The sequence below is a fragment of the Lissotriton helveticus genome, chromosome 9, assembly GCF_964261635.1.
Source record: "Lissotriton helveticus chromosome 9, aLisHel1.1, whole genome shotgun sequence".
Classification (NCBI taxonomy): Eukaryota; Metazoa; Chordata; class Amphibia; order Caudata; family Salamandridae; genus Lissotriton; species Lissotriton helveticus.
In genome coordinates this window covers 230,515,053-230,803,410 of record NC_136070.1, presented here as the reverse complement: position 1 = coordinate 230,803,410, position 288,358 = coordinate 230,515,053, and the positions used below count along the sequence as shown (strand labels likewise).

Genomic DNA, 288,358 nt, shown 5'->3' with positions numbered 1-288,358 from the left:
TCTGTGACTGCTTTGCCACTCAATTCGGAGCTTATTCTACTCCTTTTCTCTGTTTTCGGCGTTTTGCCTGTTTCTAAGATGGCCGCCCGTTATTCTAGCCTTCCCATTGGCCCGGGCGCCTGATTTCAAGATGGCCGCCAAGTCTCGCGATCTTTCTCGCCTGCTGCAACGTTGCCTGGCTTCAAAATGGCCGCTCCGCCGTGCAGCGTTTCTATTGGCCCTGGCCGCCTGACCCCAAGATGGCCGCCGAGACTCTCGCGAGAGCTCGCGCCTATTTTCTTTCTTCGCGCTCTTTTCAGCAGCGCTTACCCGATCAGACGGGGGTCCCAGCCGGCAGTCTTTCCCGCAGTCCGTTTCAGTCGGGGTGGGCTCCCGCTTCAGTGATGAGCCCCTCTTCCCCAGACAGCGATGCAGGGTGGCCTCCTGTATTCCTGTTGTCTTTTGTTGCGAGGGACGCACACGCGTGGATTTCCAAACCGCCTCGTCGCCAGTTGTCGTATAGTGGTGCCTCAGCGCGGCAATGACTACGCAGGAGCCAGGTACCGGTTTACATATCTTTATTCATACATGTGCTCTGGGCGCCTCTTGCGTCCGTCCTCTTCCTCGTCCTGATGGTGAGTGTCCGCTTCCTGCCTGCCCACAGGAAGTCATGTCCAGTGACCTGGACGCTGCCCCGTTGCCCACAGGGTCCTAGTGCCCTGGGATGGTGGTCAAGTCACCACACTGTTCACCTTAAGAGACAGGGTCCTGACAACATTGAGTTTCTTTGCGATAAGTATGTTATACTATATCTTCATTTCGGCCCCTTTACTGCCCCCTGGAGGTAATCTTGAGGGGTGATAATCACTAACCTTCCTGAGTTAAGTGTACAAAGTAAGTGCCTTAGTTATCAATTGGAATTTGAAGTATATTTATCCACTAATGCTAGACAACAGTCTCCTCCACGAGTGATGCCCAATATGCACCTACTGCCCAACAATACAGGCCTTGCAATATCCTGCTGCCTTTATATTCCATACCTGAAAACACAAAAAGATGAGCACATACAAGAGACTAAAAGGACTGTACACCAGGAAAAGTAAACACGTAGGAATATACGATTGCAGGAAACAACAAAAGTGAGTGCATACTTTTATGGATAAATAGGGCTTATTTGGTAGGTTATGGTTACCACAGCCCAAGATTAATGAATCTCCATAGCACACAATTTAGCAGCAAAATGGCTCAGGGAGGTGAAAATTATTTGCTGACGAAAGTTGGGATAAGGTGGTCATGAGTTTGAATCCGAACAAGTCACACTTCTGAGCTGAATAATTGTCATACATTAGTTAATAGTAAAAAAAAAAACCAATAATTAAAGTGCCTTGAAACTGCATTAACCCCTCAATGGCGCCCAATGCCTGCACTCCCTCCCCAATGCAATGCTGGGGAGGGGTATAAAAGATCCTCTGGGGCTTTGCCACAGGGGAGCAATTGCCAAGCAGAGATCCACCCACTAGACACCAGTGATATGGAGGAGCGGCCCCTTAGGCAAGGGTTTGTGCTCCACCACCTCCTGAAATTACAAGCTTTTCTGCTCTCCCTCGGGGGGAGGGTGCGGGCAACTACCCGCAATCTGCCCTCTAAGGGGGCCTAACGCTCACTAGGCACCAGGGAAATATAGGAGAAAAACATCAAGTATTAAAAAAAACAAAAAAAACCCATAGTGGTTGGGACTGCCACTGTGAGCATGGTCATTCCCCTACCCCAGAAAGGGGTGAAACAGTCTTTCTGCCCTATTAGGGGCAGATACGGGGTTCTCTTCAATTGGCCTTTCCAAGGAGCGGAGGGCAGCCACAAAGTCCACTAGACACCAAGGTAATACAAAATGGATCCAAAACAAACAAAAGGAAGGGACATTGAGTGATAGCTCCGCCCAGAAGAGGCAATAGTGTCTTTCTGCCCTCGCGGATGCACGTAGGAGCTTTATCTGAATTGTGGAGGCTGCCCCACATCTGCCCCCGCGAGTGGTTTAGGAAGCCCACTAGACACCCAGGGCCATATTTATGAACTGGTTTGCTTGGCTCTTGCACCACACAATGTGGTGCAAGAACGAAACAAACTTTAAATCCGATTTTTGAAGCCACGCAAAGCCACTTTGCTTGATTTTGAGTGGCTCACATAGAAAGAGGAAGATGCCTCTCAGGATTGTTTCTGTGCAGGAAGGAGTACCTTCCTGCACAAAAACAATCTTGCATGCAATACAGCCATGGTACAAGGTTGCCTGCATTGGAGCTAGGCTGCCAAAAGGGCACCAGAACAGGGGGGGAAAGTCTGGAATGCTCCGTATTCCTCAAATACGGCACATTTCCACCGTTTCCCAGTGGCGCAGTGCAGCAAGGTGACTTGCTGTGCTGCTATGCACCACTATTCCATAACTCTGCCACAAGGATTTTGTATTTGGGGAAAAATAAAGGAGTTCAGTTGTTGCACCTTGACAATGGCAACAGCCCACACCAAAAAAGAAAACTCAACCAGCTATTTTGCCCCACCCCCAATGATTCCCTCTGGCGTCTAGTTTTCAAACATAAAGAGCAATGGGTTGTGGGGAGTGAGACATTACGCACAAAGCAACAGTACAACAAAGTTAGCTTTTGTTATACAAAGTTGTATTTGAAAAGGTAAACCAATAGTTCTCAGATACATAACATGTCTATCGTATAGATTCATGTAATATGAAGTGATATCAATATATAAACAATAAAGTTGCCACAAGGAACATAATTTAAACAAAGGCCTTGAAATCACACGGACACTGAGATTGCCAAAAATAAGCCTTGAAATCATACAGACACTGAAGTTACCAACACAAGTTTTGCAGACTTGTATCTGCTTTTTCAGGGCATGAAAATCTCTATAGGTGTATCATTAATTAAAAAGTCTACTATTACAAACGAATATCTTATTCTTTCAAATCTTGTCAGGCAATGGTATTTGGTGAGAGCAGCTCACAAAAGATCCCACCATGGTTGCGGCTGGGGGGGCAGATTTACAAGCCCCTTGCGCCTCTTTTGTGCCACAGTTGCGTCACTTTTGTGACGCAGATGCGGCGCAAAAGATGCGCCATGGTGCAGGGTATTTACAACCTGATGCATCTGGGAGATGAGTCACGCTGTAAAGCCTTGTTCCAGAAGTAGGCGTTCCATCGCGCGGGGGGGGGGGCGTTCTGGCACAGGAACACCTCCTAAAAGTGGCTGAGTGAAATCCACAAGATTTCACTCAGTCACTTTTGAGCCCATGCTGCGTCAAAACCATGAGCATTGCTGGAGCTGTGTCGCGCTTGCGATGCAACTCCAGCAATGCGCCGCCTTTACAGCACAGATGCGCGACACATCTGTGCCGTTTTTGCCCCAGGGTGCACCGCATTGTAAATACGGCGCACCCAGGGTGGCGGAGCTGCAGCGCACAATAACTGGTGCATCCCTGCTGATATGTAGAGATGCGCCAGTTATTGTAAATATGCCCCTGGGTGTTGAATTTTCAAAAATTTCTAAGTTTGCTAGGTTTCCGTAGGTGTTGGCTTAACTAGGGCTCAAATCCTCAGCTGCCCAATTTGCAAAAAAGGGTACGTTTTCAGTGGAGAAATGTGATGTGTCCATGTTGCGTTTTGGGACCTTTCCTGGCACGGGCATAGACCTGCCCACACGTGAGGTACTATTTTTATCTGGAGACTTGAGGAAATGCTGGGTGGTAGGAAATTTGTGGCTCCACTTAAAGTAAAGAGTTACTCCACCTTGGATTACCCCGGGTGTCTAATTTTCACAAATGTGAAGGTTTGCTTGGTTTCCGTGGGTGTTCGCTGAGATAGGGCCCAAAATCCACAGCTACCAACTTTGCCAAAAAAGGGTCCGTTTTCTGTGGAAAAATGTGATGTGCCCATGTTGCGTTTTGGGCCCTTTCCTGTCACAGACACTAGGCCTAGCCACACAAGTGAATCACCATTTGCATCCGGAGATTTGGGGGAAATGCTGGGTGAATGAATTGCTCTATACTCAATACAAAATGAAAAACCATTGTAAGGTGCAGCTCAGTTATTGGCTTTGGGAACCTCAGTTCTTGGCCAACCTAGAAACCCTGGGGAAGATTTACAAGCCCCTTGTGCCCCTTTTACGCTGCCGTTGCGTCACTTTTTTGGCACAGCGGTGGCGCAAAAGAAGCACCATAGTGCGGGGTACTTGCAACGTGATGCATCTGGGAGATGCGTCACGTTGTAAAGCCCTGCGCCAGAAGGAGGCGTTCCTGCGCAGGGGGGGGGGGCGTTCAGGCGCAGGAACGCCTCCTAAAAGTGGCTGAGTGACATCTACAAGATTTCACTCAGTCACTTTGGGGCCCATGCTGCATCAAAACCCTGCGCCTACTTGAAGCAGGCGTAAGGATTGACGCAGCATTAACAAGATAGGGCCCCCCAGAGACTTGCTGGAGCTGCATCTCGCTTGCGACGCAACTCCAGCAATGCGCCGCTTTTACGGCATAGATGCGTCACGCATCTGTGCCGTTTTTGCCCATTGGTGCGCCGCTTTGTAAATGCGGCGCATCAATGGTGGCGGAGGCATGGCGCACAATAAGTGGCGCATCCCTGCTGATATGCAGGGGTGCGCCACTTATTGTAAATCTGCCCCCCCATATATCCCCTCAACCAAAGAGCCTAACAAACAAAATTGTACATTGCTTTTGTAAGTTAACCACCATGAGAGGAAGTCACAGATGAAAATGTTGTAACAAATGTCAGTTTTTTCCTACTCATGTTCAATATTTTTTTAACTTCAATAGTTGAAAACCTTGAATGATTTACAGAAATTAACCCATTTCAAAAGTTGGTCTACTTCTCAGAAATGTATAGCTTTCCTGGATCAGCCATGGGTTTCACAACGGTTTCCACAGGTTGAAATCCCAAAATTAGGAAAATGACAAATGCCAAACTGTGGTAAAAAAACAAATAGGCTTTTTCATTCAGCTTTGCATGTTCCTGAAAGCTGGGAAGATGGTGACGTTAGCACAACAAGCCTTTCTGTTAACGTCCTTCGTAGGAAAAAAAGAAACAGACACTTTTTGGCAGAACACTTTTTTCTTATGTTTCCCAAAAAGAAACACTTGTTTTTTTTTTTTTTTTAAGACCTTTATTGATATGGCAAAGTAACAATACACAGCTTGGTCGCCTACAACCTGAGGAGGCAGGCCGGCAGCTCCAACCACGAGCGATTGTCCGGTCAGACGCTCATTCCTGTAGGAATATTGGATTAACACAGCATGTCGCCTACAACCCCACAGGGCCGGCCGCGATGTAAAGTGCCTGTAGCTGTCAAAGGATACGTCGTTAACCAGGAAAATAACAGATCTTTAGCATACATTGGACGATTGAGTTCTCATTTTGTCATTTTTTCAGAACTATAACTGTTCGTAGTACATTATGAAAGCCAAAGGTGGATGTTCCCCACCCACAATAAGTCCACCATGCATAGTATGTGGCGCAAAGGACAGTCCAGCGCAGAGCAAGTTCATAGTGTGGCCCGCAACTTGAGGCCACTCATGTCAGCATCGAGAGTGCTCTGCAGTGTAGTGATCCAGAAGCGTGTCGTGGGAGGGGGAGAAGTGTAATCCGTGCTCGTGTCTGTGCAGTAACGGAATTGCCAAGAAGCCAGAGTTTGTGCTAGTCTCTAAAGGCTGGGTGGGTATACCGCCTGAGCCAGGAGGTCAGATGCTCCATCCCCGATCACTCAAAGAGGGTGTATCCCTCAGTCATGCATTCGCCTTACATGTGCCCGGGGTCAGGGACAATTCCCCTACAAGTATCTAAACTCTATGTCGTGCAGTGTATTCAAGGATTGGGGCAGCAGGGTGTGGATCGCCTGTATCTGTGGGCGCAGAGGGAAGCGCATCGCCACCCTCCCCCTCCCGGTCACCAGGGACGGAATCCTCTTCTGACTGGGTCCGGAGCAAATAGGCCGTGAGCGTGATTTATGGGGCAAAAGTTCGGCATAGCTGTGTAGTTGATCCTGCCATGTGGCCATGGTATTTAGCCAAATCTTGAATTTGGGGGCCCTCCCCCTACCCCATCTACAGGCCACGTGTCGTTTTGCTAGAAGAAAGCAGAGTGCAAAAAACTTCCGGTGTTTCGTGATCGCCGGGGTGGAGTGACCAAGCAGGGCTATTTTGGGACAGGGCTCGACTGTCACCCCTATCATGGCAGACATAGCTTCAAAGACCGCAATCCAGTAATTAGCGACTGCCGGGCATGTCCATGCCAAGTGAATGAAGTCTGCCCCGGACCTTTTGCATCGGAGGCAGCGGTCATTGTCCCGCAGCCCAAAGCGCAGTAGCCTAGCAGGGGTGTAATATAAGCGGTGCAGAAATTTAAAGTGGACCAATGTGAGCTGGGCATTCCCAGTAACTGAGTTTGTATGTGCGCAGCTGAACTCCCATTGCTCGTCCGAGAGTGGGGAACCCAGGTCTTCATCCCAATCTCGTCTCGCCCTAAGATCTGGAGGCGAGGGAGCCGCGTAAGCATGTTTGTATAGCATGGAGACCACATGTTTCGGAGCGTCATTTTGTAGAAGAGCGTGCAGGGGAGCCATGACTTCGGGCTCGTCAGGGAAGCAGGGTGTGGCGGACTTAATATTTTGTCGCAAGCGTACGTAAACGAATGTATCCATGATAGAGGGTTTGTGTTCCCCAAAGAATTGGGCTGCGCTGCGAAACTGCCCCTGAATGTATAAGTCCCCCCATGTGTGCAGTGCTAACTTGGTAAGTAGTTTGCGGCCAATTTCTTCCTGTGTGATGCTCAATCAGGGGTCATATGCCAGGGTCATGCGAGGGGAATATAAAAAGGAGACATCCATGCGTTTCGCTATTCTACGCCAGGCTATCACCGTGCAGTCCACTGTGGAGGGGTCACGGCTTGAGGCAAGAGCCTCCGAGTATAGATAGCCCGATGGTTTCTCGGGTCTCATGTACCCCTCTTCCACGGCTAGGTGTGCCATAAAGGAAGGTGGGTGGAGCCAGTAAGCGGCGAAGTGTCCCTGTGCGCAGTCGTAATACAATCTAAAGTTCGGCACATCAAATCCTCCCTGGTGGTACGGTAACATGAGTGTTCCTAATTTCATTCTTGCCTGTTTCCCCCCCCATATGAGTCTCGATAACTGGGAATCAAGGGCGTGGAAAAAGTGAGATCCCGGGCTGTATGGAATATTAGTGAATAGGTATAACAGCTTAGGGAGGATTACCATCTTAATCAGTGATATGCCTCCTGCCATGGACAGTGGGAGGTGGATCCAATTAGTGACGCTATCTGTTAACTTGTCCAGGACAGTACCATAATTCGCCCTTATAAGGGCTTCCCGGTTTCTGGTTATAGTGATTCCCAAGTATTTGAGCTCACCATCTTGCCATAGCAGTGGGTAGTCTAGAGGAAACCTAAGCGTCTTATCCGTTAGGGGGAAAAGGGCAGATTTCGTCCAATTTATCTGTATCCCCGCTATGCCCCCAAATTTGGTTATTTCGCGAAGGAGTGGGTTCAGATTTTCCTGCGGTCTGTGAATGTACAAAGTCATATCGTCAGCATATAATGAAATGAGCAGTTGTCGCTCTGGATAGATCAATGACCGATGATTATGATGTTGTCTAAGCTTGGCCGCGAGTGGTTCAATAGCTATCGCGAAGAGCACTGGGGAGAGAGGGCAGCCTTGGCGAGTGCCCCTATGTATGTCAAAGGGGGCAGAACGGGAACCATTTAAAAGGACCGAAGCGTGTGGTTTAGTGTATAATAGTCTGATCCAGTCTACGAAGTTAAAGGGAGTACCCATACGCTCCATCAGTTTCAGTAGGTAGTCCCATTCCAGGGAATCGAACGCCTTAGTGGCATCCAGGAAGACAGCAGCCGCCTCGCACCTGGGACTAATGTCTTGTAGTACCGCCTGTAGGGTGCGCAGGTTGTGTGAAGTCGCGCGATTAGGGACGAATCCGGCTTGGTCCGGAAGAACCAGCCGACCCATCAAGAGGTTCAGGCGGGTCGCCTGGACCTTCGCAAGGATTTTAACGTCAGAATTTAGTAAGGAGAGGGGCCTGTAGGAGTCACATTGTTCTGGGGGTTTGCCTGGTTTAAGCAAGGAGATTATGAGGGCTTCGCGCATGCTAGGTGGCAGGAGTCCTTCCTCCAGCGCCGCATAATAGACTTGTTTAAGAATGGGGGCCAGCAAGTGGATGTAAGTTTTATAGAAGTCTATCGGTAGGCCATCCGACCCTGGAGCTTTGCCGGATTTCATGGACATGATGGCGTCCTTGATTTCATCCAGCTCTAGTTCGTGGTGTAGGAATTTCTGTTGTGACGGGCCCATCCACGCTATGGCGGTATCCTCAAGATATGCATGTAGGTCCAGTGGCGACTGCCTATGGGAGGTATAGAGTGTCTGGTAATGATCGGAGAGTACACGCAGCTGCCCTGGGAGGTCCCTCTGTGGCTCCTGTTGGTTATCAAGCAGGACGGTAACATAATTGTGGTGGCTGGGGGGCCGAACCGCCGAAGCCAGTGCTTTCCCCGGCCTATCTCCCTCACCATATATGCGCGCTGTAAAAGGTTTCCCCAGAAATTTGCTTTCCTTGTCTGCAGCCTCGGTGTATTCATTTATTTTGTCCCGGAGCTGGGCTTGCGTTGCGTGCCCTGTGGGGGTTATTACTCTCAAGGGTACGAATGTCTGCCTCCAGCCTACGCAGATCGCCTCGTAGGGACTTTAGCACCCCCCCACCCTTAGATATGCACCATCCCCTTACAGTGACTTTAAAAGCTTCCCACACAGTAGTAAGGCTCGATACAGAGTCAATGTTACTGTCAAAGAAGTCTTCTATGTCAAGCTCTAGGTCCGCCTTGAAGGCCGAATCAGTGAAGTGCGCAGGGTTGAGGCGCCAGTTCAGGTAAGGAGAGACAGCAAGGGGGATGCGTAAGGAAAGAAGGACAGGTGAATGGTCCGAGAATGTGCGCGCTAAGTGTATAGTGTTGAGTACCCAAGGAGTGAGGCCGGCAGTCAAGAAAAAGTAGTCAATGCGTGCCCACGTACAGTGGACGGCCGAGAAATGTGTACCTTATCTAAGGAGGGGGTGTGAGTGTCTCCAGGTGTCCGTCAGGTGGTGTTCCTCCAGGATTCCCTGCAGTATGCGTTGGGTACGCGTATAATGTTGCAACTGTGGGTGCGACCTATCCATGGCAGGGTGTACAGCGGTATTAAAGTCACCCCCCAGTACAACATGGGCAATGCCCAGGGTTTGAATCTTGCCCCACAAGGTAAGCAGTGCAGTCGGATCATCCGTATTGGGACCATAGTAACAGACAAAGAGCACCATATGAGAGTTCAGTTTCCCCCAGACCATACAATATCGGCCCTCCGAGTCTGACTCAGAGCCCGCCGGGGTAAAGCCCACCCCTTTTTTTATTAGGATAGTGACTCCCCTGGCATAGTTCGAGTAAGACGAGAGCACTTTACATGACGCCCATCTTGAAGCGAATAAGGGGGAACAATTCGGCGCGAGGTGTGTCTCTTGCAACATAGCTATAGAGACACCATGCCTATCCAAATACCCCAGCACTTGTCTTTTCTTTCTAGGATTGTTCAGTCCCCGCACATTCCATGACATCAATTGGAGTTTGTGCGCTGGCAGCGCGTCTGTTACCTCACCCATCCCCACAATGTAAGGGCAAAATGGCTGGCACGAATAGCAACACAAGTCCGACAGACAGCAACGAATGTAAACACATCAACATCTTCCAAAACCTCCCCTCCCTCCCCTCCAGTGACCAGCACCGCAGCAAAACTGATACCCAAGGAATGGATAAAAGCATCAGTATGTAGCAAAAGCTTGTGACATCCACGTTCCTATTGCTCTTAGCACCACACGTATAACAAAAACCCCAACTTCCCTCTCTGTCTCCCCAACAACAATAATTCATGTCAGTTAATTCAGCCGTTCCAGTAACGTGTTGGAGCGAGTCCCCTCCCACACCGGCAACCCCAATCCGCCGGGCACATGGATCCCACCCTCCTCCACCCTTTCCCACCCATATCAAACCCAAAAACATAAGTAGTTTCTCAAAGACCCATACTCTACTAACAGAGTGGGGGTGATGGGGCTCGCCCATTGGGGGTCCGTTCTAGGGGCGCCCAACCTGCCAACCCCCTCCCTGCTTACACCCACAAAGAGCTAGGAAGGTACCTAGTTTCTCTATGTGGGACGGAGGTGGTTGACCGAGCACGTAATGTAATATTGACCAGATCATGTTATAACATAAAATTGTACTTCACCAAACTAGTGGAGTCCTGTTACTTTCTTCACAGACTAGAGTCAAAAGTCTCGCGCCTCACGTTAGTCTTGTTGGTTCATTGGTGAGGGAGCTCTGGATCTACGTCTTTCTGCATTGTCTCTGGCTGTGTCTTTCTTATGTTGTTTAAGGAAATCTTCCACTTGCTGCGGTGTTTGAAAAAAATGTTGCTTGCCTTGATGGGAGACCTTTAGTTTCGCCGGATATAGCATGGCGTACGGCATCTCTTGATCATGCAGCTTCTTCTTTACTCCTGTGAATTTCCGCCTGGCCTCCTGTACGGCTGGGGTGAAGTCTGGGAAGAAGGAGAGTGTAGTGTTGCAATATCCCACCGTGCCGATCTCTCTAGCACGCCTCAACACCGCGTCTCGGTCCCTGTAGTTTAGGAATCTCGCGATGATGGGTCGCGGCTGGACTCCTGGTGGCGGGCGGGCAGCTAAGGATCTGTGGGCACGCTCTACTATGACGTGCGGGGAGAAGGATTCTTTCCCAAAGAGTTCGATCACTAGGTTCTCAATGAATACCTCCATTTTCCCCGTATTGGTGGATTCTGCTAGGCCCAAAATGCGAATGTTGTTGCGGCGGGACCTCGCTTCTAAATCTTCGTTCTTTTCCGCAATAATTTTTAGTAGCCTGTCCATTTGAGTTTCTTGTCGTTTGTTAGAGGTGGCACCATCTTCCAACTCGGAGATTCTGTCTTCTGCTTCCTTGATACGAGTGTCATGGTGCTCCAATTTAGTGACAACGCTGTCCATGCGCGAGTTTATGGTGTCGATTTTGGAGTCAATGTTCGACAGGCTCTGTTGCATGGTTATCAATATTGACTTCCAGTCGTCTCCTGGGGGTCCCGAGGCAGTAGGGCTAGTCTCGGGGTCCTGCGACCCTTTGGGGTTTTTCCTTGTTTCGAATGGTATCTTGGACTGCCTGGCATCGTTGCGGCCCATGTCGCGTCTTGGTGTTCGCGAGGCCGGAGTGGCAGCAGTAGCCAGGACGCAGGCAAGATTTGTCAGGCTAAGCAGATAGTGAACAGCTTGGGCGGTTTGATCTCATGCACCGTGTGCCCTTTGCGGAATGTATTAGAGATGTGGCGAGCAAGTGTCTCGGAGAGAGTGGTTCTGGTTGGCAGGCAAGGTATCCTCACCCCCCTGGGGTTTCCTCTACTAGGTATCTCGTTGAAATACACTGCTGCTGTTGTAGCGCTGGTGGTCGCAGTATTGGAAGAGGTCAGGCGTGGTACTGTATTTCAGGCCAGCAGTCAGGCAGTTCATCTGCTCCGGGGTCCCAGTATGCGCAGCGGGGGGGGGGATTAGTGCTCCGGTTTCCCCTAGCTACGGCTGCTTAATGAGTTATGGCCTTCGTACAGTATTATGATTGCCGCTGGGTGAGGGGCACGATATTTGCGAGCCAGGCGGCCAGTCTGTTGTGAGCCTAAGTGGGCCAGTAGTTATTTCCTATGAGAGGCCTGGTCTTTTTAAGTCTCTTGCAAGGGAGCCCCTCTCTGCTGTGAAGAAAAGCGCTATGTTCAGGCACTGTGCTTTAGGGCCCACGGCAGAGGTGAGGTGTTCCGGGTGAGGTGGGGGGGTGTAACCCGGGGGGGGGGGGCCTGAGTCCACGTTCCTGCAAACAACTCTGGTAACAAGGCACTGGTCCGACGTGCTTGGCGCCTTTTTTCCCCCCTAATGTACCCAAGAAGCTGATAAATACATGTGTGTTAGTTAAAGATGATCTTAAAACTAATCTCTCTAAAACCTTCATCCTTAAAAGGAGCCCTAATTCTACTAGATCTGAAACCTCTTTTTTAAATTAAGAACTATGTTTTGGAGAAAGTTCAAAGTTTTTCACACTTGGGACCAACTGTTCATAATTCTAGTAGGTGGACCCATCTGCTCCACTCCAGGAGATTTAGATTTTTCCAGTTCTCTGAGACAGTGCTCAATTGTGCAAGTCGCCTACGTTATAAATCCCTGAAAGTAGTGTTGTCTATCTACAAAAGTAAGTATGTAACTTTCCCGTATGGCAACCCTGGTCTTCATTCACCATAAAAAAGCATTTGACACTGTGCAATGGTCCTTCCTTTTACAGATTCTGGAGTGAAAGAACACAGAAGCCCAGGGTCAGGTGAATGGGATACTGTCCTCCCCATTCCCTATAGCATGTGGCACCCGTCAAGGATGTAGGCTCTTCCCACTACTCTTTGCCTTAACTATAGAACCCTTAGCAGAATGGATTTGCCATAATGCCCAACTGATGGGGTTCTGCTGGCATTCGTAGCAGGAAGCTAGATTAGCATTGCATACTGACAATCTCCTTTTATTTCTACAGTGCTTCAGGCCTCCTTCCACTGGTTGATGGAGATGCTACAGATATATTGAGATGCCTCTGAGTTGATGGTCAAATCGCCCAAATCCACATACATGGCTCTATCTGGTTCTCCATCACCAGTGGTCTCTGGTTTCCGCCTGTATTAAACCACAGTCCATTTCGTATACCTATAACTCCACGTCACACTGGACCAACAGGAGGTGTGGGATTGAAACATTTCTCCACTGCTGCAGAGCATTTGGAGAGATCTGGAGGCCTGGCCCTCCCTCCCACTTTCTAGTATGGGTGGGGCTTCTCTCTATAAGAAAATCATACTCCACAGATTACACCATTACTTCTCCTTTTGTCTTCCCACCATCCTTGGCTGAGGTTCAGGCCTCGCTCACGCATTTCCTATGGGCCAAAGAATAGTGTGTGCAGCCCATGTTTGAAGGTGGCCTTGGGGTCCCGAATCTTGGAGTGTACTACTTGGCCACCCAAATGGTTTCCATTGGAGACTGACTGTTTGGAGAATGCCATGACTCGGCGTTCCGACTGGAGCTAGAGACTCTTGACAAGTGGGGAATCCTGATATTGCTATAGGATTAATGATCCCTCCCACGCTCTGCCCCAGGGTATCCAAATACTACTGTTGTCCTGGCGGGGTGCTCTGAGGCATATTAACTCATTGAAGTAAATCACAAACCAAACACATCTGTTGGATGGCACTAGACTTAAACAAATAGTAGAGTTACCCAGGTTCACTGCCTGGGATCTTATTGACATGTCCTCCCTAGGACATTTCTGGGCTACTGATCACTTTAAAAAACACCAGCTGTTGATGGATGACTTCCAGCTACATAAGTCCGAGTTCTTGGGGACCTGCAGCTCCTCAATACTCTGGTACCATTTACCCGAGATCTGTTGACAGTAACACCCTCATGAGGCGAAGCTGATGGTGGAACCACTGGGCTGTAGGGAAATCTCTTGACTGTACAGCTCTTTAACCCACTCCAGCCCTTAGGGCTACCTGGTGCTCTGATCTAGGCAAAATAGATGATGATGATGACGGAAGGCAAAAATGACAGTGCGGATGCTTACGATCGCATTCAATCTTAAGCTTATTTAGTTCAACTACTTTGACAGGATTTATTACAGTCCTCCTAGACTGAGGAGGACGGGCCGAGCCAGCAGAACTGCTTGTATGAGATGCAGGGAAGCTAAGGGCACCTTTTATCACTTGGGGTGGTATTGCCACCTTATCAACAACTACTGGCAAGAGATACACAATGCTTTTGGAGCTGTGTTGGGTACCCCCATGAAGATAGATGCCAAGGTGGTACTGTTGGGACTAATAGAGAAGTGGATTGACTCGACGTACCAAAGGCTATCGGCAGGCATGGGGGTCCTGCTGGCCAAGAGAGACATTGCCCATAAATGGCAGTCAGCCTCCCCCATCGCTGATAGACTGGTATCATGGCATGGACTATTGTGCAGCAGCAGACAAAATGGTGTATAAATGGTGAGGTTACATAGCGAAATATGCCAAGGTCTGTGGCCCATGGACAGCTGGTAGGTGAAGCTGCATTGGTCCTACTGTGTGGTATTGACATTGCTGTACTCATGAATCACATATCCGTGTTGGTCTGTAATGTACTATTGGTCTCCATCTGCTGCCATTGTTTTGTTCAGTTGTTTCTTTCCACAAAAATAATAAAAAGGTTTATAAAATAAATAGTAAGTGTGTAACAGCAGCAAACTATGGTGTAGGTGTATGTTTTATTTAACATGACATATCTACAAAAGGAAGATAATAGATTCTGTATTCATTTATTGGGCCTGCTCCAGGTACCCCTCATTTTATGTTAGGAGGGACTGGGATTGATACTTGGATGCTGCAAAAATGGATTCCCCTTCTGTTAATTATTTTGGCAAGGGTTCACCCTGAGATTCATGAAATCATTCTGTACTGCATGAGTTTGGAGGTCACTCATCATTTTAATTGGTTAAAATAGGTCTTAGCTGCATCTTACGATGTGGGATGACAAAGAGCCACTATTTTTTGTGGCATTTGTGAGAAAGCATATGAGCATACATGTCTTTACTTTGTAAGCAAAAAGGGAGTAGGTTGGAAATGTACCCCTTCTGCTGGGCCATCTCAGATCCTTACCTTTGCTGAACCTTTTTGTTTGTTGGCTATGGGATTCTGAGCATTATACATCTGCGAACCAGTGGTAAAGTGATTTTGCTTTCATCTCTAATCATGTTAAAATTGCTAAACACCTGATTTCCACATTTGATTTACTTGTAAGTCCATAGTATATGATACTACATGCACCCAGGGCCTGTAAATTAAATTCGGCTAGTGGACACCAGCACTCATTGAGCAACCAACTAATGTAGCACTATAAAACATATTTTGGGCTTGCCCTGCAGCCTAGGTGTACAGTTTAAACTGACATTTTGACCTGGCAAAATAAACCTTTTGCCCTGGCAAAATAAACCTTTTGCTAGGCATAAACCTTTCTTTTTAATATGTATGTCACCCATAAGGTAGGCCCTACATGCCCACAGGTCAGAGTACATGACATTTAAAAAGTAGGACATGCATGTTTAATGTTTTATTGATTAGAGAGAGCAGACTTCTACCACATGATGTGGGCCTGTCCAGCTCTCAGCTCCAGTTAGGAAACAGTTGTCCTTCACATCAATATTGCTTCTCGTCTTACTTTACAAGACAGTGGTGTAACAAAACGTGAGTAAATGGAGGGGGTTACCCTCTTATTGGTCCACCACCTAACACTTTGCTGAGGGCCCCCCCCACTGCGGGGCCTTACGTTATACCACTGTTACAGGTGACCCTGGTTGTCTCCTCAGCCTATTCACTAAACCAAACATTAAAGCAATAACCACTAAATTTGCTGACCTTGCTCTAGTCTTTCCTCTCTGACAATTGTCCCAGTTTTGGTAAACCCCCACTAGCCCATCTCTCCAGGGTTGGAGATGCGAATTTGATCACATGGACTGACAGAAAAGGAGCCCTGCTGAAGCTTGAGGCGACAAGAGGCCAGCTCAGCCCAGACTACGCACAGGCCTGGTACCTATTACTGCAGGACTGCCCGCTCATAGCCAAACGATGGACAGGTGCTCTCCCCTACACGCGGCGAATCCTCCAATGAAGACTCAACCATTAGATTGATGCATGCACGATTCTCCCTTCTACAGCATACTCACATGTTGCAACACCTTATACCAGCACTCCTGGTTCAGATACAAATATTGTAGGTTTGCATAATGGGTAACATTTGTTTTGTATTGCCAACTTTTCTGCTATTACTGGCAACAAGTATATAAGACCAAATGTAGTATGTTACTACGCCTGTTGTACAAATGCACACTGCACCAAAACCCTTAATAAAATGTGTTACCCAAATGTTTTATATTTATTGTTTATATATCCTGGAAATGAAAAACCTTCAAAGTCGTTTTTTACTGTAGCAAGGCTGGCTCACCCATAGGAGAACACAGAGTTAGATTATAACAATGTACAGTGCTTAAATTCAGTTTGTGAGTTAATCCTAACCCCCAAGTGGTGCTCCCTGGTTCTAGAACCTTGGCCGGTGTTAAAGTGTACTTCTCCCATCCACACTGCAAAAGCGGTGCCTTTTGCCAACTTTCTTCCTTAAGAACTGACTGGGATCACTGTTAAAGCCACAACCATCGAATCGCCAGTGGACCTCAGCTTGCTGGTTCAATCTGCTGAAGGGGATCCGACTTCCAGAGAAGTTTCTAAGTTTGAACATAGAGGGCTTCATGAAGCCCACCAGCAAACAGCAACCCGTCGACATTGAAGCCTTTCTGGGCACAGACTGCAGACTTCTATTACTCAGAGCTTTCCAACTTTCGTTGACAACCACTCTAGCAGCCCGGTCTTCAGCAACCCACAGTCATCAAGCCATGCTTCAGATCCTGCTTGCGTGATTGACAACTCATTGAAGACCACTTTTTCTCCAAAAAATGTCTAAATCTGAAGTTGCCACAGGGGCGATCCTTCGCATTGTCTCTTAACTTTTGATTTTGACCCAGCCTAGCACGACCAGTTAACGGCAGTTGGTACTCTGTGGTTTTAGATGCTATTTTTATGTCAGACATTAAAAATTCATATCTCCAGTTCTATTTTTGCCATTTTACTTATTAAAATGTACTTTATTTTTCTAAATAGATTTTGGATTTTTCTTGCATTGTGTTTTACCTTTATATACTTTACACATTGCTTCTAAGTTACTTCTGACTGCTTTTGTGATGAGCTACGACAGGGTTAAGCACAGGCTTATTTAGTGACTTTTATGGATCACCCTGACAAGGACTGGGATTATTATTTGAGGACGGTTCTTAACCCCCTCAAATAATACTTAATTTCTTTCAGTGTAAATCAAATAACATTTCAGCATTCTATTGTTCTGCATTTTAGCTAATATAATTTGTCCTGACTTCTTCATGCTCCTCATGCATATGTTCCATATCAACATATGTGTAGTGACCGCCCTGCACCCTCTTAAAAATACTTCTGCTGGTGTCATAGGTGCCGACTTATTTGGACAAATCCCAACTTGCCTTTTCCAAGTAGGATCATGGGAAATGAAGGTACACCTGTGACAAGCTAGACACAATACTGAAACCATATCAACAATCATTAGAGAGGAGACAGTCATACTCCTGGACCATTCTGCAACAATTATACCATTAAACCTTCAGCCTACAACACAGGTGACTTTCAGATAATTGGGTTCAAGAATGGCTAGTGATCTCAGCCACAGTCCTAGATAAATCAGGCTCTTCGATATCAACAAAAGCAAACAAATCTGCAGAGGGAGAGCCCATTCTGACACCATAACCATACAACTCAGGTTCCCACTATTCTCCTCTCAGCTTCCACATTCAACTCTATGGCTATGTTACCAGTTCAAATTTCAAAGCTCTACCAACTCCAAATCTATTCAATGGACACTCAAATCCAACCCCGACTGGATTCTTGCTTCGAGACCAGATGCACCTAACTTATTACCCTGAACATATGCTATTCTTACTGTACCCTAACTAAGAGAAGCCAACATCCACTTCAACGGGAGGGCAATGAGCATCACCTCATTTTCTGTGAACAGAAGCCCTGTGAATACAGAAGCCAGTGCCACATGCTTTAAAATTTGACCTACTACATAACTGCCTTTGAATCCCTTATCAAAGGAACAAACTTCCAGTTCAACATACTGATGAACGACCACCTATTTTGTGCAAACATCACTTCGTGGACCTACTTGACTCCCGATTCTCTGAAGGCTCAGCTGGTACAACAGGACTCATGTCAATCTACGTAAGGCACAGATTCTAAACTACATTTGATTCAGAAGGAGTAGTTTCTTACCTCTAACTCCAGTTCTGTAGTAGGGGTATCTCTGTTATAGTCATAATCTTGTGAATAGTCCCGCCCATGTGTGTGGACCCCGGAGCAATCAAAATAGTCTCTTAAGTGGTCTTCTTTTGCAGTCCTGCATAGACACTTAAGAGAAAATCAAAGACAAATAATGCAGCCTAAAACTACAAGGCTACTTTGGCCAGCACTTCATCGTCGAGGCGACACCGCCGTTCCCTGTCAACGTCGACGCGAAGGTCGACGTCGAGGAGAGCAAGATCGACGTCAAAAGAAGGCACTCGACGTCAGGGATATAACCTCGAAGAGGAAGTCGAGGCCCAGAACAGTGTCCAGTGCCTCTGTGGTTAGCGTCTCCTCATCATCGGCGAGTCACCGGCGGCGACGGCGCTCGTCCTCAGAGATCTACCTCCAGAGCATCCTCCCCGAGGCCTGCTCGTAAGAAGAGGAGAGTTCTTAGGTCACCGGGCTCTGATTATTCCCGGACCTATTCGCCCTCAAGGCCCAGGACGCCTATGCCTCTTACTCTTGCGCAACTTCCTCCTCCACCGCCCCCTCCTCCTCCACCACTGCCTTGGCCTCCACAACTGAAGCCTTTGGTTCCGGCTCAACCTCTTCCGCAGCCTCCTGGACCGGTGGCTCCTGCAAGGCCCAGAAAGCCAAGATCAAGATCCAGAGGGAGGCATCGCTCTCCTCTCTCAGTGATCGTAGATCTTTGACGAGGTCACGTCATCGTCGGCGGAGGGAAAGGTCACGGTCCAGGTACACGGACTCGTCCAGTGACAGGAGATATTCTCCCACTTTGTTGGACTCTCCTCCTACGAGAGTGTCACCAGTGGATGACATTGTGATGTTCCAGGATGTGCTGCTGAGGGGGGCAGCGAAGTTGGGGATCACACTGACTGTGCCCACCCCTTTCCCCTCTGCGATCTTTGAAACGTTGCAGCGCAGGCATCTCTCTCGCCCTTTGGTGCCAGGACTGGAGGAACCAGCCATGGAGCTGTTTCTGTCGCCGGCCAGTCGGCGCCATCCTGGCTTCAAAAGAAGTACAGGCCCCCGGATTCGGATCCAGCATTCTTAAGATCAGATCCTGTACCGGATTGTGACAGCGGCCAAGAAACAGCATTCTACTGCCCCTTCGTCTACGGTCCCTCCCAACAAGGAGAGCCGTCAAATGGATTTGACATGGAGAAAAGTCTGCAGTACAGCTGCCACCTCTATGAAAGCGGTGAGTTCATCAGCGCTTTTGGGTCGGTATGAACGCTCCTTGTGGGAGTCCCTGCAGCAATTCATTGAGCTCCTCCCGAGGGACAGGAGAGAAGACATTTAGGAGATCTTGAATGAGGGCATGATGGTCTCGAATCAGGGCATCAGTTCGGCGGCAGACGCCTCTCTCCTGGCTGCTCATGGGTACTGCCATGGCATAAACCAGAGGCGCAACAGCGGATTGCTAACTTGCCCTTTTCGGGATCCACCCTCTTCTGGACTCATGCGGACGAAGATGGCCCGCATGAAGGTGGAAGTGGAAACGCTGAAAGCTGTAGGTTTCGAGAAACCAAAGGAGCAGCGGAAGTCCTTCCGCCCGTTCCAGAGGCGTTACTCTTCCCAGAGATTTCAGCGATGGCAAGGTTGCCAAGCTGGCCAACAGCAGCAGCAACAACAGCAATACCAGCGACAACCCTTCCAGAAGCGTCACAGGGACAGAGGCGGCCAGCAGTCCTCCTCGGCGAATAAGGGCCCGGCCGGGTCTAAGCCCTGAGGAGTTACTTGCGCCTCATCCATTACCCGCTCCGTTGGGGGGGAAGCATACAGAATTACTTGGCAGAGTGGAGAAAAATTACTCCGGACAAGTGGATGCTGAATATTGTTTGCAATGGATACAGTCTTCGTTTTGTCAGCCCTCCTCCAGCTATTCCAACAGTTTGTTCTTAATACCAGCTGTGCGAACTTCAAGCGGAGGCCGAAACCCTGTTAAGAAAAAGGGGGATAGAAGACGTCCCTCTGTCTCTAAGGGGAAAGGGTCTATACTCTAGGTTCTTTCTGGTATGCAAAAAGGACAAAAACGAGTTCAGGCCCATTCTGGATTTGCGACAAGCAAACAAATGGATTCGCAGGGAGAAATTTTGCATGCTGTCCTTGCACCAGATTTAGCCTCAGCTGCAACGAGGAGACTGGCTTTGCGCAATAGATCTGCAGGATGCGTACTTCCATGTGCCCATTGCACGGAAACATCGGAAGTTCCTGCGCTTCCTAGTCTGCACCAATAACTATCAGTACACCGTACTACCGTTTGGTCTGAAGTCTGCACCCAGGACTTTTTCAAAATACATGGCAGTGGTGGCAGCGGACCTGAGAAAGAACAAGGTGTTTGTCTACCCATACCTGGACGACTGGTTGATCAAAGCCTCCAACTTCCAGGAAGCGCAATTGTATTTCAACAGGACAGCTGGGTTTGCACATCAACATGTCCAAGTCCGTTCCGACTCCTGTTCAGTGTCTGCAGTACTTGGGACCCTCCATCAATACTCTCAGAGCAAGCGTGTGTTCTTCGGAGGAGCGACGCTTATCGATCCTTCGGAAGGCTCAGGCTCTCAGGTCCATTCCATCAACGACAGTGAGGACGGTGTCTTCTCTTCTGGGGTCGATGGCCTCTTGCATCTTCCTCACACCACATGCATGCCTCCACATGAGGCCGCTGCAGGAATGTCTGGAGGATCAATGGGACTAGAAACGAGGGAGCTGGGACGACAGGATCCAACTGTCTCTACACGCTCAACAGTCCCTGAGATGGTGGTGGTCAGCAGAGAATCTCAAGGGGGTTCCGTCCCACAAGGACATTCCCATACAGACTATTGTGACGGATGCTTCTCTCCACAGCTGGGGAGCACATTCAGACCATCTACAGATTCAAGGAACGTGGTCCCAGGCGGAATCCACGTATCACATCAACACCAGACCAACTCCTTGCTTGTGCAGACGGACAATACGACCACAATGTATTACCTCAACAAGCAGGGGGGCTCGAGATTGCGGGCACTGTCCCAGGAACTGCAGGCGATCTGGCACTAGCTGCTAGCCAGAGGCCTGACGATAACGGCTACCCATCTACCAGGTGTGCAGAATGCTCAGGCGGACGCACTCAGCAGGCTGGTCCAGGAAAACCACAAGTGGGTCCTAAACGAAGAGGTGCTAGGAAACATCTTCGAAAGATGGGGCACTCCAGAAATAGATCTGTTCGCCACCGCCGAAAATAGAAAATGCCGAGACTTCGCCTCTAGGTTTTACCAACCGAGGACTCTGGGGAATGCGCTATGGATCAGCTGGTCGAACAGCTTTTTGTGAATACAAAATCCTAGCACATCCACAGAATAAGTGACCATACACGCTGGAACCAATAGAGAGAAGAAATTGTCGGGAAATGATGTGTGTATTTAAAAAATATATATTTAATTAAACATAAAATAAAAATCATATAGAGACTAAATTGATAAGTCAAACTATATGATGCAATAAGACATTAACATATTAAAATCTTCAACACAATACATCAAATACATTCATTGAAAAGCAAATACATCATAATAAAAACGTAAATCCTGGCTACTTGAACAAATATATACAAAAGGAGGTGTATGCTAAAACAACAAATGCATCTATTACAGGTTAATTCAATAGACTCAACAGCTTTTTGTACACTCTTCCACCCATTCCTCTGATTCCGGCAATATTCATCAAGCTGCCTCAATCCAGAGCATGAATGATACTCATGGCTCTGGAGTGGCCTCGACAGTGGTGGTTCACGGACCTGCTCCACCGGTCTCTCCAACCCCATCTGCGGCTTCCATGTCGGCTGGACCTTCTCATGAAGTTCGGGGGGCAGATGGAGCACCCCAACCTCTCATTGTTGAGTTTGGCGGCATGACTCCTGAGATAGTACAATATGGACACTTTAACTTGCCTGACAACTGCATGGAAATACTCAAGGAGGCTAAGAGACCTTTCACAAGGACTTCCTATGCCTATAAGTGGAAAAGGTTCTGCATCTGGTCCAAGAACGCTGATCCTACCTCCTGCAGGGAAGATGTCATCCTTCCATACCTCTTGCATTTAGCTCAATATGGCCTTAATTTCCATTCTATTAAGCATTATCTGCGTACAGGAAATGCCCTTCACAAACATCCTTCTTCCAGATTCCTGTAATTAAAGATTTTTTTGGAGGTATTGAAGAAAGTATTTCCCCCTGTTCGGCGTCCGTCGCCTTCATGGGAACTGAATGTGGTGCTGTCACGGTTGATGAAGGAGCCTTTTGAACCTATTCATAAGGCTTCTCTACAGCATTTATCCTGGAAGGCGGCCTTCCTTGTGGCAATAACATCGGCCCGCAGGGTGAGTGAATTCAGGCTCTGTGTTGTCAAGAGCCCTATACAGGGTTTCATGCTTCCAAAGTTGTCATGAGGACTCACCCTAAGTTCCTTCCGAAAGTAATTTCTGATTTCCATGTTAAGCAGACGATAACTTTACCTACGTTTTTCCAACATCCTTCCTCTCCGGCGGAGAGGTCTCTTCATTCCCTGGATGTAAGAAGGGTGTTGAAATTCTACTTGGATAAGACCAAGGACATTCGTACGTCAGACCAATTGTTTGTCAATTATGGTTCGGTCAGGACTGGTCTTATCAACTCTAAACAATCCATCTCTACGTGGTTTGTGTCCTGAATCCAGCTATGTTACCAAAAGGCTAACAAGACCTTAGGGGGTAAGCCTAAGGCTCATTCCACCAGGGGCAAAGCGGCTACAACAGCTTTGCTACATAATATTCCCATTGCAGATATCTGTAGGGCTGCCACTTGGAAGTCAGTCCATACCTGTGCCAAACACTACTGCCTGGACTCCGATGCCAGGGCAGACGCTCAGGTTGCGCAGGCTTCGTTGAGAAATCTGTTTGCACAGTAGTGGTTTTGTCTGTTTCCTCCACCGCTGGTTTGGTTTGTTGGGATGGGCTTCCCATTCTATTCACAAGAGTATGACTATACACAGAGTTCCCCTACTACAGAAGGAGTAGTTTCTTACCTGTAACTCCAATTCTGTAGTACGGGTATCTCTGTTATAGTCATAAGTGCCCGCCCTCATCCCCGGTGGATGGAACGATAATGTAATGAATGCTACAGGCCTGGCTTAATACACCTTCAAAAAGAACTGGAAGTAAAAGGCCTTTGGCTGGCATCCTGGGATACCGAGGGTCTCTGGAGAGTTCCTTAAAGGCACGGTATCCTTTTTCCAGACACATAATGGCAGCCTATGGGGTTGGTCTGTCCAACCCTTCCTCTCTATCATGACAAAGGATTTTTGTGAAGGGGAGTTTCTCTATTTGTGAAACTTTACAAAGTGTGTAAAATTTAATATTAGTTGCCTATCTTTTTCACTTTGATATGAAGTGCTGGCCAATGTAGCCTTGTAGTTTTAGGCTGCATTATTTGTCTTTGATTTTCTCTTAAGTGTCTATGCAGGACTGTAGAAGAAGACAACTTAAGAGACTATTTTGATTGCTCCGGGGTCCACGCACATGGGCGGGACTATTCACAAGATTATGACTATACACAGAGATCCTTTACTACAGAACTAAATGGTCATGGTGTGCCTGAATCGTAAAGTTAGCTAGATTTTCTGTTTTGGAGTCACTCGATTGTCTCAGTTAAAAAACAGATTCAGTTTCATTTCCTTAGCTTAATACACAATGTGTGGATATACAGTGACCCATAATCTGGGATCATATTGTACTCCATCCAGGAACAAAAGATGATAGAAGTCATTATTTTGGATGGGGAAACCAGATGAAAACGCACATCAGCTGAACCATCACACTTAAGTATGGAGAAGTTGCACCTCGTTTACATAAAATTTAGGAATGTCTAAAAGACCTCTCATTCAAGGAAACATTCCGAACAAGTCCTGGCCGGGACCTTTGCGGAGTACATGTTACAAGCCAAGTCCCACCCATCAGGGGCTTCAATGATTTCTGAAATCCTCTATCTGATGGTACCAACAAGAAAGATCAATTGCAATGGCAACCAGTGACAATATTGGACAAAAACAAATTAGTGTACCGACTTAAAAACGACTAAGACCTTGTAATTCACGTCCATAACATTATAATGTGTCCAGCACGATTTCAGAAGTTGTCAGGAGCGGACAAAGGCATTACACAAAAATCCATTATAAGTTTGTGATGACAAACCATGGCCTACGATACCAAAAATCTAATGCAACCCCAGGCATACGAATGCCGTATTTGGTAATTTATACCAGCCATATGATGGTGACACCAGGCGTATGGTGCAGGGTCTTATTTTTTTAATATAGCACGAACTAGACCCGAGACATTGTGTATCAGAGCGTTTTACAGGAGCACCAAGGGAGCAAACATTTGTATTTGGCCTTTTCATTTTTCCAACACATAGATTGTCAAGTGTGGGATTAGTGGGGAGAATCCGTGAGTGTAGTAATATTCCACTGCTGCAGAAATTGCTTGCAGTTTAGTCTTCTTCACACAATATTTGCTGCGGCACAGCTCCCTCAACACTTTTGTTGAATCTTTTTAGTGCACTACGCTGTGCTATAATTCTGTTGTTGCCCATTTTTTTAAAATTACCTGATTTTAAAAACTGCTTATATTTGCACATCTGACAGACGGCTCCTACCTGCTAGAGGTTCTCCGCTTCCGCATCTCGTTAGTTTGCCAGCGCCTCGGTCCACCACGGGTTTTCCCGTTTGTTGTGGAGGGCGCCGGCATACATTTGCAGTCCCTGCCCTCATTGGTTCTTGGAGGGTCACGCGCTGCGTTGCACACAGGCGCTGCCTTATTTAGGCTCCATGTTTCCTTCCACGCACAGCGGACGCGCGCCGAAGTCGCGCCTAAGTCCAGCCCGTCTGCGCCAGGGGCCAGGGATGCTGGCTTTAACTCTACAATTCCCCAAGTAAGTGCTCCCTACTCTTTACAAGACCTTCTGGCTTTGAAGCCCCCCAGAAGGCCCAGCCACCATACACTTGTCCCTGAAGCACTCCTAGGTGCTGAAAAACTACAAGTTGGGAAGGGTCAAGGGGATTAATATTTATAGACCCTCCAAATTCAAACACCCCTATTCAGACTATGAAATAACACGAAAAAATTGGAGGGTCTGCAAGACCGGAGGCTGAGTCCGTAAGATCCTTACTAAGATACCACACTTGTTGGATTGCACAAGATCAGTCCAAGTGGTCACATGACACTAGCTGTGTAGTCGATATCCTATCCGACCACCCACTTGGCGGAGCTTCGTCATATAGGACAACTGGAACCAGGGTAGTGCGTCAAGGCCCGGATGAATTGGCCATAGAGCCCACACTTCTGGTTCGAACGGTGAGAGTGTCCATGCCACTACATGGTACTGGTCGTGTGCAGTGCAAACAAAAATAGTGAGTGAGTGATGTTAAAATGGCGTTCCTGGCAAAAAACATTTTTTATTAGTATTCACCAGGACGTCAGGTTAAAAACAGGTGTAGAACAGTGTGAAAAAATCACTGTTGCTTAGCTATGTTGTAGAGGCGGCCAACATGTTTCTGCCAACTGGTGTGACTACACCGGCATTCTTCAGGGCCTTATGGATAAGCTGTTGCTACTGCATGAAAACGTGCTAATGTTTTCTTATAAAGTGAAGAAGACAGACCTAGAGTCCTCAAAGGACTGTCAAACTACTCGTGTGGTCATATTGACCATCCTACCGTATCCCCTTGTGCCAATATCTTGAAGGCGGATACACTCCTGTAAAAGAAACAGAAAAAGACAAAAACTATTTTGTGTTCATTACACTATGCAAACTAAAAATGTCATAAGGACCAAAAGGGGCTCAGCAAGACTAGTCCCTATTAGAACAGTCAATAAATATTATTTAGGTTGCCAGAACAGTAAACCATAGCCACTGCTACATGTAATTCAAAAAATAAAATAAACACGACTTACCCATCGGTATGTGGGAGTCAAACCTCACCTCACCCGGCAACGGCTCGGAGAATGAGGCCCCGCTCTAAGCACAAAAAACATATATCAATATATAAGCCTAAATGACTCAGAGGGCTTAAATAGTGTCCTGAGTCAAAACCATGTTTTAAAGGGTTTGTGCATATATACAACTGGTTGTTAAATTGCCCACCAAGATCCAGAGTACCATGGAGAGCAATGTGAGGCTGGTGAATTTAAGACTAATATAACAAAAACTAAACTGACTGAAAAGATCCTATGTGAAGACATATTCTTCATTAGTGACAATTGTCATATGAAAATGTACCGTGGTATGTCTAATCCACCATACAATTAAACGTTTTTGGGCTGTAAGAAACAACCATAGCCAATGTCTGCAACTAAGACTTCATTGCAATGTTTAGGCATATTGTAAGTCCTTACTCATCTGTAAATTCTAGTTCTTACAAAAGCAGGTCAAACTCTTCAAAGCTCAGTTGCTAAACAAGGCTCCTACACCGATTTTGGCACAGCGCGACGCTCCTGCTTACCTCTCCGTCGGTACCTCTCGGCTGAATGCGAAGCCGAAGGGGAGGCGACGACGAGAGGCGAGGTTATATACCTGCGCTGATTGGAGCAATTTTCATAATAACCGACAGCTGCTCTACAATTGGTGATGCTAATCTAAGAGCGTCTGATACAACGCGCATGCGCACCACGATGCGTGCAGACCCCGGGGCATGCGCGGAGGCATGCCGCGGTGGTGTAAACAAACACCGCTCGGTCGCGCATGCGCGGCTGGTAATTCACAGTTTCTGACGGGAGAAGTGGCTCAAATTATAGAGCGTGGTCGCTCGTCAGGCTGGACATTATTCAAAACCACCCGTAAAACATACAGTGGTTGCAAGAAAACACTTTAGATGTCATAAAGTCGTCTCCATAGTCTGGAGACTTAATAGAGGCACTGTGTCAATACAACTGGACTAAGAGAAAAACTTCGCCTCATATTCATGGCAATTATTGCAAAAAGGTCTCTTTGTCTAAAGGACGTTGTGAAGTCTGTGACACGCCCTGGTAAAAAGACTTGTTTGGAAACAGCACAGGGCTAGTTGCAAAATATAGAGACCGTGTAGGGGTGAAAGGTGAGAGCTACCCTAACACTAAGGCGAGGAAAAGCTCTAGATCTAGTGTCAAGTCCATAGTCAGGAGACTTAATGGAGGCACTGTGTGAGTACAACAGGACAGCGAGAATGACTTCGCCTCATGTTTATGGAAATTATTAAAACAGTCTCTTGTATAAAGGGCGTAATGAGGTTTGTGACACGCCCGAGTTACATGAGTTGTTTGGAGTTAACACAGTGCTGATTGCAAAGTATAGAGACCGTGTAGGGGTAAAAGGTGAGAACTACCCTAACACTGATGTTGGTCAAGTGGCCAAGTGTAAGCCACCAGGAATACAGTCTGAACTATAGACCATGAGTTTAGCTCCCTGATAGACAGGGCGAACACCTCATGGGTGGCTACAGGAGTAGGGCACCCACAAAGTACATACTAACCCCCAGACTGATACCAATGGGATCAATATCATGTATTACCAATGTCCGTGGAAAATGGTTTTGGACAAAGGAGGGGATGGTGAACAAACTGTTGTATTTAGGTTAAAGATGTATGGAAATTACAACTCCCAAGGGCTTACATGGAAAGTCAAGAATGGTCATATGGAGACCCAAGGAATGTTGTCGTTCAACCCTGATATATCAGTCTTCATTTTGAAGATCCAGCGTTGTTCCTTCAAAAATAGAAATCGTGAGACATCAGTTATGTGCGCTGGGATGAAGGGTTGTTCTAATACCACCCACCTCAGGTCATCTGCTTTGTGCTTCTTGGTTAAAAAGTGGTTCGTCAGGCAGGTGGACTGTTTGTTGCACCTTATCGTGCTCTTATGCTCGCCGATACGTAGCTTAACTTTTCTGGTGGTATGTCCGATGTAAGCCAGACCGCACGGGCATGTGATCATATAGATCAATCGCTCAGAGTTGCAGTTCGTGTGGTTAATCAATTTCCATGGCTTCGATGTACCGATGTCTATGGAAAGGGTCTTCCGGGTCTGCGGGCAAGCCGTACAGCTACCGCATGGGTAGTGCCCCTGTACCGGAGTGGTATTCCAGAAGGTGTCCAAAGTGGTAGTAGTCTCTCTCCTCCGTGCCCTTGGTCTCGTGTGAACCAGACTGTCTCTGATACTGGGTCCACGTTTAAAGGCAAACAAAGGCCTGGATATTGCACCAGAAGCAGTGTTGAGCATTTTCCAGTGCTTCAGTACTATTTTCTTCACTGTGTTTGATCGAGTACTGAAGGTGTGTACCATTGTAATCCTGTCAGTTGGTGTTCTTTTTTGCTGATGTTCAATTAGTGCCTCTCGGTTATTATTGAAGGCTCTTTTGTGCGCCTTACGTATCAGATGATTAGGATAATGCCGTTCCTTCAGGTTCCGTGATAACTCTTTTGCGTGTTGTTCGTACAAGCGATTGGAGGAACAATTTCGCCGAATCCTCAAAAATTGACCCACCGGCAGGTTGTCACGTAATGATTGTGGATGGAAACTCCGGTAAGACAGCAAGGAGTTTCGAGCCATGGGTTTCTTATATAATCGACTCTGCAGGCCGTTCCCTTCCGGAAAAATGAGAAGATCTAAAAATGGAAGTTGCTCCTTGCTGTACTCAACTGTAAATCGGAGATATTGATTTCTTGAATTCAACCACGTATGGAAGTCATTAACCTCTGAAACAGTGCCTCTCCATATGACAATGATGTCGTCTATATATCTGCGCCACAGCAACACCTGATGGAAATAAGGGTTGCTGTGGTTAAGGATATGTTGTTGCTCAAATTGATGCATATATAGATTTGCCAAACTAGGGGCAAAGACACTCCCCATTGAGGTCCCGGAGACTTGGAGATAGAGGTCTTCTTGATATTGGAAATAGTTCTCCATCATAGCCAGTCTGGCGCACTCCATGATGAAAGGTATTGGAGTAATAGTATCCGGAGGGTTAGATTCAAGTAATTGCCTGATGCAGTCCAGAGTTTCTTGCTGGGGATGCATGTATAGAGGGATTCCACGTCGAAACTCACCAATAGGTCGGTCTCAACGTTGAACTCGGTCTCTGCGAGTAATCGTAGCACGTCACCAGTGTCCTGCAGATACGTGGGTGTCTCTCTCACTAGTGGTTTAAGAAAAACATCCACGAAAGTGGATAGTGGCTCAAGTAGAGACCCGATCCCCGATATGATTGGACGACCCGGAGGGGGTCTCTTCTCCTTATGTATTTTCGGGAGGCAGTAAAAGTAAGGGACCACCGGATGTGTCGTGGTCAGATACCTAGCCTCCTGAGGTGTGACCCAGCCCTCGCAAGATGCTTCCTCGACAAGACTTCTTATCTCATTGGAGATTCTCATAGTGGGGTCCTCCGTTAGTCGACGAGAAGATCAAACAGAGGGCGAGGGGCACAATACTACCCTAATCCAGGGCCCTGGTGGCCGCCCGCACCATGGGGTTATCCTCAACCACCTATGGGACCCCCTATGGGCCATCAAATGCCTAACTACCCACCCAACCCAAACTTCCACTATGACCAGTCTTTTTTGTGGCAGGGCCGAGGCAGAAGCCGCGGGAAAAGAAGAGGCCAACAGTCAGTGAATTGGGCCCCGGAGACTGCGAACAACAGAGGAGCACAATCCTAGAAGAGACTAGTGATCTAGTGGTAAACTTGAGTAACCGAATATTTACATCCACCGAAATTGAAGTCCTTAATAAAGGACTAGGATTTGTTCCAACTAATGAAGGAGATCCCTTCAATCTGAGATGCGAATTGGAATCTTTTTTCAGGAAGGTCCGTTTACATTTTTTCTTCAAATCAGCCAATGAAAATATAGATTTGGAGGACCTTTCTGATTGGAACACAGGTCTCAGACCGAAATCTACATATACGCCTCTCAACCATCAAGTGCCAGCGAGGGTCATTGCTTTCGAGCAGGCAGTCACTCATGATATCATGAACATGGATCAAACGAACAAAGAATCGTTTTCCAACATGACAAGAACAGAAAGGATGGCACTCATTACCTTGTCCAAAGACACCAACATTACAATCAAGCCCGCCGACAAGGGCGGTGCTATTGTCATCCAGGACACTGACACCTACCATAGTGAGTGCATACGTCAACTGAACGATTCCAAATCCTATCGTCGACTAACGGAGGACCCCACTATGAGAATCTCCAATGAGATAAGAAGTCTTGTCGAGGAAGCATCTTGCGAGGGCTGGATCACACCTCAGGAGGCTAGGTATCTGACCACGACACATCCGGTGGTCCCTTACTTTTACTGCCTCCCGAAAATACATAAGGAGAAGAGACCCCCTCCGGGTCGTCCAATCATATCGGGGATCGGGTCTCTACTTGAGCCACTATCCACTTTCGTGGATGTTTTTCTTAAACCACTAGTGAGAGAGACACCCACGTATCTGCAGGACACTGGTGACGTGCTACGATTACTCGCAGAGACCGAGTTCAACGTTGAGACCGACCTATTGGTGAGTTTCGACGTGGAATCCCTCTATACATGCATCCCCCAGCAAGAAACTCTGGACTGCATCAGGCAATTACTTGAATCTAACCCTCCGGATACTATTACTCCAATACCTTTCATCATGTAGTGCGCCAGACTGGCTATGATGGAGAACTATTTCCAATATCAAGAAGACCTCTATCTCCAAGTCTCCGGGACCTCAATGGGGAGTGTCTTTGCCCCTAGTTTGGCAAATCTATATATGCATCAATTTGAGCAACAACATATCCTTAACCACAGCAACCCTTATTTCCATCAGGTGTTGCTGTGGCGCAGATATATAGACGACATCATTGTCATATGGAGAGGCACTGTTTCAGAGGTTAATGACTTCCATACGTGGTTGAATTCAAGAAATCAATATCTCCGATTTACAGTTGAGTACAGCAAGGAGCAACTTCCATTTTTAGATCTTCTCATTTTTCCGGAAGGGAACGGCCTGCAGAGTCGATTATATAAGAAACCCATGGCTCGAAACTCCTTGCTGTCTTACCGGAGTTTCCATCCACAATCATTACGTGACAACCTGCCGGTGGGTCAATTTTTGAGGATTCGGCGAAATTGTTCCTCCAATCGCTTGTACGAACAACACGCAAAAGAGTTATCACGGAACCTGAAGGAACGGCATTATCCTAATCATCTGATACGTAAGGCGCACAAAAGAGCCTTCAATAATAACCGAGAGGCACTAATTGAACATCAGCAAAAAAGAACACCAACTGACAGGATTACAATGGTACACACCTTCAGTACTCGATCAAACACAGTGAAGAAAATAGTACTGAAGCACTGGAAAATGCTCAACACTGCTTCTGGTGCAATATCCAGGCCTTTGTTTGCCTTTAAACGTGGACCCAGTATCAGAGACAGTCTGGTTCACACGAGACCAAGGGCACGGAGGAGAGAGACTACTACCACTTTGGACACCTTCTGGAATACCACTCCGGTACAGGGGCACTACCCATGCGGTAGCTGTACGGCTTGCCCGCAGACCCGGAAGACCCTTTCCATAGACATCGGTACATCGAAGCCATGGAAATTGATTAACCACACGAACTGCAACTCTGAGCGATTGATCTATATGATCACATGCCCGTGCGGTCTGGCTTACATCGGACATACCACCAGAAAAGTTAAGCTACGTATCGGCGAGCATAAGAGCACGATAAGGTGCAACAAACAGTCCACCTGCCTGACGAACCACTTTTTAACCAAGAAGCACAAAGCAGATGACCTGAGGTGGGTGGTATTAGAACAACCCTTCATCCCAGCGCACATAACTGATGTCTCACGATTTCTATTTTTGAAGGAACAACGCTGGATCTTCAAAATGAAGACTGATATATCAGGGTTGAACGACAACATTCCTTGGGTCTCCATATGACCATTCTTGACTTTCCATGTAAGCCCTTGGGAGTTGTAATTTCCATACATCTTTAACCTAAATACAACAGTTTGTTCACCATCCCCTCCTTTGTCCAAAACCATTTTCCACGGACATTGGTAATACATGATATTGATCCCATTGGTATCAGTCTGGGGGTTAGTATGTACTTTGTGGGTGCCCTACTCCTGTAGCCACCCATGAGGTGTTCGCCCTGTCTATCAGGGAGCTAAACTCATGGTCTATAGTTCAGACTGTATTCCTGGTGGCTTACACTTGGCCACTTGACCAACATCAGTGTTAGGGTAGTTCTCACCTTTTACCCCTACACGGTCTCTATACTTTGCAATCAGCACTGTGTTAACTCCAAACAACTCATGTAACTCGGGCGTGTCACAAACCTCATTACGCCCTTTATACAAGAGACTGTTTTAATAATTTCCATAAACATGAGGCGAAGTCATTCTCGCTGTCCTGTTGTACTCACACAGTGCCTCCATTAAGTCTCCTGACTATGGACTTGACACTAGATCTAGAGCTTTTCCTCGCCTTAGTGTTAGGGTAGCTCTCACCTTTCACCCCTACACGGTCTCTATATTTTGCAACTAGCCCTGTGCTGTTTCCAAACAAGTCTTTTTACCAGGGCGTGTCACAGACTTCACAACGTCCTTTAGACAAAGAGACCTTTTTGCAATAATTGCCATGAATATGAGGCGAAGTTTTTCTCTTAGTCCAGTTGTATTGACACAGTGCCTCTATTAAGTCTCCAGACTATGGAGACGACTTTATGACATCTAAAGTGTTTTCTTGCAACCACTGTATGTTTTACGGGTGGTTTTGAATAATGTCCAGCCTGACGAGCGACCACGCTCTATAATTTGAGCCACTTCTCCCGTCAGAAACTGTGAATTACCAGCCGCGCATGCGCGACCGAGCGGTGTTTGTTTACACCACCGCGGCATGCCTCCGCGCATGCCCCGGGGTCTGCACGCATCGTGGTGCGCATGCGCGTTGTATCAGACGCTCTTAGATTAGCATCACCAATTGTAGAGCAGCTGTCGGTTATTATGAAAATTGCTCCAATCAGCGCAGGTATATAACCTCGCCTCTCGTCGTCGCCTCCCCTTCGGCTTCGCATTCAGCCGAGAGGTACCGACGGAGAGGTAAGCAGGAGCGTCGCGCTGTGCCAAAATCGGTGTAGGAGCCTTGTTTAGCAACTGAGCTTTGAAGAGTTTGACCTGCTTTTGTAAGAACTAGAATTTACAGATGAGTAAGGACTTACAATATGCCTAAACATTGCAATGAAGTCTTAGTTGCAGACATTGGCTATGGTTGTTTCTTACAGCCCAAAAACGTTTAATTGTATGGTGGATTAGACATACCACGGTACATTTTCATATGACAATTGTCACTAATGAAGAATATGTCTTCACATAGGATCTTTTCAGTCAGTTTAGTTTTTGTTATATTAGTCTTAAATTCACCAGCCTCACATTGCTCTCCATGGTACTCTGGATCTTGGTGGGCAATTTAACAACCAGTTGTATATATGCACAAACCCTTTAAAACATGGTTTTGACTCAGGACACTATTTAAGCCCTCTGAGTCATTTAGGCTTATATATTGATATATGTTTTTTGTGCTTAGAGCGGGGCCTCATTCTCCGAGCCGTTGCCGGGTGAGGTGAGGTTTGACTCCCACATACCGATGGGTAAGTCGTGTTTATTTTATTTTTTGAATTACATGTAGCAGTGGCTATGGTTTACTGTTCTGGCAACCTAAATAATATTTATTGACTGTTCTAATAGGGACTAGTCTTGCTGAGCCCCTTTTGGTCCTTATGACATTTTTAGTTTGCATAGTGTAATGAACACAAAATAGTTTTTGTCTTTTTCTGTTTCTTTTACAGGAGTGTATCCGCCTTCAAGATATTGGCACAAGGGGATACGGTAGGATGGTCAATATGACCACACGAGTAGTTTGACAGTCCTTTGAGGACTCTAGGTCTGTCTTCTTCACTTTATAAGAAAACATTAGCACGTTTTCATGCAGTAGCAACAGCTTATCCATAAGGCCCTGAAGAATGCCGGTGTAGTCACACCAGTTGGCAGAAACATGTTGGCCGCCTCTACAACATAGCTAAGCAACAGTGATTTTTTCACACTGTTCTACACCTGTTTTTAACCTGACGTCCTGGTGAATACTAATAAAAAATTTTTTTTGCCAGGAACGCCATTTTAACATCACTCACTCACTATTTTTGTTTGCACTGCACACGACCAGTACCATGTAGTGGCATGGACACTCTCACCGTTGGAACCAGAAGTGTGGGCTCTATGGCCAATTCATCCGGGCCTTGACGCACTACCCTGGTTCCAGTTGTCCTATATGACGAAGCTCCGCCAAGTGGGTGGTCGGATAGGATATCGACTACACAGCTAGTGTCATGTGACCACTTGGACTGATCTTGTGCAATCCAACAAGTGTGGTATCTTAGTAAGGATCTTACGGACTCAGCCTCCGGTCTTGCACTCCTAGGTGCCCCTAGTTGTCGCTGCGTTGGCAAATACAGTCACCCCAAAACAGCAAGCACTTTAAAGACCTAGCTTTCTACTGGGATGCCGAAGTCTCCCTCCCTGGCTATTGAAGAAGGCTTCCTTATCAATGCGAGATCGCTAATTAAAAATAACAGCGCTTTAAAGACTTTGTTTCTTCTAGGAAACCCTCTTGGGTAATCATTACGGAAACTTGGGCGTCGGAATCCTCAGGTCCCGAACTTGTTGACGCAATCCCCGAGGGCTATGTCCTAACTAGGATGGACAGAATTGGGCGAAGGGGAGGAAGGTTGGGTATATTACACAAAAGTTCCTCCATCTGCCGTACTAAACACCTTTCTACCTCTTCAGACTCCTTTCAGGCCATATACTTTTCCTTCAACTCCACTCCCTCAGTTTCTTTCTCTGGCCTCCTGTTCTATAGGCCTCCAGGGCCCAGATCTGCCTTTAGCAATGACCTGATGAAGATGTTAGAGTCTTTTATTGATAGACCCAACATTACCCTGCTGGGCGATTTTAATTTTCACCTGGAAAATATGAGTTCCAGAGATACTTCCTCCTTGGTGGAAACCCTGGGCTCATGTGGCCTGACCCAACTTGTGGATATCCCCACCCATTTAGCAGGTCACACACTTGATGGAGTCTTCTCCAATGACCCAGACTGAAGGTAGGTTCTCCTATCCCTCTTGCGTGGTCAGATCATCTGGCCGTCCCCTTGGAGTTTAAAGTCCATTACTTTCTCCCCTCCCTCTCCGACTCCAGGAAGTGGGAATTAAGAAGGAATTATAAGGAGATCAATAATGAGACACTTGCCCCGTTTATAACCAGACTGAGGCCTCTCATTTCGAGAGACACTAACTCCGCAGCTCTCGAATTCTCTAACACCATTTCGGGAGCCGTGGATATTCTGGCGCCTGCCAAGCAGCACTACTCTGCCAGAAAGAGACCTTCGGCACCCTGGTTTTCCGATGCGCTCAGGTTGTTAAGGCAGGGCTGCAGAAAACAGGATAGGCTTTGGCGGGCTCATATTGATCCCAATGAGAAAGAAATACATAAACATCTCCTTAAAGAATACAAACTGGCAACAATTGAGGAAAAGAGGGCCCATTTTGTTAACCTGACGGCCTCCCTCAATTCTCCCAGAGACTTGTTTAAAATCGTAGACTCCCTCTCTGCTCCCCAGATGCTGGACCCTACAGTGGGTTCTCAGGAGCTATGTGATAAGATCTCTATTTTCTTTCACACTAAAATAACAGATATTTATAATTCACTTGAATCCCTCAACCTTGAATTGGGTTCTCCATCTCTCCTTCCCCCTCCCATACCTGAATGTCGGGCGAATGAACTCTGCCCCAGCCTGCTTAATTTCCCTCTTCTTACCATGGAAAGGATTAATCAGCTTCTTGATAAAACCAAATCCGGTTCCCGTTTGGATCCCTGCCCACTTAAGGTCCTTAAGGCCTGTAGGAAGGTGGCTATTCCTCTCCTTTTAGAGGTGATGAACCTAGCAATCACGGAGGGAAGTTTCCCTCTTTCCTGGAAAATGGCAGTCGTTAAACCTCTGCTGAAAAAGGCCACATTGGACCCTGGGGTTTTGAAAAATTTCCGACCCATATCTCTGTTACCTGCACCTGCAAAAATATTGGAGGCACATCTTAACCATCACTTAAGCTCCTTCTTGGACGACTCTAGCTTGTTAGATTCATCTCAACACGGCTTCCGAAGAGCTCACAGCACCGTATCTGCCCTAACGGTGGTCATTAATAACATCCGCTCGAAGGTCGACAGGGGCCATACCACTCTTTTTGTCCTGCTCGACCTTACGGCAGCCTTCGATAACCTGTCTCCCTCCGTTTTGGTCGCACGTCTTAGGGATATTGGAGTTGGAGGCTCAGCTTTAAGCCTTTTGGCCTCTTTTCTTAATCAAAGAGAACAAAGGGTGAAGCTGGGCGATTTCCTCTCCAAACCTGTGCAGTGTGGGGTCCCTCAGGGATCGGCCCTTAGTCCCACACTTTTTAACATCTATGTGGCCCCACTTGCCAGGTTAGTGAGCTCTTTTGGACTAGAGGTGTTGTCATATGCGGACGACACCCAAATTATGGTCTCCCTCACTCAATCTGTGAGTGTCTCTGCCCTTAACTTCAGGAACTGCATGGAGGCAGTTTCACGATGGATGGTTCAGAACTCCCTGAAGTTAAACGGAGAGAAGACTGAGGTTTCGATCTTCGGGGGCAACCAGGACATCTGGTCGAGAGACTGGTGGCCTCCGTCCCTTGGGGAGTGTCCCCTTCCCTCTTAATCTTCCAGGAATCTGGGGGTCCTGATAGATACCACGCTCTCCTTTGATTGTCCGGTTAGTAGGACTGTTTCTACCTGCTGTGGTATCATCAGGATCTTGAGAAAGATCGCACACTACCTCTCTCCTGATGCCCGGAAGCAAGTCACTGTGGCTCTCGTCTCTTCGAGACTAGATTACTGCAATGCGCTTTACTCAGGCATTAATAAGAATCTTATCCAGCGCTTGCAGATAGTGCAAAATGCTGCGGCCAAGATGGTTCTTAATCTCCCTAGACTCTCCTTGGCTTCCTTGGCCAGGAAGAACCTGCATTGGCTGCCCATTCAGTCTAGGATCTCATTTAAGATCCTTTGTCTTGCCCACGGGACCCTGTATGGCTCAGGCTCAGAGGGTATCAGGTCGCTTTTACACTCTTATTCCCCCAGTACAGCTCTCCGTTCCTCCAATAAAAACCTTCTTTCAGTTCCTAGATTTTTAAAAGCCAGGTTTCGGAGGGAGAGCCTTCTCCACATTGGTCCCTAGGCTTTGGAACACCCTTCCCCCTGAGTTGGCAGGACAATCCTCTATTGTGCTTTTTCGTAAAGCATTAAAAACGTGGCTCTTTGTAGAGGCCTATTCGTAATTATGCACTAGGAGAACTCTAATCTGTACGATCTTTTGGCGCCTTGATGCCCTTGGGCTAAGTTGCGCGTTACAAGTCTTCCCTCATTTATTCATTCAGGATGAAATTTGATCCACATACAAATACAACACAAATATGCAATTAGCTGCAACAGCTACTGTCAGCTGATTGACACACGTAATAATTCTCCAGACAAGGGGTGCCTGACCAACAGAGAAACTATGTAAGCAGTTTGGGACAGTTCTCTATTCTCAGTCACACCAAAAAATCTCTACAACTCATTAAAACTAGCATACATCTCTACTGACGCCACACTGCCACAAAACTGAATCAGACTCCTAGCTGTGAAGGAAATGTTTGGGAATGTCATAACATGGACAACTAAAAGGCACTGCAATTCCACACAGATAGTAAGTACTAATATCATAATGTAATCCTGCTCCATGGATAAAAAAAAAAAGATACCCCACATTCTGAAGCAGAACGTAACAAGGAGGATACCTTACATGTAGGGAGAGCAGTGTCTATGCAGTTGCTTTGTTAAGGCTTGTGAAATTCAGAGGTAGGACACCGATCTGCTGCCCCATGGCATACAGGAGCGACGTGCCATACTGCGGGAGTTGACTGGGTGTGAGTGTTTGATTGGCTCAGATGCTCTGTCCATCACTACCGCCTTTTGTACCGCTTTGTTCGCCATAAGTTGGCAGGGTATGCTCAGACGTGAGTCCCTTGCTCACTTTGCCACTGGATTCAAGCAAGCCTGGCTGAAGACGGCTGGAATGCCAGAAACCGGTCCTAGGAAGCTTGATTCCGGTCCAGGGAAGGCATGGCTTGGCAGTTCTGGCTGGACTGTTCCCATGAGGCTCAGGGTCAGACTGATTTGCATATGGCCATGTCTGAACTGGGGTGGCCGAGTGGGCTAAAGAACGGTGATGGATCAAACCCAGATCTGTTGACTGGGTGTGAGTGTTTGATTGGTTCAGATGCTCCGTCCATCACCACCCCCTTTTGTACTTCGGGAGCCGTCACATCTGTACGTGGCTCTGGTTTCATAGTGGAGGAGCAATGGTGGGTATACATGCAGGAGTCATTCTAAGGTTCTAGGTGGCTCAGCCTTGGAACAGAACACTGTTCCTGTCATGTAAAGGCAGTAAATAGGCCTATGGGTCAGTGCATTACTCTTCCTAACCTAAACCATGTAATATGAACCTGTTCCTCGAATGTAATGAGCGTTTCAGGGTGTACAGGCCAGTATTGTTGAACCTGGGCAGACGAGAGTGTGCCTGGGAATGCTATGCAGTATATGCCTATGTGTGGCAATAAATAAAGAAAGTGTTTAGGAAAAATGAAAAGCTTATACTTGGGGACAGCATTAGTGTATTTGATAACAATGAAAATTTGGTGTTTGGTACGTTGTTAGTGATGTAAAAAAATATATACAAAGGGGTACTTGTGTAAAAACAGCTGATGCACTGAAAATGAAATAAACTGGCATTTGAGGATAACAATTTGTGTACTGACATCTGTAAAATGTTACACTATTATTAGCTGCCAAACTGGTTTATATACTAACCGTAAAAACTCTGGTATTTGCACATAGAACTAGAGTACTCAACATTAACAACAAACTGATTTCCATTCACAAAATGTAAAAAATTCCTAGTTTCATATTTGAAAGTAAATGTTTTGTTAGAAAAGAACTAGTTGATGTTTAGTTGGGAAGAGACTAGTATTTAGTAAGGTTAAAACATAAAACGATTTTGGAACAAAATCCGGATTTTCAGAAAAAGTCAAACTAATGTTTTAGGAGAACCAAGTAATTTTCTATACAGAAAACACGAAACATATTATATGTATTGACTATAGTGCATTTTTATATATAGGAACTGAGATATGGACTTGAGGTTAGTCCATCTATTGAAAACAAAACGTTGGACCTCGAGCAGATGATATCATAACAAGTTAGTTTGTTTTATAAACTAGAAAGCTCATATTTGGTCACATTCACGGCATATTTTAGTTAAGTGGCAGGTTGATGTTATGGAGACAAAATTAGTGGCCAAATTAACCTTTTACTGAAAACAGGATGCTGACTTTTAGGGTGAAGGTAGAGCATTGCAAAATACATAAAAGTGATATTTAAGAGCTAGATGACAGTTTCATGTTGATATTAGCCATTTCAGTTCATGACTATTGTGAAACAATTTTGTGATCCATATGGATGCCATTTTAAGATTTTATAACATAGTCAACAACGCTATTTAAGGACTGTGTCTGCAAAGTAAGGGTTTATTCGCTAATAGATTGTGTCTACTGTTTCAACCTGCAGGATATAGGAAGCTCGGATAGTAGCAATACTGACTAAAGCCTGCAGTAGGAGACTTGTGAAACCTTTCATCTCCATCCTGACCTTTCCAAACAGAGGTATAATACATGGCTAATAATCTACCTATAAGGGCAGAAAGGGAAAATAGTCCTGTGTAGAGTGTAAACAAAAAAGAAAAGGGGGGCGGGGTCGGGTCTCAATTACCTGCTTGCGTTCTTTTTTTTTGTATTCAAAATCTTTTTTATTAGTAAATGCGGGGGAAGACAATACGAAAATTGGAAAATACAATAAAGGACAATCCAATAAAAGACAATATGATAAGGTCAATCATAAATAAAATGTAGTGTGAATGACAAGCTTGGCAGAAGCATAGCAAAACCATTCAAAACAGAACATTAAACATAGATAAGGCAATAAGCATGGTTCGTATTCAGATAATGACAATAATTAAAAGAATGGTCGCAATATGAGGAAACATCAGAAAAGCAAAGGAAAGGAAAGGAAAAGAGGAAAAGAAAGGCAGAGGCGTGAGAAGAAGGAAAGAAAAGAAAAAGTAAAGACGAAGCTACAGAATAAATGGTAGCAGCTAGCATAGAATCATGCGAAGTAATTATATCAGTGACAGCGAAATATAAGAGGGTATGCTTTTGCCCCTCTGGCATGACAGAACCAAGGTATGTAACGTAGAGTAATATTTACTGTTCAAGGCCTATGGTGGATCATAGCCAAATTCAAGTAAATCAACTGAACTCCAGAGCTTGTTGTGCGACTTGCGCCACGGAGAAGAATGAAGTGCATCATTGTCTGCACCTCCCAAAAAGAGGCCAACCACTCCTGCCATATTTTAAATGACATGTCAGAGGCGTTCTTCCATTTGCATAAAACAACTTTACATGCAAGTGTAAGCAAAAGATCCATTAAGTGTCGATCATGGTCGTTCACTAACCTCGGATCTATGGCCCCCAATATGACATAGGCGAATTCTCTTACAGGGCGGTAATGGAAAGTTCCTTGAATGTAATCATAGATTTTATCCCAAAAGGCTTGTAGCAACGGACAGTGAAAGAGCATATGCGCTAAATCGCCCACCTGGGATTGGCAGTGCCAACATAATGGGCTATCAAGGAGCGGAAGTTTAAAAAGTTTCTCTGGTGACCAATACGTTCTATTTATAAGCATTAACTTGGTTTGAGACAGTATCGGGGATATTTTATTAGAGAAAGGGGTCAGGAGTATCTTTGCCCAGTCAAAAATCATGTTAGTGGAGTTACACTCTTTTTCCCACGATAGTTCGCGCTTCCTGTGTGTTTTTTGGGGGTTCGGGGACAGGAGTTTGTAAATCTTGGATACCATGTGACCCAATGACATGAGTTGAGATAGCTTGCCGCATATTGTAGGGTCGTTCGAGGATATAGCTCTGGCAGATATTAAAGATTTGAGGCGTAAGAACCTGTAGAAGTCAAGAGGTTGAAGGTCGAATTGGGATTGGAAAGTGGCAAAGGATAGAGGCGAAGAACCCGTATAAAGATCTTTCATCAAGCTCACTCCCTTTGTAGACCAATGTTCCCAACAAAGGTATTTACCTTCCTCTTTAATGATCGGGTTAAACCATAACGAGGTTAAGTTGGATCTGTTTAGTTTGACTTTGACCTTGCCGTGTCTTTCTAGAGTTAGGAGGGCCCTTTTAGTGTTGAGCAATATATATCTAGATTGGGGAAAGACAGTGGTATCTGTTGTCATTATTGCGGATAGTGGCAAATTGTTGATGATCGCCTTCTCAATGTGAATCCATACAGGAGTATAGTCTGAGTGAGGTTGGAACCAGTTCGCCCCCTGTTTGCATAAGTATGCCGTCTGGTAACACCTAAAGTTTGGCAGACCTATGCCTCCCTTATCTTTCGGCAGTTGGAGCTTCCGTAAATAAATCCTCGGTTTCTTGCCCTGCCATAGAAAGGTATTGAAGAGTTTGTATATCTTTTTTAGGAATTCATCCGAGAGCAGCATAGGCAGCATACTTATGAGGTAATTGATAAGGGGTGTAATCATCATTTTCAGAGTTTCTGCCCTTACGCACCATGATAGAAATTTCGGGGTCCAGCCGTCTAAAAGGTATGATATCTTCTTATAGAGGACATGCTCATTAATTTTAAGGGTGCTAAGTAGATCCTTTTCAAATTCTAGACCAAGGTACTTAAAGCTTTTAGTCTGCCAGAACAGGCCAGAGTTGCCCATTATGCTTTTGTCACTTATATTATTGAGGAGTTTCACCTCCGTTTTATCTCTATTTAGCTTGTATCCTGAAACCCCGGAGAATTCAGTTAGAGAGGACATCAGGGCCGAGATTGCCAACTCTGCATCTTCAGACACTACTAGTACGTCGTCCGCATAAGCCGTTATTTTGACTGTGTACCCGGTGAAGCCAATACCTTTGATCTGATCATTAGATCTAAGATGAAAAAGGAAGGGTTCGATGGCGAGAAGGAAAAGGGAGGGGGAAAGGGGACAACCCTGTCTAGTGCCTTGTTCCAGTTTAAATGAGGATGAAAGGCAACCACCTGCTCTCACTCTTGCTGAGGGGTTAGAATACAACGCCATCCATACGAATAAAATCTGTTCCTAATCCAAATTTGTTAGAGCAGCTTCCAAGTAAGACCAGTCGACCTTATCAAAGGCCTTCTCGGCGTCCAAGGTAACTGCAACAGTAGGTGAGGCAGACAACTTCGCCTTTTCTATTACATGTGCAAGGGTACGTGTGTTGTCGCTAGACAATCTGTTTTTAAGAAACCCTACCTGCGACGGGTGAATAAGTTTTGGTAGGATTTTCTGGATCCGTTGATTGATCAATGAGATTGGTCTGTAATTCTTCGGGGAGGTTGAATCCTTCCCATCCTTTGGAATTACTGCTATAATAGCCTCTGCGGGGGTACCATTTACTTGACCACTAGCAGCAAAATCCATATACAGGTCTCTGAGGGGTTCGATCAGGGAGGGGGAGAAGCTCTTGTAGAACATAGCGCTAAACCCATCCGGGCCCGGTGCTTTCCCAGTTTTAAGATTTTTGATTGCTTGCTCAATGTCTTCAGCGGATATGGGGAGATTAAGCTCAGTCTGGTCTTGTAGTGAGAGAGAAGGAAGAGTACATTTTTCCAAGTACTTCCCTATTTTTGAGCTATCAAGCTCTCTGTTTTTGCTATACAAATCGCTATAAAAGTCCTTAAAGATGTCGGCAATTTTAGTGGGGTCTGAGTGCGGCTTCCCGGATTTATCTATCAAGCTCTTAATAGCTGTCTGTTGCAGCTTAAATTTCAAATAAGATGCAAGGCTCTTACCGGCCTTGTTAGCGTTACATAGCCTAAAGTTCTTTTGCGTTTTAAGCCAGATTCCCGCCCTCTCACTCACTATTTTGTTATATTCGTAATTTTTTAGTCATTATGTCGTTTAAGGTAAGAGGGTCTTTAGAGATTATATGTCTCTTTTCTAATGTTGAAATCTCCTGTTCCAAACGTGTCAGATTGTTGTTGGCATCTTTCTTCATGGCTGCACGGATCTTGATTATTACCCCTCTAACTGTACTCTTAAGGGCCTCCAATCTAGTGAGATCACTGGTATCCCCCTTTTTATTATGTGCAAGGTATTCTCTTATGGCCGCTTCTATGGTGAGCCTATGCGTATCTTTTTTCAAAACTGCATCGTTGAATCTCCATAAATTTGTTCTTTTAATCTCATTATGGACTGCTAGTGTCATGTGATGCAAGAGTGGTCAGAGATTACACGTGGTTCAATGGACGTTTCTTCAATATCGGCAGAGGAGCGGCCAGAAGTTAGGATGTAATCTATACGCGAGTATGACTGATGGGGAGGAGAATAGAAGGTATAGTCTCTCCCTGTAGGATTCAACAGTCTCTAGGAGTCAATCAAATTGTAGCGGGTGCAGAGATTAATGAGTGCTTTATGCGAGCTATTTGAGCGGAAAGGGCAGCGAGAGTCTCTACCTAACAAAGGGTCTAGAGGGAGATTAAGGTCGCCACCTAAGATGTGTGTTACATTGTCTGGAATGGTATTAAGGTGATTGCTCAACTCTTCCCAAAAACCTGGTTCGTCCTTATTGGGGGCATATACATTAGTTACATAAAGCTCCTTGTTATCTTTCATCAGTTTAGTAGAGACCCATCCACCCTTGGTGTCAGCAGTGCTCTGTAAAACATCTATATTGGCCTTTTTTGCAATTAAAGTCAATACCCCATTTCTTTTTCCAAGGGCATCAGAACCAATTGCCTCACTGTACGTTCTGTTTTTCATAGAATTAAATTGTGGCGAATCAATATTAGTTTCTTGGAGCAATATTATATCGCCCTTTTGCTTGTATATATAGTCAAGTATTTTCCTCTTCTTAATAGGATGATTGATGCCCTTGACGTTCAGCGAAACAATTTTGATAGACTTATTATTCGGGGCCATGATATGAGGGGGAGTGTGTCTGATAGCGCGTCACGTTGAGGGAACCAAGCTTTGCTCTAAATGCCAGGTGCGTGTGCTGTACAGGGCAGAAGAGTTTAGGCTTGAACGCATATTGATAAGAGGTGGAGGCAATGACGTGGCATAATTCTGATATTTCACATTGTGTGGTAAGGTACATAAGTCGGGCACTGTCACTGATGTATAAAGAGTAGCTACTGAAGCACAAAGTCAAAGGAAAAAATAAGAACAAAATAGGGACAAATAACCATACAAACAAGACCCCTCCCCAAACCCCCCTCTCCCCAATCCCACCCTCCCCACCCCACAAGTAATCCAAGGACATGGTGACCAGGGAGAAAAAAGAAACAACAACTCTTCCTCCGTGACAACTACAGGATTTATCCTGCTCATTCGTTATAAAATTCGGAACTATTAAGCTTTGACCTGGCATCACCAGTAAAGGCAGAAGGTTCTGGAAATTTCTTCAGAAGCTCTGGCTTAATTTTCAGGATATCTGCCATTCTGGGATACATAGCCATGTTAAAATTGTTTTTCACCCCCAACGTTTAAAATGCCTCGCTTCTGATGCAAAAGTGTAGGATTGCTGAATGAGACATGCTACTTTCAGTCCTCCCCTGGTGCCCTTTTAGCGCAGAATGGAGACCCTCAGTAGAGATTTCAGCCTATTAGCGAGTTCCAATAGCAAAAGGTTTTGCAGCCTGAGTTGAACAGTTAATTTTGCTTTTGACTTCTGCTTTCAGGTGAGATTACTAGCAATAATCTGAAAAGACAAAGTGTCAGGCATATGAGTAATGCTGTTGATATTGACCTTGGATGAAGCTCCCTGTGACATGCACAATGGTGTGGCGTGTGCTACTCATCCCCAAATACCCTTCATCAGTTTGGAGTTGACCTTACAGAGTATGTCCGAGATTTCAATGTGACCCACATCAGAGGGATTTTTTTGAGAAAGTCCAACAATCTATCCCTTCCTCTACAGAGGTGAGAGAACCAGTTTTGCAGCTAAGCTTTAATTTATAACTAGCACTTTGGAAACAAAGATCAAATGTATTATGGTGAAATAGAACAGCAAGATGACAGAAAAGGTATTTGTTGGTGCAGATTTCCAAAACCATGTAAGGGTACGGCTGATCACATGGAGTATGCGTGCTTGATGGATGATTGTCAGACTTCTACATTATAAATAGAACATTACCAGCTTTATGAGCCAATCCTTGATTAGCAGACATTAGATGAAAGAGAGATTGACGCAGACATGAATCAGAAGAGTAAGTATCCCAAATGAAAGAAGGCTGTTCTGTAGATGTGCCGGGTTTAATGAGAGCAGTATGATTTACTAGTTGCCATTACTCTGTGAAGATGGGTTTGATGCAGTGTGTTCCGTTATTGTTGTAAACATGAGAAACATTAGCTACAGAAGAGTCATCAATATCTTTAGGATGGTGGAAAATATTTGGTCCAACAACCCTTCTACAAATACGAGTGGTATGATGAATAAATTGAGAGTCCTACATGTTAGACACTTGGACAGGGTAACAACCTGCCAACTAGAGACCCCCATTTCTAACACTGGAATATACACAAATGTATGACATTAACTCGTTCCGTGCTCATGACGGCTCCCGGCCGTCATGAGTCACGGTAGTCGTGTGCTCATGACGGCCGGGAGCTGTCCGAATGTTGCCGCTCCGACCAAGCACAATTAATTCCTCGCCTGTGCGGGTGAATTAATCAGTGGGCGGAGTTCGGACCGCTCCCGGCCGTCATGAGCACACGCCTACTGTGACTCATGACGGCCGGGAGCTGTCATGAGCGCCGTAGCATTCAGTGTTCTAATCATTCAATTTGGTATGGTCTACTATGTATCAACCTGTGGCATGACTTGACAGGTCATCAAAACTATACATTCAAAAGGACACCCCTGTGTGGGTAAAAATAATGATATAAAGGATTCCATCACTCCTGGTACAAGGTGCCCATACCCTGAATGATTACAAAAGTGTGAAACAAACTGTATGCCGTGAGTCAAAGTCCAAGTGCTGTCACAGCCAAATGGTCTCAGGGCAGTGAAATTGTTTTCAACACTAAAAGAGGAGGGAAATTATTTAGTCTTCAAGTTAGGCCCATGCCAGATGGCAAAAGATTGCTATTGTGGGCAGTGGAATCGGTCGTACTGTGAGGGAGAACTCTCTATCAATCATATTACTTTGGTGCTGTGTTGCGCTTGGCGGTGAGTGACAGTCTGACTTGCTCTATTGGTGTGGTGGGTGGTGATTCAGGTAATACAAAAACGTTTAATTGGTTGAAGTGTTACCTATTATATGTAGTTATTATTAGCATTTTTATTATAAAATATGACTTACAGTACATTCTATAGAAAGTAATACAATTATATTTGCGTTACCATAGAATGTTATTTGGTTATTGTTTTGCATTCCATGCAAGTCATGCACTACACTGTATTAAGAGTGTTTAAGGGTATTCATTTTTAAATTAGTTGGCCCACTACCTGCCCATTTTACAAGGAAAGATCAGACTAACGATGTATGGCGTACTGATGTTCAGTCACGCTCCAAGGTCTGGACATCTGAGTGCAACGCATCTTACGAAGACCCAGAGCACTACAAATGTACTGTAGTAAAATGTGATAAGCCCCCCTTGGGGATTTTCTCTGTCCAGAACCTTAATGATAATCATGAGCATTACAGCACTTTCACTGACAACTTATGGTATAGACCAGTGAACCTATGCAAAGGTGTTGTGATATTATGTGCTAAGAGGTGGTTCGATCCACAGGATGCGCAACTCAAATGATTCTAATCAATAATTTGACAGAGAAACTTAATGTCCATCTTGTTAGCAGAAGGAAATGGTTCCTCCAGGTTCTTAGACAATATCCAATGGTTGGGGAATTACCATGCAAAGCATATATAGGACTGGCAAAAAATATTTCGGTGGAAGAGTCCATTCGATAAAGAATAGTACAGTGTAGCTGATAACATGCATCAGGCACAACTGAGCTGAATGAGAGAACCAAGAAGAGGCTCAACAGAGATCCAGGTCTTGGTTCAACACTGACTTTAATTCCAAAAGGAGAAACCTAAGAGCCAAAGAAAGAAGCTGGAGGAAGAACCCTACCTCCTCTCTCCCCGAGCAACTCAAAACAGCCCGCAGGAAATACAACAATCACATCAAAAACAAGAAATCCGCGTTTTCTGCTCTGGACAGCGCAAAAAATAGACCCAGGGAGCTCTATAGTATCATCAGGCAACAAACCTCCAAGCCCTGACCTCCTCAATACAGGCGTCCAACAAACTGTGACAACTTTGCCAACTTCTTTAACGACAAGATTACTAAGATCGAACACTCTCTGGACACCATTAACACTCGACCCACTAAGAGCACCACGCCTGGGGCGGTTGTTGTTGCTCCTTGACCCGCCCAAAATTCTTGGATAAGCTTCCGCCCCATTCAGGAACATGAGATAATCACACTGATCTCCACCTCCAAACCCTCTTCCCATGTCCTTGACCCCATTCCACCCCTACTAACCAAAAAGCGGAAGCACTCCCTAGCACCGCTTTGGTGCACGATAATAAACAGCTGCATGAAAAATGGAGACGTTCCAGACTGCCTTAAAGTAGGTCAAGTCACACCCCTGTTGAAAAAACCCGGCCTTGACACAACGGATGTAAATAACTTCAGACCTGTATCTAACCTTCACCTTCTGTCCAAAATCCTAGAAAAGTGTATACTCCAACAGCTAACCCAACACCTAGATAACATCAATCTCTTGGACTCCTTCCAATCGGGCTTCAGAAAAGGCTGTAGCACAGAAACCGCGATCCTCAACATCATCGACGATATCCACCACTCACTAGACTCTGATCAATGCTGCCTCCTCATTCTCCATGACCTATCGGCAGCATTCAAAACAATAAACCACAAACTCCTCATTAGGGCTCTCCAAGAAAGAGCTGGTCTTGGTGAGGTGGTCCTCCAATGGTTTTCCTCATTCCCACACAATCGCACTCAAAAAATAAAAATTTAAAACTTTGCTTCTGACTCGCACCCTGTCAACAAGGGAGTCCCTCAAGGCTCAGTGCTCTCCCCGCAACTCACATCTACATGAAAGCTCTCACCAAACTACTCAGAGCAGCCAACATCCATTTCCATCTTTACGCAGACGATACCTGGATTTATATCTGGAAACCACTTCCCTCAGTGACATTCAAAGACTCAATGACGAACTGAGAGATGTCCAACACTGGCTGTCTTCGAATCACCTTAAACTTAACTCTGACAAAACCGAGATACTTCTCATTTCGAGCAAGGAGGAGAACCCTCAAATTGTCGGATGGCTACAGGCCGGGGATGCGCTCAACGGTAATCTTACCCTAGCTGACTGTCAAATCACTAGGCATCACACTAGACCCGAAACTAAACATGACCAGACACATCAAGAATGAGTCCAAGAGCGCTTTCCTTAACCTTAAACTACTGAACAAAATAAAACCCTTCATTCTGCCTGGTGATCTCAAACTGGCCACTCAAACATTAGCACTGTCAATACCGGACTATGGGAACGCAGTCCTCTCAGGAATTGCAAAGTCATACCTAGCTCCCATTAAAACAACTCTGAATGCGGCAGCCAGAACAGTCACCGGAATCAAGAAATTTGACCACATCTCTCCTGCACTCAGAGAACTTAAGTGGCTCCCAGTTGAAATTCGGATCAGCTTCAGAACAGCCTGCCTCACTCATAAAGCCCTATATACCGGCAAACCCGAATACCTGGCGGCCAAACTCAAAAAAGCTGGTCAGGCCAAGAACCTCAAATTCCCTCCTTCTCATCCCGCCAAAAAACACAAAAACTAAAAAGTGCGGCTCGTTCCTTCGCCGGAAGCGAGCCCAACATCTGGAACTCAATTCCCCCTCACAACAGAACCATTCCCTCTTTTGTAAAATTCAAAAGCCAACTCCAAATCCTGTTCCTCAATCGTGCCCTAGGGAGTCGATAGAAGCACCCAGAGTGGGGTAACAGCCGGGACCCCCATGCAATTTGTAAAATTTAAATTTCAAAAGATTAAAACAGCATTTGCCCAAAAATACACACCAAGCAAATGCTCTAAATACTAAAGCTTTTATTATTTTGTATTGGAAAATATGCAACAATCAAAACATTTTATTGTGAAGGATAGTGCTGCATCTTGGTGACTAACTTTTCAATGTTTGGTTTTATTTCAGAAAGTTGAATCCTCTGGTCAGATTCTACATTTTCCAAGCGATTTCTGTATTTATCTTTCCGGTACATAAGATCTGAGAAAGCTTTTTCACATAAATATGTGGTGGGTAAACGAAGGAAAGCCTTAAGTGCACTGAGATTTCAATTAAACCATTTTCTTGAGATGCGGTCAGCCCCATTAAATTGTCAATATCTACATTAAAAGGATTTTGATTCCAGTTTTTGCTTTCATCTGGAAGTGGAAAGTACTGACGAAAACCACAGCGCATAATGAGATGCTGGATAAAAATTTCCAAGACTTTGTGTGATAATTCATCATCAGCAGATTCCAAGAATGCCTTCACATTCTGAAAAGAATCAGAATTTCTTTGTGATAAGCAATGAGCCCATAAGCCAAACTTTTTTTATCATTGCCTCAATCTTGTCTTTGACATTAAAAATTGTGATACCTACTCCTTGCATACCCAAATTGAGTGCATTTAAACGGGTGAAGACGTCTGCCATATGTGCCAACATGGCTAAGCAGGTATAGTCATGTAAGCGCTCATCAAGTGCAAATGGAGATTCCAGTTCAGTGAAGAATACTCTGATTTAATCTCTTAATTCAAAAAGAAGAGACAAAACTCTACCACAAGACAGCCATCGGATATCTGTATGCGGCAAAAGCTGATGATGATCACTATCCATGGACTGACAAAGATGCTCAAAAAACCTTGAGTTTACTCACCTAGCTTTGATAAAATGTACAATTTTGACTGAATCATTCAAGACCAGTTTTAATTCCTCATGATGCCATACAACTGAAGGGTTCATTTCCTTATTCGTGCTACAAGTAGAGTTAGTCTCCCAGACATGGCACGCGCTCAATCTGTGCTGATTCCCGTGTATTTGGACCTCTGAATTCCATTTGATGTTAGAAGTTCATTGAAACTACTGAAGAACTCTTCAGCAGTGGTATGTATCAAATCGTGGCAGTACAGTAAATCTTGAAGAACGTTCCCCTCAAACACGTATCTAACGTAACACAGGAGATTGGACTTATTTGCTATGTCCGTACTTCCATCTACTTTAAACTGAATCATTGGAGTCAAGTGAGCGGTTGCTGCTGTTTGTAGGACCTTAATGGAAACTTGGTCTTAAGACTGCTGTAGCTGTGGTCTGTAACACATACTTATTTCACAATGTATTGCCCAGTGGACATCATAGAGCTGCTTTTGTAAACCGGCACTAGGCAATGTCTGGATTAGAATTCCATCACTGTGTGCACCAGAGTTCCATCCTTCCTAGACTGACCGTTCTGCACGTACTGGTTCAGAATCTGCACTGCTACATGGCTTTTGCAATACAAACTGACACACAGGCAAAATCATGCTACAGCTCTACAGTGGTCTTTGCCTGGCCCTAGATGCTACATATATTGTAAATACCATGTAGCACAGTGGTTCTGCATACATATATTAGTAATCCATGGATTTGTGGTGCTAAGGCCTCTGCAGAGACTTTCTTTGGAGAAGGCTAATTAATCCCTGGGGACCAGACTCAACAACAGAAACAAGGAATGGACCTGTACAGACTTGCATCTTCGTTTTCAGTAGCTTTTGAACAATTTTAGAATTCTAAAAGAATATCAGTATTCTCTGGAAGTTGTAAGCATTGCAGATTCCAAGGAGTACACACATTTAACTCTTTGTACATACTAAACTATATAAGCATCCATTTCTGTGTGTGGAAATGCTTCTTGTTTGCAGTTTTCTGTAATCTTTGTGTTGGCCTCTATGACCCCCCAGCTGTTCTTTTATTTTGAGCTTTGTGTGCCTTTTTCTGCTGCACTTGGCGGCCTCTGGGTTCTGCTCTGCTTTCCTGTGGTTGAGTGGTGTCTGCTTTCATCTATCTACATTTTGTAAGGACTGGGTCAATGAAGTCTGGCACAGAGGTAACGCCTCCATTAATTACTGGTAATCTCCATTACTACATTCCTGGCCTTCCTCATCGTAGTCCTAACTCCTTTCCTCCAGTCCTAAATGGGTTCTCTAAAAGAGCTCAGAATTGGTTGCTCAGTACATTAGGAAGTGTGCTGCCCATGACTTCCTAAAGCGGCTAGGTAGAGGAAGGCCAATGACGAAACAGCAGGGGTCTTCGTTTTCCAGGATAGGTACATTTTGTCTATGAGGCAAAACCTTTTCGTAAGGACTGTGACGAAGAAGAGTTATGATGATTATCTGCAAGTTATCAGAGAAATTACCCTTAAGACTTTTTTTTTAACCTTTCTTAGAAAAAATATTCTTCACTGGAAAGAAAGCTCTCCACTTAGCCCTCCACTAATTTTAGGGGTGATCCGTTTCCAGTGCCATCCTAAAATGCATATACCTCACCAGCCTAACAAGGGTAAATCTCTTTCAGAGTGAAAAACTAATTGAAAAAGATTGTGACCCCAGCCTAAAACTCCCATAGTGCACCTCAGTGAGCAGATTTGCTGAATTGGGAAATTATTGCTGAATTTTCCTTGACAGGAAATCCATGTATCTGTGCACTCTGTCACATAGTAAAGCACATTTTCAAATTAAAGTATTTGCATGCCAGAGTTTCACTTAGAAGTGCAAATACCTTTTACCCTTAAAGTGTGTTTGATGAAACATACTCTCCAGTGCCTCACCAGTGCAGGATAGGAACATCTCATCCTTCGGCCTGGGGGTAGAAAATGCTTCCGGTGATCGCACCAGAAGGGATTTTCGGTTTGCAGACAAATCTTGAAGTACGAGGGGAGAGTTTGCCTCAAGCCACAGATTTTTTCTTCCACACTCTCTGCCGAGAAAAATGGCATGCACACTGACATCAGAGAGTCAAACTGAAAGCAGCTGGAACAGTGTTAGGGGACATATGTCAGCCCAACCCAGCACTGAGCACTACAGAAGATATACGACTGGAAATGGGAGAATATCACCTTTCCAAGGATACCTCTCCCTGGTGAATCTCTGCTTAGCAATGCATGTAGGAGGATGATCCCAAAGCAGGGATCCACACACTATCCAACATGGATGGCTTTAAGGTGAGTGACCCTCAGCAGGCAAGGGCAGGTGCCCGTCCCCCAAAAAATTACAGTCTCAGTATTCCACCCAAATTTACCCACAGTGTCATCTCCATAGGGGTGCAGAAAGTCCCAGCAGTGCGTTTTAGATTTATAAAAATGAAAAGGGTTGGGGCCGACCCACCCAGGCATCAAAACATACCCCACCTCTAAATGCCCCAACAGTCTTTCTGCACTCTCTGGGTGGCAGAGGGAGGGTGGGGAGAAGGGATTTAAGGACAGAAACCCCACAAGACTTGGGGGCCCACTCCAGCACTGTGCACGGGTGACAGGCCCCTGGCCTGAGAGCTCCTGACTGTGTCTAGAGAGTGGGGGGCCCTCAAGTTTCGTTAGACCACTAAAAAAGGAAAGGAGTTGGGGCTGGACGCTCTGGCCTCAGACCATACACCTATCACTAAAGCACAAACAGTGTTTCAGATTTCCACTCCGCCCTTCCACGCAAAATGGGAGACGCAGTAAGCCCACTGGATGCTGGGATTGGTTTTATAAAAGAAAATAGGGTGAGCCATTGGATATAAAAACGTGGGTTGGGGGCTAGCCCGTTCTGTCATTAGTGGAAAAGTAACCTCCCCTCCCTCATTCCACCTCCCCCGTTGTAGAAAGACTCTCTGGGGTGGGGGCTGAGGTACAGTGCACGGCTGGCAAGCCCTGCACTCCATTCTATTTTATCAATTTATCTTCCTTATTGTCTGACATGTGCCCCGCTTTCACTCCTCAGGATGGACAGATACATGGTAAATACTCCAATGTCTTCCAAGAGAGGCTGAAGCCAACCAGTCTCCAATTAGAAAAAAAAATTAGAAAGTACATTGGATGGGGTGCTGAGCTAACTTTGCATTGGGGCTCACTTCAGGCACCAGCCAATATTTCTGCCCCAGGGAGGTGAATGGCAGAATGGGGGTTTACCCCCACTTCCCATAGGTCAAAACTACACCCAAAGATTCCTCTCAGCAAATGGCTGTATTATTTGAGCTCCTGGTCAGCCAGTTGCATCTAATAACCCTGAGCATTTCTGAAACCTAGAGATCCAGCGGAATAAATGATGGTGTTACTTGCATGGATACCAATACATTTTCCTAACCAGAATTATCTGCAAATATCAAAGTATGGGTTCCTATATCTATGTGACTCCGCCACTTGCTGCGAATGGCCAATGTCTACACCCTACGCTCCCACACTTCTCCTGACTGAAAAGCTACTTCAAATGCGTGGGTGGATTCAACGCATATATCATAGGACCAGACCAACACTGTAACCATATGAAGACCTCATTGACACCACATTGACCAGACCCCCTAAGATATTGCGGCATGGATTAGCAAATTTAGTGGCACAAAATTGGGAAATTTTATGGCATTTTTGCGGCACTGTATTTTGCAATTATTTCAACACCAAACGCAGAGATCCTATTTTTAGGAGGTATTTTACTATATGAAAGTTTACACCAAAGCACTGTGTACAGTATTTAGGCTGCCAGGTTGATCTACTGTGTGTATCATGCAGTGTTTATGTTCTCATTACTTCGTTACATTAATTGATTTGTATCTACTTAGTACGCAGTGTTTAGTTGGTTAAAAAAAAAAAAGTGCAGGGCTCCCATCAGGAGACCACTGCAGCTTGCACCACACATTGCCCGTGCCATGCTGCCAAAGACAATACCAACACAACTACTAACCATCGCACTCCAACGAGTGTTGCAATTTCAGTCTCCCAAAGCATTTAGAAAGGCTTGGGCGGCAGGCAATAGTAATTTTTAATGTATATTGAATTAATACTCAACTGCTGTTCTGGTCACCTCTACATTAACCAGACATTACCACCATGTGGCAGACTGTCACAGGAGCCGGTGCTAACAATTAAGTGTTGGTGCCGAGCACCAGAAACCACTGGCTCAAAATAAGCACTGTTAGTACGTCAGATTATATCAGTGCGTTGACATTCATTCTGCCCCCCCACCCGGACAACAATGCCAATATTGAACTAAGAGTTCAGTCAGTTGTTATGTGTATCATCTTGGTGGCCTGGGTTCGTATTATACATGAAAAACATTAAAATCGTTCAAATCAAACACAGGAGATGATTTTGTAAAGCGCACCTCCTGAAATCATATATTTCGAGGTCCTTTTGTATGTGATCAATAAGAAAAAGGAGGGAAAGTGAAAACAATTGCCTAGGATCGCACAATTTGGTAAAGAGGGGATCACAGGATTAATACCAGTTTTTTGGGTTTCACATTGTGCAGTTCAGTCACTAGATCTAAATGCTTCGCTTCCCCTAAATCCACCATACCGTAAACACCGCTATGCCAAACATCCTACCCTGCTGGCATCAATGTGGTCCTCTGTCACATCACAGACCAAACATTTTGGCCCTTGGGAAGATGTTTGAGAGTACCCATGGTCTAAAGGCTGGCCAGTCACAGTTCTATTTCAGCAATCTAACTGGCAAGTCTTCCAATAAATTAGGATATGTTTGTGAATTAGGCCCATTCTGATTGGCTGCTGTCAGGCAGTCAGACCAGCCCTGGAGCAAGTTCAAACTAGCCTGATGCAAGTTGATAATTTTGCAGCAGTCTGTTGACTGCCGAGGGATTCCGCCTGCTTTTTGTGTGTGTTTTTGCAGGTAGGTGGAAGGGTTTTCTCCATGGGGAAAAATGTTTTACCCGAGAAGAAAAAAAACATGGTACCGAATTGTATAATTCAGCACAGGGAAAAATAAGCATCCCCCAAAAAATGAACTACGCGTGGAATCATGCACATGGCATGGCTTTCCTGATGTCACATCTGTTTTGTGAACTGGAAAAAAGTGTAAAAATACATTCAGATAGACATAGAACCTTGCTTGTACTTTTCTTTGTAAATCTCGGCTATTTGGCCACTGCAAAATAGAACTTACCAGTGCATTTAGAAATGGTGCAAATTGCACACCCTACAGTATGAAATACGGTCCCAAATGAATCTTATGCGCTGGTGAAATTTCCATTATGCGGGCATAAACTTGCATAATTTCATCAATTTTGCATGACAATTGCTACGTGAAATTCCCGAATTATGCCATTAACACCTTCGCTGCGGCGGCTATTCAGCCGCAGCGCTAAGGGGGTGGTGAGGCCGCGTGGCGCTCACACGCTGGTGACGGAACCGCTCCGTCACCAGCCTCGGGTGAGCTGTGCTAATGACGGAGCGGTTCCGTCATGACCCCGCCCGCTCAATAGAACGCGCCGCGCAGGCGGGCCATGACGGAACCGCTCCGTCATCAGCACAGCACCACCGCGGCTGATGACGGAGCGGTTCCGTCATCAGCATCGATGCGGTTAAAGCAGATGACATATTTACACCACTGCAAAATGTTAGCACCGGAACCTTTGTGAATCGACCCCATTGTTTATAAGATCTAGTGCAAAAGGAAAGCAATCTCAAAATGGTTTGTAAAGTCTTGTTTCTAAATAATCAATATAAATTGCAATACCAATACCATTAGGATGGCGGGCGGATCGCCCCCGCCAGGCCGGCGGTAGCCACCGCCGGACTGGCGGGGGCGATCCGCCCGCCATCCTAGCCTGAATGACCGCCCGCCATATTAGTATGGCTGGGGGGGTCCGCGGCGGACGGAAAGACAGTCATCCTAATGACCCCCCAAGTTTCTACAGATTATTTATTTGAAATCTGCTGTCTAGTAGAAGGAAAACAAAAGAATGGCTTGTGGGTGGAAATTGTTTTCAACTGTTTTGATTTTGTTGTAGCTCACGACAACGTAATTCAGTTATTTTGATACTAAACTGTTATTGACAATATCATTTCAAAGCCATTTACCAAACTTTAGAAATTCAACCTATGAATGATGTGCATTGTGTGATGGACAACAGCCCTCTTGTTATCATGCAAATCCATAAGGCTCTCACTATTTAGGTTATTTCAGGAGATAGCGATCTGTTGAGTGGGTCTGGCCCAAAATGAAAACAAGCATTGGCATAGCCAATAGGTCTCGCCTTTGGGACCGTGTAAGTGTTTAGCCATGCAACAGTTGATGTTGTTGCCCCAAGGATATTGTGCTGGATAACTAAACACTTATAAGGTCCCAAAGGCGAGACCTATTGGCTACGCCAATGCTGGTTATAAATTGTTTGTGGGATTTTCATTGTGTGGTGTTTTGACGTTATAACTGTTTTATTACTGATAAATACTTTACACATCATCCTACATTATGCCTGTGTGCTCCGTGCCATGGATACCTTGGAGTTTAGCCCAGGTTTAACTCACTGAAACTGTGAACTTATTTGTGGCAGACTCCCACCCACCCTAATTACTAGGCAACGTACTTATACTGGCCTTTTAGATATCACCCTAGTTTCCAAATTTGACTCCATGCCTGTGTCGGCAAAGAGTGGCCCACAAAAGATGTGTGAGTAAAGAGATGTTAAGCTATCTACACAATGGCCATCTGGTCGTATAAAAAAAAAAAATATAGGCCTGTACGAGGATGCAGTACAAAAGGGGGTGGTGATGGACAGAGCATCTGAACCAATCAAACACTCACACTCAGTCAACAGATCTGGGTTTAATCCATCACTGTTCTTTTGCCCACTCTGCCACACCAGTTCAGACATGGCCATATGCACGAGGATGCAACATACCCCCGGAACGTGATCTGATTTCTCTCTCCTACTGTCAAACAGAAGCACAAAAGATCCACTGACAAATTTACCCATGAATTTGTGGGTTCCGACTGAGCAAGACGCAGCAATTTGGGGCCCTCGATGTCCTCATTAGAGGCTCCTTCAACCTTATAACAAGGCAGCCTGCGTTGGTGGGAGGGAAGTGTTAAACGTTGTTTCTAGATTTTTGCATTTATCACTAAAAATTAAGCATTTAAAAAATAAAAATTGACAGATTATCTGAAAGGTGGAAAAGACGTTTTGAGATTTATGATTTTTGAAGAAGCAAAATACACAAGGATATTCTCATAAACAGTCAACTTTCTTAATTTCATTTCCATGTTTCAGACTAAGGGCTTGTTGGAAGGAGTATCAGTGCAAACTACAGTCCTTATTTCTTCCAGCATAGGTTTAGTTGGAAACTAGACAAAGTGCAGAGTTCTGTATCCTTCACAAAACCTCGCTGCCACAGATCAATTCTTAATTAGAATTTATGAGCTTTGCTATATTTTCAGGTTTACTTAGGGTTAATAATGAAACACCTGAATTCACTGTAGCGGATAACCTTGAACCAATTCATGCAACGTTTTATAATCTGGTCAATACGTTCATACCCACTGCCATAATTACCACAGGAGTAAAACACTGGACAGAACGCAAGCAACACAGAGAAAGCAAAATAGTGAAGCTTCATTTTAAAAGGGCATCCGCTATTTCAAATAGGAGCAATAGAACGGGCCAGGCCCGTACGTAATACGCCGGCCTCATTTCTCTTGAATATGCCCGGTACCTTTTTCTGAAAAACATTGCAAGGAATGAGATAAGCGAACAGTCACGCTCATGGTAACAGCAGGGTAATTATGTAATTTTCTGTTCTGGTTTCATTTGCTTTTTTGGCTCATTCAGAGGTCGATGGCGAACCCCAGTGGTACTTGAGTGTTTTACATCAGTGAAGGGGCTGAAGAACATAAGAATGACTTAAAAGAATAAGCCCATCTACAGCGTTTACCTTACAGGAGCGAGCAGCGGCAGGTGCGATAATTGCTAACAGATGGGGGCGCTGCTCGCTGCCGCAAGGTAAACGCCATAAATGCATGAGTACTAATAGGAAACAGTGCAAAACATGCACAAGCTTCAACAGAAGCCTGGAGCGGTTCCAAGAGGTCACTCCAAAAGCAGCGCTTGTGCACTGCATAGGCGAGTCCTAAACAGTGGTGAAAACCATATTGCCTGTAGCGATGGACCATTCTGCATAACACTGACTAGGAAAAAATTGAGAAGTAATGACACTGGAACAATAAATTCTTTATCCAAGCATCCTCAGAATCTCGGGGTTGATATAAGTGACAGGCCCCTGGCAACCCAAGTACTCAGATACGCATAAAATATCATAGCTGTCCCCTAATGTTAACCCGTTTTAACTTCACAAATGCATATACATACCCAAGTAAACTACCTTTCCAATAAGGCTGGAATGCCTAGTTTTGCTCATTGGGTGGTGCTGTCTTAACACTAAAACACATTTCATCTTTCTGAGAATTCCGTCAGGTCTAAAAATGATTCTCATCCAGAAACAGTTTTCAATAAATTCTGCACTCCGGCTGAACTTGCAAATTATCATTCACTTCATTGTGCTGCTTGTGCATAAAGATAAAAAGGCAATATACAAAACCTCTTACCTATTTCAATTTTTCGTGCCTCTTAATTAGTGGCTTTTGTAATCATAAAAAGCCTTTACTCTTCATAATTTGCGTTTTCTGCGAAAGGTTCCTAAATGTTTCCAGTTACTGACCTGTCAAAACATGTTTGGATTTGGAATTCACTGAGCGCCAGAAGCAAAGGCAAATTGGGCAGGCATTACACTAGATTTATCGTCTGCATCTCAGGGGAGAATGTCTGACTAGTGCCGTTTTAGTTTGTCTTGGGGGCACATTTGTAAAAATCGCTGCATTTTTTACAAAAGTGCCAATTTCACAGCAAATCGCGAAATCCTGGAGGGTCTGATTGATTTCACCTAGTCCAAGTTCTGATCAGTTCCTGGTGTGGGTGAAAGACCTACTCACAAAAGAGAAGTACTGTATTAATCGAGAGAAGGGTGGTTAAGCTGGCTGACCAAGTTTGTGAATTCCTACAGATTTCAGAACTTTCCCCACACAGAAATCAGAAAAATGGCTAGTTGTAGCCAAAGCTGGATGTACACTGTGCATTCAAGGTAGAAAAAAAAAAAAAAAAAAACCCTAGTGAGATCTTTGCATGTCACACCACCCTGGACTCCGCTGGGTGTCTTATTTTTCAGGAATGTAGAGGGTTATCCTTGGATGTCAGTGGAGTCCGGGCCCAAAAATCACAGCTACTCACATTGCCAGAATGACTGGATTTGAGAGGAAAAATCTTGATGTGTCTTAGTTGAGTTTTGGGGCCTTTCCTGTTGTAGGTGATAGGCCCACCCATACAATTTGGACTCCGTTTTACAGGGAATGGTGCAGGAATACAGAATTGGACTTTTTGGGATACCAAATGTAAGCATGTGTACAAGAAAGAACACAACTATCCCTCTGAATCACATGACAATTTTCTGTGTTGTACAAATAGTCACTTATCCTAAATACACTAACATGCACACACACACAAAATTCAAAGGGTTCCTTTGTACCCATTTTTTCATGGTTTAGAATTTATTATATAAATTATTCCATGATTGGTACACAATGAAAAATCATTATCAGATCTGGGTATCGCGTGTCCTTGGACAACCAATAAACACTATATAGAACAAAGTCCTGTGCACAAGTATGAGGATAGTGGGTTTTTGTGTAAAAATCAAAATTAAATAATTTTTCTCGCTGAAATTATGAAGGTCGACCTCAGGAGTATCATAAATGGGGATTTATATATCATTCCAAATCAATACAGAAAGAACAAACCAGCCGACACGTGTTTCGTCACAACGTGGTAAAATTGTGACTTTTTCAGGGCTGGGAAGGACACAAAACAACAAATAAAACAAAAGAAACCAATAAATGGCGCATCGTATCAAAGGACAAAGAATATAATAAGCATGGGTGATGACAAGGAAAATACCTCTGATCACGTGGAAACCCTATGCTGTGAAAAGTACACTTAACTTTCCTGACATTTCCTTTTTGATTAACCTGTGGCGCAACCGGGTCGGAATTATCACCGGTTTTGCGGTGAGTGCACTCAATTTCTATTAATTTTGCTCAATCTATACACGTGACTCCACCAATGCCTTTCGACTTCATCCCTAAACAGACTCATTTTGCCCCCTACTGCCTTAGATTTCCATGACCTTTTGCCAAACATACAGGTACAACCTTTTTGTCTTTTGGCTGGGGAACTGTTTTGCAGGCCCACTACGATGTTTCTGCCACACAAATGGACCGCTCTTCCGTTTAAAAGGAATATTACCGCCACCGTGAGACCTTTTACCTTTCTTTTAAACTCTAGCTTTCCTTTTCTCCCGCTCTTTCTTTCCCGCTATTTCTAGATACAGTACCACTAAGTCATCGTCACTCAAAGGTCTTATCAATGTGTGGACCCATTGGACATTCTGTTATTTGTACTGGCTTGCTTTGCGCCATAAGTCACATATATTTTTATTTCTAAAATGCATTTCACACTCTGAATTCAAGTGGAGTTCCCGGATTTGAACGCATGTTTCTTTTCTTTTTCCACTTTTAGAAACGGACTGTCTACAGTCTAGATTAACATTACTACTGTTTGGGCAATAATCTTTCCCTGCTTTTGGTGCTCTTCGTGTTACATCTCACCTGCCATTTGTTCCAATTATAACCGCCTTCCTGTTGCAATGTCACCTTTCGTGCCATATTTAACTAATTTGATAGATTATTTTAACATACCGTTTTCAATTAGTTTCCTGTGTAACCTGACGTTGCAAATGTCTACCATTTCGTACCACGTCACTATTAACACACACTTATTTGTCACTTTTGTTTTCATATCAGGCTTGTCTGTCACGAGTTATCTTTTGCCTTCTTTTAGATGTAAAATACTATTGCGCTGCCATCAACAGTTACAATTTGCTTTCCATAACACCACCCTACAGTTTTGGTTCTTTGTGTGGTGTGGAGTCACCTTGTTCATGTACTTTTCACAGCATAGGGTTTCCACGTGATCAGAGGTGTTTTCCTTGTCATCACCCATGGTTATTATATTTTTGGTCCTTTGATACGATGCGCCATTTATTGGTTTCTTTTGTTTTATTTGTTGTTTTGTGTCCTTCCCAGCCCTGAAGAGTCACAATTGTACCGCGTTGTGACGAAACACGTGTCGGCTGGTTTGTTCTTTCTGTATTGATATATAAATCCCCATTTATGATACTCCTGATGTCGACCTTCATAATTTCAGCGAGAAACATTATTTAATTTTGGTTTTTACACAAAAACCCAATATCCTCATACGTGTGCACAGGACTTTGTTCTATATTTACTGTGTAGGTCTTGACCTACGCACTTGCAGGGGTTGTGTTTTGTTTGGGTGTGTTCCCCCGGACCTGTCTGCACCGTGCATACTCAATCTCATCCTAGACTCCTTGCGTATATGCCAGAGCGCCATTTCTTCCTGTCCTTAATCTAAACCCTTCACCAATAAATAAACACTAAATATCTCCTGTGACCAGACGAGATGACCAGGGCAACAGTTTATTATTTCTGTATATCAGCTATAGTGGCAAAAAATGCCAGATGATAATTGTCTCTCAATTCAATTATTCCCTATGTATTTTGCTTAGGAAAAATTTTAGAAATCTACACAAATTACCCCTGTTTACTTTTCATAAATGTATAGCTTTCCAAGTCCACTGATGGGTTTCACATCCGTTTCCAATACAAACTGCAACTAGGTAGAAATCATTCACAAAATTGCAGGAACTATGGTACAAAAAAAAAAAAAACACTCTGCCGAAAGCTGTAAGGAAGGCAATCTTTACAGAGCAAACCTTTTGTGAATGTTATCCTCAGACTATATTCTGGGTACCATAAACCCAAAGTACCTTTAAAATCCCCACATGTGAAAAAAAAAGAATGTAAATCTGCCCTGGATACTTCTGTGGGAAAAAAGGTTATGAAAGCTTAAAATTGAAGTGCCCCAAACATCAAAAAAAGACTTCGCAGTGAGTGACAGTTGGGCAACAGTCCATCTACCTTGCTGGTAGAAGTAATAAACCAAGGAACTGCTCAGAAAAAGATTTTAAAAATCAAAGGGGCCAGTTTTTCCACAGGGAAAAGAGCTCCCACATTTACTGCGGATACTAATAAAAAGAAGAACAGAAGTAATCTCCCAAAAAACATGCACATCAAATCTGGCCAAGTGATGGCCAGAGACTAGTTATTGCAAAATCCCTCAATGAGATAAATCTATTTTAGCCCAAATAATTTTAACAGGCAAGAATATAACTTGATAGGCCGTAATTTTATGATGAAAATATCATTATTAAAATATTACAATGTACAAAACCTCAATACATTATTTTCAGACAAAGAAAGCTGGGCAACATTTAAAGCGTGCAGTGCGTGCACGTGAAACAGGGAAAAAGATAACAGTATTTTGTAATGTGACCTTTAGTCAAGAGGGTAGCATCCAGGACCTGATGCTCCCCTCTTGACTAATCTTGAGGGAAGACATTTCTCTTGAGCTCAGGCAAGAGGAAGTTTACAGCATTAAAAAAACGATTAATCTTTTTAAGCAGTCTAAGATCGAAACACTATTTCCATCCATCCCACTGACAGTATATGGCATTGAATTCTGTCATAATTTACAATATGTACCTTACAACAGTATTTCTGATATGACTATTGCGACATATATACAGATATATATATTAAATATATATATACTTATATACACAAAGTCCATTTTAGCTTAAATACAATAGGCATATTTACAAAATCATGTACTTTGCAGGAGTTGTAGTTAAGATTACATCAGTGCTTCCTGAAACTCATAAGAAAATAAGTTTGGTTCTGGTGATTGGTGTATTGCACACAACCAACCAACCTACCTACCAAAAACAGTTTGCAAGATCAATTCCATGATCAATTCACATCTTGACAGAGTAGAAAATATATACAGAATTGTATTGCAACAGCAGACAGAATTAAGCTAAACTGGCAGATCTATCAAATAACTCTTCCCACAAAATTGTATCAACTACTAGAACTTAGTGTCTGAAATTTCTTCCGCAGGTTTTTCACCAGGCTCTGATTATCCTGATCTGATTGCTCCCACAGCATTTGTACAGAAGCTCCTTTTTGGTTAGAGTGTGTGTTCATTGAGTTCTGGGACTTGGCCTCCTCTTCCTGCGTTGCTTCCCTTTGGATGTACTCTTCAGACTCCTGGTAGGCCTTGCATCGCTCGATGACTGCCTTTAGCGATATCTTTTCTCTGGATGTTGGTGACCTGATATGCACGTAGCTGTCATCCTGTTCCAGGCCAGGATCACTTCCAGGATTTTCCAGGTCTCTATTACACGCCTTCTCAATAACAATCACCTTTTTGTCATTCTCCAAAGGAGCTTCTGCACTTACAAAATAAGACCCTTCTGTCCCCTGGTTTTGTTGACTATTTTTACATACGGCTTCCGAGGGGTCTTTGGCTAGTGCGGGATTTAGAGCAGGGACACCAGATAAGTTTTTGTGTGGTTCAGTTTTAATGTTACTATGTCGAATCCCTTCCTTAGGTGACTGCAGTGACAAGTTTGACATCTCACTAATGCTCATAGTGCCTGAACGCCCAATCCGGTCCTTTGGTACCAGATGCGGGATGTTGGCAGAATCACTCTGGTAATGAGCTGCGATGCTATCTGGCACAGAGTGACTCCTGTTAACCGGAGGTGATTTCACCCTGCTAGGGCCTCGCTTCGAAGTATACTTGGATCTCAACTCCCGCACATCAGGCCAGTGGAATTTCTCAATTTCAAGTGGACTCAGTGGACTCCTGCAGCCGGATTTGCCTGGAGAAGGAATTGCTGGACTAGTAGAAGGACTGAAGGAAAACTGCTTGAATGGCTTCTCTGTGGAAGAACAACCAGACAGAGGAGTCCATGAACTGTGCTCCTGAATTATCACATGGTCATAAGTGGGAAGAGATAATGGCGATGGCTTCAGTTTACCTGAAAGAAAATGCACAAACATGTGATTTATTAAACAGACTTTACCAGAATAACGTCAAGTCATCAGTTTTGTTTTACAATAGCATTTACATCTAAACTCAAGCATAAAAAGTTACCAAGTTCCCAGTTCAGAAAGCTGGTATGATATGGAGTTTGATCTACCCTACGGTGCCCTGGTAGGTATTCCCATGGGATAGGACATTTTCAATCCTTTCAGTAACTACACAATCTTCCAGCCACATACAGATTTCGTATTGCAGCTTTCAGAAAAATAACAATCTAATTGTTCCCGAGCCTCCTAGACAGAAGGTCTACACAAACTCTTGGACCGCAGGTGAAAAGCTCAAAGGTAACTGTCCCCACCTCACCACTGTGTGCAGCTGTTTTTCTATTGGTCCTGAAGAATTGCCATTGATCTCCCCGACAAACCAGGCAAGAAACATGTTGGCCTATATAGAAAGAGTAGAGCGTAGATATTTTGTTTTGAGAGCCTACTAGAATAAAGGTATCTTATTGGACTCCCTCGCCTGTTTTAATCACTGCGCTCACTGACTCACCACATTTACACCTTCTAGGCCCCTCACCCCCCCACCAGCACTATACGGCAGGAACAAAAGATCTCCACTAAAGAGTCCCTCATTGGGTGCCCGTCGGGTATTGCAGCGCCAACCCGACGAGGAGCAGGCCCAATGATGAAGCAAGACACCTAGCTGGCTGGGTGTGTGAGGGCCCTAGTTCTGAAGGGAGCAATCCCCCCTTCATTATGTTAGCACTTCCCCCGTAGTATCAGTTATACTGGCTCTCTCACCTTATGTAAGACCCACCAAAGGAACAACGTATCCTCTTTTTTTTATAACTGTACTGCACACCCTTACAACCACGTAAGCACAGACTGTTACTTCCAACACTAGTGCTGGCCACAATTTAGTTTTTAACAAGCAACTTCCTTCGAGCATGAATAAGGAAGCAGATAACTCTGACTCATGGTGGGTTTGTATGCTAGGCTGAAGAAAGCTAACACAAGGAAAAACATTCACAAGTACATGACTTGTTTCTCGCTTTGGTTGTATGTTCACAGCAAATGAAGTCACACAAGGTCTGGCACTATTGAGAAGCTTGGTTGTCAATCTGGAAAAGGTTTACTGTGTAAATGCATTCTGGAGCACCACTCACACTGTCAAATGTCAACTCTATATGTGCCATCCACAGAGAAGTGGCAACTTATTTCATAAAAAAGAATGCCATTTTCTTTATCCTTTGCTTATTTCTTTATTTTTTCAACAGCACTCTGTGATATTCCTGTGATCCAATCCAATGGCATTACGACAAAATATACTAACATGGCACTCAATTTTTTTCGTCTCTATAATAATGACATCTCTGAGTTTAGGTTTTCCTAATGTTCATGCCACCATAAACTCTCTGTTGGAAATAGCACCATTTGTTATGTTATGTCAGCTCTTGAAACTATAATAAACAACCTGACCTACTGCTCAACCATTTTACCTCTTTAAATATGAATCCCTGCATCAAAATATCCAGGGTGCATACCTGTAACAAAGCATTCAAGGTAGATGAGTTCAGAATCCTGAATCAGCTGCGCTTATTGCTACCTTATACCAGATTCATCCAAATGGATTAACAAATAGATAGGACAAACAGACTCAGGGAGCACTAACAGAAATCCAGCGATATGTGCCAGAAAAAGTGGGATAAGAGTCCTCAAGTGTTTTAGATAAAAACCAGGTCAGTCTTGAAACCAGTCGTGAAGAATCTATGCCAGAGATATAACCTACATTTCCAGGACCGGGCTTTCCAGAAACCAGAACACAAGAGACCAGAAAAAAATGAACTCTAGAGGTCTCTTGCAACAATCCCTTATGTAGTCTAATAAATCCACTAGGAGGGCTGAGGAGCTAGGATCTGAAACAAAGTGTGGTATGGGATGCTGGGTTAAACAAAATAAACGGAAATTACAAATAGGATCACTTTTTATCACTTGAATTGACAGTTTGGGCTATGGTTTTAATGCCTAAGAAGATACAATATAAACTAATTTCCAAATTCAGGAACAGCAAAGGAACAAGAAGCCAACAATCCTTGGTTTACCTAAAATTACAGATTGCACAGAATTATCAATGCTGTCTTTCAGATGTCAGTAGAGATGTTATAAATGCAGACATTGAACAAGTCATGCATGATGTAATATGGGAGGGTCGAAGCAGTGCATGGTAAGGGGCGCAAGTTATAGTTACTTGAGATAACAATATCAGGTGAGTTCATGTATTTGTAGTTTAAAAAGTATGTTTTAACTGACATTTTCACCTAACTATAATGTCCCTCTAACTTTTTGTTATAGTGAATTTCTAAGGTTTTTCCCTTATAATGTATGATATTATGCTACCTCCTAACTTTAACCTTTGTTATTTTTGTCATTGATTTTCTATGGTTTTTTTTTAACATAAAGTAGGATGTTCATCGCTGAGCAGGCACAGAACCCAATTTTATTGTGTTGGGGTTCTGTGGATCAGCGGATCCATGAGACACCTCTGACACCGTGGATCAGGAATGAATCACCCGAGGTGTCAACTTGGGTGTTGTGTAGATCCGCAGATCTTATAAAGCCCCCCCCAATAAAGTTTTTATTTACCCTCCTATATCTTATTTTCTTTTATTTATTTTTTAGGACATGGGGGCAGAGTGCCCAAGCCCTAAGATGGCAGCTGCAACCTTTCCTTCAGGTTGTGGCAAGCTAATCACAATTTGTGGTGCCGCTTGCAGATGCGTGGATCAACGGATCTGTCATGGATCCTACGCGGCATGAAATAAACAATTATTTTGAGTCTTAATTGCTCAAAAACTACTGATCGGACTTGCACTAAATCACAAAAAGCACTCTTTCTGGACCAAGATATAGCGAGCTGCCAAATTTGGTGTAAACCCGTTCATCCTTTTGGGCTGTAGCTGTGTCTAAATTTCTTATGGAAAAATAAATAGGGAAAACATGTTTTGGACCTACCCCTTTATCTAGCCCTCCGCTTGACCAATTACCCCGAAAATCTCCATATACAAAGTAGGCAAAAAGTTCTTGGAATGTTTACGAAGATTCGTCAAAATGCGCCAAAGTTATTAGCAATACGTAAAGGCATTTCCGGTGTAAACATGGTCCTAACTATAACTATCCAGCGGCGACTGCCACTGGGTTTTATATTTATTGTACAATTAGGTCCAAGTATTCATAGGAAACATGTTTTTGTTTTGCAAATAACTTTGGTGCCATTTGATCAATCTGCACAAAACTTTCTTTAAAAAAAAGTTAATCTACCATGGCTCCATCATGAAAGCTTTCATGCTGATATGTCAAGCAGGGCAAGGAAAAAAGGGGTAGGGAGAGGGGATGGGAGGGAGGTCCCAAAACGTTGATTTCAGATGCTAATTACCATAGGAAATTTTGCTTCCCAATACAGAAAAACAGCAGAACAGAATTATACTAAAAAAGTTAGAATTTTACTCAATGTGCTTTTTGTGATTTGGTGTAGAGCCATTTGCGAAATTCGCGTTTAGAGAAATGCTCAGTATTACCGACTTCACATGACTCACAATGTTAAGGCAAGAAGTTGACAAGTATACATTTGCCATTTAAAATGGCACCTTCTGCAGAACACTATGAAAACACAGTCATAGTTTAGTAATATACACTACACACATTCCTGATTCCTGAGATTAACACAAAGGCATCTTAGAGCCAATCTCACAACACCATTGTGAGTTAACTCTTTCGACGCTATTGACGGAACCGTTCCGTCACGCCCCTCGGGTGGGCTGTGCTCATGACGGAACAGTTCCGTCACGGCCCGATCGCCGCGACTGCGCGGCGCTGATTTCGCGCCTGCGCGTTTCATTAAGCGAGCGGGGCCGTGACGGAACTGTTCAGTCACAAGCACAGCTCACCCGCGAGCCGTGACGGAACGGTTCTGTCACCCGCGCAGGTGAGCCGCGCGCCCCCCGCGACCTATAAGTGGGACACTTATGCATTCTAATATTGATGCCAATGAGTCTTGTAAAGCGCACAAATACCCGCAGGTGTCTTGGAGCTGGTTAAACGAAGAAATACAGATGTCTATAGAATTATCCAGTGTTAAAAGGCTAGGCTTTAAGCCATTTCCTAAAAATCAGCAAGTATGGGGCATTTTTGATCGAAGATGGTAGGGCATTGCAGGCCTTTGCCGTTCCCAGAAAAAAAACTCCTGCCGCCCCAAGTGGATGTCTACTTTATTCAACAATCTGCAATACCTCAAAATCTTCACTGGAGGTCTGAAAATAAACATTTGCAACTTATAGACATCCCCGCTACACAGAATGTGTCTGTAGCATTTTATAACAACTATTTAACTTGGGCATGAGCCCAGATATCCACTGGCGGATAATCTATTGCTAATATATGTTTTGGCCTTTCTCACAGGCTTTTAGGTATAATCTTTGCCTTTAAGTCACAACCTACTTACAAACCTACCTCTCTAACCCAAATCAAGTGCGCTCAGCTTTAACTTGTTAATACGGAATGATACTTGCACCTCCAGCTTACTGGTTTGCAAATGGTGCTTCATATAACTTTCAAAAAGCACAATCTCACTTGCCTCAAAGGTTTAGACAATCTGCATGTTATTGACCTACACGTATACATTCAGTAACTCTATACTATACATGACTATGGTGTTATCAGCAATGTCGTCAATTATGTCATTTGAGATGTCAACAGTGATGCAACATGTGAGGACTGCCGTGCAATATTTTCTTAACCAAACGCCCAAGCTTTGGAAGAGCACACGGCAACAGACCAACCATCCGGTTTTCACTTCCGACTCTCACGGCCCACTGAGGACAATTGAATTAATAAAGAGGCATGCCTAATGAGCCCTGAATGTTGTAATTTTAAGTGAGCCTATGATTAAGATGCTGGACTGCATCGAAACACGTCAGGCGGTGAAGATTTTCTTGTGAGGTCCGGGAGAGTCGAAAGTGAAAACCGGATAGTTGGTCTGTTGCCGTGTGCTCTTCCAAAGCTTGGGTGTTTGGTTAAGAAAATATCGCATGGCAGTCCTGTCGTGGGAAGATGCACCATCTCTACAGAATTAACAGAGAGGCTGGGATTTGGAAACCAGTTCCGTGATCTAACAGCGCAACAAGCCGCGAACAAAGAAACTCTCCGCACCAACCAGAGTCCAACAAAGGAAAATAAAAATGCTTTTAATATGGAATTCGAACAACCACCCACTAAGGGGTAATAATGCTGGTTACATGACTACATGTTCCACCATGGCAAGCAATAAGCCAAGCCCACTAAGGGCAATTGAATTAATAAAATGGCATGCGTAATGAGCCCTGACTGTTGTAATTTTAAGTGAGCCTATGATTAAGATGCTAGAATGCATCGAAACGTGTCAGGCGGTGAAGATTTTCTTGGGAGGTCCGGGAGAGTCGAAAGTGAAAACCGGATGGTTGGTCTGTTGCCGTGTGCTCTACCAAAGCTTGGGCGTTTGGGTAAGAATATATACACACATATATATGCAGTTGATCTATTCAGTGACAGGGTGATCACAGAACTAAAAACACTGAATAGAAAAACTTTGAATTTAAAGAGACAAGAAAATTACAATGACAACCAATATCACAAGCTTGTCAGTAAACTACAAAAAAAGAAGGATGTCATAATTAAAAATGCTGATAAGGGGGGAAATACGGTGTTGTGGCAAACTAAAGACTATATTATCGAGGCAGAGAGACATTTACTCGATACTTCTTGTTATCTAATGTCAACCCAATTTGCCATGACACAGAGCCATGCCATAACTCGCAAAAAAATTCATGCATGGAAAAGACTGGGACTACTAACAAAAGATGAATGCAACTTCCTCAACAACGAACATCCAGTCACGCCAGTCCTTTACTTTCTCCCGAAAGTGCATAAACAATTGACACCCACTCCGGGGCGCCCTATCATTGCTGCCATTGGCAGCATGAACGAAAATCTTTCCAAGTATGTGGATTATTTTTTGCAACCACATATGACAAATCTCCCATGATATCTGAAGGACACTACGGACTTTTTAAATAAAATCATGAATGTTGAATGGTGTGACAATTATCTGTTCCTGGTTATGGATATTGAGTCACTTTATACCTCGATTCACCATCAGCAAGGAATTAATGCCCGTGAACAATATCTGAGCAGAAGAGACATTTGTTTTCGGGAGCACAACGGAATGATACTTGAAATGACCAAAATCTGTCTCACCATTAACTTTTTCCGTTTTCAGGGCCAGATATACCAGCAGTTGCGTGGTGTGGCGATGGGCTCGTGTTTCTCCCCCAGCTATTCATGCTTGCATGTGGGCTGGTGGGAGGAACACGAGCTCAGGACCACGCACCAACGGTGGCTACCCAATATTGTCAACTATTGGCGTTTTATCGACGACGTCTGTATAATTTGGAGGGGGACAGTGGTGGAAGCCAATGCATTTGTGATGGATTTAAATACAAATGAACTGAATCTTAAATTCACATCCACAATCGCAACAGATGCAGCAGAATTTCTAGATGTCCGAATGTTCATTAAAAATAACAAAATTGAAACCAGACTTCATCGCAAGTCTACAGCAGGTAATGCAATTTTGCATGCTCGGAGCGCTCATCCTTCTCACATTATCAGCAGCATCCCCTATGGGGAGTTTATTCGTATCTGCAGGATTTGTAGTGACAAAGTCACTTGATTGTCTCGAAGAGTCCAAACAAAGCTTCCTCAATAGAGGCTATTCTAATCAAATTTTAGAACAAGCCCTTCAGAAAGCATGCTCAGTTGAGCGCGGTACACTCCTTGCACCTAAGATCCCCAATATTCCAACTTCTGAATGTACTGTGAGACTCATAACCAATTTCAGCACACAGGAACGAAAGATCAGACGTATTATCTGTACAGAATGGCCCATAATCTTGACTGATGTCATTCTTGGACCATTACTTTCTAAAACACCGACTATAACATTCAGAAGGGCACCCTCTATGCGTGATGAACTAGGCAGGCCAATGCCAGAAGGTCCACTTAAAAAGAGTCTTGTGTATAAAACGGGATTCTTTAAGTGCACCTCCTGCCGCGCTTACACATTCGCCAAAAACAGTACACATTATGTGACAGCTTTCAGTACAACACCGATACCCATTCGTGAATATCTCACCTGCAGGTATGAATTCGTTGTGTATAAATTAAGATGCACTTGCAATCTTGAATACATCGGGAGCACTAAGCTCCCTGTACACCAACGCATTCTTCAGCACATTCGTGCAATTGTTAATAGCGACAGTAATTATCCTGTAGCCAGGCATTTTCGTGCGGTACATGATAAAAAACTCAAAGACTTTGAGTATACTGTCTTATGTTCGGTACCTCAGCCCAGTCGAGGTGGGGACCGGATGAAGCTACTGAGGCAGAAAGAATCACATCTTATACTGTCCCTAGATACTAAGGCCCCAAATGGTCTTAATCTAACGGAAGACCTGAGTAACTTCCTACAAATTGGCCTTTGTGCTGCCTTATCCACAGTCTATATAAATCCTAAGGGCGTCCTTATTCATTGTTACCATCTTGTTTCCACATTTCAGTTGGCCTTCAGGGTGTGACTGCCTTGGTTTAGTCACCGGCTGGTGACTATCCTAATTGTACACTTTTGTAAATAGAAATATAATGAAAAAATATTTGGGAATAGAGTGTTCTATTGTGCTATTTTTACAGTAGTCCATATTAGTATGCATTAAGACTGTCATTCAATTACCTTTTTTTTTGCTGTGTGTCTTCTTTAGATTTAGATTCTTTTATGTCATGGTTTAATTTCCTATTTACTATGTTTTTTCCACACGTAATTTGTCACCACATCTCTGTGTTAGATCATCTTTATTGTGCAGACAATAGATCTCAGTTCTAGCATTACAATGTGATCATTGCTTAATTTTGGATTTAGACATTGTGTCGTAACATAGGTTTTGTTGTTTTTCAATGAATTATGGTGAATACCTTTGATTCTTTCTATTTTTAAGACACTATGCCGTTATTTTGATGAAAAGAAACTATTGTTTTTTTTTCTCAAATGAAAGATCTAATATGTATCTGATTACATCATTGATTAATGAATTATACTGTTTAAATTCCATTTTTTCTATTTTTTTATCACATTCTTTATTCATGAATTGCAAATTGATCTTGTAAATATCAGTCTGTCTGTTTTCATTTTCTTGCACTTGCATTGTAGTTAGTCTATTCACTATTTCTATTATGAAATGCAGAGAGGGCGTGCACACTTTTTTGTATTGTCCCACCTTTATTTTCATTATATATATTTCTAAATGGCTCTGAGCGCGCTATGTGAACAAGCTCCCTAGTGGAGTGAAACGCGTCATCTTTCATTAAATATATCGCCATTCTCCAACTCACTTGAGGTTTGACTGGTTTCTTGGCCGGATTTTCGTTGCACTGTGTGGGGCCATTGGAGGTCTAAACCTATTGGGTTCCGCCGACCACTGACGGAACAAGGATTGTTTTTTTCACACATATATATATACATATACAAATATGTGTGTTCAAATGAACACTTTTATACATACTGTTAAAGTTGTGTTTCTTTAATTTATAATAGTATTTTAAACTGTATTTAACTTTAAATTAATTAAACCCTTATTTGAAATTGAAATGAGGAAAACAGCAGCTATAAGGATGGCTGATTAAAACTTCCTACTGTACAGCCCAAGAATAACATTAATTGATCTGCACTCTAGAAAAGCTTCTTGAGGAAATCCTGTTTGGAGAACTTCAACCCAAAAAATCATTCATTAGTGAGCACTAAATGCTTCCTGACTAAATTTGGTGCATTAATTGGAAAGACCCTTGCATAAGGAAAGTAGTGTTTAGTAATCATAATAAACTGGTTATCAGTTCTGTAGCTAGCCTGCTTCTTTAACACTATTTGGGAGAAGCACTAGAAGAAAATAATATCATAAACCATGTTTCAGGTGGTTTCTAGGCATGATGGAAGCAATAAAGTTATGTGTAACTTTTGAGCAGAACATGTTGGCTTTCTTTCTATACAAGTGAAACATAGTTACATGTATTACTGTCATGTCCTGGTCATTTCAACAAAACAAAAACCAAATTCATTGAAAGGTAATCTTACTACTATAGGTACAATTGTCAAAGAATTGGCAATGCAGCTCATATCTTTCAGAAAGTGTCAAGAAACCCAATCGGGCCAGCCAACTTAGTGTGCTCTCTGAACGACTACGCATTCTGCTTCTTGAAAATGGGTCAAGGATTCCCAAGCTAGCATTGCTGATCTCTTGTGGGGTCAAACAGAAGAATACAGAGCATATCCTGCACCATAATAAAGAAGTGGATATCTGAACCGGATTTCTCAAAAAGTCCTTAAGAGCCCCACGTAAACAGTAATGTAATGATCTACAATGACCATGGGTAAAGAATATCTAATGTGAAGCTGATGTACACACCTCTAATATAAATTATTATATTGGAAGGGCGTGTGCATTACTGCTCTTAAAATCTTTCATTTTCCAGTTTTTGAGGGTTATGCCACTGGATCACAGAATTTATAACATTGACATTTCAAGGGTACACCTTGGTAGAGAAATAATCACAAGTGAACATTAGAAGGTCAAAAATATGCCTTCTTTGACTATTTTGGGATGTTATGTATACAGTTCAGTAGTCTAATTCCAAAAGAAGTCATATTTACCCTTATCAGCCATTTGCTTCTCTTCCAGTACAGAAGCGAGTATGTTCTTCCTGAGATCCTCCTCCAACTCCTTCACATGCCTCTGCACAACAGGTTTGTTGCTTTTTATCCTTTGGCTATACTTCCGTGCTAACTGATAAACCTTGTTCTTCAACTTGTCGTTCATATCTCCTTCTAGGATTTTCGTATATTGCAGGATCTTTGGGTGAAGTTTTATAGGCTGGCACATTTTGGAGTCTTGGCCATTGTCAGTAACAACATGTGATAGTTTGGCAGGAAATGTTTGACAAGGAGAATTACTTTCTGGAGAAGGAGTTGTGGATTCCTCGTTTATTGTACTGAGGTCGCTGTCCTCAATAATAAGCAGAGGTTCATGTAAGTCAAAGCCATTCTCATGCTTTCTAGAAACATTGTCTCCTTTCTCCTTGTGGTCAGGATTTGTGTTTGGTTTTCCTCTTTCACCTTCACTGAGTGGCCCACAAAGTTCAGCCAGAGGGCCACTGTGTGCCCTCTCCATCTCCTCCCATACTTTAAACATCACTGAGGGTGGTTTGAATTCAGCATCTGTAATTGGCAGCTGATCTACAATATTACTTCGCATGGCCTGATCGGCATTCTCCTTTGGATAAGAATCCAAGGGGTGAGCCTGATCACTGTTCGAAATTGGTACTTCTGAATAAGCCCAAGATGCCGGCCTGCTACCACCGGTGCCATTAGATTCACTAGTAGAACTGCCTTTCCTTTTCTTTACAGCTACCTCCAATTTAGTTTCAGCCCTTGGTAGACTGTTAAACTTAAATACAGAGTTTCTCACTACCCCTGCAGGAATGTAGGACAGACTCTCCCTTCTTTTGATACTGAAAGCTGCATCGTTACTCTCAGCATGATCATAGTAACCTTTGATTTTGTCAAGGAGCAACCGGTCCTGTTTGGATAATGTGGAGTCCTTCCTCTTGAAAACAGGTCGATCGGTCTCATTCGGGCTTCCTAGGCCTGGAGATCCTATAGTTTTTAATGGAGAAAAGCATGGAGAAAAAACTGTTCCTGAGTCTCCTGGGGTCTCTCGTGGAGAGGAACAACTGAGAACATCAGAAGAACTGGTACAGTGTCCCTTATCAATGCAATCCAGACTCTTTGTGCTACCACTTCTACTGGACATTCTTGGAGTTAGAGAGCCAATATATTTCCCATCATCCAACGCAACGCTGCTCCTTCGAGACAAGCTATTCATGAACCTTTCTGCAATGATGCTGGCATGGTCCAAGACAGATGGCGGAAGCATGCTGCCCGGCTCCTGGGCGATTACCTCCTCTTCGTCTTCACTACTGAGTGTCTTTATTTCCTCTGTGCTCTCAGTCTCTCCTTGCTCGACTGGGTCATGAATGTCTACAGAGTTGTTGCTTTCCAATCCTTCTAGTTGAGTCAATAGGGTTTTCCTTTGCAAATTATTTGACTTTAAATCACCAGGCACCTTATGTGATTGTTCACTTTCAGGGAGAGACTCATTTTCCATAAAAGTAACAGTCTCGATAGCAGGAGCAGCCTGAAAAACAAAGAGGGATAGTTATTGCAAATAAAGTTCTGCTACTAATAGAATGTCTAACCATTAAAAGGTGAATGTGCCTAGACAAAGATTCCAACATGCAAAACATCTCGGTTACTGGTATTTCAGGGCATTTTGCTACTTTTACACAATTACTACACCGGAAAAAAGCCATTACTATCTGTATTGCTTGGGCTCACCAGATACTTAACTGAATAGAATGAGTGCACCACAAAGGGAATCTATAAACACACAATACTGTGCTGATATAGCTTGCAATTTACAGAAAAGTGACTTGTGAAAGTGGTCATGCGGTTAATTTAATACAATTTAATTTATTTAAGCACAAGGCGTATGGTGATCCAAGCACCACAGGAAGGTGCAATGATAGTCAACTTGTGGCAACAGAAACCGCTGAGGCTAATCATGTGGGGAAGTAGCCACAGATCCAGCCCACGGGAAAATAAACTTTAGAGACCCCAACTGTAGACCTGCAAGAAATTTGCTTACCTGTTATTTGTACTAGTCATTAAATGAGTTGGACAAATGAAAAAATAAAATCAGCCCATATGTACAGAAGCTGACCTTTGTTATTTTATATGTGTAAAATTATTGGCTTATTTTATTCTCATTACCAGCATTTGGATTGTGGTAATGTTTGCTTTTATAAAAAATATCAGTTCCAGGCAAAATACATTTCTATTTAAAGTATATTTCACTTGCACATTTTTTTGTTTGCCAATCTAAATATAACCAGTGGGACACATTTAGCCTATTTGCAGTCAGAGTATGCGTTCTGTTTGTAAAAACTTGAGGTTGATAGCTTCTGACACAGTTTATACAATCAATAAACAAAGAGAACAAGCACGAAGCTAAGCTTCAGACCGCCCAATCATCCCAGCTATCAACAACACAATTTCCCTTGCAGGAAACCCATTGGGTTTATAGAAGAACCCGCACCCACCAACGGTGTTGGAAACAGAGTGCCCCTGTTAAATTGAAAAATGATATATATATATATATATATATATATATATATATATATATAAAACATTTCTTTAATGAACCTTCTGGGTGCTCTAAGTACTCTGGATGATCTGGTTACTGGAAGCTGTCATCTTCACTGTCAAGAGATCTTCGAAGATGGTGAAGAAGTAACATCATCTGCTGTGTTCTCATGATCAGGCTTTCTTTACCCATCTGGATCAGAAGACCAATGAATCAAATGCCAAAAGTTAGAAGAGTCTCTTGTCACATACTTCGCAGGACACTGGGCAGTCACAATATGTCGCTTGGTGGACACAACGTGGAAGACGGCAGCATCATATGTAGCATCATATTTTCTGCTTCACAAGTTGACGGACGATCACTAGATCTCCTGTCTTAAATTCAAGGTTCTTTGCATGTCGTCTCTTTTCAGCATAGGTTTTCATCTTTTTGTGTTTAACCAAGTCCTTCATTTGAGATGTATTATCCCCTCCTTCTCTTTTGTGGTTACATTGAGGTAACTTGGTTGTCATTGCTCTCCTGAACATCAAAATCGCAGGACTTTCGCCCGTGGTAGAGTGAGGTGTAGAAGATAGGCTCGTAGGGTGAAATTCAACACAGTTTGCAATTGACCCTCTCAAGAGTTATACGCTGTACAGCCTTCTTTAGTGTACTCATAAAACACTCAGCAAGACCATTGGCCTGCGGCCACAAAGGTGTACTCTTTCGATGTTTTACGTTCAGATGCTCCAGAAAGTCCTTGAATTTGATCAGACTTCAAAGTGGATGAAACGCCCCAGGTTTAAAAATGCAGTCAAGACTCTCAATGGCTTGCTCATGAGCTGTGAAAGAGAGATCCTCTATCAATGGATATTGAGAGTACACATCCACAATTACCATCAAATGAAGTACACTGTCAAGTGGTCCACAGAAATCAATGTCTATTTTCTCCAATGCATGCTTCGGAAGTTTGACATGGTAAGAGTATGCCGAGTAATGTTCGTAGAGAGGCAGGCACATAGATGACAGGCCTTGAGTTTCTTGTCAACCCTGCCATCTAAATATGGAAACCAGACTATCTCAGAGCTCTCTAGGTGGCAACAATACAACTATGTCCTTCATAAGACACTTCAATTATATTTTGTATTAAACTCTACGGAATTAGGATTCTTGACTCTTGAAGTATAACTCCTTCCAGAGTAATAGACAGTTCATCTTTAACACTTTTGTACTTTTGGTCTTCACCATCACTGGTGAGAGGTCAAGCATTTCGGTTCCATGATTGATGTGTAATTCTATTCTTCAACCTATTCTTCAACTTGGGCATGTCAATATCATGGCTTGTCGAAGTGATGATCTGGGTTAACAATATGGCAGCTGGCGTATCTGACTGTACAATGAAATTAATGTAGGCTTCAGCTGTCTTGAATGGATTACCGTGACCATGTGTAGGGACTCTGGAAAAGTAGTCAGCAGAGTTTTGATCTTTCCCTGGACAATGTACAATGGTGTAATCATACTCTTGTAATCTGAGTCCCCACCGTTCAATGCGAAGACGCATCTTGGCTTTTGGATTGCCAAAGATAGTCAATAAAGCTTGATAATCAGTTACAAGCATAAAATGTTTACCATACAGAAATACCCAGTCGGGTTGAGAGTAAGCACGTTCTGTTTGAGATAAACGTTGACTGGCATATGACACAAAATGATTCGAGCAGGAGGGTGTCCGCGTTGCTGTGCCAGGATAGTGCTTAACTCAACGGGGTTAGCATGAACAACAATCTCTGTGTGAAGCTTTGGATTAAAAAAAGCCATTTCAGTAGCAGTTTCATTGGATTTTTTGATTGTCTTGAAACTTCTCACAGTCCAGTGGCCACTTGAATGAAATATCTTTCTTCGTTAACTCTTGTAAGGGAGTGCTTATGGTCACAAAGACTCATATATGTATCTAAAGCAGTAACTGGCGATGCCAAGAAATTAACGCCTTATAGAAACATCTTCTAAGGGATCATCATTTGACAGCACTTGTACTTTAGCAGGATAGGGTGTAATACCCACACCAGATAAGATATGGCAAAATAATTTACATTTAGTCCCATGAAACTCACACTTGCCTGCATTCAAAGTCAGGCCTGCATCAGTCAGTAAGCGACATACTTGAGCGAGAGCTTTATCATACTCCTTTTGTATAGCTCCTAAAATCAATATGTCATTGCCATAGTTGAATGCATTCACAACCAACGGCATGATAAGTTGAATGACGTCTTGGAAAAGTTCTGCAGCTGATGATGCACCAAAACTGAGTCTTTTATATCGAAACAGACCTACGTCTGTATAAAAGATTGTAATATACCTGCAATATTCTTCAAGTTTCAACTGATAACCTTTATTTAAATCAAGGCGAGCGAAAACCTTTGCACCTTTTAGTTGTGTTATTGTGTCAACAAATTGTGCACCTGGATACCGTTCTCGTTCAATTGCCTTATTTGCTTGGTGCATATCAACGCATATGCATACAGCTCCTCCAGTGTCCTTTTTGGGAACTACCACTATGGGACCACTTGAGCCCTCAATAATGTCATGTTTAAGTAATGATTCAAGTTCATTTTCAACAGCTTCTTGTAAATGAAAAGCAACTTGTCTAGGTCTCTGAGCAATAGTGTGCAACCTTACTTTCATCGTCTTTAGCTTCTCCAAACCATGAAACAATGAAGGAAATTGACTTACTATTTTGTAGTGAGCATTCAGGTTGTCAATCACAGAAATCAGTCCCATATCACAGCGGTACTGAAACTGAGTAGAAAGAATCTTGCTGCTGTACCTTGAAGCACAAGGATGGGTGCTTGCGCCTCGTTTTCTTGTGTTTCAATGTCGCCTCAAATGAACCTGGTCTTATTATAGGCATCGATGCAGCCCAAGTGTACACTTGGCGTTAAGTCGAGGTAATAATTTTTGTCTTCAGGCATTATATTTATCGATGCACCACTGGTATTGAGCAGTCATTATTTTACTGTCATTTTCGCACAATGTTTGTATGACTTTGGTGTTTGGCATGTAAACATTTCTTTGACTGACATTTTTCCTCGCAGGCGGCTAGTCCGACACATGTCCTGATCTCTGAGGTAAACATTGACATATTGCGGCGGTCTTCCTCACTTTCACTGGACACGGAGGTGGGCGAGCTGTTTGATGATGATTTAGAAGACAGTCGACTTCGTTCCGTGTCAATTTGCCTCAATCGATGTTGCGGCTTGTCTTTGTGGGGTTGCGTCGAACTCTGGAAGGTTCTGGCGGGCATTTTGTCTTCGGGACGTGACACACATGCTTTATCCTTTGCTTTACAAACTGTCACAAAATGGTTCTCTTTCCCACAGCCTTTACATAGCTGTCCAATGGCGAAACATTTAACTTCATGTGAAAACGAAAACCCACCTCTAAAACAGAACTTCTTTTTACCTGTAGACATCACTTTTTGTCCTTCAGTCTTTTGCTTTGACTTACTTTTTATGCTCAGAACTGATTCACTTTGGGTACCTCTGGCCTCCATGTCAGTGGCTTGTCTTTAAGCACACTCCTCAGCTCTGGCAGCCATCAATACTAGCTCCAGACTAAGATTCTCTCAGCATTCATTGTCTGAATGAATCTGACAAGAATTCATCAATAACTAAGTCGCATAGCCTCCTCATCATTAAATTCCTTGAACCTACAGTGTTTGATGAGTGTAGTGTATCAAGTCTCTCCATAAATTCATCAATGGTTTCACCAACTTTTTGGCATTCTTGACTGAAAATATATCTTTTGTAATCAATGTTTGGTACTGGATTGAACTTTAGATTCAGCGTTTCTTTAATCTGACAATATGTAATCTCTTCGTCAGTTAGCAGCATTTTCTTTAAGACTTCTTTCACATCATCACTTGCAAAGATTTTTGAGATCCTTAATAATCTTTTTAACCAGTCTCTTCAAGTACATCTATGAAATCACATCTCTATCCATGCAGACCATCTATATATTGGTCAATATTTTGCCAGTATCGTAAGGTGGTGGCGGTTTCAGAAACACAGCATCGTGGTAGACTAGTGTGGAACACACTGAAATCACAGGTGGTTCCTTGTAACTTGTTGTTTCCAATTCGTTTGTGAGACCTTGAGATGTGCTGGCCTCTGACTCCTCTTTAATGAGAGCTGGAAACGTGACTTTCTTCGCAGCCATTTGAAAAATGTCACTATTGCAAGTTGCTCTCCTTATTTTCCAAAGACCTGTGAAGTTGTTCTGAGACTTGGCAACTTTGTGAGTGAGCAGCTTTGGATTGCACCGCTCCATAAGCATAACCCCCAAAAACCTCTCCTTAAGCCACCTTCACAGATTTCAGTAGCACGAGGACTCCCTTCAGGGCATTCAGTAGGCCATTTTTTCTTCTGGTCTAAATGTCACTTTGTTGTTTGTACCACCTGGTTGACCTCTACCTTGCAGCACTTCTGTTCACAGCTTTATTTTCTAGGTTATGGTTATCAGCGCCTGTACTTTGTAAACCAGACTGAATCCGCTTTCAGTGGTAACAGTCTGTATAATGTACAACTTTATTTTCAATGGCAGCACAATACCTTTATGTATGGCTGGAAAATCAGGTCTTGACCATCATTGTGTAAATTCTATGCAATGTTTCGGTTGTCTACATGTGCTTTACAGCAGCTGGAGTTGCGCTTTGACTCTACGTGCATGAAGCGTTGATTCCAATCTCCAACAGCGACTCATGTGGCACGCACAGTTTTCTTGATCCACGGCAAACTCTTGGGAGAGCATGGTCATTCTTCGGGTTACTTATCCCCTATCTGGATGCCATTTGTGAAATCTTCTCAGCCGGGGTAACTGCCGATAACCACACCACACACGGAGCTTAGTATTAAACACTTCTTAATTGTGCTGCATGTAAGTGTGAATTCAATATTCTAAAACAAGCTTTCATGGCATTGCACTCGGTCACCTACGTCACAGCTCTACGGAGTCCGTTAGGAGCCAAAAGGGTTCAGTTCTAAAATATCACAAGACCCTATACAGGCCATTGCATAATGGTGGGATTTTTTTGACAACTTGTAGTAATACCTGGCATGACACCCCTTGCCCACACGTACTAGAATGATGGCGCTCACATAATGATTGCAGGCCTGGCAACTTGTTAGCTTGCACAGCAAGATTTCCTCCTTGGTACAATGCAGGCCCAGCACAATAATGGCAATTCCAGGCAAACAGTGGGCATCCAGGTCATGATGCCCAGTAAAACACTGGCCCCTGAATAATGGTGCTCTTTTACTATACTGTTTGAGCATCCTTTGGTAAAAGTCGTAGCTGAGTCTGGCAATCTGAGGGCATCCATAGCATAGTGCCTACCCTTGGTAGAATGCTGGCCTTTGCATAATGGTGGTATTTCATGGCAACCTGTGGGTTTCCTTACTTGTCTTAGTAGAATGGTGCCACTCATACGGGGGGGGCGCTAGAGGGCGCACTGCGGGATGGCTGGCTGAACTGTCGGCTCCGCCGGACGGACGCGACAATAGCGGCCCTTTCGCCCTTTACATCTGCCGTTACACCCGTCCTAGACACAGCGCCTGATGTCGGAGGGTGAAGCCGACACGATGGTGTAGCTGCGGCGGTTGCCAGAGCGCCGTGCAGCGAGAAAACAGCGGAAAAGCGGTGAGCTGCCGGAGCGCACTCAAAATGGCCGCGCCTGGCGCTCGCCGGCTCTGAGAAGGTACTTCGCCTGCCCGGCGCTGTGGGCTGCAGCGAGAAGGTTGCGAGGTGGACTGGAGATGCGGAGAGGTTTGCGGGACTGCGAGACCGCGGATATAAGAGGCTGAGGCACAAAGAAGTGAAATTAGCGGTGCGTTCCAGCGGATCCAAGATGGCGGTGGCGCTGGAACGCAAGAGACCGGCACTGTCGGCCGCCCGTAATGCAGACGCAGCACACGAAGGAACACCAGCGGTCAGCGGAAGAAGCATAATCGAGGTGAGCCTGCCCATCGATCGCTTCTGTTGAACTCGGACCGCTGCCCCTCATGGTTCGCGCGCCAATCAGCTCTGCGCGCTCGAAGGAGAGTCAGACACCGGTGACACGGGAGCACATAGTGAACCCCATGAGGCGCTGAAAGCGCGTGCAACACTCCACTGCCAGCCCGCACTCAGCAAACAGTGAGTGATCCAACTCGAACTCTGCCGCTGCTTTCCCCACGGGTGGGCAACTACTCGGATAGCGCTCCTAACCGCCTCAGAGGTCGATGAGCAGGCGTACCCCGAGGTGGGGGGCCCAGACACCGGCGAGACACAGCACGCAAACGGTCAGCGACCCACACACGGCGGACCACCCCTCGCCTCGCCCGCAGCGGAACATGGGGAAACCAGAGAAACCAGAGAAACCAGAGAAACAACAATCCAAGCTTCCCTTTGAAGCGAGGAAGCAGCCCAAAAACGTGACGACCACCCCTGAAGCTGAGGGTGACGGAGAATTGGCGGAAGGGTCAGCCATGGAATCAGTACTCCGAGCAATCCAGCAAAGTCTACAAGAAATGAACGGAAAACTCGATAACGTGGTGCAAAGGGTGGATACTATGGCGGCCAAACTTGAACACCACGACGGGCGGATAGTAGAGGCAGAACAGAGGATTTCCAACATGGAGGATGAGCATAAAACCACGTCGAAGAAGTGCGAGGGACTGGAGAAAACAGTGGAGACTTTACGCGCGAAGGTGGAGGATCAGGAAGCCAGGTCCAGGCGGAACAACCTCCGAATCTCGGGCCTGCCGGAATCCACCAACACAGGAAAAATGGAAACCTATATCGAGACACTCCTGAAAGACATATTTGGCGCGGACAAACTATCCTCGGTGTTTCTAATCGAAAGGGCGCATCGCTCACTGGCGCCTGTACCGAAACCGGGAGCTGCCCCAAGAATGATCATAGCACGTACACTCAACTACAGGGACAGAGACACAGTCCTTCGGCTCGCCAGAGACATGGGCAAAATCGCACATCAGGGGAACACTCTGGAGTTCTACCCCGACCATACCATGGCGGTGCAGCTGGCACGGAAGGAGTTTGCGCCGGTCAAGAAGAAGCTACGAGACCTGGGACTAGAGTACGCAATGCTATACCCTGCAAAACTTAAAATCACGAACTTGGGCAAGCCGGTATTTTTGACGACGGTGCAGGCGGCGTACGATTTTATCAAGCAGCACGGGAAGCGACGGAAGGGACAGAACAGAACGGAATCGACAAGCGATGTGGAGTAACAGGGGAAGCGGACAGGATACATGGAAGCCCCCCCGGTGCGGCTACGGGACTCCACTGGACTCCAGGTTGCTGTGGCTCACTAACGTTGGCCAGCCCCGGGGAGCTTGCCCAGACACTGTGGGACCAAAGTGACTTGCAGTCTAGCGCTCACGGAGTGAGAACCCAAGATGGACAACCCCACAGTGAGTATAAGTAAGGCTAGTGAGCTATGGAGGACACACGATAACACTATATGATCAAAGATCTAACTGACTCCTCTGGCAGTTACTATTATGATGGAGCCACGAACACTAGCAGGCCTTTGAGCCGGACACTCATGCCAATACTGCCTCGAACTTAAAATGACATGTGAGACTGGGGTAGGCAGACGTGCATTGATTCAGGTTACTAGATGCCATACTCTCCATTAAGATGGCGGGTGGGTGGAGAAGGGTGAAAGATTACACACACGACATTGCAGCCGTTAAAGGCGTCTGTCCACGTCCACCACGTGGATGGAGATGTGTGAACCTGGCGACACCCCCAAGTGGGTGCGCCCCACACTAAGTTTTCAAAAGTAAGTTCAATTTGTTACGGGATGGCTTTGGCAAAGTTTGGGGGCTAAAGTGGGTGGGGGGATAGAGGGGGGACCGGGGATGTCCGAACCACAAACTCTGTGTCTGAGAAGCATGGCGACCTCCTTGACCAAACCTAAACATGCAGGTTCTTATTTCTGTTTCACCAATCCGTCGTGTGTCACGCACCACACGCTCCAATGTTTACTGTCTGCACGGTACCGCATAAGGCGGTTATACATCAAGCGATATACTCTGATGGGCCCAGGTAACGATGTCGAGAGTTAATACATTGGCTCTTCTCACATGGAATGTTAGGGGGCTAGGCAACCCGAAAAAGATTAGACAAATGTTTGCTTATCTTGACAGGCTGCGTGTAGATATAGTGTTCTTACAGGAAACACATCAGGGCCCCGCGAACACGCCTACTTTGGGCAAAAGATGGGCAGAATCGGTAACAAGCTCGAACTACTCAACTTACTCCAGAGGGGTCAGTGTCCTAATACGTAAAGGTACCCACTTTGAAATCACGAGCGTTGACAAGGACTCGGAGGGTAGAAGTGTTATGGTGGAGGGAAAACTCAGGGGGCAGAGGATCCTGCTGCTGAACATATATGGCCCCAATGTAGACGACCCGGGGTTTTACAGACGACAATGGCAGACAATCTCAGATAAACATATAGACCATGTACTGTGGGGAGGTGATTTTAATGTGACGCTGCAAGACCAGTTGGACCGCGCTGCACACACCACAGAACATCATGGAAATGCGCGACACATGCTGCGGGAAGCGATGGCGGACCTTCAACTGACTGACATATGGAGGGATGGTAACCCGGGGGTCACGGCTGCGACTCACATTAATGCTGCGAACAATAGCTGGGCACGACTAGACTACTGGCTGGGTACACGAGAAGTGCTGTCATGGGTTAAACACGTTTCACATCTGCCCAGGACACTGTCGGATCACAACCCGGTACTGCTGAAGGTAGAGATCCCGCAATATGAGCCACCGCCTTTCACTTGGCGTTTCAATGCGGCTGCCCTGAAAGACCCACTGTACGTCACCACTATACACGCAGCGATAATAGACTACTTTGACATAAATGGCCCGACAACGGACGACCCATGTCTTCTGTGGGAAGCCTTCAAGGCCACGATCAGGGGGGTATGCATAAGTACGTCCTCCGGTATATTGAAGGACATCCGACAACAACTGCGAAAGCGCGAGGAGGCCATACAGGAGCTAGAGCAAATATACACGCACACAGGGGACACTAAGGTACTCGGAGACATACAATCACTCCTGACTGAACACAGACAGTTCGCCTCTGACGAACTCAAATATGTCACCAAACGGGCCACGGCCAGGCGCTATGGAGAGGGAGGCAGACCAGGCAAAGCACTAGCAGACAAGATATGTTCGGGGAGGGCCCCTCAAAACATAACAGCCATCTGTAGGACTACGGGGGAAAAGGTGACCGACGTCAAGGCGGTCATAAAGGAATTCATGACACATTACGGCGCCCTGTATGCAGCACGCCCCTCGCCTACACAGGAAGACTTGCTAGCATATATGGAGGATGTGGAGTTGGCATGGCTGTCTGATGGGCACAGAGCCTACTTAGCGCGGCCTGTTACGGTGGAGGAGGTTACTGACACTATCAAGCGGTTACCAAACAACAAAGCACCGGGGCCGGATGGATACGTGACAGAATTCTACAAAGAATATGTGGATCTGCTTGCTCCCCACTTGGTGCGATTATACGGCGCTGCACATGAGGCCCAAACCCTGCCTGCATCCATGAGGGAAGCCTTACTCATAGCACTCCTAAAGCCGGGTAAGGAAGAGGATAAATGCGACTCGTACCGCCCTCTATCCTTACTAAATGTAGACACTAAAATAATCGCCAGTCTGCTTGCTGAAAGGCTAAAACCACTAATGCCCCTCTTAATCAGGCCGGACCAATCGGGGTTTATACCTGACAGAGCCACCACACATAACACACGTACACTGTTTGCCCTGGCGCACTACTTGGCCCCCGACACGAAAGCAGTGGCAGTGTTGCTTGATGCTGCCAAGGCGTTTGACACTATAGGATGGTCTTTCATTCAAGCAATTCTGATGCGCATGGGGTTTCCCATGATGTTCCTTGGGTGGATATCGATGTTATATACCAACCTGTCAGCAAGAATCCGAATTAATAGGCATATTTCAGAGCCAATAAGGATATGCAGGGGCACTAGGCAGGGCTGCCCACTCTCGCCGATGCTTTTTGCATTAGTCCTGGAGCCTCTGGCCTGTAAAATTAGGCAACACCATCACTACTCGGCCATACAGATGCCATCACGCCCCATTCACATATCATTATATGCGGATGACATGGTGCTCTATGTCAAGGACCCAGCACACAACCTGAATCCACTGATGAGAGAGTACATCAAGTTCGGGACCCATTCAGGCCTACAAATCAACTGGGACAAGTCACTCATCATAGCACTGACTGACAGCACACGCCCTACACCCCTAGACTACCCGCTCGAGTGGCAGGAAGACCCCACGAAGTACTTGGGGGTCTGGTTTCACAGGGACCCTGAAATAGTCATACGCACTAACTATGGCCGAGTTATAGCGACCTTGGAGGATAAAATAAAACGCTGGAATAAACTGCCGCTATCCTTAGCGGACCGGGCCGCCATAGTAAAAATGGTGCTCCTGCCCAAGTTCCTCTACCTGTTCAACAACATCCCAATTAAGCCGCCAGCGGCAGTGTTTCGACATATAAACACCTTGGTGATTAGTCTGCTCTGGGCCGGGAAGCAAGCAAGACTGGAGTTGCACACCATGACACTCCCGTATGCGAGGGGGGGCTTCAGGGTGCCAGACTTTTATCTGTATTACCTATGCGCCCAGGCGCAATTCGCGCATTACTGGCACCACGAGGTTCCCTTCCTAACACACGTGGCGGTGGAGGCTGGGGACACGGACCCGATACCACTGGCAAACATATTACTACACAAACGTCCCAAACTGCATGAACGAGACATCAACACTGTGGACGCTACTACGGAGGCATGGAGACTGATGGGTAAGGCGGCTAACGCTCTGCCGCTATACGCTCCGGCTCTCCCACTGGCTCATCACCCACATATTTCGGTTACGCACGAACAGGCAGGCATGAATTTGTTGAAATGGGCAGGTATAAACAAAATGGGTGACCTGTATCAAAACGGGGTATTCCAAACATTAGAAACTATGCAATACATAAGTAACCCGTCCCTCCTATTCAGGTTTAACTATTATAGGCTACAGAGGGCTCTACAGGAACATTACCCAGCACACCCGGAGGAGCCGACGCCACTGGCGCCGCTGCAACTCCTGCTCACCACGCCCACGGCATCGCACCTGGTGTCCAAACTATACACTAGCTTACAGGGAGCGATAGGGGGAGGCACAGACAAGGCACGGCTACGGTGGAGTGAGGGCCTAGTGACACCTCTCACCGAGGAAGAATGGGCATCGGCGTGTATGCTAACTAACATGCTGACACCAAATGGGAACTTAAGGGTCATACATTACAAATATCTGCACCAAGCATACTATACACCTCACAAACTATTCAGATATGGGTTGAAGGAGGACTCAAGGTGCACACGATGTAAACAGGAGGGGGCGGACTTCATGCACCTCGCTTGGCACTGTCGCAAGGTGGCGGGTTACTGGGAACAGGTAATCCAAACGCTGAATGAAATGTTGGGTACTTCTCTACCATGTGAAGCCAAAATTTGCCTCTTAGGTATTGAACCAATGTTGAGAGCACGGAGGCGTAAGTTCTGCGCAGTAGCGCTGTTACTGGCAAAACGGAGGGTGTCCCTGCACTGGAACAGTAGAAGGGGCCCGGTGCTTAAGAGCTGGCTGGAAGATATGGCGTACTGTCACGATACACTGACCACCTATGAGGAGGAGCTCCCAGCTAGGTCTAGACCCAGGGATTATTGGGAATACTACAGAGACTATTTGTTGATGCACGAGGCAGAACGTGAGGTACATGATAACGACTAGAAATGAAGTGTGGAGGGTGTTGAACTGCTGAATACTACTAACGTGGTTGGGAACGGGAGGGAGGATGCTGTGACACAGACATTTCATTGCTGAAAGACACTAATGAGTTAAGTTAATGGACAGTTAAACTCAGTTCCTGTTGGGAGAAAATTATACCAAAAAAGTAAGAACACTTGCATGGTTAAGAGTGAAAGTAGCACTGGAAACTAATACTGTGATCACATTGTAAAACGCCGCCGGTCCTCTGGATGTCGGCTGATGGGCTGTGTACATTTTCCAGCAAGCCCATTTGGGCATACATACATGCAGCCGGCCAATGATGGTTGTAGGCGAATCGTTTGTAAGGTATTATCTTATGTGACAAGTGCAAATAAACCTCTTACATCAATAAAAAAAATAAAAAAAAAAATGGTGCCACTCATACCATTCGGCAAGCATCCGTGGATTGAGGTTTCCCATCTTGGACATAATGCTGATTCCCAAAGAAAGGGGGTTCTTTCTTGACACACTGTTTGCATCTATGACACACGGTTACCCACTCACGGAAATAAATGGCTTTGGCAGTTTGGTGATAATTCTAAGGCACATCGTGGACATCCATTTTACAAATTTGGCCAACCCTGACATAATGTTGATGCTGACATATTGCGGGCATCAATGACACAGTAGTCATACTTGCAGTAAGGTGGTCATTTTGCGATAATGTGGGTATCCTTTGCACAATGGTTATGGTGCTAACAGTTGGCATACTGAGACCATCCATGTTAGATGGTGCCCAAACCTGCTATAATGCTGGATGCTGCATTATAGTGTTAGTTCATGACATATTGTGTGTATGCTGGCCCTGGAAATTTGGTGGTCAATCACTCTGTGGTGGTACCAATATGAATAATTTTGACTACATTGAAGTGCAAGCAGTCTCAAAGAAGAGAAGGACCAGTGAAAGTGAGCACATGTGATCTGGTGATGTGAAACAGTGTACGTGCTGAGCCAACCACTCTCCAAAACCCAGGAAAAAGACATATTTTCTAATGCACAGGTTGTGAGTAATGGTCAAGCAAGATAAAAGGATATTGCATTAGTATATGCTTGTGTGTAAAGTAACACCTTGACCTCAGATGTATGTCAGGTGCAAACAAGGCGGATGTGTGCCAGATCACACTGGAGCTTTGTAATCCTTTCGAAATTCTGGTCTGACCCCAAACAAATGTACAATAAAATGTCTAAACTTTCTTAAAAACAGCAGCTCTACCCAAACAAATGATAACAAAATCAACTACACTGAGCTCAGTAAGAAATCGTTATGGATCTCTTTTACCTCCTCAAAGTAAGGAAAGGTCAGAGTGGCAGAAATAAGACTGAGTGAGGTGATGTAATGTAGACAGGACAAATACTGAGGAGCAAACAGTCTGGGTGAGTGGACACAGGGCTGACAAATCTGTCAAAGAAAACAATCTAACCCTCCTATACAAGGGCACCACAAGAAATAAACAGGCATCACAACTAAGAGTACATTCCCTACTGAGGGACCCATGAGAGACTTGAGTTTTCAGATGGCACATTTCCTGATCTCAACTATAAGGGCAGAGAAAATAATGCTTTATGCTATAAGAACCAGCAATTAATTAGATGGCGGAGCATCATTTAGGATTCACAATTCCAGATCCTATGAACGGTCTGACATCACCCTGCAATGTTGAGAAGCACCCTGGATTTACTGGCTGGACGGATGAAAAATTGAGCAGCTCTCCTACATAAGATTGATGATGATGATGACTTCCTCCAGCTGGGGAAACAAGGCTTCAGGCCTAGCCTCTGCAGCTTGAACCCTGCTTCACAGCCCTTTGATAGAAGGGAAAACAAGTCCCCCCACCGAGGACTAGGCCCAAAACAACATGGTTACTGGTCAGTCTTTAGCTGGCACATAGGAAAAATTAAAGTATAGATTATACATTTTAATCTATGTTTGACCTACCTGTACCAGCTACACACTTAAAGACTAGTTGTTATATTTTTTAAAGCTATCTAATGGCGAAGTCAGATTTTTATTAAAAATATTTATAAAATGCAACTTTTAAAAAGTTACCTTTGACTGGCTTGAAGCTGCTGCAGGCTAATTTGCATTAGTTCCCAAGCAACTGCACAACCCATACTCTGCCTGAATTGGGTGTTAAACTGCTCCAGGGCCGGCATTGTAACAGGGAGAGCATCTTGCTATGCAATTCTACAAGTTACCAAGCAATGCAACCATTATGTTAGGATCATCATTTTACTAGGTGTCGGCAATGGGTGTCATGCTAGGTATTTCCACAAGTTGGCAAAAAATAATAATGCGATGGCCTGCATTTTACGGGGGTGGGCAGAGAATAACAATCATTGTATTATATTGGTATATTGTTTATCTACCCTACCCCCTTTCAAGGTCTAAATAACCAATAAACTGCCAGAAGCTGTCAAAAAGAAGTTTATACAAGCAGATAACACATACCCCACTTTGCAACTAGCCCAAGAGGTGGCCTTATCTTTTGAGGTGGACACATGTCTACCACAAATATTATTCCACTTTCCTATTACCACCAATACTGACCACTAATCACTGATTGCCTCAGGACCCAGAGAAGATGCTTCACAGCTTGTCCACAAGAAATCAAGCCCATGCAAGGATAAATGTGGCATAGGAGAAATCTTGGATACTATCAATCTCTTTGTTTTATATGTATATTTGGCACCCTAACATCTTGAACAGAAATGGCTTGTGTGTGAGAAATATAGGGTATGAGCAGATTTAAGGCAGCTGTCAGGGATTTAGAATAGCCGCATGGTCCTCCTCCTGTGGCTGTGTGGCTCCTGTGGCTTACTCTTCTAGGAGGAGACCCGAAGGAGGCATCGGCGGGGGCCTGAGTTTGGAGCCTGGTCAATGTGTGGAGCCGGAGCCCTATCTCCTTTTTAAACATGGATGTTAAGATTTGGCCAAAGGCCTTAGCCAACAGACTCCACTCAGTGATTACTACCTTGAGGCATGCGGATCAATCTGGCTTTATGCCCAGGAGAGCCACATGACAACATCCGGCGGGGACACAATGAGATAGCATTATCAGATAGATTACCAGGTGCTCATGTGCTCCTGCTGGTGGATTACCATAAGGCATTTGATTCTGTGAGATGGGATTACTTGTTTTGCTAGTTGCAGAAACTCCACTTTGGGCTGACATAAATTTCCTGATTGCTGTACAATGAACTCCAGGCAAATGTGAGAGTAGGAGATTCATTGTGTGATCGATTCCTGCTGCACTGGAGGATGAGGCAGGATTGTCCCCTGTCTCCCCTGCTGTTTGCAACCATAATTGAACCCAGGCAGGGTGGGTGTCCTAGTGAAGGGCCAGGATTGGGCTCACAAGATTTGCGAGAGGTTCACGCTATATGCCGATGATGTCCTGATTTTCTTGGAAGACCCTCCTAATTCTGGGCCTTCAGTCCTCCAGATCCTTGGAATAGTCAGGGCTTTTTCATTAATAATCAATCTAAATAATCAGTATACCCACTGGCAGGTCCCTTGGCAACACTTGAATGGACCGCCGATATACGGGTACTCCAGGGGGGCTTTAAATATCTGGATGTGTCTGTGACCAACAACCCCACTCGGGCCTAGGAACATAATATTTAGCCTCATCTTGAACTACGCTACCACTGTCCATTCTTGGGTGCTCGGTTATGTATAAGATGGTTGTCTTGCCTCGCCTGCTGCATCAACTCCAAAATTACCCTTTCCCGCTTTCCAACTTGGCTTTTAGGACCCTAAATTCCTTCCGTAGAGACTTTCTTTGGCAGCACTGTATTCCGAGGATTGCCCTATCCAAGAGTTATAAAACCTCATACAACTGTGGTATGACTCCAGATATTTGTTCATATTACAGGGCGTCCCTCCTTATTGTCATAAGCAAGTAGTGGTTCACTACCCCAACGGTTCCTGCCTTCGCCGTAGGGCGATTAGAGATTCCCCTCCGGCACCTACTCTACAGAGAAGCTCCACCGGAGCAGCTCTCAGGAGCCACAAAGTGGCTCTTCAGATCTGACGTGACACTCTGAGCCCTTGACTGGAAGGGAAGCTAGACAAAGAAAACCTCGATATTGCATGGGACCCGGCTGTTACAGGTTACAGTCTTGGAGGGCTTCAAATCCTGGTATGTCATTGCCATATCTAGATTGGTGAATGTCCTGTTGGGCCACTATGAAATCCTTTTTTTGAGTTGCAGGAAGAATATGACTTACATCACTAGTGATCACAAAATCTCGCATCTGTATCTAACACTAGTGATCAGCAAACCAGACTCCTTCAAATCGGCTAAGAGACACCTGGATGGGAGACTTGGGGACTTTACAGGTTATTGGATTGAGGCCTGCAACCTCCACCCTCCGTGAGACTGTGATTACTTTGCAGTTCCTCCTAATACAGTTGAAATACTTATATAGAGTTTACTACACTTGGGCGAGATCGTGCAAAAAGGGGGCCATGGAGGCACCGATGCACTTGTGAGGTTTGCCGGGAACAGTAGACTTCCTCCACACAACTTGGGCATGAGCTCAATTGGCCCCGTTTTGGGAGGGAATGTTGGCTTGCCTTGAGCGAATGTTGGGCTGGGCTTTGCATCGTGATTCTAAGTTGGTCCTCCTTTGCACAACAGATGAGATAGATAGCGGCGGACAGATATAGCACCCCCTCCTGTGGCTGGGGATAGTGAAAGGGAACATTGCCAGGACCTGGAAAGACTGTGATACCCATCCTTGGAACGGTGGAAACAGTGCTGGACCATTGTATGAGCATGGAAATTCCTAGATACAAGGCTAGTGGCTGCCCTCTTAAACATCACAAAATGTGGGCTGCATGGGACACATACCAGGGCATTGTCCTGTAATGACCAGAGAATCTTTGCCACTACCTGGAGGAGGTCCTATAAAGGCTGAAGCTGAAGTGTGGTCACTGAGGTAGTAGAGGCAGTCAAGGAGCCTTCAGTATCATCCACTGGCTGCACTCAGGGAGAAGTGGATTTTATTTAGTTTTTATGCTTATTTTGACTGATTTGTAATGCACTATAGTTGGCTCTATTAGTCACATTTTTGTTACATGCAATCCTCTATGGTATGTCTGGTGTATTAACTCTGCAAAACTTAAAGAGCAAGTCTGAGTAGCAGACGGTGTGTAGGAGGATGTTGAGTAATGTTGCAAGAATAGCACAGATGGTGGTGAATTTAGACAAGAAATATGGTGCAAAGTGATTCACCATGAATGTTGACTGTGTGGTATACATAGTAGACAGAGTAAACTGATGATAGGATGGAAGAGGTGTGGCGCAGCGGCCAGGGAGCCTGACTATGGAACACATGGCTCACTGGTCGATCCCCGGCGCTGGCGGCAGGTTAGCCCAGCACCACGTGACTCTGGGTAATAGCTCGCTCAATCTTCCAGCGCCTTGACACCCTCAGGTAATTTTTTTTTACCTGTCATTCGGCATCAGATCAAAGTAAGGTGATGAGGGTTTGGCAGTACCATGGATAGCATGTCTAAAGCTTAATAAGGCTCAGGTTTTTGAGTGAAGTCTAGACTGGAGTGAAACACAGCCACAGATCTTTATGTTGTCTTTGGTCTAGCAGGCGGCACATCACATTCACAATTACAGGGTACTAGAGTAAACCAAAAGACAAATATAGAAAAGCAGCAGACAAAGCTTGCACCCAAGAATGCCTGGAGCGAACTGGGGAAGTTCTGGTCCAGTTCAGGTTCTCCGGGCTTATCCCAAAGAAACTTTTGAAAAAGACACAGGTATGTCTTTCCTAAGGGAGACCAATACATCTCTAGTTCCAGAACTGAAACATGCATTTGCAATGCAATAGATCCCGCATTTATGAAACTCTCGTAAATGCGAAACCTATTGCATTGCAAATGCTAGTTTGTAAAAGCACCCATGCAGCACTTTCACTTTAATGTCCGCTGCCCCCTTTTCCTTAGACGAGCCGCGTCTAAAGAAAGAGGAACTACCATTTACAAAAAGGATAGGTACAGAGGAATTAATATCTAATTTTTATTTCAGCATAGGTAACATTTAATTACCCTATCTTCAATCTTTTAATCTTGTGAGGAATCTAATCTGATAATTTATGACATATACAGTGGGACCGATCTAGAACGATTACAAAATAACAATGTAGAAACATATACAATTACATATGACAAAGTGAATAAACAGAATTATGTTTATTCACTTTGTCATATGTAATTGTATATATTTCTACATTGTTATTTTGTAATGTTTATAGAACGGTCCCCCTGTATATGTGTGTCATAAATGATCAGATTAGATTTGTCATAAGATTAAAAGATTGAAGATAGGGTAATGAAATGTTCCCTATGCTGAAATAAAAATTAGATATTAATTCCTCCGTACCTATCCTTTTTGTACATGACAGTGTTTCATACCCAGTTAAAGGACGGTAATTTGGGTATACCCCGTGCATATATACATGTTAAAGAAAGAGGCACAGCCGCTATTAACGGGAAAGCGCGGTATGGGGCACTTTTACAAAAAAAAAGCATGTTTGTCAAGTTGACAAACTTTTTTTTGTAAAAGCGCCTCATCCCGTGGTTTCACTTTAATTGAAGCTGTGCCCCTTTCCTTAGACGCAGCTCGTCTAAGGAAAGGTGCGCGGCCAACATTAAAGTGCGGCCTAGGGCACTTAAAAAAAACATGCAGCTACGTACGGCACCACCGTATGAGCGTGGAGTGCCGTTCTATTAAAAAAGTAATAATAATAAGCATTGGGGAGAGCGTGAGAAAACCATTTAAGCAAATAGTGCTCGGAGGCTGTAATTAAAGCCTACCGGGTAACACATGTAACATGGGGTGTTACAAAATGAGACAAGGCGTCACTAAGGAGGGACTACTAAGCCTATTGACCAATGCAAAAGTCACAGTTTTCAAAGGACAATGACACAAGCCACAGAAAAATATGGACGGAGAGGGGATGGAGTTTCAAGTCACTACCTGAATACAGCATGCCTCGCAGAGCAGCGCATGCGCTGCCCAGGTTGGACCTTAAAAGGGTAATAGAGTCCCAGTAAAACACCATAAATGGTGAATGCTATATATCGGTTTCATTTTTGTAATCGGACTGTCTGAATTCCAACCAAATTTTATGGTTCCTATCTAGAACTGGCTTGACAGTTTGGTCTGATTTGCATATAGCTGGGTCTGAATTGGGGTGGCGAAGTGAGCTAAAGAACGATGATGGATTCAACCCAGATTCTTGACTGGGGTGAGTGTCTGAAAAGTTTCAGCACTACGCCCATCATCTCCTTGTGTTTGCTTTGATTGCACTAAGTTGGCCGGAAATGCCCAGAAGTGGGTCCCTTGCTCATCTTGCCACTGGTTTCAAGCTAGCCTGGCTGATGAGGGGTGTTACTCCGAAACCGGTCCCTAGATGCTTGTTTGCAGTCCAGGGAAGACCTGTTTTGGCAGTTCGGGCTGCACTGTTCCCATGAGGCACAGGGTCAAGACTGATTTGCATATAGCGGAGTCTGAACGGGGGGCATCGGCAAGTGAGCAAAAGAACAATGATGGATTCAACCCAGATCTGTGAGTTACTAACAAGTTTCAGCGCTCCGTCCATCATCTCCTTGTGCATAGTTCATATCTAAACTAAGATTTGGGAAGAGAAGATCAAAATCACATTAGGTGGTTCATATGCATCCAACACTTAATTTGCTTTCCCTGTTACTAGTGTGTCTGGCACATGAAGGAAGAGATTGTCTTTTTAGACAGAAGCACACAAGGACTGTGTGCTAAATAGGTCTCCGGCTCAGTGGGGTGCAAAATGTGGCAGAAGAAGGGGAAACAAGCATGAGGATCACAAAAGAGTAGATGGATCCAAAACCAAGACTGTCTAGGCATTTTAATAGCCACCAATAAATACATGAATAACAAGCATTTACAATGCAACGGTCTCGCCTTTGCAAAAGTTAGCGCTTTTGGCATTGTAAATGACAAATGTTTTATTTATGTGTTGGTTTTGGAAACAGATAAATAAATGGCATTGTCATGAGCAGTAGAGAGTGAGTAGTAGAGAGTAAGTAGTAGAGAGGGTAGTAGAGAGTAATAGTGAGTAGTAGAGAGAGTAGTAGTGAGTAGTAGAGAGTGAGTAGAGAGTAGTAAGTGAGTAGTAGAGTGTGTAGTAGAGAGTAGTGAGTGTGTAGTAGAGAGTAGTGAGTGTGTAGTAGAGACTAGTGAGTGTGTAGTAGAGAGTGTGTAGTAGAGAGTGTGTAGTAGAGAGTGTGTAGTAGAGAGTGTGTAGTAGAGAGTGAGCAGTAGAGACTAGTGAGTGTGTAGTAGAGTGGTGAGTGTGTAGTAGAGTGTGTAGTAGAGTGTGTAGGAGAATGTGTAGTAGGGAGTGTAGTAGAGTGTGTAGTAGAGAGTGTGTAGTAGAGAGTAGTGAGTGTGTAGTAGAGAGTGTGTAATACAGAATGTGAAGTAGAGAGATTGAAGTAGAGAGATTGAAGTAGAGAGATTGAAGTAGAGAGATTGAAGTAGAGAGATTGAGGTAGAGAGATTGAATTAGAGAGATTGAGGTAGAGAGATTGAAGTAGAGAGTGTGGAGTAGAGAGTGTGGAGTAGAGAGTGGAGAGTCTGTAGTAGAGTGTAGTAGAAAGTAGTGAGTGTGTAGTAGAGTAGTAGAGAATGTGTAGTAGAGTAGTAGAGAGTAGTAGAGGGTGTGTAGTAGAGTGTGTAGTAGAGCGTGTGTGTAGCAGAGTGTGTAGTAGAGTGTAGTAGAGTGTGTAGTGTAGAGTGTGTAGTAGAGAGTGTGTAGTAGAGAGTGTGTAATGTAGAGTATGTAATGTAGAGTGTGTAATGTAGAGTGTGTAATGTAGAGTGTGTAATGTAGAGTGTGTAATGTAGAGTGTGTAGTAGAGTGTGTAGTAGAGTGTGTAGTAGAGTGTGTAGTAGAGTGTGTAGTAGAGTGTGTAGTAGAGTGTGTAGTAGAGTGTGTAGTAGAGTGTGTAGTAGGGAGTGTAGTAAGTAGTGACTGTAGTAGATAGTGTGTAGTAGAGAGTGTCTAGTATAGAGTGTGTCGAAGAGAGTAGTGGCTGTAGTAGTGAGTGTGTAGTGAGTGTGTAGTAGAGTGTGTAGTAGAGAGTAGTGACTGTAGTAGAGAGTGTGTAGTAGTGTGTAGTAGAGAGTAGTGACTGTAGTAGAGTGTGTAGTACAGTGTGTAGTAGAGAGTTGTGACTGTAGTAGATAGTGTGTAGTAGAGAGTGTCTAGTATAGAGTGTGTCGAAGAGAGTAGTGGCTGTAGTAGTGAGTGTGTAGTGAGTGTGTAGTAGAGAGTAGTGACTGTAGTAGAGAGTGGGTAGTAGTGTGTAGTAGAGAGTAGTGACTGTAGTAGAGTGTGTAGTACAGTGTGTAGTAGAGAGTAGCGACTGTAGTAGAGAGTGTGTAGTAGAGTGTGTAGTAGAGAGTGTGTAGTAGAGTGTGTAGTAGAGAGTAGAGTGCGTAGCAGAGAGTAGTGACTGTAGTAGAGAGTGTGTAGTAGAGTGTGTAGTAGAGAGTGTGTAGTAGAGTGTAGTAGAGAGTAGAGTGCGTAGCAGAGAGTAGTGACTGTAGTAGAGAGTGTGTAGCAGAATGTGTAGTAGAGAGTAGTGACTGTAGTAGGGAGTGTGTAGTAGAGAGTAGTGACTGTAGTAGAGAGTGTGTAGTAGAGAGTGTGTAGTAGAGAGTGTGCAGTGATTTGAGTTTTACATCAAATTAAAAACGGGAACGGAACAAACTCATCCTATACATTATTGCGGTAGGTGCCCACGCATATAGGGTTAAATGATGCGTTAGATGCCACAGGTCCCACCAACACGCTTCCTTTATGATAGGAGAATGCCCAACATCGCGGAGATTTGCTCTCTGCTCTTCCCGGATATTTGTATTTTCAAATGTATAATGTTATCCTGCTAAACGAAGACGATGCTCAAACTATAAAAGAAGAGGGTTTCACAGATATGTTAGTCCTTCCGGGCAAACGAAATGACCCAAAGAAAGATCAAGTGACAGTTTAGAGCTCCAAGTGAGTCTTAATAAAATCAGTGTCTGGAACGCATAGCATCAAAAAACGAGCGGGGCATCAAACTGCAGTGTCATTCAATCAAAGCTTCAAAGCTTCTGAGCGCTAGCCGAGAATTATTTTTTGTGAAGCACTAATCACTGTGGAAGGTGCCCCTGCTATCCCAGATGTGAGAAGTCAGTCTGATATGAAAATAAGCAGTATTTGGAATGAATGTATTTGGCAGGGGGAAGGTGGGGCGGCGCAAGACCGTACTGACGAGTGAACAGGAGCCATTTTGTACCGAGTGATTCTGCCTGTGTGCATGTAGACAAACCAGGCAGCAGCATGAGCATGTGATTCGGTAAAATAACAAGCATTTACAATGCAATGGTTTTGCCTTTGTTAAAGTTAGAGCTATTGGCATTGCTCTTGACACTCTGAAGCTCCACTCTGCATTCTGAAGCTCCACTCTGCACTCTGAAGCTCCACTCTGCACTCTGAAGCTCCACTCTGCACTCTGAAGCTCCACTCTGCACTCTGAAGCTCCACTCTGCACTCTGAAGCTCCACTCTGCACTCTGAAGCTCCACTCTGAAGCTCCACTCTGAAGCTCCACTCTGCACTCTGAAGCTCCACTCTGAATCTGCACTCTGAAGCTCCACTCTGCACTCTGAAGCTCCACTCTGAATCTGAACTCTGAAGCTCCACTCTGAATCTGCACTCTGCACTCTGAATTTGCACTCTGAATCTCCACTCTGCACTCTGAATCTCCACTCTGCACTCTGAATCTCCACTCTGCACTCTGAAGCTCCACTCTGAATCTCCACTCTGCACTCTGAATCTCCACTCTGAATCTCCACTCTGCACTCTGAAGCTCCACTCTGAATCTCCACTCTGCACTCTGAAGCTCCACTCTGAATCTCCACTCTGCACTCTGAAGCTCCACTCTGAATCTCCACTCTGATCTCCACTCTGCACTCTGAAGCTCCACTCTGCACTCTGAAGCTCCACTCTGCACTCTGAATCTCAACTCTGAAGCTCCACTCTCCACTCTGAATCTCCACTCTGAAGCTCCACTCTCCACTCTGAATCTCCACTCTGAAGCTCCACTCTCCACTCTGAATCTCCACTCTGAATCTCCACTCTCCACTCTGAATCTCCACTCTGAATCTCCACTCTCCACTCTGAAGCTCCACTCTGAAGCTCCACTCTGAAGCTCCACTCTGAAGCTCCACTCTGAAGCTCCACTCTGAAGCTCCACTCTGAAGCTCCACTCTGAAGCTCCACTCTGAAGCTCCACTCTGCACTCTGAAGCTCCACTCTGCACTCTGAAGCTCCACTCTGAATCTGCACTCTGAAGCTCCACTCTGCACTCTGAAGCTCCACTCTGAATCTGCACTCTGAAGCTCCACTCTGCACTCTGAAGCTCCACTCTGAAGCTCCACTCTGAAGCTCCACTCTGAAGCTCCACTCTGAAGCTCCACTCTGAAGCTCCACTCTGAAGCTCCACTCTGAAGCTCCACTCTGAAGCTCCACTCTGAAGCTCCACTCTGAAGCTCCACTCTGAAGCTCCACTCTGCACTCTGAATCTGCACTCTGAAGCTCCACTCTGCACTCTGAAGCTCCACTCTGAATCTGCACTCTGAAGCTCCACTCTGCACTCTGAAGCTCCACTCTGAATCTGCACTCTGAAGCTCCACTCTGCACTCTGAAGCTCCACTCTGAATCTGCACTCTGAAGCTCCACTCTGCACTCTGAAGCTCCACTCTGCACTCTGAAGCTCCACTCTGAAGCTCCACTCTGCACTCTGAAGCTCCACTCTGAAGCTCCACTCTGCACTCTGAAGCTCCACTCTGAAGCTCCACTCTGCACTCTGAAGCTCCACTCTGCACTCTGAAGCTCCACTCTGCACTCTGAAGCTCCACTCTGCACTCTGAAGCTCCACTCTGCACTCTGAAGCTCCACTCTGAAGCTCCACTCTGAAGCTCCACTCTGCACTCTGAAGCTCCGCTCTGAAGCTCCACTCTGAAGCTCCACTCTGCACTCTGAAGCTCCACTCTGAAGCTCCACTCTGCACTCTGAAGCTCCACTCTGAAGCTCCACTCTGCACTCTGAAGCTCCACTCTGAAGCTCCACTCTGAAGCTCCACTCTGCACTCTGAAGCTCCACTCTGAAGCTCCACTCTGCACTCTGAAACTCCACTCTGAAGCTCCACTCTGAAGCTCCACTCTGAAGCTCCACTCTGAAGCTCCACTCTGAAGCTCCACTCTGAAGCTCCACTCTGAAGCTCCACTCTGAAGCTCCACTCTGAAGCTCCACTCTGAAGCTCCACTCTGCACTCTGAAGCTCCACTCTGAATCTGCACTCTGAATCTGCACTCTGAATCTGCACTCTGAATCTGCACTCTGAAGCTCCACTCTGCACTCTGAAGCTCCACTCTGCACTCTGAAGCTCCACTCTGCACTCTGAAGCTCCACTCTGCACTCTGAAGCTCCACTCTGCACTCTGAAGCTCCACTCTGAAGCTCCACTCTGCACTCTGAAGCTCCACTCTGAAGCTCCACTCTGCACTCTGAAGCTCCACTCTGCACTCTGAAGCTCCACTCTGAAGCTCCACTCTGAAGCTCCACTCTGAAGCTCCACTCTGAAGCTCCACTCTGAAGCTCCACTCTGAAGCTCCACTCTGAAGCTCCACTCTGAAGCTCCACTCTGCACTCTGAAGCTCCACTCTGAAGCTCCACTCTGAAGCTCCACTCTGAAGCTCCACTCTGAAGCTCCACTCTGCACTCTGAAGCTCCACTCTGAAGCTCCACTCTGCACTCTGAAGCTCCACTCTGAAGCTCCACTCTGCACTCTGAAGCTCCACTCTGAAGCTCCACTCTGCACTCTGAAGCTCCACTCTGAAGCTCCACTCTGCACTCTGAAGCTCCACTCTGAAGCTCCACTCTGCACTCTGAAGCTCCACTCTGAAGCTCCACTCTGAAGCTCCACTCTGAAGCTCCACTCTGAAGCTCCACTCTGAAGCTCCACTCTGAAGCTCCACTCTGAAGCTCCACTCTGCACTCTGAAGCTCCACTCTGAAGCTCCACTCTGCACTCTGAAGCTCCACTCTGAAGCTCCACTCTGAAGCTCCACTCTGAAGCTCCACTCTGAAGCTCCACTCTGCACTTCCACTCTGCACTCTGAAGCTCCACTCTGAAGCTCCACTCTGAAGCTCCACTCTGCACTCTGAAGCTCCACTCTGAAGCTCCACTCTGCACTCTGAAGCTCCACTCTGAAGCTCCACTCTGAAGCTCCACTCTGAAGCTCCACTCTGCACTCTGAAGCTCCACTCTGAAGCTCCACTCTGCACTCTGAAGCTCCACTCTGAAGCTCCACTCTGCACTCTGAAGCTCCACTCTGAAGCTCCACTCTGCACTCTGAAGCTCCACTCTGAAGCTCCACTCTGCACTCTGAAGCTCCACTCTGAAGCTCCACTCTGAAGCTCCACTCTGAAGCTCCACTCTGAAGCTCCACTCTGAAGCTCCACTCTGCACTCTGAAGCTCCACTCTGAAGCTCCACTCTGCACTCTGAAGCTCCACTCTGAAGCTCCACTCTGCACTCTGAAGCTCCACTCTGAAGCTCCACTCTGAAGCTCCACTCTGAAGCTCCACTCTGAAGCTCCACTCTGAAGCTCCACTCTGAAGCTCCACTCTGCACTCTGAAGCTCCACTCTGAAGCTCCACTCTGCACTCTGAAGCTCCACTCTGAAGCTCCACTCTGCACTCTGAAGCTCCACTCTGAAGCTCCACTCTGCACTCTGAAGCTCCACTCTGAAGCTCCACTCTGCACTCTGAAGCTCCACTCTGAAGCTCCACTCTGAAGCTCCACTCTGAAGCTCCACTCTGAAGCTCCACTCTGAAGCTCCACTCTGAAGCTCCACTCTGAAGCTCCACTCTGAAGCTCCACTCTGAAGCTCCACTCTGCACTCTGAAGCTCCACTCTGAAGCTCCACTCTGCACTCTGAAGCTCCACTCTGAAGCTCCACTCTGAAGCTCCACTCTGAAGCTCCACTCTGAAGCTCCACTCTGCACTTCCACTCTGCACTCTGAAGCTCCACTCTGAAGCTCCACTCTGAAGCTCCACTCTGCACTCTGAAGCTCCACTCTGAAGCTCCACTCTGCACTCTGAAGCTCCACTCTGAAGCTCCACTCTGAAGCTCCACTCTGAAGCTCCACTCTGAAGCTCCACTCTGAAGCTCCACTCTGCACTCTGAAGCTCCACTCTGAAGCTCCACTCTGCACTCTGAAGCTCCACTCTGAAGCTCCACTCTGCACTCTGAAGCTCCACTCTGAAGCTCCACTCTGCACTCTGAAGCTCCACTCTGAAGCTCCACTCTGAAGCTCCACTCTGAAGCTCCACTCTGAAGCTCCACTCTGAAGCTCCACTCTGCACTCTGAAGCTCCACTCTGAAGCTCCACTCTGCACTCTGAAGCTCCACTCTGAAGCTCCACTCTGCACTCTGAAGCTCCACTCTGAAGCTCCACTCTGCACTCTGAAGCTCCACTCTGAAGCTCCACTCTGAAGCTCCACTCTGAAGCTCCACTCTGAAGCTCCACTCTGAAGCTCCACTCTGCACTCTGAAGCTCCACTCTGAAGCTCCACTCTGAAGCTCCACTCTGAAGCTCCACTCTGAAGCTCCACTCTGCACTCTGAAGCTCCACTCTGAAGCTCCACTCTGAAGCTCCACTCTGAAGCTCCACTCTGAAGCTCCACTCTGAAGCTCCACTCTGAAGCTCCACTCTGAAGCTCCACTCTGCACTCTGAAGCTCCACTCTGCACTCTGAAGCTCCACTCTGCACTCTGAAGCTCCACTCTGAAGCTCCACTCTGAAGCTCCACTCTGAAGCTCCACTCTGAAGCTCCACTCTGAAGCTCCAATCTGAAGCTCCACTCTGAAGCTCCACTCTGCACTCTGAAGCTCCACTCTGAAGCTCCACTCTGAAGCTCCACTCTGAAGCTCCACTCTGAAGCTCCACTCTGCACTCTGAAGCTCCACTCTGAAGCTCCACTCTGCACTCTGAAGCTCCACTCTGAAGCTCCACTCTGCACTCTGAAGCTCCACTCTGAAGCTCCACTCTGCACTCTGAAGCTCCACTCTGAAGCTCCACTCTGCACTCTGAAGCTCCACTCTGAAGCTCCACTCTGAATCTGCACTCTGAATCTGCACTCTGAATCTGCACTCTGAATCTGCACTCTGAAGCTCCACTCTGCACTCTGAAGCTCCACTCTGAAGCTCCACTCTGAAGCTCCACTCTGCACTCTGAAGCTCCACTCTGAAGCTCCACTCTGCACTCTGAAGCTCCACTCTGAAGCTCCACTCTGCACTCTGAAGCTCCACTCTGCACTCTGAAGCTCCACTCTGCACTCTGAAGCTCCACTCTGCACTCTGAAGCTCCACTCTGCACTCTGAAGCTCCACTCTGCACTCTGAAGCTCCACTCTGAAGCTCCACTCTGCACTCTGAAGCTCCACTCTGAAGCTCCACTCTGAAGCTCCACTCTGAAGCTCCACTCTGAAGCTCCACTCTGAAGCTCCACTCTGCACTCTGAAGCTCCACTCTGAAGCTCCACTCTGCACTCTGAAGCTCCACTCTGAAGCTCCACTCTGCACTCTGAAGCTCCACTCTGAAGCTCCACTCTGCACTCTGAAGCTCCACTCTGAAGCTCCACTCTGCACTCTGAAGCTCCACTCTGAAGCTCCACTCTGAAGCTCCACTCTGAAGCTCCACTCTGAAGCTCCACTCTGAAGCTCCACTCTGCACTCTGAAGCTCCACTCTGAAGCTCCACTCTGCACTCTGAAGCTCCACTCTGAAGCTCCACTCTGCACTCTGAAGCTCCACTCTGAAGCTCCACTCTGCACTCTGAAGCTCCACTCTGAAGCTCCACTCTGAAGCTCCACTCTGAAGCTCCACTCTGCACTCTGAAGCTCCACTCTGAAGCTCCACTCTGCACTCTGAAGCTCCACTCTGAAGCTCCACTCTGAAGCTCCACTCTGAAGCTCCACTCTGCACTCTGAAGCTCCACTCTGAAGCTCCACTCTGCACTCTGAAGCTCCACTCTGAAGCTCCACTCTGAAGCTCCACTCTGAAGCTCCACTCTGAAGCTCCACTCTGAAGCTCCACTCTGAAGCTCCACTCTGAAGCTCCACTCTGCACTCTGAAGCTCCACTCTGAAGCTCCACTCTGCACTCTGAAGCTCCACTCTGAAGCTCCACTCTGAAGCTCCACTCTGAAGCTCCACTCTGAAGCTCCACTCTGCACTCTGAAGCTCCACTCTGAAGCTCCACTCTGCACTCTGAAGCTCCACTCTGAAGCTCCACTCTGCACTCTGAAGCTCCACTCTGAAGCTCCACTCTGAAGCTCCACTCTGAAGCTCCACTCTGAAGCTCCACTCTGAAGCTCCACTCTGAAGCTCCACTCTGAAGCTCCACTCTGAAGCTCCACTCTGAAGCTCCACTCTGAAGCTCCACTCTGCACTCTGAAGCTCCACTCTGCACTCTGAAGCTCCACTCTGAAGCTCCACTCTGCAGCTCCACTCTGAAGCTCCACTCTGCAGCTCCACTCTGCAGCTCCACTCTGCAGCTCCACTCTGCACTCTGAAGCTCCACTCTGAAGCTCCACTCTGAAGCTCCACTCTGAAGCTCCACTCTGCACTCTGAAGCTCCACTCTGCACTCTGAAGCTCCACTCTGCACTCTGAAGCTCCACTCTGCACTCTGAAGCTCCACTCTGAAGCTCCACTCTGAAGCTCCACTCTGAAGCTCCACTCTGAAGCTCCACTCTGAAGCTCCACTCTGAAGCTCCACTCTGAAGCTCCACTCTGAAGCTTCACTCTGAAGCTTCACTCTGCACTCTGAAGCTCCACTCTGAAGCTCCACTCTGAAGCTCCACTCTGAAGCTCCACTCTGAAGCTCCACTCTGAAGCTCCACTCTGAAGCTCCACTCTGAAGCTCCACTCGGAAGCTCCACTCGGAAGCTCCACTCTGAAGCTCCACTCTGAAGCTCCACTCTGAAGCTCCACTCTGAAGCTCCACTCGGAAGCTCCACTCGGAAGCTCCACTCGGAAGCTCCACTCGGAAGCTCCACTCGGAAGCTCCACTCGGAAGCTCCACTCGGAAGCTCCACTCGGAAGCTCCACTCGGAAGGGGCAAAGATCGGAGCATCACGGAACTAAAACAAATATAAACAAGGCAGTGAGTGCAGCACCGCCTTAGCAGTGGGATAGCAGCCTTGATAACATCGGAGCAGCCCCTGCGCCCGGCCTCAAAACAATAAAGGCAACTCTAGAATGCAGATTTACCTGTATCCCGCAAGTGATGTACGCAGATGGGAAAGAAACAAATAGCAACCTTGGAGAGCTGGCGGGGCAGGCAAACACAGCATCGGGAGACGCAATATAAATAAAATAACAGCTAGTATCAAATTATACAAAAGCCCAACGTAACGAATTGCTCAAAAAAGTCAAACATCATGTGTACATGAAGACGCAATATAAATTAAAAAAAAAAAACAGCCACCAACAGATTAAAGAAAAGCCCCTCCATAGCGGATCGGTAAATAAACTCCAAACGCATCTGTTTATGCAGCATCACACAACCCACATGCCCGTAATATTAAACAAACAAGTGATAGCCGCAAACCTTATCATTTAAATTAGTTAAAAAGCCGTTGTCCGAGCACCCGTGAATTGCCTGAGAGCTGGGGTACAAGCCTTCGCCAATGCAGAACGGGCACAGAGAGGCAGCCTGCTGTGGCGGAGCGCAAAATGATGCCCCCCCTGCAGAATGCGAAGAGGCCCCGAGGCTCTTGAGTATAAAGCATGCCTTGCAACAAGGAGACAGAACCTCTTGGAGGGCCTATATTTCTTTCAACATTGAATATATCCTAAATGTTTAGTCAAAAGATGCCAAAAAAAGATCTTTGAAATGTTATTCAAACAAGGAACATTTTTATTAGACTATTTTGTCATTTTTTTTTTATAATAAAATTTTTTTTTAAAGACTCATATATAAAAAATACATTGCATTATCATTTCACAAATCAACATTTTACATACATTTGGTGATAGTCCTATCATACCAAAAATGCCCTCTAGTAACAATTGATCCTATTGATCAGAGACACAAAAACACACATTTGTCACACAATATCAAAATATAATAATGAACATACCTAACAAATACAGCTAAACAAAATTATACAAGACATTGACTAACATAAGTGGTAGCTCTAAGGTGTATTTGAGAGGGTACGTATAGGAACCTAGATGGAGTGGTTCTGTTGGTTATGATGTACTTGACCAAAGCGTATCCAAGACAGGGGTGTTGGGCCGACGTACGTTTCGGTGGAAAGCCACCTTCCTCAGGGCCAAAGACAAAAGACTAACAGGCAAGTGACACAAAATCTTTAAAATATGAGGGCAACATACAAAATTCTGAAAAAACAAAAAATAGGAAAAATATATAAGTATCATGAACTCTTTTACTTTTTACATTTTTACATCTTAGTTTTTGGCATCATGTAAATACACACATATGCTTTACATATTTTAGGAGTTTGCTGAAAACTCATAGCTAGCTAGCACTCTTGCTAAGTATGGTTAGGTAGACCTAAGAACAAGGTTAGTCCACATAATAAGAGGATAGAAGAAAGAGAAGAAATCAGAAACAATGAACCCACTAGGTCTAAAGCACCTAGAGTGATTGGCAAAATGCCTAAAGCATGCAGTGCTTTTAGGGTCTGTGGTAGTGCGCTGTTACCCTTATTTGAGAAATATATATATATATAAGTATAGGGGTTACCTATGTTTTGAAGAGGCTGCATATATAAATGTTTAAGATTCTTGCTGGACTTTTTTGAAGTGTGTGCTGAAAGTTAAAGTACAGAGAGTTTCTGTAGTTTTATGGGCCAAAGGGTGTTATATTAATAATGCTGGTTTAATTATTTGTCAATTACCTCAGAATGAGAGGCCCATGCCTCAAGATTTCCTTAATTTTTTGGAGCCACCCGGGGCGTTTTCTCAGGGCAGTTAGGTAGTTTCTGTACAGATGCAAAAAATGTAGGTGAACAATGGGCTGGAACCGTGCTTAACGTGAAATTATACTAAATTGTGATTGCATTACCTGTTAGGAAGTACACGATGTATTGTCAGTAAAACCTTAGGGAGCTTCGTTTAGGGCGCCATGATCTGTATAATAAGGTAGTCAAATATATAAAAAAAGAGATTTTGAAGCACACCATGTTGATCTTAATTCATTTAAGCTACTCTAGTGTGGAAAGACTAAACGATAGAAAATGCTTGTGATATTTAGCTAGTTTTCTACATTGGAAGCTAAGCGTTGTTTATAGCTGACTCCGCTACCCAGTGAAACATTGTAGCTGACTTTCTACATCGGAGGCTGAGCGTTATTTATAGCTGACTCCGCTACACAGTGAAACATTGTTGCATTAGTATGGAGATATGGCTGTAGCTTTTCGAGTAAGTGCAGCGTTTGATGAAAAAGGACACTTTCAGAAAAGGACAGAAGCTGAGCGCTCGTTAAAGAAATAACAGCTTCACATTCAAGCATTGTCTCATCATTTTAAGCTATAGCTTGTTAGATAAGTGAAACACTTTTGTGACATGCTAAATGGGGCTTACGGGCAGATTGTCGTACCTGATTAGTAACGTTGTGTTTCTTGCATGCAGCGCTTCCAAGGGTTCAGTTCTTCAATAGGTGGATGACCGTGTCTGAAGTTAAAAAGACATGTCGGTCAGAAATATGCACGGGCTGTTTAAGCAAGGCTTTATGTGCCGTCAGAGAGGGTGATTTGAAATTCGCCGGTGGTGCAGTTAAGAAAGACGAGATACTTGCAACAGCAGTAACAGGCTAGAGCTGGGGGAGCGGTTCTTACCTTCTTCTAAACGAGCTACTGCCACGACCGGGGGTTCTGTGGAAAAAGTTCCGCTGTGAGGCTGGAACAGGCATGTGTGGCGATTTAAATATAATATCGCAACTAGAGCCAGGTGGAGAATCATAAACACTAAGATAAGACTAATGCTGTGTTGTTTGGCGAAACATAGTGGTAGGACTAAAGGTCAGATAGTATGCTCACTGGCAGCCATCTTATAGTGGAGAGAGAATATGTACGACGACTGAACTTGGGAGAATTATACAGTAAGGTACCAAATTGTGGCGGATTATACCACGATTTACATAATGTTTGACACAGGGTATCATTTGTAAGACTTTGCAAGCATCTCATGTGGCGGAGCTAGATGGAAATAGCTGAGAGAACATATATGGATGGCAGGGGTGTTAGTTACAGATGTGGCCATATTTTTTATAGTGTGACTATCCACGAGATTTCTTCGTTGTGCCCAAAGCGAACTGTATCCAGATGATGTATCCAGAAGGTTTCGCGTTTTTTGCGATAAATCGATGGGTCTTTGCCAGGAGGGGCATGAACACGCTCTAAAATTTGCCATCGTAGGTCTTTTTCCTTGTGATCATACTGGACAAAGTGGGACACCATAGGGGCATTGATTTTTTGAGTTCTAATTGCAGATTTGTGTTCCGAGAGTCTGATGCGGAACTCTCGTGATGTTTCCCCTATATATCCTATGTCACACGGACATATAATAAGATATATGACATTTTTAGTTCTGCAATTTGTCATTTCCTTTAGATTTCCTTGTTTTTGTCCATAGGTCCATTTCTCGCCGGGAATTACTTGGTCACATGCGTGGCAGTTACCACATCTGTGATTGCCCTTTGGCAGAGGGTTTCCATCCATGGTCTGCTGTTTGTCTTTTATTTGGCCTTTCCACCTACTGTGTACCAGTTTGTCGCAGAGATTTTGATTTCTTCTAAATGCCAGGATAGGTTTACTTAATCTGCTTTCCTGATCATTTGTGTTCAGTATCTTCCAATTGTTGTAGATGACCTTCCTTATTTTGTTGTTAATAGTGGAATGATTCAGAACACAGACCAATTTCTGGTCTTGAGGTTTTGGAGTTGGGTTTAGTAGGGCATCTCTGTTATAATATTTTGCTCTTTTCATAGAGCTACGTACAAGACGTTTGGGGTATCCTCTTGCTAGTAGACGTTCCGTGAGTTGGTTGGCATGAATCATGAAATCTTTTATAGATGTGCAGTTTCTTTTTATTCGCAAGAACTCGCCAAACGGAATGGAATCTTTTTGGCAGTTAGGGTGATAGCTGCCATGTTCAAGGATGGTGTTTTTGGCAGTGGGTTTACGGTATAGATCGACTGTCAGTTTGCCATCTGTATGTCGCACCCAAATGTCCAGGAATTCCACTTGGTCTGGGGAAAAATTGTGGGTGAATTTCAGATTTTTATCGGCTAAGTTCAGCCATTCCATGAATTCCTTTAAAAGCATGCCTCGCAGATATGTAATGAGCTTGGGCTGAATAGGATCCCCCCGAAAGGCTGCAGGGTTTCTGCATGTTAGCCCCTAAAGAGCGGTAACATTATTAAAGCCGGTTTATGAGGTAATGGACAAAGTAAATGACTTCAACTAAAAAGGGTGTAAAAAAGGGCCGTGTCTTGATTTCGAGTGCTCGATCTGTTTATGAATTATGTGATGACTCGGTTCAGATATGGGGTCCAGGATCAGTACATATCCAAACGCCTTACGCTATCGGCTTGGATAGAAAGTATTGTAACCAAACTCGAGGGGACTTCAGAAGTACAGTGCCATAAAATTCAGCCATCAATGTTTAAAACTAAATAAAAAGGTAGCGTCCCAAAAAAAATAAATAAATAAATACCGCCTTCGGGTAAAGTCCGCGCTATATAAAAATGCATAAATAACTAACTAAATACATACCGCAAATCACTGCCGTCACTCTGCCGGCCTGCGACCAGGAAGTCAGGCAGGCCGGCGCGTCAACAGGAAACAGGAAGTAGGAGGGCGGGAGCCTACCCCGCCTCCCACGGAAGAGCCGCGATTGGACGGAGCCGCCGTGTTTGGAGCACCGGAGCAGGCAGGAGCCTACCCTGCGCCCCGGTGCAGAAGGAGGGAAGAAGAGTCCTGCTGCCGGGCCCTGCAGCTGAGGAGAGCCACCGCACGAAGGAAGCCGGTGAGTGCGTTGCTGAGCGGGGAAGGGGGAGGCGGGGGGCGCGGGGAAGGGGGAGGCGGGGGGCGCGGGGAAGGGGGAGGCGGGGGGCGCGGGGAAAGCATGTGCGGGCGGGCGGGCTTTGTATGTATGTGTGCGTGCGTGTGACTGTGGGGGAGGGGGGTGTGTGTGTGTGAGCGAGTGTCTGTGTGCCTGTATGTGTGTGCCTGCGTGTGCATGCGCTCGCCTGTGTGTGCGTGCGTGCGTGCATGCAGAGGGGTGGGGGCTGCCTGCCTGCGTCTGTAAAAGCAAGGGCTGTGAGTTACTCTGCGCATGCGCGGGGGCAAGCCTGTTCATTCCAAGCCAGCCTCAGCCAGCCTCTGGAAAAACGAAAGTAATAAAAAAGCGAAACTGACACTGCCACTGCAGACAATGCTGCGCGCTCCCGAGGTGAAATCCGGCACTGAAAACGCTCGTAACACTTTGGTGTCCACTCTCCTAAAAACGGATCACATTAGTTGTCGAGCTGACAGCATTCATGCTTCGCATGAATGCTAACGTCAGCTCGACCTAAAAACGATACACTTCACTAGCTCATGCAGAGAACATTGAAAGGATATCTACATGGCCCTTTGAGACAAAAAACTAATCTTTACAATATTTTTTGGAAACCACATAGGAGCACAATTCGCTAGAACTAGTAGTTTGTTTTTGATACAGTGATAAACTCTATTTTCAAGAGAGGTGGAGGTCCAGTGGCTGCACAAGCATTCGTGCAAGCACATATGCCCATCATCCCTCACCTCAGTGCAAGAACACATGCTCATTCTCTGGGAGTTAGTTACGGCTATTTTCAAGATGGCAAAGTTCAAATATTATAGTCCATAAACCATCTCATGTGTGGAATAGTCAATATTGCCCAAAATATACATGGCATAAACAGGTTGCACTAAAGTTCTTGGATAAAACATTGTATATTGCAGTTTTTCCCGCTATCAATACATCACTTCAGATTTGTTATGAACCATCATGTCCCAAATCTAAATGGAAAATATCCATCACTAGAAATATGCCTCCCAAGGAATGCTTTAAAACCATGCAGGGTACTGCTATGAAAGCCGAAGTAAAAAGGTCCTTCCTGGACTGGAAACAAGCATCCTAGGACCAGTTTCACCCCTCCTCAGCCAGGATAGCTTGACTCCAGAGCCATGGTGAGCACAGGACCCACGTCTGGGCATACCCGCCCCACTTAAGGGGGCCAATGCAAAAAGAACAATTGATGGACAGAATGCAGAATAATGACATACATTCACCCAAGTACAGCGATCTAGGTCTGAATACATTATTTTTGCGCCCCATGCCATTCCAGTTTGAACCCAGCCATATGCAAATCAGTTTTGACCCTGCACCCAATGGGAACAGTCCAGCCCGAACTGCCAGGCCAGGTCCCCAATGGACTGGAAACAAGCATCCTAGGAATGCTTTAAAACCGTGCATGGTACTGCTATGAAAGCTTAAGCAAAAAGGTCCTCCCTGGACTGGGAACAAGCATCCGAGGACCAGTTTCGGGGTTTCAACCCTCATCAGCCAGGATAGCTTGACTCCAGTCACATGCAGAGCACGGGACCCATGTATGGGCATACCCATCCCACTCGGGCTGACCAATACAAAAAGAACAATTAATGGACAGAATGCAGAACAATGTCCAGTATTCCGTCCATCAATTGTTTCTTTTGCATATATCGCCCTAAGTGGGAAGGGTATGTCCAAACGTGGGTCCTGTGCTCACCACACCACTGGATTCAAGCTAGCCTGCCTGATGAAAGGTGATGCATTGAAACCGGTCCCAGGATTCTTGTTTCTGACCCAGTGAGGATCTGGCTTGGCAGTTCAGGCTGGACTGTTCCCATAAGGAACAGGGTGAAGACTGATTTGCATATTGCTGAGTCCAAACTGGAGTAGTGAGCAAAAGAATGATAGGTTAAACCCAGATCCTTGTGACTGGTGGTGAATGTTTGCATTGTCCATCATTCTGTCCATCAATTGTTTCTTTTGCATATGTCGGCCTAAGTGGGAAGGGTATGCCCAGACATGGGTCAGTTGCTCATTGCACCACTGGATTGAAGCTAGCCTGGCTGATGAAGGGCTATGCCCTAAAACTGGTGCCAGGATGCTGGTTTCCTGCCCAGGGAGGACCTGGCTTGGCAGTTCGGGCTAAACTGTTCCCACAAGGAACAGTGTCTAGACCGATTTGCATATGGCCGGGTCCAAACCGGGGTGGTGTGGTGTGCAAAAGAATGAAGGATTAAACCCAGATCCTTGTGACTGGGGGTGAATGTTTGCATCGTTCAGCATTTCGTCCATCACTTGTTTCTTTTGCATATGAAAGCCGAAGAGGCACAACTATACATCACTTAATCTTGCAATCCATGTTCATGATTTTCTAAAAAAATGCACGTATTGAAGAAGTTTCATTGCCAGTGTGGTGCAATACTTGTGCACCACAGATTTTATGTCAACAGTTCACCAACCCCCTTACTTTAATTCTATTTTTCTCCTCAACTTCCTATTTCCTCTTACATGTGTTTCCCCTCACACTCCTTAAGATAAAAATTGCTATTTGTTGTTACACCTCTCTATAACTCCATCATTTGTTCCTTCTTCCGACTTCAGTTGTGTTTTGCATCACATCTCTAGATATTTTTCAAACACAGTTTATTTAATGTAAATTTAACATTTATTTACTGCTTTAATTTTGCTCAACAGTATGTTATTCACTCATTTAGATGGGTCAGAGTTTTATATTTTTGTACTTCCACTTGATGGCTGTAATATACTTTGAATAAGTTAAGGGCTGGGTCCTTCTAAAGCACTATACAATAATTCATAAATAAATATTTATTTTGTCAGAAAGCTCTCAGACTATTATGCTCTCTATTGTCTACAAATGAAAGTCGTTTTTCAGACTTCTGTCTGTGAAAACAATTTCTTACCTTATCAGGAGGTGGTATAGTCAGACTTTGATGCATTTCTGCTTCCTCAGAAGATTGACGTCTAAGCCTCTTCGACCCCTTTCTTAGCTCCAGTTCTCTTATTTCCTTGTTCTGTAAACAAAACAAAAGCCTGACCTGTTAACAATGGTGATGCAAGTGTTACCATTTGACAAAGCTCAAGCTGCCATATATTAAAAACAATAGAAAGACATGGATTTTAAAATTAGTAAAACACATTTTTAATTGATTATTGGTGTTATATTGTCTGATCCCATTTCTATGGTAAAGCTTTCTCTGCTTAGGAGGAAAATGCTTTTTGAAATGCAAGAGAATGGATGGAAACTGTAACTTTCCGGAAGGAGCAGTTTGAAACTTGGAGACTTTTCTGAATTCACATCCCCTGCTACATAGGTCATCTAGTGTTTGGTGGTGATACTCTCTTTGTAGTTCTTAATTTCGTTTTTTTTTTTTTACCTTGGTAAGGTTTACCATTTGGTGTCCTGTCCATCCCTCTGTGACATCAGACGCTCACCTAAGGAGCCCCTCTGGGTGGTCGCCACCTTTATATTCTTTTTTTTCCCGCTTCATGCGACTCTCGTCTTTGTGATGGCTGCCTAAATCTTCGTTGGACAGTTTTTATGTTCAGCAATCTCTCTATTTTTGGGCTGGTGGAATGGTGGTGTGTGAATCCAGAAATGTCTTCAATTTGCAAAACTACTCCTACAGGCAAGTATCCTTTTCATTTGGCAGCGCAAATATTTTCTGTATTCACTTGCTGTGCACTTACTCTCGCGGTATTCTCCTCTCCTGCGAGGCTGGGCTCAAGCGAGTTTTTGAACAAGCGCTTTGGTACTCTCTGTCCCACCTGTGCATCTGTGATTCCTATCCACATAATAGTGGACTATGTGGCTACCATACAGATGAAATGCATGGAAACATTCAAAATGAATGACTGCATTGCCACCTTCTTTGTTCAGTGCACTCTTGGTCTTTGTTCGAGCGCAACACCTGCTGTCTTGTAACATGTCTTGATGGTTTGGACTATACATCTTGCAATGGTCCACTTGGTGACAAGAGAGCCTTTGCTTCATGGTACGAAGCATACAAAGAACTGACTACCTTCCTTTCCTGATTTGGCTTGTTTCTTGCAAGTAACACATAAATGCCCTTTTGACATCCAGCATGTGCAGGGCCCTTCTGCTAGTGTTTTTGTATCTTGGAAAACAGCTAACAGTTGTATAGCAACAAAATGTGAGATGGCGTTTGGCAGAAAATGTGGGGTATTCTTCATTTATCTTTTAGGTTTTTGCACTGCAAGTGCTTGCAATTCACTAACTCTCTGCAGAGATGTGATGGTAATCAAAAAGGCTGATTTGAGTGTGAGACATTTGAGCTTAAGCTCCTCCTTATGCATTGGTTCGAATGGAGACTTCATAAGTTGCTTTTGCACTAGGTTTAAATTCCATATTAGTGTGGGCACCGACCTTGGTGGCATGAGTACTGAAGAAACAGCTAGTGTATGTTAGTATGGCAGAGGAGAATCTTAAGTGAGCCATATGATAGGCCCTCGTCGAACGAGTGAGTGAAGTACTTAATCACTGTAATGTCTCGTCTCCAACGATCCTTAAAATCTACTCTGTCACACCAGTGTATGAACCTGTTCCATTTTGTAGTGTAGCACTTCTGGCCTCTTTTTGGACCTCTGTAGCTCTCTATGGGAGACCCCAGGTGACAAAACTAAGTCTTCAGCAGCCATGGGTTGCTTATTACAGGTTGTACTCCTGGCTCCCTTGCATTCTGAACACCTTAACTGCGCCGAACGTTCCGCGCTAGTGCGGAACGTTCTATTGCGCGGGCGGGGCCGCGATGGCCAACGGAAGTGCGCATCACTCCACAGGTAGTGCACGCGACAGCCATGAGGTTACAAAGTCCTGGTGAGGCGGAAGTCTTATCACTCAGTCTTGTGCCATATCCACCAGTTCAGAGACCAAGGTTTGTTGAGAGCATTGCAGAACAATGAGGATTAATGTCCTTGACACTTGTTTGCATCTGTTTAACACCAGTAGTATCAGTGGGATAGGGCAACAGGTGTATGAAAGTTTCCCTAAACAGTGCATCAACAGGGCACTCCCCAGTCACCACTATTCCGGCTAACTAGACTCACAATTTTGGCATTTTGCATTCTACTCTGTTGCAAATAAAGGCACGCTTGTTGTCAATGCCAGGATCTTTTGGTGCCTCAATTGAGTTTTGTTTGTTTCTGGAAAAAAAGTCTTTGGTCTCTGGTGATTTTGTCTCCATGTTTAGAGAAAAAAACACACAGTATGTATAAATGTTTATGCTCCAGAGGCACTGTCTGAACAATCTCAGCTTTAACATCAAGTCATCCAGAGAATGATATGCGTGGCTAGTCTGTCTTCCAAAGTGTGCTCAGGTATAACCACTGTGATGGAGCACTTTGAAAGGTTGGTTGTAATGAAGGAATGGCATGGGGATTTGATCCCAATCTAGCAGGTAGGCTTCGCCTTTGGTGGCATTCCTCCACAAAAGGACCCTCTGAAGTGTAGAGCTTCCATGGCCCTTGCGGTTTCACTGTCCTTTTTTAGTTTATCAATTGAGTCATTCAGTGCTGGGTCAAAAATGCTTTCGACCTTTAAGGTCATATTAAGAACCATCACTGGCATTTCCAGTTTGAATACGAAGACTCTCAGTCATGTACATCTCCGAAGGATGGTATCTTAGCACAGCCATCCGCTGGCTATGCCCGCTGATTAGTGGCAGGTGTTCTAGATGGTCCTGCCCTCCTGTATGATAATTTTTGTCCTCTTTTTGAACTGCTGTGGGAGGTGTTGCATTAGCTCCTCCACCCATTCTCTTTGCTGATCTCCTGAGTAGTCCATTGGATTTGGAGATGCACCATTGGATGGCTGTGACCTCTCATTTTTTTTGCCATCACCATCTTTTTGCTCTCCCTGTCCAGTGTGTGTGGGGGTGGTGTGGGGGCTCTGCGACAGTGGTGTTACTGGCCCTTTGCATCCAGTGGCAATAATGATTTAGTCTGCTGCCATGCTGCTTCTGATATAAGAAGGGTGTTTGAGGGAGAGCTTGTACTTCTGCTCTACATTGGGCGTCATACCTGTGGCTGTAGCTGGTTCTCTAAAGATCTCCAGTCCTTGGTCCAGGACACTGGGTTGCATTAGGAGGATCTGATACTTCTGGGCTGGCAGCAGGGTCTCTAGGAAGAAACATGGCTCTGCCTATTTCTCTTCTAGCTGCACCCTCTATGTACTTGCTTTTAACTAGAGCATTGTACACTGAAATATCGTCAGGGTGAAGGTGTAGCAAGGTAGGTATCCCCCTTCATCAGGTGAGACATTCTCTATTCCATACAACCCCTGTTCTACTGATTCTTGATCTTGGAGGACCCTTGATCAAACAATTTCTTCAGGGTCTCCTCCATCTATTTCCTCTTGATGTCAAGAGATCTCTGTTCTGGTGGGTGCAGAGGTTTTCCACTTTGGCTCCAATACCTCCTTTTCTCACAGCTCTTGGTGTCGTTCAACTTTGAGTCATGGGGTTCTTTTGACTTGTGCTTGCGCTCAATCATCATTGTTCTTTGGTGTCGAGTTAGCCTTCGAGGGCTTAGAGAGAATTTTAACGTGGCTCCAAAGTGCCCCATTGTTGTTACCAAGTGCGTCCTTGCCTCACTGTCTTTCTCAATGCTTCTCCTCCTCTGTTTGGGCAACCTCTTCTGAGTCAGAGTGCCCTCCCTGTGCGACTTCCGCTTCCTGAAAGTACTCCTCTTCAGTTGACGGTCCATGATCTTTCAGAGATGTTTTCTGAGACTGCGCCACCGTGCGGTGAGTCCATCTCTGTTTCTCCCTCAACTTCAGCCTCTTGGACTGGAACACGGCGCACGCGTCACAGTATTCCAAGTAACCCTGGACGTAGTGGGTGTAGCGGGGCTATGCGCAGGTCCACAGAGTTGCAGAACACGGAGAAGGCAAATCTCCGCACACTCCGTGGGCGGAGCAGAGGTCTCTGCCCGGGGTTAATTCCGTGCTGTGGGCCTTTCGCAGACAAAGGTGGCATAGCATGTGGCTGGCTGTCCTTGCGAAATGTGTCGTGGCACTTAAGCAGAATAGAGGGATGTTATGCTCCATCCCTGATGTGTATTGTCTTGAGGCTTGTCACCAATGTTCTTCTGATGATGAACTTCTAAAATAAAAAATTTTCATGGTGGAAATTCTCTTTCCTTGATGTCCGTGCTGTATCATTCAATTACCTTCTGGATTCTCCATATTTGGGCAATGATCCTTTGCTGAAAACAAACTGTTCTTGAATATTTTCTGCATTCCAGTTATGCTTCCAGAACCCAACAGCTGAAAAGTAGAATCTGAATGTAGAGGCCAAACAAAGGTACAGAAGGGTGAAATTCTGAATGAAAGGAAAGGTGAAAGGATGGATGGAAGAGTGAAATGCTTTATAGGTGAAAGGGTGATGGGATAGAAGGATGAAGAATGAACAGATGGGGAAGAGTGAAAGGATGTAAGGTTAAAAGTATGGACAGATGGAATAACTGATCGGTAGGTGATTAAAAGGATCAGGGTATATATGAACAGATGGCAGTAAATGCCCAGGAGAATGGATGAATAGATATAAGGATGAAAGGATAGAGGGAGAGGTGGATGGAAATATGATGGAAAGAGGAAGGGAACTCCTCTACAGAGGGTCAGGTTTGCTTACTTTGCCAGCTCAGTGTGATAGAGTTATGGCTTGAGTCGAAGTATTTTAAATGTGTGGCTACTACCTTGACCAATTACCACTATTGATAATGCTAACTATAGAAAGGAATGTAGAGGACAGGCACTGCACAATATGTCTTACCCTACCCCCAGATATCAATCTCTTTTCTTGTTACAATTGATTTATCAAATGACAAAAATAAATCATCTTTTTTAAATGCATATTTAGTAATTCATCTGTCAATTAAGCCATGCACGTGCAGCAGATGTAAAATAAACTCAGATTAATTGCAGCTTTTGCTCTGGAATCTGAGCAACTAGGAACAAGTTAGTGCATTAGGATTAGAAAATGAGAAGTGGATCTGGGTAAATCAGCTGCAAGCCATGCTCTGCATGAATGTAAATCAAACTGATCGAGAGACAAACCCTCACCGTAGCGACCCGAGTGAAAAGCAAAGCCTTGGCCCTATAGTGCCAGCAATGTATGGCAGTCAGAAGAGAGCTGGCAAAATCTGCTACCTGGTCATCTCCCATTAGAATTTCACTCTCGTCCTCATCATCTGAAGCAGTGAATTCTGCACCCATGTCTTTTCCACTGGTGTCGCTCAGATTTAAATGTGCAGGGGAGTCTTTCTTAGGGGAGAAACCATTCACCTCATCCTCCTGCAGAGAGTCTGACTGTCCATGGCTGGACACCAGAGAGATGGCACTGGGTTGCAGGAGATCTCCAATGTCCATGAGCGCGCCTTCACTGTCTGCGTGCTGTTTGAGATTAGGAGCAAGGATTTCCATTTAGTCAGACTTTTACAGATCATTTTAAGACTGACACTTGTTTGATAACACCAGCACAAAAGGGCATATCAGTCCATTTAGTAAACTGATAAATGCAAAAGAGGTCTGCCTGTTTCCTCCTATCTGGAAATGAATACAGTAGTAATAATACAATTCAGAATGATTCTGCAGGTGCTGAATTGACACCTTTAATCTCCAACGTTACATCTCCGGTGTTCATTTTTTTAAATCATTCTCATCATCAACAACACTTTCTGACAATCAGATGCAATGTTTCCAGCTTATTCAGTGACCGTTAGCTACTGTACATGTGTGGCAAGTGACAGGAGTCTAGCAGCCAATGGCTTACAGTTCGAATCACAATATTTTCTCATAGTACGAATAGAATTTTCTCAGCAACCAGAAATTGCGGACACAATATTAGAATCTGTAAGAAGGTGAGAAACATCACATCACTTGAGACTTGTCAATCTCCCTTGTTACAGGAACACAATGAGCTTGATTTCAGCTTTAGTCTGATATCTCTGCTAAGTAGAATCACACTAAGGAGCATTGCTTATCATTATTAGGCCCCGCCTAAGGTAAGCTTAAGCAGTCTGTTGCAAAGACCTATTGTGAACAATCCAATACTTGGAGAGGGCTTTGGATCAGGCCATTACTCCTGATTGGATGGCTTGTCCCGCTTAAATCTCTGTTCCCTACTCAATGAATTTCCTCCCTGCTCTTCTTTTTATTCAGTGGCATGTTCCCTCCTACTACTGACATTAAATCTTGCACTGCAGTGCATATGAGGGGCTATTTTCCATCCTCTCTCCCTGGTCCTCCACCTTTTCCTCCCACCCCTTCTCAGCATTAGCGCACACTCACCTCCCTTTGCCTTTATACCACTTAAGCTCCATTGGCACCTGCCACTGTTTGGGGGGATGGCCATCTTAAAATGTTTAAAATTCCAAGATGGCACTTGTCCATGCGCCACAGGCATCTTTCACTGAATTTTCTTCGTTTTTAAGAAAATCAATGCAAAGATCCCCATCACCGATGTGCATGCATCCATCTTTGAATTCATTATTATGGTTTATGAAAATATGTTCAAAACTTGCCTAGCAGACGTGCTGCATCTTTTAATAGATTTTCTAAAAGCAAAAGAGAATTCAATCAAATATGGTGATGTTGATGTGCAAACATCTGCGGTGGCCATCGACAGAAAAATGACCTATTAGCAATGTTTGGTAATTCAGTTCCCTGCATTTCCAAACCTTTCTGGGATAGGTATTTTTTCTTATATAAACCCATTTAGAGGTCTGTCAATTCATACTCTGTAATAGCCTTCTCCAAAATTAAATAACAGACCCATTTGTTCAATAACTTGGTCACCTCCCTCGTTCACTTTAGACATTTAGCTGTAATATTTAATATTTGTGTAGCCTATGAAACAGGCTTTGCAGCCACACAACACCATTTTATTATTTTCTATAAATGGTGGCCACTAGGTCTTATGTCTTATCCAATGTCTTTTCTCATTGTGTCATTCCTATCATATATTTTGGCTCTTATTGGGGCAGAGAATGTGGGGTGATACAAATGTTAATTCTGTTATTGTTCTTGGTCTGTATATATGCAAAGCCACTATGGAAAATCAACTGTATCCATGCCCCTTTAATACCAAACTACTTGCGAATTGCTATTATAGCGAGACTAACTGCTCATTAAGTTCATAGAGTTACCTTCACATGCAAAAAAAAAACGAACCAAAAATGCCTTCTAGCTTTTCCTGCTTATCCTACTACTCTAGAAGCACCTTCGCATTTATCTAGCATTTCCAATTGGATTGGGAAATTGTTTAGTGACTTTAGGAAATTTGCTATCATATCCGCAATACTATCTTATAATTGATGAACTAGAAAAATTCTTCCCAAACTTCAGCTTCTCACCAGAGCATCCTAATTGCTTGACTTTAGCTATGAATATGCCTCAAAACGACCTGCCCAATAAATATTTGTATTTTTTCTTCCCCCGTGAATGGCTGTAAATGTGAATTTGCTTTACCAAATCAGAAACATTTTGTAATAAACAGCCCATGGAAAAAAGTTTCCAGTTTGGGAGCACATTGGGGTTAAGAGGCAGCATGGACCAGTGCGTTCACTCCCCCCATCAGAAACCATCCAACAAGATTCTCTCTGCGGAAGCAGTTGCCACCCCAGCTGGAAAACTGATAACTTTTCCAGGGTTTGTGACCGAGATTGAGGTTCACAAGCAATTGTAATTTTCCTGTGTGAATTGCAAAGTGGAAGGGAAGGTCTCCCTCCCTCCTGCTTGTAATTCTGGATTTCCAGAATAATAAAAAGGTGTTGTGTGGTCGCGAAGCCCATTTCATAGGATTTGTGACTACAAAAAGAAAAAAGCTTTACTACCTGAGGTTACCACATTTTAATGGCTCTGGAAAAGGCTAGGAAAATTTCACAAGCAAGGTGGCCCAGTATAGATTAATTTGCAAAGGTGGATTTACAGACACAAGTTTTCTGACTACTGCTCATCATCTTCAGCAGCAGTTCACTTAGATCATCTAATGCAAATGCTAAGACCAGCGAAGAATGAAGACTGCTGGGAGTAATTTGAATTTTCATGAACGGATGTAGCATGCAAGTGAACTTGAGCCTAACAATACCTTGCTGAATCCAGGAAAACAGACCTGTGTTTAACTGACCACTGCGTTAAAAAGGGCTGCCATTAAAGTGTGATAGCTCTAAGCCATCGCAATAGAGTTAACTCTCACCTGAGCTCATGAAGGTCAAATTAAATGAAGGAAACATTTGTGGAGTATGAGAGAAAACACAATAGCTGTGTCTGATCGTTATACCACCATGAGAGATTTCAAATCCTCCATGTCAGATGAGGTTGAGGAAAGTACCAAGCCCGTTCAAGACCAAGCTTTTTATATGCACCTTCACCCCATCATTAAATGTTATCCTCTTTTTTTCAACAAAAATCTCCTGCAAGGTTCCAACAATTTTGGATTGACAATCATTACCTAACTGTATGCACAGAAGATGGGCCTAGAACTTGGTGCCGAAGAGACCTCTGATGGACTGTTCCGCATTGGATCTTCAGTGCATCGCGTATCACACTGTGACTCTGACCGTATCTAATGATGATCATTGAAAACCTGCTATGCCACATGACATATTACCTGCTCTTAGCTGTTACAGGTTCTCCAACCGTATTTCACAGAATTTTCCTAGGTGTAATACCAAAATGTGACAGTTTCAAAGGGGTGAGGGCTTAGATACAAAGTGACACACAATCAATGGTGTCTGAACAACCACAGGCTCTTTGGTAGGCTTTCGTGGGAGGTATCCTGGCTGCTCAGAACACAGTGGTCCCCCAGCTTCTATACCTAACTCATCACCGGGGCGACACTGCCAGTCTGGAAGCAAATTTAGAAGGAGGTTTTAGACTACAGAGAGGACCATGCAAGGAGGTTTCCCAAAAGGTAGTATTGCTGGGGAGACCCTTCAAGAAAGTTTGGCAATCATATATGAGGGAGTGTAAAATAAAATTTCACTTCATTTAGGCGGCGAAGCAATACATTTTAACAAAATGAAGAAGTATGGCTGCACAAATTATGGTAAATTTAAGGTATTGAGAAAATTAATAAAAATTCAGGGAAAGGAGCGGCATTTCTACAATCAATGGAGTCATCAACACCCCGGAGATTCCCACATCAAGCGGAAAAAGGAGCTTGGTAGGTTGGACAACCTACATTTGGGAGGGTTTGTTTTTGGGTTTTCCTCCATTTCTGCCTTTAATTCTCTCATTTTCCTACATAATAAGCACAATGGTAATGCCCATTGTGCGGTTGTGAAACTGAATAAAGATTTACTGATTACAGCATCAACTGCTATACTCAAAATTTTATTTGTGAACTAAACAAATATATTAATTAATAGGGATCTGGTCCTGGGACTACTAAAGTAATCTGTATAGTAATCAACTGTACTTACAGGTGGAAAACTCATTGAGCTCAATGCTATAGTGTGTTTTAGGATTGTGGTGCTTACTGTCAATACTGTATTAATGGTGTGCACAAACTTTATTGCCCCTTAGCAAACTAATTACGTGAGAGTACTCATAACGAGAAAAGTATATTTTTTATAACTGTTGGTTCTAAAAATAAAACAACTATATCTGTGGATATAAAAACAATTGGCCTGGAGTCAGACCTTGAGTGTGTGAAACCTTTTGCTGACTGAGTGTGTACGACAAATGCTTTACACTGTCCTCTGGTACTGCCTTACTGCTCGTCCAAGCTACCACTTTGGAGAGTAAGGACAGTTCGGACTTTAACCTCTGTTATACCTTTGGGGTTTGTGGACTCTATACACACTGTACTACCTTATTGTCCAGTATGTAGAGCCACTTTCTCACACCGGGGGCATTTTGAAAATAACCCTCCACACTGCCCCGGGGACCGCCACCCCCCTGGGGCAAAGTATGAATAATTGCGGGGGGCACATGGCCCCCCTGCAGCCCCAGGGACCGCCACTCCCCGGGGCTTAATAGTTTAATGTTGGGGGGCCCCTAAGGCCCTCCTGAGCCCTGGGGACCGCGACCCCCTGGGGCTTTTTTTAAATGAAAACATACCCTGTGTGGGGGGCTCAAGCCCCCCCCATACGCCCCAGGGACCGCCACCTCCCGGGGCTCTAAATATTTAAAATGGGGGTCCATGACAGACCCCCTCAGCCACGGTGACCACCACCCCCCGGGGCTTTGGAAAATAGTGGGGGGGGGACCACCAGGCAACGGGGCTTTGCAAAATGGTGGGAGGGGGCCAAAGATGGCTCTGGGGACAGCCACCCCCCAGGTACGGCTCCTGCAATGTCCTGGGGTGCCCACCCCCGGGACACTGTACTGTAATATGTGACATCATCAGCAGTGCATTGCGGACGCGCGAGTTATAGGTAGATGAACTAACCATAACAGGGGAATTTCAATGGTTTTGTACGAGTGAAATGTCCAGCTAACTATAACGCCCCTGAAACCTATGTTTTTTTCTGTGAATTTATATTATATATATATATATATATATATATATATATATATATATATATATATATATATATATATATATATATATATATATATATATATATACTAGCAGCCTGTCCCATCGTTGTCCGGGTATGAAATAGAATGTGTGTATTTGGCAAGGGCAATTTATTTTAAAATCTCACGGCAGACAACATTTTTTGTTTCATTAGAATAGGGACGGAGAAGGCCCAGCTGCAGCCCTGGTTGATGTTAGCAGGCGCGTGTAATTGGTGTAGTGATCCGCCGCCTGAGCCCGGCTACAGCCCTGGTTGATGTTAGAAGGTGCGTGTAATGTTGTTGAATGAGAGAGTTATCAGCCGCGGGTAAATCCGTTTAATGAGAGAGTTGAGTGACAGCAAGTAGGAGAGGCTGCAGTAATTGTCCCCGCAGACACGCTCATTTGCGTGTTCCCCCGCTTGAGGCCCAGATGCAGGCCTGTTTGATGTTAGCAAACGCGGGTTCCCCCGCTTGAGGCCCAGCTGCAGCCCTGGTTGATGTTATCAGGCGCGTGTAATTAGTGTACTGATCTGCCGCCTGAGCCCGGTTAGAGCCCTGGTTGATGGTAGCAGGCGCGTGTAATTTCGTTGAATGAGAGAGTTCAGTAACAGCATGCAGGAGAGGCTGCACTAACGTTACTTACCAGGCCTCCAGGTGAACGTGTTTGTCACACCCCCAGCACATGGCCACAGCAGACGATCTTCTGATTAATGTACGATCCACATGGCATGAAGGGCGGAACGTAGCACACGCCCCCAGCGTTTCTCACGCCCCAGCATGCCCCTTGATGCGGCGCAATTGCGTTCACATGGCATGAAGGCCCGACACATGCCCCCAGCGTTTCTCATGCCCCCAGCGTGCCCCTTGATGCTGCGCAGCAACGTAATTGGCGCTTGTATGTACAACTCACATGGCATGAAGGGCGGACACACGCCCCCAGCGTTTGTCACGCCCCCAGCACACCCTCCAGCCCACAATGTGATGGCCGTACCACACGCCCCCAGCGTTAGTCACGCCCCCAGCCCACGCCCACAGCACAACGCAGACACGCCCACAAGGGACTACTTTGCTGGCATGGTTCTTTTACCTTTTAAATGTATAGAGGAGTTGGCCTAACGGCTAAGGCGCTCGACCTCGGACTTGGGAATCTGGGTTTGAGTCTTGGTAACGACGCCAAACATCCTGTGATTCTGGGCAAATCACTTAATCTCCCCGTGCCTAACAGAAATGAATGTGTGTCCTCATGTAACGTAACTGGTGCTATGTAAAGCGCTCTGATACCTGATTCAGTTTGGGTCAAGTTCGCGCTATATAAAACTCTGCAAAAAAAAATAAAAAATATGGAGGCCGTCTGCATAGCCTATGTCCTTCTGCTGCAACTGCCCTTTCCAACGCTGTATTGGATGTTGTGATTGGTGCTGTGGTTACTGAGATTACCTGCCTCAAAGGTTTGGGCTCTCTCTTTATAATATTAGTATGGATATATATATAATTTTCTTAAATAATTGAATTTTAACTTAATATCACTGCACACCTACTTCATTCATTATTGCTATTATCTTGTTCACAGTTGTGCTTATAACAGACGTAACAGTTAGTGAAAATAATGCAATAGCTACATCTGTTTTCATGTATTCAGATGTACTAGAGGCAGTCTTGTAAGTTAACTTTATTTCGGTTAAGGACTTTCTTGCTTTACTGTTTTGAAGAACTTTTGTTAGATTGGGTATCAGCCAATGCAAACGTTTAAGTTCAACTGCCTTGGAAGCAAGAGAGTTAGACCTCCCTACTTCAGCAAAAAAATAAATAAAACAGTACACCTACCGAAAAACCTATATACTAACTTAGGTAAGAGGAACAAAAGGGAGTTGAAAGAACATTAGAATTTGTTCTTCAGGACAGAAGAATCTCACTAAGTAGGATACTGGTCTCCCAACCATGAGAATCACTTGATCACAATGAGTAAAATTGAGTTCTTAATGAGTAGATGCTTCAACACTTCCTAGAAGGAATTGCATTGTGGGTAATCTAAATGAAGGCACAACGATTAAGAGTTATGGTATGATGAGAATATAATTCAAAAGGAAAGTCTGGGGATCAAGTGGCAGAACTAAAGCACTAGTGTGGCCGCCCTGCTATGAAGCAGATGAAGTCCTTTATATTGTGAATGGTACAGTGTTAACAAAATGAAGGTTTTCCACCAGGTGCTTTTTACATAACATAACAAATAATGACACTGAAACTCAAGCTGTCGATGATGGCACTTTAGAACCTCAAGGTGGACACCACACATTTGTTTTGAGTATAGAAAAGTAATTTTCCTCTTGTGCACCACTGACCTGCCTTAAGGGACAATCACAGTCCTACGATACAAGTTGGGCGCATCAGGATGGGGCAACACAGCCCCGTCCTGATGCGCCCAACACCTGGCTTCTTCCAACACACTCCCATCCGTGTATCCCACCATTCAAATATTCATAATCCTAAGTGGCATTGTGTAGCCCCCTGCATCCCACATCACAACCTCCATGTATGGGTACCACCACACCTCTTCATAATCAAGAACATGAAAACTAGTCTCAAACCATCCCCATCACTGGCTGCTTCTGCTGTGCAAGAGAGCAGAAGCAATCAAGCCTGGAAACATAACTTAATCGGGGGTACTGCAGAGGGCAGACATCTTCCTGCTCGGTGAGTCACTAAAGAACTGGAGAAGGTAGGTGATGGCAAAAGCAGGAGGTGGATAACCCAAGTACCATTTTCTGCCATTCCTTTAGTGTCACATGACCCAGGGGACACTACAGAAGGGGGCAGAAGCTGCGCTGAAAGAATGAAAAAATACTTACAAAGCAAGAGGTGTTGTTTTGCTACATAACTGGTCACTTACAAGTTATCACTGCGGTCTGTAGGCACCCAGAAGAAAAGGGGCTAGGGTAGAGCGTGTTTGTCCTTTGATTCCCTTAGGTTTCTAGAAGCCCTGGTTATAGAAGAGCATTGCAAAAAATGGGGTTGGTCAGAGTTGAAGAATTTCAATTGGGCTTATAGAAAGCCAATTATGTAATTTCAATGTTCACACAATCAACAACTTCGTTGTAATTCAACTTAAGAGTATGTTCTTCATTAATTTAGACAATTCAATTCAAAATATATTGGCATTTATTTTAAGCAAAGTTTCAATCAAATTGCAGCCAAAGGTTCATTATAACGACATAGTAGACATGTAATTGTAAATTCATTACATTCGAAAATTCAAAACAGTGCTCTCAGTGAGAAGGGAAGGGGTGAGTGAAGTGAGTGGGACACGGTAAAGGTGTGGTGACATTTTTGTGGCATCATTTCGCAATTAAGAAGCCTTTACACTAAAATCAATTAGCAAAGGTTCCACGTAATCATCACACATAGAGGGCGAGACACAATCTCTTTTTTCAGTCCTATGGTGTGAAGTAAGCAAAGCGTAGTTCTACGTTTCGACCCCTGGATTACGCTAAAGGGTTGCTTTCAGCCTCATGTTGGGGTCTTCATCAGGAAAGGGGGGGGAGAGCCTAGGGGGCAAGGTAAACACTTAATTTAGTATGTATCAGTGATTGTGCGTTTGTTTACAAAGGGGTTTAAGAGACCGGGGATGTGGTATTACCTACATCAATAGACGGTCGACGTCTGTGCCGTCTAAAGCGGGGCCATGGTGCTGCTCCCAAAGTTTATCTGAAAAAATAATAAATTAAAAATCGGCGTCAGGGTGCTAGTTAGTAACAAACTGCCAGAGGGTGAGTGGTCGAACAGACCGGGACTTACTTTTACGTTGTACTACTTGGCATAGTACCGGAAAACGCTGTGGGCATGTCCCTCATTCACGGGGACCTCAAGTGCTCCTTAGCTGTTGGAAAAGAAAGGTAGCGCATTGAAGCATGCCGGGCAAGGGCATAGATTGGCAGACAAAGTCCGCGAGAAGGATTAGTTATTGAGTTTTATGGTCAGGCAGGAGGGGTTAGCATCTTACCTTAGGACGGGACCGCACTGGGTAGATTCCCGTTCCAGCTGCGCGTTGCATCCGAGTGAAGACTCGCGGTGCAGCCGCTGGATGCCGGTAAGGCGAAAAAGGGCTCGTTACAGACCCCCCCTTGCAGTCGTCATTCCAAACTCAGTCCAGAGTAGACGCTCCCTTGATTTTTAGAATGGTTCCGCCCTACCTTCGCGCTGATTGGCCGTCTGAGACGAGCCCTTTTTCGCCTTACCGGCATCCAGCGGCTGCACCGCGAGTCTTCACTCGGATGCAACGCGCAGCTGGAACGGGAATCTACCCAGTGCGGTCCCGTCCTAAGGTAAGATGCTAACCCCTCCTGCCTGACCATAAAACTCAATAACTAATCCTTCTCGCGGACTTTGTCTGCCAATCTATGCCCTTGCCCGGCATGCTTCAATGCGCTACCTTTCTTTTCCAACAGCTAAGGAGCACTTGAGGTCCCCGTGAATGAGGGACATGCCCACAGCGTTTTCCGGTACTATGTCAAGTAGTACAACGTAAAAGTAAGTCCCGGTCTGTTCGACCACTCACCCTCTGGCAGTTTGTTACTAACTAGCACCCTGACGCCGATTTTTAATTTATTATTTTTTCAGATAAACTTTGGGAGCAGCACCATGGCCCCGCTTTAGACGGCACAGACGTCGACCGTCTATTGATGTAGGTAATACCACATCCCCGGTCTCTTAAACCCCTTTGTAAACAAATGCACAATCACTGATACATACTAAATTAAGTGTTTACCTTGCCCCCTAGGCTCTCCCCCCCCTTTCCTGATGAAGACCCCAACATGAGGCTGAAAGCAACCCTTTAGCGTAATCCAGGGGTCGAAACGTAGAACTACGCTTTGCTTACTTCACACCATAGGACTGAAAAAAGAGATTGTGTCTCGCCCTCTATGTGTGATGATTACGTGGAACCTTTGCTAATTGATTTTAGTGTAAAGGCTTCTTAATTGCGAAATGATGCCACAAAAATGTCACCACACCTTTACCGTGTCCCACTCACTTCACTCACCCCTTCCCTTCTCACTGAGAGCACGGTTTTGAATTTTCGAATGTAATGAATTTACAATTACATGTCTACTATGTCGTTATAATGAACCTTTGGCTGCAATTTGATTGAAACTTTGCTTAAAATAAATGCCAATATATTTTGAATTGAATTGTCTAAATTAATGAAGAACATACTCTTAAGTTGAATTACAACGAAGTTGTTGATTGTGTGAACATTGAAATTAAATAATTGGCTTTCTATAAGCCCAATTGAAATTCTTCAACTCTGACCAACCCCATTTTTTGCAATGCTTCACTGACCCAGGTCTGGAGTTCGTAAGGGCTAACCCCTTTTTGTACTCACACTCTCAGAGCAAGAGGATTCTTGCGAGGGTTTTCGTTCTTTTGAAACAATTTTGATTAATTCACTTTGCGTATAGTTAGGGCTTCATCAATATGGAACTTGAGACCCTCTCGTATACAGAAGACTACATTAAGACCCTAATCGGGGGTGAAACGGGAACTGCTTTCCTAACCAGTGATACTCGCAGTGTGGACCATTCCCTCAATGAGAAGATCACTAGACTTGAACGCCTAGAGAAGAAACTAGTTAGAACCAAGCTACATGGTCACTTACTAACAGGTTATCTCAGAGCAAACATCATACCTACCGGACTACAGGTCCGGAACGAACCAGCCATCTTCGTGGATAACCCGAAATTTAAGGAGGGATTCAGTTTCGTGGCCAACAACTGCTCCCGGCACTGGATGGTGCTGGGAGTTGAGACGGCCAAAGATCAAGTGGAACAACTGACGAAAGAAATTGACGACTTAAAGGCGGAGATTGCCAATCATTCGGCTTTCTCTGACGCTAAAGAAACATTAGAGAGACTAAAAAAGACTCTAAAAGACTTTGATGTTGAGACCCAGACAAAGAAACTAGACAAATTGGCCAAGGATATTAAGTATTTTGACCGGAAAAAGACCTACCCTTATCTGCAACCAGACTACTATAGGCAAGACAACCTAGGCCGTTTCTCTAATAGAGGAAGGGGAGGATACAGGGGTGCAAGAAGGTATACCAATTTCTCGGATTCCTCCTACAGTGGTGACAGCGAGAACGACCAGAGCGCATCCAGTGCAAACTACCAACAACAGGAACAATGGTACCAACCACAGGAATACCCACAAGAACACCAATCCCCTTTTTTAGAGGGCAGCCAGTGGAGACCACCCAGAGGAAGAGGCCGAGGGTCATGGAACAACCGCCCCAATCGAGGCAACCAACAGCAGAATTGGGACAGCGGGAGACAGCAGGGCAACACCCCCAAGCAAGTACGTTTTCAGCAAGAAGACCACGGGGAGAGGAGCACGAGGAGGAAGACGTACAGGTGGTAACCAGGGCACCTGATAGAAGTGATCCCATCATAAATCTATCTAAATACACACTCACTGAAGATGAAAGAAAGATACTGTGCAAAGGCCTCTCCTTTGTACCGACCTCCTATCCAAATAAATTCAACATACAAACTGAACTCACCAGGTTCTTCAGGAAAGTAAGGCTGAAATTCTTTTTCAAAAACAAACCAACTCCAGCCATGACTGCCTTCACCAATCTGCGACCACCGTCTACGTTTATGCCTTCAATGGCTTCAGTTGCCCATGAGATACTAACTTATGAAAGTGTGGTCATGAGAGATGTCTTCAAAACCATCAATAAAAAACAATACGTGAAACAGAACATCAGTGGCGGTGAGAGGAGCGCCCTCCAATCGTTGAAAAACAACAAATCTGTGGTAATTAAGCCGGCGGACAAGGGGGGCTCTATAGTCATACTGGATGTGGACGACTACAAAACTGAGATCCAATCCCAACTCACTGACGGGGTCAGCTATAGACCGGTGGCAAGGGACCCTACCAGAGAAGTACGCAAAGACATTGTGACTATTACAACACAAGCATTAGAAATGGGATTCCTTTCCAACAAAGAGTTCGAGTACCTCAATGTGAATCACCCTAGGACTCCTACTATATACGTACTACCTAAGGTACACAAGAACCTCAACAAGCCACCTGGACGACCCATCATATCAGGATGTGGCTCATTGATTGAACCACTTTGCAAGTACGTTGATGTTTTCTTAAAGCCCCTAGCGGAAGCCACCCCGACTTATTTAAGAGACACCATGCAAGTCATCAACCTCTTCGACCATAAATCATTCAGCAAACAGAACCAGATTCTTGTGACCATGGACATCGTCTCGCTGTATACCAGCATTCCGCAGAGACCGGCTCTGGATTGCATGAGGAGAATACTTAATAGACGGGAACAACCTACACCAGTCCCCACGGAGTTCCTGATCGAATTGCTTGAAATTGCAATGACTAAGAACTTTTTCATTTTCCAAAACACCTATTACATACAGAGTAAAGGAGTAGCCATGGGCGCTGCCTTTGCACCGGACCTAGCTATCCTCTATATGTCTGAATTTGAGCAAGATTGCATCCTTTCACCAGACAACCCACACAGGGAGATGATAACAACCTGGCATCGTTACATCGACGATGTTATAATGATATGGACTGGTGATGAAGACATCCTCCGAACTTTCTTATTCTGGCTGAATAACCAATCCTTAGACATCAAATTCACGATGCATATGGAAAAAGAGTCGATTGACTTCCTCGATATAAGCATCAAGGAGAAAGATGGATACTTATACACCACTCTCTTTCGTAAACCATCAGAGAGAAATTCTCTCCTACGCTACTCCAGCCACCACACGAGGGGATTGAGAGACAACCTACCCTTTGGACAGTTTTTGCGCCTTCGAAGGAATTGCTCACAAAAAGAAGACTTCTTTAAGGAATCAGATGAACTCATCAACCGTCTGATTGACAGAGGCTATCCTAAACGCCTAGTGAAGCGATCCCGCAAGAGAGCCTGGTTCCAGGATCGATCAACCCTACTTGAAACCAAGAAACGAGCATCGTCAGTTGAACGCATATATGCGTAACAACATTCTGCACCCAGAGTAACACTATATGAAAAAGTGTCAACAAACATTGGGGTCTAGTGGCAGACATCCTTGAGGTGCCGGAACCTCCAATGCACGCCTTCAAAAAAGCGAGAAACGTCAGAGACATGGTGGTACGATCTTTGCTTGAAACTCCACAGGCACCCACGATCCAGAGCCTATGGAATTTACCGGAAATTGTTGGACACTTCAAATGCACCTCCTGCAAAGCATGCCCTATGTGCTGGGAGACCAAACAAATCCAATACAACAATTTCACTATCAATCTCAAGTCGCTGACCAATTGCAACACCAGTGGAGTGATCTACGCAATTTTGTGCCCTTGTGACCTCATGTATATAGGTCAAACTATACAAAAGGTCAAAAACCGTATTTTTCAGCACTGCAGCAGAATCCGTTGCTCCACAACCGGGGCTCCCCTGGTGGAACATTTCAAAGAAAAGAATCATACACCTGAATCTCTACGCTGGCTAGTGATAGAGAAAGTCTGCCTGGGACCACGGGGAGGCAACTTGACCTCCATCCTTAACACCAGAGAATGCAAGTGGATGCAAAAATTTCAAACCATAAGGAGAGGACTGAATGAACTCGACGCGAATTTTTCCCAGATGGCCAGTTTGTGTCCAGAATGAACACTGTGTGTCATCATAGACTCTGAATTCCCTCACACAGCCATCTGTTCCACATAAACTGCCCTTCAGTACACTAGCTGAATAGTGGTTACTTATGCTATTTTACTTAAATCCCATCACAATATAGTTTATGGCTTTCTAAATTGCTCTAGGTCTTTTGCTACGACCTCGCACACACAAGGAGTCACACCATTACCTGTATATTCATGAATGATCGCATGGTTCTGTTGTGAAGGCTACGCTCAATCCACCACCGCCCTCTTAACGTACCACAACTATCCATACATGAATGTGTTCTGATTCTGGACATTTGTTATTTTATAAGGTACATTGTTTGAAGTTGCACTTTTTAACGTACCTCTGAACCATAATGATGTTCCATATGTTATTGTTCAAGACTTGCTTTGTCTAAATCTCGATATGGTACTAGGCTCACGGCAATAATCGTTTGTATACAAGTGTTTTATAATACATTACAATTTATGTGTGCAATTATGATTGTTCGATTAATCCTAATTTGTGTCTAAGCCATTATTTAAAACAACACGGGGCTAGATTGAGGCTGTCTACTTTGACAACCGATATAGGTTTTTACAGACCCCCCCTTGCAGTCGTCATTCCAAACTCAGTCCAGAGTAGACGCTCCCTTGATTTTTAGAATGGTTCCGCCCTACCTTCGCGCTGATTGGCCGTCTGAGACGAGCCCTTTTTCGCCTTACCGGCATCCAGCGGCTGCACCGCGAGTCTTCACTCGGATGCAACGCGCAGCTGGAACGGGAATCTACCCAGTGCGGTCCCGTCCTAAGGTAAGATGCTAACCCCTCCTGCCTGACCATAAAACTCAATAACTAATCCTTCTCGCGGACTTTGTCTGCCAATCTATGCCCTTGCCCGGCATGCTTCAATGCGCTACCTTTCTTTTCCAACAGCTAAGGAGCACTTGAGGTCCCCGTGAATGAGGGACATGCCCACAGCGTTTTCCGGTACTATGTCAAGTAGTACAACGTAAAAGTAAGTCCCGGTCTGTTCGACCACTCACCCTCTGGCAGTTTGTTACTAACTAGCACCCTGACGCAGATTTTTTATTTATTATTTTTTCAGATAAACTTTGGGAGCAGCACCATGGCCCCGCTTTAGACGGCACAGACGTCGACCGTCTATTGATGTAGGTAATACCACATCCCCGGTCTCTTAAACCCCTTTGTAAACAAACGCACAATCACTGATACATACTAAATTAAGTGTTTACCTTGCCCCCTAGGCTCTCCCCCCCCTTTCCTGATGAAGACCCCAACATGAGGCTGAAAGCAACCCTTTAGCGTAATCCAGGGGTCGAAACGTAGAACTACGCTTTGCTTACTTCACACCATAGGACTGAAAAAAGAGATTGTGTCTCGCCCTCTATGTGTGATGATTACGTGGAACCTTTGCTAATTGATTTTAGTGTAAAGGCTTCTTAATTGCGAAATGATGCCACAAAAATGTCACCACACCTTTACCGTGTCCCACTCACTTCACTCACCCCTTCCCTTCTCACTGAGAGCACTGTTTTGAATTTTCGAATGTAATGAATTTACAATTACATGTCTACTATGTCGTTATAATGAACCTTTGGCTGCAATTTGATTGAAACTTTGCTTAAAATAAATGCCAATATATTTTGAATTGAATTGTCTAAATTAATGAAGAACATACTCTTAAGTTGAATTACAACGAAGTTGTTGATTGTGTGAACATTGAAATTAAATAATTGGCTTTCTATAAGCCCAATTGAAATTCTTCAACTCTGACCAACCCCATTTTTTGCAATGCTTCACTGACCCAGGTCTGGAGTTCGTAAGGGCTAACCCCTTTTTGTACTCACACTGGTTATAGAAGAGGGCATGTTTGAAGCAAGAACCTTCAAGAATTCCTTAGGGTCTGACCCAGGATCATGTTAGAAGGCATCAGACACCTTTGTGAGGTCAAAGCAATTGGCAACTACCAGAAATATTTGTGCTATATATTATCATCTAAGGAAGAGATGAGTACAATTTTAATCGGTTGTTTACACTTTAGATAAATGGCTTAATTTGTCGATGGAGGACCACTTGTCAATGAATACAAGGGGTGACACTAGTATACAACTACCTGTGAAGTGTAACATAATATTAAAAATGTTGAAGTTAAATTGATGGATAAAGTGAGTAAGCGGGCCATGTCCTATCTCAACTCTTAAAGGCATTGTGAAGTCAGTTGTTTTCAGCATAACAAAAAAACTGCACAGAAACATTTCAGTCAAAGAAAATGTTTACAAAGTACTGCCACGAAGAATTGGTATTTTTGTTATCTTATCACTACAACTGCAACATTTACTTTTTCGACTAAGGTACTTTCTTTAACATATGAAACTGTTTATAAACAAAACAGGATCTTACCTTCAGTTGAGCTATGTCATCAGAATATAAAAGGAAAAAAAAGAAAAATGATCAGACAATGGTGAAAACTAATTTTAGATAAGGCTTCAAAGTATGGCAAAGCTAGATTTCAAACATTCCTTTCAGTCCACCATTGTCACACTCCCTCTAATTTTCTCTAGTAGCAGAGGGTCAGAAAAGTCTACTATTGCTAAAGAGATCAACCCGCAGCATCTGACCTGGTCCCTCACTGAAAAAAACAAAACGACGGAGGGTGGAATGCTTAAATTAATTGCAACCACTAGTACTTAGTCACACCAGCATTCCACAGCATCCTTGTTTGCACGCGTTGCTAGTCCAGACAGAGACAAGCCATTTGTAAATCAATGTTCGTTCTCATCCAAGAGGTAGAGTTTCACACTGCAGTGAACAGTGACGGTTCTGATGCCTCTCCTTTACTACTTAATGATCATCAGTGATCACCCAGATTTCCACTTTTCTTTTACTTTTTCCTTAGGGCCTACATAAGCCTGTTTTATTGTAAGTGCTTCACTAATTCTATTTGTCTTGATAATAACCCTTCATTTAACTCCTGCATTGAAACATTGACTAGGTCATTAGACAAGGGACAAATACTACCTTACATTGTGATATAGTTTTACACCATTATCCTTTGTTCCTTTGCCATTTGTTTAGATGCACACATGTTTACTACTTTCCACTCATGTGATCAATGAGAGCATTTTGACTGGATAAAAATTCACACTAATTGTACCAAGATGAAATTCCATCTTCTAAGTAGTCAACTGGGGAGAGGGGTTGGCCTAACGGCTAAGGCGCTCGACCTCGGACCTGGGGATCTGGGTTCGAGTCTCGGTAACGATGCCAAAAACCCCCTGTGATTCTGGGCAAATCACTTAATCTCCCCGTGCCTAAAATGAAAGTGTGTCCTCATGTAAAAAAACGTAACTGGTGCTATGTAAAGCGCTCTGATAACTGATTCGGTTCGGTTCTAGTTCGCGCTATATAAAAAAAAAAAACTAAAAAAAAACTTCCACAACGAAACTTCTGGCGCCTTCATATACCGAATACCCTACCTTACTTCTCTCTATTCCTGTACCAATTATTGTTGGGTATCTCAAATTGTACAAAGATTTTTATATTCACTTATCTTCTGTTGCGCTCATCACAATCGCTGTATATCCCACATCACGTGTCACTTGCGCAGTCACCAAAATCTCACGAGCACTTGTACACAATATATTATCTGTTACATACCCTTTAAATGTAACGCACTGCTACTGACTCATGTGTTTGTACATATGAATTTGAATATGTCCAACATGATCAACAATTGAAATATAATTTGTTTTCATAAAATTTCTCCCTGGCTTTCTTTCCCCCTCTTGATTTAATCCATGGTAACTAATTGTGCCTAATATACTTGTACACCAAACAATGCCTTTGCTTGAGACACTGTTTGTTACATACCACTGCCCCAGTCTCCAAGTGGTTTAAGGGTTACCTCCTGTAGTCCGATACTACTTGAAATGAATCTATAGCCAGGGCTGTGACTACTCCAGATATGTAAATATGATATACTGTGTTGCTATATAACTCATAGTGTTTTCACTTAGAAAATCTAAATAATTTTGTGTTATCTTTACCTAAATTTACTAATTATAGATAAAAAGCAAAGAATGCTGGCCAATGGCTGTGGTAACCTCGCTTTGACCTCCATAAAGTGGTAGTAATGTATCGACTATCACTCTGGAGGACAGGATTGGACGGTTGCCTCGAGTGCAAAATGTTTCCCTAAATAATCTAGGGCAGGATTAGCTTCTATTCTAACTGAAGCCACACGATATTTGTTGAAAGTTTGTTGAGTTGCATCTGGTCTCCACAAGAGAATACTGAAAAGTGATAGGATAAACAGGTACATTATTTACTCACCTTTATCATTAAAATGTTTCAAGATAAGTTTCGAAGGCTCTAAAAAAGGTAAAACAAAATAGTTACTTTATTTTCAGATAAAACCATACAAATTAAGCTGCAGCAACGCCAATCCCTTTGATAAAATGCCCTGCCTCACTATTCCAAACACATGTAAAGTAAAAAATAAAACACAAAATAAATAAGGCATCAGGAAGCACATATAATGAGTACTTCCTCCACTATATAAAATTAGTTTTTTACTCTGTTGCAATTTATCACATCCCCAAAACAAGCCAACTGATTACTCTCTAATACTCCACAACTTGAGAAGCACAATTATCAATCACAAATTGCCCACTTTGTTCAGGACCCCAGGTCCCAAGTACGTTTGGATTCTGCATCAGTGATCATATGCGTGTAATAATGAGTGGATCTCACACTACACTGTCTTCGTCCTTGACGTGATGTCTCATTGGTTAGGAGCAGTAAGTGCTGTGAGGGGCTCGCACCCTCATGGCAGAACCGGTAACAAATTGGCCTGAGGCAGGGCATAGCAAACCTATTAGGTTAAAATATCTTACAGGTACATTTAATGCACCTGTTTCCTCTTACTGCTAAAATTGCTGTTACAAGTGAAGGTTGTAAAAAATATAGTTATAAGTCAGTTCAATAGTAAAACACTGAAGACAACTGTTACCAATACTTAAGTTATTTTATTGACTGCAGAATGGTGAATGGCTAAGTTATGCATCCCTGTAAAAATTCCAACCAGTAGCCTGCAGGTTGAACTCTGCCCTTTGTGACAGACACATTATACCACTGAGCTTTGCAAACTGTGGCACTACCATTTACCTTCATACACCACAATGAAGCAGCAATAACCACAGTCCTCTTAACATGCACATTCCAGCAACATGCCTCTTATACTCCTCTTGGCATTCAAATGAACTTTTCTCCATGTGCATATTCCACACGATGTACAACCAACAGTACACGCTATACGGATAACTTGATAATTGTGAACAAACTGTTCACTGAATTATTCAGTAACCTTAACTTAAAGACGTGTCTCTATCATTATAACCCTATTATAAATGCTTTATACACAGATATGAACTTTACAGATATGCATTATACATCTGCACAGGCACAAGAAATGGATAACCTAGACTTGTAACTCAAGCTCTTACTACTATTCATTCATAAACCTTGCAAAATGACTTCTGCTACCACTTGAACATACAAAAGTGTTACATAATGCATCATTTGTAAACAAGAGACACAGGCATATCCTGATTCTGCCTACTGTAAATAACTGGTGAGGAAATTCATTACAGTAAGCACCTAGTGAATTTACGAAGCGTCCTTAAAAGGTTCACCACTTACCAGACTGCCGGCGGCCTTGCCGGGCCTGCACTGCTGGGTCTACAGGTGTGATTACCTTCTTCACCCTCTCAGGGCTGTACTTGTATCGAGCTGGATCTAATGTCGGAAGGCAGAAGACGGAACAAATTGTTTTCTTAGTACAACTTAGAAATACACCAGGAACTGTTGGAGGTTTAAGAACTCACTCACAATGTTTAAACATTCTGGAGGCAAAATTTAAACACATGGTAAAGTTAATAAACAAACAAAGACATAGTGTCTCATCAAGATTGCATAACATATTTTAGTGCTCAAAGAACCAATCAGCACCTTGTATGGAATGTGGAGGTTAGTTCAGCCAATCAGAACGCTTAGAATGGTGGCTCCAACTACTGTTTGACCAAAATTGTAAGTTCAGTGAGTGCGTGAAACAGGACACAGTAGACAGGGGCTGGTGGCCTGTTTGTCTGCATGTGGTGGGTCAAAAGTAGGCAGAGGTGGGCTAATAAACGTATTGGCCACAAGGTGTTTAGCTTTAAAAGTGTTAATTGCGTTTCTCCTCCTTATGCTCCCTTGCCATCTCCTAGGGTCCATGCTTGCGGGCAACTAACAGTTAACACTAGGGCAGTCCAAAACAAGGTTTAATGCATACATCTAAAAGCATGATTCCCTCAACCTGCCTTCTAATACAGTAGATTTATCAACAGACCATAAGAACAGGTGATTACTTTTATACCATTTCCATTACACGCCATTTCTTTACGTTCAGGGAGAATTAAATTAAGATAATCAATTTAATTCATGCAGCACACCAATAGTCTAAAACGCACAGAGACCTGCAGAAAGCAAGTAGCAAATCACCTGAAGGTATTGGAAAACATACAACAACCTTTTTAGCACTTTTATACAAAGCACGGTTGGTGGTGCAAAAATCAACCGCCTGGATATTGTAGGACTAAATGTACAGATAGGTTTGCCAAACTTCCAATAGAAAAATACCAGCCATTTTATCTGGTTTAAATAGGACTGTAAATCGTATGAATTCACTTGTAACATGGCTTTTCTGCCTTTGTTCACACATTTTAAATCTTTTTCTATTGATATGTATCTGCTGTTTGAAGTGTTCACATAGAAAGTCTAAATATACCAGCTTTAGGCGATTTTGTTATTTTTTGTACTGGCCAGGACATTAAAGATTCAGTGGTGGCAGAAAACCAGCCAAGTGACAACCCTATGTACAGACAAAAGGGGTTGATTAGCTTGAACTACTGGGACTATAAGTTTGTGGCTTCAGCTGATTTTTCTTGGTATTTGTTGGTATGCAAACTCCTAATCAGTTGGACTGATTGCGGATCGGTTGCATTCTTATCTTGAATACTATTTAGAATCAGGATAGTAACAATATGTTTTTTAATTTCGGTGAATAAAATGCTGACAATTTTGTTACAGCTTCCTCAACATACATGCTACATGTACGTTGCTTTTGTTTATTTTTAAAGTGTATAGGGAACAACATCCAGCCCCAAGTACTGGGCACAGTACAAAAACAAACCTACCACATGTGATGTTATGGAAACTAAACAACTAAATGAATAGAAAAGCTAACCACGGAAAAGTTCAAGCGGGAAGGCCTGGGCAGTCTGGCTTATCTAGATGCAGACAAACCCTGTTCATGTAACCAAGAAACCACCAGTTCTGGTTTGGTAAAAGGGTTAGCCTAAGGCAAGCGCCTAGCAAGCGATACCGAAGAATCTGAAAATGATCTTTAATAAACATGGGTAACCAATGAACAGAGTAAAAAAATGAGTGACAATCTTGTTTCCTTGCTCGGGTAATGAAAGGGTCTGCAGAGAGGAGCATTGCCTTTAGGACTATGCCGGTAGAGATTAGAACAATGCCAGATTAGGAAGTATCTAGATTATGGATGTGAGAAGACATTCAATCCTGATGACAGTCAAAAGGTTTAACAAGTCGCCAACTCACTCAATTAGTTGTGTTCCTGAACTAAATCCCATCTCCATGTAAGCACATGGTTTCTAGTGCGTACTGAAGAGACCGCTCTCTTCCCACTGGTCCCACCTTGGATTTTACCATTGCTCCGCATGAGCATGCACAACAAACAACCATAAGCTTACACGCTTCCCTGACTTTCCCAGTAGCCAAGAAGTATGCATCTCTAGTACTCTCACTCTGTAACCCCTCTCCCTCCAGGTCACCTTTCTTGGCAAACCTTGGAGCACAGCAACACAAATCCTTTGCATCATCCTACAAATCCAAACCTCCCCTCTGTCTATATTCATCCTTATCCCAACAGCTAGCACTTATGACCCAACAGGTTGCCACTTTGAAAGTTAGTGGGACAAGTTAGAAACCTTTTAAGGGGTATTAAGGCTATAATGATAGCTTCCTTGATTGAACAGGACATCAACTAGTTTCTAATTTGTGTGGTACCATCTCCCGCTTTCCTGAAGGATGAATTCAATTTGGAGTGATTGAACAACTGAATACTTCCTTTGATGATTTAGTGAGCCCATGTCATTTGTTTAAAGAAACAAAAAAAAAACAATAAAACAAGACAGCTGGATGAAACTCTTTATGAAGGTCATTTGGGGTTAGTGGGCATTAACAAGTCATCTGGATTTTCTTGTCAGCAAATGTGTCTCGGGTTCTAGTAAAATGTTAGAGGTTATGACCATGTTAGCATTTTTTGATCTGTGTATATCATCGACTCAGCAGGGCACTCCTCACTATTGCCTGATCCATTTATGTCCACGTTATCTGTTTCCCTTTTAGAACATTTAGCGATCACTCTAATTTCAGCTGCCAGATAAAAAGAAAATAAACAGAGTACCGAGAGTCTCCTATTCAAACAGTTTGAGGTCTTAAACCCAAATCAGTAACGGATTTGGAGAAAATAAAAAACAGCTACTATAGCTTTACATAGTTACAGTTCAAAAGAGAGCAAGACATTTTGTTTCTAATAAGAGTGATTATGCTATGGTTCTGCAAACCCGAAGATGCATGATTTTCAATGTATTTTTCTATGTTCCAACATGACCTTTCAGTCTAATGGCCCTGGGACAGCATTAATAAGTCTCAATCAGTCCATAAGTTATATCTGGTTTAATTAAAAAGCACTATGGTTACTCATCGAAGTCTACAGTGCAGCTTCACATATAATGGGGAAGTGTATAGTGCTTCACAAGCAAACAGACCACAGACTGGAGTCAGTACTGTAACGTTGCCTTCATATAGCCGCTACGTTAAAATTAAATCACCCTAGGTTTAGGTATGCTTTTCCCCGACTGAATGCCTATTTCTTTTGGGAATATCTAGAAGACCCTGCAACAAGAAGAAAAGTGTCTAAAACTCAAGAGGACACTTAAAATGCCAAATTTGATTGAACTCCTCTAGAATGCCTTGCAATCCAGTCACTGCTAATCTTGCTATTTTGGATCATCCAATGTTTTCCCCCTACTCTATTCTTGTTTTCAATAATAATGTCAGTGCATAGAGAATCCCTGGTAAATTAATGTCTATCTTGGTTTTACTCCCTGCTTAGAAACCCCTATATTTTTCCCTAGCATTGCATGTAGGCAGCATTTTGTAGCGGCTGTGTGTATATTCCATGTAATCAGCATTCCAAAATGAGGGTACATCGTGAAGAACGTGTTAAGCTATTCTATACATTTTCAGATACTGTGACGACTAGAGACTGACTACAAACCTAGATAAGCCTATTTTCTGTGTTATATTTACAAACAGTACACGAGAGTAGCTGCAGGTGAGACTTTTCAAAACTGAAAGTCGGATGCGAAAGCTTTCATACAAGTGGTAGATGAGAATGACTCAAGGAAACAGGATGCAGCACAATTGTCTTTGAATGGCCTGCAGAATAAATGTAATGAAAAAAATAATAGAAACATAAAACAGTGATACTTACATAAGGCATCCATTTCCAAAATTGCTTCTTTCGCCTACAATGAAAAACATTGAATAATCTTACTCATACAATCTTTAAGTCAAGTCATACTTTTCTAATGTGGTAGGCAACCATACCAGAGGAAGACTGCTATGCAAAAATCATCACCCCTCAACCAAGGACATTATATGAAAGAAATTACTAAGAAAACCATAACCACAAACTCTTCAGGGAAATAAAAGGGGCAATAGTGAGAAACATAATAAAAAAAAGTGAGAAAATCTCTTTGTTATCAACTGAGTTCAAGTAATTGATCTCTTGATAATGTTTTTTTTTTTAAAATAGACATGAGGAAGATCTGCCTGTGCATGATGTGCAAGCAGGTCTGATGAACACAGCAATCATATTTTACAAATATATTAAAGTGATAACGATTGAAGAATTGCATTGATCAAGGTATGACATCAATGTCCTTGCAGTACAAAAGTTAATGTACTGCACGCCATAGTACACAGTGCTTAATGAATGCCAATTTTCAGGTCTGGTTCAAGGGTAATGACGACTGGACAGACAAATGCCACAACACACAAAATATGGACCCATTGTAAAAGGAGGCAGGATGGCTAAAAATCACGTTTGCATATAGTGTCAACAATCCTTACACCACAGTTACGTAGCGGCAAATGGTTTAAGAAAAGTATTGCTATCTGAAAGCCAAAATCTGAAAATAAGCAATTTATTTATATTACTAAGAAGGCACACTGATTAGTTTTGAACAAATATCTAATTCGCATCTCTAATTCTCTAAGCCAACGACAAACAGTTTTTAGAAGTTGAACTTAGAGGGTATAAATGGAAAATTATTCAATTGACAAAAATATTTAACACATTCTTCAAAGTAACACTAGAGTAACCCATGCCATTAATCATTCATGACTCCCTGGACCTGCTGACCTTCTACTCTTCGTTATGCACTAACAGCTTGATAATTCTGAAAGGACAATTTCGGATTTGTATTTTTTATGTAACTATAACAGTTATCCTTCGTGTTGTCTCTCTTGATGTGGCCATCATCGGATAGTGAGGCACAAGATTAGACTATTAGTAGGTGGAGCTAAAACTGACTTGAACTCTTCTCTGCAAGTTCAATTTCGTCCACAACCATGTGGCATGAAATGTAAAAAGAATATGGACCCCCCAACTATAACAACAATGGACATTGGTTACAATACTGGCACTTTGTTATGTTTTGGCTATAGAGCCGGCAAACCTCTTTGGTGCATGTATGCAGGCCCCGGTGATTTGTATTCATTAGGACACAAAGACTTGTACAGATCACTGCAGACTGTTGCTTGAGTCCCCAGTCCCTTTTCACTGTTCAAAGCAGCTGCATCGAGGCTTGATGGAGTGTGCTATATGAGCCCCACGTCTTGCATTAGATGCGACTGTCTGGTGCAGTAAATAACACGTTTCCGTGTCAAAGTATTGCAACAGAATATGAATAGATTCTAATTTGGGGCACAGGCATTCCTTCAATCACATCACACTAAATAATAACACAGTAGAAAACTGATAAGTCTGACTAGAATTAATGTTGGCCTCAGAATTAAGAAGCTCGGTCTGTACCTGATATGCTCCCATTTCTCTATTAGACAGGTCACCATTTGGGGTGAACATAAAGCAAGTGATTGCCAAAGCAAATCTATTTAATGTCTAATGTGTAGGTCAAGCAAATTAAAGGCACTACCTACCTATAATCTCCATCTATGATACAAAACGTGTGAAAGTGCACTGATCAGAATGAGCTGAGCTATATCTCAATTCAGCTTGCCGTCTCACTCTGTGGGCGCTCACCTCCACTGCGCATGGCATTCCAGCATGCACAGTGATGGTTTGGGTGTAGGGCCTGATCTGTGGCAAGACCCTGAATACAACTCACTGCACAAGCCAATCACTGCTGAACACAGCCTTTTCTCATGCAGAGAGAGGATTGGGCATTGGGCCTGGCTTGCAACAAGACCCTGGGACTGGCCTGTAACCAGACTATGCACAACTCATTGCAGGCACCAAACTCCTGCTGCTCACAGCCCTTGGTCATGCACACTGACCAAATACACTATGGGATTGAACATGATTAGAGGGTTCTGGAGGGGAGTTCGGGAAGGTCTCTAGGAAGGAGCTGGCCTAGCGTCAGGGATTTAAAAAAAATTATGCTGATAACTGAGGGGGAGGAGCATCCAGAAAAGTATACTAGATTGTTATCCACCCTGGAATTTGCAGTGGCTAAGAGAAAAGTTTGTTGATGGGGAGCGGCCGTGCTGCAGAGTATTGAGGAGTGGAAATCGGACATGGACTGGTGCAAGGCTGCGAAACACCAAGTCTATGAAAGTAGAGGGTGTCCCACAAGTATGACAAAATATGGGCTATGCGGCGTACATTCTGGGGCCTTCTGGATGGCCATCAGGAAAAGAGTAATATCCTGCTTGAGACAAAAAGTGTGAATTATAGATGACTTGTATATGGGAGGAAGTTGTGGAGGTTGGAAGGGTCTATTCAGGATATTACTTCGCAGATCGATGCAGTATCCTGCAAGATAAAACCTTGCTGCCATGCTGGTTTTGGTTGTGTTTAATGCAAAATAAAATTTGTTAAAACATTTTTTTTTAAAAGAGGTTTGTGGTGATGCTCTAACTGCAGTGGGTATAATATCACATTCCTGAGTGGTGGAAAAATAACAGTTCCCCCTCCAAAAAGGTCAAATTAATATGAACAGTTTTTGAAGCACCTTGACCAGTTTGTTAACCAGAGATGCATTAAATGGCCCTCCCACACGCTAAAATCACTGTTGGAAAAATGACTGGATGTGGCCTTGTGGAAGCACGACGAGATCAGGGGCCGCATTACACATGCGGCACACTTTCCTTCATTGAGCCAGGTGCTCCTTTAAAAAGGTGCGCCCGGCGAAATGAAGGAAAATGCACCGCATTATGGGGCATGTGCTGCACCCAGGGCAGTCGCGAACGTGTTCTGCCCTGGGGGCAGCTCATTCACATGAAATACGGAGCAGCTGCTCAACAGCAGCTCTGTGTTTTTACTCTGCAGGCGGCACTAGCTGGCACTTTGAAAGGGGATTAGAGATAACCACGCAGGCAGGTGCAGTCAGTGACTGCACCCGCCTGCAAGGAGATGTCTAGGGGATCCACGGGACCCCCTTTCCCCTCGTCAGAGGGCTGCCATCAGGGGGCGAACTGAGAGTGTGCCTCCTTAGGGCTTCTTTGCCTCTGTGCCCACGTCGGTAATACAGCACAGGCGCAGAAGAGAAGGGCTTCCATCATTTGCATGGGGTATGCCCCCATGCAAATGAGGGAATGCCCCCTGCAGATAGCTCTAGTGCTTTATGTGCGCCAGCGCGATCGGTGTTACAGAAGGGGACCCCTTCCATAATCCCAGATTGCCTCGGGGGACATAAAGTGGGCGCAAATGCCCTTTGTGCCCCTGGGGCACTCTGTATAATACAGCCCCAGTTCTGGACCAAATGAGTCTACTATCAGCCGCTGAATTACATGCAAGCAATACGCAGGCGGGGGATAATGTGAAGGGTATGTGCCCAGGATCTGCTGCTGGCTGAGCCCAGTGGGAACCCACAGAAAAGGGACTGTGTGCATGCCACGTACTTGCTGTCTATTGTTCAAATGGCAATATTACAATGGTATGAATCTACAGATCGCCTAAGTAGCTTATCATTGTCAAGTCAGTGATCAAGAGGCTCTATTGGGACTGGGTACAGGAGATGGCCATTCGCAGAAGTGAAGGGGGCCCTCTCTCCCAGCGATTCCTTGAGATCAAATGGATAAGAAAACTTGAACCCTTTCTTGATTATATAGAGAAACCATTGGACAAATCACTTTACCTAAAACTGAGGCTCGGGACCTTACCGGTGAATGACTTCTCTTCTGGGTGGAAAAATTTAGGTGATCTATCAAAAGCCTGTCCTGGTTGTGCAGCCCCCAATGAGTCCGTGACTCACTTTTTCTTTGCCTGTCCGGCATATAGGGTTGCCAGGAAGATATGGTTAAAACCACTATGCAAGGGGTTGGGCCTTAGATGTCACAAAATGGCCCTACGGGTCCTCTGCACTGATACGTCCTCTATTGCTATGGTGTGTGGGGTAGCTAAATATTTGGGTAGTGCATGGCAGACACGTACAAGGAGGGCCAAGCCTACCCCCCATCTAACCTAACCGCCAGTTGGCCCCAAGGCTGGAAGTGTCTTTTTTATGGTTTCATGAAACTGTTTTTAGGGCATATCTTAGTAATTTTAAAAATTGAGTAGTATGGGATGATGTATGTTTACATAGTATTGGTGGGTCCCTGCTCTTTTATCTTTTTAATGTACTGTATACATTGTACACTTTTATGATGAATTTTTTATCGAATAAAGTAAAATATATATATATATATATATATATATATATATATATATATATATATATATATATATGTGCTTATCATTGCCATTTTAGGTAATTGGTATAAGATGTAATATGCCTGCTGTCATGAACCAAGTAATGAATTAACCATGTAATGAATTACCTTCTGGGGAATAATAGCATGATGATTTTCAAGGATCAGTTCCTTGATATGATGAGTCCATAAACGTTTTTCTTCAACTGTTCGGACCTAGAAAACAGAAAGTAAGAACCATGATATGAGGATTACAAAAGGCAGCCTGTGTCAAAGGAATGCCAAAACTATTCTCCAAACAGACGAAAAATATGAAACATTTAATCAATGGTAAGCTAATTTTAAAGAATCTTACTGCATGTTTATTCATTTTCTGAAACCCAACTCGTCACTGGGATATATTTCTGTTTTTTACTTTCTTTTGACGAGTTATATTCCAAAATAAACATATTTTCTTTGTTGAGTGCCTTCATACTTTTTACTTGAATCCTAAATGCATTTTCTCTACCATGATAAGATCAATGGGCCAATTCACAAGCTGCATGGTGTAGTACATTTAGAAGTATAGCAATACTATTATTACTTTATAAATAAATAAATAAAAAATAAACATAATACAAATCACACTGCAAGGACCAAGAGTGAGGGAGTGAGTCCACCCTGAAGTGTGCTATGACTTGAATCAAAACTGTGAGCTGCTCGCAAGGTAAAGTTAGGCACTTTCCAACAAGAATACTTTCAAATGGGCTCATTGGAGAAGATGGGTCTCTGGAAGATGAACCTCCGAGGGAAGAGATTTCCATGCTAAGCACCGAAATGCAAACTTTTTGCGTCCTCTGGTGGCAATGCTGAACCTCCGGATTACGGAATACAATAGGGTCAACTGAGAGGTGACTATGTATTTGTTTCTGTTTTTCCCAGGTAAATCTAGATTAGTTTAAAAATAATCTAACAGGTAGCAGGGAAAGAAAAGCAGGGAAAGAAATTGACAATTTTCTTTCCCTCTAGGTTAGGATGCCATTTGTATTCCTTGCTCTTTGAAGATTGAGAATTTGACTGCATGGGAGAACAAATATTTGAGTGAACAATAGCCTGGTGCGAATCAATAACCCGGCCATCACAGTGCTCTGTTCTGTGAGGTTGAAATGCAGCACATTCCCAAGAAAGCTAGATTTGTAAAAATCAGAATTAATTACAGTGTCAATCTGTACACAGAATCATGAAAATTGCTGGTAGAGGCACAAAGAGGGCATCGTTAAGCATTTATTTGAGCCTACTATACTGGATGGTCTGGAGCTACCTGACCTGCTCTAAAAGGAATGGTTGTACTCTTAACTGGGTTTTATTGAGAGAAATATACGTGTGTTATTTTATATTTTGGCTGGTATTGGTTTCCAGAGGCGATTCACACAACCACATCTGCATTAGGTCTTGCAAGCAAGCGGCCAGCCTTCAAAACCTCCCACCACAAATGAGAATAGCCACAAAGAGGGAAATCTGCAATGACCTGGAGGACTCAAAATGCCTAAAACTGCCATCCACCCATTCCCTTAAGGCAAATGAAGGTTCATCGCGAGGTTTACCCTGAATCACTTAAACCAGGCATCCAGACTGGCACAGGGTCTGGAGGCTTTGTGGACTAATGAGTCCACTGTAGGGGCTTGTGTTTGACCTCATGGTCGCAGGTTCAAATCCAAGTGTCCACTCAGCCTTTCATAAGTCAATAAAATGAGTACCAATTAGTTGGGTAACAAACATCTGTTATTCAGCTCTGAGATACCCGTTGTGGCGAAAGTGCGCTTTACAAATACACATTAGGTATTCAAAATATTAGGAAAAATAAGCAAAACATATTCAACCTTTTTATCATCAATCTACAAGCTGTTCACGCCGTTGAACACTTATGAAAATAAGTTGTGGAAGTTGTTGTAATGCAGCTAGCTAATAATATGTTAAATGGCAATTGCAATTATACAAGTGGCTAAGAGTCATCACATATTCATTAACCACTTCTGAATCTCTTTAAATCAATCTTCTTTATTATTTAAATGAGGTATTTTTAACCAGTGCAAAAACATTTCTAGTACTTGTTAGGAGCTGTATTTTCAAATCATTTGTCTTAAAGATAATCTGAAAATGATTCACTGCAACAGGATGCCTGTTATATAATAAAAGTGTTTGCTAACTGGGACAATCGCTTGATCGTAATTAAGTTAAAAATGTGTTATTGATGGAGGTCTGATAGGGTACAGTCATGCTGCTTTTAAGAATCTAGGTTGGTTTCACCTTGTGGCCCTTCTCGTATTTAAGAAATATAATTTTTTTGTCACTAAATTTATGAACTGTGCACCACTCCTTCAATATAAACAAGTTATTTAGGGCAGGCTTACTAACTTGAAGAAATCTTTCTTGACAAAAGAGGTTATTGTTCTGCATTTTGACCCTTGCTAACATTCTCTCCTCTCTTAAAGGGGAACACCCAACTTTGAAAATACTCTGAAAAACAGTAACTGAGCTATAGTCTAACTTTAGCATCCCCATATTTCGTGAGGTGCCCGCTAGGGTCTAAAAAACGTAATTTCTTACCTTTTACTAATTACTCCTGCTTTTGATGCATTTAAAATATACCAGAACATACAATATTGAACTAAGCAACCACACATCAAACAATATTGCTGCTTTTCAAATATTTGAACCCATTCAGCCAAGTTCTGCAGAGCTTTGAATAAAGTGAACGCCTAATATTTTTTTCTTTATGATGTGGGGTTTTGTGATTTTTTTGTTTCTGCAGGAGACATGCTCTATGAAGTGCGGGCTGGAAACTCTTAAACACTCTCTTCATCTGCTTTACAGTCCCTTTTCCACACGGAGTAGCATTTTGAAGAAGATCAATTTTCCTTTCTCTACAGAGTTAAGAGCGGAATCTGCTTTACTAATGCCAGTGAGGCTAGACAGTACCACAGTTCCGCTCTGTAAATGACATGCAGAACCTTTATAGGTGCCACCTCAGCACGAGGAGTCGGTGATTTTCAACTATCCAAGCCCACAGACAGAGTTCGAAAAGCAAATGGTTAGACAGTGTGCAGATTCCTAGACTTGGGACTTTTCAATAAACAGAATCCAATCACAGAACAAGAAGGAGGGGGGTGGGTGAGAAATCTGAAGCTATATGGAGCCTTACCAAATATACATAATTTGGTTCTTCAGATAGCAACGTCTAGCCGCAGATTCCTCCCCTTCTGAATCGATACCAAAGCAATACCCATTCAGTGGGGGGATTGGAGGTCTGTAAATGGATTCAAACCAGAGAGTACATCGGGACTAAGCAGGCAAAATGCCCCTCTTTGCGACCCTGACTGCCAGGCACTAGTGATTCGTGAAAGTATCAAGGGACACCCATGTAGCCATCTGGCAGATGTCCAGGACAGGGACTCAAGAGTAGCAATGCAGTGGTAGCAGCTTTGGCCCATGTAGAAGGAGCATGCATTCTGGAGGCTGCTTTTTGGCCAATGCAAAGCAGATCTCAAAGCAGAGCACGATCCAGTAGGAGATGTCTCTTTTCTGCACTACCTTGCCTTTTTTAGCTTCAGAGAACCTCATAAAGAGCTGATAGTCCACCCGGTGATCTTTGATAGAAGCTGAGTGCTCTCTTGAAGGTTTGATCGACGTGGAACAGATCACAACTTTTGAAAGGAAGGATTCCCGACTCCCCAGAACCAGTTAGTCTGGATAGAAGGAATTGTATGGTGGATGCACACAGAGCCTGAAGCTCACTCACATGCCAAGATAAGGTGATGAGGAACACAGTCTTGAAAGTAAGGAGCTGTAAGGACAGCTGTGAAGTGGTTCACTCACATGCCAAGATAAGGTGATGAGGAACACAGTCTTGAAAGTAAGGAGCTGCAAGGACAGCTGTGAAGTGGTTCAAAAGGAGAGCACATTAGAGATGTCAGGACCAGATTATGGACCCACTGGGCATGACAAAGAGAGAAGGGAGTAACACATGTTGTAGGCTGAAAGATAACCCTTAACTGTGCTCAAATCAAAACCTTGCTGGGCAAGAGACCGAGCGAATAACAAAACGTTAGATCATTTGGCCAGGTGGGGGTATTCTGGTCTGTACCGAACCATGTCACAAATTGTTCCCAGCAACAGGCGTACACAGGTTTAGTCGGGGATGCCTGGAGGCCAAGATGACATCAACCAATTTCGGAGAAGGGTCTTTGGTGTCCAGCTGTCTCTGCTCAATCTCCAAGCATGAAGGCGGAGATTGTGTAGGCCCAAGTGCATGACCCTGGCCTGCTGCTGCAACATCAGGTCCTCCTGGAGGGCCGGCTTGATCAGACGCATGCTCAAGCCCAAGAATCCTGGATACCATACTCTCTGTGCCCAATCCAGAGCTAATTGGTTTTGATGTTTTTGAGAACAATGGGCATGAGTGGTATCGGTGGAAAGGCATCCAGGTGTCCACTTTCACTTGAGGTGCAATGCATCTCCGAGCGATGCCTTGGGAATTCCAATGCGCAAAAGTGCTGACACCGAACGTTCTCTGCAGTGGTGAAAAGATCCAGCCAAGGTTCTCCTCATTTGCCATAGAAACCTTGAGCGAACTCTGGGTGAAACTGCCATTCATATTCCGCCAGGCACTAATGGCTGAGCCTGTCCGTCCTGGCATTCATCAATCCTGTCATGTGGTTCATCGCAAGGAAAATGCTTCGGTGGCCCAATCAGTTCCAGAGGTGCAGTGTGAGCATTTTGTATTTCTTCTTCCCTCAGGAGGTCTTGAAAGGGCCCAGGCTCTACAATAGTCCAAAGACCTCCATCCTTTTAGGGCACCAGAAAGTAGCAGGAAAAACAACCAAGCCCTACTTCTGGCACCACCACCCTCTCAACAGCCCCTTTGGCTAAAACGGCTTGCACTTCCTGCAGCAAAATGGAGAGATGGTCCTCCGTCAGACGCTGAGGAGCTGGTGGAAAGTGCAGTTGAAAAGGGATAAAGGGTAAAGCATAGCCCCTGTGAACGATCTGTAGAGCCCACCTGTGCAATGTGATTACTTGCCAGCCCTGCATGATTCAGTGGATTTGGCTTCTGACCGGGTGGCTGTGTCCATGTAAGAGCACGCAAAAGAGGTTTGGCAGGTGGAGCTGCAATGGTGCAAGGGTGGATGTCGGTGGGCTGGGAGGCAGGCTGACCTTGGCCACGGAGGCGCTGGGTACTACAGCCTCTACCATTAAACTGCTGGGTTCCCTGCAGCAGCTGGACAGGTTGACAGTAAGGGACCAACCGAGCATAGCATGGCTTAGGAAGAAGATTGCTCTGTGGCTTGTCCAAGGGGAGAAGAAAAGATCAGTTTTATGGGAAGTATTGAGGCCAATAGCCTTCTGTAAGTACTCATACCAATTTTCATCCTGTTAGGGCTGAGCAAACTCATTACTGGGGTCAAAGCCATTATCTGACTCAGTCCCAAAAAGGGAATGCAACCTTGTGGCAATGCACGTCAGGCAAGTAGCGTATCGGGCAGATTCGGGCGGGGGGGGTCAAGCTTCAGAGAGAACAATCAGAGTTGCCTCTTCAGGTGGTGAAGTCTGTATTGGTGTAGACGTGTCTGGGGCCGATTTGGATCGTGGTGCTGGAAGTGAAGTCGGAACAAGAGCTGGAGGCAATAGGTTTAGATGGTAAAGCTGGCACTGAGGGCAAACCTGCCAGTGGTATCCCAGGTGGAAGGTTTCTTCGGGTCACCAGAGGGAGACAAGCAGGGGTCCATAGAGCCAGAGCATGGCTGCGCAGAACTCTTCAATCTGTCGCGCCATGACTGAAGGTCTCGGAAACTTGGGTTGTGCCGTACCCAGCTGCAGGCTCGGCTCTGATGTCGGCTGACTTCAGGAGCGAGGTCGGGAAGGGTGGCAGAGACTCTGCACTTGCTCAGACAACTAAGAGTGGCATGCGATTTCTTGTGTTTCTTACACGTACCCGAGGACTTGGAGCACAACGGAGACTATCAACTTTGGGGACAGGACCTAAATCGCTCCTTGGATGTGGAGCGTTACTTGGAACGGTCTCAGTGGGGAGTCTTTTTATGCATGGCGAGGTAAAGTTGTGCTTTCGGGTTCATGTACATGAAGTCACCACAGGATTACTAGTTGGAGATCAGTCACAGACATTTGTTTGCAACAGTCACTACAGAGCATGAAACTTATTTTAGGGGTTGACATCCCTTACACACTGATGAAAATTTGGAAAATATTGAGGTAAGTATCTCTGAGAGACGAGGGAGATCCGGGTCCACGTCTGGTGGCGCAGAAAGAAAGAAACTGATGTTGGGGCATGGGAGTGGTACCTATATAGGCCCGGAGCATCATTTCCAGAGCAGAACCGCGTCAGTGCGGAGCCACGCAGTGCACCTTACGGAGCACAGAGGTACTGCTGAAAAGTTTACGGATCCCATCTGACGCCTCTGGAATATTCAAACGATGAGGAATCTATGGCTAAAAGTTTATCAGAAGTTCTCTTACTAAATAGGTGTGGCCATTTATTCAATGAAGACTCCCCTGGCAGGCCGTAAGCAGTTGTCTGTTGGCTCTTTACAACAACTTCTATCGTTTTACTTCACTTGACCTCACACCAAATTGCAGCTCACCATGACTACTTGCACACTTTGCTGATGAGGAGTTGGGTTAAAAACATTTCATCTTATTTCAAACTGAAACAGTGTGTCACATTCATCCATTTATTTGAAAAACGGCTCCATAATCCCAAACACCTCGTTCTCCCTTCGGCTCAGAAAATCCTCAATATGCAAGCATTCCAATTTTCAATCCACTGGGATTTTGCTCTGGTTAAATCTATGCAGATTCCTTGGACCACTGCATTGGTCCAGGTGGTGCATTACTACATTCAACAAACACAATGCATTATCTACTGTTCTGAGGAATAGTCACTTTCAATAACGGCTAGAAAAATGCTAAAAGCACTCTGCTTCACTCACAAGAGCTTGTCCAACCAGTCACTACTCTCTCTTCAGGAAAAATACTCACTTTACTCTAAACCCCAAACAACTTATCTTCTGCCATTGCCCCTTAAAGATTAAAATGTCTTCCTCTTCCTTCTTAAATCAAACACATCTTAAAGTGATTACATATATTAATAACATTTGCAAAAATGTCAGAAAATTAGATACACACTGTGGGTTAAAACAGCTGTGCACAGAAATAGGTAATGAAAACTGACCTGCAGGTAGAGGACATGTTTAGACTTTTCTATGTAAGCACCAGGGAATGTCAAACTATGAGCATCCGTGCTCCCATACCGCTTAATATTGTAAACCTAGGTTTCTAGGAAGATATGCTCGACATAAAATCAGAATTATGATAAATGTGTTATTCGAACACAGAGACCAATAATGAAACTGAATGGAGCAAGAAATAAAAAATGAAAATTTTCGGTCTCCATTTAGTTCAGAGACATAGACAGAGTACAGAATCCCTGTGTGCGGTTCGATTGCAATGGTATGTAAGGTAAGGAAATAAAAGTGAAAAATAAACTGATTCTCTGTATGCTCTTTGCATGAAACAACATTTCCACAACTGGCACTCTCCTTCTAGTACTGTACCTGAATGTTGTACTGATGTTTGTTATTCTTGTAATGGGTGATGGTGAAGCAGAGAGATTCTCGGGTGCTTTCGATCAACATCAAGCTGGAACACTGTATGGGGAAAATGACAAATGATGGAGATTCTGCATTACACAGAGCATAGAATTTACAATCTGAACCATAGACTAGAGGAACATGGATGTAGATAATCCATATGCCTAGTGTGTTTCTGCCTGGTTCCATTTTGGGTTTTAGAGCACTAATTTAATTTATGCTCCCGGCTTTGCACGGAGTCCTAACAAAATGTTCACAGCCTATGCGCTGCTAAAATGGTGTGTGATTTCTCAATGGAGCTATGCTACTAAGGAACCTGTCTGCCTGGCAGTACCCTTTCTTCGCAATGGAGATTAATAAACTATGACTAATCAGTGCATTGTAAGGCAATGTTAAAAGGGCAGGCTGCCCTTAAAATGAATGCCGTTCGCTTAGTACACCACACTAACCACTGCACCCAGACAGCAGAATTTAAGCCTCAAAAGGATAAATAGATATTCATTATTCATTTGAATCTAGATCTTAGGAATAGTGGTGGTGCCCGTTATCAAATGTAAATCCTTTAGGTCAATTTGCCTATAATGATCATATTTGGTAGTCCGTTTTACTTTTGGTACGTGTGACATACGGAAAATGTGTACATGAGTCAGGTTAAGTGAATTAATGGATCGATGTTACACCTCTTAAGGAACCTGCCTTGGTCATATGCCTGAGAAGAGCTTCAAGGAGATAAAATACAACAGCCAGCAGATTAGGGGATTACAGGAATGACCAGGGATTGCTTTCCATGGCCAACCACTCAGTGATTATCTCTACAACCCCCTAGCTATTTTCAAGAAGGGGTCAACTGCATGCACGGACCCTTCTTCTCATGGCATCATGATGAGAAAGTGCCAGAAGGCAATGCTAGAACACCTTTGAAGTGGGATGGGACTGAACTAGTTAACGTTGGGTGGCGTTAGAAGAGCACTCAATAGCAAGAGGTCTGTGCTCAGCCATGTTGTAAATTTACCTGGAAAGAGTTCTAAGAGCATTTTAGTGTTTCTACCCATTTTCCCATGCCATAACAATGGCAAAATGCAGTATGTAGAAATGTGGGTACATTTAAGGGAATTGGATTGACATCACCGGCTGATGGGATGCTAGTTGTCCTTAAGAACCAGTCTGGAAGGACAAAGATTTCCCTCCATGCAGCGTTGTATGATACCCTGTCTGCCTGACTGAGGAACGCTTAAAGAGGTGTTCCTGCATCTGCCTCAAACCTTTGCATGCAAAGGTCCAATTCCAAGAACAGAGTGAACCAGGCCCCTGTCTCAGTCGACTAAGATTTGCATTACCCGGTTAGGAACAGATGATCCTTATGAGGGATTGCGACAGTCTAGAGTCTTAAATTCAAGAATTGGGAAGGACCAAAAATAAAGGAGGCATTAAACCAGTTTATTCACAGGGACGTAGTTAACTTGGTTACTAAGGGGAGACTGGGAGAACCTCACCAGTTATGTAAAGCAAATGATATCAAGAAGACAAGGACTCTCATGGCCACCCCCGAAGAAACAAACTTTTAATCCTGCAAAATTGTGACCTCAAACGACAGCCACAGTCTCTGGTCAAGTGAAAAACTTTACTTTTATTGACAAAAGTAATTGCCAGAGCCTCACATGATGCAGACCTTTGAGGGCCGTGGAATACATGCTGAGCCTTTTATCAGCTGGACCTCTGCGGGTTACCTGTGCTTGCTGGATTCCTTCACTTGGTCCCCTGGCCATGCTCTAATATTTTTCCCCTGGACAAACAACAATCACCAGGGAATCCCAATAGTACATATCCCAAATTGACAGAGCCGTACCCAATCGGCCTTTATTTTGAGTTCAGATTTCACATTGCAATTTCCACCTTTACTTAACCTTTTCTTTGACATTTTTTATTTTTTAAAAGTAGTGTTGTTTGGTTGATTAGGCACAAAATCTCATGGTTTTTTATTCCTTGAGGATTGCATTGTTGCTCAGGTCAAGTTAACCTTACTGAAGTAAGTCTGCCTTTGTGGAATCATCAGGTTAGATACTATGGTGGATAAAATAAATGTAAATAACCAGCTACCTGAGAAACAGAACGACTCTTAGAATTGGAGAGGCTTGTCTTAGTATAACTATTCTGGAATAATTTAAATTAATGTATAGATAAGTTTGTGTTTGGACAATGGAAAAACACATTTCAATTGACAGCCATGTGTGTTGTCAGCAACTAAAACTGGTTTATTTCTCCAATGCTTTCACTTACAGAGAAGCACTTCTGAAGATGGCTGGGTAAATATTTATTTTTTTGTCCAGAAATTAATAATCAGAAGAAAAATGTGCAAGTTCTTAATTTTGAATAATAGAAGTAGCTTTTAGACTAGCAAATCGCTATTTTTGGTTATCTATTCATTTTCTAAGCATTCATAAAGTAATTGATTCTTTGAAAATTCAATTTTTATCTATCACAAATGAATATTTTGTCCTATTTGTATTTCGATTTTGTTGACATTTTCTAGGTGAAATGTATCTGCAGTCAAACAGGCCAATTCCGATAGAGAATGTTTAGTCAAACCGCACGGTAATACTTTTCGCTGCTGGGAATATTTCAAACACACATATCATAAAAACATTTTAAAGAGCCTCAGCTATAGCCCCCTCATAAGATGAAGTGGTAGGCAATAGGGAAAGTCCAGTGGTTGGTTGCAAGCCTTAATTTCAGGATCACTTGTGATCATTAAATTGCCTCAAAGCATTTCTAAATAGACAATATACACTGGACACTGACAGATGTAAAGTTTTGATCTAGCATATTTTTCCTAAATTGAAGCAGAGAGCTACTTACCGGAATATGTGTTTTGTAGGCAAAGTGATCACCTCGTTTTCTGGTTATGAACAAAGCTCTGTAGAAGAGGAATAGTGTACGCTCATTACGGGCCCTCTGTACTCGAAATGTCCCTTCGAGAACCAACTCGCCATAAATTGTCAGATCTTGGCCTTTCCAGTCGAGCAGCAATGACTGAATCTCCTGCATGAACAATAAAGCAACAAACCATTATCATCAAACAAATTGATGGGTATGAGCCAATACATGAAAGTAAGAAGCTGAACACTAAGGAGTTGCACAGTAGAGTCCTGGGGCACGTTAACCAATTGATTATAAATTGTCAAGTATGAAATACAACCTGTCACTTAATATGCCTGTGGGAACCCCCTTTATTGTAACTTTGGAGCGGTGAGTGGATATTGCCACTGCAAGATAGGTGCACATAAGGTATATGACAAACCTTCAGAGGATGCCAGAGTGATGTGACGGTCCATGCGTCTACTGAGGAGAGGGTGTACGGTTGTACCAATGTGTGACGGACGCCTCTGCCCAAAGACTGAATTATTGAGCTACTGCTAATGAGTGCAAGACTGTGATCGGAACAAGATTGTTCTGTTAATAGGGGAGTTATGAGATGTGGCAACCATGCACGGACTGCAGTGCAGGCCTCAAGAACATACAGAACTGAGAGGTGCACAAGAATGTTTTGCCATTCGAGAGGGCCCTAGATAGGGAAGGTGAATCTTTGAAGACAGGACATGCCAGGGCCAAAGTACTGGATAGGCCAGCATTAGGCTGACTCAAACTGCTGCTGAGAGTATGCAGTTTCCCAGGGCAACCCTGGTCTTTCGGCTCCCTCTAAAGCATGCTGTTTAAGTCTCTAGATGGTCAAGAGCTGAAGTCACATTTCTAGCCACTATGATAGAGTTACCATACCAGGTTAGTGGGGCGCCACATGCTTCCAGGGGTAAGGGCTCCATGAAGTCTTTCACACAACTTGGATCATACCCAAAGTGTTTCTAGTCACTGGACCCTTCAAAAAGTTAGGCGCCACAAACACAGAAACACATGTTTGCCTTGGAACTACCAATCTATTTTCTGCATTGACAAAGGCTCTTGTAAGTGAACAATCACATACATCAGTTGGTTTACTGGATTTATCCTCAAAGGAAAACATTAAACCCCATCAAGACAGGCAAAACAGAAGATTAGATTAGTATGTTTCGATAGAGATAGGATATAAATGATTCACATAGAAAATAATTAATTTCTTGGCTTTTTAAATTACAAACGCATGTGCCAATAGGTAAAAATTGTTGGGTACACCCGTGCAATTCATACAAAACCCAAGTTAAAATATGCTTTTTTAAAGTAGAAAAGCATCAAGCATTGATCTCCTCCGGCAAACCCTCACAGTATACAATTCCCACTACACCACAAAGTCAGGAATCGAAAACTGATGCTAGACACATAATATATACTTCATTTTTGTATTCCCAGAAAAGTTCATCTAATGAAGTAACTGACAAAGCAACTCCAGAAAAAAACAGGAGGCAAAAAGGATAGTGGAGTGACAATAAGGCAAATCAAAATCTATCTATTGAGTCAACACCACCCTGCACACCATCAAACCATACAGAAAGGTTTCTGTACATTCCACATGTGCAACACACAATTTTTCCATCATGTTTCGCTCATCATTGCACGTGGAAACTCACAGATGCCGAAACACACTGTGAAACAAGTACTTGCTTGATGTCCGTTAGAGACCACTTCTTGGCTTGCCTGTATGGGCAAAGGTCTGGAAAAACACACCAGTCAGTTCTCCCCAAAGTTTACCATTTTCCTCTGCATGCTTTATTTACCCTCTTTGATCCAGAGCGTGGAGCACCACCATAACTGTGCTGTTTCCCATTAACTTTAACTATGGGCCTCAGTAACTTCTGTTCTGCCACTAGAACCATGTTGGAAAAGTCCTCCAATTTCTCCTTCACACTCTTCATCACAGATTTGACAGTGACAGTTTTCTTCTGCAGGTCAGGGTGCACATTTTCTTCCAGTCATCTCCAAGTCCTCAACTGAATGATGATGATTCAATGGGCCTTTTAGTGTGCTCCTTAATCTAGCGCTATGCAACATGAAAAAGTCTGCTTTATTCCTTCTCATCCTGGTTATGATGGCTTGCTTATTGTGAAGCTGCCCGAATGGCAGGTTGTGCTCAAAGACACATACTTTCAGTCAACAATGCTGAAACTGCAGGATAGGCAATGGGCCAGCATCTCCAGATATGACAAATTGGTGCATGAACAGATGCCCGATCAGGAACTCCCACAGATTTTGACCATCTTAGGACCTGGTTGGTCCTACCTGTCCATGCAACACTTAAACAAATAGACCCCTTTCTCGCATCTGGTGATAGAAAAAGTATCATCACATCAACAGATAAAGTATTGATTCAAGTTACTAACCAATGCAAAAGTACCCCCAAAGAACAAGAGCTTTGCTCATCACTCCGCTATTTCTCTCACCTTAAAGAGGTTTAAGCTGGCTATTAGACTTTTGCATCCAAACAGGCCTGGATGGCCCATCAACATAGGCAATATGTAGGGCACCTCCTGCAGAGCAAGCCAATTATAGAATGCTGCTCCTTTTTATAACAAAGGCTACAACAATCTTTATTGTACATGCTCCAGTCCTGTGAGTAAGCCCTGGGCTTACTCAACAAAGGCACCAATCTCAAGTCTACAAAGGCCTGCTCAATAAAGCAAAGCCTTACCAAGTAGCATGCCCTTTCAGAGTAATTTACTGTTTTCAACGCTTGTTCCTAGAGGGAATCGTAAGCACAAGGCTTCATCCTAGACAAGTAAAAGAACAGAGCGGTGTTAAGTGAGTGACTCATTTTATGCATAAACCTGTTCTCTTCTCGAAGAAGCTTTCATTTTGACGAGGCATAACTGAATTCTAAATAAATGCTTATCAGTAGAGAGGAACATTTGCATAAAATTACCCCTCATTTGTGCCCCATTGGATGATAAATTACCCAGACTGGCCTGACAAACTTTTAGCAGTTAACACAGAAACCCTTCATAATTACTATTATCCGTCAATGTCTGTCCCCCCGTTCTTAACATAATTTACATGATTTGATCTTTTAACTCCTATGATCTAAAAAAATGCTCAAATATTGAACTGGAACCCACTGTCCTTTTCCAGTTTATCACATGCAATGAAAACAACTGTCGAGTGAAAAATCAGGGGCTCTCATAACTTTAAATTTTGCAAAGTTTACAACTAGGCACCTTTGCAAAGTTTGCAACTTTTCTAGCTCAGTGTTCTTTGCATTCTCAGTTCTGGAAACAAGAACTGCGCATATTCCACTGGATGTACAGGGGGGACAAACATTGTGGCATATCAGCACATACATTTAAAGCAGATTATGCAGATTTATTTACATGTAAATTATTTGTAATTCTGTTTAAATTCTACAAACTTTCAATGACAGTCTCAGATTAATTGGAGATACGGGTAACACATGACACAGCGATCACGGCACCTTACTTTGAGAAGTCTAGAATAAGCTTATAGTCAGTGAGACTCAAGGATGGGGACTAATCCAAACTAAACTCGATTCAAGCTAGCTTATGATGGTAAAGCCTTAATAGAGGATCAAAAAAGTATATCACATGGTCCAAGATACATGACCATTTCTAATGGAACATGGAGCCTGGGTTTAGGCAAGACTTTTTTTTTTTAGCACTTGACTAGTTAAGGAGTGGTGCTAATATGCAGGACAGTCTGCAGAGTTGAGTCATAGTGCATGTGTAGCACTTGGAACATACCCTTCAAGTATCCGATGCAACGGGAGGGCATTGCATTGAGACAAACCTTCAAATGTGTAACATTCTGCTGGAGGGCTACTGTGATATTGAGCTAAAGGATGTTTTTTAGAGGCGAAGAGATTTGGTCATGGTAACCCAAGCCAAAGATGTGCTAGGCAATCAGATTCTTTGACGTTTCTATTGTTCCTTGCAAGGTGGACCAGCTCGTATAGCATTACAGAATTCAAGCCTAGAGAATACAATGCTAATATCAATACACTGCTCTAAGAAGACTGTAGCAGGGAGAATTTCCCACTTAAATTACTTAGATGGAAATACATTTTTTATTGTGGTAGTGCAGATTTGAGGAGAGAAATAGTTTGCTGCTAAATATTACACTAAAGTTGTGCACCTTCTTCTCTGGTGCAAAGGGATAATTTAAAGTATTGTTTTTTGTCAGTTTTCATGAGAAAGGGTTTAGTCAACTGGACTCCATTTCCAAAACAAACATGCGTGAAGCTTTCAAAATAAGAGTGAAGCAAGAAATAAGAGCTTGGTCCACTCTTAATTGATACATAACCTGCAAAAGCATTTCTTAGTTTACTTTATCAAAGACTTCCTGGGTAGTCAAAGTGGTGAAATCAAATTCCACTTTTGCAAAATAGTATTTGATTTGTTAAACACAGATGAAAGCATTGATTAATGCTACATTTCCCATTTTGAATACAAACTACCACAGGAGCATTGGAGAAAAAAGACGTAAGTAGTATAAGAAGGATAATACACCTATAACACATCACACATGATCTAACATAGCAAGCTTCGGTTAAAGGTTCATAGAAGCTCATCCATTCAGTATTGAAACTCAGATATATAAATTGAACGACATGCATGGCCCAAAGCAGGGGCGGAAATTGGTTTATCAAATACTCAAACAACCACTGAGACTGGTAAAACTGGATCCGAAAATCTCGGCGGATTCCAGTGAAAATAGGACACAAAAAGGATGCTTTATATTTACCATCAGCACAATACTATTCAAGTAGCTATGTTCTACACACATCACAGGTATTTGGTGGACTGGAACCAGTGTCACAGCCGCCATTTCCTTACAAGTGTTGAAACCAACAACTGCTTCTTGAGGCCATATTCACCATGGTTCAGTCGATTATATGTAGCAAAGGGAGAGGGCCAGTTAAACACATTAGGTCACCTCTTCCATTACACTCATTCAGCTGCTGCCTATTCACTTAACCCCATTTGCTCCCTTACCTTTACCCTAGTTATGTCCACCTACCCCACAAATGTTCAAAGTACTTTGCCATATGACTTCCATCCTGTTTAAGTTGTTTTGTATTACATTATTATCCCTTAAAATCTCCTGCTCTTAGCATACTTCAGTAGGTTTTCACGTATTCAGGTTTTTGACTCCTCTACGCTTCGCTTCCTATTTCTTCATTTTTGTGTTATTCATTAGTGTCTTTACTTTGCCCACATTTTAGTGAGACATAGCATTCCGGTAAAAGTGAACTCATACTGATAACACTACTGTTTCTCTTGTTTTGACATCATCAAGACGTTTTGCAGATACATTGAACATAAAAGATGGGAATTTGGAGCCTGTTGGAGTTCCATAAAAGGTATCAATTACGGGGGCACGGGCAAATCCATGACAGCTTCTGCCTCTCACTGAGAGAACTTTAATAATAGGTTGTGACAGATACTAGTTAAGAAATAACAAATTACAAAAGACGTTCCCTCTTCTGTGACACCTGTAGGTGCAGCCGCCACACCCTGTCATTAGCAACAGTTGAAAAGTAATACATTAATGACAGACATGGCGCCTGGTAGGAGGACAGGAGTAGTTCTAAAGTCAAAGTGTTTACCAATTAATGGCAGGTTGGGTGATGGCAAAGAAGCTGCTAGTAACTTTGTACTCAATTCTAGTCTGATGCTGGACATCTCCCCCAATACTTTAACTACAGTGTGTAAAAATACTGACTTACACCTGGTGTTGCCACTATGACAGCTGAGGCAAAAGACAATGAATGTTTTACAATTAAAGTTTGATTTAAGAGTTAAACCTATAACAATTTGTACTGCTGAAATGTTATCCTTACACATATCCATACATATCTATCTATACTGCATGTCAGATCTTCTTTAGATTCATTTACTACTGATCTCATGCTAATACATGAATGGGGGGGCTGTTCTTATAGACAAAAAGGTAAGCAATACAGGTTGGAACCCTGCAGAAGGAAGGGGAACCCTGAGAATCAGATGATAGAGCACTCATGCACCCAAATGGGAGCCATGCTTCATCATTGGCCTGCTTCTCGTAGGGCTGGTGCTGCAATGCCAGATGGGCACCACAGGGGGGCTCCACGTTAGAAATCTTCTGTTTCTTTTGCTGTAATGATGATTGAGGGTATATTGAGTGTAGGGTGGCGTTCTAAATTATGTGCTGTGTGAATTAAAGCCGACTACGGGAAACCAATCCATTTTTAATAAAGGAGTCCCCTTGCCCCATCACCTTTTTTATCCCTATCAAAAAGGTGTGTGAGGCTCTATCTACTGATCATTAGGACCCAACTTCCTTCTGTAAGGTTCCAACCTGTATTGCTTAGCTTTTGTTCTATAGGAACAGCCCCACCTTCATGTATAACTATTATTAAATGGGAGCATGGGTGCTGGACCTTAACTAGCTCCTAGTCCCCACTCTTGATTTACTAAAGATTGAACAATGAGACTTTGAACAAGAAGAAGAGAGGTAAGGAGGAAGAGTGAGACGGAAACACAGTGACAAAGGGGAAAAAAGAAAGGATTAAAAAGACTTGCAAGAGTGAGCGATATCCCTGCCTGGGAGAATATGTTGGTGGGTAAAAGAGGCATGAGAGGAAATCAAGCATAGACACCCTTGGTATTTGGTAAATCGGACATTTGACAGCGGTGCTGAAGGACTTGGGAAAGAAAGTTGGATCTTGGTACTTATTCTTTTAAAAATAAAGAAGTAGCGGGAGGTATGCTCATTACCAGGAGGCTGAAGGTTTGAATTCCAGAATCAGCATTGCAGGTGGATGCAAATTAATAATTTTGGTTGTCCCGGTTCAGACATACACAGCGTAACAAGTGAATGAGACAAACCACTAGAAGGTTTTCCAAGAGCATCCACCAAGCCACAGAACAGCCAACAGGGCACAGCACACAAACCACTGCATGCGAAGCAGGATTCACTTGACTGCTGTGTTTATGGATCAAGAAAGATTATTTCTAGAAGGACAAAAAACAAGCATTTGCAATGCAATAGGTCTCGCATTTAAATAAAAGACATCGTTATTTGCAATGTCAATAGCTCAAACTCTCATAAATGCGAGACCTATTGCATTGCAAATGTGATAATGCACTGCCCCCAGGTTCAATCAATCAATCATGTCACTTGTAAAGCGCACTACTTACCTGTGAGGGTCTCAAGGAGCTTGGGGGGGAGAGGGTGGGGGTGCTGCTACTGCCCGAAGAGCCAGGTCTTGAGGAGTCTTCTGAAGGCCAGTAGGTCTTGGGTCTGCCGTAGGTGGATGGGGAGGCTGTTCCAGGTCTTGGCGGCGAGGTGGGAGAAGGATCTGCCGCCGGCAGTCGTGCCGGGGACTGTGGCGCGGGCGAGGCCAGCAGAGCAGAGCTGGCAGGTGGGGGTGTAGAAGCGGAGTCGTCTGTCGAGGTATGCTGGTCCGGTGTTGTGGAGTGCTTTGTGTGCGCGGATGAGGAGCTTGAAGGTTAGCCGCTTACTCTTGCTGCCTGATAGTGAAAGATGGACCACCAAACTGAAGCAACCTTTCAAAGCACGGGTGAAACCACCTGCACTTTCTGGGGGGCAAAGACTCCCATGCAGGTGGGAGCAGTGAGTGACTGCACTCACTGGCATAGAGAAGCATAAAGGTGTCCAAGGGACCCCCTTTCAAATGGCACACTGACTGCGGGCCATCTAGGACCAGGGCCCTTTCTCCAGTGTCTTGGTCTGCTCCAAATAATTTGCAAAGGATCTTGTACGAATTAACCACTTGCAGGTTTTAAATCGTCAGAGTCTGAAATAACCAGTCACTACCTAATAAACTAGCAGTCTTATTAAATAAGTTTTTAGCTCAAGTTCACAACCCAAAAAAAAAAAAGATTTCTAGCTAGACATGTGCAAACCAGTCCAATTATTGATACACGATTTTGTGCATGCGAAAGTGCCTGATGTGTCTTTCCAATTAATGATTTGTGGTTTTATGTGTTATTTTTGTGTGAGATTTGAGTACTTTGTGAACTTTAGCAAGGCTATTCTTCATGTTACAAGGCACTGTTGCATTTTCTCATTGAAAAGAACATGAACATTTGATACCTGCGATGACAGGCTACATTGTGTTCTGCTACTTTAATTGCGGAACATTCCGCATACATGTGCAATTAAAATGGGTTTGACATAATGTAATTTGTCTTGATTTACGTTACACGGAATACACTTTTCGGTGCATTTCTGGTTATTAGTCTGTGATTTCATGCGACTGAAGGGCATTTCTCACGCGCGGTGACTGAAATCGGACAGTCTCATGTCTGCATGTGATTGAGAATGAATGCTTTTGTTACTTTGTGACAGGACCGATTCTCCAGCCCCCCCATATACACATGGAATGAATGAGCAGCATTATCTGTAAAAAAAATTGGTTCTTTTTTTTTGTTGTCATTTTTGAGTTTGCGTCAATCTTGAATGGTCTATGAGACATCTATTAAACGTATTATATGAACTACTTTTCCCACCAGCAGTGTGCTCACTAACCACATTTGATTTACGTGAAAGAAAAAAGGGCCTGAAAGAAAGTTTGCTGGCCGGGTGTTTGAGAGAATGCGTGAAGGATATCCCATTGCGTTAAAGTGCATTAGCATTTAAAGCACTAGTAATAAGGTGGAACAAAAACATAAGGAGGAACAGAAACAAAAAAAAGGTGCAGCTTTAGCAGCAATTTGTGAAGAACACCCTACGGACTGAGCTTTTGCGCTGAAGTATGTTATACCTACGAATGAGAGAGCTGTGCTTAAGCAAAGCATGGCAACCCTATTAAACACAATAAGACACCAGCCTGGCAGAGGCTTCCCTCCCACCGGAGCAACCAGAGGCAGCTGAGGGAAGCGCCCCAGAGCCATGTAGCAGCCTGCGCTGTGAGATCTGCGCGGATGTGAGCTGCGGAGGCTGGGATACTGGAGTAGGGCAGGCAAGGGGGCAGGAGCCCACCAGGGCAGGACATGGCGACCTTGTCAGGGCCAGGTGAGTTGGCGGGGCGTGCACTGAAGCGCTGTAGGGGCTGGGTGAGTGCACCTGGAGGCGCGGGAGCATGCCGTTGTGGCGCTGCAGTATGTTGCAGAGCAGGGAGGGCTGTGACCAGCGGTCACCAAAAGTACGTCCATGGCCCAAGAGCTGCGAGGCAGCGGAGAGGGGTGGGGAAAAAAAAAAGAACACGTACAATGGAGTGGTGGGAACAGGCACTAAACAGAGCAACACTGGCTCAGGCACGACCTCAACAAGCTGTCGCATTGCGCGTATACAAAAAAAGAGGTGCTTACAGACTAATTGAAGGAGACAGTCTAACACCGCAAGTAAACGATCCAGTCCTGAAGGGCGGTCCCAAAAGGAGACAGGGCGGTAACAAGGAGGGACTAAGATGCCTCATTATCAATCGGAAACCAGCATTTACCATGGAGGATGACGCCAGCCAATGAAAAATATGGGTGGGGCTTCCACACCACTTCTAAAAATACCCTAATACAGCATGCCTCCCAAAGCGAGCAGCTCTTTGCGCTGCACTGCTAGGTGAGACCTAAAAATAGCTCCTTAGAGTGATATAAGCCAGCTTATCTGGGAGCTGATGTATTACTGGCATAGAGAAAGAACCAGCGTTTGCTCCTGCCCAGAAGGATCCACAGTGAAAACAAATTGATTGTTTACTAGCAACAACTTGAAAGAAGATTAGGAACTGAAAGAATACAAACATGAATTACACCAGCTTGACTGCTGTCTAGTCCACAAAAAGAAACATATAAAATAAAGTACATAAGGAGTTACCAGTAGGTTTATAATATTACGATGAAGATGGATTCACTTATTTCTTGCAAGTTGCTCTACTCCCAATGAATAAAGACTGCAACAACGGTGAGGGTCAAGTGAGATGCAAAATATTAAGCAGGAATGGTCCTTACAAATACAAAGCAGACAGCCAAGCATTACACCATTTTGGTTCACTTTTTAACTGAGGACTTTCCTGTTGCTTACCTGAAGTCGAACCGCATGCTCGTGTTTGCGCTTCATATCATTGATATACCAGGCTACACCCGTCATGGTGCCAATGGCCTCTTCTACCACCTCATAGCCTTCCTCTTCCATATCAAAATGTTTAGCTATCTCCTGAAAGCAAACACAAACATTTACCACTACGACCCAATACTACTAAAATCATTTGAGATGGATCATATATGCATATAGAGTATTCACTCCCATTTGGTTGTCAGATTGGGGCATCCAGTCAAATCCCATTTATACAGACCCATGAACACTCAAAAGCCTAAACATATTAGAAAAACAAAAAGCCCCAACATCCAACCAGTCACGATTGACAGATACCTAAACAATCCACAATCAGATATCAAACGCTGTTGGAGAAGTTGGTTAACTGCATCAAAGTGCCTTACAAAACAAGCAGATGAAAAACATAACACATTAACAATGCATTTCAGTGCATATTCCAGTTTACAGTAAAGAAGGAAGACAGAACTATGTGCATTTTATTCTGCTTAAATGATTAAGTAGTTTTATCTTGATTGAATGTCAGTGATATTTCGCGAGAACGAATAGTGACTAAAGGCAAAGTCCATGATTTCTGCTGATTAATGAAATGCTGCGTTTCGTTGTAGTTTCATTTAGAATACTAGTTATTATACATGCAAGGTCTTGATGACATGCACAAATTAACAGCCACAGGAAGATGACATTTACAAGACTTCTCTCTAAAAGGATTTGTTTGGCAACATAAAATTAAATGCTGCATCCTTAAACCAGCAGACAGAAAACTAGAAGTCGATTTATCGCTGTTTAGCCCTGTGTTCGCAACCAGAAATATATACAACAGAAAATACCAGCCTTGAGAGATATGGCACTGCAATGTAGCGCACGCGCCCCATAATACGCATGCACATGTTTAAATTAATGACCAAGGGGACCACCGTTTTTAAGTCACTTGTGAAATGGAGTCTGATGTGCTTCATTCTCTCCTCCTCTCCCCTCCATGCAGCTGAGGCCCAGTTTACACCAGCCGCAAAGCCTATCAACAATACAACCTGTAGTCGTCAACTTCCTGCCCAGCACCACAAACTCAGCCCAATACAGCCGAGTGCAAGTTGCTGATCACAACCCATGTGCACCACACCAAACCTGCTCCGTCATCACCAGAATAGAAGACAATTCTTCCAGCCATCACCTGTCAGTGCCATCTATGAAATCCACTTGTGTGGATGTTATGGCATACCTACAAATGGCCCATAAACTGCCTTTTTATGTGTGCTCCGGTGTGTGTCTGATATTTCGGCAGCCCAACCTCAGCCACGATCTAGTAGCCTCCTACCAGCCTTGTCCCCGGCTTATCTCGCATGTCACACCTATGAGTCACAAAGATTTACAAACACCAAAAGCAAAGAAAAGAGACATTTTATATGTGCAAGCGAAATGTGAGCTCCCAGTTGCAACCCTAAACACAAAGGGTGTCCCCTATGAGCACATGGCCAAGCGTTGCCGTTGCAAGCTCCATATATTCAACTGGACCATTTGAACACTGATCGCCTTCACCATGAGTCCTTCTGACCACCTATGTACAGTGCCCACAAGAGCGCGGAGAGCATTTCTTGGTCAATACATATTTGGTCAATACAGTTCGCACTCGTGAAACCAAGCAGCAATTTTCTCATTGTTGCCCTCGGGATGAGGTGCATCAAGAATACTGCGGGTGAGCTGGCCCCTTCTCACATTGTTTCAATGTGACAACCCCTACGGCCAAGGTCACAGACAGGAGTTCCAAGTCTACCGGATGCCATGAGTCACTTATAAGCATACAACATATCAGAAGGATATGAAGGCACAGCCCTCCCAGGCCCCCCTGTGCCTTGACCACACCAGTGAGCTCAAACACTCCACAAGAAGCCCCACTGCAGGAGGAGAAACCAACAGCCCTCTTCAATGTATCAACTCTTGTGCAATTCCTTACATTGATGGATCCATGGTGGGCCAACGCTGCCTACCCGGAATTGCGTGCAGAAGAGTTTAGAAGCTGCAGATGTATAAATACAGATGAAGTAAAAGAAAATGGTCCTGCACTGTGTGGGGCTGAAGTAACAAAGACACAGACCAGTCTTGTCTCTTAAAAGGTACACACTCACTATCTCCAACCACAAGCAATCATTGACAGCTTAGACCAGTTTCACACACAGGTGCAATACCTTTGCTTGTCTTGCACTTTCCTTGACCAACAACTTCAAATCAGATTACAGATCATAGGTACATGGATGTCAATCTCCACAACTATGAACATATATTCGGAGCCATTGGAAGCTGACACTAGACGATACAATGGACACTTCCAGGGCCCAGGAGCCAACAGAAATTCAGGCAGCCAGCATCAACAGGGAAATAAGCCAGCTCACAACAGATGCTCTGCTCTGAACTTTGTAATGGGTAACCACATCCTTTAGGGCCTGCTCAGCTAGACAATCTGGACCCTGAAGAAACTGAACAACAGAAGTTAGAAGCCAACTTCAACAGATGTGGGGGATTCTACCAGCAACACGAAGACTGCCTCGTCTTCAATAGACTTGGCACTCCAGCAGCAATCAAAAGCTCTGCCTCGGTTATGCAGATCAGGTCATCTGTGGCACACACAGTTAGCTGCTAGTCTCCTCAGCTCCAAAACAACTTCACATTGCAAATGGTGGGCGACCTACACATGCAAGGCATATTTATGATCTGTATAAAAAAAACAATGCCTGCACCCCTCCTAATCTCTGCATCACATTATGCCTACCTTTTCTGAATCAACACCTCAGTCAAAGCTTTAACTGTGTCGAGCTTACAACCATGCTGCAACGTTGTGATGACAAGCTGTCTCTTTAAGGCACTTACAGACATGGAAGAATTAATTAATGACTTGGCATGAGTGCTCTATGCATCACCAGCCTAGCGCTCACCAACAGTACCAGCATAACAGAGCTTCAACACATACACACAATCTACACCACTTGTGGTTGTTTTTCATATAAACCTCAGTGACAACTCGCGCCACCATGGCCAACTTCTATGAGACTTAGCAAGGTGCTCAATTACTTATGAGCTACGCTATGCCACAGCAAAGCTCTTGAGCGGGTGAAAATACCAAACTATCCCAGGCGACATGCTCTCATCTATCCTGACAATTCCATATTCTTTTTGACAGCTTTAGCATGTTAAAATACTATAAGGTTATACTATATATTGTCAACACCATACACACAGTCACTATTCAGATACTCTGCATATCCATTGTTCTGCATGAAAAGTTAGAGCTAGATAGAATGGAACACCAGGACACTGTAGAAAAAAGAATTGTTTCTGGCACCACATACAATACCTTACAATCAAGCCTACATCAATTAGATTCAAGTCTTCTGAACATAGACATACGAAGGGAATGTCCCACCTTACCAGCTACAGATGACATTCTAGACGGTCGGGACAAAGTCACGGTGTTCTTGAAACTAGATCTCACAGTGGCGTATCACCAATTTGGAAAGGAAATAGAAAGACACAGAACTTCATAACCAGTTTACAGAGAGTTTTTAAATGTTTCGCTGTGGCAGAATTGAAACAGCTAACCATGAGATATATATATATATATATATATATATAATCACAATCCTTCGCACGAAGGAAAAACGAGACGCCCAGCCAGTAATTTCCACAGCTATTGATTTTAATCAAAAGACCATTCCACAGGGTTTAAAGCGAGCGATCTACGCGTTGGGAGCCTCGTTTTTCCTTCGTGCGAAGGATTGTGATTAAATGTGAAAGCGACGTGGTTCCGCCGCAGGGAGTTGCCCCCATGGTGAGCGCTGCATTCCCCGGATCCCTTTGAACCGACGTGGATATATGGATATATATATATATATATATATATATATATATATATATATATATATATATATATATATATATATATATATATATGCAAAAAAGAAGGAGAGAACTCTGGGTAGGTCTCAGTTTAGGTGGAAAGCAGCTCCTGTTAGAGCACTCTCAACACCAGCGACACTCTAGATCTGCTCACCTCAAATGTCTGTTTTTCTATCAAAGTTTTTAAGCATAGGATTAGACAGTGCTATCCATGCCGAGATAGAAAATGACAAAGTCTTTCGCCATTTAAACAGCAAAGTCTTTAAGCATAGGACTAGTACAGTGCAGTCCTTGCCGAGCTGTCAAATAACAAAAGCCATTTATCACTCCAGGCACAATATTACAGCTTTGAATTGGTAAAATACCAACTCAAGCCAACCTGAAATGAATAAAAGCAACCCCTGACACAGTGTTTCGCTCTAATTAGAGCTCTTCAGAGAGGTATAGCTTTGTCCAGACACAAGGGAGCACCCAGTATTAAGTCAAAACAAAACCCTTTCAGGCATAGAGTGACGCATAAATTATGCAAAAAAGAAGGAGAGCAGCTCCTGTTAGAGCACTCTCAACACCAGCGACACTCTAGATCTGCTCACCTCAAATGTCTGTTTTTCTATCAAAGTTTTTAAGCATAGGATTAGACAGTGCTATCCATGCCGAGATAGAAAATGACATTTTCTATCTCGGCATGGATAGCACTGTCTAGAGTGTCGCTGGTGTTGAGAGTGCTCTAACAGGAGCTGCTTTCCACCTAAACTGAGACCTACCCAGAGTTCTCTCCTTCTTTTTTGCATAATTTATGCGTCACTCTATGCCTGAAAGGGTTTTGTTTTGACTTAATACTGGGTGCTCCCTTGTGTCTGGACAAAGCTATACCTCTCTGAAGAGCTCTAATTAGAGCGAAACACTGTGTCAGGGGTTGCTTTTATTCATTTCAGGTTGGCTTGAGTTGGTATTTTACCAATTCAAAGCTGTAATATTGTGCCTGGAGTGATAAATGGCTTTTGTTATTTGACAGCTCGGCAAGGACTGCACTGTACTAGTCCTATGCTTAAAGACTTTGCTGTTTAAATGGCGAAAGACTTTGTCATTTTCTATCTCGGCATGGATAGCACTGTCTAATCCTATGCTTAAAAACTTTGATAGAAAAACAGACATTTGAGGTGAGCAGATCTAGAGTGTTGCTGGTGTTGAGAGTGCTCTAACAGGAGCTGCTTTCCACCTAAACTGAGACCTACCCAGAGTTCTCTCCTTTTTTGCATAATTTATGCGTCACTCTATGCCTGAAAGGGTTTTGTTTTGATATTGATATATATATATATATATTATATATATATATATATATATATACCAGCTCCGATTTCCAAAACATACCCAGCCGGGTTACAGGAAAAACCAGCCCTCTCAGAGGCAGCAGCAGATATTTTCAGCAAAAAGGTTTATTCAGACGCGTTTCGGGAATGGAATCCCTTCGTCAGTGTTAACAGTTGGAACGTAAAGTATGGCACCCTTATCTATGTTTAGCAGTTTCATTAACACAAACAGGGGACTAAAACATTCACAAGTATATTACACGCCATCTAAGTTGATTCATTCTACACAAAATGTCGAGGTGAAATATTATCATAGTTCCACACATTTAAAGTCGTTACAAAAAACAACCACCAATTCAAAATGTGGGTATTCTATCAATATCTCACCGTGTATCGGCAAAGGTTTGTGCCTGAGACAATTGCACTGTAAAAACAATGCATAATAAAAGCGAAAATCGCTACATTCTTAACGCTCAATTAGGCGGAAATCTTGCCGTGGATCGGCAATTGCAACCTAATCATAGGTTGCAAATTCTCAGGACAAGAAGCACAAATAAATGACCGAACAAACAAATTTTCACCTAGACAAAATAAAAATGTTTTTTTCACCATATACATCTTTAGAACTTTCTACTCAGTACAATTCAACAGAATTTTCTTAAATACATTTTTCTGGAACAGTTTATCATGCAACACATGAAAATCAACGTTAATTCTTTTGCTTCTAGCCCAAATGAGAGGCAAGTTCCTCCCCTATATTCAACCCTTTGGGGGCCCTGGTCTCTAAGTCTATAATATATCTGGATTCAAGTCGTCTTAATACCTGCAATCTATTGCCCCCTCTTGGGTTTTCAGCAACTTGGTCCAGACAAAAATATCTCAAAAGATTTCTATCACTTTGATGTTTTATGGCAAAATGCCGTGCTACTGGGTAAGCGAAGTCTTTATTGGCAATTGCCCGCATATGTTCCAATATCCGTAATTTAACAGGATTGATGGTACTACCCACGTACCTAAGTGGACAAGGGCAAACCAAACAATAAACTGCATGGTCTGTGTGGCAAGACATAAATGTAGTTATCTTTTTGCCACCTTTACAGCCTGTGACATCATATGCTAGAGTTCTTTTACTGCCTGAACAGGCTTTGCATTTTCCACAGGGGAAGAAACCTTTTGCGTCTTTCAGAGTTCCTAGTTGTTTCTCCTGAGGTGGTAACTAACTATGTACCATTTCATCGCGTAACGATCTTGCCCTTCTGAAGGTTATTAAAGGTGCAACCGGGATGTCAGGACCCACAATTGGGTCGGACTTGAGGATGTGCCAATGTTTAGACAAGATAGATCTAAGTTTATAAGAGTCTGCAGCAAATGGTGTAATCATGCGAAATTGAGCATCTTTGGTAGAGACTATCTTCTTATCTACAAACAGGGTACTCCGAGGTATCTTTCTAACTTTGTTTAAAGCTTCCTGAAGCAAAACCTCATTATAACCTCTGTTACGGAATCTCTCTATACTGCCCATGGCAGCATGTTCAAAATCCTCATTCTGTGTACAATTGCGTTTTAGTCGTAAAAATTCACCGTATGGAATATTGGTGATGAGTTTACGGGAATGACTGCTGGTAGCATGTAAAATGCTATTCCCAGCAGTTGGTTTACGATACAATTGGTGGTTGTTTTTTGTAACGACTTTAAATGTGTGGAACTTTGATAATATTTCACCTCGACATTTTGTGTAGAATGAATCAACTTAAAGATGGCGTGTAATATACTTGTGAATGTTTTAGTCCCCTGTTTGTGTTAATGAAACTGCTAAACATAGATAAGGGTGCCATACTTTACGTTCCAACTGTTAACACTGACGAAGGGATTCCATTCCCGAAACGCGTCTGAATAAACCTTTTTGCTGAAAATATCTGCTGCTGCCTCTGAGAGTGCTGGTTTTTCCTGTAACCCGGCTGGGTATGTTTTGGAAATCGGAGCTGGTATTTGTTAACGCGAGCACCATCGCGTTACCGAGCACCCGCCTTCAGAGTGACTCGCATGTTTGGTGCTTTTGGAGCTATGATATATATATATATATATATATATATATATATTTATATATATAAGGTAGTTATAGTTAGGACCTATTTTCCATAGGAAATCCACAACATTCTATTCCCAATATCTTTGGCGCCGGTTGACGAATGTTCGTGAAAATTTCAAAACTCGTGGGGCGCTCCAGTCCGCTCCTATCTTGAAAGTTTCGGGGTGATTCGGCAAGCGTGGGGCCGAGAAAAAAGGGGGGTCCCAAAACGTGTTTTCCCCATGCAATTTCCCATAGGGAACTTTAGACACGGCTACAGCCCGAACTGCTGAACGTAATTACACCAAATTTGGCAAAAAGGTAGCCCTTGGTTCAGAAAGATCCTTTTTGTTAAATGGTGTAAATCCGTTCAGTAGTTGCTGAGAAAATCTAAATTAAAAAAGTTTCAATATCTATGGCCGCAGAGGATCCGCGCACCCTCCCGATCACGAGCTGCATGCTAATTGGCTGTCAACACTCCAAACCAGGAAGTGTTGGCAGCCATCTTGTGCCTCAGTAGAACCGAGGCACAAGAAATCAGTCAAACAAAGGCGAGAAAAGGGGGCTGGGTAGAAACACCCTGACCCTCTAGGCCGGCTTCAGAGAGCGCCTATCAAGGAGTGAGGTGCTGGATTCCCAGCAATAAAGGGAACCGTTTCTAACAACTTACGCTATGTGGGAATCCCTTAACACTGTGGACTCTCTCTGAGGGGAATCTGAGACTCCAGGGCAGGAATGCTGGATCCCTCCCCAACAAGGGTAGAGGAGTACTTTGGCAAGGGGCACATTCAAAGGAGGCCAATTAAGACCTATACCGCTATGTGTGAATCCCTGAACACTGTGGACTCTCTCAGAGGGGAATCTGAGACTCCAGGGCAGGAAAGCTGGATCCCTACCCAACAAGGGGAGACGAGGGCTTTGGCAAGGGGCATATTTATGGAGGCCAATTAGGAACTGTAGGGTGGAGGGGGAGGACCTATCGAGCAGAAAGGGGGAAATGAGAGTAGGGACGCTGGTACCGACGCCTACTGTCGAAGGGCAGCTAATGAAGAGGAGGTGGTAAAAAAACAAGAAAATAGTATGTGTAGTCTGCCGAACAGAATGTAGCTAACTCAAAATCAGATATCTACAAGATCTAAAATGGGAGGTGAGGCAGTAAAAAGCAAGTTAAAAGGGTGAAAGAGCATAGGCAGAATAAGGAGATCACAGAAGCATTGGAGACAAATGAGTGCAGAGGGAAAGGGAAGATGTTTGCCCTGGGGGAAAGTTTGGTCGCCATATTATGGTCAAGGAAGGTACAGGCAATCTCAACAGGGACGGTCACCGTGGGTGCTGGAAAGACCCAGGGAGACAGCGAGCTGACAAGAGTATTGGTAAGAAACAAAAATTTAACAGATTATGCAAAGGAAAGAAGCAGTGTGGCACAATATGCATCATAATATTAAACATGAGGATAATTGGGAGGGGGGATTGGACATGACATAAGAAGAGTGGGGGGAGCATATATGGCATAACATAAGAGGAGGTGGGGAGCATAGGTAACAGCAATATTCATTTGGTGATGCGTAGTTCAGTGGAGAGGGAAGACGATCAAAACATAGTCCCGGTGGGGCCGGAGGTACGGTCCAGGTCACAAGAAGGCGGATGGCCCCAGAAGCACATTAATTTTATTTTGAATCTGGGCTGGGAAAAAAGGCTTATTGCTTACTGGGTCAACCAGCAATTATTTAATATTTCTCACTTTGTGGTAGCAGTACGGATGGGTAAACCCTTTCACCCAAAGGCAGAATTCGAGGCACCCTTTGGGACTTCAGGTTCAGTGTATAATGTATGCCACTTTGTGGCACAGTACAGATGTTGGATGTTCTGTGTTGCCTGACTGGCCGGCACTCAGTTAGAGCCAAATGCCATATAGAATATGACTTATTACAACGCGAGTTATTACATCGCGTGGCATTACAACGCAGACGTTACAACAGCGTTGTTACTACGCAATGCCATTACTATGCAAGTCATTACATCGACTTGCATAGATGGCACGCTGACTTTAGAAATCTATCATTTACTACTCTAACTCTAGCCTAAGTAACAGTAAGGAAGGTGTTGGAGTAGTAAACTATACTATTCCTAATGTTAGCACGCCATCTACTGCAAGTCGATGTAATGACTTGTGTAGTATTGGCTTTGCATGGTAACAACGCGGTCGTTGAAAAAAACGTGTTTTAATGGCATTGCGGTGTGATGACCGCGATGTAAAGGTCGTCTCACACCACATCACCTGAAACATTTGTCATTTTCTGTCCGGGACTGTTGTGACGTGTCTGCGGGGGAACCTCCGCGTGGTGGGGAGAGTGGCCGATTGTGGTATAATGCAATGTTCTGAAACTCTACCCATCAGTTAGGTCTCATTCCAGCCAAATTGCATTCTCACTAGACTTTGTGTAGCTATCCCTTCCTAGTCACAGTCATGGGGAAAAGTAGCCAGAAAGGAATTTGTCTATCCTTTACAGTTTAAACTAGGAAATGAGAGGGCCTCTATGTTTTAAATTCTGGAAAATAACAGCATCACATGGTAGGTCAGAAACACACCCAAATTTACTCCATATACCATTTCAATGACAATGGGAGTTTGCACCCAAAAAGTGAGCCTAGCCTGCACAGAAGGGCACTGATAAAACAAAGATTTATGGCGGTTTCTTAAAGCCTTCCGACAAGGGAAACTAGTGCAGTTTTAATAAATGCCACGGCTATTACAAAACTTGAAACCAAATATTTTTTTACACATGTGAAGGGGCCACAGTTTTTGTTGGGGAGGAGAAGGAATTAGTTTAAGAATTAACATATACATTTAAATACAACATTTTCAGCAACTCTAATTTTACTTCACAATGATCCACTCCTCTCCTTGATGGAAGTTAGTATTTTGTAAATTCATCTTCAAGTACTTGTGTGACAAAAAAATATTCTACAGCTTTGGAAAACTAGATAGAAACCTAATGTGCATACGTGTTTGAATGACATACCAAGGCTTGCATCGACAAGCATGTACACCAGATGGATTATTTTGACAAATGTGTTTCCCCTTTGATTCAAGCAAAATTAGCATGGTGTATCAAGTGCACACTTCTGTGTTTTTTTGTTCTGAGCTATGGGGTGTATGTCTATTATAGATTAGGATAAAAAAATGGAACGCATATTAAGTATTTTTTGTTTTAGTATATACTATTAGTCTACATGTGCATTATATTCAACATTATCTTTTTTTTAAATGTGGTTTTACTCTCTACATATATATATATACTTTTTTTAATGGGTACAGTATTGCGTTTCCTTATTATGTGTCATGAAAGCAGGAAGTTAGCTAAAAAAGAAATGAACCTGTACTGGGGCATATGGGCAGAAATATCCCTAAAATGCAAGTGTCATAGGAACGAAAATCAAAGTAAAGAGGACTGCGGTCAGACAGTTCTTTTTAGGTCCAGCCTAGCAGACACTTCCTTATTGTTTTTATTAAATTTGTTTAGAGGTTTCTGAGCGAAAAGTATTTGATAAATAAACCAAGCATTTATAAAGGTTAAAAAACATTACTTTACTGAGCGGTTTTGAAATACCATAAGATAGAAGATTTCTTTTCCTCCAGTATTTTGAAATATCTTTCTCTATTACTTTTTTAAACACTGCTTTACAGACAAACATTAGCAAAGCCAACACCTCGGCACTCGCATGACAAAGGTGAGACGTATTGGATTTGCCAATGGTAGTTTACTCAATGAAGCTGACTGGGGCTTATTTCATACAGTGAGTAGTAAATATAAAGTACATTTATAATACATTTTCTAGGATCCTCCTCTCCACAGAAATGGGCATTCAAACACTGCTGAAGTAGGTCTAAATGGAAAACAGAAATATTCCGTGAGAGAAATCTATATAGGTCTTAAACGGGAGATAGATCTTTACCTGGAGAAGAAGATGATACTTGAGGATCCTTTGCACCGGCTTCAGAAGGTAGGAACCCAGTGGAAGGGAATGCTTCAACATTTCTTGCCTGTCACGGAAGAACTTGGCCAACCGGATGCTCCTCATACATTCCGTTAGAGCTGCAACAGAGCTGGAAAGCGACAAGGTCAGATGAGAAGAGACTCAGTTGGGAATGACTAACCGCTTTATGTAGATACTGTATACAAGAGAACAAGTGAAGGCACTGTGTACAGCCTGAATGAATGTGACAGAGGAAGGTGAATTTGAGGAGAGATTTCAGTAGAAATGTTCAGAGTATGCAGAGGGGGAGGCAGAAGCAAATAAAGTCAAAATACCACGGACATCTGCATCAGATAGGAATACGGATCCTATACAGTCCAAGTCATTAAAACAATATAATTCAGTACTAAAGCTCATCTTAAGGGACTGACTCCTGATTGCCATAGACATCTCCTAAAGATGAAAGGAGGCCCCTAATAATGAGAGATAGTCAGACTCAACAGAGCACCAGACTGGATAAGATCTGTCCCTCGTGATGACCACATGATGCAAGTAGGAGAAGTGAGGGGACTTGGGTATGGACACTGAAAGGGATAGAAAGGCTTTCCATCTCCAACAATGTAACCAAGATACGTCTGCAGCAGAATCATTAAAGGGAAGAGTACTGAATCACGCTTTAGATCCATGTGAGTTTTAAGCCAACATATCAGAGGAAAATTACATGAAAAGAACAATACTTTAGGCAGCTTTCTGGACATCCTTTGTAAATAAATGTCAACCATTGCTGATAAAATGCCACCAATGGGCATCGCACAGACAAAGGGGCTGCATAAAATGTATATAAAAAAAACTGTGCTTTCAGAAATGTACAGAAAAGCAATGTTGTTGGTACTAGAAGGGACATGGCTTACAGGTATGTAAGCGGAATGAAGACCGAAAAACAAGCAGGCTGAAGAAAAATAGATAAATAAGGAGTGGCTCTGGAGAAGAAGACAAACAAGATTGGAAGAAACAAGGAGGTGGGAGGAGAGGACTCTGGCATATTAAAGGTGTCAATGCTAGATTGAGAGAAGGTGAGAACATTTGAAATGCTGAGAATGTTTGAAAAGCAGGGGCTGGTGGTATGTGTGTGTACAGACAATGCTGACTGATGGATAGCTTCTCTTACAGAGAGGCTGCATGTAGGAGGGCTCATAATTAAGGCTCATAAGGTTTCTTTTTCTTTTTACTGATTGTAACACTTTATCTGTATTTATTCTTTAAAATGGAATAAAATGAAATGTAGTTTATTTTTTAGTGTTTCTAAATGCTGTGGCTCATGGCTGCCAGGTCATTGCTGCACATATCGGCAGCATATGGAGAAGAAGGGATGAGAATTCCTAATGAGGGTCAGACAGCAGTGGACGTGCATATGCTAGTATCCTAACGCTACTAATAGAGTTTTCAGTATTATTACATTGTATGCACTATTTAGAAGACTACATTCCTACAGACATTTAAGTGCCTGTACATCAATCAGATAAGTAAATGTGAAACTATTCTAGATTTTCCAATGTCTAAAAATAGGAATACGATTCTTGATCAATATAATGAAGGGAACAAACTAAAAATAAGGGTAAGACACGAAAATGTCATACACATGCATATCATAACACCAGAACCCTTACTGGCATTTATGAGGTCACAATGGGACCAGGCCTCTTTACCTAATCTGACAGAAAGGGGTCAGTGTATTGTTCTGGATATGACAATTGCGGGCGGATGAAGCGAGCCAGCTTAGTCGTGACCTGGAAAAGCTAACTAATTATGTACTCTTCATTGTGTGCAATAGGTATGAATTTAGAGAACAGGTATTTATCGTTCATTTCCTGTTTGAAAGGTGATTCTATTAACACGTTATTAAGTAGGGAATGGAAATATACTCTTTTACCCCACATATGGCATTACGTCAGGTGAGTGTGACTTATGGGACATTTTGTTCCGTTCGCTTCCAAAACTTTTATTCTGAGACTAGCAAACCTACTCGATCAGCCCCTGTCCCCACTATAAGAGAAATTCTCCGTTCTAACATCGTTTTGTATATTAGTGTATACGTTTTTGCACAGTTTCTATTATTTATTTTTACTTGTGCATTATTAACCATATGAATATTATGAATCTACACGCAAATTCACAAATATACACTGACATGATGCCTCTGCCTTTGAAATTGTTTTGATGTCACCTGTAAAGTGCATTTTCTTTGGCTGATGCTCTCAAAGCCTCAACTAGGCCTCAATGTCAACATACAAAATGGATGTCACATTCACTGTTTATCAGTTCTGCTGCACCCAGTCAAGCAAAGTCGTGTTTGTTACTTTGTAATTGACACTGTTCTCGAAGTGGGTGCAGTATTGTATCTTTCTTCAAGGTTCTTCAGCGTGCACGTGGGATTGCATTCATTCATAACGGTTCACTGTTATGTACTCCCGGTGGGAGGGGCCGGGCTAGTGTCCCAGCATTCTTCTGACCTTTTTTTCTGTCGGGAGATGGTTATCTCCACATAGTAATGAATGGGACGAGGACATAAGGGACCTGGGGGTAATATTCAGTAGTGGGTTAGTGCTTTCAGCCTTACCACTGTATGTCGTTCCAGAACTCTGTGATATGACTTCCTGGCATTGTATTCTTTTGCTCACACCACGATTAACCTGCACTTCTCCAATACTAGCATATACCGATTTTGCTGCTCATTGGGATTTGAACTATTCCTGATTTTTTGCCATTTACTCTAATATCCTATTACTAGGATCCTTCATGGAAATGGCTTTATGCGTTTGCACTTGGATTATCCTGTGTAATAATTTGAAAATTAATAAACAGTTTTATCATTCAGAGAAGACCAATGTTTTTTGTTGAGTGTAGAAAGGGGAGGCATTAAAATGATTGAAGACCATCGCTTTAAAAGGGTAGATAAAATCTTCTAGTTCATTGAAAATAGTAAACAGCTTGAAGATGTGGGCTACACCAACCAGTAAAAAATGGGAAAGCACCGTAAAACTAGGGGGTGTGTGCGCAGGTCTTCTTCCTAATTGAAGCAATGCATTTTAAGATAGTAAAGCGGATGACAGTAAGCACCAGTGAATTCATTTGAAGAAGACTGCATTAAAGCAGGGTAATTGCAACGTGTTGCGCAGCCCCACTGCAAAAGGGGCAACTGTTGATGTTCAGAGAGGTACGAGGTGCTGTCAAGGATGACCACCCTGCAGTTTATTTTTAGGATTTGTGGAACCATCAGCATTTGCCAATGTGTTTGACACAAAAGAGGTTTTAAAAGGCAAAACTTAACATTAAAACAGTGTTTTGTAAAGGTCTCGTGGAATATCCCTATTGCGCTCCACTCCCCTTTTAACTTTCCTCAAACAACCCCAAATCCACTGCATATGCTTGGCTCATTTGCAAAAACTTCAGAAATTCGCTCAGACTTGGTTAATATTTCTAGGATATCTCCAGCATATCGATATGAAATTTTACCTCAGTTGCTAACAATATTGCACATTTTGTGACAAACTATCAGCAGTTCCCTCATTTGAGAGAGGCTTAGCCTTATTAACAGTCACACATGAACACAGAGGCACTGGTTGTAGTGCAAAGTCTCAAGTTAGAACATAGAAAGATGCTTTGGGCGCATCTTAGGGTTCACTGTTTTGGTTTCAATGGGCAACGAGTTAGATTTTCCAAAAAAGAGATTTTGCAAAGAGCTACTATTAAAGTGATGCACCTGCCACTGGCCAGGTGGCTGTTATCACTGGACTGTAAAAAAAAAAAAAAAGTAGGTCTTGACGATACACAAAAAGGTGACAAATTCCTAAGTGGCCTTCAAACACAGGGAGAGATTGTGCACACAATTGTGCATCCTTGACCAAGAAGGTAGAGCAGCCAGCTCTTCTCTTCTGGACACTCAAAATCTTGAGACCTCGTAAGGTAGCAGAGCAGAGTTGTTTTGATAAGAAAGAGGTTGAAAGTTTACCCACTATGAGGGCAGGACCAAACCAAGAAAGACATTTGTACCTACCGTACATAGAAACAAAAATGCAATCCATTCTTGCAATGTAAGCCAGTGTAACAAATGTCCCACCATGGAGATACGATCACTGACTTGTGTACCCAAGTACATAAGATGCACAGTTTTTATGCAGTAAGCATGATTTAGATTTTTGGACTAAGTCAACTTTGGTACAGGGAATGTGAGGCAACAGTAGAGCCATTACACCTTGGACTCTGTATAAATTTGGTTAAAGCGAAAATCTTTTTTAGATTCTACAGATGAAGTATGTCAGTCTTAACAGTTTTGTAGACTTGCAGTGCTATACATAATTGAGCAATCATCACCAAATCATGGTTCTTCAACCTTGAACTCTACAGCAGGTATGTACTAGCGGTAAGGCCAGATGTCAGTCAACCAACAGTGAGGGTAACCCCACCAACACCAATATATTACATCTTACTGGGGCTGGCTCAGACTCATGAATACACCAATATTCAGGAGGAGTTAATTTAAGAGACTGTTAACCTTTGCTAGTTCAACATGTCTGCTGCGGGTTCAAACAGGAAAGATATTATTACATCACGCACCTCACAAATGTTGCTCCCTCTTTGTTAAAAGACGCCTGAGAGACATGGAGATCAGAGACCTCTTGTCTCCAGGCGGAGTCCCGGCTTCATATCAACCATCTGGAGCTGAGGGCCATCCACTTAGCATTGAAAGCCTTCCTTCCATTTATCCATCGAGGGGAGGCTGGCACAGGTGCTCACGGACAACAATACCAACCAACACGTGGTACTGCAACATGAAGGGTGGTGTGACCACCCCAACCAAGAAGTGATGCATTGGCAACCACGGTCATCTCTGGATAGGGAAAGGAGAGGGGGTCGCCACTGACCCAACTACAGTCTAGTAACAACCACTGCAGATCTTTAGCAGTCCCCTCTGAAATCTGAACAAGGTCGAAGATGTTACCTTGATGATGGGCCCACTGGGGACATTCAAGCAGCAGGAGGCAGAAGGCCATCAGTCCTAGCAGCCTCCGAGTCGGCCTCACTGAAATCTAGGGCCGAGTCTGAACGATTGAGATCATAGCCTGAATGTCCTGGACACTTTCCTGCGGAAAAAGCACAAAAACGAACAGTGTCCAGAATGGCTCCAATGAAGGGGAGCATCTGAAAAAGGGTGAGTTGTGACTTCAGCATGTTGATACTGATCCGTAATGATAACACAGGTTCGCCTTAGTCTGGATGTGGTTGACAACTGTTTGGAGTGAGCCCGCCTTCAACAACCAGTATTCGAGGTAGGAGAAGACTGGCACCCCTGACCTCTAAAGATGTGCTGCGACCACTGCCATCACTTTTGAGGACACCAGAGGGTAGCCCAGCAAACTGAAAATGCTCCTGTCCTACCACAAACTGCAGGTAGCATGATGGGTTTGAGGGACAGGTATACAGAAATAGGCGGCTTGCAGGTCCAACACAACAAATCAGTCTCCAGGGTCGAGGGCAGAGAAGACCTGGGTCAGTGAGAGCATTTAAAATGTTTCCTTCAGGAGGAAGGCCTTGACAGTGTGAAGGTCTAACATTGACCAAAAGCCTCTGTCCTTCTTGGACACCAGAAAGTAGTGGGAATACCAACCTCGTCCTACTTTGGCCACTGGCACCCTCTCGATACCCCTTTGGCCAAAAGGGTTTGAACTTCCTGTCGCTAAGTAGGAAAATGGTCCTCTGTCAGTCATTGGAGGGGATGGCAGAATGTGCTGCGGTGCGAAAAGGAATGGTAAGGCCCAACCCTTCTGAAAAATTTGCAGGACTTGCCTGTTGGAAGTTATGCCCTACTAAACCGCCAAGAACTTAACTCCTGCCTCCTACCAGTTGTCTGTGCTGCACTAAGGATACGCTAAAGGAGTCTGGCAGGTAAGGGTGGTAGTAGACTGGATGGCTTGTTGAGTTTGACTGAGGCAGCAGTGTGCACCATGGCCGTGAAACTGCTGAGCACAATGCTGGGATTGGCTTGGCTGATGGTATAAGGTACCTCTGCTGAAGCAATGATAGGAACGCTAGGGCTGATTTGGCTGATGAGGGGTGGCAGATAAGTCCAGGGAAAGTGCCGTAGCCCTGCTCGCCTTGAACCGCTCGAGAGCAGAGTCGGTCTTGTTCTCAATAGGCAAGTCCCATCGAACAGCATGTCCACAAGGGATGACTGGACATTGCCTGACAAACCAGTGGACTGCAGTCAAGTGTGGAGGCAAATGACAACATTGGTGCCCATGGCCCACCCACTGGAATCAGTGGTGGCCAAGCCACACCGAATTGTGAACCTGACACATCATTGCTGTCCTATATGGCGTGGGTGAGGACAAGTTCAGAGATCATGAGGGACACCTGGGAGGTCTTGAGCCACTGAGTCCCAAAGGGTGTGAGAATAGTGCCCCAGCAGGCAGCTGACATTAACAGACCTGAGCAGCAAAAAGGTTGATGAAGACTCTCTTACCAAACGTCTCTACCTATTTCGACTACCTATCAGGGGTGGTAGTCCAAAAGGTGTTGGGATTGGTTTTGCTTGCACATATCTACACCATCAAGCTTTCAGGTGAGGGGTGTTGAGATAAATACTGGCTCGCAGCAGGGGAGGGGTGTCGTGCAATCTGGCAGTTGCCAAGGGGGCCAGAGCAAGGTTTGGCCTAAGCCCTCAAAAAGGTGTCCATAAGGGCCTCATTAAATGGCAAAAGAGGCTCAGTAGATGTCTGCCCCGGCTGAAGAACCTCCGTAAGTACTATGGTTTTAACCTCCAATGTGAGGAGCCGGAGCTCAAAGACTTCAGTCAAACTACACATAACCATGGGGAACAAAGCACTCTCCTTAGGGACCGGGCCAGGGGGTGACTGGCAGTGCGGACTCAAGGAAAGTATCAAGGCACGCAACCTCCTTCAGGTCAGCATACCAATTCTCTTCATGGTAAGGTTGGCCGTTCTCATCACCCCCATCATAATCGTGAGCTGAATCCATGTAGAACAAGGAATGCATGGTGTGCTCAAACAGAGGAAATAAGCCTCAACAGCAGTCAGGCATGTCTTCGATCAAGGTCGAACGGACACTGACTAGAAGTCTGAGAGAACAATTGGGGTCTCGTCTTCCAGAGAAGACTTAGTCTGCATCTGCATTGATTTGCTGGCAACCGGTGTGGCACGAGGAGCCGGAAGTGGAGTCATTGGGCTCGGAGGGTCAACTGGCGCCAAGGGTAAACGTGCTGGCAAGTAACACAGATGAAGAACCTCTTGGTTTCGTCGGACCGGTAGCACGCCAGAGGATGTCAGCAAGGATCCAAAGAGTCGGAGCATGATCTCCGGATCCTTGTCTGGTGGTACAGAAAGAAAAGAACATCAGCGCACAGGAGTGGTGGCTATATAGGCTCCGAGTGTCATTTCGGGGTGGAACAGCATCAGTGTGTACCCTACTAGCGCACAGAGGTACTTCTGAAATGTTTCCCGATCCAGTGTGACGCCTGGGGAATATTCAAAAGGTGAGGAATCTGCAGCTAGAAGTCACAATAAGATATCTACTTTATTATTATTATTATTATTATAATTACAGACGATGTAATGAATATGTTGCAGATATAAATATGCTCATAAATGTTGTATAGAAAAATTATAATTCAGATGAAGTGTGTTGCAATTGAGAACATTTTCGTTTAACACAATAAAAACAGCTGAATCGGCTTGAGATTCCCCTCAGGAGGCACAGGTTTAAAGGCTCTTTTAGAGGAACAAAAGTGTAAGGAGGGACAGACTGAAAGTGTGCAAATATATAATGAATGAAAGTCAGGTAAATGAGATGGACAGGCAGCAGGTACGGGCACACATCGGCTTATAAAAGAAATAATAATCCTCCTCGGCTAATGCTCGCTTTATATAAAATCTAGAATACATAGTTGACTGTGCAGTTTTTTACTGGCAGTATATAATTGGAGTTTCTAATGCAATCACTGGTGGACCCAGCAAGATGTAGCACAGTGTGTTAGAGAAGGGGGAACTAGCACACAGGGATCTTTTATTAGCTCAATCAGAATACAGACTTAGTGGATGGGGTGGTACTCTGGTTGGGTGAGGGTGCAAGTTCAGGTCATCAGATTAGGATAAAGCATGAAAGAATATATATATTTTTTTTTTGAAAATTTCTTTATTAGCAGGAGAAATGTAGTTATAGTAAGCAGTGCATAGCATTTCAGTACATGAGTCACATATTTGCATCATATGTTCGCACTGACAGGATATACACATTTTTCATTTTCCATTATGATACTACAACACCCAAACGAAACTCCCCCCACCCTCTCCCTCCCCCCTTCAGGCACTTCCTATTCATATTTATAGCAGCCCGTGGTGACGGACAGTCTTACATGTATATACAGCGCGTGTTGTAGTATCCCTGCTGTATGCGTGCTAGTGGTATGTGGGGTTAGACACTGTCATGTTAGCGCCGTTCGTGTCTGTGCACCTGTAGGTTCGTGCGAAGGGTCCCACCTATTGGCGAGCGCCGTATAAGTGTCAGTCTATGAGGCGGAGCCCAAGTCCACAGTGTGTTCTGATTCTGAATCGTTCCCCGACTCAAAGGACCCCAGCAAAGCATTCCAGTCTAGGGAAATGGGGTGTTTCCTAAGCCCTCTGCGTTCTTCGTGCTGCAACGTCGTACTTTCAGCCTTTCCCCACCTCACTAGCTCTGCCCTCCACATCTCAGGGTCTGGTGGCTTGGGGGACTTCCACCTCATGGTGATCGCACGCTTCGCTAAAATCATGGCTAAGTCTGTGAACCGTGTGCCTACGCTCTTCCTCCGCTCCACAGGGCCCAGTCCCAGGAGGGCATATTCCAATGTGTTGTATGGTTTGGAAGGGACTAGTCTGGCCAGGTCAGACTGTACCGTGGTCCAGTAGTACCCCAGCTTAGGGCAAGCCCACAGCATGTGAGCCAGTCGGGCATCCTCCCCCCCACATCTTGGGCATGTATCAGGAGTGTCTGGGAACATAGTGTGCAGGCGGTGAGGCGTCAGATATGCTCGGTGGAGGAGCATGAGCTGTATGAATTTAAACTTCTGGTTCCTCGAGACCTTTTTGGGGTATTTCAAAATCCTGTCCCACTCCTTATCTCTGAGCGTTCTCCCAATGTCGTGTTCCCACTTATCTCGTAACGATTGCAGCGAGATGGCCCTGCCCTCTCTTACACCATGCGTTATCCACCTGGTCAGGTGGCTGCCAGCCCCCATTAGATATTGCATCGTGATTAGTGGGTTCGTGGGTGGCTCCGTCCCGTCAGGGGCCCATGCCTGTGCTATGTAACATTTCACATGTGCGTGCAGCAAGAACGACCTCCCAGGTGAGTGGTGTGTAATGCAAAAGTCTTCAAATGTCATCATCTTTCCATCATTAAAGAAGTCCCCCACCTGTGTCATGAAAGAATATATTTAAATCTGTAAAATACTACGGAAGTGTGATATTGATAAAATATGGAGAAGCGTCATTTGCATTTTCTCTGAAAAAGTTATGTTTTTTAACCTTCAATTTCATAGACATAAATAATGCATAGTCTCCTTTCCTCCCACACACCCACCATCTGTAATGCATTGTTCTTTAGTTCTCTGTGGAAAACAGAACGCCCTTGTATTTAAACTTCCGGTGGGAGGGCATTTCCACAGCTCCAAGTAAACAAAGGAGGAGCTCAAACGAAAATAAATCAGCCCCACCCCCAGCCAGGCTGCTGCATGCAGCGGCTTGAAAGCACTTTGTTTGACGCTAATTGGAAGAGACTGCCAGTGAGCAGGCGTGTTAGTGCTGGGACTAGGCTGGGCCATGAGGTTTTTTTTTTTTTTTTTTTCTTCTTTTTTTTTTTTTCAAAAGTGTTTTTATTGAAATTCTTAACAGGCATATAGTAAGACATCTCTGTGAGAAAAGTAAACTCAGAGCGTACAGTGCGGGCGGGACAGACAAGCATGTCTTCCCTTGTGCAGCAGGTGAAGCAAGGAAGGTATGCCCAATTAGCGATGCAATGTCATGCTTGGAAGAGCAAAAGATTGACATAAGGAAAACAACACGAACCAAAAACCCCCACCCCTCCCCCACAAAATCCCCCCTCCCTCCACCCCGACCAGTGTGCCCATGAAGGTCAGTGACACCTGCATTGAGTCGCGGGAGCATGACGAGGCCATGAGTAGTAGAGTCACCGGGAGTCATCGGTGGTGCTAGTGAGACGCAAAACCCTAAGATACTTGGGGCAGGTGATTTCATTGAACTCCTTGGATAAGAGGGTCAGCAAGGGGAGCCATGTCTTGCGAAAGGCGTCTGTGGAGCTGGTGAGAGTGGCATGGATACGCTCCATCCCAAGGGTGAACCACAGTTTGTGGAGCCATCCCGTGTGCGTAGGTTTAGTCGTAGTGCCCCATAGTGACAAGATGTGTTGTGTGGCTGCCTGCATAGCGATGCCCATCTGTCGGCCGCGTAGTGATTTGAGGGGAAACATTAAAGCATTAGGCAGGCCCAACACGGTGTACGCTGGGAATCTCGGGACTTCAGTTTCGAAAGTGGAGTCTATGTCATCCAGGACCTGTTTCCAAAAGTCTCCCAGCTCGGGGCACCCCCAGAGGATGTGAGTCAAGGTACCACATTCCCCGCACCCTCTCCAGCAAAGGTCGCTGCGCTTCGGGTTTCCCTGGTGTAATCGGACTGGAGTAAGGTGCCAATATATGGCGAGTTTAACTGCAGTTTCTCTCGCTTTGGTGTTTCGTGTAGTGTGTGAGGCTCTATGGTAGATGTATCCCCATTCTTTGGATGACAAGGTCCTCCCAAGTTCAGCCTCCCAGCGCCGTTGACCAGGTGATTTAGCCTGGGAGGGTGAAGGGGCAAGCATTTTATAGAGTTCGGAGACGAGGCGCTTATCTGTGGTCTTAGTAAGCAGCCACTTCTCGAAGTCCGTCATGGGGCGGCCCACTAGGGTAATGACGTTCGGGTCTGTGAGCCAGTGTCGGAGCTGGAGGTATTGGAAGAAGTGGGGGTGTTCTATCCCGTATCCTTGTTTAATGTCGTCGAAGGAAAGGAATCCGTTCAGGTCAAAAAGATGTCCCGCAGCTCGGCACGCCGAGCCCCGCCATTGAGAAAATGCACCTGGGCCCTCACCTGGGGGGAAGTCAGGGTTGTCCAGAAGGGGAGTGAGAGGGGAAGGGAAAGTAGTCAGTCCGCGTTTGAGCGCTACCCGATTCCACACCTGTAGGGTCGTGCGAGTGATTGGGGACCGTGACATATATTTGGGCCTGTGGTGTTTGGCCAGGAATGGAACCCGCCACAGCGGCGTCTGAGCCATAGCTCTATCTTGGAAGAGCCATCTCTTCTCCGATTCGGGTCTGTACCACTCCACCAGGTACCGGAGTTGGGATGCCTGGAAGTACCGCGCCAAGTCCGGGATTCCGAGACCGCCCTCATCCATGCTCCTGTATGCAAGCAGTTTGTGAAGTCGGGCTCTCTTCCCCTCCCAAATAAAGCCAGACAGTAAGTCTTGTAAGGTTTTCAACGTGCCCGCAGGGGGCACAATGGGAATTGTTTGAAACAAATATAAAATCCGCGGCAGGACTGACATTTTTATAGCCGCCACCCTCCCCAGCAGAGAAAGAGGTTGTTTGGACAATCTCGCCAGGTCTGAGCGGATCCGGGTGACGAGAGTTGCGTAATTAGTGGAGACCGTGAGGTCGGTTGAGGGAGTCAGGGTGATTCCTAGGTATGGTACCCGGTCGACCACCTGTAGGCCGCTGTGGTGACCCAATGTCGGGGCCTGCGGGCGCGCATTTTTGCCTAGAGGTAAGATGAGGGATTTTGCGATATTAATGCGGAAGCCTGAAACAGCCCCAAACGAGTCAAGTTCCTCCATGAAGGCAGGCACAGAAGTAGCAGGGCTGTGTAGAGTGGCTATGACATCGTCCGCGTATAAACTGATAGGATGGGGTTCGCGCCCGAAGTCGATGCCCTCTATCCTTGGGTTGTCGCGGACTCTCTGCGCTAGAGGCTCGATATACATCGCGAATAGGAGGGGGGGAGAGGGGGCACCCCTGCCTGGTACCTCGTTGGATCTCAAACGGGGGCGAGCGCAGGCTCCCCAGGCGAACCGTGGCCTGTGGATGATGATAGCAGCCCGCTATGCGCGAGCAAAAACGGTCACTGAGACCGAACCGGCGGAGTACGAGTTGTAAATAATCCCAGTTCACGCGATCGAACGCTTTCTCCGCGTCGATGGCAAGAAGCGCAGAGTCCGAAGCTCGAGAATGCGTCTTGTCAATAAGGTGGAGCACCCGTTTAGTATTGTCTGCACACTGGCGGCCTGGAACAAAGCCAGATTGGTCTGGTTCCAAAAGACCAGGAAGGCACGGGCCAAGGCGGGCGGCAAGGATGCCTGAAAAAAGCTTCAGGTCTAGGTTCAGTAACGAGATTGGGCGGAACGCAGAGCAGTGCGTGGGTTTCTTCCCGGGTTTAGGAAGCACTAACACTTCAGCGGCTAGCATGTCCGGAGGTATGGCAGCCGCCCCTTCGAAAGAGTTGAAGAGGCGAGCAAGCACCGGGGCCAAACGCCGATTGAAGAGCTTATAGAAGCCCGCTGAGAAGCCATCCGGTCCTGGGGATTTAAGGGGGCGCAGACGAGAGATGGCAGCTAAGACTTCTTCCTGGCTTATGGGGGCATCGAGAGCTTCCGCAGTAGATTCAGGGATCGCTGTGATAGCCACAGTATTTAGGTACGCTTCAATATCCCCGGACGGGACTTCCTCCCCCCCGTACAGGGAAGCGTAGTATGAACGAAACGCCTCGGCCACTTGGGCATCGTCTGTGAGCACTTCACCATTGGCGCCAACCAAAGAGGTGAGTTTGGCCCGTTGGGTCTTGGCCCTTAGAGCACTGGCCAGTAGACGCCCCGTTTTGTTCCCTCCGACATAATAAGTATGCCGTAGGCGGAGAGCCGCAAACTCCGCCCTGTCTGTATCCAGACTGGCGAGTTGGGCCCGAGCAGCTTTTAGCTGTTTCCACACTCGAGGGGCACACGTGCGACTATGTGCCCGTTCCAGCTCCGCCACCCGCGCCGTAAGTTCCTCTCTCTTGCTTTTGCGGTCTTTAGCTTCCGCAGCCGAAATAGCTATGAGCTCGCCCCGCACGACCGCTTTCAGAGCCCCCCAAAGAGCCGTCGCTGAGATGCCCGGTGTATCGTTGGTAGATAGGTAAGTGTCTATGCATTCCCCAATACGTTTAGTGACATCAGGGCGCTGTAGCAAGGGTTCGCGGAGGCGCCATGGGCCTCGGGGGCGACGGGGTGCGCGGAGAGCGAGGGAGAGTTCCACCGCGTCATGGTCAGTGAGGGCTGCGGGTGTGATGGTAATGTCCTCAAGGGTTGTAAGGAGGTCTGAAGAACCCAGGAAGTGATCAAGCCTGGCGTAGGTGTGGTGCACATGCGAGTAGAACGTGAATTGTGAGGCAGTCGGATGACGTGCCCTCCAGAGGTCTACCAAGCCCCTTTCGGATAGCCAATCATGCCCGGCAGTTGACAAGGCCCCAACGTCCCCGTAGCGGTGGCCAGACCGATCGGCATGTGTATCCATAACAATGTTAAAGTCCCCGCCCAGGAGTAGGGGTGTGTGTGGTGTCTGGAGGGCTTCGGAAATGGCGCCTTTTAAGAAGGCCTCTTGACCTGTGTTTGGAGCGTACAGGGTGCCGATCGTGAGCGTTGTGTCACCCACGGTGAGAGTGTATGCCAGGAGGCGGCCTTTGATTTCCCCCACCTTGTTACCCACCCTCCCTCTAAATGAGCTAGAGATTAGGATCGCAACCCCGGCATTCTTTGTTGGAAGGGAGGAAAAGAATTGTTGCAGGAAGGCTCGCGAGCGCATTCTGTGCCAGTCCTTCTGGAGGAGACGCGTCTCTTGTAGCAGGCAAATAGCGGCTTCAGAGTTTTCCAAGTAAGAGAGAACAGCTCTCCTCTTGATCGGGTTGTTGAGCCCCTTCACATTAAGCGTTATAATCTTAAGGGTGTTGTCTGTCATCGCGCAGGGGGTGTGTGATGCAGTGCTGGTTGGGCCATAGGCACGTCAAAGGAGCACGTGGCGGTTCTCGGTGAATAGTGTATGGTATGGTCCCTGTTTGTGTCTAGGTATGAGCCATTTGTGTGGGTGAATACTCCAAGTCGGCACATGCATCTTGGTGAGGGGTCTCTTCGCGCGAAAGCTGAAGTAGCGTGGCACACTGGTCCCCACCCTGGATCCCTCCCTAACCCAACATCCCTCCCAGAAACAGCCCGCAGCCACCAAAGTATGCAACGTAGCACATGCAAATAAGGACAGTAGTAGGCCGCGGCGTAATAACAAAACCCCAAACCCAGTTCCCCCCCACCCAAACCCAACAAAATGGAAACCTGTAGTCCCAATCCCGTCAAGGCACACAGGATTGTGGTTAAGAACAATGAAGGGGTCATTTCCGATGGCAGCTTCACCGGGCCCCCCGCCCGAACCGCCAGCCGTCAGGGCTGAGCGGGTGCGATACACAATCTCCAAAGCAAGAGTCAGTATCACTCTGGGGAAGAGGTCTCCCTGATCACCTCTGCCACCGCAGTCTCACGCTCCCGGGAAATGACAGAGGCATCGGGCCTGAAGCGCTGAGGAGGGGATCGTCTGCGGCTTACAGTCTGCCAACCCCCTCTGGAGGAGCCCTGCAAGCTCTTGAAAACCGGTTCAGCATCTACTTGGTCAAGACCCAGGAGATCACAAGTGTCTTTAAGAGATCGTAGCTGTTGTAGCCGTCCGTTCCATTTGAATATGATTCGAAAGGGATGCCCCCAAGAATATGAGATTTCTTTTCCCCGCAGGAAGTCCGTGACTGGCTTGAAGTCCTTCCTTTTCTGGAGAGTCGTGGCGGAAAGATCTTGGTATAGGGCAATGGGATGGCCTCGAAACTGGATGGGCTGAGCTCTCCGGGCTTCCCGGAGGATCCGTTCTTTAAGCGGGAAGTCCGGAAGGAAGGCCAAGATGTCCGGCGGTGGGGCTGGGGCTCTGCGAGGCAGTCCTACGCGATGTGCCCTGTCAATGCGGATGTGGAAATCTTCTGCCTCTCCCAGAATGCTCCTGAAGAGGGCCTGCAGGTACGCGGTGACATCAGCCCCCTCGTCTTTCTGAGGGACCCCCCGGACCCGTATGTTGTTCCGTCTGGAACGGTTTTCCAGGTCCTCCGTATGGGCCTGGAGGTCAAGGTGCTGGTCCGTGAGTCGCAGGACTTCTTGCTGGAGCAGTTCGATCTCGGAGCTCCTGGCTTGATCAGCCTCCTCGACTGCGACCACCCGTTCGCCGAGGTCCTCCACATCCCGCCGGAGTTCCTTCACTTCCCCCGCCACCTCCTGTTGCAGGGATTTGAAATCGTCCCGTAGCGAGTTGAAGAGCGTCTCCAGAAAGGCTTTGGTGATGGGCATTTGGTCATCCGTGGTCGCCGATGATGCCTTCCCGGTCCCAGGGGACGGCGGGTCTTTGCCAGGCTTGGGCTGCGATTTAGCCAACAGTTCAGGGAGAGTTTGCGATCCCTTTTTGCCTCTTTGTCCTGCCATGGCGCGTGAGGGAATACGGCCCCGACAGGCAGTTGGATAGTGGAGCGCGTGTACTAAGAGGGACCAGTGAGGAGGCAGACGGGGAGTGGGGGGTATGGCAGTGTCCAGGCGGCTGTAGACGTCTGCGCACGGGCAGGGACCGATGTCTTCAGATGACCGCAAGCCCAGGGGGGGGGGGAGAGGCAAGGTGGTAGCCTCCGCCCGACCGGCGAGAGACCGCAATGAGTGGAGGGCGGCTCACCCCCCCAGAGAGGCGCTCCAAAGGTATCAGTTAGGATTCTGCAGTGGGGGCCCACAGGGATGTCCGTACGCCGGGGACTCGGTTGTGCCCCCCGAGCTCTTCCACTCCCTTCCCCACTCTCCTCACCTGTGGTGGGTCGGCGTGCTCAGGGACTTCGGTCGCCAGGCCAGGTCAGCTGTGTCGCCACCGGTTGCCGGAAAACCAGGGGGGCAGTGTCCAGGGCCCCTTCAGTTGCGGGGCCTGCCGGGGCTCAGGTCGGCTCTCGGCGAGAATTCCAGGCAGGTGGGGGAGTGAGCTAGGCCCGAAGCCGAGGCCTCGATTTGCACAGCCGCCGGGCCGCTCGCTGGGTTGCTTGGGCGGCAGCCTCCGCCTCAGGCGACGTGCGTGGCAGCCTGGAATGCAGTCGAGGAGGTCCGCTGCAGAAGGGGTGGGCCGGCGTCCTGCCGGAACTGCTGCCGGCTCGATGCACAGGCCCTCTCGCGGTACGCGAGTAGGCCAGAAGCCGGGGTCTTGCGTAGTCCGCCGCCGGATCAGGGCGGCCCGGGCAGAAGTGCTGGTGCAGCGGCAAGCCCCCAGGGCCCGAGCGGGCGGCAGCGGGGCTCAGCGAAGCCTCGCCGGATGTCCAGGAGTGTCCCCACCACACAGGGGGGCAGCGAGCCGCTGGTGGCCGCCAAAGGGACCCCCTCCGGTCCAGCGGCGCAGCCGCTGCACAATGGCGCCAAATCCGGGTTCCGGCGGCTCTCTCGCAGCAGGCGCAATGGGCGTCCGTCTCTCGGTTGGCCGAGCACCGGCGGTTGATTCTTCCGACCTCCGGGTGCCAATGAACGGAGAATTGCGGCTATGTTAGGCGATATGGCGGGATCGGGCAGGGAGCTCCGGAGACCTGCGTCCGATCACGCCGCCATCTTAGACACGCCCCCCCGGCCATGAGGTTTTGTTGAAATTATTAACAGAATACACTTTTATAGCATCCCAACTTGGTGTAAACGAAAAAGAGGCTTCTGCATGTAGGGCTGGTCTATGCTATTCACTGTGTCAAGTGTAGATGCAAGTTAGTTAGACGTTTGTAATGGAAATTCCTAGATATTAGTTTTACTCAGAATATCAAGCACTGTTCTGACCCATTCTAGAAATACAACAGAAGGAATCCATTGCAAATACACTTGGGGAGTCATGCTGTGAGGCAGTGAGGCTGGCTCCATCAGGGGACACTGTGGACCATACAGTGGCTGGAGTGTATGTTATGTCTGGTATTAAGGCTCTGGGATGACTTAGATCTTTTCTTATATGAACAACCCAGCAACTCAAGATTGGGAGTTTTGTGTCCTCAGTTCTGTCTTTGACTTTTGGGGTCTTGCAGTTGTGCCTTAGAATTTTTGGGTTTTACAAGGTTCAGCTCTGCCCGCTCCTCTTCGATCTGATATATACTCCGCTTCTAACCTTGGTCATCCTGACGGACCACCCTTAATATTCAGCTATGGTGGAAAGTTGGTTATGTGTGGGACAGAATGGGTGTGTGACAACTAGTTGTTACTAAATTCTGACAAACTTAAAGTTGTGCCTTTGGGCTGCTCTCATTGGTCTGCCATTCCCTTTTGGGTGGTGGTAGGGATGATCGGAGAGGTGTGGCGCCACGGCCAGGGTGACTGACTTCGGAATCTGGGGATCAGGGTTCGATCCCCGGGGCCGGCGGCAGATTAGTCCAGCACCATGTGACTCTGGGCAATAGCTTGCTTAATCTTCCCGATGGCCCCCAGCGCCTAGAGACCCTAATGGGTGATGGTTCGCGCTTTACAAATGTGGATTATTATTATTATTATGGGAAACGTTGACCAGTGTATATGAACAACCCAGGCCAACTTCAGAAAAAGTTAGAAGGGCTTCAAAGCCGAGTCCCACGTTTTATCTTTGTGACAAATACATCTGAGCATGTGTCAGATGGGACAGGGTTGTGCACCGCTGAGACTCGGTCACTGACCGCTCAGCTTGTCTTTCCTATGACGATACATCGAATGAATACTCCGCTGTAGGAAAAGAAATGCAAGTGGAAATTGGTGCACCATATCAGACACAAACTAGAACATTTAAAACAGGAACAAACATTAAATTCTCACAATCTCGTGCTAAAATCTGAAACAGTGTCTAGAGACAAGCACAGAATGAAAGAATCTGCACTAGAAAAGAGGACCATTCACCGAGCAGAACAAACTGCATGAGAGCCACGATTACGGAGTACACTCCTGGCTGTCGTTTTACATTTCTTCATTCTTTGCATAAAGCTTAATAATGCAGTCTGTCAGACAGAATAAAAACGTTTGAATCCTTAAAAGGCGGCATAGAATGTATTTGAAACTAAGGTTCATGAAATTACGGCTATTTATCACAGATAAAAATCAGATGAAAGTCTAATAAAATTGTGACAAATTAAAAACGTACATTTCTCTACGTAAAAACATGCCAGAACGTGCACACAACATTTAAACAGTTTACAAAAATCATAAACATGTCCAGTACATTAGGGCTTTCCCGTGTGTCTGCCTGCGCCTCTTTCGCTCCTGTTGAAACAGGTTAGTATCATCCACACCCTTCCTCTCGTTTGCTTTTGTGTATAATATTTTCTTAAACTTCTTGGTAATAGCATTGATTAGTCACTTTTATATCTTACTTACTTTGGATAGTTGGTGCAGTACTGGGTGTAAATATCGAAGTATTGGCTCTGCAAGCAAAGAGCAAAAACAACATTTTAATAACATGGCCTGAAAATGCAGTCTGTATTAAAGAACCTGGCACTCTAGCTGGGAAGCGAAATAAGCTGCATGACACACAACCTTTTTTGTACAAATCCTATATTCACGTAGAACCACTACAATCGCTGTCAACACTCTTAAAAACCTCCTTTTAGTTCTAGGTGCAGCAGTGTTCAACTCTAACTCTGGAGTTGAAGAAAGAATCAGATCTTTTACCCATTCACAAGCTCCACAGTTAACTTGGCCAGTCAAGCAGGGAGCCTTTGATCTTCTTGTGCGGTTGGTGATGTGGAGAACGCCAGAGTATTTCTTAGTAGGGTAAATGTTGTTCCATAAACATGTACTATGGATTTGTGAGTCTGTGGATGTGCATTGTGCAAAGTACCGATGAAACCTTCACCAGTACGGAGATGAGAAGGCTGTTCCTTTGTTTCTCAGTGCAAAGTGTTAATTCCAATGGCCATTCCATGAAGGCATGACACTAGGGGAATGAGAAGCAAGAGATTAAGGATGAGTGACAAGCAAGAGATTAAGGATGCCCTTAGATGCCAAATCTATACAAATTCTATTAAACTTCAGGATCCGCTCTCCACCCGAGACCTTATGGAGCCTTAAAATATAATTGGGCAGTACAAACAGGGAAATTCGCATTTATGATTCGTATGTACATGCATATTTCTGACGTGTGATATTTTCGTAACATTATACTGCATGGTAAATTGATTAATTACCATTGATAAGGGATTATAGACAATAATGATCCTAAAGAAAGCCCAATGACCCAGATGGGCAGTGAGTAAGGCTGAAACGTGTAGACCGGCGATGTTTGGGTCATAATGTATCCCGAACAACCAACGTCGCATTTTTAAACCTGTTTTTAATCATGCCAAAGGTACTCACAATAAAGAATAGATTAGAGGAATCTGCAGGCAATTTTAACTGTAGATCCCTTTAGAACAAGTGCTCTGCTTACAAAGTGCGCTGAGCCCACCCACTCACTCTAGGTGTAGTGGGTGAGGATCAGATGATCAAGCATGCCATGGGTGGTACCGGTGGGTGAGGATCCTTATAAATCAAAAAATTCTTCAAGTCCCACATTTAACCACGCTACACGGGACGTATAATGTAGGATAACCCTCTTTTTTAGATAGAATTCCATGAAGGCGTCCATCACATATGTGACTGACTGTATCCCACAGTTACCAGGCATGTTCAACACTTCCAACTTGGGAGAGTCGGATATATTCACAAAGTGGATGAAAAGAACGCTGAAGCCCTCTCAGATCTTTGAATAATCCAGTCACGCTCAATAAATTAAACTAACACCCATTTCTGGGATACCACATGGCTGTTCAAATTAAGGTTGTGGTTAAGGTGTTATGGGCCAGTTGAACTAAACCATTTTGCAGTCGCAAGTCCTGTGATTTCCGAAATCTGAGTTTTGCGAATGGCAAAATGGTGTTTAGCCAGGTACTAAACCTTTTGCAAGTCAAAAAAACTTTTCCAACTTGCCATGGGGGTTTTGCAAATCATTCTGATTGAACTCCAACTAATTGCAATGACCTAGATTAATGGTTTATGACTACTACAACCACGGTCACAAACCACTAGAACGTTAACGACTCCTCATAGGGGGAGTACACAGATTTACAAAGGGGGGCTGGCGTTGGCAGCCTCGGGTAGAGCGGGCAGTTGTCCAAAAGGAACACTTTCTTTCTTCAAAGCAGCACTTGCCCCTTCAATGGAGGCTATCTTTTCTTTAAGTTTTCCTTTTGGAAATGCAGAGACTGAGGTCTGCGGTCTTTTGCAGGGCTTCAGCCCTGCATTCACAGTCAATTATTTAAAGGGGGGGTGGGTATGTGAAGGCAAAATCAGGTCTACCTAATTAATATTAATTAGGCAGGTCATATGTAACACTCAAGGAATCGGAATCTTGCAATCTCGCTGATTAGTAGATAGGTTTAATAGCAAAACTACAGGCAGCTGGCAATAAGTCGCTGCACAATTTGCACCCTCTATTTGCAACCCTTCTGTACGTACATTAGGCCTTTACATGTTTACCTTTTGATCTTGATAACACGAGTGATAAACAACAAAGGAGACTGAGTTAGCTGATAAGATGAAGACAAAATACGAGTCTGTGTGCTCCGCATAGTTTGGTTGAGCTTTGCATGTGCCTGGAGGACACACATGCAGGGGAAGAAGAGATCAGATGAGTGTACTTATGCTCACACTTGGTATTTTTCAATTCCTCATTAAAGTAAAAACCACAATCGAATCAAGGGACTCGAGTGGTGTAAAGTCTTTGGCTACTGGCACTCCAGATCTGCCCTTGCTGGTTAGGAGAAAGGCTTCAAATGAAACAAGCTGAATTTTGCACACGCTAGTCGAATCGTGGATTTTCATGAAATGCTCTTGTGTCTCAGTTAAATAAATAAATACGTGCCACTTTATTGAGTGGTTAAACACTAGCTGTTAAACCACCAAGTGACAATTCAGGTGATTGTGTAAACTGCAACCTGTGGTCACCACAGGCACTCTTCTCAGGGGAGGGAGTAAACATGTTAATTCAACTGCAGAGACTCTCCCGGTTGGTGGGTGTCTCATCAAGTGCGGTTTAGAAGGCTAGAACAGAAGCTTCTCTTTGGTACAATCGCGGTGTGGAGTCGGATGCAAGCCTCCTTACAGAGGGGGCCACTCGTTTCTTTCTGGCCTTGTATACAATACTATTGTAAGGCTGGGTGTCGTGTGGCGGCTTTCCGCTGTCCCGGGCGCCACAGGACGCATGCAGGCATCAGGATACTCACTTCCGGCCGGAAGTGGTGTCCCGGTCTAGTCCTCCACCACAACGTCTTCACCAAGCACTTCCGGGGGAACACGCTTAAAATGCGTGAAGCCCGCCGGATCGGTGCTTCTGATACTTCGACGTCTGCTGGGCTGAAGCGCGGCTGCTGGGGAGTTCCGGTCTTCTGCCGCTCTACTGGAGGGACGGCTACTTCGAGTCACGGTAACGCTTCCTTTCCTCACGCGTTACGTGACTGCTTGCTGTGTTCTATTTTCGGGAGTCAGCCGCGCAGGAGCGCTGCTGATAGTACCTTTAGGAAGCAGCTGCGAAGGCTCGCTGCTACATTCCTGCCTTTGCTCTTTTTGTTGGCAGTGGCGCAGGAGCGCTACTGCCTATTTGCAGTAGGAAGCGCAGGTGCGCTTTAACTTTCAGCATTTTGGTTCCTCAGTTGTTTTGACCGTAGCGCAGGAGCACTTTGACTTTGTACTTTGGTTATTCCTTTGTTTTGGCGGTTGCGCAGGAGCGCTACTGCCTGTTTCCTATACAGCGTGGGAGCATTGTACATTTGGGCCGCGCTATAGCGCTTACCCTGGAGTTCTTGTTCGTGACTTCCTTTCAGCGCAGAAGCGCCTTCCTTTGGTTCTTTTGGTTCTTTGGTGGTCCTAGCACGGGAGCGCCTCATTTTCGTTTTCCTGGCCAAGGACGTAAGGATCCTGGACGACCCTTCACAGACCTCTTCATTGAGTCAAACCGAACAACGAGTTGTGGTGAGTGTCAGAAACAGGGGCTCCTGTCTGCATGTGTTTTGTGGGGTGTTTTCAACACGAGCGTAGTACCTAGTCCTAATCAGGCATTTCTTGTTCCCTCAGCTGTGCCAAGACCCTTCCCAACGTCCCTACCACCAAAAGCCACTTCCCTGGTTCCTTTGGCCCCCATCCCTGGATCCATCTCATCCTTGTCGGGTGTTACTCCCCGCGGGGGTTTGTTGGGACCAGGGGCGGCTGTTTGTGTCGTCTCTGCAGCATTGCTTCACAAGCCCAGGTGAGTCTTGTGGGGTACCTGACACTGGGGAACCGGTCTTCCTGTAGACTCCCTCCCTAGTAGTGTCGGCTAGTAGAGCCGGCTGTCTAATTTTCTAGAACACAAGGATATTTGGTGAATCTGTATGGATATTATGAGGTAGTGATTTCCATTTATTTGTAACAATTTTGTTAGGACTAAATGTGCCCAGGAGGTGTTGCAACACGGTACAAAAAATATAAATTGCAAAATAGACTTTTTTACCCTAACCACCGCCCTCACACGCTAGTGCTACAGAAAGCAATACCAACAGCAGATCTATAAACAATAGCTTTATCAAACGGTTCCAGTAGAAACCACAAAACACAGTTTCAGTTCTGTGTTAACAAAACATGATATCAGCTCAATGTTAATAGAACATAGTACCAGCTCTGTTTTGCAGCATGAAATTTTAATTACTGTGCATGGTACAGCATAATCTATGGAAAGGAGCAAAAACATTTGGCTACTTCTCTCTAAACTGGCTACTTAGCAGGCAAGCCAAATAATACGGTCACTGCTATGAGTAGCCTACTGGCCTCATTTGGCAACCTCAGCTTGGCAGATGTTGAATTCGGTATATGCTGATTATTGGCACCGCTGTCTGAGATGAGAACAGGAAGCAGAACCAGTCCTGAAATCTGCCTCTGTAGATTTCTAAGGTGTGTTTCATGTATTTTCCATGTTCCCACTTAAGTTTCTCATCCACCTGGCTGACGCATCCGCTTTGTACAGGTCCATGATGATTTTAATTAATGGAGACGAGCTCAAGTTTGACAGATGGCTCCTAAGGTCACAGTAAAACTCACAGGAAATTTCCTAACAGGACAGGTTTCCTGTCTGGATTTCTAACATCGTCAATCTTTTCACGTGGCCCCTTTTGTTGGGCTATTATTAATGTAAAGGTACTTATTCTATGTATTTATGCGTTACACTGCCCATTTCTTATGGATTATAACATTATAGCCCACTGCTCAAGGCTAGGCTGGCTGTTAAAGGACCTGGATCCGAATTATAGGCCCAAGCCCCTGGGGAGGGTCTACATCAACGGAGAGGGTTTAAGCATTGTTAGAGACTGAAGCAGAGGGGCTAGAAGACTAATAGAGCATCCTAACTACTGGGGGTAGAAACTTATACAATACAAATGCTGAAAGACAAAAAATGGAATGTTAGAGCAGAAGGCCTATACCAACCATTATTGGCCCGGAGTCACTCCATCGTCTCCAATGTTTCAGTGTTTTAATACTTATGTATAGTGCTCTGCTGAGGGCTATACTAATTGTTAAAAGCTCTGAATCAGAATTATAAGCTCTGCTGCAGGGGAGGGTCTATAACAGCTAGTAGAGTGGACACACAAGGGCTAGAAAGGTTATTCGAGTAGTTCAACCATTCTGAGCCACTCCGCTGCCTTGAATGTAGCTCTCAACATTCAAACTTTCTAATTAAGCTATGTAAACCAAGCGTGAGGACAATCCGAGGCAGTTAGGACTGAGGTGGAGTAAGAGGATCCATGGCGAAGCCGAAGACCCTACTCCGCCCCACTCAATCACGACCTGGGAGTGCCCACCTCCTTGGATAATATTGCTACTGTAAATCAGCTCCTTAAAAACTGAGCTTAGAATTTACAAAATCTCTTTAGAAGTTGTGATTTGTAGGACTAATATTTTATATAGACAGTCTCGACCAAGGTTTCAAGGGCACTAAGAGTGCAGATACTGGGTATTGACTCCTGCCTTGCACACTTTACTACCACACGGAGAAGAAAAAAAGCAATTACATCTCTATCACAGTCTCAGAATTTCAGCAATTTAACCTCAAACTCCAGTCCCCTCTTGCTGGTTTATAGGTTCCTCTCACTGTGTTTTTCTACTAAATAATGGTATATGGCCAAGAGCTTCGACACCAGCCAGTGTCAGCTGTTTGAGGAATTCCAGTTAATATAAGTTGTGAATGCTATGGGTAGCAGTAGACTTCTCTAAAGCAACAAGCACTCGCAAATCCAACAGGTCTGACCTTGTCAAACTGTTACAGTGGCAGCTTTTAATTTTTTTATATTAAGAAAGAAAAAAAGAGAACATGGCTACAATACAAGGTTTTCATGTAAACAATACTAACCATTGTGTCTACTTAATTATAACAGTATGGGTATTGCACTCTAGCAGGCACCTGTACAAGAGGCATAAAACCCTTTTTAGTCTTCAGGCATATCACAGGAAAACATGATATAGTGCACAGCAACGGTATTATTGCCTTTGAACTGCAGTAACCCTTAGGCATATTTTAAACACACAATGATGCCTAACAAAGAAAAACCGAAAAGAAAACAAAATGGCAAAATAAGCGATTAGCCTACCAGGCATGGCAGTGAAATGCACTTTGTAGGCAGATGTGCACATGGGGTCGGTCAAAATGCAGTCACTTCAGTGCATAAAAAAGAGCTGGTGGCTGAAGTGGGCTGACCCATTGGCCCATGCTATGTGCTGCAGCAGGGGGAAGCAACATGTGAATCACAGTTGAACAGTCCAGTGGATAAAGAAGGGTGATCCTAAGTGAAAAATGATGGGTTAGAATTCTACACAGAGCGACTGCCTGTGGTGTAGACTATTCACAAGATTTCTTCCTACCACCACCTATGGTATCTCTGATGTAAAGCCCCTCTTTTAACATGTATGCATATTTTATTTTTTATTACATTAGGCTGGCCAGCGAAAGTGGTCGCAGGCCAGACCTAAAAACGCTGTAGCAACTGAGATTTAAACCATAATTGTCTGCAAATCCTCCAAGCAGAGAAGGCCTTGGATGTCGCATCCTATGTCCCTGCTCTGTCATACTAGTCCCATTGTATTGACTTGGTTTCACAAGCACCGCTCTGTCAAAAAAGGAAAATTATTTTGGAGCACTTACCTTTTCGACAAAGCAGCTGGCCACAGCAACGGGATCATTGTCGCAGCTGTCAAGGTCCTGCAAGAGTTCACTAAGAGAAGAGAAAAAAAACACTTTAAAACACAGTTCTCCTTTTCAATGTGCACTAAATGTGTTTTATACAGGAAGTGGTTTTAAAACATACTTCTCAACCTGCTAATAGCAGATGCTAGAGCAGATGATCCAACCCAATGATTCTTGAAATCCCATAAAGGAATCTTTGGTTGAGGGATTCAACCTACTGCAAAGTCAGGAGGACTTTTTTGCAACAAGGTTAGAGGTATGTTTTGGCATAAATCTTCGGAACACAGCAAAACCAACCTGCATTAGTGAAATCATAACACATGCTTCAGCTAAGTCAAAGAATTCGTTCCAAAATGCTCTGAGTGACCAGGACATCACACAATCCTCGGTAAAGAGGCACACAAGCACTCCCTCCCAACAAAAGGCACACTTATCTGGAATCAACTCCAGGGGCTGCTTACCTCGACAGCGAAATGCAGGCCCACTTCTTGGGTCAGTTTTAAAACATAAAAAAGTAAAAGGAAAATAAAAAATAATCTCAGAAGTGTAACAGTTGTTAAATGTACTGCTTATCCACGTACACTGTACGTGCACATATTTATACAGCCTCATTGTCCAATTCAAATTTCTACTAACTTCATCAACCTACGAGGAATGAGAATCGTGGTCAGTGTGATGATATGTGTGGTGACCCGGATCCCAATTATTCCACTAATTAACAAGCTTGAAGCTTCCTCCATTGGGAGGACACCCTAATTATTTTAAAAACAATAGATTGATAGGCGACTCTGCATAAATCTATTTCTACCCTAGTATAATGATCTTCAATCTTTCACACTTCAGCTGCCAACTTTGTGGTGAAGTAGTACATCAGATGCACAACTTCATCCTCGCACAGATTTATCGAGGATGGACCTAGCTTCTGACCTGGGAAGCAGTATTGAAAGTTCCTTTCTTGATTCCAAACTTTCACTGAAAAAGTTTGTAATATGCGCAACCAATATTTTCATGGATATTTGAATTATACGAGTGAGCTTTAACAAAACTGCTTGCTTTATAGGTTCCTATCAGAAATTTATGAAAATGGTTTCTGCACCACCCACATAGCATTAAACTCTGTTGGGACCGTGCTTTCTAAGAGATATGCTTTCCTGCGTTACCTGCCCAAATCGGGTGCTCAGCATACCCAACCACAGATACTATAGATTCTTGGTGAAAAACGACCTGGCCACACTGGCGAGTGCTTTCATTGAAAAATAAAGGCCAATCCACAAAGAACTACATAGCTTGAACATATGTGATGCCCAGAGCATCCTGGATTTTCAACAGCCAGTTTTAGGCATAACCAGCAAGTGTTTGTACAGAACAAGATTAGAGATGCCAGGAGCATCATTGAACACATTTGCTACTGTGCGCCTCCAGGACACTCCAATGATCCCTGAATATTCGGCTGGGTAGATCTTGTGAATGTGGTCTGGTTAGTGCGAGCCCCAGAAGCTTGGAACATGCCTTAATTTGCTCTGACAAGATGTTTATTAAACAGCCTCCGGGTGTTGTGCAAAAATGAGCGGCTCATCGTGTTGTTCCTGTGGCCCATCCCCAGAACCTGTTTCACTGTGTTTGATGTGTTTGCTGAAAAGGCAAAGTCCAGGGCAGAAAATCCAAATATGACTGAGACTTCTGATCCAAACTCCTGGAGAGAGGATTCCAGAAGGTAAAGGGTTTTAGGAAGAATGTCCAGAAAGTTCAGGAAAAAAAAACATTTTCAGGGTGCATTGTGTAGCTGCCATCCACCTACAGCCAAATGATCCATTCTCCATTCTAAATCTTATTTAGATCCCAAAGGGTCAGATGTGTCCTAATATTAGGCGACACAGTCCAGGCCCTATTTACACCCTCATCTCCAGCCATGCAGTCCAGGCACATCTTATGCTCTCATCTGAGGCTATGCAGTCCAGGTACATTCAATGTTTTCATCTGAAGCCAGGCAGTCCAGGCACATCTTATGTTCTCATCTGAGGTCATGAAATCCAGGCACATCATACGCCCATAACCGAGGTAATACACTCCAAGCACACCCATAATTTTCTCTTATACATTTTGGAAGGTTAAACCTGTGCAACTTACTAAGGGAAAATGTAGCAAATGTCAATATATATGGAATGTGGTGCAGGAAACAAATTCAACATAAACTTCTCATTTTCGAGAGGGAAACTTGGAATAAGGGAAATTACACACCCTTCAAACACTGGGCCCCCACAGTATTTACAATTTGTGGCAAATACTACACCCATTTCCAACCCACCAGGAATAAGGGCCTACGTATCAGATGATGAGGGCAAGTATTTTCTTTTGTCGTCTTCTCCCTACGAACAAGCGTTATTAAAGCTTTTTTCTTTAAACAGTTAAATCTGCTATAATCCTTTTCTGGAAATAAATGGTAGAGACCGGGGTATGTGTAAGAGTAGTGGATAGAGGTACTGTGCAGTCGAAAAAGTGTTCACTTCTCATTCTAGAATTTAACTGCCCTTGGATGAAAGAGAGGTCTCTGTGACAGGAATTTTTATCACCTTTTTATAGAAGCGGGAGTAAGTCTTGCTCATTCATTTTTAGGTCTCGCTGGTAAACTGCATCCGAAGGATGCGTGTCCAGCTGGAGACGTATAGTTGCCTGTCTCGGGGGAAGGACGGACAAGAGGGTGTTACGCGCTTTTCTGCTGGATTTGGGTGCGCGAACGCGCACGCCCAGCCCGGCGCCGTGCACGTCCCCTGCCACAGATTCCCTGAACACACATACACACATGCACACGCAGGCAGGAAGGCACACACACACACACACGCGCATCCCCCCCTACGGCACCCCCTCCCCACCCCCCGCCGCACACACACAGGAGCGCACCTACACACACTCACATACAGAGCCCCCCCCGCCACCGCCGCCGCCACATACATACAAGCGCCCCCCGCCCCGCCGCCGCCAACATACAAGCCCCCCAGCGCCACTTACCGCCATTCTAAAGTCAGTCTTGCAGCCTCCGCGGGGCTCTCCCTCGGCCATGGGAGCCCCGCGTCACCAGCACTGCTTCTCTCCGTGGGCGCATGCGCGGGCTTCCGAAGACGGAAGTCCCGCCCCATGGAAGGTTTCGGTTACGTGCACGTCGCCCTGCCGGACTAACCATGCAAGCACGGTGAGATTGCGCTAATTGTTTTCAGGTCTATGAGTGCCTTGTTTCTTTTGATTTTAAGGCTTTGTTCTTTGCGACCTCCCCTCTTCAGGAGGACCTGGTATTGATCTTTGTAAAGACGTGCTAGAGTACTGATAATTTTGTTGACACTGCGCTACTCTTTGGCGTCATGCATTCTGGCAAAGTTTGGTTTAGAGACCTACTTAAACGAGTAAAGCCCTCTAATTTAAACAATGAGGGAAATATGCATTGCTGTCGAGTGTGTTGATCTATTGTTTTAGGGTGCTATCATGCGATTGTGAAAAAACTACCCTGTCAGCATTTTAATCCCACAAGAACAGAGGTTGCTTTTCTGACTGAAAATAAGCCTAGGCGAAATGTGCATTGAACTGGTGTATTAGCTTAACTTAAGGAATTTCCTGTTACTCTTGTGTTATGAAATTCCTGTAAATACTCTGTTATACCACAGTGTATAACTACGTGATAAATTTACAGCAAATGTCTCGAACAAAGCAGGCGACAGAGAGGGAGCTGCTGTTTGCAGTACTTTTGTTTTTTTGCCAAAGGCATCCAAAGTGGACGCAAAGACACATTGTGCACCAAGATACAATGCCAAATGGCAGTTTATATTTTGCGTAATTATATATAATTTCCATCATTTTGCTGTAATTTTGTGCAATTGCTGCGAAAAAAAATACGAGAATATTGCATACCCGCAACTGGAAGGTTTTAGGGATAAAGCTAACAAAATCTTTTGATTCAAGATTTATTACCATCTGTCCCATTAACTTCACAGTGCTACTTCTAATTCTTTAAGAGATAATCAAAAGAAATCTGGAGCAACTCCTGCTTTGTGTTGTCCTTTTGCCACTGGAATTATATGGTTTTGCTGTCACAGCGGTTGTCACATAACTACGGATTTTCAACAATTGTCAAATCCATCATGTGATCCATAATCTGCATATTTTAACAAAAACATTTCTAGCTCAAAAAGGTCAAAAGTTATTAAAACTTGCCTACATGTGTTAGTGTGCAGTGTAAGGCCATTTGCAAAGGTAACTGGTTGTCTTTCAATTGTTTATTGCTGTTTTTAAGTCTTAGACTGGTTCTAATGCGGTGAAACGCTTTTCCCCGACAGCGTTAACATGTACAAATGACAAAATAATGAGGTAATACTATCACAGAATGTGCTGCATTGTTCCAGATAATTTTCCTTTTCTTGCCGCACAATTTGGTCCTTCCCTGCCACCAATTCCAGTGGCACTGCTTATGCTTGAAAGAGTCTCTGTTGTAGGAGAGGAATACAGAAGTGTTCCACAATTGTGGCTTGTGTTTTAAGATGGTGATTGTTTGCACAGTTCCCTTGCTGGAGAAATAGTGTCACAAATAAGGGTCCTTTCTACCCTCCAAGTACTGGATGGTTTAAAAAAACATTTTAAGTGGGAACTAAATTTTTATTGTGCCTGAAGATTGCTTCTCAGTTCCAACCATGCGTGCAATATGTAGGATCGAACCAATGTGGTGTTCTGTACGCAGTATGGACAATCTACCCTATCCACCCAATCAAACATCCGTCCGTCCGTCCATCCATCCAGCCATCAGTACATCCGTCCATCCATCCGTCCATTCATCCATCCATGTATTCGTCCGTCCGTCTTTCCATCCATCCAGCCATCTATCTGTTCATCCAGTATGTAGTATCCTTCCAGACAGTTTGTCTGCTCTTTCTACAGTATCCATCTAGATGTCAATAAGCTGCACCAACAAACCCACCACATCTGGTACCCTTTGTTCAAACTACAAAAACCATCCGCATAGCCAATAAGCAATATACATCCACTCTGTCTGCTCTCTGGCCACTCCATCTATCCATCATCCCATCCATCCATTTACTCATCCTATCCATCTATCGCCCTCACTCTATCCATGTATCGCCCTCACTCTATCCATGTATCGCCCTCACTCTATCCATGTATCGCCCTCACTCTATCCATGTATCGCCCTCACTCTATCTATCTATCGCCCTCACTCTATCTATCTATCGCCCTCACTCTATCTATCTATCGCCCTCACTCTATCTATCTATCGCCCTCACTCTATCTATCTATCGCCCTCACTCTATCTATCTATCGCCCTCACTCTATCGCCCTCACTCTATCGCCCTCACTCTATCTATCGCCCTCACTCTATCTATCGCCCTCACTCTATCTATCGCCCTCACTCTATCTATCGCCCTCACTCTATCTATCGCCCTCACTCTATCTATCGCCCTCACTCTATCTATCGCCCTCACTCTATCTATCGCCCTCACTCTATCTATCGCCCTCACTCTATCCATGTATCGCCCTCACTCTATCTATCGCCCTCACTCTATCCATGTATCGCCCTCACTCTATCTATCTATCGCCCTCACTCTATCTATCTATCGCCCTCACTCTATCTATCTATCGCCCTCACTCTATCTATCTATCGCCCTCACTCTATCTATCTATCGCCCTCACTCTATCTATCTATCGCCCTCACTCTATCGCCCTCACTCTATCTATCGCCCTCACTCTATCTATCGCCCTCACTCTATCTATCGCCCTCACTCTATCTATCGCCCTCACTCTATCTATCGCCCTCACTCTATCTATCGCCCTCACTCTATCTATCGCCCTCACTCTATCTATCGCCCTCACTCTATCTATCGCCCTCACTCTATCTATCGCCCTCACTCTATCTATCGCCCTCACTCTATCTATCGCCCTCACTCTATCTATCGCCCTCACTCTATCTATCGCCCTCACTCTATCTATCGCCCTCACTCTATCTATCGCCCTCACTCTATCTATCGCCCTCACTCTATCTATCGCCCTCACTCTATCTATCGCCCTCACTCTATCTATCGCCCTCACTCTATCTATCGCCCTCACTCTATCTATCGCCCTCACTCTATCTATCGCCCTCACTCTATCTATCGCCCTCACTCTATCTATCTATCGCCCTCACTCTATCTATCTATCGCCCTCACTCTATCTATCTATCGCCCTCACTCTATCTATCTATCGCCCTCACTCTATCTATCTATCGCCCTCACTCTATCTATCTATCGCCCTCACTCTATCTATCGCCCTCACTCTATCTATCGCCCTCACTCTATCTATCTATCGCCCTCACTCTATCTATCAAATGGTTAAAATAAGTTCTTCAATGTTTCAAGCTTTATTACAAATGTCACAAAAAAGATGTTAATATTTCACTTCTGTTCTTGTATTTTCGTCACAATAAAATACACTGAACATAATCACAAAAGTTGTTTACAAAAGTTTAAGCTATTGCCATTACAAAAACTTTTATTTAAGTATTAATTATTAAAAAAAATAAAAGCCATTGTTATTTGTAATATCAATACATCCAAGTCACGTAAATACAACACATATTGCATTACAAATGCTATAGGTGTCACATTTGCAAGAGTTAAAACTATTGCCATTGTAAATGCCAAAGCTATTAATTTCGCTATTTTCAAAACCAACACATAAATAAAAACATTGCCATTCACAATACCAATAGCTCAAACTTTCCTAATGCGAGACCTATTGCATTGTAAATGCTTGTTTATTACAGACTATAAGACCAACTAAGGCTTTAGAAAATTAGTTTAAAAAATACTGACCTGAAAACAAATCCTGAAGGAAAGAAATACCATAGTCAGGAAAGCCGGGGAATAGAGTAGAGGCAGGCCTGGACACGAGTTGCATATCTGGCACAAATATGACATAAAAAGAGTACAGGGGCAGAAGGAAGACAGATCGGGGCAGAGTGTAATTCGACTGGCACTGGAAGATAAGTTTCAAGAGGGAGACTGGCATGGGCAGTGGAGAGATCAGTGCCAGCTCTGGGTGGCCATCAGAGGACTATGTGGTGTAACCTTTTCCAGACTATATCTTCCTATATATCACTGTAAATTACCAATCAACCAAATGGAAGGATGCTGAATCAATTTAGCAGAGAAATAAGGGGAAATCGGAAGTCTCCCAGACCTCCTCTTGGTATTGAATTCTTTTGGGAGATGGAAGAAAAACCATAAGAGCTATTAGGAATTAGGAATGCTAATAGATACAGAGCTACAGCATCTGCATCAACAACGAACAACTTTTCTTTACATTAGAAAATCCATCCAAATAATTTGTATACCAACTCAAAAAATGCTGCATAAAATAGGAATACTTGCAACACTTACAGCCAACTCTACAAACCCTGGGCTCCTTTGCGTAGAATGCTACCTGCTGGCAAGCGCTTCAACGCTTCAGCATAAGTAATATGCGGTATATAACTCTGCAATACAATACAGACACAGCACCTAGACCTATTCCAAATACCAGCCATAAAGCCCCCCTTCCCCCTGCGTTCTAGACCCGAATCGAAGGCCTTTAACTAGGAAATGGGCCTTTAATGGCCAGTACTGCCACTACAGAGGGCTGTTAGAACATTCTGCCCCATGAGGGCTCATCATGCACATTTTGACAGCAAACTCCATCCGCCCTCACATTTCACTAAGAATAGTGCACCATTAAAAGATTACAGTCTGGCAAACTAGATGTGCTACAAAAGTGGAAAAGTTTGCACTAGGGAACTATTTACTCACTTGTCAAGGAGTGTCTAGGAGTCGTCCCTACCCAATGCCTATTGAAAAATGGTACCTCACTGCTTGGTCCTAAGAACACATCTGGACCTGTGGAAGAACAGAAGAGGACTGAACTGCTGTCTGTGACCTATGCAGAGACCTAAAGTGCTGGTCCGGCTCCCATAGCACTAAGGACTAAGTGGACTTGGAGGGTCAGTTTTCTGCCCGCCTGTGTGGCTAGAGGGACAAAACGAGCTGCAAGTCACACTTAAGCTGGAGTGACCAGCTGACCAAATACAACTAGAACTGGACTGAACACTGCTTGTGGCCTCTGCTGAAGTGAGTCCTAGTCCAGAAATTCTGTCCTTGACGTCCTGGTACCCTTAGAAGTTATCAAGAGAAACGGCTCAAGACTGTTGAAAAAAGTGGGACTTAGAAAAACCTTGGGACTTCTAAGACCCCCAGAACGTCAAAGGGACGTCCCAGCAACAGTATGAGCACAACCTCTAAGATGATGCAACCTTATACTGCATAATAGAAAGCTCCAGGGCCAAACAGGTGAGCAGTCTAGATTGCTATTGTGTTAAAAGTAAAGATAGTTATGACATGCAAAGATATCTCCCAAAGTCGTGTCCAGGAGAGGTCTGGAATCGCCACTGCTGGGCTATTGTCAAACAGGCAACTATTAGTAAATGTGTAGTAAGTTTTCCGTTAAATTTGGTTAGCGGATATTCAGACTCCTTATCTAATGACGGGTCATTCTTTGTGATTGTGTTTAAAAATATATATATATATATAATTCTGAAATGCTACGCTTTGATGGGAGCCACATCTTATAATAATATTGTTCAGTTAAGACCTTCGCCAGCCCTATTATCTTCCACAGCCGAGGGTGTTCATGCCTAGTGGATAAAAAGTCCCCTTGTGGTTAATTATTTGGCTATGTGCTAAAACAATGGTTTGTATCGAGCCCTTTAGGGTTACTGTCCCTACAGTAGGGAGTTTGTCTGCAAAAAATGCCTAAAGTAAGGAAGACATTCTTTAAACAAAAAAGTGAAAACTAGTCTGGTCAAACAGAGAACACTTCCAGGCTAGGGATTTTTATGAGGTCAACGCACGTTGATATCTTCAGCCAGATGATAATAATGTAAAATACACCTAACTTTCCCTCAACTTTAAAAAGAAAATGTGACCTTGTGCTTGTTTAAAAATTATCTCAAGGCTTCGAGCTACTCTGAAAGCATCTGTAAACTACTGGTAGCTCATGATTGACTGGTTAGAGACACCTGCCTTAGAGCCTATGAGTGGAGCAGAGAATACACTAACATTTGCTGACAATCTTCAATGTTTGGTAGTGTCTGGGCGCCATATAACTTTATGAGGTAGTTACATACCCTAATGGAATTGAAAATCTGTCAAGGCAAACCTAGTTTCACAAATCCTTGGCCAGATTTATGAGCCAACCTAAGGGAACAGAGGTGAAAAACTGAAGCACTGAGGTATTTAACTCTTAAATAAAAGTCCTTGTCAACTCAATATTTGAGCGTGAGAACAAAATGATAATTCCGATTGCTTTTAAATGGGAGAAAATGAAACATTAGCTTAATGATTAAGTTAAGTCTTCATTTTAACGTTCTCCCATTTCAAAGTGTCGTATTGACAAACAGTAGTCCTCTTGCTTCCAGTGGCCAGTAGACACTGTACTATATTTGTAACTGAAAAATACACTAATTTTCTTTTTTTAAATGGGAAACCTTTTAAGTAAAGAACAATACTTTTATGAAATATTATGTCTTCATGTATTTCTCCACTTTCAATTAGGCCAATTGCATCTTAATATTTTATGAAGCATGTTTCTTCACTTAAAATTCCTAAGATTTAAACAAATGGCTGTATCTTTCTTGTATAAATATGGCAACGTGTGAACAGGCCACTGTGAGAAAGATGCCTGGTGTTTGTAAATGTGACACTTGGAAATGGGAGAAAAGTTTATATGATTTCAATAAAACAACATTTGAACATAAAGTTAATTCTTCAGTTGAATTTTCCCCCATTTTAAAGTGTCACCTTTACACACAGCAGGCATCTTACTGCCAATGGCTGTATACATTTTGCCATATTCATAACTGAAAAATACAGCCATTATTTTAAGTGGGAGGAATTTTAAAGGATTTTTTTTCCTTATTATGAGCATTTTTGCAGAACATTTTTCTGCACTTTACATTTCTCCCATTTAAAAACAATGGTTTTATGTATGAGTTATACATGTAAACAGCGCTGATTATGATGAAAGTTAAGTTCTGTGCCGCAAGTACAGGACACAGGCTCTCAGTCACCCATACATATGTATCCAATTCATGCATACACCAGTTTATACATCCCCCAAAGACCACACTCTAATTGACACACATGACAGGCTTGTCATAGAGCCCCTAGGCAAAGTAATTTGTTCAAACTATAATATCTGGCTCTATGGACAATAGGCTTAAATCAATTAAATTGGGTGTGGAGGTGCCTTGTAAAAATGCACAAACTGCTTACCCTTCAGTAGCTCACAATGATTTTCACTGAGCAGAAGTAGCTCTTACTACAGAAAAAGATGGAGACCCAAGCCCGGAGGTCTTTGTGAGTGGAAGAAATGTGGTGAAATCGCTTTAAACAGATGCTAGATATTGAATCCCATGTAGCTTTGCAATCACTTACTTGGGAGCTCAGATTTAGACAATGGTGCGGTAAACAAGTCCTGATAATACAAACACCCTGTTACATTCAATGCTATGTGGTGTCTGACGCAATGGGAGGCTCCTTCTCAGAGCATTTTTCACCACTATTGAACTTTGTTGTCAAAATGCATACACTTGGATGTACTTCAGACACCCTTGGATGGGAGACGCACCACTGCAAGAATGGACCCTGTTACAAAGATCCAGGATGCATGGTGGGACACTGTCGACATGTGCAGTGATATAGAAGTGGCATTAATATTCTCCAAGGGGTTGCACCAGCATGGCTGTGCCTTGTCTAATGACAAACTGATGTTCGATACAGCTGGATAGATAGCGATGGTGATCATTCGACAGTCTACAATTTTAACAACGCTGGAATAACATCCAGAATGAAAAAAGCAAGCTCATACAGATCATCAGAGGGAGCAGAGCCAATAAAGTGGTAGAAGCAGAGATCATGAAAGAACAGCTTTTGAAAGCCAAGAAGGATTTAAAATGGTCAGTTGCCTGAGGCGCACACCTGTACCCTTCTACATGGAAACTTCTAAATGTACAGTCAGGCATTTCAATCTCATCACCTTAAAGCATCTTCATGGGGTCCTGTCAAGAAGTTTGAGCTGGAGGGGGAAAGATGTTCTCACGGGTGCCTGCCATCAGCTTCTCAGCCCAGCACGCCCCCTGGTGACTAAAATATGTTCCTACAAATACAGTAAACAGTCCAGTTGAAAGGGATCTCTTTTCTGACAAAGTAGGGGTGGCCAGCATGGACCAGGACAATGAGGAGCCAATGTTTGTCCGTCTCTTCTGGACCTTAGACACATTTTCAACGGTTTTGTGGGGAAACGATGGCTGTGTTTGGGTTTCTAGTGGGTGCTGCCCATCAAGGCTGCACTGTGCATCTGCGAAGAACAAAGCAGCACGGTTTGGGAGGATTGTACTAACTACATATTCTTCAAAACTCCATTTGACTTGAGGATTTATATTCGTGAAGTACAAATGTTTCTTATGGTTTAGGATCAACTTGATAAAAAGATACATCTCTAAATTATTATTAAAAAATATATATATATCATATAATATCGTTATAGACATGAAGCAGAGGTCCTGGAGCAAACTAAACGTTACTGTTGTGAGAAATAAAACAATAGAATAACTAAACATAGAAGCACCGACCTCAGTCTAAGACACTAAAATAGAGCTAAAAAAACACAACGGCAAAATATCTTCAGGTCTTAAAAACTCACCTGTTCAATGCATAAATATCCTCAATGTTGCCAAAAAGATCGCTGACCTGTTCTGGCTTCATAGGTAGCTCAGGAGAGTCGATAATTTCTCCAAGGTAATCCTGTGAAATTAACAATAATGGTGCATTTATTAGTGTGTGTAGGTCTGGCTTTTACCTAAATTTAATTAGCTGCGTAATTCCATAAGCACATTCCATTACCTAAATTTGTTAATGTTTTTCTAAAATTTCTAGCAGAATGCATACGATCTTTCGGAGAGTATAAACGCTGAGCTACCATTTGAAATTGTGCGTTGTTTCGTAAAACCTATTAGCCTTGTTTGTGGCTGTATGAATGTACTAATGTTTTTTTCCGCCTTTAGTGTCAGGTTTGGTGGAAATTGGATAAACACCTCAAAGTTTTAAAGTTCTTAGGAGCCCAAAAACTCGTCACATTCCAATTTAGCTAAAGTGTTTGCATGCAAACTTCCACTGTATATAAGTCGGTTTCGCTGGACTAAAGTCCATCACATTTTAATACTGACATGGTGACCTTTCTGTCACTGGGCACTTTTTTTTTTGGTTAGGTGAATTTTACTCCAGGAGTTTTGGCGATATAAGCCAAAATGTCATTATGACTGCTATGAAAAAAAAGCGATGCTCAGCAAGGTCAAAGTACCCACAAAATATCCCTAACACTACACAGACGTCACAGCAAGATTGGGCTCACATACCAAAACATAAATCAAGCAATCCGAATATGTACATATGTCTCAAGAAGACAATACTGTTAGGGAGAGTGGTGCAGGAATAAAGTAATAAGGAAACATATTCCAGTGCTAAAACAGAGAATGTAAAACTTTTGGAAGCCAAATATTTATATACAAAATGTAACTTTGTTATTTTTACTATGCTCCCAAAATGCTCTTTGATTTGCAATTAACCCTGTGCAACCTCATCGGTGTATTTTACGGTCCCTTTCGCCCTGTCAGTACACCGCTGTCGCTTCTTTGTTTGGGACATTGAACAAGGGTAGGTACTTCTGGAACACCCTGTACATGTCTGCCTTGACATGGCTCTACAACGCTCACCTTTGGGGAAAGGAAGCATTGAAGTCATCCTTAGAAGGTAAGAGCTGCACATGATAACCTGCCTGGAGATCCCGGCTATGCCTTGAAACTGAATAATGGTATCTAATGTGTCTGATGGTGTCATTTTTCTACAGCTGGCATTTTTATTTAGCCAGTTGGTTTCCGTGTTTTTTTTCCCACCTGACTAATGTTCCATAACGAACATGTCTCATGTAGATCCAGTGGAAGCCAGTGGTAGCTAGTCAACTGGGATTTCATGGACGACTAGCATTTTGAATAGTCTTCGGTGAAGGACATGCAAATTAAACGACATTTTATTTTCAGTTTCTGGGATGATGCCCTGCCATGATCTAATTGGTCAGCACTGCCGGAGATTGTATTTAAAACATGTTAATGCAATTGATGTGCAGTGAGTTGGGATGTGCGTCTCTGGTTTCATGATATCCAAACAATGTAACCAAGTGCACTGTGAGGCTTAATGCTCTCACTTCTCATTTTCTTGAGGCGTACCGAGGTCCTGAAGTGGTTAACAGGCAGACTCATTAACACACTCTCACATTGCTATAATCATGAGGTTACTGCTGCCTGCGAGTGAAGCCTAAACCTCTGAGTTTCTCTATACATGCGTCCAGCCACAACTTTATGCATCCAGCCACTACTTTATGTGCCCTGCCACTCCTTTACGTGCCCTGCCACTACTTTACGCGTCCAGCAACTACTTTACATGCCCAGCCACTACCAGACGCACCCGGCCACTACTTTATGCATCCAGCTCTTGAACTGATTAGCTGTTCTTGCTACAGCAGTGGTCTAGCAGTATCCTTTTAAGGATTAAGCAGTTTGCCTGATTTGAGTGTTTATCAAAATAATCTAATAGAGCACTATCTCACATGCAAATAATATTTCTTCTTACTACAGCTCTGTGTCCTAAAATTGCTTGCAGTCTCAAAAAAAGCCTCCTCTGTGTTCCCATAGAAATGAACCTGAACTTAAAACTTTAAATGTCTGCTTCTTCTTTATTTCAAATGAACTTCCCTTTACTTTCCATCCACTTTGTGCCTGCTCTTTCTGGGCACAGCCTGCTCCAAATCAAATGCATGGCCCTATTATTATCTCAAAGATCACAACCTCTCCTTTAAAAGTTATCTGCTATCAACCCAACATTTCACATGCCCCCTTCCAACTAAAGAGCACATCTAACTCCTATTAATGGAATCCACCACATAGAAATTGGAGTAAATGCATGGAATGGGTTCCAAAGGGCCCAAGATTAACCTAATAACCACTGACAAAAACATTTACCCTGGGCTTCGGAGCAGTGTGCTGCCTGGCATAAAGCGCTTAAATGCCTCATGAGTGGTAGTAAGCACGTTATAAATACGATTACAATAATATTGAACCTTCCTGGCTCTCACTTATACTATTTCATAACCGTGGTCAAGCAGACGAGTGTATATTGCATACAGACTGCCTAATAATTTCCCTATACTGCTTGACACTTTCTCTTTCATAAGGCAAACTGGCTAGGGGCCATGTCCATCGCCGAGTGCTATTCCAGTCCATAGCAATAAACCCCCTATCACCTACTGAACAGGCATGGAATAACGGAGATCAGCCACATGTTGCGGGCCAATGGAGGACTTTAACTTAGTCGCAACAAGCCACGTACCCCCATCACTTCTTGACATCTCACAAGGACAATCCGCTATGGGATGACATACCAGCAGATCTCTCCTCTATGTGTTCCTCCAACCCATAACTGCTCAGGACCATGAACTGTAAACGAAATATATTCGAATGGACATCCAGTCCACGAGTCATCCAAGTGGACTATTATCATAGAAAGTACCACAACGGGACCAGCATAGCCGTGCAAACCTGCCAGCGTACTGAAAAAGGTTCAATGCAAAAACAAGGCACTTACAACAACACATCCAGAAGGTGTACCATGCTACCTGTGTAGGCAAGCGCCTCACTGCCCGCACGGGGTAGTAAGCACTAAATAAACATTGGAATACAATAGTTTCACTTTTGTTTATAGTGCCCATTTGCTTTCACTGCATCCGTGTCAAGCCTTATGACAGACTTGTAATATGTTGGCGTGTTGGTGAGTTCCACTTCAGGGCAAGAAGTGATTACAGACAGTGACCTGTCAAATGAAAGTATTAGAGTCAGACAAAAAGGGGATATTTTAAAGTGTGCGAAATATAGAAGGGGGGGAGGGAGAAAGAATGACGGAAATAATAGCAGAGAGTGAGGAATTAAAAATAAAGCAACAATGTGAAAAAGACAACAAGAGGGTGCAGGAGAGGAAAATATATATAGAAAGCAGAAGAGAAAAGAGAAAGAAAACAGTTAGGCTTTTCTATAGTTACATTAACGGGCATCGTACCTATTAAGCACTGGTTGCAGCAGGAGTAGCACCAGCATCCCTAAAATACATACAATGCACATAGCTGCTGAGTGCCCATAGGCCATCTGTGACCCCTTCAGTCCGCCCTCCCTTTGTAGCCTATAACAAGTACGGTTTCCCAGGAGCAAGAACAATGTGGAGCACAGGGGGAAAGGCACACAGGCGAGAGAATGTAGCGCTTAAACAAAAAGAAAAAAAGAAATTCCTTAATGCGAGCTGAGAAAGCATTGAAGCCAGCTAATTAAAGAATTGGAACGAGGCTCTGCTCCATGGGCAGGATCAACATGGGATGAAACAAGGAAGCCACCTAAGAGAAAGCAAGAAAATAAGAGTGTCAGCAAAGCCAACCAATGGCAAGTAATGGTCCAGCGGCAAGACCTGGCACGTTCTTGGTAAGCCACAATTTGTATTTCATAATCAGACAGGTTGTAGTGACTTGTATACTCAACCTAAACACTGGTATGTCACAGGCAGCAACAACACATTCTCAACTGATGAACAGAACAGCCACAATTGACGAGGTCAAAGTTACAGCCACTTAAGCAAACAGGACGGCCGCCTTAAGTGGGATGTCCAATTGAGACACGCACTTAAAAGGAAAACTCTAGAAATTCACTGTACAAAAACAGAATGCTGAGTCAGCGTCGAGGTTGAGAAAGGTGCGCTTTGTGGTCACATTACCAAATCTAAACTTTGTAAGTTAATGTTCACCTTCATGAATTCTCAAACCTGGATAGTAATAATTTAAACTCAACTCACACCACCATACGGTGTTACTAATGAAAAACATGTCACACACAATAATGCATTACACGATGTGTAGTATACATCGAGAATGAACAAATACAGATGGAAAAAACAAAACAGATTTTCGATCACTAAATTGTGTAGCACTACAGTCCAAGTACCACACTTCTAAAAGGTATTCTTTGTAAAGCAATGGGCGGCTATGAGCCCACTGTAAGCTAACAATAGGTCTCGTGTAGGAAAAAGAATGATGAGTCCAGATAGCAGCATCATCATCATGGAACCTGCCCTCAAGAAATGCGATGGTGGGAAGTAACAATGGGGACAGGAAGAGAAGGAGCAACGAAGAGAACAAGGCAGGGTGGGGATTTTTGGAGGATTCCCTATGTGAAAAGCAGAGACTATTGAGGAATTCATAAATTTCCTTCACTCCACTTAGCCTCACCTGCTGTACCCAAAGGTCCAATACATTTTCAAATTTGCAAAGGAAATAGGCATGGCTTTAAAGTGCAATGCAAGTAAACACAGCTACGTACAAATGCGGTTTACATGTTTTGCATGCACACATGCTGTTCATCACATTAAAAAGAGCCCTGTGTTGGCTTTCGAATGCTGGCAAACGGCTGCCAAAAAAAGGATAGCTTTTGTATTGAATGCACATAAAAAGATAAAGAATGAGTGATGATGGGGTGTACTTTTCAGATGTAAAACAGTCCCTCTTACATTCAAGAGGAAGCACTTCCTGGAAGGCAGAATTATAAAACAAAATAGCTCACAGCATGAAGTGAGAGAGCAGTACTCCTCTGGATACAGACAACCCCCAGTTAATGTATATTTCAAAGAAGTGGTAACAGTAGGTCACAAGCAGTTTCACTTAGCTCTACAGCTCCCGGACTTAATCAAGCATAATAATTGCTCTTTACGGAAACGTGGTAGCGACTCGTGATGTGTGTGGACTTTTGTCCTCTGGTGCAAGAGACCAAAGGGCGTAACAACACGAACACAAACACAAACTTGCCCTATTTATGACATGTGGGAACTCAGGTTCTCCTCCTACCACATCTTAATCACAGAGAAACAGAGGCTTCTGGGAAGTTCATGGTACATCAGCACTCCCAGAAAAACACGCCCAAGATACAGCCACTGGAAGCCGGTCAAGGCGTCACTGTGCAAAAGCATTAAGTATGAGTCACACAGGGTTACGCTGCTGTCTGTAAGGCTCGGCAGGTGTTGGAATGCACATCGAGTGGATTCTGTCTACTTCTAATATTTCACCCATAACTTTGTGGGAACACTGTGGCTTTCCTTTTAGAAATATAAAAAATGTATAAGCACATACAGAGAGACTTTTGGTCAGACCTCTACATGCATTGGTTTGTTGAAGTGTCATTAACATGTAACTTCGTTCACAACTGATACAGGACATGGCAATAAGCTAGCCTATTTCCTCCATTGGCTGTGTTGCACTGTGAGTGACGTGACCTATTCTTCCTGCTTACATGCGCACAGTTGCTCGAAAGGGAGTGCACTTCAGTGCTGGAGACTGGTGTGCCTGGGCTGTTGGGCCAATCCTTTATTTTTAGGTTTCGCCGTGAAATCTATTGTGAAATATATTGTATTAATATATTTTAAAAAGGGCTCATCAGTTCCTGTTGCCAAAGTACTGGGTTTATACGCCTCTGTGTGGAACTTTTTTCAGGCTTGTTGGCTGCACTGCACAGACACAAAAATCAAATCCACTGTGCAGAAATCAGATACTATTCTGAGCATTCAGACTGTGAGCCAGTGTCACGGCTTGGGCAAGTGCGACCTGCCTGCTCACCATTAATACGCATGTTTCACTGCTGTACCCCCTTTCTCGCACAGACGCAGCTCTCTGCTGACTCTCTCCCTTTGTTTAGCCTCTGTCTGGGAACTCAACGGAGAGCCCAGGGTACGTGCACAGAAGTCAGATACTATTCTGAGCCTGCTGACTGTGACCCGGTGTCATGCTTATGGGCAAGCTCAATGCGACCTGACTTCTCACCGTTAATATGCATGTTTCACTGCTGTTCGCAAATTCTCGGCTTGCACTGCGACTGTACGCATGCTAAGTGTGATTGATACGTCACTACTTCTGCACATGCTCTGTGTGGTCTCTCTGTTCAGGCAGTAACGCGCCACTGGTACATATGCGCAGGTTTAAGGGAGAAGAGGATTAAGGGGTTTTTCCTTCCTTTTTTTAGGTCTTGTCTGGCGAAAGCAGCGCATGCGCTGCACTCACCATGGAGAGGACCTTTTGGAATCAATTCTCCGCAACGCTTCCATGCACGCGTCTGCATGGACAAAGATGGCTGCTCTCGCCATCTGTCCAATGCAGGCAGCATGTTCGTGTCCGTACGGACTGTGGACAGTCCAACGCCATCTTGTCTAGAGTGTTCACCACGTTGCCGCACTCACTCCCCCTGCCTCCCCCCACCCACTCCCACCGCGACGATCTTCACCTTACACAACAGGTAAATTTAATTAGTGTGTTCAGTGTGGGGGGAGGAGGGTGTAGATGGTGTGTTATTTTGGAGGGGCTCCATTAGCCTTGGTTTTTTTTTTTTATCGCACTGTGCAGCCATTGCCAAAGCCCCTGTCCTAGCTCTGCATGTTGTCCTGCTTGTTTAATTAATGGTGTCTGCATCCATGCTACAAAAGCTGTCTTCGGGGGCTGTCATGCCCCTCTCTCCTCCCCTTTGCAGGCTGATCCTATGAGTGTGGGAAAGCCCAGGGCTAAGGCTACCACTCCTCTCACCCGAGCTGTGGGGAACCTGACTGGAGCGGGGTAGAAACTTTTAGAGTCACTGCCTCCTCCGTATCCATAATTGTGGGTACGTGGACGGGTCGCCCCAGCGCACCGGCAGGCTCAATGCACCCACCATTCCTCTCCACACCAGGCTACGGATGCTGCTGGCCGCCATGGGCCCCCTGCTCCTCGTCTTGCTGCTGGCCGACGAGAGCGGCGCTCAGTACGAGTGCTACACTTTCAGGAGCTTCCCACGGGACAAGCTGATGCCGCTGGTCTTGCTGCGCACAGGGATGGAGCGGCCTCTTGTCGCTTCAGATCTTCATTTTGCCAACTCTTGCATGTGCGATTATAATCCAGCACAATGAATAACCTTTCCATGGGCACATAGCGCTGTGTGCTGCGCTGCAGCGCTTTACACACAGAGGGACGCCAGTTGGGTGAGTCTTGGGTGCAGCTCTGCAGACACCCGCGGTTTATGAGGCAAAGACCCCAGACCAGACTTTGAGACAAAAGCTAGCGCCTCCCTGATGCAGGCGCTAACAAGGAGGGGCGTTTTATTTTTGCAAACCTTTCACGCGGTGCACACATGCTGCCCTGTACAGCGTACATACAACGTATGACGTTTCAAGAGTGGTCTAGACAAATGGCTTTGTAACGTAAAGGATGTTTCCAGAATAGATCCTATGCAGGTCAGGATGCACACCAGTGTCCATGTTGCAAAGGTGCTGCGAGGCACGAGGCCAGTGCTATAGTGCACCAGTACAAGGGATGGAGGACGGCGCTGTGCTGCCAGCAGCCACAGGAATAATAAATACACATGAGCGCATGTGCGCGGAGGGCCTTGAAGGTGTTTGTGGAGGTCAGGGGGACTGAAGCACTGAGAGCACACAGGGTGACCACTGAGCAGACGTCCAGGATTGCCCCGGACAGTCCCGCTTTAGGAGGACTGTCTTTTATTCTTATAATATTTCCCCAGTTCAAGAAGTAACACCTGTAAAGCAGACCATATTGCCAATATACATTATACAGAATTGCAGTCAATTATGCATACTAGGGGTGGTCGAGCCACTGAAAGCTCAAGCCAGGCTGAATCCTGGCTCTGCTCGAGGTCCCGTTGGAACCTTGAGCCCATAACGAGCCAAGCTTTCATGTGCTTTCTGCGTGCCACCCTCTGCCTTCATGCACAAAAGAGATAAAAGCAAAGCATCAACAGTGGAGGTGAAATGGAGAGAACTAGATACCTGCTTAATGGATGATTTGTGCAAAGTGAAACTAGAAAACATGGATTATTTGCGGCTTCCCTGCTTAACCAAATTGCTTGATCGTAGACAAATATTATATTTTACTGATCCTCCTTTTTCTTCACTATCGCATATGAAAGCACCTTCAAACACTTGAGTTCAGAATTCCAACTGTACAAAAAACTATTGTTTGATTTAATAGGCTATAATGTTGCTTTGTCTATAACATACTGGGCCTCATACAGGGTTTACATGACTACTTTCTTGTTTATTTAAGTAACAGCACTGCAGCTCTTTGCATGGTAACAGCACCACTGCTCTTTGCATGGTAGCACTGTCTTCAATTAGCATTTGGGTGTAAACTGATGGTATACCATGGTTGAAAAACATGGCGTAAATTACTTCACAACAGAAGTGTATCCAATATACTACTTTTATTCTTTTATTTTTTTCCAAACAAAATCTATGTGCCAAGCAAGCAGAACGGGTCTGTGGGGTAAACCATTAAAAAAGCAATAGGTCTCACCTTTCATTAAGTTAAAGCCATTTGCTTTGCTATACAATACCATTAGCAAAGCAAATGGCTTTAACTTAAAGGCGAGACCTATTGCATTTTCATTGCTTGTTTTATATAACGCAAATTCAACCCAAATATACTGGAGCACTTTACAAAAGCACCAGTTACTTTACATGAGGACACGTTCATTTTAGTCATGGGAAGCTGTTGAATGGAGGAAATACATTATCCCGATTATTTTTTTAAATCTCACACTTTCCACTTCTATAATGTTGGAATGCGTGCATACTGTGATCTGAGTTGCCACCAGGAGTTTGCATGACTTGGGTGGTGTTTGCTGTTGAGAACCCAGGAGCTGAGGCCGTGTGAGTTTCTCACAGCCCCAGGCCCTAGGTCATGCTTATCCAATCCTTGATGTCTCTGCAGTGCCAACAGCAAAGTGGTGACATGTGCCGCTTGTAATTGTGATTCTTTGTGAAAGCGTGACAGAGATACACAACTGCTTAGTACTTACGTGAGGAATTAAAAGTCAATGCCGTGTTTCCAGGTGATTAGGTGCATAGTGTGTGGGGGGGGGGGGCTGTGGGGAAGTGAGGTGATGAAAGGACGTAGACGCAGAAGAGTGAAAAGAGGGTGCTGAAGAGGAAGGGGATCAGGCATAAGATATGCACATAGATTTCAGAAAGATTTGGCTTGCTACAGTAAGTACATGGTTTTAGTCTGCATGGTCTAAGCCACTTTCTTTATTAAACAGGTTTACGTCATAGAAATCCTATACACGTACACACATACAGTTTCTTGCAAAGGATTCATAGTTCTGCTTTCAAGACCAGGCCCATTTCTTTCACAGACTCCCCTCCACCAACTTTATCTGATTTAAAGCCATTTGTAGGTTTCGCCTTTACAGCGCAGTTAAGCGGCAAATGCCATGCACTCCTCTCAATAAAAGTTCTACAGATACCGCGACTCCCCAAAACTAGAAATGAGGAATCCTTTTATCCTTCTAGTCTATGAAAAGGTTGTTTTCTGGGAAATTACCTTTCTGCTCTATGTTGTGTTCTTGGCATTCACCTTTACTGTTTCGAGAATGTGGGTTATTATGGAGATATTTTTCCATCTTGAAAGGTACAGCAGGCTTTGCTTGATAATAAAGGAATAAATCCAAAATCCGCCTGTGATTAATGCGGTCTCAATGAGAGTCATCAACTGTCTCGGGTCTAGTTCATGCTATATAAAACTAAAGAAAAATTAAAAAAAATCTTGAAACATCTCTACTTCTTGCTGAAAAGAGAACTAACAGACCAACCTCACTGTGGGAGGTTTCCGTACTAAATATGCAGGGTCTTGCATAGGGCAAAAGGTATGCAACGCAGCCCCGGTAAATACAATTCTGGTTCCCTATAAAACAAGAAGCTGGGAATCCGAGTCTTCAACTTAGTGGAGCAAGAGCATCACCTCCCGGACAGTAAAGACGCCCAGATGCATATACACAAAAGAGCATTTTAAACATAGGCACACAGACGCTCTCCGTCCACCTTATTCCATGAAGCACTGTCACAACATACACCCCGCCCCTTATCAGCTCACACCCAGGGGCACAGTGCATTCAGATCACTGAACACACAAGCACACAACGCCTTTATATTTCTATGCCCTCGACACTGCCCCATCATATCCCTTTAACAGAAGCAAAACGCCGCAGTCTATTCTTTCCTTTGGGCATCACCCTACGTACATCACACAAAGCAGGAGCTCATCCCATCGGGGTCTTTTCATACCCATTCACAGCCCCCGCCCAACCCCCATGTACTATCATTTATCAAAGTAAGAACACACGAGCTGTCTCGTCCATGCACAGTATATAATGTATCTCACATCATTGGTACCCAGATGCAGTGAAGACTTCATGCATACTCCATCACTAATTTACACAAAAGGACAATACTCTCCTTCCTACAACAAAACACGGGACAGACCAACAAAAAGCGCATGACCAAACTCACATTTATTAATCACGAACGGCCCAGATGTAATCATAGTGAGAAACACTGATCCCCACACACCCAGAAGCACTGACACCAATTAATTCATGCCCAGGCCCCTACACACACCACTCCCTGTCAATTGCACTCTTTTCGGGGCATCTGACTATAGCTGCCACCCGATACCCTTCCCTGAGTGCAGCATTATCAACCAATTGGATCACTGACTTATTAGTGCACCCCAAACACATAAGCCTTCGCATTCATTCATACCTAGGGTGCACAGACTCCAGCACCCACCCACTCATTCAGTGTCAGGCAATATGCAAGCAGTCACCTCTCACAGATAGTGCCCAGTTATGTTGTTCATTGCCCACAGGAAGAGGGTGGCAGCCTTAAGCTAGGGAGGGGGTCTGATGTGTGAAGTGGACACCATCCCCTCAGTGTGGGTCTACACCGGGGACAGAGAGCGCACAACTTACTTGCTGAAGACTTCACATAGCTGGTACACCTCCTCAAAGAGCACGTCGTTGTCCGAGAGGGTCCAGCTGGGTAATTACCAAGACAACAACAATCCTCACTGCGGGGTGGGTGCTGTCTCCGGTGCAGGGCCGCGCTCGGCAGAAGCGGTCTCCTTATTCAGGACTCCTTATCCGTCATCCTCCCGGGTGCCCCACCTCATGTGGATGGATGGGGGGGCGGGGGACCGGTGGGGGAGGGCTGCCGAACCGCTAGAGGGGCAGGGTTGAAAAGCGGAGCCGCTCATCACGGAGGAGCTGCACGATTGTGACAGCAAGCGCTATATGGACACATCACTATTAACATTCATACTGTGACATTTCTAATGATGATGCAGTTAGGGTCTGCGCCGAGGTTAGGATGTTATCGCTTGCAGTGCAGCGTGCAATAGGTCAGCATTAGGGCGCTGTGCCCCCATCAATGAGAAAGCCTTGTTATGGATTATATTAGCAAGTAAAAAATGTGCCTTTGTTCAAAACCCAATCAAACCGAACGAAAACTATCCAAGTACTGTCTTTTGTGGCGGTCTTCTGTGCAGCGACGCCCTCTGTGAACTGTGTCATCACTGCTAGTGAAATGTGCACTACCCAGTCGCTTCTTACAGCCTGTAAAACAAGCGGCACTGAAAGTGATCGTGAAAGCGATCGGTATTGTAAAAAAACAAAAAAGCACGCCCGCAAGTGGTGCGTGCGTGCCACTGCGATGTCTTCAATTATCGCACCCCTGTCTGGGCACGATAATTGAAGACATATGGCCTTTGGTGCACGTAACACTCACCAATAGGCCATGGGCGGAGCAATGCGCCTGCCTTTGGCCTATTGCGTGCTCTGTTTAAAAAAAACACGCACGCAAAGCCCAATAGCGGAACCCAAAAGGAAAAGCACACGCACAAGCGTGTGCGATTCCAGGGTCTGTTTTCAAACCCTGGACAAAAGGGCTCGCTTGCGCGAGCAGTGCTGCGAGGGGTGAGCCCTAAAAATACAACTAAGCATAGAACTATGAAAAGCTCAGCGAGAGAACTTCGGTTTCAATTTGTTAACTCCAGGTCGGGTCAGGTGCTAGCGCCCCTCCAGAGCTGGGATAAAAAGCACTTGTTGGAGTTCTGTGTTTCTTGTTGCACGGCAGTGCCCTGCCAGAAAATCATGACGACCAGTTGTAAATGTTTTTTCGAGAGCCTGCTGAAAGCCACAGGAACACACCTACGTCTTTGACTTTGTGTATTTTCGTTTAAGTTTCTGTTGTTATTTTTTTATATAAACTCAGGAATTGTTTGCCTTGTTATTTTTTGTACGAAATGAGCAACTGTTTGCCTTTCTTCTTTTATACGTTCATGTACTTTCAAATTTTCAAAACCCCTTAGGTTGCAACCGGGTCCTTTAGATTACATTTGTAACTGGTCAAGTGAAATATTCACAAGGATTGCCTTTTGGTGCTTTGCATCAGTGCAACGATTTGTTTAGCACTGACTTCACACTAGTTTTAAAATAAACAAGACCACTTTGCACAGGTGCAACAAAAACAATTTTGAATCAGTCATGTGCTTTACGTCTAAATGTTATTAACCCCTTCCATGCTGGCCCGTTTCCGCCGCTGTGCGGTAAACAAAAGAACAGGGCGGGGCCGTGACGAACCCCAGCCGTCATCAGCACACGAGCGCCGCAGAGCGTGACGGCTGGGGTTCGTCACCAGCATGGAAGGGGTTAATCACATTTGGAAAACTGAATGCATTTAGTAATGCTGGTTATATTTTGGTTCATCATTTTTTTCCAATATTGAACTTATTTGCAAAAGAAAAATACATTTTAAAAAAATTGGATGCTTGCCAATGTAAGGCCTATTGGCTTTGCCAACGCTTGATTTAAATGCCTGTAGTTAAAAAGGTGAACACATCTCAGAAATAAATACTTTGCAACTCTATAATAATTGTGTGGTAAGCAGCTCTAGCATTTCACAATTGCTCCAGCTATGACAGATTTCCACTGTTAGTGTCATAAATGCTGTCAATTACTGGATTCATGCCTGGCCACAGACCAACTCTGCTAACATACTTTATTCCAAAGCGTAATTTTTCTTTTTTTTTCTTAACTCTTAAATCTTGATTTAACTAATTGTACAATATACTTGTCGGGGCTTACTGCCAGCCCTTTTCACCCATTGGTCTGTTATTGTGTCAGTCACATGATTATTCTGTCTAATGGAGCATACAGCATGGGGCGATGAGTCAGCCACCTTCAACCACTGGCCAACTTCACTGTGAGTGACACATTCTCCCCTTTTGCAAAAAACACATCCATACGCAAAGTAGTTCCCCTTCAGTGCCAGGAACCATAAAGTCAATGTGTGCTGCTTGAGATCAAAATGTTACCTTTCAGCAGATGGTGCCGTTTTTGGTTTTTTAGGTCTCGCCTGTCGATGCGCATGCGCATCGAGCAAGCGAGACTATAGGGGCTCATCCAGACTTTATCTAACTTGCAAGGAATCGTGGCGATTCCTTGCAGTGCCCGTGACTTTTAAGCTCAATGCGCATGTGCATTGAGCTTAAAAGCGCGTGCACATGCCCCCAGCCGCCTGCCTTGCCTACTCTCTCTCACAGCCTCCCCCAGCTCCGCCCCCTCACTACTTGATTGCACGGCCGCTAGGCCGTGCCTCCCCTACTCTCCTCCCCCCTCCTCCTCTCCTCCCCTGCCTGCCTGCCGCTAGGCCGTGCCTCCCCTACTCTCCTCCCCCCTCCTCCTCCTACTGCCGTGTCGCACCTCTCCCCTCTCCGCCCCCTCCCCTGCCAGCCGTGTTACGTGTTCTGCTGCTTCCCCCTGTCCTGTCTCTCCTCCTCTCCCTCTCTATACCCTCCCCCTCCCCCCCACCACTCCCATCAAGTCCCTCTGGCCCTTCCCTCCTCCCCGGACCCCTCCTCCCCTGCCCCCTCCACCCTTTCTTGTCTATTGCACTTCTCTGCCATCTGTCTTTTCTTGCGGAGTGATGCTGGCTTTCACAGCATGCCGAGCTGCTGCGTGCGTCCCTTCTACATTAACTGGCTCCTCTCTCTTCACCGACCACTTTGGCGATCGGCGTCCTGAAGCAGCAGGTAGAACAGTGTGAAACAAGCAACAGGGACCGATGCTGGGGATTAACCTTCCGCAGACCAAAGCCACCCGACCTGTATAACTCTGTGTCAGTGGTGCGTAGTGTCCTGTGGCCGCATCCAACACTTCCTGTGCAGTGCATATCTGCCCTGGTGAAAATACTTTCTCTGGGGAGTTTCCAGCAGTTTAATGGCTTCACTGGTATTTCCTAGGGAATGGGGCATTGCACAGGAGAGTGTGCCGTCGCCTTTCGGTATCTTTTTATGCGTCGTCCCGCCATGTACTATACTGTCCCCTTGCACACGTACAGTTATATGAGAAGGTGCTCAGCAGGGGTAGGCTGCATACATCCTTTTGCTGCCACTGCTCCGAATGCTAGTCTTCGTTCTCCCTGCTCCTCAGTTGCGGGGCTGTGCTCACACCGCAAACAGTGGTCATTAGAGCTCGGCCATACGTGTCAACGTTTGGGAGTAAGCGAGAGGGAACTTAAAGTTGTCCCAAATTGGTTTGCACGTTAACTTGCATTTAGCTAAATTCTTTGTTTCTTTATGGAATGCATTAAAATCGCCAATCAAAAGGATACACTTCTTTTCAACGTGCAGGCTTCAAGACAAACCAGCATTGGCCAGGTGTTTATTTATGCAGCCCCTCACCCTCCAGGCTCATGCTGTGACAGCACACTCCTCCATCCCTATGGGCGCCCAATACTCTCCCCCTCCAGGCTTGTACTGCAACATTACACCCCTCCACTCAAAGACACTCCCACGCCCCTCCCCCCACGCACCCCCCATGAACATACTGTACCATTGCACTCTTCCATCCCAGGACACTCCCAGGTCTTCACCCTCAAGACTCATGTTGTGCATCACGCTCCGCCGTCTCTGGAGGTGCCCAAGCATCTCACCCTCCAATATGGCACTACGACGTCACACCCACCTTCCTCAGAAACTCCCTGGCCCCTGACCCTCCAGACTCTTACTGTGACTTCGTACTTCACCATCCTTGCAGGCGCTAAAGCTCCCCACACTGTGCCACCCCACGCCTCTATCCTAAGATACTTTCAGGCCCCAACTCTCCATTCTCATACAGTGTCATCATTCCCTCCAACACTGGACACTCCCAGTCCCCCAACCTCCAGTCTCATGCTGTGCCATCACACCCCTCCATCCACAGGTACTCACACGCCCCCCCACCCTCCAGTCTAATACCGGTGCAGTCACACACCTCCGTCCCCAGGCACTCACAGACCCCTCATCCTCCAGTCTCATGCTGTGCCATCACACCCCTCCATCCACAGGTACTCACACGCCCCCCCACCCTCCAGTCTAATACCGGTGCAGTCACACACCTCCGTCCCCAGGCACTCACAGACCCCTCATCCTCCAGTCTCATGCTGTGCCATTTCACTTCTAAATTCTCATTCAACTCTTGTATTGCATCCTCTTACTCCCTGGCCCTGTAATCTCCAGTCTCGTATTGTGACATCATACTGCTCTATCCCCAACCACTCACATCCCCCCCACCCTACAGTCTGATTTTGTGCAGTCATGCTACTCCTTCCCCAGGCACTCCCAGGCTGCCTACCCTCCAGTCTCATACTGTGCAGTAACGCTTCTCCTTCCCCAGACACTCACAGCCCCCCACACTCCAGTGCCAATCTGTGCAGTCACACTTCTCCTTCCCCAGAAACTCACAGCCACCACACTCCTCCTTCCCCAGACTCTCACAGCCCCCACACTCCAGTGCCAATCTATGCATCTAGCGAGTCACCCTGCTGTGGACGGATTGGTTAGGCAAGTGATGCTGGGTGGGTGTCCAGGTAGCTGGCATTGGCAGTGCGCCTTGGAGCATTCAAGGATGGGACAATATTTGCAAATCAATCTTGAGCGACATCTGAGAGGGTGGCTATTTTAAATCCTACCAGGACCGCCAGAGTTCTCCCTTAACAAATGCCAATTTTTCCACTGCCTCCAACTCTAGCCTGCACTCTCTGATCACCAGGCAAGGCCATACCGGGCATCAGGTGTTTCCCTAGGAGGCTGAAAGGTATGGATGCCGGTTTGGGGGCTTCCGGTTGCCTGCTAAATGTATTATAAGGCCGACAGCTGATAAACCATTTGCTATTGGCCAGCTCGCTATGGCACCGAATTTTGCACATTACAAGAATGTGTTCAATTGTGGCCCGCGCCACACAAACGCGACATCGCCATTCATCAGCCTCCTTGTACCCACTGGAACCTGTGAAAAGTAAAACTCACAAACTACACATTCTTCCCTGCACTTGTGAAAGGGCAATACGAATATTTAGGCCGAAAATGTTCTGCTGCACACTTACACTGCAAGCTAGCGCCATCTAATACTTTTTAAAAAAATAAACTAAAAATAAATGTATCCATTCCAACTAGACCGACATCAGCGAGCCTTGGTCCCAACGCATTTCTTCGGAATGACCTCTTGCTTTCCAACGTGCTCAGAAATACTTTATGGCCTTTTATGCTTCCATATCCAGCAGACAGCTGCAGTGATACACTTTTAATAAACCGGTAACTTGAAGCGTCACCAAAGTAAAGAGAAGCTTTTTATTGTGTTTCCGGTGAGGCTTGGAGCGAGCCCTGCCTGGTGCCTGCACCCCGCTGGGCCCATCCCTTCAAATGTTCACCTGCTGTGAAAAGTCAAGTGCCTCCCTTGCCCGGCAGTATACTTGAACCCTGCCAGAGGTCACTTACCCTATTCCATGACAGGTATGGCTTTCCTGTCTCTCCTGTAGTTGTCTTTCGTGTCCCACCTATGTCAGGGGTTGCCCTTTTACTCTCCGGGGATGGCACTACTGGATGCTGCCCCTTCCTACCAGGGTTGGCCTTTTAGGCCCACCCTCTTGTTGCCTCCTTCTGTCGACAGGACTGCAGCATCCCTAAGCAGTAGCAGGCACCATTACAATATCAGGAGATCTTTTGGGCAGGATAGATGTACATAAAGCACAGACCTGCATTCCCTGTTAACTTGGCCTGGAGCTGGATGTGGGTGTAGACATTCAGCTGCTAGTGCACATTGTTTTACATCAGAACATTTTTAGACTTAAACAGCAGCTACCATGCCATGTTAGAGAGCACTGGCTGCAAGGTGCCCCAGAGCTTCACCATCAGAGCGCTTTAAATCAGCATGCTTATAACAAGCAAGACTAGCACTCTAAATTACTTCCAAGTTTGCTTAGCATAAGCAACAGCTAACCATTCACAAACAATGTTTATATACCAATTGCAAATTAAAAAAAAATTAATGCAAAGCATTGTCATTTACAATGCCATTAACTCTAACTTTAATGCTGCGAGACCTATTGCATTGTAAATGCTTGTTTGACTGACGAGTGCCCAGTAGCCTCCCCAGCAACAAGGTTGTGCAAATAATCAAACCATGACTAAACAAAACTAGTACTGACAAAGCCAAAAAGCTGTTAGCCAATGTCAAGCCTACTGGCTACTTGACTCATCTTTTGGAATGCATGAGCACGCAATGGTTACTGGAACAGAACATTAGTGAATAGGTAAAAATGAGATGCTGCAAACAGAGGCCTGCTCTAAACCGCAGGCAGCTTTCTTACTTTTATCAACACTAGCTGAGAATGGTACTCGATATAAACAGCTAAAAAACTGAAAAAAAACGGAACAGAAAAAAAGGCATACAATACCACTATTAGTCTAAAATATGTAACAATGATAATAAAAAGTATGTATGCAGAGAACACTTACGAATCGATTTTTTTTAAGGTGCAAATAACAATTGCTAGAAATTGCACTGCTCAATGGCACTCTGCATGTAAACCTCTGTAAGCAGAGGTATTTGCTGCACATAGACTGCCGGGCCATGTTATCCCCCTCTCTGAATATAATCTTGCCAGGCCTAACTTTAGTACTGGTGGCACCAAATACAACAATCTCTTTTTGTTGCTCCCTCCCCCACCATGACCACCACCTTCAAGGATTCCCTGACTACCACCCTCCAGCAATGTCCCTTTTCTCTCCCTAGCCCCTCTCTCACATGCATTTCGTTTGATTTGTAGCGCTACTCATACCAATGCTGTTTCAGAGCACATTACATTACTCACATTTCAAAGAGGCAACAAATTATACTTGTGTAAACCAGTCTATAGGAAATGTTACATAACACAGTGAGAATTACAAGGTGTAGGAATAATGTGTTAAACATGCTAACAGCCAGTATATTTTAAGACTGCTTGGTCTAGAGAAGCACAAACTCAGTATTTAAAGCAGTTCTACAGTGATTGGGTTGACTTTACTCATAAGAATGTGTTTCTACCCAAACTAAACTTTTCATCAATATTAGAATAATGAAAGGGGGGGCTGACAATGTCCTTAACTATACCTTGCAGTTTGTATGCAGCTCTTTGATGACAGTTCATAAATCGCCATGCTATATTGGGATTGTAACATATGAACTGCAAGTAACAAAAGGACTCAGTGGGTTACTGCTTTTCACAGAGTTATTCCCATAAAATACAGTTCTGTGATATGCATGGTACACGTTCTTTGCAGCAGGCACATTAACCCTCTGCACTGCTTAAGAGCCTGAACTGCCACTAGACACAACTCCGTCAAGGACATTAATCACCAAGGTTATCTTGGCATTTTTATTGTTACCTGAAAACTGCTGGTTGCACATGGAGCTCGGCAGCAGGTGTATTAAACCTGAAAGTTTTTTTTATATTAGTTCCAAACACGACGACCCTCGAGGTCAGTGCCAGGTGAGGCTGCACCAGTTGCACTGCCCTACAGCCGGCCCAGAATCTTGCCAAACGCTAAGATCACTTGACCAGAGTGTAATAAATTACATTATACATTATGTTTAAAATTGTCAGAAAACAAGGGGTCTGTAACGGCAGATATCCTCTGATGCAGATTTAGATTTACACTAAGTCTAAAAACAAGCATTGGTAAAGCCAACAGGCCTGGCCATGGCCACAGAGCTATTGGATTTACCAAAAATATTTGCTATGGTTTAGTATTATTTAGCATTCCTTAAAGTCTCACTTAGCCATGTTGGAATCGTACACTAATGATAACATTCAAAAAGCAGTTCCACAATGGCTACAATGGCATCAATTTGCAGCCACATTATTGTGGACCCACAGGCAGCCATCTTATAATGCTTTTTGTTATACTTTATGGTAATGAAAAAGAAAATGGCACTGCAAAGCCAATATCTCCATGACCAAGGACAAGCCTGTTGTCATTGTCAGTGCTTGTTACTGTGATGGTGATAGATTGACCATTGTTAAGCTGGATAAATGAAGCACATTATATATTTGACCTTCCTTCACAACCCCTCATTCCTGGCAGCATTAGATGTGCCAGCCTTAGTATCTAACAGCTGAAACAAGCAGTACAAGAAAAATAAATTTGCTGCAGCCATTAACCATAGTTGATTGAAAGGTTATTACTTTTAGTTGTTTAGCACAGGACGAGACCGGAGATTATGGTCTCTTGTTTTATGTCGCACGTTGCACAGCCTGCATTGCTCTACACTAGTTAGTTTATTCCAGGAGCCTTCTATCCTACAACTGGCTAACTAAACAAATCGAAGGCATGCATCTACACCAAATGTTAGCAATGAGTGGTAGGGCTACACTGCATTTTACGGTTAAACTGTGCAGTTAGTGGTTTCTACACAGGCTGGTCATGTTTTCATTTAGTTTCTTGAGGAGCACCATTACCACGGTTGGATTGGTTTAAATGGCAATCTGGCAGCGCCTGATGGGATGGTTTGTTAAATCAGCATGTGGGTCTTTTTAGGTCGAGCCTGGGCAGCGCATGCTATATTGGAATATGGCATAGAAGCCCCACCCACTCTCCGTCCATATTTGTCATTGGCTTGTGTCATTGCCCTTCGTAAATGATGGCTTCTGGTTAGTTAATAGGCTTGTTAGTACCGCCTTATCTTCATTTGTAACCTCCCACAAGGAATGGCCCTTTTACTTCTGTTGTTACATGGTATGTCCTTTTTAGTCTGTAAGCACTATTTCCTACTGCAGGCAGGACATGCTTTCCTGGGGTGAATGTATGACATTGTTCTGCATTCTGTTCATCAACTGTTGTTTTTGCATTTGTCAACCCGAGTGGGACGGGTATGCTCAGACGTGAGTCCTGTGCTCTCCATGCCACTGGAATCAAGCTATCCTGGCTGATGAGGGCTGAAAGCCCGAAACCGGTCCTAGGATGCTAGTTTCCAGTCCAGGAACGACCTGGCTTGGCAGTTCTGGCTGGACTGTTCCCATGGGGCATAGGGTTAAGACTGATTTGCATATGGCTGGGTTCAAACTGGAATGGCATGGTGAGCAAAAAAAACGATGGATTTAGGACCAGATCTCTGTACTGGGGTGAATGTATGACATTGTTCTGCATTCTGTCCATCAACTGTTGTTTTTGCGTTCCTGCAACATTCAGCGCACCATGCGCCCTTTCACTTTCCGAGCAGCCCAGGACAAAGGCGGGCGCTTCTTTGAACAGGTCTCGCATTTAGAAGTTTGAGCTATTGCCATTTAGCAAAACAGATAAATAAAAGTCATTGTCCTTTACAATGCCAATAGCTTAAACTCTCGTAAATGTGAGACCTATTGCATTGCAAATGCTTGTTTGGTTGTTTGCAGCTTGTTTTTACGGTCTTGTGGAATTGTTTTTACTGTCTCCGATAATTACCACAAACATTGACAGGAGCAAGTACAAATGTATGTAAACTCCCATACTTTGCAAAACTCCTTTTCAGCTGGTCTTTATAAGTATAAAAACTGCCACGATTTGAAAATGTGGGTCACTTTTTTAGCTATCTGATTCACTAATTGGGGGCCACTATTATTTTAGTGTGTGGGCCTATTTTCTGTCCCAGTACGACCCAGGCGACTACCAGGAGGCGCATCTTGAACCTGTGCTCACAACAGGCACAGCTATGTGCCCGTTTTTATGAGAAAGCACTTTCTAAAGCGCATACGTTTAATTAAGAAAGCAACCCGGGACCGATTGAGATGCAGTCTGAGTAATTACCAGTGGCTGAGATTAACTGAAGCATTATATTATCACTTTTTTTATATGCTTTAGTGTGTCGCCCTAAGTGAGACGGGTGTGCCCAGACATGGGTCCTGTGCACTCTGTCTCTGGAACAAAGCTATACCTGGCTGATGAGCCATAACTATAGTGAAACCGGTCCTGGGTGAATTGTGTTCCTGTTCAGGGAGAACTGCCTTGGCAGTTCGGGCTGCACTATTCCCACTGGAGCAGAGTCAAGACTGATTTGCATATGGCTGGGTCCAAACTGAGGTCACATGCTATGCAAAATAACGATGGACTGGGATGTGTCTCGAGTAATTACCAGTGGCGGAGATTAATACAAACATTCCCTCCATCACTTTTTTCTATGGTAAAGAGTCCTCGGCCATAAACACCATGCTCCTAAAAGCAAATTTATTATACGGTTGCTTGGAAAGTGAGTGTGCCCATATGTATGTGCATCCTGGGGTGCAGCTATCAATAAGCAGCAGGTACATTGGCACCGTGGCCCAGGAGTGTGAGGGGTCTGTTGCGCCCCAATCATCACTGTTTTAAGGTCGAGACTACCAGACAGTGAAAGCTCTCTTTGAAAAGAGCTACTGTGGGCTTCATCCCCACTGCCAAATTACCTCTTTCTTGCTTTTGTACTTCTCTCCGCCACAGTGGAGCTCTGCCTCATTTATCGTCTTCCCCTCCCCAAACAATCCCTATTGTGTTCTAGCTCCACTTGCTCCTCTATTGCTCCCACATCTACCTTCTATTTTTTTGTAAACTATTTTTTTGGGGGAAACCAGCCAGGAAATATCTGCCAGCCCCGCTGCCTTAAAAAAATGCTTTAGCAATAATATTTCATTTTAGGTCATTGTATGTACTGAGCTATCGCTGATTGGTAAGTAAATAAAATGGGGCACGTGTCATTTTTTAGACATGCATGCATAGCATCGCATGCATGTGCGTCCCTACAAAATGACATGGCCCAGTCATTGTGCCCCGCACCCCCTGTTTTCTGATGCTGTACAGCATCACCAACAGGCACTGGCAAGGCCACCAGGTTCTCAATCCCATGCTTGTTTAATACTGAAACTTGGGAATGGAGGCCCATATTTGAGTCTAGAGTTAGCCAAAACCTTTTGATTTTACTAGAATAATATGTAAAATATACATACTTTAAGGGGCATTCTCAGCCACCCCCTCTCATCATTGGTCTGTTGTGGTGTCAGTCACATTTTGCTTCCGCCCAGTACAACATACAGCATTGGGTCCGCCTACTTCAGCCACTGGTTCACTTCACTCTGAGTGACTGCGTTTTGATCTTTCACAAACAGCACATCCACACAGAAGGTTGTTTCCTTTAAAGCCAGTGTATTTTGTGTTTAGATTATCATTTCTTTAGTGTTAGTTTTTCTCTCTTGCCTTCTTTCCCAAGGGCAAGAGGCTGGCTGCCAATACAAATCAATTTGATTTTTTTCGGTCTTCTTAGTCAAAACCTTTTGATTTTACTATAAGTAAGTATAACAGTTATTTATTGTGGCTTCAGCCAAACATCATCCATTAGTCTGCGATTGTTGTCATTCACATTCTTCTTCCATTCACTCCAGCATGCATCAAGAGGCAATTGGCTGACTTCACTATGAGATACGGCATGCTGCCCTTTAACAAGAAGCACATCCACACAAAAAGTAGTTCAGTTCAGTGGCAGGGACTAATATGATAATGTGTACTTTTTTTTGAGACCAAAACTTTTTTTTACAAAATATTTTGTCTTTGCCCAATGTATTTTTTTTTTTTTTTAGATTCGATGAGGGCCTGGCAGCTTCCAGAACAAAAATGTTTGTAAAAAAACAAAACAAAATAATTGCCAATGGCTGGCAGTCAACGCCAGATGTATTAGTTTTGCGATGCTTGTTATTCTTAGCATTAGGGAGCATGGGGTGGCAGCCTGCACCCTTCAATACTTAGATCAACGTTTTGTTGGCTGATAGTTTACAACAAAATATTCCAACACTCGAGACTGAAAAACAATAGGTCAAGACAACCTGGCAAACAGATAGAGTTGCAGGAACAAATGTCAAGTCAGGCTGTATGACGCACCCTCTTTTAAACAAAAAAGCACACTTTCCCCAGAAACATTAAACACTCTAAAAAGTGCGTGCTGGTATCTTTTGACAGTTGTTTATATCCTGCTATTCTGTCTCCTGACTAAATACTGCCTGGAAAACATGTACAAACGTGGGCCTGGATATGTTCTATTGACTGGGAGCCATCCGTGTGATGTAAGATCCTTGCAGTGCCTCCCGGTGAAGGCCCTGCTACATTCAGCTACGATGACCACAACGTGTCCATGACCTAAATATCCAGCTCGAATACTAACCAACAGACACAGCATGTACAAGTGTAAACGGCTCCTTCGCCCCCAGGAGTCTCTTGATCCTGTGCAACACAATTAGCCTTACTTATCTCAAAGATAATCATTGCATACACCTAAGGGAGAGGAAAGGCTTAGAGGCCACTGAGGAAGCCAAGCTGGGATTTCTAGCTGCAGTTACGGGGTCATGTAGCATTTCTTGCAGTGGGTGCATTAGTCCAATCAGACAACAGCACTTCAAGGCCATATGAAAAGCTTTACAGATTACTGTGGGTTTTGTGGACCACTAAATGGTAAAATCGAGACACATTTTCAAAATATCCGCAAGGAGAATCTATTAAATAAATTCATATAGTTAACATCCGTGGATATTTTTTGATATTCGTGAGCCATTCTAAAAATAAGATGGTTCAATTATGCACCCCTTTTTTATTAAAGTTAAACAAAGAAACTCGGAAATTACCAATTATGTGGTGATAGGGGGAAGTGACAAAACCAGGCTTGTCAGAAGTCAGTGAGTCCTAGGGCAAAAACTTAAAACGGGACCCACTGAATGCTTCATCCATTTCTGCCAGGCGATGTAAGCACTTCTTTCTTAGTATTAAAACCAAGCATTTGAAATGCATTAGCTCTCGCATTTGCAAGAGTTTAAGCTATGGGCATTGCAAACGACAATGCCTTTTATTTATCTGTTTTTATAATTAACACATAAATAAAAGGCATTGTCATTTACAATGCCTATAGCTCAAACTCTGGTAAATGTGAGATCTATTTAATTTCAAAGAAGCGGCCACCATTGTACTGGCTGCCTGGAAAGGGAAAGTGAAACTGAAGGTTGCAGGAAAGCATGTCTGCCTGCAGTAGGAGAAACTCATTAAAGAAAATAGTGCTTACAGACTAAATAGGACATAGGGTGTAACATCAGAATTAAAAGGGCCAGTCCTCATGGAAGGTTACAAATGAAGACTAGGTGGTACAATGGAGGGACTAACACGCCTATTAACAAATAGAAGCTAGAATTTACTAAGCACAATGACAAGCCAATGACAAATATGGGCAGAGAGTGGGCGGGGCTTCAATACCATACTCGAATACAGCATGCCTCACAGAGCAGCGCATGCACTGCCCAGGCTCGACCTAAAAATGCCTGCTTCCTCATCTTCAAAAGATCATACGGTTTAGAGGGAATAATCGAAAGTAAGGTGCAATTAACATAGTAAATGGCATGTTACCAAACAGCATAGGGCACCGGCACAGCAATAGTATTGTATTTGTATTGTAATTGCATTTATACAGCGCGGACTACCCCAGACGAGGCGTCAAAGCCCTTTTTGTCGAGTAGCACGATACCCGGAAACCATAAAGAATTTGTGGTGAATTAGTATAGTGAGATATGAAAGTAATATGAGTGATGGATGTGTTAGTCAGTTATTTGGATTGAGAAGGTTAGTGGAGGGATACTAGAGGGAAAAAGATTTGCATTTATATAGTGCTTGCTATCCCTGATGGGCTGTTGAAGCGCTTTCTCGGCGACTAGTTCGCTACTCCAAAACTCATAAAGGATTAGTGGTGACTTAGTATAGTGAGCTATGAAAGTAATTTGAGTGGTGGATATCTTAGTCAGTTATTTATATTGAGAAGGATAGAGAAGAGAAAAGGGTTTGGATTTATGCAGCGCTTGCTAGCCCTGATGGGGTGTTTAAGGGCTTTTTTCAGCGATTAGCACCCTACTCTGAATCCCATAAATATGTTTGGGTGAGCATCAGTATCAGTCAGGGAGGCTTGAATGAGCAGAAGTATCAGCCAGAGAGGTGGGGGTGAGGAGTAGTGTCAGCTAGAGGCATGGATGAGTAGCAGTCTCTCGTAGGTAGATGGTGGGGATAATCCACATAAAAGCAGGGAGCAGGAGTCTTAGCCAGAGGCATGGGGCAGCACTGTCTTGGCTGCGGGCAGGGGTCATTAGCATCCTCAACTACAATAAGGGACTCCACTAGAGGCATGGAGTGATGAGCACCCTCATCGCTATAAGCAGACCATGTACAACTGAAGCGAAGCACTGCTGCTAGGAAGAGAGCAGAACTCTCAACTGAGGACAGGTTGTAGACTACAGTCTCAAAAGGTAGGGGGTGAGAAGCAACTCAGCAAAGCAAGATGCACGAAGTGGAAGGGAAACAACCTCCCTAAAAGGCAGGTGTGAGCTGCAACCTCGGATCGAAATATCGAGTGAAAGGCCGTAGGATCAGCAGCACTCTCACCCGTGTAGAGGCTGGTGATCAGCAGCACTCTCATCTGCGTATAGTATGGGGATTAACAGCCCTTCCATCTGTGTAGAAGCTGGAGATAGGCAGGAACCTCATTTGTGTAGAGGCTGAGGGTCAGCAGCACTCTTGTTTAGAGGCTGAGGGTCAGCAGCACTCTTTTGTTTAGAGCTTGGGGATCAACAACAACTTAACCTAGAGGCACTACAGAGCATCGTCTGCACATCTCGAAGGAGTGGCATTTGGTACCCTTAGGTACAGAGAGGCTGACACAGGGAGCACCCTCACCAAATTGTATTGGTAAATATATAGCGCTTTTCACACCACTTGCGGGACCTACAGCGCTTATGTAGAAACGGAGCATCGGCAGCAAAATCATTCAGAACCAAGGACTGACTGGAAAGGACCCTCTCCTAGGGAGACAGGGTGAGCTACTCTCCATTGGGGAGGTGAGCTCCAAAGCACAGAGGCACAAGAGTGTCCCTCTCTCAACAAGAGTGTCAAGAAGAGGTCAGCCAGGTTGTGAACTTGTCAGCTACAGGGTCAACGGCACCCTCAATGATGGCGAACAGCAAAACACAAAAGATGATGGACGGAATGATGGTAACACATTCACCCCCAGTCACAGATCTGGGTTTAATCCATCATTATTTTGCTCACCACCCCACCCCAGTTCAGACATGGCTTTATGCAAATCAGTCTTGACCCTGTGCCTCATGGGAACAGTCCAGCCCGAACTGCCAACCCATGTCTTCCCTGGACCGGAATCAAGCTTCCTAGGACCGGTGTCTGGCTACCAGCCATCTTCAGCCAGGATAGCTTGACTCCAGTGGCGTAGTGAGCACGGGACCCACGTCTGGGCATACCCTTCCCAAATAGGGCGAACAGCAAAACACACAAGATAATGGACAGAATGTTGCACAACGGCAAAACATTCACCCCCAGTCACAGATCTAGGTTTAATCCATCGTTAATTTGCTCACCACCCCACCCCAGTTCAGACATGGCCTTATGCAAATCAGTCTTGACCCTGTGCCTCGTGGGAACAGTCCAGCCCGAACTGCCAAGCCATGTCTTCCCTGGACCGGAATCAAGCATCCTAGGACCGGTTTCTGGCTATCAGCCATCATGAGCCAGGATAGTTTGACTTCAGTGGCGTAGTGAGCACGGGACCCACGTCTGTGCATACCGTTCCCACATAGGGCTTGGCAGTTAGTCTGACCCTGTGCCTCATGGGAACAGTCCAGCCCGGATTTGCATATGGCCATGTCTGAACTGGGGTGGTGGAGGGAGCTAAAGAATGATGATGGATTAAACCCAGATCAGTTGACTGGGGGTGAGTGTTTGATTTGCTCAAATGCTCAGTCCATCATCCCCTTTGGTATCGCTACCCTCAATGATGGGCAGGCAGTTGGGATACGCCAGGGTTGGACTGGGATTAAAAATCGGCCCGGGCACGCAAAAAAAAAGTGGCCCACATTTGCAAATTGCCTTTGCAAAATACTGCGTCGGCGAAGTTTTATAAAAAAAAATGGGCGGCAGGGGGGGTAAAAAAAATGCTTACACTGGTGAAACACACCTGAATACAAGTGAGGCCACTTTTGCTCAGGTACCCTTGCCCCTGCTCAATATGCATATGTTAATGCACCGGCCCCAGCGAGAGAAAGGGAGTGACACCTCTGCCCGTTGATAAAAGGGAGGTAATGGACACCCATCTGCCTCCAGAATGGCCATCAGGCACCCTCTGGGCAGCTGGCGGCATCCGAATAACTCAGAAACTGGCAAATCGCCTCCCAGACTGCTCAAAAAAGCAGCCCACCGCTGGAACTGGACACCGGCCCCTCGGGCATTGCCCGAGGGCCCGCGTTCCCAATCCGACGCTGGGGATACCAGCCAGACGGAAAGTCAACAACATCTTTCACCGGGGTCAGTACCACAGTGTTTCCCAAGCAGAACAAGCATTTACAATGCAACGGTTTCGCCTTTGGAGAAGTTAGAGCTATTGGCATTGTAAATGACAAACTTTGTATGTATGTGTTGGTTTTGAAAACAGATAAATAAATGGCATTGTCATTTACATTGCCAATAGCTTAATCTCTCGCAAATGTGAGAACTATTGTACCCTACGGACGAGCTCAGCAGACAGCAATTACTACCACCCACACACACACACCCAGAGCCACACACACACACCCAGAGCCACACACACACACCCAGAGCCAGCCACACACACCCAGAGCCAGCCACGCACACCCAGAGCCAGCCACACGCACACCCAGAGCCAGCCACACGCACACCCAGAGCCCCCCACACACCCAGAGCCCCCCACACACCCAGAGCCCCCCACACACACACAACCAGAGCAGTCACATACACACACCCACTGGAGCAGTCACACACACACTGGAGCAGTCACACACACACACACACACACACACTGGAGCAGTCACATATACACACACACACTCTGGAGCAGTCACATACACACACACACTCTGGAGCAGTCACATACACACACACACACACTCTGGAGCAGTCACATACACACACACACACATACTCTGGAGCAGTCATATACACACACACCCTGGAGCAGTCACACACACACACACACCCAGGAGCAGTCACACACACACACACACACCCAGGAGCAGTCACACACACACACACCCAGGAGCAGTCACACACACACACACACACTCTGGAGCAGACCACAGAATCTAAGAAAGGGAAATGGTCGCTTGGCCACTGCCCCAGAGGAGAGGGGGGGGGGACGACACACGTCTTCAAACACTAGCATGAGCATCCGCAGGGGGCGGCAAGGGGGGCACTTGCCCCCCCCCCCTGGATCGCCAGTGCATCCGGTGTGGGCCCAGTCAGGGCCGGCCCTAGCCCATCATGCTTTTGAAATGGTGCCATTGTTCCAGGTGGTAGCCCCCTCCATTTGGGTCTGCAGACTTGGTGAACTGTGAAAGACACAAGGCGGGGGGAGGGGGGCTCTCCCCTGGACCCGGCTGCCATGGGCTGAAACAGCAACATGACACCGCATCCCTTTGAGGTGATGCAGCCTGGGCAGGGTCTCTTAGCTTAATCGCTGCATCTGCATGATAATAGCGTTAGGCAGACACTTGAACTGGTGCGAGATGTTAAGTGAACCCTGCCCCGCATGAATGAAACGCAGAGCATCCTGCAGGGTTCACAACAAAAAACAAACATTGGCATAGCCAATAGGTCTAGCTTTTGGGACCTTATAAGTATTTAGTTATGCAGTACAATATCTTTGGTGCAACAACATCAACTGTTGCCTGGCTAAACACTTATAAGGTCCCAAAGGTGAGACCTATTGACTATGCCAATGCTTGGATGCAAGGCGGCAGGGAGAAGGTTGCAAGGCAGAGGGGAGAAGGGTGCAAGGCGGAGGGAAGAAGGGTGCAAGGGGGAGGGGGAGAAGGGTGCAAGGGGGAGGCCGAGAAGGGTGCAAGGCAGGAGGCCAAGAAGGGTGCAAGGCAGGAGGCCAAGAAGGGTGCAAGGCAAAGGGCGAGAAGAGTGCAAAGCAGAGGGCAAAAAGGGTGCAAAGCGGAGGGGAGAAGGGTGCAAGGTAGAGAAGTGTGCAAGTCGGAGGGGTGAAGGGTGCAAGGCAGAGAGGAGAAGGGTGCAAGGCAGAGAGGAGAAGGGTGCAAGGCAGAGAGGAGAAGGGTGCAAGGCAGAGAGGAGAAGGGTGCAAGGCAGAGAGGAGAAGGGTGTAAGGCAGAGAGGAGAAGGGTGCAAGGCAGAGAGGAGAAGGGTGCAAGGCAGAGAGGAGAAGGGTGCAAGGCAGAGGAGAGAAGGGTGCAAGGCAGAGGGGAGAAGGGTGCAAGGCAGAGGGGAGAAGGGTGCAAGGCAGAGGGGAGAAGGGTGCAAGGCAGAGGGGAGAAGGGTGCAAGGCAGAGGGGAGAAGGGTGCAAGGCAGAGGGGAGAAGGGTGCAAGGCAGAGGGGAGAAGGGTGCAAGGCAGAGGGGAGAAGGGTGCAGGGGAGAATGGTGGGGGAGGGCGAGAAGGGTGCAAGGCAGAGGGCGAGAAGGGTGCAAGACAGAGGGCGAGAAGGGTGCAAGGCAGAGGGCGAGAAGGGTGCAAGGCAGAGGGCGAGAAGGGTGCAAGGCAGAGGGCGAGAAGGGTGCAAGGCAGAGGGCGAGAAGGGTGCAAGGCAGAGGGCGAGAAGGGTGCAAGGCAGAGGGCGAGAAGGGTGCAAGGCAGAGGGCGAGAAGGGTGCAAGGCAGAGGGCGAGAAGGGTGCAAGACAGAGGGCGAGAAGGGTGCAAGACAGAGGGCGAGAAGGGTGCAAGACAGAGGGCGAGAAGGGTGCAAGACAGAGGGCGAGAAGGGTGCAAGACAGAGGGCGAGAAGGGTGCAAGACAGAGGGCGAGAAGGGTGCAAGACAGAGGGCGAGAAGGGTGCAAGACAGAGGGCGAGAATGGTGCAAGTCAGAGGGGGAGAATGGTGCAAGTCCGAGGGGGAGAATGGTGCAAGGGGGGAGAAGGGTGCAAGTCGGAGGGGGAGAAGGTTGCAAGCGGGGGAGAAGGGTGCAACGGGGGAGAAGGGTGCAAGGCAGAGGGGAGAAGTGTGCAAGGCAAAGGGGGATATGGGTTCAAGGTGGAGAAGGGTGCAAGGCAGAAGGGTGCAAGGCGGAGGGGGTGAAGGGTGCAAGGCGGAGGGGAGAAGGGTGCAAGGTGGAGGGGGAAAAGGGTGCAAGGTGGAGGGGGGAAGGGTGCAAGGTGGAGGGGGAAAGGGTGCAAGGTGGAGGGGGGAAAGGGTGCAAGGTGGAGGGGGGAAAGGGTGCAAGGTGGAGGGGGAAAAGGGTGGAGGGGGAAAAGGGTGGAGGGGAGAAGGGTGGAAGGGGAGATGGGTGCAAGGCAGAGGGGAGAAGGGTGCAAGGCTGAGGGGAGAAGGGTGCAAGGCTGAGGGGAGAAGGGTGCAAGGCTGAGGGGAGAAGGGTGCAAGGCAGAGGGGAGAATGGTGCAAGGTAGAAAAGGGTGCAAGGCAGAGGTGGAGAAGGGTACAAGGGGGGGGGAGAAGGGTGCAAGGGGGAGGGGGAGAACGGTGCAAGGGGGAGGGTAAGAAGGGTGCAAGGGGGAGGGCAAGAAGGGTGCAAGGGGCAGGGCAAGAAGGGTGCAAGGGGCAGGGCGAGAAGGGTGCAAGGGGCAGGGCGAGAAGGGTGCAAGGGGCAGGGCGAGAAGGGCGCAAGGGGCAGGGCGAGAAGGGTGCAAGGGGCAGGGCGAGAAGGGTGCAATGGGCAGGGCGAGAAGGGTGCAAGGGGCAGGGCGATAAGGGTGCAAGGGGGAGGGCGAGAAGGGTGCAAGGGGGAGGGCGAGAAGGGTGCAAGGGGGAGGGCGAGAAGGGTGCAAGGGGGAGGGCGAGAAGGGTGCAAGGGGCAGGGTGAGAAGGGTGCAAGGGGCAGGGTGAGAAGGGTGCAAGGGGGAGAGCGGAGAAGGGTGCAAGGGGGAGGGGGAGAAGGGTGCAAGGCGGAGGGGGAGAAGGGTGCAAGGTGGAGGGGGAGAAGGGTGCAAGGTGGAGGGGGAGAAGGGTGCAAGGTGGAGGGGGAGAAGGGTGCAAGGAGGAGGGGGAGAAGGGTACAAGGCGGAGGGGGAGAAGGGTGCAAGGCGGAGGGGGAGAAGGGTGCAAGGCAGAGCACAAGGGATTGTCTAGCAGCACCAGGCCTGTCAGCAGTTTTTAAGGACCCCTATACAAACAACTACTGCTTAGGCCTGATGTGTATTAAAAGAAAATCACTTTTCAACAAAGTATGGCGCATTCCTCCCGAGCGGAATCTGTCCATGTTGCCTGTTAACCTTGCCAAGACCAGCATGCAGAAACTTCAGGAAGCACCGGCTGCTTAGGAGAAGGAGAAATTGCTGGGTGTTCGGGCTTCTTTTCAGTCTGACAATACAAATCGCGAACAACTCCTGTGTGTGGCATACGTTATCTTTTCACCTGCAGGTCGAACCGTCGCCTCCGATTAATTCTTTGAGAGGCAGACAGTTTGAGGTGACAGGATTCCTATGGCTCCCACCTGGTTAGTTCAACAATCAAGGCGCCCATGGTGCTGTTAGTGACACAGCAAGTCGCCCATAACTGACCTCGGTTTCACGTCAGTTCAGTAAATAAACCCACTCCTCCCAATCTCCGTTCAGTTTTTAAATTAATCTCCACCAAAATTTCACATGCGCTGGTCATCACAGACTTGCACATGCCTTGCTCATGCCTTGAATTTCCCTTCATTCAGAAAAGGGGGGCAAAAAAGCACGGCGAGACGAAGGGGTAGGAGGCTGGAGGAAGGGAGCGGCCCAGGCTGACACAGAGAGAAAGTGATCCCAGGGAGGACGTGAACCACTGGCTGGAGGTGGAGTGAGTGACCCCTGCCAGGCTCCTCAGTTGCTAGAGCATGCTCTACTGGAAACTAAAGCTAGGTAGGCCAGCGAAAGGGGTGGAATGAAAGGTATGTGGGAGGTTTGGAAGTAAAGTTGAGCTTGCGAGGCCAATCGGGAGGGAGAGGAGAAAACCGGGAATAGGAAGTGGAGAAGAGAAGGGCAGGTATGGAAGAAAAATGACCAGAGGGAATCCAAGGCAGAGTCCCAGCTCCAGAAACTTGAATGGAGTTAACTTTTGGGCAAGGAACGGATTGTTGTTCCACTTTACGTCTGAGATTATTCGGACAAGTGGCTTGATAGAGGGACAACAGGGGAAGTTCATCAGTGCTGTAAAGAGCTATAAGCGAGGAACACTTCCTTCCATATAGCTGACGAGAAGGGCGGGGGTAGTGAGGGGGTATTTTACAAACAAGCATGTGCATCCAAAAGTAACATGAACAGAGTCAATCATAAATAGTAACTGCAGTCGAGTATAATCGCTTACTGTTTCTTATTTTCATGTAATTTACATGAAACAAAGGAATATTGAACAACTGGTTCTGTAAAAGAATAGTAGAAATGACAACATTGAACTGGTAGGGGGGGAAGGAGGGGTGACCCCACATCCATCCTTACCACTCTGAGGTGAGTGCAAAGAACCATCTAAGATACACCCTAGCTATTTAACCCATCAAACCACACACCATTCCTTGTTTTGCACATCTGAAAAGGTAGCACTACTCCCCAGCATCAGGTTTGATTCCACCGGAAATCTTAATTCCTGGGTACATCTAGGGAGGTCTGGTGTTAAGGAAAGGGAGATGGGGAAGGAGTGATGTGTATTTAATGGCAGAATCAATGAAAGAAGGTAAGAATCTTGGTTAGGCAAAAGGAATAGCATGCAAAAAAAGAAAAGTAACCGGCTTGGGGAGAGTGAGTGGGTGGATTGGCCCTGGGCTGAAGGGGATCACCCTGAGGAGTTGGGGCCCTCTGAAGTGTTGTGGGTCCATCTGTGCTGCAGGGGCCTGTATTGCGTCCTGGCACAAGAGGTGAAGCAAGGTAAGAGGCCGGGGAGAAGAGTGGTGAATAGCAGCGCATGAAGGAGGAAGCAGAAGCTACAGGGGCAGAAACAGGCAATGGAGATAAGAGGTGAGAGAGATAAAACATGAAGAGTTGAGCATGGAGGAGAGAGGTGGACATGAAGGGGGCAGAATCAGTGAATACATTTAATACTGGAGAGATAGATGAAAGGTGAAAGGCAGTGCTTGGATAGGAGAGGTAGATATAAGAGAAGCGGAACCATTAGGATAACTAGAGTGTCATGGAGAGGGAATGCTGGGCGTTAAATTTAACAGGCAACACAACTAAGATCGGGTACGAGGCTGGGAGAGAGAGGCAGCAGATTTTAGACAATCGTCCACTGTACCATCATTGAAAGGTTTGCTGATGTGGATCTCTCTAGAACCACATCAACCGGATTTAGATTTTTTTCGTTTTTTCCAGACATTTTTAGTTTTTCCCTCTGTGGTATTGTAGTTGCCAGGTGGTCTGCTGTGGCCCCTGACAAGATTTTTCTCTTCCCCCTATGGGTTTCTTTGTTTATTTAAGCTCTTTGTCTTATTAGATTTTTTTGAAATTTATTAAATACTTGTGCTCAATCATGTCGGAGGATGGCGATGAAGTTAAAAATGTGCCCCTCCACCCCCCCCCGGAAACATTTCTGCGAACGCCCATTCAGTCTAGAACTGTAGTTCCCATCTACGGTGCCTCCTAAAGATCACGTGAACTCTCTGTAAAATATTGTGTAAAGCAAGAAAGCGCGTCACACTGGTCGTAATGCTGAGGGGGTTAAATGGAATGGTTACAAAAAAATCTATCATCAAAAGATGAAAAATATGAGAGGACTTGAACAGTGCCAGGAACATATTCCTGGGCGCGTTTATTTTTTGGAGCTTTCTTTTTTAGTCACTTTTTATGTTGTAATTAACGCACTTTCCCCTTAAAATATATTTTTTTTGGGGGGGGGGCTGGAAAATATTTCGGGGGGGGGGGGGGCTGATTCTTCCAACCACAGACAAAGTGGCTGTAGGAAGGGTGAACCCACAACAACAGCCTCATTTACAACTAAATGGTCTTTTAAAGACCTGTTAAGTACTCGGTGCGGCTGCAATCAGGTGCTCACTAGCCCGCGAAGCTGTCTCCGCTCGGGCTGACACACACGACGGGGGGGGGGGGCTGAAGCCCCGTGAGCCCAATGGGTGTTGCGCGCCTACAGGTTACCGTTTAATAATTTGCAGTCGGAGCCATTAAACAAGCGTGTGCCTCGTGCCCTGGCACCGGGACAACTCTTCTAGAATGCCCTTTTGATCCTTTAAGCCGCATTCATGTATCCATAAAATCAAGTGAAGTGTGCCGAAGCGCGGCCTCGTACTTTCTGCATAGATTACAATGATATACAGCTATGAGAGGTACATACACAAATGTGTGTGTGTATACACAGGAGCACATGGCGGGCTATCAGGCGGGCAACTAGAGCAAAATTTCGGGGGGGAGGGGGGCCTGCAAAATATTTCGGGGGGAGAAGGTGGGGGGGGGGGCTAATTCTTCAAACCATAGACAGAGTGGCTGTAAATGGTGAACACACAACAAAAGACTCATTTAGAAGTAAATGGTCTTTTAAAGACCTGTTAAGTACTCGGGTGCGGCTGCAATTAGATGCTCGCCAGCCCGCGAAGCTGTCTCCGCCTGGGCTGACACACGAGGGGAGGGGGAGGGGTGCTGAAGCCCCATGAGCCCAATGGGTGTTGCGCACCTGCGGGCTATCGTCCTGCACCACGGGTGAAGCTCCTGGCGCACTTTCATTCGCTGACGAGGTGTTGGGGGCGCTGGGAAGTGATAAGTGAACATGGCCCGAGTCTGAGTTCTGAATGTACATTAAAGAACACGCGTGTAGGTGTTCTGTGCCAAGCTCATAAAACTAGCCTTGTTTATAAAATGACATGACTTCAGTAGTCTGGATTGGAAAGGGGGAGAGGCCATCAAACTATAATAGTGTGATGGCCAAACAAAATATTCTCTTAGTGAAATCGCCACCCGGGGAAGCTAAGGAAACAAAGGAGGGGCATTTAAACAAATGCACCAGTAACAGGCAGGTGTTTTTAAATGCCATTGATAACCAATGGCAATCAGTGGGTTTGCCAAACCCCACAGAAGGGATACAACAGGTCGAAGCTCGACCTAAAAATATATAAATACATTTTCCTGGGGAGGAGGGCCAGATAAGTGCAAGGACATAATATCTTCTCTGCCCACACCCCTGTACGTAGCATCTAGTAATCTGCTAAATCCAAGTAATCAAACCGTATACTCTCAAATACCGTAGAAAGTCACTTGCACATAAGCAGAAAAGCATCCTGAAATAAACCAACGTGAATGTGTAATAATCGCCAGAGAATAAGGCATATAGTGCTTGACCACTTCCAAAAACATAGAACAATGTGTCATAAGCGGAATTACAAAGCTGTGCAGAGCCATCACCAGGACACACAATACATTTCATCACTCTCCGATAACACCCACAGGAGACATTAGGACACATCACATCAGCTGTGTCAGTGGGTGTGGACATCCAAGGATCCCTAATTCATTATCATTTGACCAACTGTTAAAATAATGTATTATCCCATCAGCATAGAGAACATTATTCTCGATACATAATTCCTTTGACAGAAAGCGGCAAGTTTGTTCGCTTTTTCGAGTACAATATAAATAAATGACGTGTGTGTGTGTGTATATTTATATATCAACTTGGCTGAACCGATTAATTTCGGGCGGAGATATTTCTTGAGAGTTCTGTATATGACTTGTACAAAAAGGCTAGTTAAAAAGTGCTTCATGAATCCTCGTGTGCATATTTGTGTGAGAAGAGGGCTTTGCGGGAGAGCCATATTTTAACGCTGCATCCCAATATTCCTCAGCACCTACAGATCACCAACACACCCATCTGTCAGCTGAATGAATGCCATGAGACTGTCTTTCAGACAATTTTGACATTTATGCCACTAGCAAAAGCATGCTGGGATTTGTAGTTCTACGCTTCCTTTTAGAAGCATGGCTTCATTAGTCCCATCAGACAAGCGCCAAAAAAAATCATCACTAGCCATTTGATAGCTATGGATCAAGTTTGTTTTGTGAGCCAAGTGCTACGATCATTCACTCATGGCTGGGCAACACCATCCTACTCGGAAGAACATCTCTGCAAAGAAACTACCGTATTCCAAAATGTATCGAAATGTTTGTGCTGAGGAAACACACAATCCGAGTGAAATACAATAAAGCAACACATGAACAGCCAGAAAGCGTATAAAACATAGCTGGAACCACATACCTCCACGATGCTCCGCAAGTCTCGTACATACGTCCTCTCCGTCTCCACAATCTCAACCACCACACGCTCCACATAGCTAAGCTTATGAGTGATCACCCCAACTTTGGATGCAAACGGGGAGTGTGAGCCAGACCCCCTCAGTCCTCTGAGGGTTGCTGCATTGTTGTTATTGTTGTGTGTTTGGTGGACCTTGGACAAAGCCACAATATCCACCTTTTGGCTGTCGTGTTCAGGAGTTTCCATGGCATCCGGATCCAGGTCTGCCCTTGGGTCCTGCAGGGTGCTTGGACGCACATGGGTCATGCTGGACCCAACATAGTTACTCTCGAGGAGGCAGTGGCTGTTGGGCAGAGAGTCCGAGGAGGCTGTGGACACCAGGCTTACTGGGCGGTCAGAGTCTGAAAGATCAGTGCTGAGAGAGGTCGCGATGGACATTCGGTCATTGCTGCTGGAGGATGAAACAGCAGAGAGCCTGGACGAGTCTGGAAAGAATAGAGTGATAAAACAAGTGTGATTATCAAAGTCCAGCTAAATAAGCATAAATAAACTTGCACTGACACTAATTTTAGCATCATTCTCTTCTAAGCATTCAATTGCATTTACAGATGTATTGATTCTACATTACAGTGAACTATACAGCCACAGCTAAAATTCTCACCAAAAGAACAATGCCGGTGACCACATCCAATGTATCTTATTTATTATTGGGGCGAGAAAGCAAAAGACACACAGATGATGGACGGAATGCAAAGCAAATCCAACATTTACCCCGTCAATAGATCTGGGTTAAATCCATTAATGTTTATTTTGCATTTGTCGGCCTAAGTGGGAAGGGAATGGGCAGACGTGGGTCTCTTGCTCACTGCGCCACTGGATTCAAGCTAGCTTGGCTGATGAGGGGTGATGCCCTGAAACCGGTCCATGAATGCTTGTTTCTAGTCCAGGAAGGACCTGGCTTGGCATTTTGAGCTAGATTGGTCCCATAGGGAACATGGTGAAGACTTATTTGCATACAGCTGGGTACAAACTGGGGTGGCGAAGTGAGCTGCAGAACGATGATGGATTCAACCCAGATCTGTGACTGGGGGGGGAGTGTTTGCATGTCCAGCATTCCATCCATCAATTGTTTCTTTTGCATTTATTTATTATTGGGCCATAGCACATCAAGAGACCTTTAAATTATTGTGACAAACTCACAGATTTCAAGCTCAGCCCATGAACACTGCAGTTGGCCAATAACTGCAGCAAAGGATCCTGACAGCAAATAAGTTTCTCCACTATCTAGACCAGAGGTATGACTTTATGCCACATGATGCAGGTGCACAGACACACCTGCTTACCCGCTCCATAGCTCTGCTGTTCTAGTCTCTATACTTATCTTGAAGTGTTCATGATTTATTACCATTATTTCATTGTGGACTGATCAATCTAATGAATGAAATGCGTTTATTCCATCATCTGTGGTCAGATAACTAAGACTAAAGAAGGTGAGGGGTCAATGCTGAAATCAGAAAAGCATAATCCATGGGTGAGGATAACAAAAGAGCCGAGTAGGAAGGAGTTGATAAGCGCTGACTAGGTTAGGGCGAGTAGAAAATATTTGCACATGCTATTAACCCATGGGTAATTACAAAAAGGGGGTGGTGATGGACAGAGTATCGGAGTTAATCAGAACACTCCTACCCAGTCAACAGATCAGGGCTTGATCCATCACGTTTTTTAGCTCACTGCACCATCCCAGTTCAGAACCTGGCTATATGCAAATTAGTCTGTCCCTGGCACAGTGCATCATGGGAACAGGGCAGACCAAACTACCAAGCCAATTCTTCACTGGAAAGGAAACAAGCTTCCGGGGACCGGTTTCTGGCATTACAGCCGTCTTCGGCCCGGCTTGCTTGAATCCTGATGGTGCAATGAGCAAGGGACTCATGTCTGAGCATACCCTTCCACACTCATGGTGGCCAAAATAATTACAAAAAGGGGGTGGTGATGGACAGAGTATCTGAGTTAATCAGAACACTCCTACCCAGTCAACAGATCAGGGCTTGATCCATCACCGTTTTTTAGCTCACTGCACCATCCCAGTTCAGAACCTGGCTATATGCAAATTAGTCTGTCCCTGGCCCAGTGCATCATGGGAACAGGGCAGACCAAACTACTACTACTACTAAAAAACGGTGATGGATCAAGCCCTGATCTTTGGACTGGGTAAGAGTGGTCTGCTTAATTCAGGCACTCTGTTCATCACCACCCCCTTTTCTGAATCATTAACCCATGGGTGGTCACCCGGTCTACACAAACAAGCACCCAGCTCAAGCCTCCCCACAAAGAACATCACCATCCCTTCAATGCCCTTCCTGGTTGAGCCATCAAATTAAATCCAAACCAGGTCAGGGTTTAAAAAGCAAAATAAGTTGCATTTCCCTTGTTCCGAACATGGTTTTGTGCATGAACGATACACCTAAAAGGGCATAAGAGCACCTTGATAGTGCAATTCATGCAAAAAAAACAAAAAAAAAGACAAAGATAAAATCATTACAGAGTGGGTAGTAGCTTTTAATTTTTCTGAAAATAAAGAGCAAATAATTGATTATTTTTCTCTCTGGGAGGCATGACGTACGGTTGTAGTGTTCTAGGAAGCAGGAGGCATTTGTTCCAGATGTTCGGGAGTATCTCACAACCACCATCCAGCATCCTAAAGTGATGCTGAGGCAGAGCTGCAGCCAGTGTGTGGCGACCCATCCTCAAACTAGAATAAGGCTGACTCAGCACTCCCAGTTAGAGTATTCATGAGTAGGAAGGCTACACACATTTCCATAACAGGTACATAATTGTGTGGTAAAGGTAGGTTTGATGGCATCCTTTGATGGAAACAATGAGAGATCTGTAGGAACCCCTGATGGAGGAAGGCACTATTTAATTAACATCAGAGAGACAGACACTGGTTGAGGAGACACTCTTTCACTGCGAGTAAAGAACAGAGGCGTACTTTATAAGGAAAAGAATACATTATAGCCCATGACGGTGATTGTTAAACTGCAAATTAAAGGGTAGGTAAAATGCTACACAATTAGATGTAATTGTCAACCAAGCCATAGCCTAAGAGTAAAAAACAAATGACAATCTTAAAGTGCAAATTGTATGCTGAAAGACTAAGTAGCTGTTCATGTTCATTGGAGTGATGCAGACTTCGGGTAGAGTTCAATGACGTCAAATCCTGCTGGTGCAACGAGCCTAGAAGTAACAAAACTAACGAGTCACTCAGTCTTTAGAGTGTCCTAAGTAAGGGTGCTAGTGACCTTAACAGCGTACTTTACCAAAGAAACTAAACCGATATCCCTACAAACACATAGTTGTGTGAATGAGTGGACTGCCAGAGGTCACCCATTGGCCTAGCGCAGCAGCCCTGGTGCATGCTTGAAGTAAGGTGAGGAGGCTTGCACTGTTGTTGGTGTTCACCTTCATTGTGCAGGTTGCACAACAGTGCATCGTCCATAGCTATGAAATCTACACACAAACTTCACACATGCACCCGCTAGTGGTCAGCTGCAGACCAATACACATTCGTCCAACATGCAGATCAGGAAATAGTGGACCGACAGAGAGGTCTAGACTCAGAGGGGTTCCTCACAACCTACATCTAGCCCCTGGGACTTCCTTCAGTAACTCCTGCACTCCTCCCCGAAACCTGCTACCTCAAGGCGCCTTGTGTGGTTGTGGTCAGCAGAGAAATATTCTCAATGTGGCTCTGTGGCCCCTTAGGGGCGGTATTCAATTATTTTACTTCATCTTCTCCACCAAGGAGCTATCTGCCGCTTTTTCACCAAAGATCTGATAGCTATACATTCCTCCTTCTTCTGAATGATGCGAACGAGTGATCATGGGCTGTTCCGAAAGGTGATAAAATGACATCAAGCGAGTATTCTTCATTCTCTCTACTCTCACCCTTGCATCTCTCCAATGGATACCTCATTGAGTCACTCCCCAGTACTCCATCACAGCCACCCATGCATTTCTCTATACATCTAGTACTCTTCATACTTCTTTTTATTTTAGAATATCTCCACCCCTGCTGTTTTCCACTGCAGACTTTAACCACCACCTTGAACCCAACTTCACCTATGTAGAAGACCATCACTTGTGCGCCTCCTTCCTGGTCATACGTAACTGTCACTTCTGCATGTGACGTCTATTAAGACCGTGTCCCTCTTTTCACTTCATGAGGTCTGCATCCCTTTGCACAACTCTCAACATAGCATCAGCCCTCTACATCCCAAAACGTCGCTGAGGCCTGATCTCCTCCAATCACAAGCTCTCCCTTGGGCACGGTACCTCCATCTGGTAAAAGCAACAACTGAGGCAATGTGTTCCGCGCTATCCATCCAGGTGGAAGTGTCTAAATGTATATGCTACCACACTCAACATTTCTCCGCCCGCACACAATGATCGAAAGTGACAATCATCCGAAAAGGAGGCACCTGCATCTGATTTCCTTTCCAACTATTAGATAATTTAATCTCCAGGAATGTTATTCCATTGTAAAGTTGTGGCAAATCTCATAGCCAACACATATTGAGACTGACCATACATTCCATTCCAAGACATCATCTGTAAGACGTCAGATCCAAGCTGGTGCCATCTTGCATCCTCACACATGACATACCATGCACATTCTGTGATGCGCTTTCACCCTGTGTAAGCCCCACAACGCTTCTGGAGCCAGGGTGCCCTTTATGAATCTGGAGTCAAAGTGATCTTTGTATGATTTATTTGGTTGTGTTTTGTAACATTTAGGGGCAAATCGTATTGGACGGTCATTGGTAAGGTTGCTGTATACCAATATATTGTATAGTTGTGCGTTATTATTGAATAGTGACACACTAATGCATTGTTTAGTAACATATTATATTCAGGCCAGTGGAATTAAATGATTCTGCAGCTTTGGCATTTTCCAGATAATCACTATTCTGCTGCATTTGCCACTCACTACACGACCACGGCATAATTTGCTCCAACATATCAAAGGTACGATACAAAGAGTCAAATGTGGCTCTGTACAATGGCAGATCCTTTGCACAGGTTACAGGGTCACCTTTAAGTAGCAGATTGCTGTACTCCGCTGTTAAACTGATACTAATGTGGTGCAACTTTGTCCAGACAGTATTAATAATTAAAAAAAACAATGCTGCTACATACTATTCCGCATGACTTGTCTTTTCTTGCAGGATAAGTTTGTAAACCCTCCAGCATAATTTGGTCCTCCATTGCCGCATAATAGCAGTGTCACTGAATATCTTATAGTGGCCAACTAGATCCCGTCATGGGTCTGTGTGGATCAATGTGTACATGGGTGTTTGTGCCGATTAACTCTTGTTTGTTTCTTATGCTGGGGTGCACGGGTGCCCACTGCTGCGCAGGTGGTGGCTGCTAAGTACGAGGCATCTTTTTCTTGAGTAAGTTTATGCATGCTTCAAATACACACCAAACACTATTTCTGTGACATCATTGCAGGTGCTGATATCAGACACACCACATTTGGCACAACAAACATGGACTGCGGTTGACGAATAATATAATGGCATTCAAATAAACCCACACACCTGCCACTTGGCTCATCTATTACAAAGTGGGAGCACAGTGAAACGAAAAAATAGGAAGGACACGCAGCTTCCGTATTCCAAAGGTAAATACACAAAGATGCACACAGATAGGAACAAAGAGGCGCTGGTTCCAACAATGCCGCGTGTGTGTTTCATTTCTTGGCGCGCGCCCTCTTGTATGGGATTAGGTTCCTTCACGGTGGAAGTTCGCCCCTATACTCTGGAGCACACTTGTCAATAGCCAACCACATGTAAGGACACGTGAAACGAGTGTGCGTGAACCTGCACGCAGTCTACGTCAGATGACCCCCAACCTGAGGGACCAGTCAGGGGCTCGAATGTACCGAACAGCTGAGACCAATGTCGGTCTCTGTAGCCCGGAAAGTAGCAGCCAAAAGCAGGTAGAGTGGATGCTTCGGAGCCACGCCGACGAGGAGATGAGGCTTTACTTAGACAGCTGTGTTGAATTTAAACCAGCATTATGGCTCAGCGTGAACTGCTCGCCGCTGACAAATGCGGTGAACTGCTAATCATACGTTTGCATCTTAACAAGGAAGAGTCAGCCGTCCATCCTTAAGAGCTCGATAAAGTTAACACCATTGGATTGGACAATAACACCTTTTATGTTCTAGCAAGCGATGGCAAAAGTGAGGTTCGAAGCACTTCGTGTGTTTTTTTAATGTACAATTGCAGATCTCTTATAAGCCCCACCATGGGTAATGATTCTCTTATTAAACAACCTGGTAGAAAACGTACACACTAAAACACTGACCTGTTTCTGGCTGCACTCATGCGAGGTGACTCAGGTGGACAGACCCCAGGCACACGTCAATAGCAATAGAAATAGTTGTGCAATAACCATCACTCCTTTATCAGTGAAGAAACTGAGCACATCGCTAGCCTACATCGCTAGTGCGTGCAGCGGTTCTATGGAACTCCCTGCCCCCGGCAATTCGCGCTATGAGAGATTTGCTTTCTTTTCGTCGCGCGGTGAAAACCTTTTTATTCCCTTAGTTTGTAACACTTGTTTGTTTTTTGGTTTAGGTGTGTTGTGCAGCTGCCTTGTCGGGCGCCAGGACGCTCCTTAGCTGGAGCATCTGTGCGCCAAATAAAAACGCATAACATAACATAACATAACATCATGGCATGGTAAAGTAGATAGGGCATAGAACAGGAGGCAATTAGTTCAGGACACGCCCAATGTTGATCCATGAAGGCTGCAGCCATGCTAAGGTGTAACATCTTGTCCACAGACAGCTTTTAGCTCCCTGTTACAACGGGCTTAGAGACAGCCTATTGCTTACCACTGGTTGACTTTTTTTGTCACTCATTTGCTTGCTTTTTATCTGATGGTTTTCCTTCCCCTTCTTTGGTTTGTCCGTCCCCATGAGCCTAGCTTCTTCACCATCCTTTTGTAGCTGCCATGCTCCTTTTTTAGATCCCCCCGGCCCATACAGACAGTGATGTGTGTTCTTAGAGGGGGAATTAGAGCCCAGCCGTCGCTTACCATTGGTTGGCTTTATTCTACTCTCATGAGCTTGTTTTTTTAATTAATTTTCTTGAGTGGGCTTGTCTTCAAACTATTGTGTGGGTCCTTCCCCTGAAGTGTAGCCTCATCAGTCATGTTCGTTCACTGCTTACTTTTCAGGAACTATAATTTTCTTTTTGGTTAGGCAGTGCTTGAGCTTTCCAGCTGTCTCTCTCGTGTACTTCTCTTTCTCTCCCCTGTTGCGCTCCCAGTTGCTCCCTCTATCCTGTATTCTTCTCCCACCCCCTCAGTGTTGCACTCATCCTCGTATGCTTCTTATTTCCATGTTTTCCCGTTTGTGTCCTTCTTCCTCCTCCCACCCGCTCCCCGTTGCTTCCCCCTCCTGCCCCCACCCACAGCCTTTTTCATGTTTTATTTATCTTTATTTTGGGGTGGACCAGGTAGCAAATTGCTGCCTACCCGCCACCTTAAAAATGCTTTTGCGCTACTTTTATTTGCTTTACTTTTTTTATTTACTGATCCATCTCTGATAGGTAAATTACAAAATGGCACCTGCGTCATTTTGTAGGTGCTCATGCGTAATAGAGCATGCACACCCTGCAACATGACCCCGCTGCATCGTACAATTTTTTTTTTAGCATATCACTATACTCCACACAGCTTCTTGCCAATGTTGTAAAGCATTGCTAAAAGGCATTTGAAAAAATAAAATGGGTTAAAAAGCAAGACCTATTGGGTTTACCATTGCTTGTTTCAAATGCATTTTGAGCACTTAAAATTGTGATTATTTTTTTAGTCACAGAAGGACTGGCTGATTTGAGCCACAAGGTCGTCCTTTCACTGCAGAAGGCAGACCTGGCCTTCTTTCATGGAGAGGGCAGTATACCTCTGCAGGCTGGTGCAGTATGTGACTGCACCCGCCTGCAAGGGCATGCCAGGGACCACATTTTACCCCACTTAAAGGGTGTTCTTGGGCGAAGGGAAGGGTGTGGAATTAAATAAAACATATACTTGTCCAAGGGACAAGCTGCTTCATAAATCTACTTGTCCTGTAAAAAAATCCACATGCCCCTTTGGTGCCAAGTAGTGCAGCGACAAAGTATGGCAGCAATCTCATTATATAAGACCTCTCATAATAGCTTTTCTGATTATACCAGGGCTAATATACAGTAGTGTGTGAATTTTAGCAGTTCCCTTATTTTGCCACCTTTCCATAGATCTACATACTGGGGCTGGAGATCGTGTTAAGCAATAATTCCAGGGTTGGACTGCGCTTTTGAGTCTGTGCATACCAACTAACTTGCATGTTTTAGGGGTTTTCACAAGCACTTCTCTAATCTTTCCCCATGCTGAAAAAGGTTGGAAATTTACTCCTGCCAAAGGAAGAAGTAAAACGGTTTCCAAACATTTTTCAATTCTGAATATTTTCTAGGTAATGTAGCATGCAAACATATTTTACTAGATGACGCTTCAAAACAATTGTACCTCAAATGTCACAGTAGTTTAGCAAAACGTTTTATTTCCTAGTTGCATTTTTTGTGAACATTTTATCTTGAATGCAAAGACTCAATCTTGCTTTTAAGTGTTTTCAAATATTTGCATCTAATCAAAGATAATTTTACATAGCCTCATATTGTTAAGCTTTGCAAATGTGTGTATACATTTTTATACTGGGACCACTGTCAGCAGTGCAATCCGAGCTTACAACATTTCCTCAGAGCGCTCACCCTAATAATAAAGGCTTTGCATTAATGAACCAAGAATACAAGTTCAAACAGCATTAACATATGGACACACATTTTTCCTTAACTGCTGACAATGCCCTTCTCTGATCTGTAATGTGGTACTGTAAACTGGCAGCCAAAGGGTTCGTGCTGCAGGGAGTTGGGCCTACTTGTCCCAAGGACAAAAAAACACATGAAAACGTGTTGTCCTTGACCTCCAACAATATGCCCTGGGGGGAGTTGTGGACACAGAAGCAACATGTTCCTTGTTTCTTACCCACATCTGTAAAGGCAAAGGATTTCCTCATTTGCTTGGGAACCAGGCAACCATGCAAATGAGAGAATGACATTTTATTATCACCCCTGAGTAGCTTTTGCATTGGTGCAATCCCTATTACAGAAGTTGCAGCCCTGTCTGTAATACCAAAGTACCCTGGGCGCTCTGTAGAATACGACCTGAGGACACATTTGCTGCAAGGAGGATTCCTGGAATGGGTAAGAAGGAGAAGGTGTCACATTGACATCTATCAAATTACAAATACAACCTCAAAAGCTGGCTGAGGAATGCAAACAAAAACTGGTCGAGGAGGATGGTGCTCAAACAGGGGTGCAGTCTCGAATAGCAGTTTTTCAGTCTCATTAATCGACTTATCCAGGCATCAGTAGTACGTGTCTTGCAGATTCTGCTGAATTGTTCCTCCCCATGTTATTTCAACTACTTGGGAACTATTTATCTTAACGTTTCTTTTAAAAATAAACACCACTCCTGCCATTTTTAACAGTGTAAATAGAATGTTATTATTTTCCAATGTAATGGTTCTCTATATACTGACTTTGGAAGGCTGGAACGCTAAATCATACTTAAACTCATGACCTGCAGACTAATACGAGGTACAAGATGTCTCCTCATTACCCACAACTATTGTGACATGAAATCTGTAAATGAACAACATGCATGATTTACACTTGGGCTTCTCAAATACATAAACGAGTGGGGTCAAGAAACCAACAGGGCTGTTGCATCCCTCTCACCTGCTTCCCTATAAGAGACCTTTCAGATTGGGAAACTTTACATTTCCGTTCCTTACCCTCCTCCCCCGTTATAAGCCCTCATCTACAGCTCGGGACTATAACTAAGGTTCAGGGCCGTTAACAACTGGTATAGCCCACGCAGCTGCGAGGTTTTCACAAACAAAACAAGGCAGAATCTGATGCCATTTGGAAGGATTCTGAGATGAATGGACGACTTTTAAGAGTTACCTGGAGATTTCAACTGCTTTCAGAAAGACAGGACTGGTATTTCACAAGTATTATCGGTCTTTGTATTGAGGTTTCTATAAAATCATATTTAAATGATAGGATTCTTGGGCTGTTTGCTTTTGAAAGTATGGACTAAACTGAGCACTTAAAGCAGTTCTCTGGGTTGTAATATTGTATTAAGAAATCAGGGAAGGGTTTCACGTCACGGCCAGCTTTTGCTTGAGCAAAAAAGTTCACACAATTATTGTATTGCTTTTGTAGAAAGGTAAGTGAGACAACTTATTTAGTTTTAATTCTCTAAAAGTGTCAGCACCAGGGTACAAAAAAAGTACTGCATGAAAAATGGTTTCCCTAACCCCAATCACAAGGCCTGAAATAACGGAGAATATATCTGCAAGATATCCCCTCTTTAAAATTACAAAAGGGGTCATTTATGTTCTCAATGCAGAGTGGGAATGGGCCTTTAAGAGTCTTAAATTGTACGGATTTGAAAGTAAATGCCAGGCTATCCTGATCAGGGTCAATGCACTGACCATGCATAGAGGAACTCGTAACTGTAAATGTATGCATATCTCACTGCGGTGGGATGTCTAACTTCAGTGCCTTTTGCATGCGTCATTTAGTCCATGAAGGGCTGCTTCCTGTTCTTCAAGGCACTACGTTGATGTGTAGTACCATATAGTATAATGCCACCTTGACACTTGTGAAGGAACATTCCTACTGTGCCAAGTTACTTCCACACACATTCTTTGTGATAGTTGGCAAAGCCGATAGATCAGGTTTATAGACTGGGCATTCCAGAAACAAAAAACAGAAATATGAAGAGCAGCATTTCCTGTGTTAATAAACTTACCTGACTTTTCTTTCTCATCGTGATAAAAATAAATCTAAACTGAGCAATATGTACACCATGCGGAGCACAATTGCAGCTCTGTGGATTAAAGTGCGTAAAGTAGCAATGTGTGCCACCTGGTCCCACTTCTAGAACACATCCTCAGCACTCATCACTCCAAGGCCAATAACATGAGTAGTATTTAATAATACAACTAGCATGTTTACTTAAACAAGATATAACTTATTTTATGTATTTGGAAGTTAGTTTCAGAACGAGAAAGTATGTGCACAATTCGTATTGTGACACTAATTCCAAACACCAAGTTATAACACTGGGATTTTCAAGTTTAGGCGAGCTTCCCACAATGGTTCCCACAACCATCCCGTTTGAAGCACCTTGGGTGTCCTGTAATGTTTAACTTTTTCAAGCTTCAGACTGGCAAGCACATCAATGACCAGCAGAGCCAAGCAAACATCCTCACACCACCAGGCTCCCTACCGTCGACGAATGACAGCCAAATGAAAGCTCGACAAACCAGGTTCAACCAGGTGAACTTTGCTTTACCAGGAGAAATATGCCTGCAGCATGCAGTCTAGCTTCCCAACTGCACAAGCTTCGACTCTCCGGTAATCTGCTCTTTAAATATGTAGTACCTTGGTGTGAGGTATTTGCTGTGTGAGAGGAGCCTGTGTGTAGTCTGACTTCGAGATGGAATGTGTGCAGGGAGTCAGTTCACAAGCAGAAGAACTGACCTTGCAGAAATATAAGCTCCTGGTAGAGATACATATAGATATTTATTAACTATTTACCAGTTCAGGTAATATCTATTCACTGAAAAAAATACAAATCTTAAAGGGACCTTATAGTTTAAGTGATAATGCCAGTTATAGCACGCCGTTTTAAACTAACAAAACCACATACATTTTCCATTTACAGTTATCTCAAGTAACTATAACTCATTCCCCAAAGTAGCCATAATTCTTGCCTCCGGCTTGCACAGTGATGTTAACAATAACGTCATTTCAGAGGTTGTAGTGATGTTATCAATGAAGTCTTAGACTATGTCATGGGTGATGTCATACGTGAGTTAAGTAGCAGTCCACAGCCTGGGCTCCAGTTATAGTTTCTTTAGGGCATGAGTCAGTTTTACATTTATATGAACTGCCTAAACTTGTAAATAGTTAAACGTAATGAATGGAACCGCCCTAGTTGGGACAGTGAATACTACAAAATGCCATTCACCATAAAGTCATTATTCCAGGCATGCTCTTTCTGTTGAAACCCGCACACAAATACACTTCCGCCCCCATCTCGGTTACTGCGGTGGGTAGCGGTCAATGACACGGTAGGCAGGTGCAGTGGCACCGGGGTCCAAGGATGTGGACGCCTACTGCGCACCAATTACGGCCAGCTCTTTGACTTTTGACCCAGGAGTTGCTTTTAGGGCCGATGGCATCCCTTCTAGGCCGCTGCCCAGACCGTGCACTCCACATTTTTTCTGGGATACTAAACATGCATCATGTTCACACTAAAGTGTGCCACAAAGTGAGAACCTCTTTCCCACCACAAGCAGGCTCTGCACACCCCGGCCGCATCTGTGAGGAGAGAGATGTCCTGTTTACCTGTGGGTGCCGCCCTTGCCCTCCCCAGGGCCCCGCAACACACCAGGAAACAAGGGCCCCGGGACCAGAGGCTCTGGCAGGCGCAGGGCGGCAGCATCTCCCGGACGCACAGCAGCCGCTGCCGCCACCGGCGGGTGCAGCGCCCAGAAGCCTCTGTATATGCTGCTGCGCTATAGTCGCAGGACCTTTTGCTAAATAATATCTATAGCGTCCTAGAACCGACTGACTGCTGGCTGAGGCGCGCATCCTCTTCCTCGCCCGTTTCTCCGACTACCACAGACAGACTATTCCCCACATCCAAGTCCCGTCATGACTTCCCTCTTACCGAAGAGCTTGGAGATGCGCCTGTTGAGCCCCTCGAAGCGGCCTTTCTCCTCCAGGGACCCCATCTCCGCCCCTCTCCTCTTCACCTGGCCGGTCCCTCCAGAGAGAGAACCCTTCCTCCTGCTCTCCCTCGGAGACTCTCCCTCCCGCGAGACGGCGGCCTCCCTCCCCGGCCTGGCAACTCCCCCTCCTGCCCGGAGCCAGAGGTGTGCAGCGCGTGATGTCATCGCTCTCACCTGAGGCCCCGGGCCTCGCCCTGACAGGAAGTGGCGCGCCCGCGGAGGCGCGAGGATGAGCCCGGGCGCGAGGAAGAGCCGCACGCTCCAGTGGGAACTCTCAGAGGATGTGTACAGGTTCCGTGGACCGGAAACTGGGGGAGACAGTCTATCTGGGCAAAATACAGGCCAACATGGATCCTGCCAGCCAAGAAAACAACTGGCGCTTCATTACACTGACAGCGCCTTCACACGAGCCAGGCACCCAGTGAAATACCTGCACAATGTGACCTTTCACTCATAATAGCATACATTATGCAATGCGCCTGTAAAATATTTCCACTGCAGGTAGGGCAGAAACAGAGTCTGTGGGTGTGGCTCATCTCACGGTGTACAGACAGGCTCACAGCATCTGGCCATCGCTTCAAAGACCCGCCCATCAGTGCTGCTGTTTTTGGAGAACCAAGAGGGCCAAACGCAGCAAATCAAGATCGAAAACTCGATAATTGATCACTAAGGTGCTCAAAGCCAGCAGCCGTCTGCTAAGGCAGAGGGTTCCATGATGCGGCTGACAGTGCGCTGCGAAGACCTGCGTTTACGTCGCAGCACTGAAACAGCCCATCACCGCCTTTGTATTGGGAAATACAGCGCAGCGTGGCCTCCTCTGAAGCAATGGGAGGGGCTGGCCTGGGGAGGAGTCATTGAAGTTTCTGAAGTGAAGAATGTGATTGCTAATGCTGTGAATATGTGCTGACGTGCGTAGCAAGCCCAGGTGTCCCGATTGTGCCGGGGAAGCCCCGCATTTCCGCCATCTGTCCTAGTAAATAATGTCCGTTTTCGGGGAGAGTCCATTGAGCACAGGTGGAGATAAGTTTTCATCAGTGGCAGCTGGTGACACTTGAAAGTGGTGAGGCATAAACGTCAGGCGTGACTTTTATACAGCAAACGACATGAACAGGTTTAATGGACAAACCTGGGGTCCAGGGTGTGCCCCGCTCCAGAGAAAGAAATGACATTTTTTTTGCAAAATGGTACATTTCGAAGCAAACGAATGTAGCGATAAAACAAGTCTTATAAAGCAGTGGGAAAGTATCGTCTTCAAATATTAAAACATTAAAAACTGCCCCATATCTTACTGCATTAATATGTTGATTAGTTAATGTAATGTGCAAATTGTACAGCGTGAAAACTTTTGCACTTTAAAATGTATGCTTGCCTACTGTCTTGCACTTGCATGCAGCATTAACTTTGGGGGAAAAAATGCTCTAACCACCAGGGTTCGGGAAGCACCCACAGCTGCTGGCTGTAACCAGTCATAAAGAAATATGTGCAGTCAGGTCTTTAAGAGGGATAAAAAATGTAGGGGCTCTCTATAAAGGAACAGGTCAAATACATTTCTGAGATTCCCATAGTGTGCCAACCGACCAGCATTTTGGTTGACTGGTTTCTCTCTGAGATGTAATTGTATTCGGTTAAATCTATACTACTATAATAAAGGAAGAACTTTCAGCCTTTGAGGCGGGTAAACTCGGGAACCACAGCACCAATCCACACACCCGATACACTGTTTGAATCGTCAGGGCGTGTAGATGGTTATAGGCTATATAATAAAAAAAAAAGGGTTATTTAAAAAATTTACAGTAAAAACAAAAAAGTAGTCCCTCCGAAGTAGCGCCGGCAGCGACGTGCGTGCTCACGTCAGGAGCGCGGGGAGGAGCGGCGTCCAGGAGCGCGATGAGGAGCGGCGGACATGGCGCGGGGGAGGAGCGGTGACGTGAGGAGCAGCGGACAGGCCAGCGGCGGTGCAAGCAGCAGACAGGCTGGAGGAGCGGCGGCTGAGGTAAGGGAGCGGCAGACATGGCGCGGGGAGGAGCGCTGACGTGAGGAGCAGCGGACAGGCTAGCGGCGGTGCGAGCAGCGGACAGGCGGGAGAAGCGGCGGCTGAGGTAAGGGGACCCATGTCGGGGCAGGCGGGGGACGGGCTGGGCGGGGGCCCGGCTGCAGGAGAAAAGAGAATGATCCCGTGTTTTTATGGTGAAAAAGCAATCATTAACACACCTCTAGGCCAAAAAGATTAGCTATGATGTAAGCTTTCCCAGCCAATGTACAACGGATTGGTCAGCTGTACACCTCTGTAGAACGGATTGGTCAGCTGTACACCTCTGCAAAGAAGAACAGACATATTTAAAGCAGTATATCAGCAGCGGACAGGCGGGAGGAGCGGCGGCTGAGGTAAGGGGACCCATGTCGGGGCAGACGGGGGTCGGGGCAGGTGGGGGACGGGCTGGACAATGTCGGGGCGGGCGGGGAAGCCTGTTGCTCCCGGACAACGTCGGGACAGGCTGCAAGTGACATAACTGATCTACACCTAAAACGTTTCACTACAATTGGCTTTGTCAACCGGCGTTAGCTGTTTAAAATAAATGAGTAACACTTATTTATAACAGATCATTGTTAATATTGGAAATGTTTCAATTCTGAAATAGTGAGTCCTGAATTAAATTGCATTGAGGCCTCTGGAGGGAGTTTTGGCTTTCAGTTGTGTGTGCTTTGTTAGATATGTATCCTCTTGTCCATCTGCACATCTTCCTCTTTCCTCCTCAACATCCTCTTTTCACTCTTCTCTGAATGCACTTCCTTGCATCTGACACTTCACTGCCCCCTGCAATCCCTCAAATGAAAGCACTTTATTTTCTCTTACTTTTGCCTTGCAAATATTTTGACATCTGTGTACCCCCTTCACAAACACATCTACAGAATTTCAGTTGCAAATGGAATACATGAACATTGTTCTGTGTGCTCTGCAGAGGCCAACCCACTGACAGGCACTTTGTTTGGCTTCAGACTTAGCGCCTGTACGCTCAATCAAAGCCCCTCATAAACACCTTGCATGGCGCAAACCTCCAAGTATGCACAGAAAAAGTTAAGATACACAACAAAGTCATAAAATAGCTAACTCTTGGGGAATGCAAGATTAAGTAAAGGATGAGAAAGAAGAGAGGAACTAAATCACTGAAATGCATTGCCTCAACGTTTTTAACATTCATTGTTTGCAAGTCAATCCATGTTTTGGGTATCAGTGTTAACTTAGGGGCATGAAGCCACGGATAGTTTTAATGTCACACATAAGAGAACTGTCCACTGTAAGCACATTACTCGCCTTGCCTGACTCCGATATATGGATAAACTTTGCATGGGAACAAGAACGAACCCTGCTTGTTATTTGGATCCATCTCACGGTGGAAGAAATGCTGCAGCTCCACTTCTAACGGGACCAGCGACGTGCAGTCAAAGCCTGGGGTGTCGGGGAGGAGCCAGGCTAGCGACCAAGATGGCCGCTTAGGCTCCCGGCTCCGCTGACCTCCTTCTCCTGCCACTACATCCTGTCTTTTATCCTGCGTCCCTGCCATATCCCAGCGCGGCTGAGAGGAAATGCTGCCGATCGGTGTGCCTCAGAGTGTCCTACTTGCGGGGTGGACGGAGATATGGCGTCACGAAGATTGCGGCCGACCCCTGCTTTGAGACCGGGATCTATGGTGCTGGAGTGGCCGGCCCCGAATTGAACAACAGCGGCAGTGGGGTGCGAGGTTGGGACCCTCCCGGATTGGAAGGGAGAACACGCGTTCTATCAGCGGCAGTAGCGGAAACAGCCTATGCTGCTCTTCTTGTGACTGAAGTGCCCCCCCACTGTTGGCTGCTCCGTAGGAGGGATTCCCCGCACGCCGACCGCAAATATCCTGCATGAGAGGAGGGCGCCCGACTCTGGCCGGCTGTGTCCCGACTTTGGCGGGATTATTCCCCGGCTGACCGATAGCAACTACGGGACGTTTTTCTGCCTGTCGGAGTGTGGTCCACATTTCGAGCTGCAATGCAGGTGATGGAGTTTGAAGGGGGCCCAGATGCGTTCATGGCTCGACCTGCCGATGACAATACCCTGGTCCGGTTTACTGCTCCGGATAGCTTTGCCTCTTACGGTGGTGCTCCGGCTGACGCGATGGGGGCCGCTAATGGGGGAGTGAAAACGGAAATAACGCTGAGCGATGTCATGGCGGCTATTATGGACCTACACTCCTTTTTGTGTTGGAGGCTGGGAACCCTGGAGTGCGGCTCTGATGTGGTAGTGTCGGGGATGGGTCCGTGCATCGCGGACCTCACTGCTGTGGATGGGTCCTCGGCGGCTGTGAGACAATATGCGGACAGGCAACCGGCTGCTGAATACCCCCCGAGGTTCACGGTGCGGGAGTGTGTAATAAGCGGCTTGTTTGTCCAAGATAGCCAGACACTCGGCATTCACGAGCGGCGCCCGGTATTCCTGGTGGAACCATAGGATCGGTTGGCGGCGTTGTTTGTGGGAATGCTAATCAGTGTTGTTCCCCCTCCGACCGCGGTTGAGGAGCTGCGGTGGCGCCAGGGCATGTCTTTCTCCTTTCTCCCGGACCCTGTGCTATCGACCATGAGACTGCAACGTGGTTTTCTGATGGCTCTTGGATATGTTGGTGATGTGGGGCTTCACAGTGCTTTGTTGTATACTGCCAGACTCCAGCATTACTACTTCGGTCCAGTTCGGTACTTGCTTTCAGCTGCAGTAACTGACACGGGTCGCATCCATGCATTTGATCGGGCGGGTCTGGGTTGATATTTGCATGATTGTTTTGTCTGCTGCCTGTGCGGGAATTTCACTTGTGTTACTGGGGTACGGAAGGCAAGCTGGCTAATAATGATCCCGCTGATCGTACTACTTTGTTGTTAAAACTCGGCAATTTGTGTGGCCGCAGTTCACCATTTTCTATCCTGTCTTTGATCCGATTCTGCTGCCTCGCACTGCTACGCACGCCCCGTTTATCTCATGCTTATTGTGGCGTGGGCGACATGGGTTTTCATAACGAATCGCACAGGTCGGGGCTGACCTCACCCAGCATCCTGTCCTCGGCCCGATACCATCGCATTGACCTGTCTGAGGCGCTTTGCTCCCTTCGAGGTTGATATGGCCTGGGTGACATGGGGTTTTCGTGAAGGACTGAACTGATTAGGTTGCTTTTGGCTATTGGAACCGGCTATGCTATGTGGTCTATATCGGGATTGTAACGTGTATCTCGCTGGGAGTCGGGCGGTTTTGGTTGATGTCCTCCCCATGTAGGCCCTCAATACTTGCATTTAACCATGGACAAAATGTTTTGGGGAGGTCGCTAATGGTGGGGGGTACGGGGGCCGGGAATGTGTCTGTTGTTCTCCTCCTCCGCTTTCTTTCTTCCCTTCTTTGGGGTAGCTCCGGGGTGACAGGCACGCTGTTAGTGGGGTAGGCCGTAGCCATTACAGGGGTGCAGGGTGGTGGGTGCTGGGGGGGTTTGTTATTTTAGTTTGTTTTGTTCTATGGTCCCTTTCCTTCTTTTTTTGATGGGCTTTCTTTCTTCCTCAGTAGGGTTGGCTGTATTTCCTTATCTCACTTCTTTCTATCTCTGGCGCCTATGTTGCCTCTCTCTCCCTTTCTCTGGAGGGTGGGTTTTCGGGGTGGTGCTCCTGCTAAATCGTTTGCTATTATATTGCCTTTTACTCCTCGTCTGCCTCGGCGGGCGTAGTGTGTCTAAAGCTGTATTGTTTATCACCTGGTCCTGATTGCACTGAGGGGCACGTCCCCCCATCTCTACTCAATTTTATTGCATGGTGTGACGCCATTGATAGTGCAGAGTTATAGAAAGCTCGGAGTCCCAACTAAGTGGAACTTCGCAGATATGTCCACTCAAAATGAAAGATCATTAGTGGTAACTCTACCCAAACATAGCATGCCTCAAATGGGCGGGAGAGGTAAAGGTTCAAATTGGGTATCTAAGTTTATGAACAAGGATAATCTACTTTCACAGTAATATCAACCTGACAACAACCCCAATAAAGAAAACAACTTAAAAAATTAAAAAAATTAAAGACAGGACCCCTACTGTAATCACATAATTCATGTACATATAATTCTAAAATTAAAAAGACAGACGAATTCACAGAATTGTGTTTGGTAAAAAATTTTGGATATACAATTTATTCATACATTCATTACAAAATTATTATACAACTTGCACTATTAAAAACATTAATGAACAAATAACACATTTTATCAAGAATAAAAAAGAATCACAAAGTCGACGCGGCGTTTCGGTTTTCTTTTTGAACACCTTCTTCAGGACTGATTCTTATTCCAGATGGAGAGAATTCTCTCTACTGGATGGTGCTTGATCAATTTCGTTTTATGGGTTTTTCTATGATTTCCCCATTTCGGACATGCTTTGCAGAATGTGTAATTACTTTTGTTTCTTTTTGTTTCATTCTGTATGCGTCATTTGCTGCCAGGCGGAGCCACCAGTTTATTATCCAACGCACATCAGTGGGAAGATTCCATATGTTTAAGCAACAGGACTTATCCTCGAAACCTCTTTCAATTTGGTTCGATTTGCTTGAATAGGCCCCCTGGTTTGTAGGTTCCTTTTCTTCTGATATCGGCCTCCCTGCTCCTCTCTCCTGGCAGCACGACCCTCTTGTTCTTCTCCAGTATATGGAGTCACGAACTGGAGAATAACAAGAGGGTCGTGCTGCCAGGAGAGAGGAGCAGGGAGGCCGATATCAGAAGAAAAGGAACCTACAAACCAGGGGGCCTATTCAAGCAAATCGAACCAAATTGAAAGAGGTTTCGAGGATAACTCCTGTTGCTTAAACATATGGAATCTTCCCACTGATGTGCGTTGGATAATAAACCGGTGGCTCCGCCTGGCAGCAAATGACGCATACAGAACGAAACAAAAAGAAACAAAAGTAATTACACATTCTGCAAAGCATGTCCGAAATGGGGAAATCATAGAAAAACCCATAAAACGAAATTGATCAAGCACCATCCAGGAGAGAGAATTCTCTCCATCTGGAATAAGAATCAGTCCTGAAGAAGGTGTTCAAAAAGAAAACCGAAACGCCGCGTCGACTTTGTGATTCTTTTTTATTCTTGATAAAATGTGTTATTTGTTCATTAATGTTTTTAATAGTGCAAGTTGTATAATAATTTTGTAATGAATGTATGAATAAATTGTATATCCAAAATTTTTTACCAAACACAATTCTGTGAATTCGTCTGTCTTTTTAATTGAAGAATTATATGTACATGAATTATGTGATTACAGTAGGGGTCCTGTCTTTCATTTTTTAAGTTGTTTTCTTTATTGGGGTTGTTGTCAGGTTGATATTACTGTGAAAGTAGATTATCCTTGTTCATAAACTTAGATACCCAATTTGAACCTTTACCTCTCCCGCCCATTTGAGGCATGCTATGTTTGGGTAGAGTTACCACTAATGATCTTTCATTTTGAGTGGACATATCTGCGAAGTTCCACTTAGTTGGGACTTCGAGCTTTCTATAACTCCGTTTTCCCCCCGGTCCCGTATAAACTTGTGTGGGGTCCTCCTTTTATTTTTATAATTGCCATTGATAGTGCAGCCACTACTGCTTCTTCATAACTTAAAACGGAACATTGGATGTCCTTCGCTTAGTGGCACATACAATCGCATGCTATATTTGTATCGTCGATATTATTTGGTCACATATATTTACATGTCTCCTGGTCTATTTCCTGACTTTGCGGCCGGCCTCTGTGGTTGTAGGCCTGCGCCTGTAGTATTTTGCATAATTCAATAAAGGTTTTATTAAAATAAAAAAAAATAAAAAAGCCTGGGGTGTCACAGTGGGGGAGGTTAGCGTGATGGAGGGTCTCAGCACAATATACATTACACAGCTTTAGCTTGCACACACTTACCATTACTGAGAACAAGGCACCGGATCAGATGTGCTTGCATCCACTCCCACGTATGACGAAAGGGTGGGATCTATGCTTTTGAATGACTGACGTCTGAAGTCGATGCCCGAAACCATGACATTAATTGCATTACTGGCCCACAGAGTGCATGCTACCATAGACCCAATGGCAATGAAGGGCTTTTAAACAGAAAGCCCTGTGTCCTGCTTCACAGTTCCAAAAGTTGATTTACTTCTTGGCTTCCGTCTCCTGCTCTGAAACAGACAGCCCAGACTTAAATGCATCGATTTACTTAGAGATATGATCCTATCTCTAAATAAATCAATCTATTTAATATGTTATGTAAATGTGTAGGAATTTCAAGGGGGTGCAGCTCCACAGCCCTAATGGAGTAATTGCCCTTGGTTTTCATTAATTCCAGTGCAAAATTAGCAGCCCCTAGCAGAAAGCAATTTAAGTTAACACAGACAATATTGTAAGTAAAGATCCTAACTAATAGCAATCAGTGCCTCACTTTGGTTGCTTACTGTATTTTTCAGCGTCTGTTAATTAATTCTGTGCACCTCGGTCGAGGCAAACTTGTAGTCCTACTTCTTTGTTAGGGGAATGTCCCGGTTTTTAACTTTCACAATCTCACATCTGCCAACTTACAGGGTGCCACCGTGTGTCACACAATATTGTCTCTCTTCACACAGTCATCTGTTGAAGAGCCCACAGGGCTTTAAGTGGGCAATGTCCAGCCAGTGCTCAGCACTGGCAGGTTAAAAAAGAAAACAGGTGCTGAGACCGGTCCTCATCAGGCCTTCTATTTTTGCCCTCACACTCCGTGTGGAAAAAATCTGGCCTTGGGAGCCGTATCACCCATTCCCGGTGTTGGATGTAAACTCAAAGAGATTGCTTTGTTATGTCTACTGCCACAATCAGCAGCTAAATGAAAGGTGTGATCTTATGACAGTGATCTGAACACACACCACACAGAATTCACAGGGGGCAAGAAGAGTGGGTGTTGTGGGCAGACCTCGAGGGATAAAGCTGCTGCATGGGGCTTCTGCTTCGCAGTATTAGCAGGCTCTGGATATTTTTCAAGCCTAAAATAAATACAAAGGTAAATATATTTGAACAATTTATTTTAAAGTCCCTAATGGAGCATTATCATCATACGTAGCAGCCTTGTCCAACAAGTGGAAGACCGAGGATACGTTGAATATCAGCACATTTTCAGCTGAGGAGACTAAAGGAGAGGTCTTAAAACAGGGAATAAACCATTCTTTCAAAACCTTTCCTCCTCTGCAGTGAATCAATCAGTATTTGAATAGCATTACTAATCACCAGTGAGGGTATCCAGCGTCTAGGTTGTAGGAGTCAGTTGAGCATTCTGGTCTTGAGTCTCTTCCTGAAATCCACCAGCGAAGGAGAGGTGAAGGGGAAGACAGTTCCAGGGCTTGGAGGCGAGGTAGGAGAAAGAACTGCCTCTGCTGTGGCTTCCGCGGATTTGTGGTGTCGGTGTGAGGGAGGCGGAGCGAAGGTCTCTGGATGGCTGGTGGAAGTTCAGGGGGTAGTAGATGTTTGCTGGGCCTAGGTTGTGAAAAGCTCTGTAGGTGTGTCAGTATCCTGAATTGGCATCTTTTATGGACTGGGAGCCAGTCGAGGTTCCTGAGGTGTGGGGTGATGTTGGTCAGTTTGGGCAGGTTGAAGAGGAGTCTGGCCGCTAAGTTCTGTATCGTCTATAGTCTCATGAGTTTGATGGTAGTTCCTGCATACAGTGCATTGCCGTAATCCAGCTGGCTGGTGACTAGTGCTTGAGTGACTGTTTTCCTGGTGCCAATAGGGAGCCATTTGAGATTCTTTGGAGCATGCGGAGAGCGTGGAAGCAGGGGAAGGAGACTGCGTTGATTGTGGTACTGGGATACTGCATTCACTGCAACTGATGCAAAGTTCTGTTTAGTGGATTATCGTTTTATTTATGGTTCATGGCACGCTCACTGTGATAAACTCTTTACTCTAACCTCCTGCGTGTCTGTCAGCACACATGCATAAACATTCTTAGCTTCTCACCCTCTGCTCTTTCGACTGGACCCTGAACCTTGGTACTTATTATCATTGCTGCTTGTCCCTCGTGGAATTTTCTAGCACTTCATCCAGTGTTACTGTTTTCTCACTTTTCCATGTCTGCCAAGACTTTCAGGATAAAACAAAACCTTCTGTATAATATTTTCAAACGGAAAGTGAACTTTTCTTCTCCATTCCCTGATGAATAAAGGTAATCCAGTAATCTCCATTAGGCGTTTGTATGCAGCATGAACATCGAAAGTCTGTAGAAACCAGTCCAGAAAATGTCCGCTGTTTAAAAATACCAGTACTTATCCAGAGAATTTCATTTTCAGACTTACAATTTCTAATGGCCCAGAACATTTTTTCTGTCTAAACTTAAATGTATTGTTGCTTGCGGTTTTCAGGTTATGGTTTTGTGAAAGAGCTGTTTGTTTATGAACTTGTGCAGTGAATTGGTCTTATCTCCTCAATTAGGACACACCCTTTGTTACATAGGTCACAGCCCTTTTGAGCCCCCCCCATCTTTTCCATCCCACTGGGAGCCCATATCACACGATGGCAGAGAAGCACAACTGCATAGAGCCATTTTCCCAGCTCTTTCAATGCTTCTGAACAGCTAATGCCTATTAAGTGGTGTGAAAAGCAAATGTATATATATATTTTTTAATGGAAGGGTTTGGTGAGGGCATATGTCTCTCTTAGGTACTTCTCGGCACGAGGCCCTGCCCCATACTCACAGAGTGATATGTTCTTTTTTTTAGTTGAGCAATTTAGTCATGTAGTTCATTCTGAATTAAGTCACTTGCATACTAGAAACCAACAGAGAAAGTAAGGGTGGAAGAAACATAGTCCCTACAACAGAGTAGCAGGAAACCTGTAGCTGTCATATTTTGCACACCATAAAAATTTCCAAGATGAACTGCAAAAGCCAACATACAAACTACCAGTGGCAGCTCCTCCGCTAAGGCGAAGGAGTGTCGCCCCACTGCTTTTCAGCAATGTAAGGAAAAATAAAATGATAATACTTGAAAATTACTATCATTTAATTTTTTCCTGTTTGTGGATGCGGCTGCTTTGCCAGGCAGTGCAGGGCGAGGCTGATCTGCTGACAGAGCAGGGGAGGGGAGGAGTGGTTTTCACTCCCTAATTGCGAATTAATGTTTGACCGGGCCTTTTGGGCCGGCCAAACATTCATGCGCACTTTCACTGTTCTCCACGCAGGCTGCAATATAGACTGCGTGGAGAACATGCCCAGGCCCCCATTCCCTGGCTGAATCACAACGCTGGATTGCAGCGTTGTGATTGGTCAGGGGATCCTGGGTGCTTACCAATCACTCCACTGTAATGCACTGTTGTGATCGGCTCAGGGAAGCCTCAGCCTGAGTGCTTCCTGTTCCAGCTTGTCTTGCGAGGAGGACCCAGCGAAGAGGCGGCGGCGAGGAAGCAAACAATTTTTAATTTTATTTACCCCTTTAACCCCTCCCAGCCCCGCCACCCTCTATCCGTGCCGGCCACCTCTGCAAACGACTGCATTTTATTTAAGCTAACTGCAACAACCTTTCGCGAGCCTTCAATGGAAGAACAAACTATCTTGGTAAGTAACCCTTAGCAGGGCTAGGCTTGCCATATGATTCCAGTTCACAAGGACATAACTTAATTTTTCGGTACTGGACTCTTTTACAATGAAGTCTTTCCAGGTTTATTAGTCCAAAGACAACTTTAATCCAAGATTACAGGCTCCAGAACACACTAGCATTAAAGGATAGGACGAGAAACTTGGTTTCCTGCAGACCAGAGCCATATGCCTATCCCAGGTCAGCTGTTTTTGTTATGGGACAGTCATTCACCAAAAGAAAAAAGAATGAATGACTACTATTTAAGGCTGCAGATTATAACCACACTGTCACACATAAGCCTAAAATGCTAAGTTGAAATATTTGCATCTACTCGCTAGGTAGTGCATTTCTGTGTTTTCAGACATTGTTGATTAAATCTTCACCCCTTTTGCTGTGACTATTTCCTGGTCTTATCTGTACCACACCACTACCACCACCGCCAATACGCCTCAAACAATACCACCACCATGATGTGTTTGGAATTCCAATCAGCCCAACCAATATGTCTTTTACAACGTGCTTCCTTCTTCAAGAGGCCGCAGACCTTATGAGTTGGGGAGGGCTGCCACGGGGGATACCACATGTAGTGGGGTTCGTCCCGGTCACTAGCCAGATAGAGGTAAGAGTGAGTCGCTGGGTATGGTTTAAAGGCTTTATTAGCTCTTCTCAGTTTTAAATGCTCGGGCTTGAGCATGAACTGCGCAACATATCCAGGTAGAGACCGGATTGTCCAGTTAAAGAGTCACTGGTTATGATACAAAAGGGAGTAAACAAATATTCCTAGGGTGATTGGAGAGTCACGTTTCTTAAGGAGTGTTCAAAATAAGTTGCAACAACCGTGGCTCCGTTTCCTTTCTTCCTTCGTGGCTTGTTCTAGACCCAGGCTGCTTCGCGTTGGTGAAGACTGGAAACGGCCTCCAGAGGGGGGCGGGAGGGAAAGAAAACACACAAGACAAGTGTCAGGGTCTCTGTGGTAAATATACACAGAAGGGTAGGGGAAGCGTGCACATCCCACACCGGTCCCTATCAGTGAGGTGCCTAAGTGAGGGAAAAAAGTGCTATTTGCGCAGTGAAGTGCTCAGGTGGCCCGCCCACCACCTCTTAAAAGAAAACCCAGTCGCCCCCGTCACTCGCCTGTTGCCACGGTCCTCCGTGACCGTGGTTTGGCTAGATCCTGCCTCCTCTGGTTCCCTCAGGGGACCGGTCTCGCTCGCGTTGTCGGGTGTCTTTTCGGCGTCTTCTTCTCGGAAACTTGCAGGGGCTACAACGTCCTCTTCTCCTCGATCGTTCTCCTCGTCGTTCCTCTCACACGAACTGGTGTCCGGCTCCCTCACACACCCTTCCCTGCATACCCGGCCATTTGTATCCGTGGGCCGGATGGAGTTTCGACCGGCGTTTCACGGAAGCCTGCAACGCCAACCTCGTTTCCGGTTTGGTCCAGTCCGGCGGCCATCTTGGGTTGGGTTGCGGTGACGGATCCGTCACACCACAGTTCCAAATGTAATGTCTAATGCAGGTATTCTGACCTGGGGAATGGTTCACTCTCTTTTACATCATACAAAGCTAGACGATTTGCCGCTTACGCCGGTATAGTGAAAACATCATTTACATCACTTAACCCTTAGATAAGGAAAAACGTTATTTTTTCTAAGCTATTTCCAACGAATGGCAGGAAACAAAAGCACGAGGGGACCTTATTGAGTTAATTACACCTGCTTCTTTCTATTTTACAAATAGTTGCCTATCAAAAGACAATATTTCTTGTAGAACTATTTTTTGTCACATACACACTTAATCCATTTGTCTTCAAGAAGGCGGGCATTTGCTGGCCCTGCAGGATCACCTTGTGGGAGCCTGTATCTCCCTCCCCCTCACCCCAAGAAGGACAAAGCTTCTTTACCATTCACCTTGAGACCTTCGAGAATATCCTTCTGGCCGAGACTGATCACCCCAATTCCTAAACTGCTTGAACGACCTAGGAGCAGTGGTTCCAGAAATGCTGTAGTAGAAGGGTGTGGGAAATCTTAATGCTAAACTCGTGGGAAGGAGCCAGTGCGTGTCCCAGACAGAATGTGGGACCTCGCTGCTGGAAACAGTGGACTGTGAGCAGTCATTTATAGAAATGGGCCTTTAAAGCGGGGGTACCCAAATGGAGGTCAACCTGGTGCCCAGACTAGTGTCTGCATTGCTGATGGCTGAACGGTGAAGTTTGGACAAGCTGAAGATGTTATGGGTCCCCATGGCTAGGTACAGTGATTCACTGCCACCAACCACTGCATCGTGTAGGGCTCTTAGACACGGACACTGGATACTTTGACTAGATTACCCATTCTGTAGATTAGGAATCCCCGATCCATTTTGGATGGAGTGTTTTGGGTAGGACTGCAGCAGCCTTTGCACATAGAATGAATTAATCATGTTGAAAAAATATACCACTTAAAACCGAGCTAAAGGGCAGATATAACAAAGCACACTGGTTGTCTAGTTATATTACTTCTGGTGCCTATATTCACAGAGGAACAGAGTACACAGTAAAAAGGGACGAAAGTAGAAGATTGCCAAAGACTGCAGAAAAATCACAATATCGAGCACAAACGGATAACATTTGGAAAAAATATATATTTGTATTGTATTTTTCATATAAGAACAACCACTTGTATCAAGTTGATAGTTCTCGTTAAATGCATTGAACAGTACAGTGCATTTAATTTGTACCCAAATGGATAAGTGTACATGGAACTTAAATGTATTGAGGTTATAGTGCATTACCACGTATGCGCTAATGAACTACTTGGGGTGGGGGGGGGGGCACATTTCACCTCAAGAACTGTTGAAATTTATTTTTTCTTTATTGTCATTTTACCTGCAAAAAACCTACCTATGTGTAAATAAAGATACATGCTCTATTCTGAACCTAAATAATGAATTCTTGATCGCTATATTTTAATCTATAGGTTGCTTTTTTTTAGGTTGAGCCTAGCGGCAATGCGCATGCACTGCTCGCTCTGCGAGGCATGCTGTATTAGGGTATGCACTGGAAGCCCTAACCACTTTCCGCCCATATTGGTCATTGGCTTGTGTCATTTATCCTTCGTAAATGCTGGCTTCTGATTCGTAAATAGGCTTGTGAGTCCCTCCTTGGTACCGCCTTGTCTGTATTTGTTACCGCCTATAACGACTGGACCTTTTACCTGGCTTGTTACACATTCTGCATTATAAGTGGGTGAGCACTATTTTGTTTATTGACCGTGATGGGGACAATGGCAGCCGATTTTCTTATACAGCGATATGCCACTCTAAATTGTATACTGATCGCGGCACCCGCTTTAGGGACACCGCGCTCAGTTTACAATTTTCTCTGCAATACAATAGGTATTGCTTTTGCAAAACTTTGAACTTTTGGTATCAGAAATGGCAAAGCCGTTTAATATTATAAAAGGCATTGCCATTTACAATGCCAATTGCTCAAAAACTCGCAATTGCGAGACCTAATGCATTGTAAATGTTTGTTTAAACTGCTTGTCAACTGTTTTTAGAATGTGTGATCTGAGGTCAATAAGTGGCTAGTATGTTTTAAGGTTGTTAATGTATTTATGTGTTTAAAAAAATGTTTTTATCTGCTACGATTTCGATCTATAATCGAATAAGGATTCTACTAAATTAAATTAAAAGACTGCTTTAAGGGAGACATCGGTATTTATCATCTGGCTACAGACAACCTTAGCTGTCTCCGGGTGTTAATGAGACGGCACAGAGCCCAGCATATCGCGGAAGGATACTCTGCATTCACATGGCATTATGTCGGCAGTGATATAGTTGTGTAAATTTCAGCTTCAGAATTTCACCTGCTTGGCATTCTGCTGCCACCAAGTGTCCACTGTTGTTATTACAGGCATGCAAGCCAGACTTGTGAGCATGTTTTTGGGTACGATTGTTTAACACTGCATTGGTGTACCCAGTCTATCCTCACCTCCTCGAGAAGACCTTGAGTGCTTCACTTACCTAATCACAGAGAGTCGTGTGTACGAAGGGAGTAATGTGGTTATCCATCTGGAGATCAAAAGTATTTGAACACCTTGGACGCCAGCGACAAAATATAGAACGGACCAGGGGTACTGCCCATTGACTGCTACAAGACCAGGAGAACATACCTCACAGTGCATATGAACACATTAACCAAACATTGTCACACACATAGATATAAAGAGACTGCTGTGTGCGAACACGTATTTGTGGCAGAAAAGTACTGAGCTCAGATTTACGCAGTAGGCTCCCAGGACCGACTGTAAATCTAGATTAGCAGCATAAGAAGCCTTTCAAAAATTGCTAAATATCTTGTTTCTATGGTTAAAGTGATGGAGGGAGAAAATTTCACTGCATAGTTATCCAAGGACACTCTTATCACCTGCTCAGCATGACCCCTGTGTAGGCCCTGCTGCTTAAGTGTTATAGGCCTAATATGGCATAATATGGCATCTAGATCATTTGCAGACAGGGTGCCGGTACTGTGTACCTCCTGGCAGACAGCTAGCAAGGTTTCTGTAAATTGTGGCTCAGTAGATTATGTGATCCTGGAGGGACAGTGAAGGAGTGGAGGTTGGGTGCGGCTGCAAGTGAGACTCTTGAGTCTTGCAACCTTCTTACAGCTCGTTCTCCAAAGAACTCCTAGAATCTCTGAGTTCTGTAACTCACAATTTGCAGCTTGGCTGGAGTTCGTGAACACAAACCAAATTCGTTCACAAAATCCTACAAAGAGGCAATTCAGGAAGGAGAGTGGAGGATACAAGTCGGTTTAAAGATCTCAGTTTGCAACATCGAATATATCCTCACTTTCAGCTGCATCATTTGCTGCTCTAACATGGCATCTTTGCCACGTAGCCTTTTTTCTCCTTGGTCTGAAGCATTCAGATCTTATTACAATTTTCCTCAAACTCGCATGCTTATGACGAGCATTATACTTGGTCTATGCTACATCAATCGTTGTAGAGTTTGTTCTTTTTGCTTTTCAGTCATTGCTTGAGCAGTTTTTCATCACATTTATGTACGTGGCTCAGTTATTTCCGGATATTATAAAGCATTCCATGTATTTATCATCTTTTGCATCTGTGTGTGGCATAGATTTTGCTTGCCCATATTGACAGATGGCCCCACACACAGAGGCCTTGAATGTCTCCCATGATTTCAATATCTATGGATTCTATGTGCGTCTTGAAAAGTTCCTTAGTTACAAATATGGTTTTTATACCAGCTTCCCTCAGCTAGGAGTAGGCAGCGCATCCATCAGCTCACGGTGAAATCCTTAGCCCACTACTTATCTCCAGGAGTAAGTATGAGCAAGTAAATGCTCTGTGTCAGAAAACCATGACACTACTGCCTTTACCAAGTCAATGAGATATTCACATACACTAGTAGTAGTTTTGGTAGTGAAAAGAGAGCACGTCTAATTTAAGTAAATAAGAAAAAGCGTTAAAGTGGCATAATAACGGCTGAGCCCAATAAGATGGCATTTGCCAAGGGAAGCTTATCTGGTCCTCTATCCTTGCCTCCCCCACGAAGGAAAAAATCAAGGTGAAACCAATCAGGATTAAAAAACCTCTCAATGACAGATCTCCTCCCTTCTAAGCATGAACTCCAGCTCCATGAAGCCGTAGCTGCAACGCCTGTTCTCGGTGGGAGTCTCTGGCTTACCTGGATGGTCATTAACTCTTGAGCACTGGGGCACAGGTGCCAAACCAACCTTTGCAGCCATGTGCTACTACGGGTGTGGTTGGGCAGTAGACAAGAACCCTTTTTCTACATCAGTATGCAAATATCTGGAAGCCTCATGGCACGTCCCACTCTTTTCCTTACTTACTGTACAGTCCAGGTATCTTACATTTACGGTTGAATTCCCCACATGAGCTGAGTGACGTGCCCCTACAGCCCACCTCCATCTTATATATTTCCACATCAAAGGTTCCTTACAAAGGAAAACACCGCACTCCAGCAGAATTTACTTCTTTCAACGGTTTATTACGTGCAGATAAACACCATAGACCACCACCAACGCGTTTCAACTGACACTCAGTCTTGCTCACGGTGTATGAGTCCTTCATCGCTTTCACATTTTAAATATCGAGGAAGACAAGCCCGTCCTCTGCACCGGCACCCGCTGTGGGAAAGAGTGCTCTCCTTTGGGCTATTTGTTCTTGAAAAAAAATATATATATTCTCTCTTGTAAACATGACTCATCCCTACAGAAATTTTTACTAGAGTCTGGAGCAGGCTATAATTAGGTAACACACAATAGCCTCAAATTATGTTCAAAACAGAGAGGATAATGAGGGAGCAGAGAGGCCAGGAAGAGGATGGGACGTTGAGATGAGTGGGATTAAAAGAAAGCAGTGTCTGGGCATTTTCTTCCTCATCAGACGCAGGATCACTTCACTCTTAGCAGTAATCCGGAGCACAGATCTTTAATTAAGAGAAACGTTTTACTTGAAAGGTGTTGTGATAGTAAAATACCATTTATACTTCTCCCTCCTTCGGTCTCCTTAATTAATGGTTAAATGTTTTGTTGTAGATATTTCTATATGAAAGGCAAATAACGTAAGGTTCTCACTAACTTGCTGGAGTCATACTCGATAGGGCCACATGCCAGCAAGAGGTGAAGCCATGGTGAAAGAAGGGCTGGTACTGATGTGCTGAACAGTAAGCAAAACAGGCAACAGAGGAACACAGCAAGAGGGGGACGGAACTGAAAGGGGTTGTGTCACAGGAGGATCAAGCATTGGCAAATATTTAATCAGTGCTATTGTTGTAGTGATTATTATGCGGTGTGATGTGTCATTTCTGAAATACGGCATTCGTTCAGCAAACGGAGCATTGCATTTAATATTTAATCCAGTGAATGAAATGATGTGTGTTAAAACCTTTTTAAAAATAAGTATTGACTGTGTATTTGTCTGTAGCAATGTTTAAGTTGTCAAATAATAAATGCCAGAACCCTTGTCATTAGGCCACAGTAGCTTGCACCACACATTGTTCTGGTCAGACTGCCAGTGACAGCACCAACACAACTACTACCATCCCACTCCTACAAGCGTGACTATTCAGACTTAATATACATTAAAATACTAATACCTGACCCCCAAGCTATTCTTATAGCTTTGGGTAGCAGGTATTAGTCATTTTGAACTGATATTGAATTATTAAACGATTCTGGGTGTGCTCATCAAAAGATTAGACAAACAGCGCCACCATGTGGCAGGCTGGCATAAGTGCCGGTGTTGACAAAGTGCTGGTGCCGAGCACCTGGAAACCGCTGGCTCAAAGTAAGCACTGATGTGTAATGTGATTGAACGTGTGTGTTGGTTTTATGGTTGTTTGAAGGCTATTCTAGTGTTATTTATAATAGTTAAGTGTTTAAACTGTTTAATTTCTAAAAGGAGTAGTTGTTAATTTGTTTGTTACTTATGTGAATTGCTGTTTGTGAGAAATAGAGAGGTTGGACGTTAAAATGCAAATAAGAAATAAATGTGGATTGTATCCACATGGGTATAACATGAAGGAGGAAGTGGACAAGAAGGGAGCAAGTGTAGCCGTACAGAGTGTAATGTTATGTTATGTTATTTTTATAATGCGCACAGCTACCCAACAAGGGTTTCCCAGCGCAAGCCAACAGAAGCATAACAGTGATCTAGCATTAGCAATATTGATTAAAAAGCCAAGTTTTTAATTGTTTGCGAAAGTTGGGAAACAGCTTCTCCCTCCTCATTACAGCAGGCAAGGAATTCCATATGGTGGGTCCCAGTAGGGAGAAGGAACGACCACCAATTCTTGACAGCTTAATCCTCAACACAAGAGTGTTTAATTTCAAAGTAAATGTTTCGCGGAGTGCTTTGGTTCAATCATAATATTTGTTGCTAATAATCAATGCCTGTGAGTGTGCGCTGTCCCATGTGGATCAAAGTTGGACAGCCACTGGATGTCAGAAAGGCTTATTAAAAGTATTGTTATTAGTGGATTGTTTGTGAATGCACATAAGAGGAAGGAGAGACATATGAAGGGAGCAAGTGAAAATTATGCAGCCTTATGGAGTGGAATACTGAATACAAGACTGTTAAAGGCCCGCTGGAGCGTTAAAGGCCCGAGCCGAAGGCGAGGGCCTTTAACGAGCCAGCGGGCCTTTAACAGGCGATATAGCCCGCTACGGCGGGCTATAAGGCTATTAGAGCATTGGCCCATTGTAGGCATTACATGACACATAATTTTAAAACAGTAGCAGCAAGGTCTGCACATCATGCGCGCGTGTAAAAGAAAATGAATAAAACCTACCTTTCAACTGACGCCATGTTCTGCTCCCTCCGTGATCCAAGTGATGAACGGACGCCATGTTGTGGAGCAGATTATGGTTGTTCTGAACCCGAGAATTTAAAAAATATAAAACAAAATTAAACGGCAATGAAAGGGCATTCATGAAATCGACGTCTAGAATGCCAGGCTAAGGAAAGGTCATAACAACGTTTTAAATTACGGGATTTGGTGATTATTTTGCGCGTGCGAAGTTAAGAAGGAAGAGCCCACCCCTTGATGTAGAAATCCGGAAGCTAGAAAGAGCGCCGGTTTTACTTTTGTTTTATGTCAGAAGGGGCTTTGCCAATCGTTAAGTTTAGTATTCTTCAGCTGCAGACGATGCTTCGCACATGGAAGGTAAATACCGAACAAGTGCTTAATTTTTAACTTGGGCTCTCGTCCGTGAAATGTGAATAATGTTTAATAATTTTAAATGTGTCGCAGACCTTCCCAGGCTGCATATTTGTTTAAACCTAGTTTTAGATCTAGATTGAAAACCATACGTGTGTTGGCAGTCTCTTAGAAACTGTATATTTCAATGTTTTTATATTTGGAATTTAAAGGGGAATGTGAGACATTAGGCTACATAACAAGCCCTATGCCTTACCTACAAATCCAACTGTGAAAAAAATAAAACATAATCTTGAAGTTGGAAAGTAGACTAGAGGTTTAAAATACTGAGGGGCATTTGACCAAAGAAGACATTTAACCTGTATATTACCATAATGGCAACTGAGCTGGCTAAGGGAGGGTTCAAATCTCAGCAACGACGCTTAGCATCCTGTGATTCTGGGCAAATCACTTAAACTCCCTGTGTCTTACAACAATGAATGTGTCCATCTGTAAAATAAACTGGTGCTCATGTAAAGCACTCTGATACCTGATATTTTTGGGTCTAGTTTGCGCTATATAGAACTGTATTCAAATAAGGAGAATAAAAAACAACAAACCGTTAAGTTTGTGAAAAAATATTATTTATTACACCATTAACATCACCTTGTACTACAATTTCAGTACTAAATCATGGAACAACAAGTTTCAAATTTAGGAGTTATACATGCACACTAATACTTTTGGAAACGAAGGAACTTTGCAAAGCATGCCAACCATTAGAAATAATTTGTTACAGTAAGTTTTCAATTATAAGGTTTCATTTCATTACAAATTGTACATTGCCATTAAATGTGATGTTACAGTGAGAAAAAACATCTTTAATAATTTTTTCCTTATTGTGATCTGCTCTGCTCCCTGGCATCTTCAAAGAAGGATTGCCTTCTATTTCTGCACACGTTTCTGGCCCATTTATGTTTTTGACAGATATTTTTTTCTTGGTATTGTCACCTGCATTTGCTAGTACAGTGGACCACATATTTCGATCTTCAGATGAAGCTTTCCAGTAACTCTGTACACTGGTTTCGCTTTTGTGGCCAGTGACTGCCATAATCTGTCGAGCTTCTAGACCATTATCTGCAAGCAATTGCACAGCTGTAGCGCGCAGACAATGGTTTGTGTAAATGCGACTTAAACTTACTTTTCTGCTGATTTCTTTCATTAGTCCTCCAATTGTGTTTTTTCCTAGTGGCTTTTTGAAATACCAAACAGAGGCAAATGCAGCATCCTCCACAGTAAGTTTCATTGGTTGAACATAGAAGTATGTGCAATCTCTGGGCAATTTTGAAATATAAAATTTCAACGATTTCACAGGACACATATCATTGTCTGGCTGGGCATAGATGCGACCTCTGTTTTGGTATCTTAATTTCTCATCTATTTCTTTGTGGTTTTTTGTTTGTTCGTTAAAAGTTAAGGTTGCATACTCTTGGTTGTTTTCATCTATTTGGAAGGTGAAAGCATTTTTAGACAACTCCCGTAATCCTTCCCTGCCACGTCTTGCAAGGTGTAGTTGGGTATCAAAAAAAACTTTGTACTGCAGTGAAATAGGTTCATCACATTTCAAGATACCACAGTGTTTTATCAATGACAAGTCCTGTGCTGAGATAAATTATTTTCTTATACGGATATCTCTGCCTTCTCTACATTGTTTTTTTTAAATTGCTACTAACACATTGTTAGCGGGTGCAAATACAGCATCATGCATGATATTAACAGCTCTGCTAAAAGGAGGGTTATTAATATGTCTATTTAGTCCAGCCCTTGCTGATATAAGGCTTTGATTACTGTAACATTCCCCCTTAGCATTTCTTACCTCTGCATAAAAATGTCTCAGAAGGCTACAGAGTTCAGGCAGTGGTTTCATCTCAAAGTCCGGCTGATACCCATTTTCTACTAACCAGTCTCTGAATATTTGAGTCGCCCATTTTGTTGCTGTTCTAGTGCTGGTTTCAGCCCTCTGCTCTTCAAGTATATCCAGTTCATGTGCAGCAAAGTTTTGG

The 288,358-nt window shown here is 44.7% G+C and overlaps 1 protein-coding gene and 1 long non-coding RNA gene across 2 annotated transcripts; both read right to left on the bottom strand.

Moving 5' to 3' along the window:
* Nucleotides 1-62,768: 62,768 nt before the first annotated feature.
* PLEKHG3 (pleckstrin homology and RhoGEF domain containing G3) lies at nucleotides 62,769-266,183 on the bottom strand. Its single transcript, XM_078662284.1, has 17 exons — nucleotides 265,966-266,183; nucleotides 253,111-253,592; nucleotides 216,323-216,423; nucleotides 204,518-204,587; nucleotides 197,692-197,738; nucleotides 179,125-179,275; nucleotides 167,872-168,003; nucleotides 157,771-157,953; nucleotides 154,879-154,971; nucleotides 147,398-147,484; nucleotides 142,827-142,860; nucleotides 138,905-139,000; nucleotides 137,537-137,575; nucleotides 119,060-119,421; nucleotides 113,883-113,993; nucleotides 74,281-75,823; nucleotides 62,769-64,486 (listed from the first exon to the last, which is right to left on the bottom strand). Exons 1-17 carry the CDS (start codon nucleotides 266,027-266,029, stop codon nucleotides 63,522-63,524), a joined length of 4,560 nt encoding a protein of 1,519 aa, XP_078518410.1. The 5' UTR covers nucleotides 266,030-266,183; the 3' UTR covers nucleotides 62,769-63,521.
* Nucleotides 107,974-108,786, bottom strand: LOC144781118 (uncharacterized). Its single transcript, XR_013600880.1, has 3 exons — nucleotides 108,723-108,786; nucleotides 108,485-108,558; nucleotides 107,974-108,015 (listed from the first exon to the last, which is right to left on the bottom strand). It is a non-coding gene; the product is annotated as an uncharacterized LOC144781118 (long non-coding RNA).
* Nucleotides 266,184-288,358: the final 22,175 nt, after the last annotated feature.

Coding starts and splice junctions, on each gene's coding strand:
- PLEKHG3 (XM_078662284.1), bottom strand. CDS start 266,029: ATGGGGTCCCTGGAGGAGAAAGGCCGCTTCGAGGGGCTCAACAGGCGC. Junction 179,276..197,691: donor TACTGCACCAACTATCCAAA/GTAAGTAAGATA, acceptor GTCGCTTTCCAG/CTCTGTTGCAGCTCTAACGG. Junction 157,954..167,871: donor AGCATGCGGTTCGACTTCAG/GTAAGCAACAGG, acceptor TTGTTCATGCAG/GAGATTCAGTCATTGCTGCT.